The sequence below is a fragment of the Temnothorax longispinosus genome, chromosome 10 (genome assembly GCF_030848805.1).
Source record: "Temnothorax longispinosus isolate EJ_2023e chromosome 10, Tlon_JGU_v1, whole genome shotgun sequence".
NCBI lineage: Eukaryota > Metazoa > Arthropoda > Insecta > Hymenoptera > Formicidae > Temnothorax > Temnothorax longispinosus.
In genome coordinates, this window is record NC_092367.1 from 2,890,148 (window position 1) to 3,178,505 (window position 288,358).

General features: G+C 39.2%; 4 protein-coding genes and 1 long non-coding RNA gene across 8 annotated transcripts in view; 2 read left to right on the forward strand and 3 right to left on the reverse strand.

Moving 5' to 3' along the window:
- Positions 1-3,682: 3,682 nt before the first annotated feature.
- LOC139820262 (uncharacterized) lies at positions 3,683-5,648 on the reverse strand. Its single transcript, XM_071790403.1, is given in 4 exon segments — positions 3,683-5,271; positions 5,307-5,339; positions 5,341-5,483; positions 5,571-5,648. Coding segments are annotated over 4 exon segments (693 nt in total). The 3' UTR covers positions 3,683-4,832.
- Positions 5,649-6,459: 811 nt separating this feature from the next.
- Positions 6,460-130,862, forward strand: LOC139820619 (uncharacterized). 2 transcript variants are annotated; one of them, XM_071791018.1, is made up of 10 exons: positions 6,460-7,498; positions 32,029-32,061; positions 68,170-68,388; positions 100,919-100,975; positions 120,840-120,976; positions 122,676-123,014; positions 125,597-125,659; positions 125,946-126,235; positions 126,509-126,805; positions 126,947-130,862. In XM_071791018.1, the coding sequence occupies exons 1-10, from the start codon at positions 6,946-6,948 to the stop codon at positions 127,182-127,184; spliced, it is 2,226 nt and encodes a 741-aa protein (XP_071647119.1). In that variant the 5' UTR covers positions 6,460-6,945; the 3' UTR covers positions 127,185-130,862. The 2 variants fall into 2 exon arrangements, with proteins under 2 accessions (XP_071647119.1, XP_071647118.1); XM_071791017.1 differs by lacking the exon at positions 125,597-125,659 and having other exon boundaries at positions 6,815-7,498.
- A 2,760-nt stretch (positions 130,863-133,622) lies between these two features.
- Dbe (KRR1 small subunit processome component homolog dbe) lies at positions 133,623-134,952 on the forward strand. Its single transcript, XM_071790007.1, has one exon. The coding sequence runs from the start codon at positions 133,726-133,728 to the stop codon at positions 134,743-134,745; it is 1,020 nt and encodes a 339-aa protein (XP_071646108.1). The 5' UTR covers positions 133,623-133,725; the 3' UTR covers positions 134,746-134,952.
- Pgant2 (polypeptide N-acetylgalactosaminyltransferase 2) overlaps positions 134,817-288,358 on the reverse strand; it is a 186,836-nt gene continuing 33,294 nt past the window's right edge. The window contains exons 1-10 of one of the 3 annotated variants that reach the window (XM_071790005.1): positions 274,320-274,340; positions 181,675-181,847; positions 181,018-181,137; positions 145,871-145,969; positions 143,658-143,725; positions 142,770-143,021; positions 142,196-142,411; positions 140,748-140,967; positions 139,916-140,126; positions 134,817-139,576 (exon numbers count right to left, since the gene is read on the reverse strand). In XM_071790005.1, coding sequence (XP_071646106.1) covers positions 139,307-139,576; positions 139,916-140,126; positions 140,748-140,967; positions 142,196-142,411; positions 142,770-143,021; positions 143,658-143,725; positions 145,871-145,969; positions 181,018-181,137; positions 181,675-181,772 — 1,554 coding nt within the window. In that variant the 5' untranslated portion in view covers positions 181,773-181,847; positions 274,320-274,340 and the 3' untranslated portion in view covers positions 134,817-139,306. Of the gene's footprint in view, positions 139,577-139,915; positions 140,127-140,747; positions 140,968-142,195; positions 142,412-142,769; positions 143,022-143,657; positions 143,726-145,870; positions 145,970-181,017; positions 181,138-181,674; positions 181,851-274,319; positions 274,341-288,358 lie in introns of those variants that run through there. The other 2 variants (XM_071790004.1, XM_071790003.1) reach the window with 2 other exon arrangements.
- LOC139820072 (uncharacterized) lies at positions 210,474-223,690 on the reverse strand. The gene is made up of 3 exons (XR_011733892.1): positions 223,250-223,690; positions 213,570-213,631; positions 210,474-210,933 (listed from the first exon to the last, which is right to left on the reverse strand). It is a non-coding gene; the product is annotated as an uncharacterized lncRNA (long non-coding RNA).

The window sequence follows — 288,358 nt, forward strand, 5'->3', positions numbered from 1 at the left end:
GAAAGTCTAATACCTTAAAAAAATGGGTGAAAGCTATATATAGTCCATTATTTTAACATTCTTAAAACTGCACAATGTATGCAAGTGCTCATCTGATGGAACTTTTAAGATTCTTTAAATAAGAAATTAACTGTTTTTTTTTTTTTAATTTTTACATCATATCGATTTTGCTATGTTAAATTTATTATTTCTGAAGTATTTTATTTTGAAGTATATCCTTACTGTTTAATAAAAATAAAGTAATAAAACTACACTATAATACAAGTAATTAAAAAATTGAAACAAAATTTTTACTAACTGAATTACTGTTAAAAGTGATTTATGTCGACCCTTTTAAAGCGAATTTTGATCACTTTTCCACAGGTTTTTAGATATATAAAAATGCTATCATCGTATTCAGCGACCCAAAAAACATAAGAGTACACGTATAACTTACGTTACACTTTTTAGTTCAAAATCGACCCATTTTACTTATCGTCCTTTTAGGTCACCAAAATCTGAGGAATTCTTCGCAAATCTAAAGAGAGCGGCGTGCCAAATTTGTACAATAAATAAATAGCGTGAGATAACATTGCCAGTCATCATTCGAACGTTTTTATTTTCTGTTATATTGTAATTAACTTTTGTTTTAAATTATGACTTTTTATATCTTTGAATCCACCAATGAGATAGAAAGGAAGAAAGACAAAAAATAACCTCTGATTCAGAGAAAATAGCACGCCAGTAAAGTTCTGCCCGGCTCTCAAAAACTTCTCCGCGCGAGAAGTGCCAGGAACAATCGCGCCTGAGTTCGTCACGAGTTTTCATGAGTACGTGAAGAATTTAAAAAGTACCATTGCGCGCACACACAGAAATAAAATTAGTTCGTCCGCGTATGGAGAGGATTCATTGAATTCGAGACGACAAAACGAAGCTGCGACGCAGCACGATCCTATACGTAATAATGCCGAGAAGTGTTTTTCCTTTTCACGTATTAAATGCTATAGATTATAGTAATGTCGGGACAAACTCGTGCATCGCAAAAGGCTTGACCCGAGATACAACTAACCCAGTTTATTACGCGTCTATCGTGAATTCGGTAAAAAAATTTGTTTGGCTCACCTGGCCCCTTTGAAAGGGGCTCTCACTGTGCGCACTAAGGAGTGGTTAAAATGTTCGTGGATAAAAAGGAATTTTTCCGTTTTTTGGTGTGCGAACACTCGACTGGGATCAAACCCTCTAATTTTGGTTGTAATGGCTCGTCTTTATTGCTATTGGAGGGTGGACCCTTGCCGAGGAGAGTCTAAGGAAACTCGTAGGGAGTTATAGAAGGGTCTCACGCGGCGAGCTTCAGATAAGTCTCGAATGTCGGTTGTTTTCTTTTTTGAGATTTTTAAGAGTCGAAACTGCTATAACGGCATAAACGGAGAGGTGCATTTCAACCGGTAGATGCTGTGTCATTTGCTTTGTTGAATTGTTTCGCATCGTTTCGCGTATTTACACTCCAAATAACGAAAAACGTTTTTAGATTACAGATGTCATATAATAGCGATTTTGATATTCTTTACGAAATATACATATAGTAGATAACTCGAACTATGAATGGTTCGAAACTGTCGAGTTGCGATATGTTAAAATTAATAATATAATTTCTAAAATCAATAATAAAAAAAATTTAGAAATATTTATTAAAAGAATATTCAATTTTATAGTACAAGATGTAAAATGTATATGCATGTGTGTATCTGCATATACATGGATTTAGAATTTGATAATTACAGTTCAAGTTACTTCGGTTATATATTGCAATTCAAGTGAATTGTATTTCTCCTCGCACGTACCTGCCAGATTACATTATAAAAGCTACAAACGCGATAGATGTAATTTTATTTTATTAGTGCGTATTAATATTAAATTAATGAGAAAATAATTTTCTAGATTATTTAAAATCCAATATATAATAATAGCATATAATAATTACAAAGTATATATACGCTTTTTAATATGTATATATTTATTGTATACATTTTAAAGAGGAGAGAGAGAGAGATATGTTATAAGATGAATTATAATTTTTAAATAAAAATTTAACAATTTGCATGATATCATATAAAACTGGCGATTTTATTCTAAAAATCACCTGTAACTTAGCGTTTAGATGGATCATCCACCTGTGTCGGTGATGAATCGGCGACAAGAATCAACCCTTTCCCGTTGTAAAGTGCACATGACCGGACAGGTACCTATCTATTTCCATATAGACTCACTTTCGTATTGAATATAAAAAAGGGGGAACTTGGCACCTGCTGCCGGTAGCTGGGCCATGCAAATACTTACACATGATGAATAAAAAAGAGGGTTCGTAGCAAAGGGAAAGGGTTCTCGCCGCCTTATTCAGATTAGGGGCCCGCTTATGGCATTTGAATGCGGCGACCCTTCGTAATGCCACTTGATCCTCTTGATTTTACACTGTAAGTGTTTTCACCCTTCATCGCCAGACGGAACTCCACCCAGGGAACGATCCTTCCGTTCCGGAACGAACGGTATATACCACTTTAATAATTCATATTAACAATAGAAGACGATCGACGCGATATCGTAGGGATAGATATATCGTCGGCACGACATTGTTGCGACATTACAGACATATTTTGAAAATAATTCTTCTCTTTCTTCTTGAAGTAGATTTCGCAATTTTCTTTGATTAACATTAATGGAAAGAGGAGAATATCGTGAGCACATAGACGATTTTCAATGCTTCTCCAAGCGTTACCAATTATATATGTAATAACAGAACACTTTAAACTAGATATCCGTAAATCTTTACTGAGGAATTTCGTTTGCGCGCATTTATAATAACTGGCTATTAGAATCAGAGCGCGTACATATTATTCGCGCCTCTCTCGTGACTTCGTGTCGGTAGGGGCGTCATTAAAATCAATACCGGCTCGCTCTCTCCTCTCCGCTTCCTTCTCTTTCGTTTCCCTCGCTATCGTCGTCCTTGTTCGCTTATCATCACTATCCTCGTTGCACCATAAACGCGAGGGTGGCGGAATCGAGGTAGGGGTTGCCCCTTCCTATGTATCTGGCATGCGAGGCGAAGGACGAGGCGTTGGTGGGGACCAGGACGAAGAAACGAGAGAGTCGGCGGGAGAGAAAAAGCACGAGGAAGACGAAACTTTGGGGGAGCAAGGGGGAGGATGGTACGATAAGAGGAAGGCTGCGTTTGTGATGTGAGGTACGTGGTACATGCGATAAGGAGTGGGGGGATAGCGTTCCCATGGCCAATAAGAACCTCTTTAAAGCGCCCTTTTTGCACGGAACTGCGCATGCCGGATTCAAATCTGGGCGAGCTAGGTATCGAGTGGCAGTAGGGGTGGAAGTGAAGCGACAATGGTAGTGGTAAACGAGATGGTAGTAGTGGCGATAGCGGTGGTGGTGGACGTCGGCTGTATGGAAATATGATAGCGCGATAAGAAAAAGAAGAAAGGCAATGACGCCTATGTGTGTGCAACGTGAAGGGGATAGGCGTGGGTAGGGAGAGTGCTATGGTTCTCGCGACCAATAAAAGGGCCAGTTTAAAGCGCCTTATTTTTTGCACTGGCACTGCGCATGCTGAATTCAAATCTTGGGAGTGGTGAGACTGGATGGATTTGTATGGAAATATGATAGGTGAGAGGTATCGCCCGGGTCGAGACATGGCGGCCGATAGAAATGTTTATTCGTTTCACCATTCTCGTCAATATTTCCGCTATGCATTTTCATTATCGCTTTTGTAATGTATTGACTTGCGGAAAAATGTGTGACAAATATGTAAAATATCAAACATTTATATACAAACGTTTGTTTTGAAATGTGTAACGATAAACATATATGTATTACAGATTAATTATATTATTTCAAAAAGAAGATTATATCATTTGTCTGTTATAGCTTCATTTATTTTTAAACATGTAAAAAAATTGCCAGATAATACCGGCTTCAGATAACATCATAAAGTTTGTATGCATTTATTTGCCGGGTCTTGTGTGTCAGTGTTGGCAGGAACATCCCGTAGGCTAGCACAATAATCACATTGTTTGGCACATCGCCCTCTCGAGTAATCCTTGTAACTATACCCACCTGCTGCCATATCTCATCGGTGTCAATCGAACCGTAATACCACAAGCTCTCAATCGCCAGGTATATCAATCCGAAAGATCTCTGAAGAAGAAATCTCAATGTGTTTATCACGAACTCATAGTTGATGCACATTCTTAATGTATTCCTAAATATTAAGTATAATTAGGTAATTGATACTTCTTATTTTGAATTTTAAAAATAATATGTAGAACTCCTTGCGAAATAATTTAACATATATCAATTTTTAGAGTCTGAAGTATTAAGCTAATTATTATTTTAGAAGAGATTATTTTACGATATGTAAATTGAAATATGCAAAATATTTTGTGAAACACTTGACTTCCGACGAATAATCACAGTAGTCGAAAGGATAGGAACTTGCGTGGGTGGTCTAGCGTGAGAGGCTTCTTGCGAATTCTGCCTCTAACTAATTCCATCTCCGACTCTTCGTTACGTGCGCGCTGACCACACTATCTTACAGTATCTGCGGTTGTACGTCGTGTGTGTCCACGTGATATTTCCAAGATATTAAAATGGATACACCGCATACGGTGCATTTTCACGTTCAGCGCATTTGGTTACCCTCAGCCTCGTCTGGTTCCCATTAGAGAAAACCGCGAAGAAGCATGCGAATCGAACCGGTCCGGTGCAACTCGCCACCGGATTGGTCAGCTCCGGAATCAAGCCGAGTTTAATTCTTAAGCATTGGTCACGGAACAGGTCTTTAAGTATCAAGGTCTAATCGTCATCATCTCCACCGGGTAGGGCAGGTAGCACGGCGATTGGTTGTGAGCGTATGCGTATGCAAATTCGTTTGCTTGCCCTCTCTTTTTCTCTTTCTCTCTCACATTCTCTTTCTTCTTTTCTCTCGTTTCTTTCTCTTTCTCCCTCTTCGGCTTTGCGGACAGCAGCCCGATGCACGCGAGATGAAAAAGGCGCGCTCGCGCTCGCGCGAGTTCCGCGGCCGGAGAACTCGCCTCTGGCTCGCCGGGCGGAGCCGCGTGCAATCCGCGTTTTCTTGCGATTGGAGGCGGCGTCCCCACCGACGCGTTCACTGCCCCCACCTCGGCAATCATGCAGACTGTGTTGGACGGCCACGCTTTTCGTTCCACACGGCTCTCCTTGTCCCGCTCCTGTTTGATCGAGGCCGCCGGTGCTCTTTCCTTGTTCCTCCAACGATTTTTCCTCTTCCTTCTCGGAGCGACTAACAACTCCCCCACCTTGGGTTACTCCGCTCTGCGGCCGCGTTCGCCGTGGCCGGTAGGCGGCCAAGCGAACGTACGTGAGTCCTCTAGTGTAGCTGCACACATGCACGCGACAGCATCTGACCGCTGTACCACCAGCCGCCGCCGCCGCCGCCGTAGCCGCAGCCGCAGCCGTAGCTACCGCCGTCGTAGCGCGTCGCGTAAACTCTCGTCCAAGTGTGTCTTTGATCACGCCGAACGAGAAGGACGCGTCGACAGGTTGACCTGACTCATCCCGTTGACAGGTCGCAGGTAGTTACTGTTATTGGCGCTCTCTAACGTCGTCATCGGCCGATTTGACATGCTGCGTCGTGACAGATCGGCGCTAATCATCGCACGTGTTATTTAGGATGACGTGATTATCTAACAAATAAGATACGACGGCGAAAAGTGGTAAATTGGTGTAGTGACCTGGCTGAGCTAGTCGAAATCGTGACCATTGACGATGTTGACGAGATAGTGTTTGTTGATGAGTTCATCAGAACAAGTGCTCTTATCTCTGGCACATCAATGACACTTGTAAAACTGCCGCAAAGACTTTTTGTTGATCCGAGTATTTGAAGTAGGTGTATGTCGTTGGTACAGACAATTCGGATCGAACTTCAGTCAGGACGATTGACTGTTTGAGTCAGTGATAGCAGTGCCGGCACTTCACGTGCTTTACGACTAATGTTTTGACAGTCATCTGACAGAAGCAGTACGACCAAAAGACTTATTATAAAGATACGTTTGTGATGAGGCTAAAGATTGTTTCTGCAAATAACAACGACGGTCAGAGCTCAGGTATTTTACGCGGGGGACAAATCGTGCATTGGATAGTTACATCTTAAACTGGAGTACATCGCTACCGCAAGAACGTGTACGTGACTGTGAGACTCCTGAATGAGTGTAGTGCATTCTTAAAAGTACTGTGTTTTCAAGAACTCGAAGACATTGATTGGATCTCATATGGAAGCGAGAGAAATCATGTTAACTAGTACGCAGTGAATGTCGCAAGGTGCTAAGACCATTAGAAGCAGCTGTGGATATTTTTTGATAAATTGATTGAATCAAATCCAAGTATAACACTTCTAGGCGGTATTCCATCCTCAAAGCATTCTGCGAGCGATGATAGTCGACGCAAGCCGTTAAGTTCGCAGCAAACGATCTCCCACTGCGCGGAACGGCGCGATCCTTCGTCGAGAGCAGAAACCAGCAGGTGACCACGTTGGATCTCGCAGCGTTGACTGCCTACGGGGGCGTTTCGGGACCCAGGGTCGCGGTGGCGGGCACCGGGGTCCTTGCGCTGCCCCGCTTGATACCCGACAAGGGTTTATCATCGCCCGGAGGCCAGTCGAAGTCAAAGTCCGCAGGGCTGGCGGGTCTCGACAGCGAGGCGGTGCGCCGGTGGGTCGCGGAGGCCACGCGAACCGTCCGGCAGTTGCCGCATGCGGTGGTAGTGCCTGTAAGTTCTCCGCAACACCAGCAGCAACAGCAGCAGCAACAACATCATCGACAGCCACAGCAGCAGCATCAGCACCATCATCATACTACGCACAGGCAACGTCAGGAACCCAGCCCACCATCGGTGGGACTCTCTTCCTTCGTTCTACCAATATCGATGACGCAGACTCCCAGTATGCGTCTGCTGGAGAACAACAACTTGGTCGAAGTTGCCATGGCCCAGCAGCAACAACAACAACAACAGTCCCAGCAGTCGACACAGAAACAGAAACAGACGAGTCCCACAAATAACAACACAATAGAAGCCTGGAGATCGATTCAAGGCGGTCATCAGTGGTGGAGTCCGCCCAGTAGTATTCAGCAGGAACAGCAACAGCAGCAGCAGCAGCAGCAACAACAAGTACCGTCGATCGCACAGGTTTCTCAACCGCAGAAGCATCAGCCGCAAGTGCAATCGGAAATCGATCAGCCGCTCGACTTCTCTGTCGGTTCCCTGCAGCAGCAGAAGCTGCATTCGCGCGTGAGGACTATGCACGAGAGACTTCAAGGTAGGATGCATGATAACAACAACGGAACGAGCGGCCAAAAGATCATCAGAGGAGACGTCAGCAGGCGAAGCTATAGTCCCAGTGAAGCTAGTTCCAGCAGCAGCGAAGACGAGGGTGTCTCTACCGGCGGCAGTCCTACGGGACCTCTTCGGGGTGCCTCGGGTGAGCGTCAATCAAATTACACACGTTTCGTTAGAGTTTGGGATATATTCAGAGTCATCATGATTCCTTAATTTGTAATTATGAAGGTTAATACGCGCGCGCGAAAGGAGGGAAGAAAGAAATTACTCCGTTAATTCTCTCTCTTTTGAAATGTGTTTATTAATGTTAAAATTATATGACGATTTGTAAAATTTTTACGCATTTACATGATTAATTCTCTCAATTAATTATTTTTGAAAATTTTGTAACATAACGTAATCGTTGTATAAATCGAAGCTAAATAGCTGATGCAATATTTTTAATTCCGTTAAGTAAACATAGATTAAGTTTTATTTATTATTATTTCTCTCTCTCTCTCTCTTTCTCTCAAGTAGTTATTTCATTATTAAATGCAATCAATATGATATGAAAGCGAATAAAAGCAAGTATTTATCTTTATCGCAATTTCTTACTTCGCTCAATTAACAGAGAATATTGCGCGACAGTTAAACAATTTGTCATTATCGATACTGAATCGCAGACGTGCGTTAAACAATTAAAATTATCTGATTAAATGTAGATTAATACGTTTATATATCACTGTAAACAACGAGAATCAAGCATTTTGTGGAAAACGTTATGTTTGTCAGCTGCCAGCGCAGTCTGCCGTTGCATTCTCGACGCCCCCGCGCTTCATTGTTGCCATGGAAGCATTGTGCAGCGTGGCATTGTATCGGGTCATGTGGTCCCCCCCCAATCGCGAGAAACGATTTATCTGAAATGACCGGATTTTGCATTAATGCATCTCGTTCTTGCTATTCTGTGCGCGGAACGCGTGCCAATTGAATCTGGGGGGAGGAAGAGGGGGTTAAATTTACGTTTAGAGGATAAATTTATTTTAAAAGGAAGAGAGAGAGACTCGCGATGCACTTGTATTTTGCACGAGGGTAAACTATTTTTTATGATACTATTTTCCACAATGAAAGTGATACATGACTATTCGATATTAATTATTACTTTTGAAAGTAATGCAATAATCTTGTGTATTAACGTATCAGATATCCAGGTTATTGTTCAGATTACTATGAAGATGTTACGACGTTTTCATCGTCATCGTGGCGGGGACGATGACTAATCGGTACTCGTTAACGATCCGCTATCTTGTCAACGCGCATTCGCGCATTTGTAAAATTAGTTCAAGTGCTATCTATGTTAAGACTGAGTTTAAGAATCGATATCACGCGCATTAACAGATAACTGAGTCACCATCAATCGCTTTGATGGTAATTTCCATGCCGAGACATCGATCGTGTAATTTCAATCAACGCTGTTCACGTCAATTATTCGCTTATGATATATGCTACGTTTGCGCACCGTCTTTGGACGTTATTAATTACGTGCAAAGTTGCACGCGGGCTTATTAATAGCCGCGCCACACGCGCCGCACGTTTCTGCTTTCAATTCAGAATTACCGGTTCCTGATAAACGTGCGATTCACGGCTGCTGCACGTGTCGTTTGTAACGTATCTCTTTCGTACGTCGACAATCGCGCAACACACATAGATAAAATCTTAAGTCGCGCCGGTATCGCGTGATAATATATGTAATGAATAGTTACCGGTTAATAGTAGACGAACGTTGTGTTCCATAAAAGTGGTTTTGCTAAAAATTGACTTCAATTTTCGCCAAAGAAGCTCGAAGGGTCGATAAGAAACACGTCAAGCTATATTATTACTGCTTACATTCTTATATCGGTATTATCATTATAGTAAGGTCACTTGTCAGTAAAATTCATTAGAAATTGCGTTATTAGAACAAGATAATCACGATAACAGAGAAAAAAAAATATTGATTAAGGTGGATCGGTGTTAGATCTGCTAAGAGATCATAATTTTTACACAGGCCGTCTCTATTAACTGCGATATGCGACGCGATAAATAGAAAATTAATAACGTCGAAGATGTTGTTAATGTACGTTGATTAGCTGCGATAAGCACTAGATCGAAGGGATAGGCAGAAAAATTACAAACCAATTGATACTATTGATAAAAATGCGTATCACGCTTTAGTCGGCCCGGTGTTGTTAATCTATGGCAATTACGTCTATGTATTCCTCGTATTCAAGCACCTGATATCGAGGTTATCCGCATGATAAGTCCTTCCTCTACATAGTTGCACTATTTAAAAATAGTTGCAATATTTAAAAAAAGAAATGCAATGGTAAATACGCGGTGCTGCGTACGAACGGAAAGGAAAAATGACCGTTATCGTATCAGTCGATAACGTCTTAGCTCTAATACTTGTTTGAATAAATATTCCACGTAGTCGTGTGATTGCATGGTTATTTTCGGCGTACGCTGAAATCGTGACGCAAAAATCTTGCTTAGTAAGTCGTGTGCATAAGTTGATCAATATATTTTTATCTTCACCAATCGGTTGACAAAATATTCATTTCGTAATGAGAATTATTACGCCATAAAATAACGAAGAAATATTAGAGAATTGATTAATTGGGATAACTCTGTTTCGATGATATACTTAAGAATTTATATTCGGGGGTAGAAGGGATTATTCGAAAAATTAATGTCTAATGTTTCAAAGAATTATAAATTGTTTTGATTATATCTATTTCCATTTGATGGTATTCAACGATGATGATTCCGCATCTCGATGAAAGTGCGCGTCGAGTATGGGCAGTTCCAGGTACACGTTTCATAGGGCCCAAGGACCTGTTCCCCCTGCTAGCCCGGGTGTATTACGATGTAACCCGATACGCGTTTGATTCTATGTTATTTACGAGCAGGTGTATCGGCGCAACAATGTTTATCGGCGTAATTAGATTCTATACCTACGTAATCTTTATCACACGTCGATGAGTTGTGGCGCGGCGAAAATCATGCTTTCAGAACGCATATGCACGATGATAATAATTTTCTCGAACACCTCTACATTGATTTCGATTGTCACGCCTTTTTACCGCCCATTGATCGGTAAGGGCTAGGTAACACGATTTCTCACGTAAATAAATATATCAAATGTTTACAATATAAAAAGTATTTGAAAGAAAGCCATATTTATTTAAATATATATTTTTAAAGAAAAGAAAATTAAATTATTTTATATTAGGTTTGTGTAATTAAAATATCTAACAATGAGATGCAAATTTTAAAACATACTGATTGAAATAATTTTCGGTTACCTTGTCGCACGTTTTCTTAACAGAGTTAACAAATTTGCTTTTAATACCATATCAATATATTCAAAACAATTATATTTTATTTTTATTATTAAACATTTTAAAATGTTTTCAGACACATTTTAACGATCAACCATCCATTTTCGTTTATCTGCGCTTAATTTAACTAAAGCTACCACGAATTTCTTTGATGTAGAGCGGCAAACACTAATAACAATTCGCGATTACCGATTAGAATCCTTATTGGATTCATCTTTTTCATCATGATCGTTTCCGCTAACTATCCCTAAGAGCCGCTGTGTTTTTTCCTTCATTAGCGTTTTCTGTGACTCGTCCGGGTGCACTCGAGTGCCGTCGGATCACTCGCGTGCGGAAAATTAGACGGCCTTCCGATTTGCGAGAGTACTCATGAGGTACACGCCGATCCCTTTCGCGCTCCTCGCTTCGTGATCAGTGATCTTCGAGCTTCAAATGTGTCGACGGAAATTCTGCGAAGTCCATTCTCGTCTAAAACGAAACCCAAACCCCTGAAGGATATCGTTAGTTAGGTAGCCATGTTCCTCTCGAGGTGCTTGAAAGTTTCTTAGCTTCTGTTTATACCTGGACTTACTTATCTATCGAAACAATGCAAGGGTTATGAAAATTTAAATAATAGTAAGTTTAAAAAAAATAGTAATCTGTAAAATTTTAAATTTATTTTTCAATCATGTTCATTCGTTACAGCATTCTGAGTAGCAACAGCTGATCGTTATATTGATACATATATAAACACCGACAAACGATATTTGATTATTCGCGTTGGAGCATATGCCTGCGACAGTTGCGGTCGAGATTATTAATCAATCGACTAACGAGATACTAATTAATTATTCTATTATATACATTAAGTCGCAGCGTCCAATGAGAAAACACGCGATTGAGCGCGCGCGTTATCCTCATTCTGTTTTATGCCGGTGCCCGCGCGCGTCATTAACTTATGATTAGCCATATAAAGTCGGGGCGCGCATCGATAAAAAATGTATATCGATACGACCGATGCATCGGCAATGCGCTGTATCGGCCAGCGTTTCGTCGAGATCCGCTCGACGTCGGCAGTCAATGACGGATAAAATCGCATTTATTGACTCGCGCCAGATTAATCGCGACCGAATAATATATTTATCTTACTGCCCGAGTCTCCACGGCCGTACGAGTGAAACGGCCTTTATCGATCGGCGATCTCTCGCTCGCGTCACTCGAGAAACGAAGGCTTGGCTCGGAGATAAAAAGCCGACGCGTTAAAGAGGCGGCCGGAAGCGCGCGGTACCTCGCACGGCTAATACGTACAATGACTATGAATACATAAAGACGCGTTATCAAATGGGATTTGTTCAACGGATAACGCAGTCAAGAAAAAAGCTGCGTGTATAATAAAAAAAAATTAGTACTTAACAGAGACACTTAAAATTTGAGCCTCTTATTTTTCCTATAATTAGTACTATGATTTCTCGAGGGAACAAATTAATATTAGTAAAGTATATCAACGCAAGTAGATAACTTTTTAAGTATAAATAGACTGGTGATTATTTTTGTGCATTTCTATGGAAATTATGCTAATTATATCTTATGTGAGGTTTTTCTGTACACGTAATTATAAGATCTTGTGACGCTATATGGACATAATTATCTACTACTTTGAATATGTAAATAGTTACACGGCTTTATCGTTTATCGTATTGTTTAATCGTAAACCGGGATTCTAGGAAACGTGAAGTAAGGACGGATATGACTGATCATACCGAAAAATCTTCGCATCAAACGTACGTTGAGGCATGTATATAACGGGAGGATTTTTGTCGCAATAGATATTCTTGAGAATTTATACGTGATGAACTTAATTTATAATTGCATTTTCTGTCACGCGCAGGTTATATGCTACAGTAATCGATTCTAAATAATTGCAAAGAAAAGAATGTGCAAATATGGCAGCCATTCTATGCCTCTATCGCATAGTTTGTTAAAATTGTCTCAACTGCAATTTTTAGAATTTCCAGAATTCTTTATGGAAGATCTGAGCTTTTTTTTTTAGTTATATTGAAATTCTGAAAATAGAATGCTATTAATTAACTTTATTATCTTATGCTTTTATTAACTTTATTACAAGTAGTCATTACTCTTCGGAGTTTATACTCATTCTTTCGTGAAGATTGTCTGAAATAATCATCGATGTGCGTGCACATCGCCATGGTCGAATATGTGTGATGATACGATTTTAATGAAAAATCCGCTATTCCTAGAAGAAGCCGGAAGCGGCCGAACTGCTTGCGTTGCGTCACCGGCAGCATGGCATAATGCCTCCTTATTTGCATTGTCCGTCGGGTTTCCGATTATACCTTATACGACCCTCGAATTAAGGCCCTGGCTGTAACCTGCCCGAAACGCTTCAGGCTAGCACACCGAATCCCGATTATTACGTTGGGACGTACACGGCGCGCCTTCCGAGGACGATCGTCGACACGTGACTCGCTGAAGAACCCGTCACTTGAGCGGACCACTCGAAAAGTAATGCCGGTTTTTAACATGCGGACTTCACGCTACTTGCGTTTGTATCTTACGATAAATGTGACGGATTCGACAGCCAATTTCATCAACATCCGTTAACTTGAACTTTAGTTTAATTGATTCTTTTTTGTTTTTTTTCTGCAAGAAGTGAGAAAAAGAATCTTAAAAGAGAAAGAAGGTCATTTAAAATTCAATTAAAATTAAATTTTGCGTGAACAAACTCGGTAATAAACTATCTGAATAAACTATCATTTGAATTTAAAATATAAAAAAATCTACTAAAATTGCGATGAATCAATTATTGTATTTTTAACAAAGTTGCCTTGGACGCACCGCGCGTTCGTTGCTCTGAAAATCTTACCTGTTACCTTGAGAGACACGGACTGGTCGCACGAAAAAGCTTGAGATACGTGACTCGTACGAGTGGGTGGTGGACATAGGGAGGTCAGTTCGCGGGAATGGGAAATAGCGGTGCGGGGATTCCTGGTAGATAGGCAGAGGTAGTAAGGAAGATACCTATAGAGCCCATGGCAGGTAAAGCCGATGGATAAATCTCACCTTGGATAGGTCAGGTTGGGTCGGGACGATTCGTCGTGGAGGACCGTGCAAGGGTCACGTGGCTCTGCTCTTTCCTCTTTCTTTCTTCGCTTCGTATCTGTTTTCTCCTTTTCTCTCTCGTTCTCGTTTAACGCTCCTTTTCTAGGATACGAGAAAACCCTGTAGGCCTTTCTAACCCTTGCTGAAGATGCATTTCGGCCCTGGCGCGACACGCGTGCGGTGCGACACGTGCACGTGTGCGAGACAGCCGGGTGTTCATGTACACGCGACGACAAATCACTATCGCGACGTGACACGCGCCTGACTTTCTCATTCTTATTTTAGCCCTATGAATAGTAAGGTATTTTCTATGCAAAATGTTTTAAACCTTGATATCCGTCTTTTATTTATGAACTCTTTCTTTAACAAAGATGTTGGAGAAAGAGCTAAATTTTTTAAATAAATCTTGTTTTTTATTTAATTCAAAGTGATATTATAATAAAAAAAATCATAACTTTCAAGATATGATATATTGAAGATTAATAGTGTTTATAAAAAAAATATACATAGCATTTTAATGAATTAAGAAAGGTCCAACCTAAAGATTAAAAAGTTTGTGATAACTCGACATTTTCTCGTGCATATTCACGCTGCTTAAAAAATAACAATGTTGCATCGTGAAAGACATGCGAATGTGGCGTCGATCGATACGTCTCGCTCGCAACTCGATGCGATCGTAATCGCTACTAATCCATGTCTCGCGTTTTACCGATGCCGCGCCATAACTCTTCGTTACAATGTATAGCATTGCTGGACGCGACATGCAAATTATGACTCGCATCGTTACTATATACGTTCCGCGGGGCGATCGATACGATCTCTTGCGTCGATGACGGATGTACCGGACGGATACGCGGCCGCTCAAGTCGAGAGCTCAAGTCGAGGTGCACGGACGACCTTGCCGCCTTGGGTCTCTCGGAAAAGGAAACGTACTTCTCATAATGAAACCTATCATGGCACGTACGCTGCATAGCGAGATAATGCGCCGAGCAGGCTGTGCCGACACGTAGAGACACCACGCACGCTCTGTGGGATGTAAACTTCGTGTTCACACGTACTCGTATTCGCAGATTGCCTGTTTGTAGCTGAAGACTGTGGAGGCGCGATGTTTATCGCATAGTTATAAACTGCCTAGTTATAGACTGCCTAAAACATATGTTGCTTATTAGATCAAATTCAGGATCTTTTTCCGGGAACAAAAATGTTAATTTAGCAATTGATATAGATTTGATTATGAAATAAAATTACGAAATAATTTCTTTATAATGCAACTTGAAGTTTATAGGTACTAGCTAAATAGTAAAATTAAGCTTTTAATAATCATATAATCATAGATTGTAATCCACAAAATGAATATTTTGTAATCATATTTTGTGCGTATTTTTAGACCGATTAGTTAATGTCTTCATTAAAACTAAAGTAAAAAAGCCGATAAGATTTAGATAAAGGCCGTTATCGATATCGCTTTTTATCCGAATTCTGGGAATAAGTTCTGCTTTACGAATCAATTTCAATAACATTTCTCAACGTCGCGAGATCGTGACGCATATACGCGCGTTGCGTCTCGCTTCAAGGATCGCGGCAAGATGCGTTTGCACCTAGCTAGCCGGATAAATGATGGAAATCACCATATTCATTGCATTTGTCGGCGTACCGTTGCCGAGCCGTATGCCGTATTTGGCGGTTACGTATGCTAATTCGCCGTCGCACACGATTGGCAGTCTAGGTTGAAACGGCGGCACGTATACAAGCTAAAAGGACAAGCTGCATAATGCCGCGATCTCGTTGATTCGTCTTCTCTCTCGAGTGAATTCATTTCTCCGACAAAATCGGCCGTCTCGGGCTGAAGACGCGCGACAAAATGTCCGTCTTGAAATGTTAGAAATGTTAACGAGAAGCGGCGAGAGCCGTACTTAGAATCGCGGTAAGAGGAGAGTCCGCAAAAGGGGACGGCGCGCGTCCTTCGTCGCGACGATCCTGGCAAAAGTAATGAAATAACGACGTTGCTCACCTCAACATGCACCGGATCGAACGGAAAAATGGCCTCTCTCTCACGATTATCGATTATATGACTCGTGTGATTTCCACGACGTCGCGCGTATCGTATACGATGTGCAGTAGCTGAGAGATGCGTGAATCAGAATAATACGCACGCAGATTGCGCCAGCTTCTGCAGTGATTTACTCCATGGGAAGTCAGATCGTTCTGGATCATCGGCAAGGAATGTAAGGACGACACGCGAGACGGAACGTCGATTGCCGGATTCCGATAGGATTGTGAAAGTACTTAGTCCACGTCATTACGGATTCTTCGCGACTTACGAAAATCCGAGGTTAATCGATTCTCTCACTTGCGAAACTTACATTGTAATCATGAGAATGCAGTCTATATACGTATTCTAGAACTTCTTAACTATATAAAGTTAAAACAGCGAAAGTTACAAGAGCTGTCTACGGGAATAAAGATAAAATTATTGGGAAAGAGAAAGAGGGAAGGAGAGAGATAAACGCGATATTTCTTTTTATGTTACATCTTTTTATTTGCTTATTATATTGAAAATGACTCACAATACCTGTCTATCCTAAACTCATTGTGATTGAGTCGAGCAGGATAATTTACCTCTCGAAATATTGCGATTACAAAGACCGTTTCTTCCGAATATTATACAATTGAGGTTCATAAAGGGATCGATCAAACACGCTTTTGAAAAATACGGGAATATCATGCCGGTAAGCCCGTTTAAGCCTGACATTCATCTGCTTGCTTAAACTGCTTTGCCAGTCATTGCGGTTCCCGCATCCTGCTGCAATTTTGACCTGCATGCCGTTCAGAATTTCATACGGTTCGCATGCCATATGTTCGTATGCAAATTGTCCCTTTACTATTCAGTAGGTTTCGGCACAGACGATCATAATATCGTCGATTGGATCGGCTGCATGAATCAGACGCGAAAAGCATGTCGAAGTCAATTAAAGATTTCACATGACATTTACTTACAGTTATGTTATTCAACATGTATAAAGTTAAAATAATCCATCCGAGGTTCAAATAATAATAAGAATAAAAATTTTTATTCTCGCTTATGTATCCGCAAACCCTTTCAATTTAACGCGATTCTTTCCGTGGAAATCTTCCGACTTTTCTTTGCACGTCGAGCAAAATCTGCATAATTCGCTAACAACATTGTACAAAAACGCGTGCGTAAATTAATTGGCGCCTAAGAATCCGGCACGCATCGACGGCATTTTAATTGCGTCATTGTTTCGTGAGATGCTTTTGCGCGATTAGTATATAATTTGAATAATCAAAGTGAGATTTTACTCGCAACAAGATGAACGGACAACTTATCGGTGCATATTTATCGCACAACGCATCGAATTGCGATTTAAACGGGATTAAAGGAATTTTTTATGCAACAGTATAACTGTATCTGTGACGTTGCATTCTATTGCACGCACATGTGTGTGACTTTATTATAAATGCATGTTTAGCGAATAATTTGCATTTTACTGAATAATTTACATTACTGACTTTTATACTGTTATTATCGTGATATTTTATTACGATTTCTTTATGATTTCATTGTTGTTTTTTATCATCAAATGATTTAGCAAAGTAACTTATGTTAATATAAGTCTAACAATATAAAACTAAAATATTAATATTAATCATAGAAGACATAAAGTGTAAAATATAAAAAATGTAAAATTTGAAAACAAAATGATGAGTATATTTGATTTCTTAGAATAATTACTATTATTTTGACGATTGCCGTATTTACTCAAAGTAAGATTCCATTGGGAAAGCACTGATATCTGGAAAAAAAGATTAGCTACTGTAGCAAATTTAGGGACACCTAATTTTTTTTTGCAGCGAGAGCTGTAATTTAGCAATAGTAGCAAAACCTTCTTGCAAAAAATGTTAGCCTATTTTGTAACTATTATAGTAGCTAATTCTTTTTTTCCGTGAATTATACTGAAAGAAGACGCGCGGGAGGTCGCTTCAAATTTCGCACTGTTATATGAGTCAGCAACAGGGTGATGGTAACATAGAGACCGGGGGTCGTTTTAAGTAAAGATAATGACAGTGTACACAGGAACATGCGTGCCTAATGCCGACACACGTCCTCGCGGCTACTCGCCGCTTCCTGCCTCATGTATTCAAATTAAACCACGTAACACCGTCATGGAGCTTGTATAATGGTAATGATGATGGTAAATGAGAACCATGGACGCCTTCGTTCGTTGCCGCCAGATCTCGGGAAAGCACTACGATTTCATGTGACGCATGACGATGCACTTCTTCGGACGTCGGTCGCGATAATTTGCTGCGTTCTGCCACCGCATTCGCGGCTAATAATTCATTCTAGAAATTATGCGAAAAGTTACGTATTTCGTCGATTATAATCGATGCGTCAACGTCGGTCGCGGTAATTAATCGCAAAATTTTTGATAAGATAACATTGGCGTTCTGAACCGATCCCAAATAAACGTGATTAATGTATTCAATTATCAATGTTATACGCCGTAGCGTATGACGACATGAGGAAGAGATCATTGCCCCGCGCGAAGAAACTAATCTGTCCTCGGGATCGTTTCGTGATTCCTTCGGATCTACTTTCTTTGTCCCGTCTCGTTTTTTTTTCTTTCCACGTTGAGCCTAATAAACCTCTTCCGGACCTACGTCTCGAGTTCTTCGACGATGTCGTTCAACGAGCGAGACATAATTAGTTAGGAGACGCTTAATGTAATTTTAATAACTAGATAAATAAACATAAGCATAAGCAAGGCAGGCGTAATTTGAATCCGGATGTGCCGACGATGTGCGGCTTCGATAAAACAATGTTAATGTCTCGCCATAGAGAAAAACTGCACACTTCGTCCTGTCCTTGTCGCATGAATTATGCTTGTCTCACTTCTCGTGCCGTTGCGTGCGATGCGTGCGTGCGTGCGTGCATCCATGCGTGCGTGCATGTCATGTTATTTCGTAGTTTATGCAACGTATGCTAATCCGTCGCGCGCAGTTGCGTCGACCGTTCCCCAAATAATGAATAATCAGAATCACTGACCTGTTGGCAACGTTGACTAACAACTTGACTACACTTCACAATGCTATTAAGCATAATAATCTTTGTTGTGGCATAATGTCTCTTTTAGAATTAGTGTGGATAATTTATTAAATATCCGTTAATTACTATATTTGAGACTTTTAAAATTAAATGTCATAAATATTTCTGAAAAGAAAAAAATAGTTGCGTAATATTTTTGTTCTATCTTCTTTTTGTTTATCCTCTATTATTAAGTTTGGAAGATTTTAGATTTTTTGTTAATAATAGCGTGACTTATTAGACTTGCTTCAGCTCTAACACCGATTTCTTTCTCGACGCACCTGCAATAATTTTATCATTAATTCTCAGTTCTATAGAAGGAATAAGGGAAAAGAGAGGAGGGAAAAGAGAAGAGATTTCACGCCTACTTTTTTCCCCATTATTCCATTTGTACGCACTGACTACAATATGCAAACGCTTAGATATTCAGATTGTACGTCTCCCTTACAAGTTGTTATGGCATTTCTGCCGTTCTCTCGAACGCGGCTTCAACTGCAATTAAATACGCCGTGTTTAATTATATTAAAATACTTCTAATGATTATGCACGAAGTTCTTGTAGCAGCAGGTGTTGAAAAATTGCGATGTAAAAAGCTATCTTCCTCTAATCTGACGTATCTGATAATCTAAGAAATAGAGGAGCGCGCGAGAGAAAATTTTTACATATCCTAATAATAATTAGTTTTTTTTCAATATACGAGCATATTTAATTATTATCGTGCCACTTGAAATACATCAGATTCATCATTCTTAATTTCAATTTATTACTAATTTTGGTCTTCCGGAAAGGGTCGTCATGAATTTTTATGACGGCGCTGCGCTCAAGGTTTTTAAACTGTTTTCGTTGTAGTTAATAAATTGCCTGTCGTCATGCAATGCGTACAAATTTGCAGCAAAGTTGCGAGCAGAGATATCGTCGCGTTAACTCGCGCAGCCGCTATACGAAGATTGATGGAACGCGAGTCGCGAGCACGATCGCGGCCACGAGAACGATCTTACACCCTTGTCAGCGTTATCTAGATAGAGACTCAAATTCGCCATTCAGTTGGACGCGTCGCTATTAATTAATCATATACTATTCTGCATGGCGCTCCAGTTTGAAACGAGGCAATCGCTATTAGTAAATATCTTACGACCTAACGATTTACCGATCATAATAATGCAAGCATTCCTGGCCTCTTGCCAGTGTAATTGTAGTATAAGCACAATTAGCTCATCTAACAAATAATCGCGTAATCAATTAGCCGCGTTGTGTGTATGGATCAATGCACTCGATCGCAGTCACGATCCAAGCCCTCGCGTTCTTGAGCCATACGCAATTTGTATCTTTAAAAACCTCTTTCACTTTCTTTTTACATGATGTTGTAGGTAAACAGAAAGCGGTGATGGTTAACTATTAATCTTAATAATCTTAAAATCTTTGTTTCTATTAAGTTTTCAACATTTTAATATATTTTAAAGAAAATTTTAAACAGACGGAATTGGATAAATACGCATGTATTTAACTAAAATATATATCAAAATATTTGTATATACATATAATAATTACAATATACATGTATAATAATTTATATGTAATATGCATTATATTCTATATATAACGAACGCTCTAATGATGCGTTTATATTATCCATCGTCATCGGTTAGTGATAATAGCAGCGCATGCATGTCGACACCTTTGTCAGCCGTTATTACGATGAGAACGCAAGTTTATTAGCGGACAAAACATTCGTTTATTAATTGGGGATATATGACTACGTCACGCATGACGACCCAATTTTTTCGTATCTTTAACTAAGCTTTCAATCTCTGCGAAGGCACGTGTACGTGGATAATGTTAGTGTAATGTTGGTACTGTATTATCACGTAAATCCATATATCCAGGTATAAATATAACTTCTTTAATGATCTAGATTCTAGATGCTCATTGACTGGCTGTTCGCGTTGTCTGTATTAAATTAACGTAAATATATATTCCAAGTTTACAAGTATCTGTATATTATAATATATAAAATATCCCACACACACACACACATACAGTAGTTAGTAGACGCGATATTTGAAATATATAAAATCAATTACTATACTCAATACGGATACAGATTCTTTCTCTAGATCTCGAGATTAATTGTAAGAATAAACGGCGTCATTTCTTTCAATTGTAACTTAAATTGTGATAACTTTTGAATTAAAGATATCGTAGAATAAAATATACTTGAGAAAAAGAGAGAGAAACACCAAGACTGGACTGATAGATAAGATTTAATTAATATCTTTAATTACTTATAATTACTTTATCTCTAATCTTCTAATCAATGTATTATTAATGTGTTGGCATATAAAAATAATCATTCTTTTTTCCTGTTTATTTAATAGAAAATATTCTTTGATTCTAAAACACCCGATATATGCATATATTTGCATGTAAACCTACTCGTGCATGTTCTGGATTTTCTGACGAGACGAAAGAGCAAGCCCTCCCGAGTCGGCCATTGTTTACGGCGCTTTAATTAGTCCGCTAATGTGACCAGGATAAAACTACGAATCGCTTATCTGATATGTTTCCGGCGAATCATGGGAATTATTTCTGTACATGCAAATACCAACGAAAAGGCGAATTGAGTTGTGCTTCCGGAACGATCTCATGTGTGATAAGAACGACCACGCGTGACTAAGGATAGATTTTTTTATTTACTATGCATACGATATTTTTACATTATAAAAATTATTTCAAATATTATATTATTTTACTGGAAAAGAAGGACCTAAAATATATTATTTTTAAAATTATCTTCCTTTAAAATTACGTTTTATTAAAAGGAAATGATAGAAAGGAAAACGTGTAAAGGTTTTAAAAATAACTTGAAAATAATTTCTCGTTTTCGCATTATGTCATGTGTTTAAATCATTACTTCAAGCGTGGCATTATCTCCTACAATTATCGCATTTTGCCACGATATCTCGAGCCAACCATTTATGTATAAGCGATCTACTCGTAAATGATACGGATCGGCGTTCTAAAATCGGTCACATTATAACTTTAATCGTGGATAAGTAAAACGCGAGCCGTTAACAAGTGCTTATACTTTTTCACACTCACGATACGATAGCTGCCTAATCACACGTTCCCGCTTATACGTATTTACGAACGAGCGCTAAATGTATCTGAGATTTATACACTAATATGAAGCTTACACGCGATGAGATCGAGTAACATTCCAATCACGATCAGCGGTATGGCCGGTATGTAATTGTCACGGAAAATCGAATGTTAATTATATTTGAAGAGAACAGACTTAGTAATTACAATGGGGCGCGCGCACGAAACGACGTTCCTTTGGGCGATGTTCACATTTAAGGATACCTCACGCATGTGGTGGTACATATTAGGCGACTTAACGAGTCAAGCGTGCTTAACGGCGCGTTGAGCAGTTCCTTGCGGGATTAACTGGCCGTGCCTAAACGCGTTAATATATTATTGTACCAGGCGCGTACAGAGAAAGACAGAGGTAATTAACCCTTGCAGCTTCGTAAGCAGCCATATTTTAAGGTCCACTTGCACGTGTCTCTCCGGTGACTTCTTAATCGTCCGTACGACTTCATCACGCCGGTGATTTCATTCCGACGCCCTCTTTCTTTTTTTCTTTTTAATCGCTCCGGGTGCGAGTTCGTATATAGTCGTTAGCTCACTGAGGGCAAGGGTCGAATTGTGCCGCGTTCCGAATTTATTTCCGCTTTTGCGATTCGAACAAAAGTTCCTTTCGTTAAATAAGAATAGGAAATCGATGAAACAATGCCAAAAATAAATATTTTCTTATTTATCTTTTGCGAGATTGAACTATCCGATTAACAACACCGTTTATGTGATTAATGATATTTTTGTCTTGGCTTTAATCTTTTTGGAAGGGGTAAGTCACGTTTAATCTCCCGTGGAGGTTTCATGACAGTATTGTGTGATGGCATCCGTTCTTTCGATGGTATGAGTCGTTCTGTCGATGTGGGTGATTCATAACTACATTGTGAGAATAGTAAAGGGTAGCCGAGCACTCCGAAGTGGGAAATGGCAATTATGCAAAATTTCCACGAAAAGAAATAACACACAGAACAATGGAAAATAATGGAAGGATGTTTGCGATGCTTTCGTAATTCTTACATTAATTCTTCACAAATGTTTTGTTATTTATAAATCTACTCTCATATTATTGTACTTTGTGCAGAAATTAAAGTAAATACTTTTTGATTAATTCTATATCTAGCGAGCGGTATTATATGCCTGATAATATTTTTTTGTTTAAATACGAAATATAACTTTTAAATGTACTGTAACATTATTGCACTTGACGTTATATGCACCGTTTTATTATTGAATTAAAGTGGACAAATGACTTAAGCGTCATTGGATGGAAAATGATCGTATAATTAATTTGAACTTAATTAGCTTAATTGGAAATCAATGTTGGTCACGCGACGGGACATTAATCGATAATAAAATTATTATTTTCGTCGTTCAGCATGGCATCTTAAATTTTACAGTCGCACTACATAGCAAATCTCTCTATAAAAATGTCTATTGTACAAATCTGAAATGCAGAAAGGCATTTCTTTCTTCGTAGTTCTAAAAATTGCATTGTATTATTGATTCCGCCGACCAATCTATCCGGTGTTGTAATAGCCAAACGGGCTCTCGGCCGCTTCTCGATTGATTTCTCTTTCTTTTTTCTTTCGTTTCTCGACCCAGCTTGTAACTATCGTCAACAACGAGATTTTGCTGGATCTTAATATTGATTTATCGATCGTCGACTTCCGCGAAGTATCATAAACCCTCGCCCGTTAAGGCGCGGTTAGGACCGCTCGCCGATTTACCCGATGCAGGAAAACCGCGTACATCCTTTTTTCGCTCGCGTTCGTTCCCATTGCGCTGCGAGAGTTACCGCGGCTTCTCGCGCAACAGAGAGGAAATTAATCCTAAGAACACGACTTTTTGCCGATGTGAACACCCAAGTGACCACGACGTGTTCTAAACGCGCGAGGTTCGGGTGAAGCAATTTGCGTCACTTTGGTTAATGTCCATTCATTAACTTTTACCTACACTATAGATGAAAAAGCTTGAATTTATCATAAAGTGAATTTTAGCAAACTTATAGAATAATATAATATAGAAATAATAATGTAGAGCAATATATTAAGAAATTAGAATAATAAAATTGTAATAATAGATCTATATTATTTGATGGATTTAATTATTGCGATGATTATATTGAAGTTTACATCAATATCGCCTGTCATGAAACGTGAGTTAATATATGTTCTTTCGGAGCAATATTCATTTTTTCATATCCGTGATTCGATTAGGCTAGTTAACACGTGTATAATGTTATTCCCCTTCATCTTATACTCACGATTGACTTCGGGTCGACGATTTCGCTATCGGCATGCAACTTTGACAGCATGATGTCGGAGAAAGCCGTTCCAATCTCAGCAAGGATGACAGTGTATTAGTAAAAACGACGGTAAGAGGTTCAGAGACGCTGCAAACGGGCCCCCCACGTAAAAGGGGGCCCGATTCGACGGGGATAAGAATGCCGCGCGCGCGCGCGCGCGCAAGACCCAACTCGGCGGTTCGGCGGCAGTTTATGAGTCGCAGCGAGCGCGGTCGTAAAGTTTACCATTGCGCGCATAAACCGGCGCGATAATGATTACTACTTCCGCGCGGCGTGTCCCCCTCCGCCGAGAGGAAGTCGCCGTTTCGCGGATCTCGTCGTATCTCATGATCGGCCGTCGTTGAAGCTTTTGTTCGCGATCGAAGCGGGCGGGCCCCATTGTCCAACTTCTCTCTCGGCGCTCTCTCGAAGCCCTCGCTACCTAAACTCTCTCCCGGCACGAAATGCGTGCCTACCACCGTGGTCGCTTACTTTTTTGCCCACGTAACTCTCATTTTGATCAATTTGAGTTTTTTGTCGGGGCGGCAACCGTTGACTTTACTACCGAGACCTCATCTCCACTCCTCGCCGGCTCGTCCCGTCCTTTCTTCGTCTTCCTTTCGATTCCTTCTTTCTCTCCTTTTCTCCCTCCCCCTCCCTTCTCTCGTATCCTCCTTCTCTCTTCTTTCTTCTCGTCTTCCTCACTCGCGCTCGTTGATTACCTTTCTCAGCAGTCTCGCATCTCTTTCTCTCATACGCACGCATACGTTAAATCTCATCTTCTATCCCACGTGCTCCTTCCGTCGGCATAGTGATTCACTCGCTCGCTCACGTTGAGCTTCCGTGACGTCCGGAGTCCGGAGTCACCGATAGACGGAGAGGGGTACAGTGACGGATTGTTAGCCGGGGGCGGGTCTGATAGTTGGCACTCTCCTGTCTTTAGAGCCGCAGCGGAAGTGCCTCGTACTCGTTGCGAATTTCGTGTTTCGTGTACCTATAAACGCACGAAAAGCAATGATTTCGTCTTCCGGTCGAACATTTTGCTTTACCCGCAATTAGCTTAGTATTGAGCATTAATTTCAAAGCTAATCGATTCATAAATGAACAAGCGCTTGGGCATATATAATTTAAGAATATTGAAGCAATCTGTGTAATTATATTTAATAGAAATAATTTAATATAGAGTAATATAAAAATGTAAAAACGTAGGATGTGTGTTTAATCTACCTGCTATAATATTATATTTTTTGCTAATTATTAATGTCTTGTAAACTACATATAAACTGCAAAGTGCGTTGCTTTTGCGTTCAATTGCTCGGCAAACTGATCGAAGTCTCTCGTTTGGTTAATCGTAGAATCGTACGTGACCGATCAAGTGGTCTTGTCGATTCGTGCTGTAAAGCATACCGTGAACGGAATCGTGAAGATCGCCGCGCGTTGGACATTCTCTATTCGCTACGGTGAGATACAGAAGAACACGTGTTGCGTGTACACTGCTACCGTCATACGTGAAACGATAGTTAACAGATTTCTCCAAATTAATATCTCTTTGTTTAAATAATATTATTTATATATATATGTGCAAGATGTAAATTAACATCTATTATACGTATAAAGTTATACCTATAAATTTTCTGAATTTAATATACCTAAAACACATATTTTCCTTTAAATAGCATTCATGTTTATTAATGCGAAATTTGCAATTTTTCTGAAGCGTTTTCGTTTAATTTAATACCCGGATTATTCGCAAATTATCCGCAGTGCTTCTTAGTTGGCGATAGCTGGGTCACTCGAGACTCAATGGATATTTGTTAATTTTCGAAGATTACTTGTACATTTCTTTTACATCGAAAGGGTAAAAATCTACAACTCGAAAACTGATGCTTTTTTACTGCTATTTTATACACTATATTTATATCCGGAGCGATCTCTTGATTATCCAATAGAGTACTATACGGATTAACAATACCGGCCATAGTCCTCCGAAAGATACGTCTTCCAAAGGTTAATAGTTGCGCGACAGATTTGTTAACTGTAAGAAAATACATACACAAGATCGCCGAAACGAGACTTTCCCATTATCGAGTGAGAGAATGGAGGCTGGCCTCGAAGTAACAGCAATAAGTCACGGAAAAGAGTATAGTCGATGCTCCCGGAAGTAGAGTTGGCGGCGAATGAGCTAACGGATGGACACCGCGGACTATTATTTAACTCTAATTGATGATAGCTCGCAAACTGTTCCACATTGATGGTCATCGATAATCGCTAATGATTCCGATCTCTAGCGCACTGCTGAGGGGCACCGCGAAATAATCCTCTCGGTACTCTCTATCTAGTCTATCTTCTATCGTACGCGTGAGCATCTTCAAGGCACACGCAAGCGTGCAATGATCGATATTTCGCACGAGAAGTATCGAATATTGGACACAGATATTTCGCTGTTCCTTTAACGGTACCGAATTTAAGCTTCTCACGTCTCTCACGACCTAGTTTAGTGACGAGCATATATGAATTTATTATAATGTAGTGTATGAAAAGAACAATATCTTTATTGAATTACATTATTACATTTATTTGTTACAATTTTTATAATTTACTATAATATAATATAAATTAAATTCTATTATGCGTAAAGTATATTTCGAATTTTTTATGTGTATATGGAGATATAAATGATTTTTTATTATTAATATTAAAAATGGAAAAAATATATGAATACAATGAATAACATAAAGATATTGATACTTATTGTTAACAAGACAAATCAAATAAATATTAAAGCACTTTTGAATACCATACGCGTGTTCATACATGTAGTATAGTGGACCCGCGTGTTTTCGAGGTATGAGACATGTCTTGTTTTAACTCGCCACTCATAGAATAGTGCAAGTAATCGGTTAATCGATAGATGGTCTCACGATACGTCGCCATGAGAAGCGGAATTCGCGTCGGGCAAACGAGATTGTTACGTCGTTTCTGCTATTTCGTGCGCGGGCGGGAGGAGGCGAATGACGTGTTACGGAGGTAGTTAACGGAAGAGTCCTCAGGGCTACGTACGTACGCTCAGGCCTATTGGTCTTTCTCTCTCACGATGAGAACGGAAAAAAAGGACGGACGTCGGTGGTACAAACGCACCCGCGGTGATGATTAACAGCCGGGCCCGGCGCATATCTCCCGGGCCTGACCGGAGAGGGTAATCGATTAATACACGATATCGAGTCCGCGCGTCTCTCTCGCGGCCATTGTTTGTTGTTAATTACACTGATACATCTAATCGACAAGCGAGGATCGGCTTCGACTATGATTCGGCGATTTGACCGGTCGCGGATGCGGACCCGGGCCTCCGACCCGGTTCTCTCCGAGATGTAAATGTTCCTTTAATGCAGATATCTCGGCGTCGCTGTACCGCGACGTCGAGATACCGGGCCAACGGCGGCATTGTTTGGTAACATTGTAACATTGCACCGCTCGTTTATATCTGCGGCGGGCATCGAATCCGGCATTCTAATTAATACAAGTCGACGCGTCACGGCGACCGGTTTCATTACGGACGCGAGATATGAAGCCGAGAGTCCTCGTTATGACATTTATATGCGAATGTATACTTCGCATTAATACAACGCGCGCAAATTTAGTCATACCGTTCATAACACTTTATTCGTACCTAATATTTTTTCTTAAATTAGCTCACAAGTATTATATTATCTTTAAGCGCGAAAATGAGTACTCCAGAGATTACATTGAGATTATTGACATTATTATTAATTATTTTAGTTGATGATAAATACACCGTCGATTTATATTCGTCGATTTCTCTGTATCATCAAAAGTTTTTTACGATTTGAATGCACAATTTTCACAGAAACATATGCTTTTATAAAAATGATTCAAAATTCATTGTTTGTCTGATATTTACAGACATGATTACTATGTACTTAATGATATCAAATTTTTCTATAGTATTTAATAAACGTATCTTTACACAATTAATAGTATAATCCATTCTTTATCTTATGAAAAAGCAAAAGGATCAGTAAGTTACATGTCATGAAATTTCTTTGTGAATACTAACACGTAGGCAGAATTAATACTCTTACTTATACGAGAATAATATTGATTAAATGAAAACATCGGACGGAAACTTATGATACACAGAAGTCATTGTGTACGTCGGTCAATGTTTATATCGATATATACACACATAATATACATACCATCAATAAAACTCATCGTCAGGCAGTCAAGTTTAGTGTCTGTGTAGTAGTGCTGTTGAAAACATTGTGTCAGCAGTGTGTCTTTATCGTGTTTTTAAATAATTTCGGATAAATGGCACGAAACGATTAATGATCAATCGCTGGAATGCATTGGTAAGCAAATTCTTTTTCACGTATGTTTGTTTGCGTAATTATTTACCCTTCTCCCGTTGCTATTTTATTATTAATTTATCAAAATGGTGAAATTGTTTTACACATATGTCAGAATAATCCAACGCAGAACAATCTAATTAATTTTCGAGTTTTTGCGTTTGATTGTATTATGTTGTGATACTGTGCTTTTATATATACATATAAATGTCATAGATAATACTCTATAAGATGTTAAACTGGGAAAAATATTCCTGATTTGAATCATATTTTCATAAAGCGCAACGAGTTCGTTTTAGCACCCAATTTACCTCCCACCTGCTCGAGGTTAGCTGTTAAATTGCCGGTTAATTGCGCGCGCTCGCTCGCAAGAACGAGCTGCGTTTCGTCGATGGTGCGTGGCCGGGCCCCAAGTGTCGCGTTAATTGCTGAACGTTAGGCAGGCTCCTCCCTCCCGACGTATAGGTAGATGGATGGATTACTTAACACTTGTCACGCCTCGCTAATTAACATTCAGTCATCTCCCTCTCGGAAGTGCTGCCCCTGCCCCTTCGCCGCGACGATGACGACGCGACAGGTGGAAAGTCGTTTAATATTTATCGACCATCGCTCCCGACCCCGTTGGCACCTTTGGGGCCCGATACACGCACCGGCCACGGCCCCGGCCCCGACCCCGGTTCGCTGCTCAATCAGAATTCGTGATGGCGCGCGACGCTTCACGGAAAATATTAGAATACGACGCCGTGATCGCCGATTAACGACAGATAAAACGGACGGGTGCGGGTGTCTCCTCTTTTTCTCTCTTTTTTTCCTCTGCGACTGTCAACGTTGCCTGGTCTTGACAGGTTCTACGGAATTCCAGATGCAGAACGTTTCGTCCCGTCGAATGTAATCTGCGCGTTCGATCGCGACCGGGTGTCGGAGATGTGTACATTGTTGAATGCATGCGTATACACGGTAACTAATGAACGCGCGCGCGCGCGCGCGCGCGTTCAATGCCGTGGCATTGCTTAGCTGACTCTAATATTGACGACGAGATTCTTGGAAGATTGTCGCAAGATATGTTTTGTTGGTTGGAATTTTTGTTGACCGCTTATATGGATAACGCGCATGATCGATGCAAATAAGTGTAATGAAAATTGAGTGTATTTTATTTTAGCAAATAACCGTGCGCAGATAAATGTAATATTGTCATAACTATCAAGAATTATTATTAGTCTATTAGTGAAAATACGGCGACTTCCAAGTTCCTCGTCTACTAGATCGCAAATGTTTTTTAATTCTCCTGTTAACTTAATCAAGTGCAATTTGGCTTTTAATTAAAGTATATCTTGGAAAATTACGAGAAAACTGTTTCAAATAAAATTTTTATATAATTGTAAAATGAATTTAACAATATAAAAATTTCCATATTTATAACATGCGAAATTGTGTGTAGAAAGAAATCGTATTTTCGTAAAATAATGATAGTATGGTCGCACGTTACTAAATTTGCTTGTAGAGTCGCGGAGTTAATTAACAAACTTAAACAACATTTGATACGGTCAATGCTTGAATGGTTGACAGCCTGGGAAGACCGTGTCCCATTGGCGCTAATGCCGAGGCTAATGACTATAGAAGTCGATGTCATAATTGAGAGAAAAAAGATAATGCTGGTATATCCTATATGAAGAACGACGTTAGAAGAACGGTTATGACATAATTACGCAAATACGTCGCGCGTCGTCTTATTTCACGCATCATTCATTTACCCGATGCTTCGGCCGGAAATTAGCGGTTACATGTTAACGATTATAATCGAATATATTTAATGATAATGATGAAACAATTCAATTAGCACACCTGATAAACATCATCTGTTTATAACGATAACTAGACAGATTGTTTATACAGTGGAATTAGAGGAAAGGAGTTATTTAGATCTCCGTTGAGTTTACAGAATAATTATGGAAACCGCGGATTCTCGCAAGTGGGAGGGATTTTAGTGATCCTCGATCGATATGTACGCGGTATGTACGCCACTGCAACGTGATATCTAATGAGGCTATTAACACGCTCCGCGCCGTCGAGGAAACTTGGACGGGCGTGCGTTTATGACAGCCGATGACCTACCTAGCGGCTTCCATTAGAGCCGCGTACGAGCGCCTTGAGTGAGACATTTACCGGCTCCCGCCGAGCCGATCCCTCGGCTTTAGCAGGTGCCCGGCCGGCCACCGCGCCGAGGTACCATTTAAAACTTCTTCGCTTTTACGCACTGCACTGGCTGTACGCGCGACGCGTGCCTCCGGGCCCGGTCCGATCCCGGGGCCCAAGACGCGCGACGACGCTATTAGCCGGCTTGGCGCATTAGCGGGCAACGTGCGTGAGGATCGTCGTTACGTAAGTTCCCCATTACAGCGCGAATTACAAGCGACTCTCGTGGCCGCTTAGAAATCACTTACGGTGATCGGCTTACCGGCGATCATGGTGCGGGACTCGCGGATTGGATAAATTATCGCTGGGAATTTTCTATGTACGTATGCAAATTACGAGCGGGAAGGAAAAAAAGGCAGCCGGCTCGCTTGAATAGATCCGCCGTCGCGATTGCGCCGAGATTGCGTCGATTATATCGAGTATGAATCACGATCGCATTGCAATCGTCATGGATGAACGAGCTTGTCGATGTGCGTAGCGCTAACTTCTTGTGTCATTGAGCGGATGAGAATTAAAAATCAACTGCAAAATTATCCGCGGAGGCTTCCTCTATGCGACGTGACGCGTGTAATTTAATACATATTGTTTCCTTCGATGTGAATTCACTCTCGGGACTCCCGATATATATGCATGCATTCAACCTTGTTGGCTGGACAATCCTTTCGAAATGAGATAGGAATAGAGTTATTACTCTGCCGGCAGTAAATGATAATTATTCGAAATTATGACAATTGGAAATCACGATGATAGTTCCGCGTATATCACAGCGTGTGTAATAGATCATCGAGTTTACATTTATCATGAATATTACTACCGTAAGATAAGGTAACGTTATTATGAATATTTTTTCTCTGACACTGTCTGAATAATTCCAGAACTTTATTTTAAGAAGTTTTTTTTTATATCTGTTCGAGCTTATCTTGTCTTACGTTATCATTTATCAAATGTAATTAATAATCGCGAGACTCTCTCTATGGAAATACATATTATGCGATGTTCTATCTCGATCGCAGCGGGTGCCCTTCAGTGGCCCAAAAGGCCAGCTAGTACGAACCAAATACGAATAATTAATCGCCCCACTTACGGTCGCGGAGCTATGGCTAATCGAATGCGAATGCTTTTCTGTTGCAGATTCGTGCGAACCCGTTGCGGAGCGACCTTACGGTGAGTGACTCACGATCTCAATTTCCCAGAGATTACAAGACCGTACTTACGCTACTGTAAAAATCGTCGCGGAACCTTCTATTCAGTATCTTCCGTGAAAAAAATATCCTCCCTATTACGCAGTCTGTGCGCTTCGAAACGCGTTGACTTGACTCGCCGTCTCGACTCGCGCAATTCGCTTCCATTCAGTGCCTCATTCGCCGTTGATTTCATACGGCATTGCGAAACACGATGTAACGCCGCTGGGTGCCCGTTCTCTCTCTCTCTTTCTCTCTCTCTCTCTCTCTCTCTCTCTCTCTTTTTCTTTCTTTCTCTCTCTTTATGCCTTTTTTACAGCGCGCACCGGCTCGATCGTGCGCCTATGCAAACACGTAAATTAGATCGAATTCTCGGAATAATTACCTCAAGCGGAAAGTGTCGGCGGTCGACTAGTTTTATATTGCAGACACACTAGACCTGGCAAAAAGCGGCTCAACTGTTCTCAATTGTAATAAGTAACATCCGTATTTTCATAAAAATAGTGAGAATAATTTCTAATTGGTAAAATAATTTTGACCAATTTCTCATACATTTACATACAAAATATAAGAATAATAAGCTAGTTTTTATAACGTCATTCGATATCGGATTAAAAATTCAATTCTTTATGGTTTTTGTATTTTTTTCACAAGCTTTAATTTTCGACTTTGCAAGATTGGCTTCGTTCTTCCTTCTCTTAGTACCTTCCTCCGTCGACACTTTCGTATTCAAGTTCAATGACGATGAATCCGACGAGCGAATCCAACGACGGTCGGAGAGATGTTTCGAAAAGCCGTCTATCTCTGGGCGTGATATCAAGTCGGGGGCTGTTAGGAGAGCATAAAAAGCCGCGTTGTGCATCCGGTCGCGTCTCCTCTATGCCAGAAGTCGTAAAATTCAGCGTTATGCGATTCGGGGCCTGTGTTTTGTCCCTCTTTCGAGATTATGATTATCCCAGCAGTGGCGGCAGCCACCGTGGCTAATATCACGCAATAAGCACGCCGGAGCCCAAGAAAGCAACGGTCTATCTCTCTCTCTCTTTCTCTTTCTCGTTCTCCTGCTCTCTTTCTCGCTCTGTCTCTGCCTTTGGCTTCGTTCGTCTTCGTCCCTCGGCCTTCTCTTCTTCTGTTTTCTTCCTCCGGTATATAATATGTGCCACCAAACCTGATGGTGTAAACGGTCATCCAGTGGAAACACGTGGATGGTCCAGGACGGAGGAAGAGAAGGCCATCAAACGAACCGCGCAGCCTTGCGAGGGCATTCTAACTTTTCTGAAGCGACTCCATCTTCACGGTCTATCGTACGTTTGAGAATACAGAGTCGCGGTAGTTGACTAGGTGTTGCGTCGCTGATGGTGGCGGAGTGTCCTGAGGGTCTATTGGGTTGTTCATATCTGAGGCACAAAATATCCCATGATAACAAAACGACTTCTTCTTTTGCCTATATTATATTTATTAGACTAACTTCTCTCTCTCTCTCTCTCTCTCATTGTAACTTCTCTTTTAAATAGGAAGGATATGATCTTTATTAAAAATTGTTCATAATAGAGTATTTCTAGACGAGCGGACGCCGAAGAATTCTTGTTTCGGCGGGTAGTCGAGGTGGTTGAGATTTTCGGGGGTTGCCGAATCAACAGGTTCCGGTTATGAGAGTGTAAAGCGTTTTGAATCTGACCCCTCGAGGGGCATGAATCCTTGGGCGCGAATCTCGATGTAGGAGAGAAAAAAAAGGGCGAATCTTGTCCGTGGGGGGTCGTGTCAGGCGACTGCTCTCCCGATCGGTGAAATTGCGCGCGTGTGTTACGCGCACATATGTATTAAACGTTGCGGGGGTAGTCTGCCGACCCCACGCTACGGGGGTGGCTGACAGCCGATTAGGGCAAGACGGGAGAGAAGCCGAGGGCCCCCACGGAAAACTTAAAATAACATCGCTCGATCATCCGAGTGTCTTCGCAGACAGCCGACGACGCCGTGCTTCGCCATTCAAACGTTTACCATCCCGTCATCTTCCGTTGCTTCCTGCTTTACCCTAATCTTCGCCCGCGAGTGTTCTATTTTGCGATCAACCTGTCTTCAATTAAATCGAGCTGTTTATTTACATGTTTATGATACATGTGCGATAACAACAGATCTTTCGTTAAGAGATTATATTACATAAAAGAAAATTAGTCATTTAAAATCAATCTTTTAAAGCGTATATTATTTACAAATTTACAATGAGTTCCATCAATTATCTCGTAATTTATTTATGAGACACTAGCAAAATTATAAATATATTTTTAATACTTTATATAATTTAAATATCTTATTTATTTTTTACAATTTTAAAAGATACGGTACATTTATCTATATTGGTTTTCATTTATTCGCATATGTATATGCGTAGACTTTGACATTATTAAACAAAAAGAATGTAAGATGAAACTTAGATTTTTCGCGTTCGAAAGATAAGAGAAAGATATCGCCGAAATATTTTTAAGTTGCTTTGACGTTAGTCAAAGAAAATTTACGAAACAGTCAGAGGTTGAGCACCTCTTCGATGCTCATTACAGAGCGTCCCGCCCCCGGCGGCGGATAATCAGGGTGTATGGGGGAGTGAGGGGGGCGGGGGCGGTGGGTGACCTCGCCCGGGGCCTTTACTCTCCTCTTCTTCGCCCTGCCACTTCCACGTCTCTTTACTCTGTTCTTCCTACCTGACGGAGTATGTCTTTCTCTCTCCTTCCTTCTCTCTATTCTCTCGTCTCTTTTCCTCTCGGCGGTATCCAAGTCCTTTCCTCTCGACGCTTTCGTCTACCAACTACCTGCGAAGGTGACGGAACAGCAGCTCAGTTTTACGAATTGCGATCCCGTCGGTACTTTACATTCGGTGTACATTGCTTTCATCTTCATCGCCTTACCTTCTATTGTTCTTCTTCGAAATTAGAAGAAATTAGAAGAAATTTTATCTACGTGTACCTTATGGATTTAATTATTTTACTTAGTTTTACCTTGCATAAATGACAAACTGAAATATTTATATTAATTTCTTCTTAACAATAATAATATAATATAAATTGTAATTGTTTCTTTATATAATACTAAATATAATTCCATTATTTCTCCGGGAGAAACATAGAGCCTGTATAAGATGCCGTCCGGTTGTTATATACTTGTAAAACTTTTAGAAATCGTAGAATTTATGAGAGAGATAAGTGATTAGCCAATCGCACCATATAGAATATTAGATAATTATCTAATAGCTTCACTTATATAATACGATCATTTATCTTGATTTTATCTTCATGTTATAAACATAAAAATTTATTATCACGAAATAGTTGTACAAATACAACACTTTTAACAGAGCAGCCGCGATATTGAGCGCCTCGATATTCCCGAGATAAGAAGATTAATCAATGGCGCGAGAGAGAAAGAGAGACACCAGCTATTTGGCTGCGAATAATAATGATTATGGGTAGGTACTCTCCACGAACAGGAAATGGCGTTGCTGAACGTCGGTGGAGGTAGAAGGTGAAGTTTTTTGATTCGTCTGCTACGACACAGCGAGCCGTGCGGTTGCCTTCCTTTTTCGTGGTTCATTATCTATGCAGAGTCCGGTGAAGAGAGCGCGGGTCAAACGGGACAGAAGGGAGGGAAGGAGAAAGGTCCGGGGTCAGGATTCACGAAGAATTGAGAGTTTCGGGACACGCCGCTGAATAATTGGAATCCAAACAGGGGACTCGGTGCTCCGTGCGGATTCTCAACCTGTGGATCCCACTATTATCCTTGGAAGGAACGTGTCCGCGTAAGGATTAATGCTACGGCACACACGATGTTTCGACGTATCTAAAAACTGGTATTGAATGGAAGTGCCTTGCAATCCGAGCCCGATCTAATTTGCAAAGAGCGCGCGCGAGAAGCGAGCAGACCCTCCGCGCAGGGGCATCTGTTACGGTTCTCGCAAGCGCGATCAAAGAAATTTCTTCCGCGAACACAGTAATTCCACTCGTAGAATACTGGTAGAGCCGCTCTCTCTCGTCTCCGCTCCGATCTTCTCAAAAACTGTACGCACGCTCTTCGAGCGCATTTCCGAGAAATTTTATATAACCAACCGTCGTTGCCTATTCACAGTACTCGTTCCCTCAGGTTGTCCAATACGCGATGTACTGATCTTTTCGCCGTTACGTATCGGAATGTGACGGTACTACGATGATGCTCGATCGCTCGTTTATCCCGTTACGAGTATTCTTTCTTTCCCTCGCGAACGCATCAGCCACCGACCTATCTCAAACTCGTTCGATGGGTGTGCAAGAAAATATTGATGCCACTCGCCTTAGAGACTCCTCACGCATTCTTTTGCCTTCTCTAAAATGGTCAAGAAGGCTCAACGGGCCGGGGAGGTAACGTGCGGTCAAGATTCTGCCCCGTTTAGGGATTGACGAGATTCATCGCAAATTACTGATCTCAATGACTGGCGAAACGAAGATGACTTTATACGTTAATGAACGTATATTTTATTCTGAATATGAGTTAGGAAATAAAATTTTGCTTACAGAATCGCGTTTTACATTCGCGGAGATCCGTGTAAAGTTGGAGACTGCACGGTAACACGCTTCGAGACGGCCTCGCTCATAATTTCCTCGTAATTATCCCCCCTTATCTGTGCGTGCAAATTTGCATACGCGACCGCAATCAGGCACGTAGCGCGTTATTCAGTATCTCTCAGATAGCGGCGTAGGAATGCGTGAGTTTCCGGAATCTGTTAACGAGCGAATATGAGAAACGGCGTCGTCCGTGTTATCTGGACCCATCTCCAGGGCGAGCGATGTCCATTCACCTTCGTCACCTCACGTCAGAAAACGCGTTGTGACGTAGTTCGTGGGCAGCATCCCGACACCTGCAGACGATGTTGGGTCTGCCGTCACTTTGCCGCGAAAACGGTGGCGCCATTCAGGCAATCGTCCGGCCCCATTAAAGAATCCAGACGCTACTCACGTCCCTTCTGAAAAAAAGGCAGAAAGGACAAGAAAAAGTTGATTCGACTGCCGCATTAGTTCCCACCGTAGTAATTGCCCGTGTCCTACGCAAATTCCTAGATTGCTGCACTTCCTGGAAACAGACCTAACAGAACATAGATATACGTATCCATGTTTGGTATATTTTCCCGCTTCTCGCCAGAAAAAGAGGGGGAGAAAAGGATAAAGAAAGTGCGACTGGAGCAGAGCTAGACGAACAGAGGAAAGACGCTTTTCTTCCTTCGAATATTGTTGATAGAACGGCACCACCGTTTTATCCGTGAACTAGCAGTTCGATAGAAGAAGCTTTATCGCGCAAAATTGACTGCTCGGGAGTGAGGATAAAATTTTAGTTCGTTCGATCGATTCAGGATTGCACGACATTACGTACATATCTTTCTTGAGTGTGCGAGAAAATTGAAGCTTCAACTGAATCTCGCGATGTACCTCTCTCGCTCTCTCTCTCTCTCTTTCTCTCTCTAAAGCGCTAATATTTAATTTAAATAATTGTTTTTTTAACGTAAATTATTACATTTATTGTCTTCGTCATTTTTTCCGGTTTATTATTAACAATCTCGCTCACACCAATAAGTAGGTGCGTCAGAAAGTAATGATTACCGGATAAATTTAATTTTTTTTTTTGCCCCAAATCGATCTAGTGCGTGACTATGTTGAAGAATTCTTCATCCAGATCCATTATTCTTCATTCGATTCCCGATCGCGTTCGATGTGGCCGCACCGCGTCTCGCCCGCTCTGAAGACATACCGCATTCAGATTCATGAATGAACTATGTGGCGAGCGGACGACGGCCCGACGGAAGCACTATTATTTAGCATAGCCACTTTTTCGGGTCGTCGTCGCCCCTCATAGCGGCTGCGGCGGCGGCGGCGGCGTTGTCTCTTTGTATCGTGGCGAGCCGCGAACGATGACGCTGCAAAGACGGCAGCGTTCTGATTCCCAGTGGATCTGGAGCAGGTTCGTTTCTTCACGAAGATCCCCCAACGTAACTAATGGACGCCACTTTGCCTCGCTAGGACACTTTATTATCGTAATTCGACTTCTATTAGCGCGCCGCGCCGGCTGAAATTGTTCGCCGTGTCGACGGGACTTCGCGCGTCGAGTACTTCGAAACTACGTCGATTGTATATGAACTCACACACACGCTGCGACTTATGCATTATGTTATTTGCGTAGTCACGAGCATATGTAGAAACTTCTCTCCTGCAGGGATATATTCGAAACATACATTTTCGATCTCGTCTTATGTTTTATTATATCATACGTTTTATATTTTAAAAGTTTCGCAAATTTGCATTTGAAATCTTTTTTAATACAACTTTACAGTTTTTTGGGAACAGTGCAGGTGTGTCGAAAGCGAGTAACAAGAGAATTACTCCTGCCTATAGCTCTTATGCGCGGCGAGTCTAATCGCGGCCCGATAAAAGGCAAAGTTTCATAAGCTTGCCCGTCGTAGAGCTGCCCAGAAGCAATCAAGCGAACAATGACACCGAGACTGGAAGGCAACTTCACGCACCGAGTCGCAACGCAGTGGACATTGTGCGTAGGATTAGCTTCCGGTCTGAGTCTCTCTCTTTGTGGGGCCAGGTGGACCCGAGTCCCGACTCGAGGCGCGAAAAACGGAGGGAATCGAAAAGGGAGCTCACACGAGCTGCTGCGCCGCCCCGACCGCGACGCAAAGGTCGTTACAGGCCCTTCAATGCAAGCACCCAGTGGACTTGCATCGGAAAGTCTTGCGGCGTTCGCGCCCGCTGTGTTTTGCCGCGTTATTGCGCCGGATGACCGTATTTACGACTTGCTGGAAGTGCCGTAAAAAAGCGAACGCGGCTCGGTGGCGGCGCGGCGGGACCCTCCCCTCTCACGTGAGAACACTCGTAAGGCCCGCACTCGGCCCGCACTCGTGGATGCGCTTTCCCTTCTTTCGTCCCTCTCCGGGTCTATCTACTCCTTTCCGCTCCGTCTTTCGTTCGCGCTCTCTCGCATCCCTCCGCTCGCATCTCCTTCTTTTTACATGATCGTCACACCCGACGCCTTATTAAATCCACGACAAAAAGTTCGTCGCACCACCGCCGCGTCGAGCCGAGAATGGGCCCTTAACTGATTCCCCCGCCGAGCGTCTACGCGACCTCCTTCCTCGCCGCTTCTTATCGCCCTTTGCATCCCTCTCGCACGTTTCTTCTGCTCGATGTCTTCTTCGCTCTTTCCTCGACTACGGTGTACGTGCCACAATCGTACGACACAGCAAACGATGCGTCTTCTTGCTACTAAACGCAAGTATAGTTTACTCACAAGTTCTAATTAATCGATTTCTTTTATAATATGCGCAAGATATATCCGGACGTATTTTATATATTTAATTCCCGGTGTGGATCTGCTGAAAAATTAGTTCGAGGAGGCGTTGCTTCGCCAACGTGACGAGCAATACTCAGTGTGAGTGATGCTCACCGCGCTATACTATTCGCACTTAGTGAGGTGGAGTTTATGAACATAAATTACGACGCGAACGGGACTTTAAAGTGCTTGGTCGACGCGGCATCGGAGTCGACGATGCCGCGGCATTGCCGGCGTGTTGCGGTTTTCGGGCGATCCGATCCCGAACCGCAGAACGGTCGATTACCGGGTTCGGTCATCCGGCAAACGACTATTAATGATATTTCGTGTCGGATCTGCATGCTCCGATCTCGGCAAAGGGTGCCGACCGTGCCCGAACTTTCCGTGCATTACCGGCGAGATTTTTACGCGTGTTCCGCGTGTCCGAGCGGAATAGCGATTGTGGCGGGGAGAGGGAGGGCTCCCGACACATTTCGAGGCCCACGTCTCAATATAATGCGATAATAACGCGATAGAGGATTGAGACGAGATACCGCGGCATCTCTTTCCGTGCGCGGGACCACCTCGTCTTCCTCCTTCCCGGCATTCTCTTCTTCCGCAAAAGGATATCGCTCCACCTCCGCGCGGAGGTGCGGAACATTTACCGACCTGCCGGCTATTTATTGAGACAGAGATTCTCAATATACTCGAGGCGACATTGTTCTTTGTACCAATCTATTTATAGATTGTATTTATGTAACAATTATATTTTAGAACACTAGTTTGCCTATAACAAAAAGAAAAACGCAAACTTGTAATTTTTTTCTAACATTATCTTAAGTATTTATTTTAACATATAGAAAGGATAGTAAAAATTACAAGATGATACATGTCTTTTTATCTACACTTTTATAATTATAAAACAATCTGGCGATTTTACAGTTATAATTAATTGTCATATGCTATTATATTAAATTGCGATTTGATAATTATGTTACGTAATTTTATGTTATCGATTTCATATTACCGAGAAGACTCGATTTATTCTCTATGACGAAACGGTAGGTTACTCTCGCACTTATGCGGAACAACGCGCCACGTATAACGAACTTTTCCGCATGTTGGCGGTTTCTCACGGTGCCAGAGCGCGCGCGCGCGTATGGGCTTCAGTTTTTTCTTCGTAGCGTTCACTCGGACGATTCCTTTTACTTAACTCTCCGCTTAATTCGAATACCGGTACTCCAGGCACCGCGCAATAAAGCTACGCGGCAACGAGGTGGGTGGATTGCGTAATGCAGTTTTAAATAATGATCGGATGCGATTCTCTTCGGCAGGCGTGTGCGCCACGCCGAAACGCATGCAGGACCAGAACCCGGCAGGATTAAAAATCAGGCCCCGGCTTTAACGGCGGATCGCACGAACGCGAAGGTAGATACACAAATCAGGCCGTAAAGCCGATCAATTAAACGGCAGGCCGCCGATCTGCCGCGCATTATAACCGGTAATTATCTGTAATTAAATATTGGCCGCGGCCGCCTGACCGGCCCGACCGAACGTTTCGAGGGGTGTGTTCCGTCGGATCCTTACTCGTACTCATCTTCTTCGTCCTGTTGCCCACCTCGCCTCCTCGCTCGATCGCCGCTTCTTCCTTTCTTCGCTCCGCTCTCTCCCAGCACCCTGATTCCTCACTCTTTATTCTCTACAAAGAAGCACCTTGCGTCGCGTCGCGACGCAAGTCAGATTTCGGGTAAGAAAGATCGAGAGATGCCTTCTTTTACGTAATGATGAAAATATCTTTTCAATCAATCACTGTGTCTTCTCTTCACGTAAAAAATATAAAAAATTACGTTTTAATTATAATACCTAAGTATATTTCTGCTTACATTTAACATTCAAATTCTAAAGAAAATAATATCATTGTGTTTATGTTAGTCACTGTACATGTGCAGAAGAGAAATTTGCAAACAATCTTCTTTGACATAGTTTTAATAATTATTCCGCAAGAAATAAGTATTTTTAATTGCAGATCTAATTGTAACGTATTACTTAAAGACAGTACATCAAATCTTGAGAATTGTACATTGTTATAATGCATCTATGTCAATTATATCTGATCATCCGCTCTTCTTTTATGAGAATAATTTGTGGTTTCTGTTTCGTGCGCGGATAGTCACAGCAATATATAAATAAAAGATGGCCTTCAAGGAAACCGTGCTCTGGCGCCGGAAAGCAAGTGATGCTCGCGTTTCCTTAATTGCGAGACTTCTACGAACTTGTTAAAATTACGGCGACGCTTCTCGTCAGCGGAGGAAACATAATGATAGTGCCGAATGGCGTGTCTGAAATTTATGTGGACGCAAGAAGGTGGGTGGTTGCAGCAGCCACCGGTAGGTAGGTCGACCAAACGTTCGTTCGTTTCTCGAGGGAACTTCTGCATCCCGACACGAAACTTCGTTCATTGATTTATTTCCCGACGTTCTGCCGAATAGAAAATTGTTTAGTCCTCTAATTAAAGGACGCGGGAAAAGCGCCGACAAATGATATACGGGATATTTTTTTTCCTCGAAATGATTGTCCTTTATTAATTAGATATAGGGAAAATGCGTAAATTATAACGTACGCATCTTCGACGTTAATAATGTTAATTATGCTCGCCTTCGTTGGTAGGGAAAATATTCTTCTGTCGGAGGGAGATAGCCGGCGCATCCTGTCGGCGTTGGCATTCCATTTCGGAGCCGAACGAAGTCTCCGTTTAGGCATCGCATGACGTTCGTCTATTTATCAAGCAGTATCATCATTCGCCTTTCTCTACCGCGATGCCGCCCCCTACGGCGATTTAATCTAATTTGTATCGCCCTTTGTTAATCGCGGCCGCGTCGTTAATTCGTTCGAGCCCGCAAAACCGGGGCCCCATCACCGCCCAAATAAACTACCGTACGTCCACGCTCTGTCCGGAGTCGTCATAATAAACGTAAAGGGGACAAAGGGGACACGTATCGTTTTTTTTTCTCCGAAGAAGCGGAACGCACGGCGTGTTCCGAAAGGATAATGTTACCGGAGGGTATCGAGCAAGGATCCAAACTAGAGAGGGTTATCAGACGGACAATCGTTAAGCCGTCAAAACTGTTAAAGTATTACGTATGAATATTCCTTTTTTATAAAATTTGTATTCACGTCCGCTTAACAATTAGAGAAAATATTAGAAACCTAATATTAGAAATTTAATTTACGTTTTTCTACATTTATTCTACGATCTGATTCTCTATTACCGAGGTTTGTGGCCTGGGTTATACATATACTGAAGGCTAACACGATACCGAGAGTTGCAGATTTCGAGTTGCACATATTAAGCAGGATTATTTATTGACTCGGCGTGCGAGCCCTTGATTTGATTTAACAAACAGCGCACGGTAACAAATTGATAAGCAGTTGCGGTCGGCGAAGATCAGAGGCTCGGTGTGCGCGGTACGAGAAAGGGGGCGAAGGGGGTTGTATTTCATGAAGGTTCGGGTCAGGGCCGAACGAACGTACCGCGGATATAGCGCGTCTTTATCCGTCTCTTTCTCTTTCTTTCTTTCCCTCCCTCTAGTCTTCGTGAGAGGACGCCATTAGCATAGGGGGACCCCCCACGGCGAGTGCAGGGCCCGCTGGGCCCTGCACCGGTACACATTATATAGGTGAGGCCTGATATATAAACCGACTTCATTGATTTATGGATCGAACGATTCCTTTAATTATAATACGATATTTATTCAGATGAGCCGTGCGGCCGCTCGGAGTCACGCTGCTATATGATAATACACGCTTTCCGCTATAGTTGCCCGGGTTCTTACCTCCCACCATTGACTCATTTTTGCTGAATCGTTTGTCCCGACCTTTCTCCTCCGTGAACAATCCCTATCTTTTCTTTGCTCTATACTACCGATAGCGCGATAACTCTATAGCAGCTGTATCAGCGAAGACCTGGATACGTAAAAGCGCGGTTAGAGCTACAATATAATGCTTACAGTTAGAGAGAAACAGCAGGATTTAATAAGATAAACACTTACCAGAATATCAATGACTAATTCCAAAATTATTTAATATTGAAAATAAAATATGGATATTTTATTGCTCTTAAAATGTCGGTGTAAAACTACAATAGTGTCTCTGAAGTCTTAACACAGATTGTATGTGTAAAGTGTACTTTGCAATTCTGAATAAGATACATATATTAGATTGTGTATGTTTGTACATTTGTGACTACAATGGGTGCATTGCCATTGTATCGGGTCACGATTAAGCCCGTACTGATTTCTAGCGCCCACGTAATACTCGGAAGAAATAGCACTGCCCTTTTTACTAGATGCGTAAGAGGAATTGAAACATTTTCTCGTTTATTATAAATGTATACGTTTCGACCGGTTGATGTCAGAAAACAAAAAACGAAAACTCGAAACGGCGAACGGTGTGATGAGGCGATTAGCGATCTGCAGAAGTAAAGGATGGAAGGAGGGAATGGAGAGGCGAGGATGGTAGCGGGCGAGGATGAATCCGAATCGTGTTCCCACACGTGGAGGCCGGGCGCACGATCGGTTTGACTCGGTAAAACACGTGTAGATAATTACCGACATGCAGTATGAGCTCGTGATATTAATCACGATTAAGCCGATTCCGAGGCGTCCTGGTGCACGCCACACGCTACATGGATCCAGTTTCGCGAGGCTCCCTTCATCCTTCTTCCTCCGCGCAGTTTCTTGTTCTCCACCCACGCAAAGTTGATCATTACCCTTTTCTTCTACGCATTATCATTATACTTTATTACATATGCGTGAAAATTTATATATCATTATACATGTAAGTAATAGTTTATTAAAAATGATGAAATGACGTATTAACGTTATAGCTACATATACATTATTTTTCCAAGCTGGTATAGTGTTGATAAAGTCTGTTCACGTTTTATCAAGCACGTTTAAAGTCTGCTTAAATCTTAAATTATCAAAATTTTTGTTATAGTTTTTATTCTAAAACTGTTCATGAAATATTACAAAAACTTTCCGTATTATTAGAATTTTATTGACATTATTATTAGCTACATCATTTCTCTGAGATTGAAAACTCGCGGTGTTTTAGAAACCATCTCTCTGTCTTTTTGTCATGTTTCTTGTTAGGACTCATTCGGATCCCTCGCGTTCTATCTTGACATATTTAAGATTTGCGCTGCCATACTTCTGTCTTCTCATATCTTCTTTCCTAGCGGGTTTTTTTTTGCTTCTCCATGTACACGCACGCATGCATACGAAGCCCGCGCGCTCGGTATAAATCAAACGCAGTGCCGCGCATTCCCTCCGTAGCTAAGGATCGATTGGCATTCCGGATTGCGATACGATTCTCAAAGGATGACAATGGTAGATGTTTTAATCGTAGTCTCCAAAACATTTGTAAGTCGCATTACGCTTTCTCGTTTTTTCCGTGCAACGCCTAATTTATCTTTAATCTTGCTAAATATGCAAGTCTTTAGGTATATGTTGTTGTGTGACAGCTTTAGGAATATTCTTGAAAGTTTTTTTTTTAAAACTTTCCATTCCGTGATGCACTTCTATTTCTGTTTGAATATACTATTCTTCCGTTAGTATATAACGTCCCTGGACTAGTTTCGCTAAACGTCCGTCCCAACAATGAGGCGCGAAGGAAGTCGGACGGGAACGAAGGGTGAATAGGCACTTATTATGTGTGGTCACGTGTGCATAATTAGAGGCAAACCGATAACGGCTCGCAACGCTTGTCAAGCAGTTAAGTGTTACCCGGGGCCGTGGCCAGGTGGACTAATGATCTCCTGGGGCATCCTCGGCGTATCCTCGGCGCATCTTCATCCCTCCCCTCTCTCCCTTCCACATCTCTTTCTCTCTATCTTGTCTTCTTCATCCATTCACGACGGCGCGGGACGCATTATCATTGCGCTCATTGTTACCACTCCTCGCGATACGACTTCATCTCTCCGCCATGCGGTCAATGCTACTACCACTCAAGCGCCTGTCAGTACCGCCTGATTACCGTGATAATCTGCAGGAACGGCAACGGCTTTCGACCGCGGATATGAAATCATTACTGCGCCATACAGCGTAAGATACACGCACGCTCTCGCTGGCAATTTCGATTTCGTTGGTAATTGAACCGTGGAAATTATCCAGGAGCGCTCTGTACGATCGTACATTTCCATGTATCTCTTTCGGAGAAAAAGAGAGAGAGAGAGCGGTTACTTGCATACCGATTTTGTAAATTAGATTACCTGTTAACTGTTTACCGGTGTTATTCGTGATCACAGCGAGCGAAAAGAATGTTCGGAAATATACACCAAAGACTTTCTGCAAACTATCCTTAATTCACGTCTCATGTTAATTCACGTAATCTTGTCTCTCGCGAAGGAAATCGTCCATTTCCCGACGTCTCATAATTGCGTTCGGCAGTATCATCGACATTGTTTAACACTTCTTCGCGAAACGAAAAGGAAAAATGTTAAAGAACATCGCGATCGATTTTTACGTCTTCCTCCCTCTATTTCCCGCCGCACGTGAATCGCGGGAAATTAACCGGACGCACGCGATATCGGCGTAATGCACCGCGGTATCGTACTTAATCCACGCTGCAACGCTGCAGAACCGCCACCGCCGACGCAGCGTTGCGTGCGTCTCGCTTCGCTCGCCGACCGTTTCTTCGTCGCTTGCTCTCGGACCGCATCATGCACTTTTCGCCACTCCGCGAGTGGCCTAACAAGGATTCGAGCGTATAGAACTGATACCGCGTAAGGCAGCTTCTTCGTGTCTTTGCCGAGCGAAATGCCTTTTAACTCCAGCATTTCTTATAACGAGTCGATCGCTGTACTGAATCGCGCGGAGTCTTCCGCGATTGCCTCTTCAATTACTTTCTTTCTCGTTTTTTGTTCAATATATGTTTTCTCTCGCCCGAATCGTTATATATATATGTCACGCAGACGTTACGCGTGAGGCTAGTCTTAACACAAGAAAAGGAATATTGTAATATTAATATATGCACGCTACTTACTTATTACTCTAGCAAGCATATTAAGAGCGAAAATTTCATAGCTTCAGTTTTTCTTGTCTTATCTATAATTTAAAATTTAAAAAATGATGGCGTAGACTCGGAAGCGTAATCGCAAACATTGAAATGAAGAATATTGTATTAACGAGGGCGGCCACGGTATTCTTTAGAAGCGTATACTATACTGATTGATATGTTTGCGGGGCGGTTACTACGCAGCGGTTAGACGGTGAAGCCACTACATCCACTCTTACCTGATGATTTAAGGGCCATATATTACAAGTGGGCTCTTGGCACCACTTGGAGTACTACTCGCGCTTCGGTACCTGTATTATTGAGACGTCCTCCTGCGTGTAGAAGAGACAGAAGAGAAGAAACAACGGCAGTGTAATCTCTTTCGCGATCAAGCATCCGCTTCGAACATTGAGATTTTTGCTCAACTCTGCGATATTCTTGGCTTAATAATACCATTCCAAGAATATTTAAATTCGTAAATTTTGTGAAATCTATGCAAAAATCTCTATACGCAATCATTTTTAGCTCAAGAATAATCATTCAATAATCTTACAATTTGTTGTTCAGTTTATGTCCAGACAGAATTTCCATTAAGTATTTTGATGTTCATATTTTATCTATTTATTATTAGCATTTATACTTTTTTAAACCTAGAATTGATATATAAATCAGTGAATTTAGATTTGTATTACTATCGCAAAAACTATAGATTTTTTTGAACTCCGAGTCTTCGTTCATGTTTTTCGACCGTGATTAAGGGTAAAGTCCGACCAATTGCTCATTACGCGCCATCTTTGATAATGCCGCGCATAAAAGGTCATTAACGTGCGTCTCGTTAAGCATGAGAGTAAGCGCATTAAGAATCAGATCCAGGTAATGGTTGTTATTGCCCCGCAATAATGCAATTTTTCAGGTTACAAGTGCAACCATCGCCAAGCCCAACAAATTGCTTGGGTATGGTTCTCGGATTGTATAAAAACACCTTATATACCTATACATGTACATTAATAAGTAAATAGTTATTTTCTTGTTTTATAATTATTCCTTGAAAGAATTATTTTGTGCAATATCAATCCGTGTGGAAAAGATAAAGTATATTTATAATACAATAATATATGAATAAATAACAAAAATTTTTACACGTATATTAAATGTAGATTGTTAAATATTATTAATGTGTTTGACATTTGTACGAGGCACAGAGATCAATTATCTCTGTTTCCGCAAGGAAACGGATTTAAGGTAGCGGTGACTTTTACGATATACCGAGAGAGTATTCGGCGCTTTGCAATGGTGCGTGCAACATAAACGTAAAACGTTACGTAAAAGCCTCGTATTCTCTGTTAGGGCAGCGATTTAAGTGCATTGTTAAAAAGCGAGAGCGATTTATTTGACGAAAATGAGGTCGCGTGACCGGCGTTCGAAGACATTATCGCGACCATGACGTAGTCCAATTAAGAAGGTGCTGACTCGTTTCGCGGAAACGAATAAACAGGTAATAAAGCAGCATCATCAACTTACCTTGGCAAATAAACACGGCGGGTATGCGAGTTGGCATGCAAAGTCCGAAGAGTCGTCGAACTCCGCGCGCGGTTTATCGCGCATCACACCGGAAAACAATAAAACTCACTCACATTGCTTATGTTATTACACGCAGCAGCTACAGTATCGATAGCTTATAATTATTGACTACATATAATTATCTAATGCATCAAAGCCTTAAAATACTAACTGACCACGATTTAGCCGTGAAACGAAACACGCTTCAACAGTTAGAAAATCTGATTTAACTATATGTAATATATATTATTATCTAAATCTTTTCATTTAGTATTCGCATAGCTGTTCTTGAGCGAAGAATCAAATAAGTTTCGTTCGCTATCGTGGACAATATGTATAAAAACATATATAATGACATAAAAGTTATTTAGTATGATGACTATTCCAAACGCGCTGCTTCGAACGTGTCACGAAAGCGTCACGGACCCCGATAAAGATAATAACCGAAGTAGCCATACAATTCCGGAGGTGGCAACGACCTCGAGATCAAATCGTATTTCCGACAAATCATGAGATCGGCAGGGAATCGATGAAGGGGGCCGCCGCCGCCGCCGCCGCCGCCGCCGCCGCCGCCGTTGGCCGCCGCCACGAGGCTATTTCGAGCGCGTATAACGTACGAGCGCAGGTACCCTTGCGGAGGTATCGACGTAAGGTCGTGACGCTCGCGAAGGTTATGACACTCGTAGGAGGACAGACGAGGTCGGGAACGTAGGTTGTTCGCTCCCGGAGGTTGATGGATGGTCTCGGGTGTCGGAGATATGAGGCCGCGATTGGCCGGCCATAAAGCAGGACGGGAAGCACCCATACGGATCCTTCTTCGTGTCTTCACCCGCGATCGCATAATCCGTCCACCTTCGCGGGAGTCCTCGATCAGCCTTTATCGTTCGCCTCCTTCCCCTCCCCCTTTCGAATGCGAGTCGATCTCCCGGCGATTTGCTCCACGCGATTCATTCCCGCGGACATCGGCGAGGCCTGAAAAGAAGTTCGCGCGCTCGTGAGAATATCGCTATCGTCTGTGTTTGCGATCGGTCGCATATACATTTGTATCGTACATAAAAGGTCGTTTAGTAGAACTTTGTTAAATTGATCATTTAAATCGATATTGTGATCGAATTTTAAAATCATATTCATATTCACGAAGATTACGTGGACAAGCGAGAGAGAACATTGGGGGTCGTTAATTAATTAATTGCCGGCTACCTTTGATATTCTCGCGATCTGAACACGTGATCGTGCGGTTTAATCATACATCTGCATATCCGGAGATGCGGCCCTGCGCTCGCAGTGATTACGATGAACTGCCGCAAAGTGCGAACAAGTTCGACCATATTGATAACTGGTTATTATATTGTCTTCCCCGTTTTTCATATTCGCATAGTTACACGAGTGACGGCTTCGAGGATCTGCCTTTTGTGCGGCGGGATAAATCGTGTTACGTGGGTGGTCATAGTCACTCCTGTGATCACTTCTCGATATATTCGATCGAGGTGGTAGTTTATGTTTCTCCGTTTATCGCTACATTACGTTAGTACGTACGGTAAATGTCATTTTTGAAACAAGTAGTTTGACGATGAGTCATCATCTTAATGATGATCATGTATTATAATTATATATTAATTCGTGCAGGTCAATGATCAATACTGTAGTCTCGATAATTCTTATTTAAGCTTTCCTTTTCGTGTTACGACGTTTAATTATGAAACTTAATTTGCGCGATATACAACAAGCGATTTGAGAAATTAATATATTGATTGCGTAATGTGTATATTTCCGATATTACACTGCGCAGTTTATTGCTAACTGCAGCGTAATTAAAATAGAGTATTACAAGGTGTAATTGCAACAGAATATCAAGCCGCAATAACCGATTTCTAAATCCGCTACTAAATGAGTAACTTTATTATTCTTGTTACACAATGTCCCGATGTTCGTTATTCAGCATCTCGTGTAGTAATTATTATCTTACTAGTGTTGTACCATGAACCCAGCAGCATGTAAATTCATAATGTATTCACGCTAATTATAAGTAACATCTCCGCGGGTAAGAGAAAGGGTTCAAAGTTTCACGACTTGTGCGATATACTGCAATTCCTTGTGCAAAAAGCAGACTTATAAGCCACATCGGTTAGACATCGCCTGTGGATAATTAACACCTTCGTGGATTTTACGTGACGTTTGCGCGAGCGAGGTGCACAAAATCATTGCGTAACGACTGTTACGTTATACGACGGCGACTTTTATGCCGCATGCTAATTAGAACGGGCACCGGTTATTATATAGAAACTTACGAGGGAAATCCCCGATGGAAGCCGGGGAAGTTTCGCAAATGCACAAAACGTAATATTTCACGCTAAGCTCTCTCAATTAATTAGCGGATTTGCATAATTAATTAATCAAAAGTCTATCCGATGCCGACACGCGTTACACTTCCTGGTAATGAGTGTACTTTGCATAATATCCATTGATTTCATTATGACGCGTTACAAAACACGAGGCGAGATTAGCATGTGATAAGCAGATTTCCGAATCTTGGGTAATAACTAACTTTCTCATATTCCAGTTTATAACAATATTAGTCAATTAGCAGTCGGAAATTATGACCACTTGCTAAATATATACCTGATCTAATTTTGTATGAGTTTAGTCTTTGTTTCGTATTACTTATTACTTCACATCATACAATAAATGTAGAAAATATATTAAATTTTTTTAACTCTATCGAAATCTAATGCTAAATCGAAGGCAGGAAAGATAGACGGAAGTTTGCAAGGTATTCCTGTTTCTCGGGCGTGTGATAAAATAACTAAAATAAATAGCCGACACTCTCGAGGCGGGATCAACGAAGGAAGGAAGAAAAGGATGCAGGACGAGGCCGGAAAGGACATCACGTACGGGACTGTTGGTAGTCGCTTTCTCTGATCGCCTTTCCTTTTTTCTTCCTTAACCGTTTTTTCTTCCTTGCTCGCTCTCGCATCAGCTCGCAATCTTTCTTCTCTCTCTCGCTGCACACAAAGTTCAGCGCGAGCAAACAATTTCGGAATTCGCTGTCTGATGAAGAGGTCTCGTTTGTTTAGTTCCCTACTTTTTGCTATTTCTCTCGTTCGATCATGTGTCGTTTCTGTGATATTCGACAGGTCATATTTTAATTCGCGATATAACGATATAACGCTCAATATTGCATATTATTGTAGATTTAAAATCTGAGAACGTCCATTTTTATTTCTATTATATTTTCGTTCTTCAAAATCTGATATCAAATTTTGAATATTCGTTTTTCATGTAAGTGCAACTTCCATATTTTCAAGTTAATGTTCGTAGGAAGCATCCTTGAGGTGTGGGCAAAAAGATTCGAAAGACGTAGGACATCTTGTCGAATAACATGGACACATATATACGTGTATTTCGCGCGCTCAAATTCAGGATCGGCGAATTCCGACGATCCGATTCCGCTGTGTGCGCTCGGCTTCCAGGGCATGCCGAAATTTCCAGCGGAAATGAAAGAGGCGAAGGAAACGAAGGACAGGAACGCTCTGCTGCCGGGCTCCCGGGAGACCTGCCACGAGCAAAAGGTCACGTTATTTTCCATCTGAGCTGCTATCCGCGAGGCGAGCTCCTCCGAATAATTCCGTGGGAGAGAAGCCGGCCCGAATAAACGGAAATTTTCCCTTTAAAATGCGGAATGGCCGAGCGAAGCCGGCGGTCGATATAGCGGGAGGGCGGCCAACCGCCCCACCGCCCCCCCTTTCGAGGACCCTCTTCCATTGAGTCTCGCAAATAGCTCTCGTTCCTGAAAGACCTCTTGCCTTCCCTTCCTCCTGCTGTATCTCGTACGCACGTACACGTCACGTCTGTTTCCATCTTGCGAAAATTCGTTTCGCATGGCGGCAACTGCTGTTACCGTAAGTTGCGCTAATTCTGATGTAACGATACAATCTATTACTATCCTAAATAATATCGATGAGAGCATGAAATTTACGAAGTATAAAAAGTGCTTTTATATGAAACAAATATCTCAGCACACTTTAGTATTACATGTTTAAGCTACGCTTATATCATCGTAATTCTTTGTCATTAGATTAAAAAATATGAATTAAGAAATAATCATGTTTAAAATCATGTTTAAGTACACTTCGATATCTTTACGTTCGCGCATACGATTTTAATCGCCATCAGATTTCTTTTTAATAAATATATTTTGCTCTCAATCTTGTCGCACAAAATTTTCGCGCGTATCCAAGATTGTATCCAAGAGGAAGGAAAAGAAGGCGCGCCGTGTATTTGCTTGAAATAAGCCAGAACCCAATTCAATTACACGTCGTGGCCGCACTCGAGGGGGTTGGTGGCAGTCTAGCGAGAAAGGAGGTTCCACAGTTTTCTGACAACTCCTGCAACGGACGAGGTCAGTCCCGTGTAACATGTTCGAAATGATGTCAATGACTATTAAAATCAGATGCCAGAAATGTCTCTCTTTCTAGAAAAAAATACGTCCATATTAAGGAGAAATGTTCTAATAAAGGGAAACTTCTAAGACGAGATATCTAATCAATATAATTATCTTTGCAATTGAAACATTTTTTTTAATTATCCTTAATAATTTTTTAATCTTCAATATTTAATTTATTTTGATTAAAAATCCTTTTACATTAATTAGAATTTGATTACTAGTCTTGATTCAAAAAGAAAAACGGTTATACGTTTTGTAAGAAATCGATAAAAAATCTCTCGCTTCTTATCTTCATTTTATTGCTAAGAATGAACCTTAGTTTTTCGAAAATACACGAGCGGTCGAGAAATTGCCCATTTGCAGCTGGCCATCAAGATCTTTTAGGGTAATATTTACCTTCAAATCATCTGCAATGAAAATGCCAAAAGAAAGGAGAATGAAGCTAAAAGAAATGCACGTCGGGAGAGGGTGCGAAAAGTGGAGACAACCCCTTTATTAGATTATCGGACGAGTGTCGCAGCATGGGCACTCTTTGAGTTCTCGACGACGACCCTCCGGGCTTATTGTCTCGTTTCTACGGGCCTTACCCTCGGCCCTCATCCATGGGCTACGCCCACGTCCGAATCTATTTATTTACGCACTTTTAAGGCACCACCACCCTGCACTCAAAGACTCCGTAAATTGGCTGGAAATTGATTTCACCGACATCGCTCGGTGTTTCCTCGTTTTGGGAAGGAGCGAGAAAAGCCGAATTTTGGAAGTAATCGAGTAGGGATGAACTTAATTGTTCATTTTAATTTTTATAAAAATGTTTCGAGAAGTGGCATGTATACTTTTATAGGGAAAACTACTCTATATATAATAGTGTACAGTTTTTCTAGTTTGCAAGAGTTATGGTGACGAGGCTGGTAATGATGGAACAGCTGCATAGAGCGCATCCATTGTTCGTCGTGAATTCACCCTAACTGAATTTTGAAAAGTCACATGTACGTTTGCCGATCACTAGCACGTGTTATGTCGATTGTGTCGATTTTTTAGGCATGGAAAGGGACCGAGTTTATCATCGTTTATCATAAAAATATTTCCATTATCTCTTCCTTTTAATATTACCTCATTTACAATTCTGTCCCAGTTTGATTAATTAAAACTTTAGAACATTTTATCCGAGCTTGTACTATTCTTTTCATAAAATTAACTGCTATTTTTTTTCTATGCATGCTTTGAACAAAGATCTCTCAATATATTTACGTATAGGGTTTCCTCAAAAGAGTTTGATAATTTTCGATAATTCAGTAAATATAATTGATATTTTTTATGACTATTCTCTAAAAATGAATTGTTACGTTAAAACTAACTTTGCAATTTGCGTGTGTTTGTAACCAATCTTAGAACACTCGTTCAAGCCGTTGCACATGACGCATCGCGTTGCATCGAAAGCGACCCGCGGAACAAATCCTCGACGGGATCCTCGATCTCAAATCCCGCGTCTTTAAACCCGACGAGTCTTAAACGCAACAGTTTCGTATAAAGAAGAACGTGGAGAGGGAGAGGAGGGGGCGTCTTCGAGTTCTCGATCCTGGCTTAGACACGGCGCACCGTACCAGGGGAGGAAAACGTGAATTAGGGGTGGTTTATTTTTTTTGTGAGGCAAGCCGAGAGCCGCTCGTGCATATGCACATATATGCACACATATACATAGCCGCGGACAGAAAAGGCGGGGGATGACGAGTGAATGACAGGACAATGAGCCCGGTCTGATGCACGCGAATGCTTTATGACGATTCAATATGTACATCGGGAGGGAGCGGTCGCTAGGTTGCACTCTCAATGCACCGGGAACCTATGGAAAGCTCGAATTTCTCCATCCATACACGGAAAGATTCCTATACGTCGGCATGGTTTGATAGAGCGATCGAGGGGTCGATATTTAAATTCGGTATGATATGTTCCGTGATTTCGGACGGTATGATCGCCCGCTCCGGAAGCGCGATCTCGATTAGGCTTCCTATTCTTTTCTACTCGTAACGTTCGTGCTTGATGTACGCCTAATTGTTTCTCCTCTCTAATCTAGTAACATCATTATATATTATATATTTATATATGGAGGACAATGAAGAGGACAATACGTTGCATGCATCGCTATTGGAGATTGACACGTCAACTTTCCTGAAATAGAATTCGCGAGATTTAAGTCTTTTGACTTATCTAAATTTTCACGGATGGCAGCCAATTATTATCGAGGGTGGCAATTATGGGGTTCTATAAAATAATTGCAAATTTCTCTCCGCATTGTGTCTTTGAGGTAATTACCGTGGGCTTATCCTAGGCTCGATCTTGCTTGCTCGCGTTGTTTCCGTATTTGCTGTCATGGTAATCATGGTAATAATCTCACGGCGTAATTAACTGACACTGCACCAAATGTGCGTCTAATTATAATACAGGTATATAATATAGCGCCGCGCCAGGGACAATTTTGAATTCACAATACGTAGTTCCTCGTCGCGCACAATGTGCCGATCGCTATCGTGCCCGCGATTGCACGCGAATGAACATATGAATATGTAGTTTATACAGTTGGCGAATCCATACGTCAGTGGTTCGCAAAATTGTTTACCGTAATGCTATTCTGCAATTCAACCGTACGAAATCTTCAGACAGTGTTTCCGTCTATTTGTTTTAAATTCTTTTTCTATAAGATCGGAGATTTATCAAACATTTCAAAGCCACAATTCTCCTACCTGATGTACCTGTCTTGATTTCTCTTTCTCACAATGTAAATAGTACTTAGATTTTTTTATTACGAGAAATTTGTGATGCACTAAAAGGAAAATTTGCTGGTAATGATTATAAAAATGCTTAATTTCTTTATGAAGCAAATATATAAGACGGAGATTCGATATCCTGCAATCGTCACGAATTCACTGCTTCACGTGACGCTTCTAGACATTTTTATTTTCTGAGAAAGAAACCCTTTTCGAGATAGGAGCCGCGCGCATTAATCGATCGAATGAGCATAGGTAGGGTCAGATCGCGCAACGATGGAGAAGATTCTGAAAATAGCGACGGGGTAAAGAGAGGGGACAAAGATGTAAGATGAAAAAAAATCAGTTTCCAAGATCGGGGCAACGCGATGCATTCATCGCGGTACCTTCCCATGACCCAGAAATCGGGAATTCTAAAGGATCGTCGGATTTGCGTTCAAAAAACAGGCGGTTTTACCCGTTGCGGACCCTCCTTAGCCTCCCCCTTTCGAACTTTTTTAGGGTGAATAGCTTCTTCTCCCGGTTTTTTTTCTCTCCACGGTACCCTGCGATTTACAAAAATCCGGTGAATATGCAGGATATGCATCATCCCCACTTCTCAATTTGCCCCTTCGTGCCATGTGTGCGTATGTGCGTGTGTGCGATCACCGAGTGGTGATCTTCCAAAATCACGAGAAAATTTACCTGCACCCCGCTATACTTTCGCGACGGCCCCGTAGCTTCTCTTTACTTTTTTCAAATAGGGGTTGCTGCTTGCGGGAAGAAAAAACCAGCCGCGCAGAGTCGGATTTCATCCCGAAATAACGCTTTTTCACACAGTTTTTGCGCGTTTGGCTTGGCAGGGGGTTCGAGCGATGAAAAAGGGGGTTGCGCGCCTTTTAAAACGTTGCGATGTTACGAGATAGCGGATTTCTAGCGTAACGAAAATTCTCATACCCGACTCATCTTTCTAAAATTTTATTTAGCTTCTGAATTATTCATAAATTGGTATTAGCGTTTCCTTCCTTTTTTATTTAGCTCTCAGATATTGTTTTGTTAAAAGCAAAGTGTCTTTAAAATTTTGTTAAAAGGAATAGTACCTTGTAACAATTCCTCGAATATTATTGAAGTATCCAATTCCTTGTTCTTTATTGAATCTACTATAAATCACACGAGAGAGAGAGAGAGAGAGAGAGAGAGATTTTAATCGAATAAAAGCTATTATTCGCAATAACGCAAGATTAGAGCGATCGTATACCAAATACCCTTGAGATGTATTTTTGTTTCTTGTCCCACTGTGGCCACACTATAATCGCTAAATCAAGTAAAAGTTTTATTTAGTGATTACAGTGCGGCCACAGTGGGACAAGGCCTAACTCACCCTTCGCTTAGATATATCAACTAGTAATACAAAAGAAAGACGATACTGTGCGAAATGATATTTATCTAAACTTGAGTAGGGAAAAATTTGGAAGCACTGAGACAATTGTTCGATATCGATTGATATCAGTGATTCAGTTTTGGTCGTCTAACAATTTGATTGAAACCCGAGAAGTATACTCGATTAATGACAGTGGTCGGCAGATAAAGATAAAATGATGAATGATATTGAAATTGAGATTAACAGATTATAAATAATACATAAAATTTTCGAAAATAGGTCTTCGGAGATCAATATTTTACATTCGAAGAGTCGACTAGACAAGATTATGTGTGAACTGACGGTAAATAGGATGATAATGTGCTTATCTACTTGGGCTTCGTATAGGCTTATCATTATCAATATCACGTAGAATTATCGAAAGTCGTTGCATTTTAAATGTGCGAAATATTAGAATTTATTATACATTTTTTGCTCGATTATAGATATCAAGTTAAATAAAAAGTGCTATCTTAACCTTAAGGTAATAATAATTTTCTAGTTATATGTATACAACTGAGAAAAATTAGAGTATCCTGAAAGATGTAAGATCTCTTATTGAGATTTCTTTGCGTCCCTATTTCTCTCTCTTCCTCAAAGTTATCGATATGTGTGAGATTATTCGTGCAGCGTATGTTGATTTTTCCGAGTTAATCTTATTGACTGTTAAACATGTAAAATCGTACCTTATCTTACCAGAAAGCCGTCATATCGTGACTCATTGTAAAACCGATATACGATGCGTATATACATTGCAAAGAGTACCTATACCTACCTTAATCATCGTCGAACTTTCGACCAACGTGATGATGACACGACAATGACAATCGTGAGAAATCATGCATGATAATATGTGATAATGTATCTCTCCTATTTCAATATTTTTCGTATGTGCTAGGTCTCATGTATATTTGTGCTTGGCTGATGTGTAAAGCGCTCGAATGTCTGCATGGAGCATGGCTCAATTATCATATTCGAAATCTCGCGTGCGTAAATGAATAAATAACAAGCGCGATTCAGAAATCTCTTATCCTTTCGTGATATAACGCCGACGTCACGCCAATTACCTCTCGAATTGGACGACAGACAGGGACGTGTAGAAGATATGGAAGAAATAACCACTTTGGAATGCAATAATTAACGTTGTGAAATCAACATATTTTAATCGTATGTATATACATTAAAATCGAATTCAGAATCAGGACAAATACCTGGAATAGAGAATTTCTAGACGATAAGTAATTCAAACGTATATAAAACATATATCTTGAGAACGAGAAATTCTGAAGGAAAAAGATTGGATGTTCCGCGGCTTCGCTCATGCAAATAAATAGAACGTTCTAGCGTCTCACGCACAGGGAGAAAGTGCTTCATGAAAAGCGAATAATTTGCCAGGAAATACTTATTTTTCTTACGCACTGTTTTATCATTTACACGCTGCAATGGGAATCTCGCGGTTAATCAATTCTACACGGAATACTATGTATTATTATTAAATTCAATCTCTAATAGTCAACTCGTAGTCGGTACACACAAAAGGTTTCGTTGGATACCGACTTTCCCGTACTGCCTTGCTTTAGAGACTGATTAGAGTTAAAAGTTTTGAGAGAAAAAAATATATTGTTATATAGTATTATAATCCGTTTCAGGAACAATAAACTAATATACATGTACATGTACACTAGGACGATCTTATCTGCCGTCGCGAAACCAAAAGGCTTAACGCTGCGGAAATGTACGAGAAACGAGAGACTTCTAGTTCGGTGTTCGTACCGTCTTCAGGATCACTAGGAGGAGGACTCGCTCGACATCTCAGAAACGTCCTCTTCCATCCGGTCGTTTCTTCGCCTCCTTCTTTCTGTCGGCCGCGCGCCGTGAGAAAAGTCCGTCCTCCCTCGATCGACGTCGGGTCGCCGCTCGTCACCCCCTCTTCCCCCCTTTCTCGTGGTCCCACCCCCCCACCGTTGCAAAAGTGCAACAGGACGATCGAGAGAAGTCGTCTCGTATCGGGAGAGAAGAGAACGGCCCTGCAATGGCAATGCGGGCGACTGGTCGCCCGCTCGGCTACCAGTTTTTGCCGCGATCCCGCGGTGCCCTCGTATACACGAGCACGGCACGCACGTCTCTATATGTGCGTGTACGCATGCTCTTACATATCGACGCGCGCCTACACGCGAGGCATTACGCATGCACGCCGCCGTTGCGCGGGGATGCATCACGCGCCTCGAGTCGCGGCTCTCTCGCGCTCTTACGCGCACGCACGCACGTACGCACGCATATGGGTGCGCTTGAGAGACGCGGTAGTAGACGCGGTGCAGCGAATGCATTCGTGGAGAGAGCGCAGTTGCATTGGCGGCACGGCCAACCAATCGGGTTATCGAGCGACGAATTCACCCCTCCCGGCCGCCAAGCCGAGCTTCTTCGAGGCGGGCAGTTTGCTTTAAGGATCTCCGCGTTGGCTTTTTTTCATCTTCTTGTTCCCTCTCCTTCTTTTCTTCTTCTTCTTCTCGTCCTTCGGTTTCCCTTCATGCTCGTCCGTCAGTCCGTACGCTCTTGCTTCTTCGCCGTCATCTCCTTTACCTGCGACCCGTGGCGTCTGGCTCATGCGACGCAGCTGCTCTCGCGGCCGGAGATCGAGCGGATCGGAAGGTACCGAAGGGAATGTTAACAGCGGCGAAGGGATTAAAAAATATTATGGAGATTTATCTGGAAATATCGCGATTCTCTACGACAAATCAACTTATATTAGAAACGTAAATTTTACTTACGATCTTGTAGAGTGAAAGGAACAGACTCTTATGTATCCTTTCTTGCCGTCGTAATTTTCAAACCGTATATTATGAATTATATATATATCGTACCGTAGCTAACAAATTGCCGGTGCATCTTATCGCGTTGCGTGTATCACAGTAGCCGAATCGTATGTATCTTGCGTGATGTTTGCGGCCGATCGTAGCCGACGCATGGAAGTATCATAAAATATCGCGCATTTGACTTACAAATCATCCCCGATTATTAGCGAGACGCGCTCACTTGCCCTTGACACCGTGTCGGCACATGGGGGATGTTTATCGCATTTATCGCTGCATTCGCGCGTTCTTCGTGCGATCTTCCTTTCGCGGTACCGAGAGCCATCGATTCTATCGAAAGCGCGCGCGCGGATGCATTGGTGCCACTGATTAATATGCCGTACAATCGCGAGCCGCCGTACCGCCCGGCTAAAGGAAAAGCGCACGCGGAACGATACACAGGCACCGGCGGCGAGAGATTAATTAGCCACCGAACGAAAAAGGGAGAAGCCGAGAGCCCCGAGATGATTGCCGGCGATTGGCCGAACGGAGCCGGCAGGAATTTAATAAAGTCCCCACCCAGAACGGGACTATCTCCGAGCGCGCTATCGACGGTTCCCACGTGCACTCGCATTATTCACGGCGAATGCATAATAAATGCATCGCGAATAAGCGCGGGCCCGCGCCGCCTGCCCGCAAACACGATTTGATCTCGGGGGGGGCGCGCGCGCGCGCGCACGCTCACGCATCTACGGACTGTGGCGATGTAAATGAAACTCCGGCGCCCGGGAGAACTCACGCGGCGCGTCTCGACCGAAACAGAATATCCCCGGTATTACCATAGTTAATCACCAGGACTCGCGTTACTCATTAAACGGCCATTTCGCGGTGCACCGTATGCAAGCAGTAGGCGCGCCGCGATGCCGCTGCCAATTAGAGTGGCGAGGGCTGAGCGATAGTGATTTTCCACGAACACGCTACGCTGCCGAAGGGAAAAGCGTGAAAATTCCAACGCCCTTGAATAACATTTGCTTTGATAATTAGCTTATTCTTAGCTCGGGACGTTGCGTTTCTCGGGAACGTAGAAACGCGGCTTGAAAATACGCGAATTCGAAAAACGCGAGGAATTATTTTGAAAAGTAATCAGAAGAACTGGTATCAATATAAAAGACCTTAAAAATTCTTATGTGTAGCACGTTGTACGTATATTATGCAGAGCAATCGAAACGATTAAGGAAGAACGTTTCAGGAGTAAAATATAATGTTGCCTTGTAACGTAATGACTGCACTAACTGACCGTTAACTATCTACGATGTGTTATATTTCTGTCATCCCCGCTGTTAATAAGTTCCAATTTCTCAGCAGGAAGTTCCATCACGATTATCAAGATTGAAATTCCAAATATCTATCAAATTATCATAGCTAATTACTCGACGGTAATGATTGCAATTCTCATTACTCGTTAATAGTTGTTTTGATCTTCACTGTTGTGTGCGCTGCCGGATACATACTTACCAATTAGACTAATGAATGTTAAATGTTCTTGACTTTCCAGAAACGCGGTGCGTTTCCTGTTTTGTTTGGAAAACTAAATATGTATCTTATATTATAATACATTTCTTGCAGTTCTATGATTGCAGATTTGCAATGTCGTTCTCGAAATATGAGTGACATGTAACGTTATAAATATACCAGATACGATATGAATATACGACTACGCGTTTGTGTGACGCTGAATTGTAATTTTCAGAATGGTTACGAAAAGGGACGCGAGCTATCTAACGATCGAAAGTCAAACAGACACAGTCTCTAACACAAATCATTTCCCGATACTCCTAGGAATCACCCGCAACGAGGGGTGCTCTCTGCCGCGCCATCCGACATAGCCCGTTAGAAAAAAAAGGAAAAAAGTATCGTAACGGTAGAGTAACATAGCGGGTCGCCGCGTCGTAGCCCTTTTCGTTGCAAACTCACTAAGCGTCGTTAAAGCGCAGCCGTGTGCAGAGGGGGGTCGGAAAAAGTTTAAAATGTTTGAGGAAGGGGTGGTCGATCGCCCCTCCTCACCGCGCGTGCACTCTACGAAAGGTGCCATCGGCAGGGGTTGTGTTCCTGCGGATTCTTTGGAAACGCGTGCTGTGTTCGTGCCGCGCATGTACACGCCATCCGTGTGTGTTCGTAAATGTGTGTGTGCTTGCGCGCGCGTGGAGCTCTCACGCACTCACGCACGCGCTCGAGGGCCTCCGGGGGCTCGTGTCTCCTGCACAGGCAAAGATTCGAGCTCGCAGCAAACGCAGATGCAACGGCAGGAGCGATGCCAGCCGGTGGCCGAAGGGGTGGGGATGAACGAATGGATAGACGCTGACGACGTGTGTCTGCCATTGTGATTTTAAAATCGCTACCCCGACCACCGTCCGCCCCTATCCCTCGTTAAAGCTCCACCTATATCTCGGAGCTTCGAGGTTTTCACCCCTTCGAGTGGTCGCGTCATTGACAGTGGGTCTGCTCCGATCAAGTCTGCGTTTGCGTTGATATTTTATTTATCGGTAAATTCCTTTTGTTAAATTTTTTTTTTTTTATTATGAGACATTTCTCATAATATACAGTCCAGTTTGTTTGTTTAAACTTTAGTTTAACATGTAAAATGACTTTTAACAGAACGAGAATTTTTCAATTTTTTTGAAAATAGGTGTTTCTTAAATATTTATGTATTTGCGTAAATCTCTTTAATTATTAAATATTTAATAAAACTGCTGCATCACTAATATTCATACAGAAAAACTCCTACGTTTTTTATTTAGCTGAGGGGATGTAGAAGCACGTTTTTAAAAACTTCATTTTCGTAAGCCTATTTGAACGGTATCGGCGGTGCGGCGTGATGCGCAGGAAGATATTTGACACGCAGCATCGTTTTCGATCTATGAGTTACTACATTCAGCTGTGCTCATAGAGCTCTACGGAAAGTCGAATGGCAAAAAATCCTGCTTTTCTATGTAACAATACAGTTTCGAGTTAAATCAATAATTAGCTTCTTGTTGCAATTAATAATACTTACTTTGTTTTCTATCATCTCTCATCACACCAATTTCTATACCTTCATCTTTATTTGCCAGATATCAAAGTATAGAATTGCGCGGTTCCCACCCCTTCGATTATAAACTTCACTCAAAATGGCGGCCCGTCTCGCGAGTTACATGCAGATTGGCTGGGTGTCGGTGGAAAGGAGTTATGCCGTAGGGTGGTATCCGACATCCCTCGTTCGCGGGGCGGTTTCGCGCTTGCGCTTACAACCCTTGCCGCGTTTCTTCAGCCCCTTCCGCTTCAGCGGCTTCTTTATTATTCACGTTTTTTATTGGACGAGGCGAGGCCAGCTAGGTCGCGTAACGTAATGGCGGTACGCTGAGAGGAATAAATATGAATTATGAAACCTTGTTTTTCTCGATTAATTTTGATTGAATTTTACTTACAAGCAGAATTATAATTTAATATCTGTTTATTCATCGGGAATTTTAATATTAAATTATTTTTAAAAAATTGAAGAAAGATAGCAATTATATCTACGTTTTTATTAAGAAGGAATGTTAATGTTAAATCAGTCAAAATAAATCTCTTGGCGTGTTAAGCATGGGTGCGAATTCTGGGACACTCTAAGCTTATGCGAGTGTTAAGGTACCCAGAGTGCACGGGGGGTAGGGGGTCGGCTTTATCGATCGTCGTTCCGACAAGGGCAACCAGCAAGAAACAGGGAAACTCTCGACGAACGTTGCTCCTTTGTCTTTTTCCCTCATGAGCAACGAATTTTCACCAAGTCTGAGGAAACAAGGAATTAAAAGAATAGTTTTCTTAGTAGTGAAGGAAAGGATAGAAAAATAATTGCGCGTTGAAGAATACCGAGGGATATTAATATCTTCTTATACCGTGTATTTTTTGCTACGATAATTATCGGAAACTTTAAGAATTTATAGAAGTTGTAGTTGCGTATACCTATATACTATATACTCAAATATATACTATAACGTGTCATTAAATGATATTAGCTTAGGATGGACTTTACTCCAATTCTAATTTTATCAACTATGATTTAGGATCAAAGTGAGAAATTTTACACATGATTCTTTAAGAATGCATGACTCAATGATAATATATGATAATAATGATTTGATAATATATAACATTCCATATTTTTCCAGCACTTATATTTTTCATGATTCGTAGGAAGACGCGTAATAGTATATTATATTTGAAGAATACGATAAGCAAGTTGTTGATACATAGATAAGACATTTTAGCTAGCTTTAGATAAATATTCCACACTATCATAGACAAGAGTAGAAAAAATTAATGAGAAAAAAATTAAATAGTTTAAAAAAAGTTTATAAAATGTTTTATTAGTATTGAATGTACAAGTGTTTAATTAAGTATTATCATTATTGTATTCTACAGCCATTTAAGAAAAGGTGCATACATATAATGTTATCTCTTTATTCACATGATGTGTATTTGTTCATTCAGTTGTGTCGACAGATAATACATATTAGTATTACGAAGGAAACAGCGACGGTGATCATTAACCTGCGACGATCGAGAAAAATCATTTTGATGGGTGATATTCCATCCCACCCACCATTATGGCGTTTCTTTTGATAATCATAGTGACTGATTAAAGGTCGTTCACATCTGCTTTGTTTGACAATAAGTATCGGAAAACATTTTAGACCTTTGCATTTTTCTTACATTACCTTATCATAGCATACTTGAGTGAATTAGTGTTTGTTTGATCTTCTTTAATTTTATTTAATGATATCGTCTTTAATTAATTTTTATATTTAACAGTTATAGACCGAATATGAGATGACAAAATAAATATGTTTATGTTATTCTCTACAATATACTCCACGATACGCATAAAGTAGAACAAATATTTCATTAAATTCATATCTTTGAAGTTATATGTGTACTATATGTGTATGCGAAAGTGTGATATAGATTACGCGTGATTAAAATATGTGATTAGCACACAAATGAGGTTATCGTATCTTTAACGCAAGAATTTAATATTTTATTTTGTACTATTTTCTAATATAAGAGGATGTGTTCGTATAATATAAAATTTCGATAAGAAAAATAATTGATGTAAATATTCACTTTTTTACTATGTTATTACTATTACTTTCTATCTATCAAAATAGACGGAACCAAAGGAATACAGAAATAAGATAATCGTGCAATTACTTTCGGCGTTCGTCGCTACAAATCGGCCGGTCGATTTTAATCCGTACGTTCGAGCTGAAAATCGGAGACTCACGGACGGCCGGCGATTTATTTATTGGAGAAAGGGCTCCGGGGCCGGCTCTCGCTCGTCCTCCCGTTTCTCTCGACGCTTCTTCTGTCCTAAGCAGGATTCAATTTGGCCACTGCCCACGGTTCTACCTTCAAAGAGGAATCACCATTGCCTTCGTGTATGGCTGAACGGTCCTCGACGTGCGCGGGACCGGTCGGCGGCCTCTAGCATTAATCTTATATCGAACGCTTTATCCGCGTTCGCTTCCTCGCCCCGCTTCTTCGTCCCCCTGGCCACCGCCCTCTCCATCGTCGACCTCCTCAACCCTTGGACGAGCAGGAATTTTCAATTCTTTCGAGTACCGCGGGAGGAAAGCAGTTTGCTTGGGGCGTGTTGTTCTTCCGTGCTACTGCCCCGGTACCCGGAAGCTGGAATCAGCAGAGGTGGCTCCATCGTCTTTTGTTAGAAAAGGAAACAAAGAATATAAATATATTGGGTAATGATTGGTAAACAAATTTTAAACAACAAAATACAATTTTTTTTTAAGAAGAATAAATTTGAATATTTTATGGCTTCTAATTTATGCTATTGATGTAATGTAAAAATTAGAGCTTAATTAATTCGTGCATATGTTTAATCTTCTATCCAATGTGAATAACTTTCTTTATTGCGGCGTCCCCAATTCTCGATAGTCTTGTTCTCGCAACGATTAATCGCACGCGGGAATGATAGGACGTGGAAAACGAACAGCTTCGTCCGCGCCGCAGTCGGGAACGGAACCGCTAGCAGGACATTGGCTAGGACGAATAAGTAATGTAGAGGTCCATTATGCCGAAACGGTGAAGGGTCTCCAGTCGGGGTCAGCCAATCCCCCGGAGGGCCGTTAAAGTGAAATACTCCCGAATGCAAGGTGGCTGCCCGTCTCGCCTTCTTCGACGGTCCTGCCATGGGGCTCACCTCGTCCCTCTTCTCCCGGCAACCCCACCAGACGCACTCTCCTACCCTCCCGAAACCCAACCGTAGAAGTTCGCCTGTAGGTAAATCGTTGTTATCTGGACAGTGATAAACCCGTGAATGGAGTTCGCGCCGGGTTGGACGAATGGACGAGGGAGAGATGCAAAGAACGAAGAGGGGGAAGGTTCTCTGCAAGGCTTACGAAGGGTGGAAGGGGCGAATCGCGGAATGGATGGTCCTGTTTATGCGGACTGATTTCTGTTCGGACTTAGCCGCGACCCTCATTGGGCGAGAAAGAAAGGAAGGGTGCTGGGGACGCGTAGACGAGGCCGATGAACGAGCCATCGTAGAATCGACAATCGGGTGAGAGAGATTGGACGTGTCTCTCTTTTATTTCCAAATTATTTTTTGTCAAGAAATTATCCAAATGCACTTCTCTTCTTTTCTTCAATTCGCGGAAAGATTGACGATGTCGATTGAAAAATCCGGCCAATAAGATAATCGACCATTCTTTTATAACTTTTTTGCCGAGTGATATTCGATACAATTTTTGTAGACTTGCATAATTGAATTTTCCACAAACTCGCGCATGTCGAGCTTACTAGTTCTTTAGGGTGTATTGATTTCGATTGTCTCCATGGGGTTGAATGAGATCAGGGGCCCATGCAAACACCACGAGATTAAAGGAAAGGCTCTGTACTACGGTTCACGTTTGAATTGTATCCTCGGGCAAGCCATCCTTGTGGAAATGGCACTGAGGCAACTTTTAATATCTCTTTGAAAGTTCCAACGCGAACGACTAATAAACCATTTAATTAAAATTTAATATTATCTTGACACAAAACGTTGATTGAACTTAGTTATAAAATGTTATAATTATTATCGAAGAAGATTTTGAAATAATAATGCTTTCATATTAATAATAATATTTTAATGTTTTTTTATATTAATATTAATTACAATAACATCGTAATATCGCGAAGTTGCTACATTGTGGATGAAATATTTTCTAAATTTACTATTTCTTGAAAATATTTCGTATTCGCGCATGAAGCTCGTTGGAAAAGCGGAATACCGTACAATGGTCGTTCTAGCGGGGTAGATGGAGGTCAGCGGCCATTCTCTGATGATATTGATTAGCCGACGCCCTTAGTTAGCGCCGGCTACACTTTCTTCAGCCCCACCGCTTTTCCCGCTTCTCTTTTTCCTCTCGATAGGAAGAACGTCCTTTCTTTCTTTCGCGAAACCACAGGCTTCAGTTACCACCCTCGTTCTATCTTCGCCGCTCTCCTGCATCCTGCTGAACCCACCCGTCACTCCCTATTCTCCTACCGTCTTCTAGTTACTGTATTTCTGTCTTTGGAGCAACGCATTTCTCTGGTTATCGTTAGGAGGTAGATAAAACGAAGGAAGGTTAGTATTCCGCTAAGGGTGAGGGGGGTGTGAGAAAAGGCAGAAGAGAGTAGGGGAGAGGTGATGGGGAAAAGCGAGCTAAGTATTTCGGGCTAAATCATTCGTCAAGCAAATAATACCGAGTCTGAGTCACGTCGCATGCGGGGGCGATACGGTATTCGCGTGTTCCATAAATCCGAGATCTCCGCCAGCTACGGGGTGCTCGAAAAGACATGACATGGATATTCGGGACCTCGCACGCGACATAACACTCGTGAGACATAATAATAAATTTATTTACGGACGATGTCGATATAGATTAAGTCCGAAAAGGAAATCTAATAAATTTCTTGAAGAAATTTTAACGATACTTCATTGATTATTTACATATTAATGTTTTTAGTACGTTTTCATATTTGATAGTTGCTAAATATAAGCGCTAGTTATTGTTAAATGAAATATAGTTTATCGATAAGCAAAAATTTCTTAATGTATAGTCTCATTAAATTTTGCTTTTTGATAGCTCTGGCAGATATTCGTGTGTCACGTCTATAAACACTTCGATGCACCCTATATATCGCCCTTACAAATTTGGGAAGAAGAGGAAGAGCTCGGTATGCCCTCGTGTAATTAGACACTGCAGCCTGGAACAACATCCAGAGCCGGGCATTGTTCCCAGAAATTAAGGGAAACGGGGGAAAACCGGGAAAACTGGCAGGAATAGGGGATTCGGAGGGTCGCTAATTACGACGGGTTCTATCCGGGGGAGAGAAGCCATTTTCTGCACACGCATAGTCGCGCCGGTGTGCGTTATATTAATACACACGCGGGGCATAGAATTTATCTCGAGAACCTCTTTTGCAATTTGATCTTCCATCTGATATTGCCGTAGCGTCTGCTCCGAGGGAGATGGTGCATACTTTTCTCTCGTTTATGAAAGATAATATATGTGTAGTATTCACTTTAGTAGAATCTTCTTTTCAAGAAGAATTGAGAAAATGCTCAATATGCTTTATTTTATATATATTTATAGCATATTTTTAGGGAAAGATAATAATTATTATTTTAAATTTTGTGTCTCTTTGGCTACTGTTGTATTTTTGTATCTAACTTTACCTGGTTTTACTTGTGCAGCTAAAATCTGGATAGGCGACAATGATGTCTCGTGGCGAACGGACCAGTCTTTCAAGAGGACATCACCCTTAAATCCCTGTGCCACAACGACTACCACGACGACGACAAGCGGTGGGCCACTGACACATCCCCACCTGTCGCCACCCGTAGCTGCCCCTGTTACCACCCCCGATCACAGAAGCCCCAGTAGCATGCACGCGAAGCTTGGCATCTCACCCGGTGAGTGAAACGAATTTCTACGTAATATGGAAAAATACATCGTTCTGCGAGGACAATGCAAGTTATACTAAAACTAAAACGTTTTCAATTAAGACTAATTAAGAGTATCATGCAGCATCGCAATATTTTCTGCCTTTATTTCATTTTATACGTAACGTCATATTAATTTAAGTCTCGGAAAAAAAAGTTGAATTCGTAAAACGTACCCTCACGATCCGTCCGTGAGAAACCTAGTTTGTGCTCCGTCAGTGACGGTGCTCCGACAATCGTGGGTCGGTGGCTTAAAGTAGTCCTAAAGCGAGGCTCTTTAAATAATGCAATAAGCTTGATGTCATTTTGCCGGACAATGGGGGGAGTTCCTTTTATGGGAAGGTCCAGTAAAATTGCCTCTCGCAGGTGCTCCACGACAACTGCTTCGCCAATCACGACTTGGAGATTCGCGACGCTTGTCGTGCTCCGCTCCTCGCAATTCGCCGACGATAATGATACTGAGAGCGATTTACAACTTTACATATTACATCGAGCAACAAAGTTGCGAACAATCTGGAGCTGTATACAGCACCATAGAATTACACACTGACATAACAACTTTATAATATAAAATATTATTTAAATTTAAATCTGTTCTATTTAAACACTGTATATATCTTTATGTGATATAACTTACAAAATTCTGAGAAATTGTTATTATTTATATGCACATTAAATAGCTCGAGGTGACATCTGTATCACTATATTATTGATTTTTCTGGTTGATATTTCAATTATAAGAATTTGTATTCCGTTTGCATTTGAAGGATAAAAAAGCAACATTATAATTATCTTTTTCTTGTGGCAATGAAATATGGAAAATAATATAGTAGTAATAAGCGTTATATATTTTAAAGAAATTGTACATGCTATAAAGACTTTTCAAGTATTTATAAGAAAAGTACAGAAGATCAGAAAAGAACGTGGTGAAAAAGCACATTTTTATCGTTCTTAATGTAAATAGGAGCACTTAATATTGCAATCATCGTTTTCTTCGTATCGTCCATAGATTCAGAGTATAAAGACTGTTTCGCGCATTTATGAATATAAAGGCCGAGAACTGGCGAAACCATGATGGTTCTTTTCATTTACCTAAATAAATATAGCTCGAACAACGCGAGGGTGATCGTAGGGCCCTAAAGTTCATCGGTTATACGATCAGGCCCCAGACGGTCGAAGAGAACACTTTTCTCTTTCTAGCAGAAACGGGGGAGGGGAGGGGGTTACAATCTTGCGGGAGAGAGAGAGGGAAGCACTCGGCGCGGCATGTTTAATGCATCGCTCAACATTTCCATGTCAAACATCGCTTTGACTCGCGGAATTTAAAACCGTCTCGTTGCTGCGCGCGCACACACGCTCGCGATTGTGTGTGTGCGAGAGAGCGATGACGGGGAAACTATTCATCTTTATTTACTGGATAACCGCTGCACTCGACGAGGTGCGCAAAGTCCACGGTGCGGTCGATAAGGGTCGAAGCTTAAACTTAAAAGCCACAGGGGTGAAACCGGAGACTGAATAAGATTCCATTTTACAAGGTAAATGATGTTTCGGCAACGTGTCCGACTTTGTAAAGTGCGTTTTATAATGTGAAAGGATATTAGCATTTCTTCTCTTTATTATTCTAAAATGTATTTAGAAGTAGAACTAAAAGATTATTTCACCGTAATTTTAAATTTTTGTACAATTTTTTAAATATAATTTTTCATATAACATTTCCTTAGACATTAGATGATCGTAAAACCTAGTTTTGCCACAAACTTAATGAAGCAGTCTCATTCAAATTTACATTAAGAAAGGAACAATTTCTCGACCAGAAATTAAGCTAAAGGCAATTTTGTTACGAATACATATACTACATACCAACGTCTAATTAAACTCTAATCTAGTACAAATCATAAAATGTGATTGCGTATGTTATTTATCTACGAGATAAAAGTCAGCAATAGAATTCGTTTGCAATTTTCTACGGAAATAGTTTATAAAAAAAGCAGTTTATCTTTTTTTCTTTTCTGTATAATGAAACGCTGTAACATTTATCACAACCGCTGTTATCAGCGTCGAGCATGGTGTCGACTTTAAGGAAAGAAAGATATTTCCCCCTCCGAACGCAGGGTTCTTCCGAAGCTATTTGCCTCGCAAAGCCGTCCTCTGGCCTAGCTGCCAAGTGTGTTTATTCGGTATATCAATAAGGACGAAGTGGGCGAGAGCGAGGACGTGGTCCCCCGAGGTCCTCGTCCTTACGTGGCGGCGATCGGCGCGGCGGCGGCGGCTCTTTCTGGACAGCTTGATAACATTATGTCGCCTACGTCGACATATGCACTGGCTAGTTTTTAAAGAACGAGGGCCGGGAGGGCTCCCTAAAATATTACGGCCTCGTGAACACACTCTCGTAAAGACACATGTGTTACAACGACGTGTCCTTTCGCCCGAAAACGGGTACCCTTAAGTAAATTTAATACAATATATCTAAGAAAACAGTTGATAGATGAACATAAATCACTCTTTTGCATTGAATTGACAATACGTTGCCAGTAATTATTCTTCGATTAAGACACTTTATTCTTTTTACTTAAATTCAAGAAAAATTTAATGAAATTTGGAGATTTGTTACAGATATTTTTAACGCGTTGGAAATTTAAAAATTATAATCTATCTTGATATTTTTAACACAATCGTTAAAAAATTTGCAATTACATATAAAATTATTAAATTGAATTAAATAACATTGTGACAATGTTAACTCAGGAGCAGATTATATAAATTAGATGTAGCATATATACAGAGTGACACATGCGAATATCGAAAAGAAATCGGCTGGATAAAAGGGAGTGACGAAACTAGTAAGTACCTGTTAAAAAGTAATCTTTGAAGTCGTCGCATTGCGTGACGCACTCTATTCTTGCGTAAGTAACACTTGTCCAAAGGATTCTCTCTTGTCGGCATTCGGGAATCGTATTCCTCCCTCGGGACTATCACTCTTTCTCTGTGTTTCGGATCGTCCTTTTTTCTCCAAAATATGTAAATTCTGTTTATTCGAACTAACTCTATCGAATTATTTCACACCTCTGAATACTTAAAGCGCAAAACATTCAAAATAAGAAAATAAGATAATTAATTATAGAATATTTTATACAACTGTGCTGAAGTATTGACTACGGATGTTGAATCATGTTTTTATTTCTTCTGAGGTAGACAATTCTTTACTCTGTTCTTTTTATAAATGTTTAACAAAAAAACGGCACAATGTTTATTTTTAATTGTTGAGACACGCCAATATACTTGAAATTTCTTACGTCAGGCGTCGACTATGATTGCATTTATACTTTTATTTCTCTGTAGAATATAAAATATCGAGCGATATCCATATGCGGACCAATAACCAAGGCTACATGTCGTTGGTATACGAATGCCATCCATGTGGGGGTTATGGGGGGGGGGTTAGGGACGCGCAGGCGAGAAAGGGTGGCTTGAAATATTGGCTACATAGATTTCAACCATTATTGCCGCGTGTAAAACACGGCGACATTTGGCGTTAAATCGATCAGGGCGTACTATAGCGTCGTATGAGCATCGTTCCTTCTCACTCGGCGAATAAATACGCCGACCGATTGTAAAATGCAGCATAAACTCTGTAAATACGTTCAACGAGACAGCCCGAGCGCCGTTTTATTACGCCCAATCGATACCTTTGCATTTGCGCAGTTGTTTTGAACTTTACTAACTCATTTTGAAAAATTTCCCAAGCGTTATGTCATTTTTAATCGATCATTTTCTCAAAAGATACTTTTATCTTATTTAAAATTAGCTATCTTTATATTTTGATTAAAGTAGTAATTAAAAATGTTAGTTTCTTCTGCATATATGGAAGTAATAATTTTATTCTATCAAATTAACACTGGCCACATCGTGTTAAGTTTTCGATTTTCTTACTACTTGAAGGGTACAGGGGAAAAACGATCAAGGTCTACTTTTTGTTGAAATTGATCTGACAATCATACTATCTTATGGAATTTCCAAAGAATTTTCATAATTCTTACCTGTTTTGTCAAGTTACATAGTTACAATTTATTGGAAATAAGGCTAAAAGATGTACCGTAGGGGAAAAAAACGATTATACATTGTATGACAGAATCTGATGATTATAACTCACAAGCACGTAAACTAAGTAAACACTATGCATTCCGATATTTATAGTCAGTACTTTCTTTTCAGGAAAAAAACGATCAAGGTCCACTTTTTGTTGAAATTGATCTGACGATCATGCTATCTTATGGAATTTCTAATTTTTATAATTTTTAACTGTTTTGTCAAGTTACACAGTTACAAGTCTTTGGAAATAAGGCTAAAAGATGTATCCGTAGGGGGAAAAAACGACGAGTCTACGTGCTTGTGAGTTGTAATCATCAGACTCTGTCATACATTGTAACCACTGAGTAAACACTATGCATTCCGTAAACACTATCCATTCACTATCTATATATTTATCAGTACTTTTTTTAATAGCTTGCTAAAATATTCAATGTCTTAAAATTGCGTCTTTCTCGAAGTTACTCCGGATTGACATTGATCATTTTTCCCTTTCACTTGCTATCAGGCGTAATTTAACAATAAGATAAAATGTCACGTTAATACCTCTTAACTTCTTCCTCTTATTCATGAGATCTTTTTAGCGATGCGAGGTAGATTTACATTGTGACTTTTACCATTTTCGATCAACCGTAAGAGAGAGACGCGCGTAGAAAGACATGCAATTAAAAGATTAGATGTATATTAATCGAGATCGCACTGACTAATTTCAGTGACAAAGTAACCGTACTTTTCCAAACTGGCAAACGTCAATTCTATAATTTAATTTTCAGTTTCTTATGTGTGTGTGAGACTTAAAATATCCATTTATAATTTAATACAGTATACAATCTTTATGTTCTTAGTATGTAGAAGTGTTATCAAATTCTTAGATATAGGTGCCTCTTGTATTTCATTTCGATGAAACACCTTATTGTTTACGCAATCGATTTGGAGAAATTACTCATCCACGATAAGCGCGCACGTTTAATGATTTACTGAGAACGAACGAATATGCTGTTTAAGCAGCGCGAAGGACTTACAACGATTACAAAGTAGGGAACATTCGCGCTTTCCTCGCATTTGCCGAAAAGCAGGTGTACCACAAATTAGCATCGGACTGTAAACACATTATTTACGGACGATTTACCGTTCCGACGGTCCGACGGCAATAATTGAAGAGTTAATTAACTCACGTTAAAGTCAACCGCTCCGATCAAAATCCATTCGTGGCTGAGTACCCTCGCACCGGAAGTACTCATTTGTCATCGCGTTCAGGTGTTCTTGCTCTTCGAAATTCATTGCGATGTACATTGTTGCGGCTCATCAACCTCTTAAAGAGATTTATTAAATCATAATGGTGTGTATGTACCCAAGTATAAAAGTAAGACTAGCGTGCAAAATATTTGAAAATTTATTCACTCAGTTATTATTACAAATTATTAGAATTCTTTATTATAGCTCTCGTGCGAAAGATACGAAACGCAACGAATAAATTTCGCGTTCCGAAGATACGTAATGAGCGGCGGGTCAAACATCGAAGATACACTATATTAAAAGGATGCTTCGCGTGGCTAAAAAAAGTACCAATTAGCTGCGAATTTATAATAATACGCGATTTGCCATAATTAATCGACTACGCGCGCGCACTCGACCTCTCCGCGTGCAACGCACATGCACATGTGTATATACATATTATTACACACACAAGCGCACAAATAAACGGTCGTGCACTTTTTCAGATTATAATTTTAGATAAGCCGGTTCTCTCCGTTCTTCGCTGACGCAAATGGCGGCGTGTAGGCAAATTGAGGTGAGATTGGAGGTCAGGATTGCTAACCGCCCGTTACCGCATCGCGTTATTCACGTTGTACCGGGACGGTACAGAAGCGATTTGCAAGTTAGTTACTATCCATGCGCGATCTAAATCTAGGAAGGGCGATGCGTGAAAACGAGAATTAAGAGGATCTCGCCGATTACACACACGCGCGCGTGCGCGCGCAAGCAGCAAAGCTGCATCGTCGACTTGTTGCAGGAAACTACCACTGTCGAGACACGGTAAATTTCTTCCGATGGTAGCTGCTGGATTAGATCTAATCTAGCGTATCGTAGAAAGCAACAGTGATAAAGCCGGAATTGTGATTTTGTGCGCGACACGTGTTGCGTTTTACAGGTCGCGTATCGCAATCTCTTTAATATAAAAAATTCGCTACCAAATCTGTTATTTATAGTTAATTATTCAATTTAATCGCAATTGAATAAATAATTGAGCTAGTAGCGAATTCAAAGCATCATATATCATCACGTCATTTTCTTCTGACGTAGCTAAATAGCTTGTTGCATGTTCGATATTACCAGAAATTGTATTTGATCAATTGCGTGAAAGTTGCAATGGGGAAATATGGGAACGAGGGTCTATTACGTAGATCTCCATATCTAGTTCTGAGACTAACTATATGTACTTAACCAACAGTCATTTTGTAATTACTGTCCATTGTGATTACGAAAAGCCCATTAGGAAATCATTACGAGAAAATGCGATCTTGCTTTCCGTGTGAAAACGCCAACGTCAATGTAAGTAGCCGTGTATCTCCGTGTTATAAAACTCAGAACCCACTATCGTCTAGAAGGAAACACACCTAACCGAACACCTCTAATTAGAGGCACGTACCCGGGATATTCGGTACGGTTAGTTTCCTTCGACAGTCGATAATTCTTCTCGTTTGATAATAAACGAGCGACGGTTATTTTCTACGGACCGGAGAGATAATGTTCGCGTCATCCATCAATGTCATTGACACCAGGATCAGGGAAATATTAATAACGCGCGCGAGCGCGAGCCAGCGAGCGCGCAAGTGCAAACGGTACGCGGAGTGAGCCGCAGACGAGCAGTATCTTCTCGCGATCTTCTTCCTCGATCTCTCTCTCGATCTCCCTCGATCTCTTATTTTAGCCGAAAGAGAAAGAAAGAGAGGCCGTCGTTATCTCTCGCCAGCTGCACGTGAATACGTAACGATTTGCGCGTCTCGCTCTCATATACTTCCTCATCTTCCAAGAGGTTCGCTCCTCTGAGAGAGGAGCCGAGGGAACGATTAAGATAAACCAAACCGCTAATTAAGGGGGAGAGGCCAGGTAAGCGGCTCTACGCCGTGTTCTAGGCCACGCATCTTATACACTCAAGCGTGTAACAGCTTTTTCGCGCAGTCAGCCAACCCGCTCGGCCAAATGTCAACCGACGTCATCTCTCTCGCGCGTATACGCGGTCGTCCGTGTCGGTTTGCATCTCACCGAGCGAGAGATCGGAGAGATCTGTGCGCCGCGATAAATACCGCCGCGGATGAATACCTCATTCGAAAAAATAATTTGCGATTAGCGCGGAACTGTTACACTGTATAGTGGTACAAGACCGCGTAGCCGCATCCTATATGGTCGAGATTGGAATGCGAGCGATTTTGATGTGGCAGGCACACGGGATATACGGTGAAAATTAACAGACTTTATGACTTTCGGGATATTACGAAGGTAACATTATTCTTTGAAAGAAGAACGCATAATATGCGGCGCACAGGTTCAACATTTGGAATGAATGCAGAGATATGTAGATTTCACATAAAATCTTTTTAAGAATCTTTTTAAAAATGAAATGCTAACATAATGTATCGAAGTTCTTCTTTACATTCAAGTATATAGCAAAGATTTTGAATCTCTTTATTGAGAGAGAAATAGACGCGAACTCTAATGAAATCTCGAATTGTGTTTCGATTTTTCTTACACCAATTTTCGCACGCCGCCGCGCGCCGCGTTCGAAGGCGTACCTATACACGAAAATGCTCGGCATCACCCGGTATGTGAATTCGCGCGAAGCATCGCGTAATACCAAGGGATCACGGTGGACCAGCTAACGTGATTATTATAAAGTCAATACGTTGCTAACTCATCAGCCGGCTCCGCCCTCTAACAGCCCGGTAATATGCACCGGCCAAGAAGTCAGTTACGCTCTATCAGTGCTCGCTCTCGCTCCCTCTCGCCTTCTCCTCTTATCGCGCACTCTTACACTACCTCGTTCCTCGCGTCTCTCCCTCGGTGCGCGCAGCCTCCCTTAAACATAAGTGTGTCTACCTACGTGGATAGGTAAGTGCCTACCTACGTGTGTAACCTACCGACATACGTGGCGGCGCATCCTTCCCTCTCGCCTCATTGCCCGTCTTCCTTTCTTCCTCTCTCGCGTTGTTCCTCTCTCCGCCCGGCTCCGCCACTACCTGCACGTGCAATACACGTTCCGCTGTACAGTCCGCCGGTATCTGCCGGATCTGAACGAGCTGCACGAAATCGCTGCCTGCAATTATCCCTGAGAAATATATTACTTAAAGGAGCGCTGCGCGGCCGTAAGAAAACGAGCCGGCGCGCAACTATTTTCCGTAGTCGCGATCTCGGCGCTGCCTTACGTACACATAGATACGCGTCGAACATTATCGGGATTCATTTCGCCGATTTTTGAGGAAATCGGCCGCGCATTGCGCTGCGCCCAAGTTGCGAGGAAATGCGTCCCGCAATTTACTCTCCCTCTCTCTCCGAGAGCTGTGTTATTTTGGAATGGTTCGTTACGGGACGAGTATATAATGGAAGCTTCGCGCGAAGCGATTGCTTTTATTATAAAGGGATCGCGTTGTCGGGTCTGTTTCGAGAGACTTTTTTTTACATATTTGTAATCGAGTGGAAATCGCTGCGTTGAGCTATCGCGACCGTAAAGACGAAAATTTTTGCTCACGATTACTTTTATTCAAATCACTGTGTCGTGCCATTTCATCTTCATTTGGTTCTCAAAAAGATGGACTTTTAATTAAAAGATTATTCTTTTGGGTTTCTTTATCACGATATCGTATTTTTGCCGTGGATTATTATCACGATGCTCGAGCGCGTTCCTATTAACTTTCGCGCGGCAGGCGAGAAGCCCAGCGTGTAATTTCTAAGAGCATGCTCATTACTCTGGAATAGTTCGTTACAAGTGAATTATGAAAGCGAGGTAGATCATGGTTAACTTTGTCGAACGGCATGAATCTTTCTTAACTACATTCCTGATTATTTATTTTCGTCAAAGTTTTGTTACTTATCGTATGTCTGTCAAAAAGTTTCGCCATAATCAGACTTTTAATGGGTCGTATTATTTGATTCTCTTTCAAGTACTTTGAAGAATTGCAAGAAATATACATTTAATTAGAAAAACTGCCTGTTGAACAGATAAATTGATTCAAGAGCTGAAAAATTGTTATGGATAAAATAGTATCGAGCGTGTTAGCGGCGTCAGCAGTTTCCGAGATTAATATTACGGAATTACCCGTGCGCTCTTTCTTACGAGGCGCATAGCGCCGCGCGCATCGGTGATCTATGAAAATTATCGATACTTATCGCGCTGCGGTTGCTCGCGCGTGATAAATGCACGCACTAACGCGCGTTCGCGCGAGAGAAAGAAGGAGAGAAAGAGAGAGAACCGCGAGTCCGCGAGGAGTAACCGATAACGTAATACGGGAAAAGGGAAAAGCAAGAGAGAGAGAGAGAGAGAGAGAGAGAGAGAGAGCGTACCACCTCGCCGAGGTATCTGTTACATGCCTTATGGACAGCGCGGAACGCGTTATTACAGTCGGGTAGGCGGTACGGGAGGAATCGCGCCTTTTTTCCTCGGCGAGCGAGTTCAAGGTCAGGGTTGGGCCTGGGTCGTTTCATTCATTCGTGTGAAAAGTACGCGTGTGGAGTCGGGGCCCCGGCCGCGCGGCCGTGCAACTCGCGCGCAACTCCGCCACGTACATACGCAGGTGTAGGTCTTAATCCGGCGTCTCGATCTCTCGAACATGAGTTGCGGAGCCGTAGATGCGTGATTGCTTTTAGATCGAGTGTGTGCATAGCGAGACGCGCTTCCCCTCCGCGCGCGCGGGTCTGAGGGATACGAGAGTAATTCGCGATATTGTATCGAGCGAGGTATCTATTCAGAGACTGGACGGGCTCCTATTTCTGCCGAGCGGCAACTACTCGTTAGCTTAAATACTCTTCTTGGAGAAGTAGCTGTTGATACAGTCATCTTAAATTACTCGCGTTCGCAAATCTTCCCCTTCGCGGAGAAACGAGTGTATACACAGATCTCGTTTCCGTATATGGATACCGAAGGGTCGCATGAACCGGTGGATGTCGCATCGCGACGCATCGGCGACGTGTAGGGGGGCCGAGTGTAATGATGTCGTTACAGTCGTTACACACTGACAGCGAGGTGCTTGAGATCCTGCGTCCTTAGGTGAAGTCGTTAAGGCGACTTAAACTGAGACTTCTCGCTGAAGGAACGGCCGAGTGTTCACACGTCCCGGGTGTATCTCGACTGATTTCCGTTTTCGAGGCTAATTTCGGAGGGAACGTGACGATCGGTTTCTTCGCCGCGGCACGTGAGGAGATAGTTGCCCTTCGGCTGCGTGCGTGTGCATGCGTGCAACGTGTACGTCGCGACGCGAGCACGAGCACGCGCAGCGCGCGCGCACACACGTGCGTATCCGTGTATGCGCCTCTCGTGGGTTCGGGGTCAGAGGTTAAGCGGCGTGATTGAGTCTTGCTTACAAGGAGCCGCCCTTCGTTGCTCCTCTCGGGCCCTACCTCCTGGGGAAGGAAACCATAATGCAATTTAAGCCATAATACTTGACTTTAAATTGAAAAGATTGCCCGAGGGATGCGAGGGAGCCGGACGGTGCTTGTCGTCGTGTCTGGTGGTGGTGGTGGTGGTGATGCCCGTAATGGTGACCGGGCTTGGAGAATGAGGCGGAGGAGGTGACCGGAGTGGAGTCCGAGAAGGTCGTCGTAGCACCTTGCGCGCATTTGCGCCGATAGGACATACGCGGTTGCGCGCGTGTCGAACGACGTAATCTCGCGCGGGACGCAACTTAGATAAACGATCATCGGCACCAATATCACGCCTACCACGGCGTTAAGCATCCAGCCGTACGATCTTTGAACCGCGCCCTCCCGTATCTATGTTCACCCTCGATTCCGCGTTTCGCCTCTGATAGCGATTAGCAGGAAGATCGCTACCTTCGTCTTCCTATCGGACTTTCTCGCCTGGCTTGCTTGTCGCTCGCCTCGAGAAAATCATCGTGCGTTACAATGAAAATGTGTATAATCTGGCGATGATGCTTTATTCTCGAGTGCACGTAATAACTTTAGGTGAAACAAGAATTAATTGAATAATATGTTATAGACCTTTTAATGATGCGTTTCATTTAAGATTAATTTTTTTGAAAGAATATATTTTAAACATTTTTTTATCAAAGAGGTTTTTTTCACACCTTCCGGAGCACGCTGCATAAATTTGAAGTTTTCTTCTGTACAGTAACATTGAAATCTTGCTTCTTACGATATCGCGAAAGTTTTTGACGTTAACACTTATCTAAATCGTAATTCTGAAGCAGCAGAGACTGCGCATAGGAATAACTCGCGATGTAAAGAGTGATAGAACGTGATCGGTAGCCTGGACAGGTGTTAAGTTAAAACTGCAATCAGCAGACACGGCCTGAGTATATGGTTGCCAGTCTCGGTGTGGCTCAAACGGAAAGCAGTTTTCCCAATTGGCGAGTTTCTCCACGCGGTCGTGCTGACCAGCGGCCATCTGTCGGTCCGTACCAGTGTTGATGTCCTATTCTCCCTGCCTCGTCTCAACATCGTCTCCTCTCCTTCACTCGCGTTCCGCCCTGCACGCTCGCTGGCTTACATTTCCAATCAATAACCGATTGAACAAACCCCACCCCACCCTACTCCACCCCCATCTGCCTTCCCCAACGAATTCCAGCGAACTAACAGCCAGCCAATTCCGCGTTTCGCAGTACAGATACGAAGTTTATCGTCATTCCTAATTGCGAGCAATTGTTGGGTACAATGCAAAGAGAATAAAACTTTTTTTAAATTTTGAAAAATTGTCCAAAATGAGGATTTTTACTTACAATATAGATATTATTGAAGTTATTCTCAATTATGAAGAATTAGCATTGAGGATATTTTTTGAAATAAAATTAAAAAATAAAATAATAATAATAAGTAAAATTTTCCATTTTTCTTAAGATTGTGTTAATCTTATTAAATTGACTATTAATTTAATTATTTTATTGTACTGTGCGCTAGCTTTAGTTGAGATTGCGTTTTAAGACCGTAAGTAACGACGCGTGGTTTGCTAAGGCGAAGAATTGTGCGCGAATAATAAATATTATTAGGCTACCAAAATTTAGTTCGAATTGACATTTCTTCTAAAAAAAAATAAAATCTTAAAATTAAAAATTGGTTATTATTCTTATCGATGTTTGATTTTTGAGTGTAAGAAGGGAAGGAAGAATGCCGAAATGTAATAAAGGCGAGTAGAAGCTCTCTCAGATTTTTGCAAACCCGAGTAGACGAATTTCTCTTCACCAAAGAGATTCAATTAACTGATACTTTAATCTGCCCACGAAAATCGTATTTTTCCTGCTTTTTGTTTCGCGCGCGGCGAGTGTCAGAAGAGGCTCCACGATGACCTGGCGCACGATAATTACTAGCGAGAAGTCTCTCGACCAGTTTCTTTAAGGAAAGAAACGCACGGCGGCCACAGGGTGTTTCTGCGGGGCGGTCGAGGTGGAAGAGAGCCCTTCGTCGGGTACGCGAGATGATAAATCAGATAGGTGGCGGCAGCTGGTCCCCGGGAAATTGCCTCCCCATTGTACAAGGGACGTGTTATTTTGGAAAATCATCTCTCGGCTCTTTGCCTGCTAATTTCGTCGTGCCCTACGTTTCGAAATTACTACCTACTTCCTGGGTCGCGGACCCGAAGTCGCCTTCGGTGAACGCGAAGTCGACCTGGGCATATGGAATGCGGTTTATGCGCTCGACCTATCGGCTTCTGCCGACGTGAAACTCGTTTTGGTATTAATCGGAAACGCGTGTTGCATTTTCGTCGATTTCATCTTCGATGATGACTTGAAGATACCTGACTCTCTTCAAAAGTTTCTCGGTGATGCTAAAAAAGTTTGTATTTATATAGGAAACATTGTACAGCACAGTAAGGAACCTTCAGTGTTTCCTGTATATAATTTCACACCAAATTTAAAGATTTTTCCTTTATTATCTTTTTCTGAGTAGAGATTCAGCTCATTTGTGTATATGCAGGTAAAGACAAACAATTACAGTCACAGTTGAAAGAATTACTTTTGTACACGCAAGATCTAAAGATCTAAAAAAAAGTATAGAAAGAAATGAATAAATTTTTTAACTTATTTATACGTTATACTTCAAATTATATAAATTAAGTATATGTACTAATAGAGAACATGTCTAATAGTACAATAGATTTATACAATACATATATTTGAACTTTTATAAATGTTTAATACATGCATATTACTTCTGTTTAAAAAAATCTTACACAAGTTTGCAAGCTCTTTGGTATCGAACTTATTTCTGCATTCTTTATTCAAATTCTTTTGATCGTTAACTCTTTCGAGGAATACAATATTGCAGGAATTTTCTTGAAACATGCCGGTGGTCAATAAAAACATAAAGATACCGACAAAAGTATTTGCCGCGTTTTTCGACGAAACATAAAGTGCATAGATATGTAAATGCGTTTTCTATCAATAGGGTGATCGATGTAAAACCTTTAAAAGTTCAGGAATGTCGAGGCACGTATCGTGGACTGAAACGTGGGACTGAATTCGAGAAGACTCTTAAGAACCTTTCCAGATTTGCAGCGGTCTAGCATTAGCATGTCGGAAGAGATATTCTGTTTCACGGTAAGGAGACTGACAACAGGCTATCCGGTTGTAGTAATTCCATGGGAAACGAGAATTGCTTTTGACTTTTCTTCAGGTAGCTCCATCAAGTAATTAAATATAATTTAAAGTGATAATTTATTTTTAACGATAATAATATTGATGGATAATATTGTGATTTTGTTACTGATATTTAAGAGAATAAAAATAGAATTTTTAATATTGAAATGTACTTTCCGCAATTTAATGCAAAACATTAATCTGATCGAAGACATTAGAGTAAATAGAGCTATACTTGTACACATTGCGATTCTTTTCTTTACCTTCTGCAATTCTATTTTAAGTTTATCATAATGAGGCGTATAAACTGCCCCAAACGAATCATCGAGAAGGCGACCTTTGACCTAGCTGACCCTTGACAGTCACGACATACGCAACATACGAGCAATATCATTATACAACGTACAATGACGCAGTCCACTGCACCCTAGACCGATCTAGCTTGACCCCCGATCTCTCGCTTTGTCGCTGGACAATATGCGCGCGGTTCCTCCCTTAGAAGACATGCTCGTATACCAACAACATTGCGCGTGGTTATATAGGATTACGTGTTGTTGCTGTAAGAATGTTGTAAATTTTTCAATACGTAAACATCTTTAAAGGAAGAAATAAAGAAGATTGCATTTTTTATAATAATTTAGAGATATTGTCAACGTGCTTATATATTTTACTGCGACAATCAATTTATATATCGCCGAAAGTTCTTTGTAAATCACGAGACACATATGTCACATTTCCGTTCTTAAATAGGTTTTCCCAGCATTCGAATGTGGCGTTTTCCTGAAAATATTCAATCGGTTTTAATTGGCGGATGCGACTGGACAGCGCGTGCCGGCGCGGCGTCACGTCGGATTCCCCCCGCTCGTTCGTAATATCCCCGAATGTTTCCCGCCCGGAAATTTGTCCAGCCTGCCCATTATCGTGCGCACAATTAAAGCCAATAATTCACCGCGCGATGGGGGGAAGGCGGGGACGCATGGACCGATCTGGCACGGGTCAAATCGAATGAAAGGACAAAGTGTCCGCGCGCTCCACATTTTCGAGTGTGTCCATTTTCCCGGCCGAACCCCACCGTCTATCACGGCTGGCGACGGTGAGAAGCTATCGCGGCCCTACACGCGTAGGTAACAATAATGGCCACTGACCATTGGCCATCCCTGAATATTCCACCCTGTGCTACGATGATTCAATCCGACAATGGCCCATTCCTCCCGACAATGCTCTGGTCAAATGCACTGCTGTCGGCGAGAAGGGGTGGTTGCAAAATAGGGGCGCTCAGCGACCTCTGACCCTACCCCCTCGGAAAAGCGTGGGTGAGGTCGTCCCGCTTTTCAATAGACGAGACAGTTTTTGTGTGAGTGCCTTTTCCCGAGCTTCTCTCGACATCAGAACGTGCGGCAGACGGATTTTTGATGTTAAAATCGTGCATTATTTCGATGTAATATTTCTATATCATTGTTTTTTTTTATTATTAATTTAATATTAATTGTATGTATAATTAATACATGCGATTTGCGACGATTATGGATATTGTTATTAATTACAGTTATTTCAAAGATGATGTATTATACCAATTACGTTTCTGTGAAAGTGAATATAGACCCATAAATGTTTTTTTAACAAATCTTTGAGAAGGCATATATAATTATCTATAATTAATTATATTTATACGAGTTTAATCTCGACCACATAATTTTGCAACCGTATAATTTAATAACTATTGGCGAGCATGTCTTGAAAAAATGTGTTGAAAAAAATTTGCTTAATGCGAGATCCATTAGTCACATGTTGATCAGACGATATAGATATAGAGAATAAAACATAGAAACGCACGTCGCGATATCTATACTGATACACATTGCGCGCCAGAAACGTGATAAGCTTTCTCATCCGAGTAATTACTGTTTTCGTGTACTCTTTTGCAGATTTACCGCACATGCGTTAAAACGAATAGCACGAATACATTCTCGGCTTGATGCACGAGTCTGCCATTACACGCACTCAAGCGTATGAATAATGAGGGATGGGCGTTTAATTATTATACTCATCGTAACGTATAATATACCGTGTATCGGAGCGATATCTTTTACTTGTGTGCACGCAGATACATTTTCTTGGTTCAATTATTTTCACGCGCCACTATGCGCAATCATTCCGGGAGAGCCTCGATCGTTTTTTCATATATTTTTATTTTCCCTTAGGGAAAATCGAATACATCACTTATGTCTCACGAAATATCGGCGTGATGGTCATTCACAATGAAGAAATTTCGTCTCGTCGTTAACATGCTTAAATTTTTCCGCACTGAACATGGATCTGCAAGTTTTGCGCGTCAACAAAGACGATCCATCATTCACCAATGGACCATGTTTGGGACAGATTGTAACGGACCCCAGCTGGCTGCGTCTGTTTCCCTGTTTATACAATTCTCCCTCGTTCTGCATCTCTTTCTCTTTCTCCCATCCTCTTCAGAATGTATGTATACATTCTTTCGCTGGACTTACTTTTCTCGTTACTGCTCAATGATGTACTGTCACATGTTCCAAAATTCATTTCAGAAAACTCGGGTACACAATAATAGGAAATAATTGATATGTCACAACAATTAATGTTACAGTAAAAAACATACTTTGCAAATTTTATAATATAAATTTATTAGTATTTATATATTTAACAAATTGTCTTAGCCCTTTAAGATCAGATAAACAATTATTAATTATATTGTAAACTCTAACTAAATATTTTATATTTAAATTTACATACTTTACATAATTATTTAATGTTTAAATTATTCAATGTAACCTGGAAAATCTTCCGTTTGTATAATATTTTGGGACTAATAACAATTAACTAAAATAATAACAAATTAATAACAATTGGTGTCGGAGCCAAAGAAGGAACCATTAAAACGATAACTCGATTACATTCAAACGGCGCATTTAGAATGATGAAGGCGCCTCTAGGTATTCGTTATCGAGTCCGACCGGCAATAATTAAGGCAATTGATTAATTAACCGAATTAGATAATCTGCGGATCGATCTGGGTGTAAAAGTAATTGAGCGCCGACTCATCGTTCTTTTTGGGCAAGCAGACGTTTTATTTATATCGTAACCCACGATAAGGCCATTTCCATAGCAATTACTCAATTGACATTTACAATCATTATTACCAGCATGGGTGCAGTTGGAGATAATAGATTTTAGATGTCTCGTGTTTAAAAGAGCCAATTGTGGCGATGTAAATTTGTTAGTTGTGCAGCATACTTAATATTGAGGTAGTCAAATTTCGTGCCCTAAAACATCAGACAGCCATCTGTGTAATATTTAAAAAGAATGTATTTTTAAGAATAAGAATAAGGAAGGACATTTTTAAGAAAATATATTTTTAAGGATATTTTTAAAAGCATTTTTTGAATGTTTTATTGTCCCTGAAGCATTTGTCTCAAACATGTTCTTCCGTCAATTAACATCGAATTTGAAAGATTTGTATAAACGCAATACGAATAACTTATAATATTCCTTTGCCTTTTGTTGTGAAAACAAGATGTAATGTTTTTTATCAAAATTTATGGCATAATAACTTAAAATTACAATGTTTCCCAAACAACAGGTATTTCAATGATTTTTTTCTTTTTTCTTTTGTAATCCTGAATCAATCAGTAAGCCAAAAGGTAGTCAAAGGAGAAACGCGTTTGTAACCGTTTTTTTATTTTTTTAAGTTAAAAGCTTTCTAACAACTACACAGGAAATGACAACGTGTGTACAAAGTATTTCATGTTGTTAGATAGACATTATATATATAGAAACGTTTTTTTAACATTGTTTTTAGCAGAATACAAAAAACTATATACAATTTTTAAAAATTTGATATACCTAATATTATATGAATTAATAAGTGAAAATTAGAGAGAAAGAAAAAGAAAGAGAGAGAGAGAGAGAGAGAGAGAGAGAGAAGAAGAAGAGAAAAAAGAGGGAAAATAAAACTAATTATGATTTGTATGTAAAATATTAATTGTAATAAATAATTAAAAAATTAGTACGATTGAGAAATACGCGTGTAAATTATTCATCTATAATTATGGGTTCAGAGAAGTATTTCCGAAATAACTTTGTAAATTACTAGTTGGCGAAATTAAAAGCTCGCGTCTGTCGATACGCACCGTCAAAGAAGAAAGATAGGAGAGACGTTTCTATAATTCAGTGCGGTACCTATCGAAACGTTGGTTGAGCGAGATCGGGGATCAGGGGTGGATAATGTATGTACCCTTGGCCGTGCGATAGGAAGGCGGGTGTTCGGGAAGCACGTAGGGGATCTATATCTCTCTTTCTCTCTCTTCTTCCAGTTTTCTCTCTCTCTCTCTCTCTCTCTCTCTCGTGCTATTGAGGGTTTGCGGGGGTGTACTTCCTGAGAGGACTCCAGATGGGGGAAGAGAGGCAGTGCTGACCATTGCGAATGGACAGCCTTGGCTCACCAGTAGTAACGTTGCGTCCGGCAAGTTAACTTGGAGCATCCTTATTGAAAAAAAATAAAAATAAAATAAAACGAAGTAAACAGTTATCTGCTCCTGCTCTTATAACAAGAATTAACTGAGGTACACGACGATTCTAAGATAATATGTAGAATTAACAAATCTTGAAACAATTCTTCGTGATTTTTTCGTGGAAACAATTTAAACTTGATGTGTTGAACAAGGTGTTAAAATTATCCGCAATGTTGTATTTTTAGTTTTTTTTTAACGTGAAAATCAAATAGAGGCGTTAATTGAGCGATCTTATATTTCTTCAAGTTAAACTGAATAATTCTCGGTATTACTTGTACGCGGGGGAGAGACAGGCAAAGAAAGTGCTGTTAACAAATAAGTGACGAGCAAGAAAGTGTTGTTGCTAATTCTAAAAAGGGAAACTTCAAAGGCTTTCTGATGGTATTTCCTGTGGTTTTACATTTTTGGATTCTGGAAGAATATGCGCAGCAAAGGAAAGAGCTGGAAAATCTTCCAGAGGATAAGTATGAATATAAGTACGAATATATTTTAGTAATACAAACATTTAAATGAAATTGTGTAGAAAAATGATTCTGATTACTTTATGGGATACGTAATTTATGTATGCGTTTTTATGTCTAATTAAAATAAAATTTAATTAAAATATAATTTAATTAAAATTTTAATTTAAATCCAGCATTTTTTGAGTATCTAAATTATCTCGAGTTTATATAAATTTATGTAAACTTTTTATTTTATGACATTTTATATAATTATCTTTCAAATTTGAACTTTGTATAAAATTTTATTGGTTTTTTATTTATCAATTTATTTGACGTTGCTCATCTTGAGCAATCCTACCAGCATAATTCAAACTGTCTTGCCGGTTTCGACGAATTTTAACGACAAAAATTGTCTCCCGCATGCGTCGTTTTAAATTGCCACCATGCCTTTTCACACGAAATTCTAATGTATCTATAAAAAATTTCTACGATTCAACCCCGATGCCCACATTTATGGCGTTCATCTGGCCGCCTAACTATTCGCCCAACCATCTCTTTGCTTTTCCATCTTACCATGCAACATCAGTCTCCCCAGCATATATTATGCAAGTCGCGTCCTCATTGGTTCCACGACTCTATAAAATTTTGTCACTTGATATACGTAGTATACATTCTAATATGTTTGCAATAATGTTCTTTTTGATGGTAGGTATTGACATGCATGCAATCCAGCTAAAAACTATACGTGACAGATATCAATTTGATAGTTTAAACTGAGATAATAAATAATTAATTCTGCAGTATGATCATCGCGTCATGGTCAATAGTTAAGCCGGCAGGATTTAAAATGTAAAACCAACCCTCTTTCTGTGATTAGAGCGGCGTGTGGCGATTGGGGTTGCTTTTAGCTCGTGGGGGTATGACCACGCTATTTTAAACGTACGGTCCCCTCTACGTTTTCGTCAAAACTCCGGTCACCCTATTCGCTTTGGATGCACTTGAATTACTCGAATTCTCGTCACTCTCGCCTCTCAACAATCGATGATTGTCCCATGCGATAGTTCTTTTTACGAATATTCCTCATCTTGTCATTCTATATTATTATGTACTTGAGTACGTATATAGATTTAATTTTAAGTTTAGCGCGAAAGATGAAGAATAAACAAAGACTTTATCTTTTATCAGTGAATTGAATTGGCATTCGACCCCGCTAAGATTTGAGATAAATGAATTGTCTCCGGATGCGAACGTAAAATTCATAAATTTTAATGAAACGTTAATGAAGAGACGGGGGGAAGCACTTGTGGTGATTCCAGGGTGGGGGTTTAAAAGTATAGTTTGATAGGATTATACCGCGATAAGCCGAATGTCAGTCACGCTTTGCATTATCGGCGGATATTTCATGCGTCTATATCGATTCTCACACGAAAGAAGATTATAAAGCGGAAATCGGATTGCGCGTTTTGTAGTTTGAGAAAATGTAAGAAATTTTATGCAGCAAGCGTGCAGATTTGCGTCTACGTTCTGTTCTTCATTGAATAAAAAGTTATAAATATATGGATAGTATGGATGGATAGTATAATTAAGAAAAATTATTTGCTTGAGATATTCTTTTCTATTTATTTCGGCTTATTGTTTTCTTACCTTTCACGTAACTTATATTTTAAATTCTTCTAATATTAATAAATTTCTAATATTAATAAAATTCTAGTATTAATAAATTTTATTTATATTTTGCATACGTAACGTCATGCATTTATATGGCATTTTATATTTTTAAATTTATCTATAAAAAATCTTGATTATGTAAAAGTAATTTTAATAAGGTTGAAGTTAATTTGGCCACGGAATATATTCGTAACAACATGCGAAGTTCGTCTCTTTTCCTTTAAGTACGGTGCATGTAGCCTCTTCGCGATCTTGGGAGAGCGGTTTATCAGATTGTTATCAAGGGATCTGACCGCGTTCTTGCTCCTGGGCCAGTCACGATCAGGGGCCCCGATTGCCCCCATCCTCTCCTTTCGCGCTTCTCTCGTTCTTATACTTTGTACAGCACCTTAATTAAGCGTTATGAGTTGAACTCCTCGTTAACGAAAGACTATATTCTCTGTATGCCTTGGATAGGTAATTAGTTATAAAGCTAGTGGTACATCGCGAATAAACTTGACGCACTGTATCTAAGATGGTAAACAAGTTTTGTTAACAACTTGTTGCCATACGTATAGTCAATTTAATACTACGTTGACGTAGTTTTGCAGATTGGGGAATATGCACAGAATTTAATATTAATTAATATCGTTGCGAAAAGAACGGAATAGCGAATGAACAGTTTTCTCTCTGCGAAGGTTACAGATTAAGAGGGAACTGAAGCCGCTTAATTTCCTGCCTTCTCTTCTACCCCGGTGCCCCGCACCCTGAAAATAATATTTCTCCGTTCGGCCGTCAGTAGCAAAATGGCGTTCTCGAATTAATTAATTACATCCCCGCCGGCGCGCTGGTACCTAACTCGATTTCGCACAATTGAGTTGTTCCTTTCCAGGCGCGATGCCCGGCCCACCGTCTTACCTTCGCTCTCCACCCGTTTTCCTCTTTCACATCGGGTTATTATTATCGATATTTGCACGCTACGATAATTATCGGCCAATTCCATTCGCGGCTCTATCCCTCTTCTTATTCTTTCACTCTCGTAAAACCCTAGCGCTAGCCCTTCCTTCTCGGCGATATGTCGTCGACATTATCGAGAGCTGTTATCGCACGGCGAAAATTAATGCGATAATAATTTTTTAGAAGAATACTACGTGCAAACATGTTAGAGAATTTTACAATAATATTTTCTTACTGTATACAAATAATCTATATAATTTAAAATACCTATAAAACGCGTTAGAAATTTTGTGAACATGCAGCTCTAACGGTCATCTTTCAATATTAAGTACTCTTGTCGTAAGTCTCAACTTATAATACGTACATAATTTGCAAATAAATACTTAATATGTAACAAAACGGCATTGTCGTAATCGCCGCTGATCTTGACGGACAGCAGTTTAACAAGTTATCTCAGTTGAATCGCCGTTCACGGGTGGCGGCGAATGAACCGTCTAATCGGCGCGAACGCGGCAAGAAAATTGCCGCACACGATGTCTAAATAAAAGTCCCGGCGGAAAAATCAGTCCCCATTACCTAATGACTGATCCTCCCTCCCGTTTCCCATCGCCGCGCCCGCGCCGTGGCAAAGGACAGGCATGTCGCACGTTACGTACACCTCGTTACATATATATCACGGGTACCACACCGCGTCGTGTGTGCGACCACCTCGATGATCGTTAACCGTAGCCTGGGAAAAGCGCGATATCGACACACGTAGATGTGCGGGATACGTCTGCCGCGGGTACACACGCGAATTTAACGATGACCATCGTTTCTTCGTTCTCTTTTCTACGGAACGCACCCGTCTCTCGCTTCACGCCGGTGTTGCAAATTGCGCTACGTCTAAGGTTACTTTTACCACGATTCGTTGCGATAAAAAGTCACGCGCGCGGCTTTTCCTGAATTATAATTTTTTAATATGCGTCTCACGGAATTCCGTTTTTTCGAAGTTGCTAAGACCTTATACGTACCAACTACCGGCCGGTGCCAGGAACACTCTCGGCGGTTATAATGTATATGGTGCGGATTAGAGCGCAGGCTCTCTTATTGTTTTCCACTCTTGCGAGGAGAGCGAACACTTCTCCGCTGCTATCCCAACCTACCCTGCTCCGCGTTCCCGACCCTCCCCTCTCCCCGAAGGAACCATCTCCATCGTGCTACGCCCACGTTCGCCCTTAGTTATAACTTAATTACAAGAAAAGCTGCCTCGCAGAGCGCCGGCGGAACCTCCGGCTCGAAGCGATATATATTAGATTTTCTGTCATTAGAAACTTCTTGCCCCGGGAAATTATATCCCCAGTCCGGGAATGGGGGATGGTGGCGGCGAGGAATAGATGAAACGCGGGTAGAGGGGAGGAAAGACGGGTGAGAGAAACGACGGCGGGATATTCGATTTCTTTTGTTGCCTGCGCGCGAGACGAGGCGGGATGGCGAGCTTCCGCGCGCGTGGATTTCCGGTCGATGGAACAATTAACGGCCGAGACACAAGGCTTTTCTGGATCGGAAACTTCGAGATATCTCGGTGCCTACGTGCCTCATGTGAGAGATAGAAGTGCTCGAGCGAGTTATGGGCGCTAGTTTTGAAAATCAATGACGTACGAAAGGCTCTCTGTCTCTCGTGCGAGATATCTAATTATCTATTTGTCACATTTATACGTAATTGGATTGAAAATTATGCGAAATTTATCGCTTTTCTTTTTTGCGAGTGTAAACTATTTTAAAATAAATGACCGAATATTAATCCACTTATTCTAATACAAGTCAGAGTAGAGAATAAACAAAAATTACTCGCAACGACATTCAATGTATGTAAGTACTGAATTCTATATAATGACAATCAACTAAGGACGATCAACGAAAGCTGAATTAGTTATTTTATTTTCAAAATTCATTATTTTTTACTATGTTGTTAAAATAAGTGCGAATAAACTTTCATACACGAAAGGAGACAAAGGGTTAAAATTCTTTATCCTCGAGAACCGGCGCCAGAGCTGGTATCTGACGGATCAAAGGAGAACGGCGATACTGGCCGATACCGCGCGGCGACGCGACGATATTCAAGATGTTAATTGCCGACAAACCTCTCTAATTACCGCGTAATTATGAGCAGCGGCGTGCGCGAGAGAGGCTTGTATACGCACACAGGATCTCCCGCATGTCGCGCTTAATTGTCAGGACTATACGGGGGTTATCCCTCGCGCCGTGCCGGCGCGGCTCGGCTATTGCGCCAATTAAGGCGAATTTCTGTTGCTATTATTTTTTAATGGTTCATACACGCGCGCCCCGCGCGCCTTTGCATTTGATGAATATTTCATTCGCGCAGACAGCCCTGCTTAATCGGTACGAGCGGCTATTAATTAAAATCGATCAGCCGAACGGATCGGTTTGATGAGCCCGCGATATGCATAGTACCGCCGTACAGCGGATCCCGATAAAATGCGGAATACTTGATGGCGATAATAATTTTAATGATGACGTTGGCACGCGGCAACGACGATGATAAAGATGACGGAGATGACGGAAACGTCGTTTTATCGCTTCGTTTGTCTCGCGCTTTGATTCGTTTCAGAATTCATCACAATGTCGTATCAACTCTTCGCATTTAACTGCACAATTTAACAAACGCTGTTAATTTCCAGAATCGCAAAGTATATCGATCGTGCTAATGTTACCTGACTTGAGTACAAGTGTTCGTGTTGTCATTTTGATCTGATTAGAAAGTAAAATTTTTGAATGAGATAAATGTGAACACGCTTCCTGAAGAAGGCAGAATAGAGACAAAACATCTTAATGCATGCGGCATCGGGCAATATTAGCGTACTATCATATGCCACGAGATCTAATTTAAAGCTCGTTAATCACAATCTGTCACAATTCCACAGCGATTTACAGCTGCTATCAGAATACCGTGACGCGGCGAATTTCCTTGAGTCTGCATGATGAGGATTAGCCACGTAGTATATAATCTCAGGCGACTTAGCGTTTTTATCATATCATTAAAGACAAACATACTCGTTTCCAATTATTCAAATATACCCATTAATGTACTATAATCAGAATTATAGACGTCTGGCAACTGTAATATTAGAATCTTTGAAAATAACATTATGAAAAATATTCAAACGACATGCAGGTATGCGAAGTCGACAACGTCGATTAAGCAAAATTTTCTATTTCGTAAATGAATCAACCTCGGTATCGATCCTTCGTTCGAACGATTCTCACCACCGCGTCCTCGATGCCTCGAATATCTCGCCGTCCTCGCCGTTGAACACCTCGATTGCTCCCAGCCAAGGAGTTTCTGTGAGGAATAAGTCGGCTCCATTACTTCGCCGCGTGAAGCACTTTTCTTCCCCCTTCTTCTGGCGCGGATACAGTCCGTGCTTCCCCCCCTCGAATCCATGGAAAACCACCCCCACGAGCGACATGTTGGTATATGCGTCCCTGTTAATGGCTCCTCGTTCTCCAGCGTACGTGCAAAGAAACGGGCGCGGCGTGGACATGTCTGTGCACTATCACGGTAATTCGAACGAGAAGACGGTAATACATGTGAAGTAGTACGCCGTACGAATCGATTGCCGCCAGAATTTTCCGTGAAAAATTTTATCAGCGCCAATGGAAGTGACTTAAACCTATGTAATGCTTAATTTAACAGCATTGTGGTCAGCGGGATATTAATCTTTAAATTCTGAATTAAGCCAGAAATTTAATTATCTATATTATTTGGTCTGTTATTAATCGGTACTATTTTTTTCGATTCGTAAGTGCATGACGTCGGGACATGAGATCGTGAAGACGACACGCTTGGAGAAATAGCTCGGGGGATGAAGCGCAACAAAAAGGGGTCGGGAATCCTTTATGCATTCGAGGTGCGGCACGCGACACCCCAACCCTTCTAAGTCGCGATAGACTCATCAATTTCAAATCATTTCTCTCCCGCGCGAAATCATCCTCCTCTTTTTCCTCTCGCGTCTCGTTTACTCGCAACACCCCGTAGCTGTTACGCACCACCGTCCATCATCTGTCGAGGGCGCGACTATACCGCCCTATTGGCCCCCCTGCCAACCCCACCTCTCCCCCTCTTTTTCATGTTACTAACAATCCGATGAACGGCAATTATTTCGGAATCTATCAGTTTCTCCGCGGGATTAAATTCAAGAACGATTATGGTATAGATCGATGATTGATCGGGCATACATCTGCTGTGGCTATATCTTAAGCACAAATTTATATTACGTAATAGCATGTATATATTACATAATGGCAGCGTGTATTACGTAATATCGTGTCGTATGATTACATAATTAATAACAATACGCTTGTAATTACGTAATTTGATTATATAATTACAGATATTGCGTTAATTTAGTCCTAAGAAATGGAGAAGTGCACTCGGCACGCAATGCCCGCATTGTGCGCTCGGTGTTTCATGGAATTCAAGAACGCACCAATATTAGACGACGGATCTCACGGATTATTGACGCAAATTCCCGGAGAAAAGAGTAATCGGTTACTTTATGCCAGAAGATTATCGTTGTTATGCACAAAACGCTCGTGGGTAATGCTCGACTGCGTTACGGCAGATGAGGAATAAGAAAAAAGGGGGAGAAGAAAGTGCTGTTGTCCGCTTCGCGGAAGCGTGATTGACCAATGCGTTCACGTTTTCTTACGGTCCGGTTGTATCGTAATTTGCCGGTGTGTTAACGATATTTATTTATTGCTTACTCACATGATTATTACATTATATTGAGTTATTATATTGTACATAAAGTAATGCGTGCAGTAAACATATGTGTAAGCACCGTAGTTACTTTACAATGCTCTTACATTTAGTATACATTTAATTTAATTAGGAAAGACAAATTTTTATTTTTGTGTCAAATATCAAAGTGGATTTTATATCAATATGCACACTTACTGTGTACAATAGCGAAAATTTAGGAAATTTTTATATATTATCAGAAAAGAATCACTGTGATAATACTCTTTGATTCTCTTTGAATTTTGAACTATATGAATTTGAACTCTTCGTATTACAACTTTTTGCATTTGAAAATTCTTCTAAGGTATTACGACCGCGTATTATAAGACATTAGTACTTAAATGTCTCGCATAACTATGTTCGTTTTTAACAGCCTCCTGCTTTCGACTTACCGAGATATCATTAAATGTGCGTTCTGAAAGCGTCCAGTCGAAGAGGGAGACGTAAAAGGGAAAGAGAGAGAGAAAGAGCGATGTTCCAACCCTTCCGCCCGGGTGGAGCAACTCTCATAATAAGAGAGAAGGTTCGCAACCACCACCATCGCCACCCCCGCCGCGCCGGTCTCAGTCGGCGGGGGTTCGTTGGACAAGGCGGTCGCCATGGAAACGGAAGATCAAGTGGGTTACCAGCGTGGCTCGTCGGCGGGGTGCGACGGGGGTGGCTGTGTGCCGGGGTGGGTTGATTTCTTCATAACGGCCGCCATTATCGCGCCCTCCGACTGTGCCTCTCGCTTCCTCATTATGTCCCGGGGCGGAGAGGAATATTCTTGTTTCAAAAATAATCGCCGTCGACCAGCTCACGAATGGCGCCGTTTGTAATTGGAAAAAGTCTCGGCTCGCGTACACGAACTTCCTTCCCCTTTGCCCCCCCCTCTCTCCTTCTCTCTCTCTCTCTCTGTCTCTTACCCCTTTTTCCGCGACGTTTCTCAGCCGGTTTCTTTTCTCTTCCGCCCGGAAAGTTTCGAATTTAAAGTCCCACCTAACCCGCGGATTTTTCCGGAACGCGCGTAAAACCTGTTCTCGTGGTCTTTTCGATGTGTGTGTATATATGTGTGTGTGTCGGGTATTATGGAAGTTGATAGTTATGTAATTTCGTTTTTGCGAACTGCTGCGCGAGGCCTTTTCGAGCGATAGGCATTTCAGAGATCTTTCTCCTTCCTTCCGAACATTGCAAATACTTCAGTCTCCGCGAGATTCGATCTTAAAAAAATCGATATTTTCCAATCAGAGTGCATTTCCGTACCAATGCGTACTTCCGTGTTAAGAATACTCGTTGTCCGACCTTCTTCTCCAATAACGATGCTGAACTGAAAATTCTGAGATCAGAAGCGCCCCGGGACCATATGGTCGCCCAATCAGCTTCTGGTGCGAGTGTTTCGCCGCGATTTCTCATCACTATTCACGCGCGCTGCAGGACGGCGTATGATTTTCCGTGGTGGCCGGGTATACGGGCATCGTGGTGTTTGGTCGGTCGACCGGAACGTGGTTTCCATATCGGTTATCGGCGTCGGGGTGGCGGTGCATACATATCGTCCGAGCGCGGGTTCTCAAAAATTGATGAGAGGGCTGGATCGCCGCCACGCGAAAACTAGATGTATCCAGGTGCCGCATCTCGTATTCATGATGGTTCGCGTGGCGGAGTGAAGGCGGGCCAGGAGCCAGCGAACCGAGGAGAAAAAAAAATGGAAAAATCAAGTATCGCAACACAGGCGGATCGCGTCGTAAGGGCGTCGCGAAAAAAAAATCGAGTCACTAACAACGTCGCACTCTGTTCGCCACGAAGGTAATTGCTTGCGATCCTTCGCCGCTTTTTCTGCGCTTTTCACGATGTAACAACGCGCCACGAGAATACACTGAAGAGTATTACACGATCGAATTTACCGGATGAATTCGAACCGATTAAACGTAGAACTTAGAGATACATTTCGTTCAATGAATTTTTAATGATATTACGTACTCGAATGCACGACACGCTGCGAGACAGACACACATGACTTTCATTTTACGGTGATATAAATTGTTCTTATTTCATATGGACATTACAGATCACTGGTGGATCCTAAAGGGATGTTTTGGTGTTAAAACACCTTCCTTCCAAATAAAAAAATCAGTTTTGCTGGATTTGTCTTAAAAAATCTAAGAAAAAACACAAAAAATTGTTTAAGTAAAAATGGGATTAGAAGTATCGTTCTTGTCATTGATCCTGAAGTAAAAGCTAAGCATGATACAAAGAAATATATCAAACCAATTAATTTTGCCGAAACATCCTCATTATCGACATCAGGATCTGCTAGTGTTACAGATCATATACGAACTACATTATATTATGAATCATTATAGAAAATTTCGATTGAGATGCATTACTATTTTGATATGTATGTTTACTGTGTGATACATAAGGAATAACTCATAAGTTAATACGAGTCTTACTTTATATTTGGATATTACGTACAGATTATGTACAAATGCCATATTTGTTGTGAAATGTTCGAAAAAATTTCGATTACTTTAGATAAGCATTGCATGGAACGCTGACGTACTAAATACTTTGATAAAGTCATACTAACAATAAGAACTGTAAAATATGAGTAAATAATTTATTAATTAAACATACACAGTTGCTTAATTGAAACAGACTTATATTCTGGTTGGTTTTATTTTAAAGATCGATAGATCGGTTACAATATTATGGCCATACGTGATGAGATTGGCGTAGTCGTGCACAGCGTCCCTGTCGGAAAGCCGCATCCATTAAAGCGAGGGGCCGGAGTGCGGTTAAACTACCGCAAAGCACCGAAATGTCAGCATTAATATTGCAACCGTCTCTTGCAACTGCCTGCTGGCGGTCGCTTCTATGCTTATTATACTTATTGTATCGTGCTATCGAGCTTAAATATTAAAATCTCGTTTCCGTCTACGGCACGAGAATATACCTAGGAGAACGCGCAGGATTGATCGAGTTTTATGAATTAATCGATTAACCGAAGAGATACTTCGGCATTTTATATCGACGGATTATTCAACTTCTATGAAGTCGAATCGAAATGATCTGAAGGTTTCGAAATTATTTTCAATCGAGGTACATATTATACAACTTTTCCAAATCTCGATTTAATAGGTATGCTTAGATTTTTATTAATAGGGGAACTTGGCGCTTATCCTTGTACTTCATGAATCATCGCTCATTATACATTAACATCCACGCGCGGTCTAACTGATCGCGCTAAGGGAAAAGGAAGAGGTCGATCCATCCAATCGATAACCGGCCTTTGGCGAAACGAGATCGTAATCGCGAGATAATAGCGGTCTCGACACGCTTCCGTCTTCGCGGTCATACGTCGAGCGCCTGACGAGTGGGCACCTGTCCGCGGTATTCAAGTTATCGGCACAGGTGTCACGTGTATATATACGTAGCGATAAATGGGGCTGCGCTGATGGGCGTGCGCTCACGAAAAGCGACGCGCTTCATATACGGCAAGGTATATATATAAGGCTGCCCTTTATGAATACCGGGAGGTGCAGGGAGTATAGTCGGGACGGTAGCCGCAAACACGCGATTCCGGCTGGCGCGGACGTGTCGAATTAATAAGTGAAAAAGTGAGGGCCGACTACGTCGTAACGTACTTCAGAAGTGATGTCCAGCCGCGAAAATCTCGGCTGGCGATGCTGGTTGCGTGGAACGGAATTGACTGCTCTGAAGAATCTGATAGGAAGAGAGACAGACGTATTTTGTTCGCATTCTGGAGTGAATTTTCTGAGGACATGTACGGATGCAATACAAAGTGACTAAAAACTTAATAATTATGCGAAAGGTGACATATTAGTGTTAGGTATTAGTATTAACTAGAATTAGGTTTTAGTATATTAACTAGAATATTAGAATAATGCTTCGCGCTCTTTGTTATACATATTTCTGGTGCCGAAAAAGTAGTGTGAGAAAGAGTGTTACATTGAAGCAAGAATTTATCAGCTACCATTGGATTCTCAATATTCCTTGAAGGTTTTGCTTGAGACTGACAATCATAGTGGAAAATTGTCGCTGATTAATACATAAACATGGCACTGCGCGTAATTTTCATCTCACGGCTTCGTAGGCGAGACAGGGAAGAAAAGAGAAAGCGGCAGTAGGGTCATAGTCGTTCGCGTGATATGTGCAACGGGGCAAAAAAGTGCATGTGCAAAACCGTAACTTCTTTACGGCCCTCCGGAGAGTCGTCGAACGACGAAGGTGCATCGTATTTATCCGCGTTCATTCCTATTTAAAGGAATGGGTGGGTGTCCTTTCGACAGCCGGTATTTCATTTTGATAAATCGTCGCGCTCGCTGATGTCTGCCATTAAACGAGAATTTTGCAAGGCTGCTGTATAAAAGAGTTACCCCGAACGCGGAAAAAACTTGATAAATATTAAAATCTGTTTGAAAAATTTACATCTTTCTACATTTTTATACGCTAACCAAGTTTACGATGGAAATTAATGTGTGCAATTACGATTGATATAGGACTATAGGATTAAATGCGCTCCAAGAAAGAGAATCTTGTTTTTGATGTTCTTCAATATCGGTCAAACAGTCGATCGATCCCGCTACTGATGAATTATGCATCGCATCTTCCCTCACGATTCTTTTTTTTCTACAAAACTATAAGAAATATTGCCTCGAGCATTATTACACGTGTGCACGAGAGAAGAAGATGCTCGAGCTCCGGCTTATAAGGCCACTCTTTATATTTAATGTAAACGCGTTCTAGTTTCTAAGACTAGTCCTTCGCTCGATAATGAAAACAGTCTCTTTAAGGAATTCGCATTGTTTAGCTTTGTATCGACCTGGATATCTTAAATAATACATAGCTCGCCGATCGAGCATAGATGGAATATATGTATAAACATAATTTAAAATGAAGCGAAGGAAATACTTTCTAATCGTCATTATGCGTGCATCGTAAAGGATGAAGGAAAAACTAAATACATATTATATCGATTAATACTAGATTTATTATACGTGTCACTGAGCTTCCAATATGTACGACGATCCAAATGCGAAAGTCCAGACTGCGAAATCCTTCCCATCCCTTTTACTTTTACGTAATATCTACGTGGCTACGTGCTATCCGTGTAGTCGTTACTCCCGCTAGTATTTCCCACGTAGTGGACGCGTATATATCCGCCCATATTTGTGGCGGGTTATTCGGCGAGAGCATGTATTGAAATGTCGTCGTTCCGGGCAAATAAGACGGAGAAAAGGAAAGGTGGGATTATCTGAATACAGTCGTTTCAGGGGTGAGTTGCGACCCCCCAGGGGGTAGTAGGTGGTCGCCCCTGGGGTCTGCCGGACCCCCACGAACTCGTCCCTTTCGCCGTGTGACGTACGGTGGTCATCCTCGCGCTGAATTACCACCATCTTCCCTTTCTCGTCCTCTCGACGGAGAAGGGTCCGTCAAATAGATTATTTGAATATCGATCGATCGCATTTGCGGCGGGATAACGGCGCGCCGTCCTATTTTCGGGAAATTGCGATTGGCGTACGGGAGCACGACTCCCCGCCATGCGTCACGATGATCGTTCGCGTTTTAGCATAATTCGGCCCGCAGTCTGATTGATAAATGCGACGTACTCCGATGCTATCTCAACCGTCCAGCTCTTGAGCCCCCGGTTTTAATCAGGACAGATGTGGGTTTCCGTCGAGTAGAACTGTGCGTGACATATCGTCGGACATTAAGGAACATTGAGAGACAATGTTTAGCAGTTAGCAAGAATAAATTTCACATTTACGTAATTTAGGCACTGACTCGATTTGAAATTTAATCTTATTAATTTTATTAAAATGATAACATAAACGAAGAAAAATATATTATTTTGCTGAAATATATATATTATCCAATTATCGTCTTATTTATATATTTCTCGCTATATTCTTTTATATTGTCTTATACGTTATAATTGTAATAAAATAAATGAAGATAGCTTGCAAAGGTATAAATCAACGTCTTCGTCATTGTTATTTCTTCACTGATGTGCGCCGTTATTCGCAAAGGAGTATAGAATATAAATAACCTTAATGTAATTAAGATAAAACTATAATGTTTGCCGATTCTCTTGATCGACGCAAGAAGTATACTTGGTATCGCGCATGTTCGGTATCTCTTATGGGAAACGAATGATTTTCCCGATCGGCTTATAGTATGGCGTCACTAACGAGGACCCGATTGCGCTTTTTGTTTCAGGTAGCGACGCGCTTGGCCGAATCGATAAGGAGCCAGCCTCGCCGGAATCCATACAAGGTGAGTTTGCAGAGTTTCATCGCTTGCTGTCGTATCTTCTCGATACGATTAACGAACGACGCCGCTTAATCTTCGACGGACATAAATTTCGTGCAGAAATAATACAGCGACGGAATAATGCGAGCGAAAAAAAATGCCGCGTTATGATAATGAACCCGCACCACCAGTTTTTTTTATCTGAAATACTATCATGCGCAACAATGTCATTTGAGCTGTCAATCTTAATCGAATTTTAATTTTATGAGATCTTGATTTTAGATTTGTTCATATAATTTTAATTCGTACAATAAAACCCAAAACTTTTAGATATATACATACGTGGAAATAGGCCCTTGAAGTTACACAAAAATATTATTCGATTGTAATACGTTAATAACATTTATATGTACAAAAATTGAATATAAAAGAGTCGTATCTTCAAACAAAAAGGCGAAACGGATCTTATCATAATAAGGCGCATATTGTTGGCGCATCTCGAGTTTCTGCTTCTGCAGTCCTTCAGACGGTCCGGAGACGTCGGCTAATTTTTCTCTACGTAAAATATGTCACAAAACCAATTAAGTTGGCTCTACAATAAGTCGTAGGTCGGAGTCGGATGTCGGAATGTAGCCGATGGTCCAATGAGGAAAATTTGTTTTTGAAAAAGAACTTCTCTCATTGGATTACGTGTGGCAAGCACCGCATACCCGGTTGTGCAACAGTTTATCATATTACTTATTGCCTCGAGGAATTCTTTCGTGGTGCGTAACTTTTAAGGGGAATTCTCCGTGTGTATTCACTACGAGATTTCTCGTCATGATCACTGAAACGATCAATAAAACATGTCTAAAAACCCTCGTTTGTCCGACTGAATCATCGACGATTTTCAGAAAAATTCAGTTCTTTTCAGGATTCTTTTACGGTACTTACGAAGCGGAACGATTTAGACGAATTTGAAATGCTAAAATTGCAAATGGTAACTTTTGTCTCACGCAACACCCACTAAATATAACAAAAGGAAAGATATCGAGCGCGTGCAAGTTTCTAACGTTATATTATTATGTCGTGTGAAAGTTTTGGTTAGAGCTGCGTGACTATTGTCAGTAAATAGAAATTAGAGGGAACCAATAGGACGTATTATATATTCTGTAATTTAATTGTTTGTATCTTTCAGCACCGAAAATTTATGCATGACTACTTATTATTTATAGCGAATTAAAAAAAAATTTAAATTATATATTTTGTCGCAAAGCTCATATTTCATGTGAGCATAAAAGGATTGCAATTATAATGCGACAAATGCACTGTTGTAATTCGCAAAAATGACCGGTCGTTTAGATTCTTGCGTGTTTGGCAAAACAAACTTTTGTATAATAAACCTAATAAGGAGAATTGTTAGTTCCATGAACGTGCGTTTCGAGAACGACGGGGCATGCTCGAAGGGTGCCACGCGTCACGAGATCTGACATATAGCGTGTATCGTTGTTCGCAGAAAGCGCGATAATGAGGGAGATGACAGAACGTAACGAATGCCGCCAAACGGCTGCATCTGCAAAACTAAGAAACTCATTTGCTGTGCGTAATAACGTAATCCTCCGAGTCTCCTTGTTATTATCAATACATGGTGGCCATGCAATTCTTCTTTACTGCTAATTGCTATAACAATATCAATCTACTATTATATTTAAAAATAACGTTGATAAAAATTTTATTCCTAGTATTGTTTTTAACATCAATATTGTACATGCTATTGTACATTAAGACTAATTAATACATTGCTGACTGGGTATTTGATGCGGAAACTAACGTCTGTGGCCAGTTATTTCTCATATTCAGATCCGATATTAAAATACAAAATTTTGTAGATAATATACAAAAGATTAGACATAAATTAACCATGATAAAAAGTGAAGGATAAATACAATTACAAATCCTCTACAATAAAAACTTTAAATTTTAAATTCTAATAACTTTGCACGACAATTTAAACTGTAAGTTTTTTAAACATGAATGAACTTGTCACCAGTCAATGTTCGAGCAACAAAAGAGCTGATATGTCTCCGATCAGTAATGTGTTATTTAACTACGAGAGAAACGAAGTGCGCGACTGTCATATTAGAGAAATAAACATGGTTCGAGGCAAAGCTCGTACTCGTCGACGGAACACTAAACTGCGATTCTCACGAGGTGAAATAAAACGGGCGAATGGACAGAAACTAACAAAGGTGTAGAGCTAGCTGACAAAAAATCCGCGGTTAGGACCGGCCTCTCGGAAATGCCAAACCGGTCGTAAACGGAGGACTCGCGCCCCTTCGCGAACGGTGCTTCTCGTAGAAGTATCACAAGGAGCGGACAAGTCGGACGAAGAAAGAAAAAAAAAGAAACGATCGGTAAATAGAAGCGAGGGGACGACGACGAGAGATCCGATAGGACCCGGGTCGGTGAGAGCGAACGGGATGGGGGTGAAGGATGCCGTCGCCGACCTGTGTTTTACTTTATAGCATTTAGCCCGTTGTTTGTCTTATTGCTATTAGCCTTCGTCAATTAGTAATTGCATTTTTAATGCCGATTCGGTGAATCGGGTCCACCGGCTCGACGTCCACCGGCCGGACGCAGCGCGGAGGCCCCAACCCCTTGGTGGTTCGCGAGCGGGCCCTCGGACGGGAACGGCCTTAGTGGGGAGAAACCGTGCTCTCCTTGTGTCGGTCGGTAGGCACCGATCGCTGCCGTTAGGAGGGGGGCATGTCATTAGGAGTCATTAATATCGCGGACCTCTGTAATTTGACACACTTCCGATCGCCTAGCGCCACCATCACCACCGCCGCCGCCACCCGCTCCATTTTTCTCCTCTGCCTCCGCGTCTTCCGAGCATTTCGCGACCGTTCGCCCCGCGGCCACCACATCGGCTCCTCCTTGTCTTCCTTTTTGCGCCTCCCTGCGGAATCACCATGTCAGGAACGATATAACTGCCGACGAAACGTCGCGGTGCACTCCGCAGCATATTATTCGTGTCATTTCGCGTATTCGACATTCGACTTCTTCGATAATCAATGGTTCTCATAAAAAAGAGAACAATCGTACGTCAGTCAAACTTCGGAAAGGTGTCGCGGAAAAATGTAAAATAAGTCACACGGATTCGGGACACGATTTTAGTACGATTTAGTATGATTCTTCAAATCTAGCTCGAGATAATTTGATTCTGACTGTAATTATAAATTATAAATTGTATAATGATAATATTTTAATTACAGAAAAGTCTTACGCTATTAAAAATTCTTTATTCCTTAACAGAAATGAAAGATACATCAATATTCATCTAAAAAATTGTTTGTCGCTTATCTGTGTGCATGCTCGGTTGTCGATGTTAGATTATTCATGTATTACGCTTTTACTATGTAGTCGAGAGACGCAATTATCTTTATTAAGCTGTCAAGCGATTCGAGACGTAGTGCTCGAAGCTGATACGTGTTCGATTACGAAATCGTACACTCGAGCGGATGCAACCGCTTGGTAATGCAGCCGCGATTAATATGATCCGCGGATGCTAATCGAGATTCTAATCGTTTATTCCCGCTTCGTACCCGCACACCTGTTCGACCGATATGGCCAGACCAGGGATTCTTTTAACGCGGACTTCTCCAAGATCTTTCGAGCGGTCACGTTACTCATCATACTTTCTAATGTGCTAGTATGAGTTTTTTTATTTTTATAACGAAATGATGTCAGTTGCCATTAACTACAAGTCAAAGAAATCGCTAATGACGCTTTGATCAGTGAAATAAAGAAAAGAGGAAATCGTCACAATACTTATTTTATTCAGTTTATTATTTATGAACATCTAATAATGTGTCGTTTAATAATAAAAGAAGGGTCAAAAGGTTTGATTTTATATATTCTAAATATTTTTTTAAGCTATAATGTTTCTTTTTTGATTGTATCATAAATTTTATGAAAATTAATATATATATATACATAAATAATAATCACTAATACGCGTTAAATATTAAAATAATTGTTTTTTGTAAATAATCCAACATTACAATAATTTTTTTCATATCCTGTGAGTAACTGAGAAACGTCTCTATATAGCTTTAACGGTTTCGAAGAATTGCCTTTATGCGTCTTGAATCAAAGCACGCGCCGAAGGTCGATGGAAATCCTGAAGGACTGAACAGGGATCGATTTCGTTTGGCATGCAAACGATTCTTGCGATAAACTTGCTTGAAGAATGCCCACTCATGCGAGCACGGACGATAGTACGTCTTCTTGGTGACTTTGTTATTCAAATCGTTTGGGCCGAAGCGATCGTGGAAAATCGCTTTTGAATGTCAAAACACTTTTCCCGCTTTTCCAAAGGAAGTCCTATTCTTCACACGTTGTGACTAAGAATGTTCCATCGTCACGTCGCGTCGGTCACGCATCAACTTGCGAAAATCTGATTTTTGCTGTTCAAAACATTTTTTTATTTTGTTTTTATGTAAGTTTTACTTTTAAAAACTCATTAATATTTTACAAGGTTAACAATTACGAATTAATTGATGAAAAAGTGATAATTTTCATTAATCTTATTAATTTATATTTTTATTGTATTCTCTATTTTTTCTAAATAAAATTATCTTATAAAAAATTTCATTCTTAAACTTACGACTATATTTCTAGTTGTTGTTAATAAAAAAATGAGACTATGTTTGATGAATAGTAATGATAATTATTAATAAGAATTCGCACTTCTCTGTTTAAAGAAAATCGTGCTTGACGCTGAGAAGCTGTGCCGATCTTTAAGATATATCTCGATCGAACTAGTTCACTTTGTTATTCGAATCGGAGGGGTAAAACGAGATGGTCCTTTGAATATAGAGAAGCTCTTCCTTTCGAGCTTTTCGAGATTCATGCGTCACGATCGCAGCTAGACGGAGTGCAAATTCAAATTTCGCGATGGGATTTCTCGAGGATTTTCAGAGTTTTATCGTCGGTATCCACCGGTGAATGTCTCGCAAGCGGAGTATGCTAATTCTGCTGAAATGTTGACTGCGGTGTTGACTTCCTTTTACTTGCTCACATTGTTCGTCGACATACGTTCACAAAAACATGCACGCAATAGCCAAATAGTGATTTTACTGTGATTTGAACTCATTTCGCGAAATTCATTAGATATTTTTTTATTCCAAAGTCTATATCTAATACTTGGAGTTATGAATCACAATGTCAATTAATTTTAATACGTTTAACAAAATCCACAAGGGTATAATACATAAGAATATTTTTTACACAAAAATATTTTTTAAGTATCTTGCGTAAAACTACGCGGCACATTCGTGCGAGGCGCCAGTTGAGATACGTGTAGTGTATACGTCGTGAGAAGTCTAATCGCGTAAGTGGAAGTGAAAACAAGTACAGCGATCCTTTCTAAGAATGAGGGATCGTGGGCCGAAGATGAGCGCACCCGCGGACGTGGAACTAAGCAACGGATTCGCGATTCCCCTTTCGCGAAGCGAACGGGCTCGGCGAGATATTTTCTTCCCCAGTCGATGCGCATTTCTCACGACTCGAGGACGACTTCCGTCCTCTGTTCTTGTTCCCTCCTAGAGAACGAACGACCGGACTCGATTCGATCGCGAAGGAATTAATTCGCTCGCCCACGCTCCGAAAATTAAACGAGCGCCGCGAAGAAGAAGCCGTGAGAAATTGTACGAGACGAGACGAGACGTTATTTATGAAAATGGCGTTGATCGACGGGTGGGTGTCGGCGCAATTGTCGTTACACGCGGCGCTAGAAAGGGAACCAAAGAAAGAGGCTAGCAATTAGCAATTTAACCAATAACTGTGCAATTGGTGATTCCATTAATGGGATGGCCGTTCCCACAGAGGACGGTGCGTTTTTCGCCGTTTTTCTAGCGCGGCACTGCTCCCCTCTCGTGAAGTTGCGCAATTGCTTCGTGAACGTAATTACGATAATTACGTATAATTATTGCATTAACGATTAATCTCTCTCCCGCGATTAATCTCTCTCCTCGCGGGATCGTCGATAGTGTCCGCTCGATGACGCACGTTTGATTTCGTACGGTGTACAATGTGTGAGGTCGGTTCTTGCACTTTTTTAAGGTATATCGCTTCACTTTCTCTTGAAACGATATTGTTAGCCTACAACATGGCCTACAAATGTAACTACCTGTTAAACTGAGAATTGTTCGCAAACCATCAATCTTTACGAAAAAAAAGGCTGTCGTTTTTTAACAGAAGCCGTCGTTGTATTTTTTTTTTCACAATATACTTCTCTACTATAGAAAATAAAAAAGATACATTCCTTTTATTTCTCACAATGAAATTCTGAATTGCGAGAAAGGATCGTTTATTTCTAGTTTTTTTTTTTTTTGGAAATGTAATTTCTAAAAGGAACGTAATTTACAACTTACAAGTGAAAGTGCATACTATGGTTAAAAAATGGCTATACGGTATTTTAAACGGCAAGCTAATTCTTTCTACTTTCATAACTTATAGAGTTATTACTCTTAAAATAAAAGCTAAACCTTTAAAAAACCCAAACCGGACCTAGATGAAAGCATAATATGGGAATTTTGTACGTTTTAAAAAGATGTATCTATTGTGGCGGCAGGGACAGTCGAAAGCCGCACGTGACAGCAGAAAATAAACCGTTAATAAATTCGTGCTGCGCCAGTGGGCGGACAAATTGACTGCCGATAGCGCGCGCGGGCTGTATCCCACGCGGTCGATTATACATTAATTAAACAATCAATATTTATTAAGCTTATTATTGGACATGATCGCGCGAGCCGCCCGGGCATTAATTCGATTGTACGTCCGGTGCGGTGAGATCAGGCGTATTCCGTTTAATAGGCGCCGTATTGTTCATAACGATGCAATAAATATGGACGCGGGCAAATGAAGACGATAAATTATCGAACGCCCCCGCTGTCAGCGCCGGGTGTCTCCCGTTTGCCTTTCTAGCCTTTCTACTTGCCTCTCTAAATTACTTTCAGATGTTAGAATAAAATTTTTCCTTAAAAAATACAAATTTTGTTGTAAAATATAAGTATGATTATTATCGCGTGTCACTATCTTTTGAAATTAAAGAATTTATGCGCTTTTTAAATAGAAAAACAAATTTATCTTATATCTGAACGTAATATCTATTTGTTTACATATTCAAGATAAGTATTAGGTGTTACAATTTTGTAATATTAAAATATTCATTAAACAATCTCTACCGTTTTTCCACCTTCCGCCAAGATTATTTTTATTAAATTTACGAAATAATAATAGGTCACAGAGATAGATACGATGGAATTGAGACTCCCCGCACAATACCGGAAGTAACAATTTAACTACTGGATGACCATTTAAACGTGGTTTCAACCCCTCGATACAATCTACGGTTCTCAACCCCAGCCTTTGCTTCCGCCTTTCCTTCCTCGCCACTTATTATAATCAATTAGCGCCACGTTATCTACCAGCACGCGATTGTACAGATTGTCGATACGTATACACTCGCTGTCGAGGGGTGCAACCCTCGTAGTTTTTTATATACACCGTACATTCGCGGGGGTGGGCCTGCAACAGGCTGATGAGTAGCAAGATCTTTCTGGGATCCCTTTTTTTACTTGTCTTCCTTTTTCTTGTAATGCGATATATGTTAGCGTGCTTGTGGAGAACACGCTATGTGTAAGTTTCTTCAGATTGTATTGAGCATCATGTACGTCACTTATTTGAATGAAAATATAAATTGTCTAATCTTTAATCATTTGCAGTAAGTGTATTAATGTCATTTATACCAGATAATATTAGATTATGCTTGAAAGTAGATTACCTAAAAAATCATATGGAAAAAGTTGGTCACCGCAATTAGCACGTAAATTATTTCGTACTCCCGGATATTTCTGTAATCTTGTATTCACATGGGATCTTAGAGTAGTTTCTATCAATGGAGGAATGATATCGGGAGTGATATTGTAAGGAAGGTTAGCCTCTCCCTTCTCCCCCGAGGATAACGCAACGATGGACGGATTAAATTGCGCGAGAAATACGAGACGTGCGCGTTTATCTTAAGCATGGAATTGTATGAGTCAGCTGACACACGGGAACCCAGTGTCTACAACTTACGGTATGTACGATTCGTCGCTCGTAAGGTCTCGTTTACTCGCGGTAAGGGTGTATGCACCAGCAAACAGGAAAGAGTGCGTACAAGGGAGCAGAAGGGAAAGAGAAAGAGAGAGAGAAAGAGTGACGAAGGCAGCGCCTATCGCTCTTTCCGCGCCTTTCCTCGAAGATCTTTTACGCTTCTGCAGAAACCCGATAGCCCTGTCAGCCATTAAGCCAGAGTCGTGCCCGGTGAAAGGTTGGTACGGAGGGCGAAGGGCGAGAACAGAGTCGGTAACAATCGGGGAGGAAAGAGAGAGAAAGAGAGAGAGAAGTTCTCTCCTCGCCGGTGCGTGGAGGAAAGGGGGTGGTAAAGTACAGAGGGGCTCCGGAAAAGGGAGAAAAAGGCGCACCTCTGTGTGCGCTCTTCTACGCAGAACCTCACGATCGTCATCTCGGTATAAGAATATAACGCGAGTGCGTTAACGTCGACACAGGTATTGCCGTGTAACCGTTAAAAGATGGGTGCGATTTTCTCCCCGGATATTATCGAGCGATTTTTGAATCTTCAACGATCTTTGCGCTATTATTAATCCGCAATCGTCCTGTTCGCGTTTTAAATATATTTACAATTATAATAGTAAAAAGAGTATAAATTTGATATTTAAAATAATTATAATTCATGGTCAGAAATAAAAATCTAAATTGACATAATATTTGCAATGTCGCAAGACTTTGACGTTCGTATAATTAATCGATCTTGCTGAATTTGACGCGATAAGATCAATTTACAAGGAAATAACCTCTGTAGAATCGGAAACGAATCCCTTAACTTTGTCACACGCGCATTACGGAAAAATGAGGCTACGGCAAAAACGCTATGGCGGTCCAACGACTGCAACGTTGGCCGTTTAACCAAGAGAAACGGTCAATGAGACGATTCTATTGCCGTGTAATTGTCATTTTCGTAGAGGAGCAGTGGTCGCGTCTAGACACCGGTAATTGTGAAACAAAAGAACAGAAGACGATGCGCGCAGGTAAACGTCACCGTTATATCCTTACCGAAACGATCATCTCCAGAGCAGTCGGAGTTTGCGGTCGTCGTCGTCGTCGAAGTGGCGAGACGCCGGAATAATTAAATTCATTACGGCTGCCTAATTCTGATCGTCGTAGAGGCAGTGCCAAAACTCATAATTAATTTAATCGCTCGGCCAAGCAAGTTTCGCTAACAAAGAAGCGATGAGTAAAAAGAAAATCAGTAAAAAGAGAGGTTGTTATAAATATTCAGGATGGGAAGGAGGATCCGCGTGGGAAAAGACGTATACATATTCTCTCAGTTAAGGAAACTTTATTGTTTTTATAACTATATCGACGTACCTCTAATATGCCAATTTATCTCAAGAAGCGGATTTACTCGCGAATGTAATGGAAACCTGAATGTAGGTTAACATTAATGGATTTGCGATGTATTAATCTCACGAAGGATGCAATTTTTTCCGTTCTAATTTTTATTCCTAACGTTTCGGAGCGGAACTGTTTTAACAACGGGCCTAATTACACGTGATACACTTGGTATTCTTCAGTAACAGAGTGTAACAGATTGAAATAGATTTTTCAAGAAATGTAATCTTAATTCAATGATGATAAAACGTTCTCCACAAGTAGTACTATCGCTCTCGCGATCTGCAATTATATTCCTAAGGGTTAAAAGAGATTGAATCCTTGTGTATTATTATTAACGCTATTTGTGTCTATCAAAATTTCATATCCGCTTTCATCTCACGAAGAGTTGCAAGCTCGATCAACTGGGGAGTGATTCTGAAAAACGACACTATTTCCGTTCAGCGACATTGTTTTTAGAAAAGACGCAGAGTGTGAGCAATCACGTCGACGCGAGCAACGATCGGCATGAGATTATTAAAGAGAAACTTCTGCGGGAGCTTGATAAGCCATGGGGGTATTTCACACTCGGACAAACCTTGTATCGCACGGGGCGTTAATGTAGCGTTATTTAACTCGGTTAGATGGTCTCCCCTTGTGACTGGACGGCCGCCTGCCTCTAGCGGAGAACCCCTGGAAAAATCCGGGGGTGCTCGCCGTCCCGTGAAAACACCGCGGGGGCAGTGACACGCACAAAATAGCCAGCTATTCCGCTTATATAGCACGTCAGGTGGTAAGTGATCGCGCGTTGAAAGTTGCTCGTCGTCCGTCACTCGCTTACCGCAGTTTATATTTAGGCAGGGGTTGTGTGAAATTTGTATACTTAATTTTGATGAATTTACAGGTGTTGACGCTGTAAACATACATGTATAATTATTATATATGCATATATCTATATCTATAAATATATACATATATATACCTACATATCAAACATTAGACAAAGTTGTTTCTTAACGTCGCTGAGGTAATTTTTTCGTGTACATAATTTGATGTGAAAATATAATGCGTCCAGTACGACGTAAATTTACTGTCTGGGGAGCGTTGGCGATCGCCGGCACTTTAAGAACGTCGATAAATTTTCATTCTCACGGAAGATGAATATCGATTCGGTAGGTAGCACGTGCCAAAAGGCAATATCTGGCGAATATGTTAAGGAAGTCGCATACATCGGGGTCAGTACAGCGTGAAAATAGAATGTAAAGTGCCTCGCAGGCCTCCCCGCTTGTGCCGATCGGCCGCGGCGGGGCGGCCTTAGGCGCAATAGGGCGGTTTCCACAGGGGGTTGGTTTGACGTGTATGACGTGCCGGCCACGTGACCGGACTGTCGAGTCGACAATCACTGCCCCAGACTACGCACGACGAATCTTAAGTATGGGATATTCAAATAATCTCGACGTTGCCTTCTCGCTCTTTTTTCCTCTCGAGAAACTGACGAAGGTTCTAGCTGTTCTAACGATTGACGATGATTTCACGATCATCGTGTAACGCTTAAACTGAAATAAAATTATATTAATATTAGATTGAAAGTGAAGTAGCATAAAACACTGTAATCACATTCTGGAAAGAAAATTGCAATTTCCGGCGCGCCTAGTAATATGTCACCCCAATCTTCAGCGATTTAAAATTCTATTGTCCGGCTCTTTGCCTTCAGAAACGAGATCTAGAAATCAAATTTCGCCCAATACGCGGGAAAGTTGCTCGTAAGAGGCTGGGAGTGGTCAGCATCCAGGTCTACCGCACCATACATCACTGCCAGTCGAGCGGCAAAGGGTGCCAGTGCGAAATGGTGTCGTAGTATCGTCGCGGAACTTTCCCTCCCCGGTAACTCTCTTTTATATGCATAGTTTCATTTCCTTATCGGAAATTTACGGCGAGCACAATGAAGGCAAAACGATTTCTTGCCCACGTCGCACCGCTATTTCTATGCGAGATTGCTAATCATTCGTTTTTACTTGCCATCAAAATTGTGGTGCAATTTTATTCGTTAAACTTTATCGAATTCTTTTAAGTTTTTGAAATATTGTATAACATTAATTCTTACTTTTATTATCTATTTCTTCTTAAGTACAAGTGTCTTTGTCTGCAAAAAAGTTCAGGGTTAAAATTCTTAAATTATTTAAACTCTTAAAATTTTTCATATTTATAAAATTTAAATCAATGCCCAAAACACTCTATCTATCTGCATCGAAGGAACGGCTGCGTTTGATCGGGTAGCACGTGCCGAAGGGTCCGCACATTGCCTCCGTCTAACGGTATGGCCGCGTTGATGATGACGAGCGATGACGGCGGCGGCCTAACTGTTATCCGGTCGACTGTTTACCGATCCCCGCATCTGCCGCGCGATCGGCTATTTCGTTTTCATCGCGCTGCAACCGCGGTTAATGGCGCCATGCGTCCGAGCTTCTCTCTCGCTGCTTATACCTGGCCCTTAATTTGGGGTTTCGCCGATACAAGCTCTGGGCAACAATGATCATCGAATTTCGTCGATCAATAGCTCCGGGCCCACGCTCACCGTGGCTCACCGAAAAACAGACGGAATAAATTAGGTTCCATTCGCCGGATGGAATCCGTAATACCCATTCAGAGATTCGTCGCGCGCGTGATGTTGGCGATTTTCTCACATAGATTGTATGGTTGATTATAGAAAATGGATCTGCTAGGATCAGCCTTACTTATCCTATCACGATGAGATGATAAAATCAGTTTTAAAATTGTTGGCTTTATTTTTAATGAAAGTTCTATATAATCGTGCAGCTAAATTAAATGAAAGTTATGACGAGAATCAAAGAAAGAAGAAATAGAATTTCAATACGCACATAAGAATATAATCGCATGATATTTAAGATTATCCCGCGTTTAAGAATCCTCTCGAGTATGCAAGTTGTCTGGTACCCGTACATCTTGTCGCGCCTTGTTCAGGACGCGTATGTGCGCGTGCGTAAAAAAGACACGGGTGAGAAAAGGGGGAGGGAGAGAGGAGGATGGCCACGTGCCTCCGGTAGCACGCGACCAACCTAACGGTTTTAGACTCACCCCACACACGCCGCGCTCGGAAACCAGTCCACCCCTTCTCTCGTCACCCTTGCCGGGCCGCCGGGCAATGCCGGTTCAAAACACGCCAGACGAAACACTGTTATTCTATTGGCTCTGGTATCTATCCCCCTATGGTGCCCTCCCCTTTGATACGCTTCTCTCGTCGTCTACACTCTCGTCGCGGTAACTGCCGCGATTTTCAGCATCAACATCCGGACAATACTTATGCGACTCGTGTAGCTTCCCGCTTGGAATCCCGGCAGATCCTTACATGATTTTGACGCATGAAACTTGTCCGAGAAAATATTTTTCGGGCAATATATACTGCGTAGTCTTTTTTACGACCATCTCTTACTTTTTGACAATTTATGAGATTTAGAATATTTCATATAATCGGGAGGGTATTAGTTTTTCATATACTTGGCACTGTTCCGTTCTTTATAAAGAACCCCCAAATCATATTACGTCCCCTTTAGCCATATTTTTACATGAAACAGTCGTAAAGTCTCGCAGTGTTAAAATGCTCGAGGTAGCGATGCGAAGACCGATCGGGATCCGATCTGTTTTGTCGGACGTTACCTCGCGGTACGTCTCGGGGTCCCGCTCTGAATGAAAACCAAGGCCCGGCCAAGCATAATCGAATGACGTAAGGCCCTAATAAAATCGTAAGTCGGTTGACAGGCGGTGCATATACCTCGGGAATAATACCCGGGGAATTCCTCCCCCGTAACCCGGGCCGGGCTGCATTGTCGTCGCCTTACGTAAGAATGGCGACGAAGAAACGACGCGGAAGGCAGATGCTGCTTAGACATTCGGTCGCGTTGCTACACGACCGAGAAAGAAGAACGGCTGGGAGGAGAGGAACCCTGCTCTAATGCGATCTGCCATCTTAGAGGGGTGCGCGTCTTGCTGAGACGCGAGTAAATCGGGGGAAAAGAGACTCTATAACGATGAGAAACGTCTACTTGTCGTCGTCGTCCCGTTGAATGAAAAAATGTGCAATTAATTGCGACATTTGCCCCATATTCGGACGAGAAAAAGTTAGTACGATATTAAATAATATCAAAATATGTTGGTGGATTTTAAATTATATTAAAAGGAAGCGCTCCAAGTCATAATAAGAATATTTAGTATTAATTAAATTTGAAATTTTCTTATATGCTCATTAATATATTGATTTTATTTTATTTGCCAGTCGGGAAGTAAATTTGGCTTTTTTTCATCGATCGAAGAGAAATGACGTGCAATGGCGCGACAAACTCGACGTAAAAGTTCACGTTAGCTCGACCCTGGCGGCAATGCATTCTACGAATCGTGACTCCGATATGCCGTAAATTAATTCTTGAGAAATAGAAGCATAATCACTCGCCGTCACGAACATTAAAACAATCGGTTATACGATTGTTCCTAGCGAGAGTTCCTACATTTGTGAAAACAATGAATCCAACGCTGTGAAAAAGTTGATGATTTTTAGGGTCAAGAAACTTCTACGAAAGAATATTCCTTTTTACAATATTTGATAAAGGTAATCGTTTACAATTAAAAATAAATAGAAATCAATCGATTTCATTGCATCAGTAGTCTCGAAAAAGTCGCGAAAAGTTGTGAGAAAGTTGATCGATTATAAGACCACCAAGGAGCAAGAAGAAACAATACAAAGAAGCAAAGGGGTTAGGGAATCGAGTAAATCGCCGACGAAGGTGATCGCGAATTCGCGGGTGGATCGGTAAGGTATAAGAGAGAGCGAGGGGGGATTAAACGGGGAGAGAATGCGGGACGCAACCGCGAAATCGGACCGAGCCGTGAAAATAACGATTTCTCTTTTGTGACGCGTTCCGTGTACGTTAAAGCGAGAAGGGCCGGTTTCAGTAGGGATTCATCATCGGGCCCGCGTGACTCGCCGATATTTTTCCCCGAGACGCGCCTCGAGGAATCGATATTTTATGTAGATCGCGTGGAAAGAGCAGCACGCCCTCGTCGTCGGTGGCTATTCTCGCCCCGGCGAACAAAAACACCTTGAATTCGGAGAACGAGCGGAAGAGAACCGAGAGTGAAGGAATAGGAGAAGCTGGAGAAGAGAAGGGACGAAGAGACTGTTTGGGAGGGAAGCTGAACGGAGGAAGAGAGATGACTGCCGCTTAGGAGAAGGGATTCTGGTTGCACGGTACTGTGGCCAGAATTCATCCAGAAAATGGAACTTTTTCATAGCGATTCCTCGCTCGCGAGCGGAGAAAGCGTCTGTCGCTATTCATCGGCCAAGTCCGCCAATTTAGATGGGAATGTATACGCTACTGTTCGGTGAAATCGGAACATGATGACGGAATCGACCCATGTTGCCTATTATACTCTAACATCTGATTTGTGATAAACGATTCTGTCTCGCGAGTTGATTGATTAAATATGCATTAAGAATTCACTGTGCGTACAATTCGGAGGAAAAATTGATCTAATTAAATTAATCTAAAGGTGAAGTTTTGATTCAGACGTATCAGCGAAAGATAGTAGTAAGATTTTTAATCAATTATTAATAATAAATGTTACTATTATAATTACATTAGCAATCGTGTTAAAAGTCATTTGGATTTAGAATTTATGAAGGTTTTGATTTTACCGAATATTATTTAAACGACTTTACGCATTTATTCAGACTTTGATTTTGACGAATTAATTCTGGGAAACTTTTGTTCTGATGGATGTAATATTCATGAGAGGTGGTATATAATTCAGACGTTGGGTTTGTATGGATATCAGAGAATACTGCTTACATTGTGCTACTTCGTATTGTGTGTTTCTTGAATTATAATTCAGATTAGCTAGGAAATGTTCGTGTTAACACACGTAACAGTGCGAAAGACTTGTTCTCGAAGAAATTATCTTCATTAGAGTGTATTCGCAACGTTTAATTTAGCGAATAAATGATGTTTGCATTTTCTTAATTAAATCTCCGATTAAAAATTAAGAAATTTTTCATTCTTGCATACTATTTACATTTTCAAAATATTATATAAATTATCGTTTCTAAAATCATGTACGAATGTCATATTTAAATTAATAATAAATCAATCCCAATAGATTCCCTAATCTGATTTCTCGGTTTGACTTTCTGATTCAATAAGCAGGAGATCGCCACGATTAAATTTCTTTGCCCCTCTTTTCGTCAGACTCGACAGCCAGTAAGTTTTGCCAAAAACCGCATAATCCTCGGTAGCCTTCAGGTGCGCTATTGTCCGCCGTTTTATCACCTGACGGACGTGACTCGCACGGGGCGAGCACGTCCTGGAGCTGCTCGCCGCGTGCTCGGGTCGTCGGCCACGTAGTTTTCGCCGTGGGTCACGCGAGGAGTAGTCGCTCTCTTGAGGGACGAAGGCGAAGGTCGCCGCCGCGCCATGGCCTAGCATCCTCGACCTCTCGTAGGAGCGGAACGTATATAACACGAGGGCTGCATCCCACAGCTGCACCTCCCCACCGACGCCCGCTCGACCGTGTGTGTATCATCGCTCGCTTGCGTTCGTGCGACTCTCTCGACGACGCGGACGGTGTTTTTCGACTCGCGTACGTGCGAGTGTGCGTGGGTGATGGATAGACGGTTACCGTGTCACTCGTGCAAAGCGCTAAACGGACTTGAATGGCTCGAAATTGCATGGGCGACTGCATTGTGACCGCGTCGACGGCACAATGGATCGCCGCGCGATGAGCGGGCGAGTGTGCGTGCGCCGGTGTGTATGCAGATGCGGCACAAAGAGACGTCGAGGATCCATCGGGAGATAACGATCTTCCAGATGAGCGACACATTCTTTCTCGTACGGCTCTCGATATCGAATCGACGCGCCGGCTCTAGATCGGCGGGTGGATCGACGATCCGAGAATGGCCGCTTCTTTTATCCGATTGTAGGGTCGCAGGTGTGAATTTACTGGTAGTTTGGAACTAATAGCGAAGTCGTTATACTTTATTTCTCTTAGTCGCGGGAGGAATGACGTGAAAGATGTTTGCAGGAAAGATAGAGAAGGATCGAATTCTTACTGATTGTGAGAGAATAGCATTGTTTTCGACATTCATATAATTCCCTTTTGAAAGTACAATAGTTTTTCAAAATCCTTTTATACAGAATAATCTTTAGTACCTGAAGATCTATCTCTTTCTAGCGCAACCGATGGCGCAACTTTACGAAAGTACGTTAAAAATCCGTTAGCGTTCACATCCACGTCTCGCTCTTCCTCTTTCTCTTTCGTGGATACGAGCGACGTATCTACCCTTAACAAAATCTATCCGCGACTATCCGTTGACTTTTTTTCAAACTATCGCCTGTGATTCGCCGAGAGCGAGGCGTCAGTTACTCGTGTACTAGCTGGAAAAAAACCGGAAAAAACCGTCGCTTCCTGTCGCATTTACCTCCCCTTTCGTCTTCTTCTGTCTCCGAGTACGTGTGCGTTTGTGTGCGATTTTGCACGCGTGTGTCCGTTACAAAAAAATAAAACCAATCGGCGATAGTTTTCATCCGCCGAATCACCCGTTCTCCTTCTGTTATCAAAGACGTCGCACCTGGTGTATAATACGGACCGTCACATCTTTAACGCGTCGTTCACCGTAACGTACAAAGGAGAGCAAGGGTAAAATCAAAACCGGCAGAAATCGCCCCAAAAATCTTGGACCCCTTCTTCTATTCCCCCCCCCCTCACTCCCAGCGCGCCGTTTTTCCCGTTTGCGAAGAGTCGCGGAGGGGCCCGTAGATTCTCACGGAAAAAAAGCGTAATTTTCGACGAAAAAAGGGAGGGACGATGCAAATTTGTGGATGAAAAAGGAAAGCCGTGTGTGAATCGCCGTATGTACCTGCCGCAACATCTTGCGCGTTCGGAAAGGACGGATGAGGAGCGCGGGGAGTAATGGATCGCGCGAACGAAGGAAAGAAGAGGGCCCCGAGATATACAAACCCGGGTGGGGCGTAGAGCGTGCCGAGCGGAGCGAAATTTTATAGGGAATCCGCACCAATGCCGTGCGTGCGCGCCAGTTTCCTGGAGGTATTCTACCTGACCTGTTGCGTCTTTTTTTCTCCCTTTTTTTTACGATTTCAGGGGAATCCTCCCGTCAGGTAACGCAGATGGAAGGAGCGAAAATCGGGTCGTGGGCCCCCGAAAAGCAATGCCGCGCTCTCGCAGGATATTCACAGGATTTTGAATTCCTTCGCTCTTCTTCCTATAACGATCGTTCCCGGCCGGGCCCCCGGTAGCACCTCAACGGAGAATCTCCGTTCCCCCACCTGCGCCCGCGGCAGAACAGCGTTTTTACAAACGCTCCCGCGAGCGTTTATCTCCATTTTCGGTTTCTCTTCTCAGCTTTTATCCCGGAATCGGGAGTCGATGGGAAAGCATCACGGAGAGGAGCGGCTCCAAATGGCTAAGCGACTTCTACTTTTTGGCGTCGCTGACCCTCGTTCCCCCCTCGACATTACCTTTCCGCGGTTTTCGACTTTTCCCACAAGAATGCGAGAGAATAGCTTCTTTTCCTTGTCTTTAGTCGCGGTTGATTGCTCGCTTTAGTTTACGTGTTTTTACGTTTACCTCGTAAACGCGCGCGAAGGATAGTTAAGAGGTCTACAAAGAAGCGTGTAGATAATATTGTTAGAACGACGGTGAAGATGTTAAGATCCGTAGTATAATTGATAAATAAAATTTATTAAGTTTGTCAATATAAAATATAATTGCACATTTACAAATTGTACAAACGTAAATATAATTTTTAACTTCATGTTTGATACAAAATAACGTATGCATTATTTATATAATATATATAAATACTATAAATAACAAACTACGTTACCTGTTAGACATTATATAAATTGAATAATGTTTATAAAAGATTTTTAGCTTTTTTCCAATAATTCGACAATGTGCATGAAGATTTCCTTTCCAATATATTTGCACATAACTTATTTAAACTATATTTACATCAAATGTATTTAAAACAACTTGCACAATTTTGTTGCGATCAATTTATGTGCAAAAAGTGCGTATGAAAGACGAAATCTTAAGGTTCGTTGACTCCGATAACGTACATGCAGTCTTATTGCTGCGACAGCGGCCCCGAGCGCGACATACGTTGAGTGCTATAAATCCCCCTTCAAAATAGTGTATCGGCGTATCGAAATAATTATTAAAAATCGCGCGAGCCAATCGCAGCGCGCAAGTCCGTGTTCTCCGAATCAGCGAATCGGTTCCGTGCCATTATCCAACGACCCCGGCGCGAGCGAGACGAAGGAGGCTCTCGGTAAAGGGGTGGCGAGGGAGAGAGTAGTCATAAGATACGATGATGGATGCTCGCGCGAAGGGTTGCTGCTATCGGGTAGGGAGAGAGAGAGGGCACGCCGAAAGGGCAAAAGGGTTCTCCTCGACCAATCGGCCTGACGTAACCGATGCGCCCGACCAATCCTCGGGCCCAGCAGGGCCATGTATAGTGGTGGGGAAGGTTCGTGCGCCCTTAGGGGCACAGTTTCGTTGCGTCATTCTGACACTCGCTCTGTATCAGTTCGTCGACTAAGACCGGCGCTGCAGGACTCGGGACTATCTCCGGCAAACTCGCTTCTTCGGAACCGCTGTTTTGATAGGCCCTCGGACTCGCGGGGATTAATTGAGATAATTATTCGCATAAATATTCATGAGGTGTTAATGAGCGATAATTAAACTTAAACGGCTTAAATTCTCGCAAGCTTAACTATTTTCGCATTTGATCGCTATAGTTGATATCGCGCGCAGAAAGGTGAAACGTCGCGTTTTTTCTCGGAGTGCACAGCTTTTTTCGTCTCATGTCTTGCGAAGCGCGATGGGATCGCGCCGATCGATAGATCGACGTGGGATCGCCGAGCGCGATCCTTTTTACATTCGCGTGAGAAATCGATCACCGTGCTGGACCACGAGAAGCGTCCCAATGTAGGGACGACGAACGGAACAGACGAAGCTATGATGGTCTTCCTGGAAGAATCCAGGATGATCTTCGCGGACATGCGTCTTCATGCCACCAGCACGCCTACCAGCACCCCCACGCGATACCATCATCATCAGAAGTATAGAGCGCAGAATAACAACGATTGTACGGCAACTGCGAGATTCTTTTCTGATAAACTTGATACTAAGTTTGATACGAAGTCTAAAAATATGTATTTTAAGCTTATATCTCTGAGAGTTTTACAACTTTCAATGTTACGTTGCGTCCTGAGTTTGTATAATAAACGCAAATATGTCATAGATTTGACTTTGAAGATTTATCAAGCATAAAAAATTTAGATCGAACAGACATTTAAATCGAGGTTTTTTTTTGTTGCAGATGCAGATTTGCACGGCGACGTTGATGGTCCTGAACTTAGCGGAGATGACAGGAGTATTGCAAGTGACATCCAAGATGTCACCGAGCCACATCTTGATAATGACTCCATGGACTCGGACAGGGAAGCTCTTAATCTGGTAAATAAATTTTGATCTCGTATCTGTTTTGACTTATTCCTTTCATCTATATTCGCGATTATAATTCTTCTTTCTGATTGATATTGAAGTTGAATCATTTTATTAACAATCTTATGAGAATTTCTCTTATACCTGTGTAATTTTATTTAATTTTATAAATTATGTAAAATAATATACACTATTCAATACTTTGTAATTTGCGATTAGAAGACAAATAGATATTGATCGAATCTTTGTCGCGTATCACCAGCGTTTAATAATTATCGGGAGGCGCATGGAGAGTGCTGAAAAGAGGCGCGGCTTTTACAATTAGTGCCGCGAGCAAAATATACGAGTATAATTCAAATAATTTGCACGGCATCTTGCGTGCACGAAGCTACAGATGCTTGTTGTATAATACGCGCGAAATTAGTTGCTCTTCTTGGTCTTCGTGTGTCAACGATTCTATTAACATCGACGATATAATATAATGTTCTCGAAATTAATAACGAAAGGCAAACATTTTTACAGTTTTAACAATAGATTATTATTATCGCCATTGAAAAATATAGAAACAACGTGTTGCTTCTTCAGATTGTTATTTAATTTGACATAAAAACGTTATAAATACAAAAGTTTATCAGGTATAATATCTTTTTAAATAAAATAATCTGTATATAGAAATAAAAGGATCGTACTAAATATTTCTCTTATAAATAAAAATATTGTGTTAAATACATAAAAATCAAATAAATAATTAAATTATTTTTTATTTATTTTTAATTGTTCTTGGAAACAGTACCTATATATAATGTTTTTATGGGAATCTTGTTTAATTAATTAATCTTGTTTTTGTTTGTGTTGTTATTATTAATAATTAAATGTGTCTTCGTACTTAACTCGTCAATAACGTTTACAAAAGATTTTCTTCAATAACTTAACTTCAATGGTATTTTCTCTACTTATTTTGACGAAAGCGTGCTTTGTCATGTCATCCATTGTCATCTGTTGCCTGTGTGCGTTGCTTAAATGTATCAACAACGTTACCAATCCCATTTGCGAGCGTAATATCCCAGCGTGCTTTCTTTCGAGAGGAATCGTTCAGGAACGCGGCGCGACCGTGTCTTCGATTTTTTTACTACAGGACGCTCTTGACGGGCGTAAAAAGCGCTCGCGATCAATATTTGACAAATAAATAAAGGAAGCCACTAGCGAGATGGACGACAAGAAGGGACGACGGTAGGGAGAGTAGGTTTTATAAAACACAAAAGCGCAGGATGGACCGTAGTGACCAATATCCTGACCTGGCCGAGTGTAAACACGGCTTTGTTCGACGGGCGAATTTACTCTGTAATATTAGGGAGGGTGGCCCGCCTCGCCTCGCGCGCGGCCCGGCTGATTCTTCGTGTTCCCGGTCCCACGTTACAGCGTGAAATGTCGTAGCCCGCATTTCGAGGGAATCAAAGATTGTCACTTGATAGTATCAAACGATAAACTATTCAGTCGTAGGAAACGCTAAAAGTTTTTATAGCGCTTTTACTGATCGTAGTGACGGCTCGTGATATTGACTCTTATAATTAGAAGACATCTTCTTGAGCAGATAAATATAAATCTCGAAATATATACTGCCGATTATATATTTATCACAATTTTTAAATAAATTTGAGCTTGATTTGTTAATAAAAATCAATTATGTAATGTAATTTCAACGTTACTTCAGGTCACGGATGTCTCGCAACGCAACAGCAGCAGCGGCACCAGCGGCAGCGCGTCCTCGCCGAGTTCCGGCATCAGCAGCCAGCTCACGGGCAGTCACCAGCAGCAACACACGTCCGGCCAACAAAACAATAGCAATTCGCAGGCCGCGCTGGCGACCGCTCAATTGCTCAGCCAGCAATTGCTGATGCACGGTGCATTAGGGACCCAGGATATCCAAGCGATCGCCTCGACGCTGCAGCAACATCAACTGCAATCACTACAGCAGCAGCTACAGCAATTCGCCATGTTTCAGGCCAATCCGGCGGCGGGACAGATTCCGCCGTTCTTCCTACAAAATCAGGTGGGTGCACGGGTAATCAACAATGTTTCACTGTGAGCTAAGATCGGGGTCCATTAAAAATAATATTTACGAGCTCCATGTTCCGTCGATGACTATCTGCCGAATTACTTATCTATTTAAATCACAAATTGCATTCCGTGCCGTTGCGATTCCGTCGGAGGGATCGAAGCCGATCGAAGCGCGCAATGTTCGGCCGTACTATCTGATCAGGGCGCAGATCAGGCGAGAGCGAACGTCTTATTCTTCGCGTATAGCGTCTTCGCGATTCGACGTCAAGATAGCCGTCTGGCAACGGCACAAAGGAAATCGGATGCTACCTTCTCGTTTAGGCTTGCCCTCGTCGATGCAAATGCGCGCGCGAACAGCGCCAACTTGCAACCGCATCACGGCTGAATTTCGCGCTCCATTACGTCGCATTAAAGTCTTTTCAAAGAAGTAGTCATCGAAATGATCTCGACAAAATATTCTCCGATGAAAGTTGCCTGTTTATTTTAGTCTTATTATGCATTCTTATATTGTTTCACGTCGATGACGGGAAAAAGTGAAATGCAATGTAATTTATCGCAAAAATAGTAGCTAAAAAAATCTTGGTTGTTAATTCAGTGTTGCGCAAAAATGAAAAAAGTTACCACTAAAAAAATCCGAATTTTAAAACACATCTGATTATAATCATAATAATATAGCAATACAGAAAACGCGTATAAAACGAATAATAATTGAAGACATCCCCCGGAAAAAGGACAGGCGTACAAAGAGATTTCCTGATTTTCCTCTATAAATATCACGTTTCGAGCATGGTTTAAAACCCGCGCTTGACGATCGCCGAAAAAAGAAGCGACATATTTATCAGTCGTCTCTCGCAGCACGCATTCCTCCGATGAAAGAAGCGTTCCACGATTTTCTCACTATTTGTTCGTCGGATCTCTCTCGGATCGGCAGAAGGTGGAGGAATCGATCCACGATATCCGGGGATACGTTGAAAAACGATCCCGCTTCCTGGATGCGCTCCCTCTCCCCCTCCTTCGGCCCTTCTCGCGAGCGATCTGAATGGACCGGGCTTTGCATTTACGAATAAAAAAAAAAACTGTCTATAGAATCCGTCACGACGTGCGCGTGCAACTATAGTCTCCGGGAAAAATCAACAAAACGACTTCGAGCTTTAGCACGCTTAATGGGCAGCCGTGCTTCGCCGTGTGTATTATACATTTATTGTGCATGCACACGTACACGCGTGTATTTGCGCGTTATAGGGCCCTAGATATCCCCCGTCTCTCTATCGGAAGGTACCGCGCGATGCTACAAGGTGGGCTTATAAGGCCCTTCGGCACCTTGCCCCGGGGTGCCTTTTGTTACCTCACACGTGGCCAGGATGTTTCCTCTTTTCAACGCGCTCCTTCTTCTTCTAAGGGAGTATCGTCCTCATCTGTTCGTTTTTCTTTTTTTTTCGCGCGGAGCATTAAGACAGGCACACGACCTTCTTCACTCGGGAAATCGCTTTGCCGAGTACAACCTGACCCTTTCAACCCCTTCGCGGGCGGTTACGCGTGTGCGCCACGTGAGGACTTTTGTGTGGCTTATCTGCCGCAACAGAGGTTTAATTTCTTCATTCAGAGATCACCCTTCGTGAATCCTTTACGTCTTGATTTTAATCACTGTAAAATTGTGAAATATTTTAATACAGAGTGAAAAATTTTAATATGGAATAATACCACTATTTTTAAAGAAATCTTTCGAGTAAATTGTGCAATTGGAAAAATGAAATTTACACTATAGATTCACACATACACAAGTCACAAAATACTTTTATACGTTTATATTTGTTGACTAAGTTTCATAAATGTTAAAAATTAATGTACGCACTGATTTGTTCATCAATTATTTCTGTCTTACTACTTTTTCATACAGGAAAATGCTTGTGTTATTAAGCATTTCTGTAAATATTTTTAAATCGTTGTTCTGTTTCTTAAATACCAGATTAGTTCTGCTTGAAGTTAAACAGTGTCTCTAAATTGTAGACGTTAACCTGTCGCGGTTGATCCCGCACGTGGCTCAACTCGAGGCGTTTCCGTAGGGTGTCTTCGCGGCCACAAAGCGCATAAACTAGCTGCTCGTATGCCGGCGACACGCGACCAACCCCGAACCCTTTCCCAACCGGGAACACCGTGCCCGTGACGCGAACCCTTCATCCTCATAATCGAGCATCGTGGCTAAGGAATAGATGAAAATAATCGATCGGACAGATTCACAACCCTTGGAATTATACTTTTCATACCTGTACGCGCACGAGCTCGACACGTGCCGCGCGTTCCCTAAAAATACCGAGACATTTATCTTCGAGATTGACGGGTGCAAAATTACATATATGAATGTACATAAATTGTATTTTTGAATCATATTATGCTCGTTTATAAAGATTTTACATGTAAGATCGTAGAGGAATGATAAATCAATTATAAAGCTGAGTTCCGTTTTGAAAACGCGTTTTAAAAACACCGCAAAAAAACGAATTTCTATTACAAATAGAGATAAAGCGCAGATGACCATTATATTGATTTTCACCAATGGTCGTCAACGTCTTGCAGGGGCTGTTGCAGAGCGGTGGCTACCCGACAAGACCGAGTCATCCGCGCTCACAGTCCATGCAGGTACGATTTAGGACAGAGTTGTATCCAGATATTAGCGATTGCGAAATTTATTTCCGAATGGAAGCATGCATGAAAATTGTTTTGTAATAATTTCAGATAAAATTTCTTTCAAAGTGATAAAAGTATATTATATCCAAGACATGTCTAAACGTCTCGATACAACTTTAATTTGCATGTTTAAGAATTTTTATTGCGGTCGATTGTGATTATTTTATATAATTATCTTAATCCTGTGTGTGTTTTCGAACAATTTGTAATTTATTTAAAAAAAAATAAAAATTATTAGGTGCAAGCGGCAGCGCAATTACTACAGAAACAGCAGGCTCTTCAGAGTAGCGGCAATTTAGTTGGGCGAAATTTGGCGCAGAGATCATCACCACCACCTAGCACACCACCAGCAGTAAAACCGACAAGATTAGAACCTTCACCGGAGGAAACAACGGACCTCGAAGAGCTAGAACAATTCGCCAAAACGTTCAAACAAAGACGGATCAAGCTTGGTTTTACTCAAGGCGACGTCGGACTCGCTATGGGCAAACTTTATGGCAACGATTTTTCCCAAACCACGATTTCCAGGTAAATATATTCTTTGTTTGAATTGTGATAAAGTAAGTATATAATTCTCAGGTAGCGCAACCGTTGTAAAAATGTTTAAAAGACGTCTTGATATTATTCTGAATTTTTTATTTATTTTCTTTTATGGACTTTTAAGCTTATACATTGCTCGAATTTTTTTTCTATAATAAAAATGAGATAAGACAAAAAAAAAGTTTATTTACATTATTTCTAATTTAATCAAATAACAGCTACTGATTTAAGTTAAACAAAATTGATGATTCTGCATTCCAGGTTCGAGGCACTGAATCTTTCCTTCAAAAACATGTGCAAACTGAAACCGCTGTTACAAAAGTGGCTCGAGGATGCCGATAATTCATTGAACAATCCTAACTCTCTGTCGAATCCACTTACGACACCGGAAGCGATTGGCAGGCGGCGGAAGAAGAGAACGTCGATAGAGACCAGCGTGAGAGTGGCCCTCGAAAAAGCTTTTATTCAAAACCCAAAGCCCACGTCCGAGGAGATAACCATACTGGCAGATAGCCTTGCGATGGAGAAAGAAGTGGTTCGTGTGTGGTTTTGTAACAGGTAGATATTAAAACGTTAAGATATACATATAATTATGGAAAAAATTATATTTTTTCCCCTTTTTTATTTATCATAACGATAGATTGAGGATTTTGTATCAAAATTTTTGTTCTCTTTAAGCAAAATATAATTGTGTTTCAGGAGGCAAAAAGAAAAAAGGATCAATCCACCAACGGCTGCGATGGGCAGTCCAACCATGGCGTCGCCTGCACCTTCGGTGTTCGCTTCCCTCGCCAATTCCATTTCTGGTAGTCCTCTAGCGCTTACGACGCATTCCTCCAATGCGGGCCACTCGCATCCTCATCCAGCGTCCATACCTCTCGCTTTAGTAACTTCGTCAGGCAATTATCATCCACTGAACAACAAGTCCCACGAGTGACACCAGCAAGTGACCCATCAAGGGGACACTCTCTATCATCAGCATCATCAGCAATCGCACCAACAACAGCAGCACCATCATCAGCAACAAGCACGACGCTTGTGCAATCTACCGGAATTCTATCATTAGCCGATGATTTGATTTTTTTTGACGCTATTAACCAAGGTAACATTCGGAGTACATTGGATCTCGATGATCTACAAACGAACTTTTATATTCTTTATTTATCAGCATTGAGTTAATTTATCCATTCTTGATTTCCCCTTCAATTTCCAGTTTATATTTTAATATTTCGACTGTGAAAAGAAAATCAAGAATAGACAAGTTAACTCGTTGCATCTAGCAACCAGCATCATTGATGATGTTATCAAATGGAATTCGATAGTAGCGTGTAAGAAATAAGGAATTCACGAAGAGATCACAAAGAGAATCCAAAAGAAGACAGTCGACTAATCAATTTTATAGATAACTAATTGACGAGTGATTGAACGAGAAAGTGTAAATGAAATGATATATTATGAATGTGACAAATCTAAATCCATGTTGATCATTAAATCATCCGCAGTTGTTATAAACATTTAAAGGGTATACGAAGACACGCTGCGTATTATAGCATGAATATTAATGTGCACTTTTAAGTATACGGAGAACTAATAACTAATTCGGTTGAATGCATTAGCGTGCACTAGTGCATATTAAAGACTGTTGTATAAAAATTAATTAAAGACATTAAGCATAGTACATACATAAACGGTTAAATGTTCAGCATAAGTTGTTACATATTTTTTAGTATGTCGTATGTTGCACATTTGATCAATTGAATGCGTTTATGTTTATTACGCTTACGCATCGAAAAAAATAATATATAACATACTTTTTAATTTGTAATAGTGCAAATTAATATATCCAACTGCGCACAAATTCGTTATAAGATTCTTTTATCTGTATATGAGGCAATTGTGAGAGATTATTATTAATATTAGGACAATTTTTTTAAACGGACTAGTTTTAATGCTATGTAATGTTATATGCTTCAAAGAGCGTATAAGATGAAACATGTTGAAATATATCGGTTTTCTTTCTCATTTGGAAACCATTCAATGATAAACAAAAATTACATTTATCCGCAAACAGAACGGACTGACTTTAATGCTTATAGATCATACGTTGGCAATAATAGGAAAAGTTTGACGATTCTTAATTGCAACGTGATTGGTGTTTATAAAAATATGTAAAATTGTGTTTTACACATTTATATGAATATTTATATAAACATATTTATATGAACATTCTTTCTCATAAATACCGAATGTATAATTTTATATAATATTTACAGGATTATTTCTGATATATTTCAATTACGTTTCAAAAGGTGATAAATTGATGACTTTCAATTATCGGCTGTTCTTTTTTTTTTCTATATTTGCTCGCATTAATTTACGGAAATTAGTCATCGCGAGAAAATGCTTATGACTTATTATATTTAACGGGTTCATTAATCAATTTGATTATCGATACCGAAAATTATTATCAACGAACGAGTTATCGATTACTGTAACTTCATTAAAAGCTATCCATTGACATAGATGTCTAAACGATTCAGAGCGCAATAAATCATGTAGAAAAATTACTTTACTCGTTTTTTTTCTTTTCTTATTGTTAATAATTTTTTATTTATTCGATGGCGCCTTTGCTTCCCCGTGACAAACTGAGTTGTGGCGTCTCAATGATAAAATAGCGAGATCCGACAATACAATTGTACATATATAAATATATATACGTAGGCGTGTCTGTCATCGTATCGTACATATCTGTGTCACAGGGCTGTATATATTATACGATTTAAGGCCACCGAATATTACCGAGGATGCGACGCAAGATATGTTCGCGTGCGGTACCGATCTTCCGCGCGTGTAGCAATGTTGAGTACTTGCATCCTTGATGAAAAGATTTTCGACAGTCATGAGCGGTTAATTAGCGGTAGTTAGTAATACTGTAGATAACGCGGTACCTAGGTAATACGTAATGTATATATGATCACATACACTAAGTGGCGAGTTATATATAAGCGTGCGTGCACTCGTACATCGAGATGGACGCAGTGGAGATTCGGACGTTTCCGACATTTTATGTTGTATTTTTTTCGTGGAAATACACAGCAGGATACGTCACATATTTTTTAATGCGAGTGCTTTAATATATTTTAATATATATATTTTTTTTTGTTGTACATACTCCCTTTCGGTATATAGATAGAACTTTTCGCACTCCGCTGTGACTCTCGATTTGCGCTCGCTACGATCGATCCGTTTCCCGCGAACACTTTCGGTGATTAATTAAGGGCTATGATTTTAGATTATAGGCCAGGAAACGTGATATACCAACCACATTACTTATTCCTAAAACTCATGCGTGTGTATAGATTCCATTATTCACGTGAAGAACTTGCGTAAAAATGTATACATATAAATATATATATATACGGTGATCTTATTGTAATATCATGTAAGTTATCGACTGTGCATCATAGTATATACAAAATCTTTACGTGCATCTGCGTATACCATATGCATATATACATATACATAAATGTATAAACGGACGTTGTATATAGTAGGATCTAATAGGAGATCGCGGATAATTAAGAACTTAGCGACGTGTACTATTATCATCATCATTATCACCATGTCATCATTATTATCATATTATTGCGATCACTATGTAGTCACAATACACATGCTACTGTTGTTAATGTCGCTTGTCGTGTAAATTACCATGCGACTTTGTATCTGACAGTGTTTTACTTTTCTATAACTGTATGTAATTACACGAGGGAAGCGCGTGTATGCTGTCATCACATGTTTCCATCATTTTGCACGTTGCCACCGTACTGTTGCGTTGCGCTACAAAATAATTCGAAACGTAACAACGGTATTTTGATAAGGCAAACTTTAAAATACATAGTTTCCTTCTAAATTGTTATTTCGACAAGCTCGATCACGGAAGGTTAATACAAACGCGTTAGAAAATTCCTTTACAACGTTGAGTTGAGTCGAACTGTTAGATCACGCACGAGCAACATCCGACAGCCCTCCTTTCGTCTCATTTCATACTTCATCTCATTTCTATCCTTAAACCTGAACTCCCAGAGTCGTGGACCAAGCTGTAGCGAAAACACATTGTCGACAAAAACACGTGCACGGACAGAGGGGCGAATTATACTAAGTTAAAAGGAGAAACGCGAATAAAAAAAAAGAGTTCCTAAGGCCGCACATCCGTTGGCAGGTGCGCGGACGACGATGAGTGAAAAGAGGACAGGGAGGTAGAGAATACGATAGCTCAGAAAGAAATTGGAGAGAGGAGACAGTTAAGCAAAAAGAGAATCATAAAGGCGGGGAGAAGGTTATCGATTTTTTATTTCCGTCAACAGTTTATAGACAATTAATACGATAATGACATAGAGAATACGATCCCCCACTCCTCTCCTCGCTACGGCATCATCGTCGGCTGATTACTCGTTCGATATGTTGTAATGCGTTTGATAGGCATAATGCGCAAAATGGATAGACATTTTATTGTATTAGTTACATCCATCAATAATTATTATTAGTTATTATTATTTCATTATATTTTAACTTTTATTATTTGAGAATAAAAGTGCTAGAGAGCTTTCAGTTACAGCGGCATTTTCTTTTTGTTTGATTTTCTGTAGTTCCTCACTCCCCCATTCCTTTCAAGTTACAATTTTAGTTCGTATTTTTGTAGAAAGAAAATTATATTAGGAGATATTATGGATTACGTTTGATGGCAAATTTATATATCTCAGTTTTGAGAATCGTTCCTTTTTTTATTGTTACAATTGTGATGTCGCGTTAGAGAAATGTATTTTTCTCCTACCGTCCTGTCATTTTCATCTGTGTGTGTATATATTATATCTGTATATACAATCTAGTAGTGAATAAATAATACTCGATTCACCATATATACGTGCGTTAGAGCCAATTTATGATTAGACGGGATAAGAAGCAGGATTAAAAATACAGAACATGTGATGAAGCAAATTTTTAATTCTAAATTAATATTCAAACATTTTCGACAATGTCAACAATCATAGAATTATAAATATGTAAATGGGTGGAATTTATTTCGTCAGTTTGTGAATTATCCAAACAACATAATACTAAATTAACTCTATACAGAGTAATTTTTTACGAAGTACACACATTCAGTTTAGACCAAAAATGATACGATCTCTTGCTTTTTATTTCCATCTGCGTCATAATTGGCTTAAGGTGATTCTAGATGTTCAGTAATTAGGAGAAAACGAAGCTACAAAGCTCTGGGTATACCAATTAGTCGACTACTTGTAGAAGAATTTATACTTTCGACGCAAGACGCGCGATTGGACACTTTAAATTATGACCGTACTGAATGCCAAATTTCGAAAATTTGAACTAAAATATTAATCTTAAGAAACATTAAAAAAAAAAGTACTTTTAAGCCCGATGTCCACGATGCAAGAACTGTGTCCAAGTTTTGGTTTAAGCCAATGAAACTGCTACTTTTCTGTAAGAGCTGCAAGTTGATTGGCTTAAACCGAAACTTGGACACAGTTCTTGCATCGTGGACACCGGACTTTAATCTTTCTTTAATAATTATACAATCAACTATATTGTGTGTAAAGTCCCAGAAAACAAGTTATTTATTGTTATTTTGACAAAAAGTAACATCAAAAAGATGACAAGTAACATCAGTTTGTTACCTGGGGTATTTAACTTATACCAAAATGTTTGTACTTTGATCAAAGATTAATCAAAAATTTTGTCTGTTAAATTGGATAGTAGAAAATCATGGATTGTCTCAATTTTTGGCATCTTGCGTTTTAATTTGGAGTACCCAATTTCTTGACGTCTTCGTGGAAAATTATAGGATTACCATAGGTTTTATTAACGTTCAATGTGTAATACGTTATCACGAGGCGCATAACATAATCGTGTAAGGGTAATACGCGAAGAGCACGGTATGACAGTTCTTAAAACGTCGCGACGATCGGAAACCCCCGTTCAAACGAGAACGATAAATCGTTTAACTATTTTGTACTAAGAATTATCGAGCGATCATGAACGACGGTGTCGCGATTCGCGAATTTTTTCCGTCGGCGGACTGTAATAATTAGACAAATTTCCTGCTAATGCGTGTGTCTGCAGCTGTCGCCTCGCATCTTTTGATGACAGGGCGATTTTTGTGGGATTGAAAGGGAAAGAGAGAAAGGTAGAGCGTACGAGAGGGAGAAAGTGAGTAAGTGAGAATGTTGAATGGTGTATAAATAAAATCATATCAATCATAAATAGTTCGTGTTATCTAGATATACTACGATTATTACAATTATTATTTATCACAGTATGATTAGTAAAGGATATTGTAATTGTATAATAAACTGGGTCATAGATAATCCTAGCTGTTCCGATATTTTCTATGTGACTTGAATGCGTGGAAAAAATTGGCTATATTTTTAATCCTATATTATATTTTATTGAATTGATTTTTTAGTTTCATGAATTATAGCAAAAATTACTTAAAGAAAATGCTATTTGGTTTAAGGGTAAGTAATAACGTTGCGTGGACGAAATAAAAGTAAGCTGCTTTATGAAATACAGAGTGGCGTACGTAAAACCAACCCTAAACGTAAATACAGTTACAAAAAGTGTTTGGGGCCGAATTTCATATGCGCCACTCACTCTTAATCCAAAATATGAAGAGTATTCTAAAATAAAGAATTTTATGAAATAAGTTACGTTTTAGCGATAAAAGTGGATAAAAATACCATCACACACATTTACCTTAGTGAAAAAATTTCTCATATTTTTTCCAGAAATTTTGTAAGAATTGACTTATAAAAAATTCTGGAAAAAAAAAATAAAGTTTCTCGGATACTTTCAAAAATAATTGAATGAGAAAATTTATGACAATTAAAGTTGCACAGATTTTCTAGCTTATACTTATTCAAATTTCTATAAAGTCGTGTTGGAAGAATCTGAAATAGTATTATTATTTTGTCTGAGTTTTTCTAAAAAGATGATTCAATTTGTTATAAATTTATTTAAAAATCTGAAAAATTCTGAGCATTCTGAGAAAGTCTATAAATTTTTATAGAAATTCTAATTAATAATATGAACAATTCTGAGACATTTTTCCACCAGAGTATTACTATTGTCGTCAACATGACAACTGATGATATAATGATGAACAGAAGTTAATAAAACATTTCATTGACTGATTGATAGTAATTTAAATCTACTTTGGCAAAAGATGGTACTGTATCATTTGTTGATATTAGGTAGGAACGGAATACGGACCCAAGCTTCTCTTTGCTTCCAAGTTCCAGGTTCAGATCAACGATGGCGCTGAAGATCATTTTCCTTCCGGAAGTTTGAAATTCCTGCAACATAACCTATATTCACCTGCGAGGCCGAACGCCAAGCGAGGCCGAACGCGTACACGTTTATCATACATTGGACTTATCATTCTGAATCGCACGAGAATGGGTGGCTCGAAGAAAAGCGCGAAAGCACAGAAAACCGGGCCGGTCGACAATGCGTGGTCGTTGAAGATACCAGAATTTAAAGAAGAAGATAATCCACATCGGCTGCTTGAGGAGAGCTCGTTTGCTACTATGTTCCCGAAGTATCGCGAGCATTATTTGAAGGAACATTGGCCGCTAGTTCAGAAAGCACTGGCCGAGCATCACGTCAAGGCCGAGATGGATCTCATGGAGGGAAGCATGACGGTGAAGACTACCAGAAAGACTTGGGACCCGTACATCATCATCAAAGCACGCGACATGATCAAGCTCATGGCTCGTTCGGTTCCGTTTGAGCAAGCGGTGAGAGTTCTCCAGGATGACATTACCGCGGACGTCATAAAGATATCCTCTTTTGTCAGGAACAAGGATAAGTTTGTCAAGCGGAGGCAGAGGCTCATTGGACCAAACGGGTGTAATTTGAAATCCATCGAGCTGCTCACCAACTGTTACGTCGTAGTTCAGGGCCAAACTGTGTCGGCGCTGGGACCTTACAGAGGTGTGCAACAGGTGAGAAAACTGGTGGTGGATACCATGAAAAATATTCATCCAGTTTACAGCCTCAAGACCTTGATGCTTAAACGAGAACTCGCCAAGAATCCAAATTTAAAGAACGAGAACTGGGAACGATATCTTCCCAAGTATAGCAGCAAGAACATAAGTAAGCGCAAAGAACCGAAGAAGAAGAAGGAGAAGAAACCGTACACTCCGTTCCCGCCACCTCAGCAAGAGAGCAAGCTCGACAAGGCAATGGCATCTGGTGAATACTTCCTGAAGGAGGAGCAAAAGAGGGCGAAGAGAAAGAGGGAACAGGAAGCGAGACACGAGGAGGCAACCAAGAAGAGGCAGGAGCGTAGGGCGCAGGCATTCGTACCACCTGAGGAGAAACCTGTTGAAAGTGAGACTACGAAGACTGACGTGGACATTGCTGAAATAAAAAGGAAAGTTCGACAAGGGTTGAAAAAGCGTAAAACGGAATAATGTATACGGGACATTTTTTAAATCAATAATGTGTAAAGAGATGTAAAAAGTTAGGTTTTGTTACACAAATATAAATTGACGGATATATCCCGTTACTTTTATTAAAAAAACTCATTTTTATATAATTACTGTTATCGCATTCTTAACATATGTATATATAATTATTTTACATTTGCAAAATATAGAGCAGAGGAAATTTCAGATCAACATTTTGAAGACAAATATACCTAGAATACGGATTTTTCGATATTTTTTCCTTACTAAATATTTCACAGAATATTTCGGATATTTTGAAATACATGAAAGGGAGGATTTTAAAAGAATGTTTAAAAAACTGACCGGTGTCTTCATCTCTCTTTAAGTTTCTACTTTCAATTCTGCTTATTTTTTAACAGGATATTTTATTCCAAGTATATAACATCTTCAATATGCACCTTGCGCGATTCGGCGCAAACGCCATTTCAAATCTTACGGCAAAATTATTGTAATTTGAAAGTAGCGGATGCCGAACTGACGCTGGGGATTATTTCTCGTTATCCAAAATTGCTTTTGTCGGACAAAATATTCGCATTAACGCATCGTATTTATATATGACAAGGATGTAAATGTTCGTTCAATGTACAGCGCGCTCTTATCCTATCTGCACCACAATTTCGCTTCTCGAGTATAAATTTTCATATTACTGGACACACGAATATTAACATTGATTGGTTACCCGCTATATATATACTTAAGATTAAAAAGTCAAGAGTCGCTTTAGTATCTTACATTTTTTATTGATCTTGGAAGTACGCGACGTTCGTTAAGTTATATTATTATGTATATATGCCGTGAATATATATTTATTTACAGATACGAAGTACGATTGTGTGTGGCAATCCCCCTTTTTTTTTGAACGGGAAATGCATGGAAGCGATATATATATATGTATTCACGCTGATAGCGAAAGAAGCTATTCGGAAGAATTAGGACGGGAAGGATATATATAATCAATGAAATATACATAATTATTTACAACAGCGATCGTGTGAAACACAAGTTCGGTATTATGGAACCCTGCGCGGCTGCATTTTCGTGTAGATGTATCCACAAGTTTGAGATATCCCGTTATTTCATTTAAAGTTTCGTCAACCAACCTAAATTAAATTTGTTTCTCAACAACAACAAAAAACGATGCTGTATCAACAGTCACGAGTTTGGAAGCGCAATTTTGTTTATCAGTTAATGCCGAAAGAACTTTAATCTCCCCTAATTATCAGATTTAATCGTCAAGCTATTTAATATTAAAAGTTAAGTATTCCGTTAAATTAAGCTTGAAATTATTTCTCCGCCGGGCGAAGTTCGCCCTTAAAATTATCCGGGAACAAAGTTCCTACGTGCGCCGCTGAGCCTTGGTACGGCGAAATCCTTTAATTCCAATGTTAACTAACTCCGTAATTATACCTCCTTTTCAATCTCTCGCGCTAAAGGAAAGTTGACTCAGTCGGAATCCTTCAAAGAATCTGCAGCCGAAGGGAAGCGCGATAATGATACGCGTAGGGATACCCCGTGTACATATTTACCATCTACGTATATATCGCTGTGGCAGCCGGTGCTCTAATTAAAGGAAAACGCTCTAAAAACAACGCTCTTTTCGCAACGATAATAAAACTCTGACATTTTCTTGATATTTTGATTTTCAGAAGCAATTCGAGATTATTCGTAATATCGCATTCGTTTAATTAGGGCACGGCCAATTTCATCGATCGCGTATATATTATATCTACATTAAATTGTTATCGTTCTACGTATACAATATCAATATCAAAAGAATTTTTCTTAACGGATAATTACTACAGCAGCTGGCGTGGATGTAATATGGATGCCCGTGTGTATCATACAAAAGTTTATACGATATTATATTATATGTATATTATTCATCTCACTTCGCGGTATTTATAGTCCCAGCGCGAAGAGACGGCAGTAAGACATTATCATCGGAAAGTATAAGTGTACAAAAGATCGCGTCTGCTAATATGTATTGCTATATTTAGCTGCGTTAGCTATCTTGATTTTCACTTAACACGTTGTAGGCGAGTAATGAATCCACACGGCGCTGCCGTTTTATTTTCGATTCGGTTTGACGCTCTTGAGAATTCTTATTTTCATATAATTTAGTTTTTACGGAAATCGAACTTCTTATATATATAATGGCCATTATTAAAATAAGCGTTACAACGTTCTAACGGGAAAAGCTAAAAAGAAATTGAAAAACTTGAGAGAAGTAATACTTATTGTTTTCGAAAAGTAGAAATGCAAATTTTTTGGAATGTTATTACCAAGCTACAATATGTTAAGTATGCTCATACACCCTGCGCTTTTCGTTTATTCGCACAACCAAGTAAGTATACAATTAGTTACAAAAATAAATTTCTTTTCTGCAAATCGTAGCGCGTGCTTTTGAAGGGAACGCATATTGTTCTTCGCGATTTGTTCTTTGATTGGAGAGAAAGATGTCCGCGGATCTGGATGCGCCGCATATACTAAGACCAGATAAAAAGAATACGCATTGTACGAATCTAGTATGATTTTGGGCCCGGTAAAAATAGCGATTTCAGAGTCGCTGATAAGCTTCTTGTATCTATATTTTAGTATACAAAGTGCAGAGCGTCTTTCAAATTTCCTAAAATGATGTGGAAATTATACATACTTCATTGAAAATTGAATATTTAAATTACGTGATGTACACTTTACCGGAATGCCTGGACATAATAATACATATACATGTACATATATGTCATATACATATCAAAATGTCCAGGCATTCCTGCCGGTCAGTGTACATTGTGATAACATAATATAATTATAAAAGATTCTGCGTACGTTCTTATCTCGAATAAACAGCGAAAAGCTTCTCCGCAGTTGTTTGCATAAAAGCGTAATCTCAAAATGGTATTTGTGATAAAACTATCGATTACTTTAAACAAATAGTGCCAAGTGTAAAAGCTTTGGCGTATTTATTTAAAAAAATCACACGTAAATAAATACATAAAAAAAGATGAGTTACCCGTCGCAATTGGACACTCAAGCACGTACGTTACCCGTTTTAAAAAATGACTCGATATCGCCTTCATTAAATATATTTTTATGGATTTACTAGAAACATACGTAAATAAACGCATCGTCAGCTAAGGTTACGCCGTAAAACCGATTAACTGCCATAATTATAATTCCCGGACTTCTAATCTATTTCTTCGTTTTTTCAACTTTTTAATTGCATAAAAAAAGAAAAAGAATAATTCAACTTTGTATTATTTCTTTATCAATCTGTTAGCAATGATTAAGTTTGATTAGTTATGTTCCATTAAAAGCATTATTACCGCATAGATTTGGTTTCAATCTGACTCTTCAATTTCCAATGTCAGTTTAAATTCATATAAATTGAATTTTATATAAATTTTATTAATGAAAGTTTCAAAAAAAATTCTGTATAAGTGTTTATGCTTATATCTTGTATATGTATAATTTTGAGACAACATTGTGAATTGAAGAGTTAGTCGCTCGCATGCAACATATTTTATAAAACTTCTTTAAATCCTTTAAATAATACATCTCTCGGAGGAATAAGTCTGGTAATTATAAAGTACATGGATATTTCGTCGCAATTATTTCTTTGTTAATACACAACCTCAATTTTTCAATAACATCATAAACCTCGAAAACTAGAGATTTTCGTGCCCTATGGATTTCTTTGAAGCTAAAAGTAGTAATTAAGTATTAAATGTTAAGTGTTAAGAATGACTTTCAACAATATGATTTTTACTTGTTTGAATCAATTGCATCATCAGTTGTATGAAGTATCGCTATTTGTGGATTCGATATTTTGAAATATAATCAGCGTGCATAATCGGATCGCAGTACTAAATCAGTATACAACTTCCACTTGCATCACTGGCTCATACACACGCTTCTATAATTTTTATATATTTTGTTATAAATAATTTTACACTTATCACATCGATTGCGAGATGTCAACCCATCAGGTTAATCTTTTGTCATTGTAAAAGTAGGATGATCTAGTGCCTAAGAAAACGATCGGAAGTAATGGAATTCTCATGGATATAGAAACTGAAGTTTGTTTGATTCATAGTCACAAACGCTAAGCAGTCTTAAAACATTTTTCACTTTCTTTTGCGATATTATTCCGTTTTAGTGTGAGATGCGTGTAACACTTTTCGTAATATCATTAGAGGGAATTCATTAGATTTCTTTTAACCAGATATATCATCATCCGATCCTTTATAAGACAGGCTACATCGGGAACTCGCAAACTCGCAAGTCAGCGTAGTACAAAATGAGGTTCTTCATCGATATCGTGATAGGAGATCGTGAAGAGCCACGTCACGAAGATAACGTCGGTCCACGCTCGAATCGATCGATCCGGTCGCGCGTAGACAGCCAGTCCCGTATTAAGTAACGCACCTCTGACGCGATCGGCCTTGTTATACGGTGATCACGTCGTGGTGCGTAGCGATAAGAGAGAGTCCGCGGGTGAATGGCGTGTTCACCGCAACCATATCAGCTAGTGATTGTGGTTGTAGAGATGCCACCTCTGCGTCTCCGCACTCGAGTCGCACTTCTCCGCCGTGATGCCGCGCTGCGCGTGATATCGCGAGTCCACGCACACGGGGATTCTGGTGTGCCGTATCAGGCCACCCTCCAAGTGCCGCCACTTCTGATTCTCGCTGCCGTCGCAGATCTGCATCAGCAGCGTAGTACCTTTGGCGTATACTGGCAGGGTCAGGCAGAGATCGTGATGCTTGATCAGGCCGTCCTTCGTGAGGCCCCATTCCTGCAAAACGTATTTGGTCTTGTAAAATTCTCAGACAATTACGCAATTCCTCATTTACTCTACTTTAACCCTTAACGTGTACATGTGGGTCTACGGCGTCCGAGCCAAAACGATATCTGTTCGTAACTGTAAAACTTGCAAGCCTGTTAGAAGATATTAAATAAACGATTATTAAAATGGCTATTATAAAATCGTCAACTACAATGTAGACAGAATGTTTCATGAATTTTTTTAGATTTTTTAAAATACTTTAAGGTAGGGAAAAAGCGTTGAATGTGACAGACCCACGTATATACTTAGAAGGTACCGAAAAAATGTATACACTTTAAGAACGCTTACCTGGTTACCACCAGTGTCGTGACAAGGATAGAGACCGACGTTTCCGTCGAGAAGATGGCCCATGCTGTCCAAGCAGGCGGTGCCCTGCTTCAGAGATCCTCCTGGACCACCCTCGCTCGTGGGTATGACTAATTCGGGGTATACGTTCTTCAAATACCAACTGAAAGGCTTGCAATGCAACCTCCGTTTTAGCTCCATCCTATCTTGGATGCTGAAACGCATAATTATTCGCAGAATTAATATAACTGAATTTTAATTGTAGATAGCAAAACGTCTGTTATATTTACGAAATATGTCAGTAAACTCGTGACGAGCATTTACGCAAATAACATGTAAAGCTGCGTTCGCAAATGCTCAGCAATAGTATTGAATTTGTTTCAAGCAACGAGGTTTATTCAATATTCGTTACATTTTTCCAGCAACAGTTTACATATTATTGATAGAAACAATTTACATATCTTTGCTGTAAAAGCATCATAAGTATGAATCTTAGACGATTTAAGATTCATGTTTACGCAATGTTTGTGCGGCAACAATACGTAAATTGTTTTTAGCAACACGTTTGCATGATTTTGCACACTCATGTTTTGCTATCAGGGTATCCTTCAAATCCTGCCAAACGTTCTAATTGTCTATTTATATGCCTAACAATATCAAAATATACACTAAAGCCGTAACTTGATATAAAGAAAATAATTTGTAATAGATATTCAAGAGAGTGTTCGATATATCACAAACTTTAATGCGGTGTTAAGACAATAGGATGAAATATAGCGAAATCAGAATATTGCCCTAAAGTTTAATTGAGATGTCAGCGCGCATCCAGGCTTACTTTCCATAAGGGATGTTTCGTGCTAACGGCACGGCATTGTAGTAGAACTGTTTGTAGTCGTCCATCCATACTTCGGCGGCGCGCCTCGTGTTTCGAGCAAACACGTTTCCGCTGCCTCCGGGGAACGAGTAAGGATGACGTTTGCGAAATACATGGCCCACACGTGAGCACGGGATAATCTCCAAGCTGCCACCGCATTGCCACACGCGAAACGATATTTCTGAAAGAAAGTTACAAGTGCACGCGGTAAGTGCTAATGTTAAACGTGAGGTAAAAGGTGCCAAGGGGGACTATAGAAAGAGGAGATGCATGGACTCCCTTCTCTATCATATTGTGTCATATTACTCGTTATTTTCTTGGGATATTTTATGTTGCAAATTAAAAAGGACGTTGAAAGAATCTCTGTCATTTATATATAAGAGAACGGGATTTACATTTTATATATATTTGCAAAGTTTTGTTAGCTATTGGAAAAATACTACTTCTAATGCAAATCTTTCATCAAAGTTATGCTAAACTGAAATAGCGTTAGGACTTTTTCAAAGAAACTCCACAATTTCTCTTCTGTCCGAAATAGGGGGAAAAGGGGGCAGTTATTTCTAACTTCACACTTCCGACATATATTGGTTTGCCTTGCCGTGTTTTCCACAAAGTTCTTACGAACTGCACACGAGATGGTAGTTTCTGTCAAAGAGTTCGTTTCCTTCGTATTTGAAAAGTGTAATGACAGACACGGCACTTTTCTCACAACTTTAAGTCACGAGTTCTGCGACACTAATTTTGTATTACGCTTTTAATTAAACATATTTCAGCACAAACTTTGTTTAAATTGAAGTTTAATTAATAATATTAATAAATTCATTTTTTGATTGATTGTTTTATGATAAAAAAAACAAAATAAAAAAATTTTTATTGCGTGCAATGAAAAGGAATTGTAAGCGATCGCAATTCTCTGCGAATTTTCGAGAGTTGCTTTCAAGCATTTATTTACGCAGCCGAGCCGTCAGATATAGTGATGAATGAGCTAATATTTACGCCAGTATGATGCTTTTTAATAAAATTTAATGGGAAACGCTCATTAAAACTTGTTGAGAAATTATAACTTTCGACTATATTGATCCAATAAAAAGTTCACTCTGCTGCAAAATACTCATCGTGAGTTTGCGCGTGCCTCGCAACAAAGTTTTTACAGCGAAGTACATCGACCATGTGCAATATCTTTCGTAGCGTATTTACATATTCGTTAAAATAAAATAGCTCCGAACGTTATCTCTAGAAAATGAATATCAATATAAACAGTGCCTCAGTAAAAATATTCTAATAAAATATTTTTGCATGTTCCGTAGAAGAAAAACGCGGTCGAAAGAATTTAATTATAAGAATATGCGTTTAGCTCTTTGAACTTTCTGAATATTTTGTACTCTGTACATAAAACTGTAAATATTTACCGAGATTTTCGCCGCCCCAAACATCCATCTGAGTATCGTATTTGCCGAGTTTCTCGAAATACGCTTTGTTGATGACAAACAGTCCGCCAGCAATCATAGGGGTCCTAATGGCTTGTGTCGGATCCTTTTGTCTCGCTTGTCGTTCCGCCTGGCTGAGATATTCCCATTTAAAGACCAAACTCCAATCGAAACCACCTCGGAGATCGGCGGAAGCTCCTAGAAACGAGATAATATTGTCTCGAGTCGCTTATATATTTGAAATTATTTACAACATAGAATAATAGACCGAAATAATCCTGTCCTTCGTCAATAATAACTAACAAAAATGATTGCTTGGTTCGACCCAACTGACCACATTTATTAAATCGTAATCTTCACAACGTTTCGACCATTTTGTTCCCTTTTCAAGTGTAATCTAAGTCATAAAAGTAATAATGTAGCTATTCTACAAAACATCTTACTATTTTAGTTATAAAGGTTTGCCTATATAGAAATTCATCTAAAAGATAGAATATAGATTTTTACTACAGACATGCAATTTTAAAGAATATCGATTTTTATCACTGACACTCACCGATATATTGAAAAGTATCCATACTGATTACATCGATCACAGGACACACCACTCTCGACGGATCCTCGGCTACCCTTTCCAAGAGTGGTTCGAGCCAGTCGGCGTTGCACTCGCAGTGCGAATCTAAAAACGTTAGCACACTCGCGGTAGCTGCATCCGCGCCGCGGACACGCGATCTCATTAGGCCCTCTCTCTTCTCGTTTCTGATCACACGAACTTTGTGGATTCGCGATAACTCCTCGCCGTCCTCGGCTGCAAACAAATTAATCTTCCTTGCCACACAACATTTTAAATTTTTTACGTCGATTAAACTTATTTTATTTTAAATACTCCATTGTGAGACATTACATTTACTGCGTTGAAAATTCTATTTGTAATTTACTATATCTTCAATATTATATATCCATTCAATCAAAGCACCCTAATAATTCTTGTTAAGAAAATATAAACTCCAGATTGAGTGTATAAATTCAAATTTCAAGATTATAATTTAATGCCATTCTGAGCGGTAAATAACGTCATAAATGACGAACTAGCCGTGGGTCATCAACCTTTTAATAGTATTAAACGCAATATTAAATGTAACATTAAACACAATTTTCCGTAATTGAATATACATATAATTAGCATTTTAATTACACTAAATTCCATTAAATATTATATGCAGTATTCTCCTCGTAGCGGCTTGATCCCCGCGAGTAATTCATCATTCCTAATTCTATAATATAGATATATCAGATTTTATTACAGATTATTTTATATTATATTTTTTATGCATTATAAATTGACTAAAAAGTAGAATTTTAAATTTCTTGGACGGAAAGTAATATTATGTTTTTCGAAAATTCGAAAATTCGAATACATAAACTAGTACATAAAACTACTTACGATGGTCGCTAAAATCGTCCACCAAAATAATTTCCTTGATTAGATGTTCGGGACTTCTGTTCAGAACACTAAAAGCAAAGCAAAAACTTTTAATTTAAAGTTAAATATTAATCTTCTCACATATTTAATAACACTTCTATTCTTTTATTATTTACTATATTTTTTTATTATTTTATAACTTCAGGAAATTTTATACATAATAAATTAAATAAAGGATAACAATTATACGTAGATAGAATTATACTATATTAATTTTTTATTTTTTTATTTCTACTTCATTAATTATTTATTACATGCATCTTACTTTTAATTAAGGTAATATTTTAAATATTATACTATTGACGTAAGATCATTTTTTATGTAATACTTCTTTTCTTTCTCTCTATTCAATTTAAAAGCTCAATACGCCTGAATCCTATCATTCATTTCTATATAAACTTTTCCAGTCGATTAATGTCGAATAAACTGAGATTAAGAGAAGAACAGAAGCTTCGGGGATTGTCCTATTGAATCTTTTATCAAAGTTTCAATTAAGGACTTTGTGCACCACTTGTTCCTTGTTTGAACGTTCTCGTATTGCCCCGTTCCATTATTCTCGTGAGTTTAGTTTAAAAGGATTATAACAAATAATTAGGGCTCTCTCCACTAAGTAAAACTATCTCATATTGATGGAAAAAGTTCACCTTTACGGTCATTTCTTAAATTAAAATCCTGAATGTCAACTATATTTTATCAATAATCGTATCGATAAAATATTTTGTTTTATAAATTTCTTCTCCGTTAGTTAAGATATCGTTAACTGTTAAGATATCATTTTAACTTTTTGGGGAAAAAAACGAGATTTAAAATCGCGAAGAATTTCACGCTCCACATCAAGATGGTGGTGAAGTGCGGTCTCGTCGTGGTAATTAAGACTTCCTTTTAATTTCATCGAGTCGACGTGATACGGCCCAATATATTTTCCTGACGCCGCGCCGCCATGTTACGGAGTTAAATAAATTTTCCGACTCTTGCCTGCTTCCTTCTTCCGGTTCGACGAGAGAACTTCGAGCAACTTTTGCACGGAGGCTACCTCCGGCGAGTAATGTGGATCCTCGTACTTTCCTTTCCTCGGCATGACGTCGCGTAGTAAAAAATGCTTTAATTAATACGAGGACGCTTTATGAGAAAATGTAATGATTTATGTCTCCGGATAGACGATAAATGATACCGGTAAAATGGACAAAATCAGTTAAAAGCAAAGCAAGCAGCAGTGAAAAAAAATTTTTAATTGGCAAAATTGAAGAAGCAAAGTTGGAAGATCCACACATAGCTGAGTGAAAACTAGTAAAGCCATAGACCTCTAGAACAATTTACTATTTTTTTTTGCACTTTGCTTATTCATTATTACGTAAAAAAAATGCGAGACGTTTAAAAAAAATATCCATTATAAATTGAAATTAAGTCTCATATGTAATTTTGTCAGATCAAAAATCTATTACTCAAATCAAATTAATTGAGTCATCATTACGCCGATAGCGTTTTACATTATCAATCAGAATAAAAATTTTGATATTTCTTTATATTCTTCATTTCAAAAAATAAAACAATATAATTTTCTTCACATATCTGATTATCGTTTATATATTGAAGATATTTCTCGATTCTCGAATTCTTCGGTTCGTCACGTCCGCGTGTACGAGCGCATAATAAGTTCGAGGAATAAAACGATGGAACGACGATTAGAAAATTCCATTGCATGCTTTCCATCGCTATCGCCCACTTCCGGCTCGAATTGAGAATCCTCTCGCGCTTCTCGCAACCCGTTGATGCATCGAGAATTGAAGATCGCCGTGGTGCACATATACTATCTACGATCGCGTGAGAATTTGCCCATTGGCAATTACTTTGCGTTTGAGAATTTGATCGCACGAATACCTGCATATTTAATACATACTTTTGCGAAATTTACTAATCCTTTTTTTTATACATATTTCTTCTTTTTTTATTTTATACTTTTATAATTTGAGACAAAAGAAATAAATGTACAATCTCTTTGTCTATTTATATACAAAATTATTTATATATGTATATATATTCTTTATTGTATAGAATATTATATATAAATCTATTTATTTATAAAATGCTTAAGAAAAAGCTCGAAAAATGATAGATTTAAATATTAATCATAATTGTTTTGCATTTTATGTAAAGTCAAACTATTTCTAATTTACCTGACGACAGTTCTGAGTAGCGTAGACCGTGCCTCATTGTGGAAAGTAATTATAACGGAAGTCGGTGGCAAATCCTGTCTCCATTGTTTCATCCTACACCTGTATAACGAGAAAACAGCATAATTATAATAGTTGCCTATAGATATCGTAGATAAACGTATGGATATGGTTTAGATGTAAATTAAGATTAATGAATGGATAATAAGACTCTATCTAACGGTATCTGTATTGTGTTAGCTTAATGTAATGCTATTCTATAATCTTTCAATAAAAATTTATTAAGTATAGATAGTAATAAACACAGACAATTATGGATCGCGTGTAAAAATAAAAACAGGTTTGCCAGATTAAAATTTATAAAAATCTGCAATTTGGTCGTTGGTTTTACAATATATTGTAATCGAACAAATGGCTAAACTAGCATTCCCGTTATCGCAAGACATATTTTTTTCAATGCAATATTGGATTCAGCAATTTCGTTTCAAACTGCTTCAGTAAACCGATGTTTTTGCGTGCTAACGCGCTCTCATCGATTTGTTCTACAAAATTTCATTCAATATGGTTAACGACAGATAACACGTCGCATTAGTTTCAATATTGGCCATTCGATCGATGCAATAAGTTATCAGTAAATATTGGTTGCTTATCACTGTTTGCACATGCATTCAATAGTTTCACGCACACAATCCTAGATGATCAATTTTATATAAGACAATCAACCAGATGCTCTTTAACTGCATTCGCCAACAAAAATCTCTTTCATTCAGAAAGCACAATATTTAGGCCAAATTATTAAAATTTGCTTTTAAAACTATTTTTATGCCCTATATTAAAATAATTGGCTAATATACATGTAAAATATTTTTTAAATATATTTTCATTTTTATTAATCGTAATATAAAGCAGGTATGAAAATACAATACAATGCCTGAAAAATACTGAAATTTTATATTTGCTTTAATTTATTGCTACTTTTATGTTACTTTTATATTGCTACTATTACCTGTTATGATCATATAATAATAAAAATAGATGAAAAAGATTGAAATGATAATATTCGTGGATTTAAGAAGTAGCCTAACCGTCAGAAGTTGCGCTTAAGCAGAAGAAAAAAAAATAGGATAGAGAAAGAACTAAAAGGACGATCCCATTTGAGGCACTGAGCTGGCACGCAGAGAGGGTACATAAACGCGGCCAGACGACCAGAACGATCCCAATATGTCAGCCCCTCTTTGCCGAGATAAACTCGCGGGACGTGCGTTGAATGCAGTTACCTCGGCGCATAGGTGCGCGAATGCACTTTTTCGCGCCGTCGCGGCGTCGCGCGTCAAACGAGATCGCGAAAAATTCGCACCGTCGCCGCCGCCGCCGTGTGCGAGACATCCCCGCTGGATAGGAAAATGACCGGTGAACATGTGACTGCGATTTATTAATCCCCGAAGCGAGTCGGATACGGGGTTTTCGAGATGAAACAAAACGTGACACTCTGCGTATTGCGAGTAAAAATACATGATCCTCGCGTATTTCTCACGTGCGCAAATATAAGATGAGATTAAGACTGTGTTTTTTCAGATATGAATTGTTTTATCAATCTTAATTAACGCAATATAGATCATTTTCACTGTAATTTAATTAACCATGTTTAACAATTAATTATTGCAACATGCTGTCTGTTGTCAATTATCACTTTACCGAACTACAAGCCGGTTTAATTCATCGTTATACTTTTATTCATGTTTAATCAAGCGACTCGAGTAACGGACAAGTTCAGTAATGAGTAATTTAGATATTCATCACCATGTTTATCCTCTTTTCGACACCTCCGCTTCGTCGCGTCGCCTCGCTCCCCGAGGCGGTACCCGAATCGACAAATTAATTCCGGGGGACCATAATTTCACATTAAAGTCGGCCAGTCTCCACGGCGGCGACATGTTTGCCGGCAACAAAATTGCGCGCGCGAGCCTTAAAGCGACTCCGGCAGATGAGACGGATCATCCGGACGGTTTAATTCGAAACTTCAATTTAGGATCCGCTCCGCGCCGCTATCCGCTAAAGTGGATAACGCGCGGCCAGTCTGTGCGATTCCATTGAACGCTCGATCGCATATACGATGTTTCACGAGCACATATGTATGTACATGCTTGCGCGGATTGACCATTGCCAGAGAATGTGTCCTACAAGATAGAGACAGATATAGAGAGATAGATACAGAGATAGAGAGAAAGAGAGAGAGAGAGAGAGAGAGAGAGAGAGAGAGAGAGAGAGAGAGAGAGAGAGAGAGAGAGAGAGAGAGAGAGAGAGAGAGAGAGAGAAAGAAAGAGGATAAAATACATCTGTGAAAGCAGTATACAGAGTGTTGCAATTAAAATAAATCGATATCCTCATTATCCTCTAAATTAAATGATCAAACTAGAGTATCCAATATTATCGGATTTTCCAGATAAATTTATGATCACTTTTCAAAATGTTTCATATTTAACCTTATTTAATAAAGCGTATTGAGATTATTTTCGTTGGAAACTAGAATCTATTTGAGTATAAGTACAGAAATTTGTGTTATTCTTTATTCTAAACTAGCTCTACAACAAGATACGTACCTAATAAATTTTTACTACAAAAATTGAAAAATATAACTACACTACGATTTATCTTTATACTCGAGAATCTATTAGAGTGCTTATACGGATGCGTGTTGGGCGAGGGCGTAAAGAAGAGACGTTCGAGGATGAAAAAAGTGCATAAAGGACATAAAACGGAATTAGGATGTAACATTTCGGTGCTCTGTGAAAATAGCCTTTTTCCCCCGAGAAGCCTCCGTACGTTGCTCGCCTCGTGGGCTCGCACGAATAACTTGCGAAACAGGATATTAAATTTTTAATCCATCACCGAAGCCGAGCGAGAACGGATATTCCGGAGCAAGAAAATTAATACTAGAAACACGACAATTGGGTTTTTGCTTCCGATTCGATTCAAGTGATTATTTTGAGTGTAAGTTATTTTTATCGTAATCCTTTTCTCTCGAGAAACAGTTGCATATTAATCCTAGATATAATAGAGAAAAATATCGAAATATTGGGAAATAATACAAGATATTATTTAAAGCCCTCGGTATAAGTATAAATACTATTACTTATAATGTAACATCAAAATAGTTACTCTCAGAACAAATTATGGAGACCAATGAAAAAACAGCTGTATAATCAAGCGTCTAAAATTGTAATATTTCTAAACAAAATCGTTAAATTAAATTTCATGACTTCCGTCTGGTACGAACACAATCGAATTGCACGTTATTCGGCATTTATTATTGGGGCGATAAATTATATCAGGCGAAATAGAAAACGTTGTGCTGACTGATACAGCAATTGAGGCAAATACGTAATCTATCCCTAATGCCGCGCATCATAGATGAAGACATGGAATATGAAATGCTACATATGCAATCTTACATGAGCGTCGCAAGTCCAGGGAATTTTTCATCATCCTTTCTCATCGTCCGTTACAAACTCCGCTGATTCCATCGCAAATTTGACGCGTCACATTTACAGACTTTTTTTTTAATACACGTTAGACAAAAGGGACGACACGTTAATCACGCGTGATTTTGTGTCGCATTGCACTGAGCGGCTTGGCGAATGCGCAAATCGCGTTAGCGCCAAAAATCATGTTACTCCTGGACATTGCGCGCTCTCGAATCGTGATTTGTCCGCGCGCCGGGCGTTAATTTCGGAAAATGCAAAAAGCATTCCCGTGCTAGCTGCGAGAGAGTGCGTTGCCCGCGCGTTGCCGACACCGGGATTGCATCCTATGAAATCAGAGTGCATCGTGCCCTGGTTTACAGATCTGTTTGGTGTCACGAAAAACGAGGAGATGTAAGAGAAAGAGAGAGGAGAAGGTGGTGGTGGTGGTACGCCGCACAAAGTTTCAGACGTACGATACATTGTTGTTGGCTACAGTTTTAACGCCGCTCCTAATGGATTACACACGTCTTACGGGCAGCGTAAAATGACAAACATTTTATACAGCACTCGCAAGAAAACACACACATACTCCTTTTTCTGATTACACTTTGTGCAATGAGTTCCCCGCGAAGAAGTGCGAGTCATATTGAGAGAGAAAGAAATGAAACGAGAGCAAAAGAAACATGTCGAAAAGGGAATAATCCACTAATGATATTTCTTTAACGTCCTTAGCGTTTTCTCGGTTTGTTTTGGCCTCGTGCGCGCGAGTGCGCGACAATGATTTCTAAAAGCGTCAAATATAGGTCCCCCACGGTTTCCGGGCTCCATATGTCTCGATTCTTTTGACGTATTGAAGACAACGCTGATTGCTTTTCCATTTGCGGGTGACGGGGCTCGAAATGCGCGGCGGTAACTCCCGCGGGTGCGAAACGCCCGAAGCTAACGAGCTGCTCGTCGTCGTTCTCTGTCACGGGAGACCACTCCTGCATTGTACGACACGGATTGCGCCGGTACGCAAATATTATTTTAACGAAGTTACGGAGCTATCGAACCCATTCGCGGTCCGGTCACGCGAGTGTTAGTATCGATTTTCTCTTTCGTTCGCTATGAATGACCCGGTACAGCGGCCTGTTTTTTAAAACGCAGACGCACTTACGAGAAAACAGACGATTTTTGGAAACATTGGATAGTAAAATAAGAGACATGTATTCTTTTTTTTACATGCATATTTTATTTGTATATAACTTTTATGAGTTGGAAAAACACTCGACGCCAACATGTGTAACGTATGTACACAAAAAAATGTTTTAAACGCTTTTATACATTTTTTAAATAGAAAATATAGTCTATTTTTCTTTTTATTTTAAAAAACTTTACAGAGAACGTGTAACACGGCTTAACTTTCGCGTTTCGAATCGGATGTACAGACTTAGAGATAAAAAATGCGATAATTATAAAATAATCCAGCAAATGCGTGATCTAGCCTAAACAATAGCAGAAATTTGCAATTTGCTGTTTGCGAAACGATATTGCAATTTTACGAGACATATATTCGAGCTGACATAAAGATAAATCGGTGACACATAATAATACAATATAATATTGAATCTAGGTATTTAATCAGAATTCGGCAACGAGCGTATATCATTTAATTGAGCGTGATAGCGTCGATACGTGTCAATTCACAGTAGTGTCGTTAACGCGATCGGAATAATACGAGCGGAAGGGATTAATTTGCAGCAACCGACCAGTCGTTTAAATTCATGTATCAGATTATACGAGTTCGAGACTTGGACGCGCAAACGCGCGCGCAAAACGAGTATAAGCGCAATCATTTTGGTGGTAATTGAATGTTTAATCACACTGCGTAAATGTGTATGCCTCGCCGGTCAGGTGCCACAATAATCGATTTCCATTGGTATAATTACGAAGGTTTGGGCATCATGCACCTCGATACCCGTAAATGACTACGTAATTTAAAAGAACGGCTTTGTACCGTAAAAATGCGGAATTGTCGTTGCCAATTAACTTTACATATGAGTACAACGAATCATAATTACCCCAGCGAACGCGTAATAACATTACGTAACTCTGCTTTATATATATTAACGCGTGCCCAACCATTCACGTCGAAACCAACGAGTCACGTTTGCGCATGCTGTGCAACCGCATATTTTGTAGCAACAGATTGTACTCGTAATTGTTTTTTAAGTAATCAAGTTTCCCGTAACATGGTTTTTCCAATTTTTGCGATACATGTTGTGTCAAAAAGTAGATTTCACAAAAGCCTCTTAATACAGAAAGTTGTTATCGTATTTCAAAACCGTATTTATATATCGCGACATTTTGTATAACATATATATAGATTCTCTTCAACACTTATTGTGAATTTTTATTATTTTATTGTTTATTACTTGTCTACAATACACGTCGGTTATAATCCGTTCTTCATCAAATTACATACACGATCGTTATTTAAACTTTTTATTTTGCGGCAAGTTTACCCTTCATTTCTCTTGTGTGCGTAGTCACTCTAATGCAGGATTAGAGCGCACATTTTAGCTGACGGAGGGTCATAAATTTCACCGATTTTATCGAGGAAAATTTAGAGACACTATAAAACCTCGTCGAACGCAAACGTATGCATATATGCGAATATATCGGCACGGTGAGTTTAGTAGCACATTAATCTGTCTGCGATATTCGAGACATTTAGACCTGTGGCAGCTCAGGACTTTAAAGAAGCCCTGAATTGTTTGCAAAAATCTTTTTCCCTCCATTCCCTTGTATAAACCCAATGTTTCTCCATTTCTTTCTTTTTATATATATATATATATATATATATATATATATATATATAGAGTATTAAAATATCTAGATTTATAATGTGGCGACAAAGAAGGGTAAAAATATTAGTAAGTAATCAATCAGTTAAATTAAATTGTAATCTTATTTGTTGCGTGATTATAGTATGTGTGATTTACGATCGCTTGTAACTCCTGTCTTCCCTGGTTGCGATAACATGACCGTAAAAACCCAATCCACTCAGTTTTCATTAAGAATTCATCGGAACATCGATCTTTCTCACGGCTCCACGGATGCAGCCAAATTGATCTGGCGAACGTAAATATAAATGCAATAGGGTTCAACACTCTGATCTACATACTCTTTTTCGCATAATTAGATTTTAATTTTTTACTAAAAGAAATTTTTAAAATGTGACTGCGAAGCATTTTTCATAACATTGTCAATAAAATAAGTTTTCGACAAAATAAAATATTATAATAAAATAACAAAATGGTCATTTTACGTAACTAAACAAATTTCATGTATAAAACAGCAAATGCAGAATAAAATGCCCTTTTTCGCATAAACGATTACATCATCAAATCGGGTATTCCACGTTCGCATTTGCACAGGAAATGATTAATTAACGACGGAATTGAACGAGACAGATCCGAGAAATCGCTTAATGAAGCTGCGGAGGAGCATCGTATTGCTCTCGGTTCGCCGAATTGGCTGGTAAAGCGATACGAGCCGTCCTTAAACCTGTCCATCCGAACGCGCTGGTATCATTATTCAAGTCCTGCCCGGGATAGGTGCTCCCCGGGAAGGCTCCGCGAGAAGAAGAGGAAGGTGCAGGTGGATGCGAGACACAACTAGGTCCCGGAGTCACTACTCTCCTCTAGATCCTCTAGACCAGCTACTACCGCGGTTTCACGAAGGAACTCGAAACTTCCCTCGTTCTGGTCGCCGTGGAACTAGCTACTTAAGGTAACGGGAGTTCCGGCGGACGATCCTCGAAGGATCAACACGATCTAACTTTCCGACCGGCGGAATGTACCGCGTATTACACGAGAAGTGGGAGAGTATGGGCAGCGTATTTCGTGAGTAATTGTGCAATTTTTTTTCATGTTTCAGCTCTGATCTTCAAATTACTTGCGGTTTTGTGCGGCCTAGCTTCGAGCGAGAAGATTGTCCCAATTAGAGAAATCACGCAACGTATTGCCGGCGTGTGATTAATACTTTTGTACACACCAGCAGAGAGAAGTCTGTAGAATTATACATCACGTGACGTTATAAGAAATAAATCATTACCTTTGAGGAGAGTGGATTATAAATCAGTCAATTTAGCAGTATAAGTGGACGCCCAAGTTTTTTTGCCGGAAGTAATTTATCTTCGAATAAATCATAAAAAGATCCAGTTGAAATCCAGGAGAATGATAGATGTTATTTTTATTTCAGGTTTTTATCGCCTCGAAAGAATAATTCATCTCGCAAAAATAAGCTTTCCGCTCTTAAAAAAAAAAGTGACTAATCATGCTTTACACTTGAAAGAGCAAGACGCTTATCGATCAAGATGTAGTCGATTAACCAAATTATTAAGGTTACATCTAGTGGCAAATTATACATCTGTCGTTACACTTTTCATCGCTTTTTATCGCTTCCGGTGGTGTAGGTATATCAGCATCTGGCTCACGGAGAAATGAGCGTGTGATCGCGTCAAAACTGGTCGAGTCAAGAATAACGGGCCGACCTGCTGAGCATCCGGAGCGTCGTTGAGCAATACGCAAATGCTCTCTTTCTCCCGGTAAGTGCATCCTTTCTCCAGCAAGCTTGGAGGGAAATCGCATTTTCTCCTTCGGGACACGGAGGAAAGCGGTAGAGGCGGCGCAACATTAGCAAACGGACAAATCGATGGATTAAGGTCGGTCCCCAGGCGGTGATGATCGGTGCATTAGAAACCTTAGAGTTTCGCTCTTGCCTTTCGCGCTATCCATCTCCTTCCACGTGTCTCTCTTTGTCTTACTCTCTTGCTGTCCTATGCTGTCCTCACTTCTTTCTAATTACGACGTATGAGCTCTCTCGGCGAGCATTATAGTAGCCTATTACGGGCAACCGAGTCACGAATCGAGTTATTGATGGCCCATCAATTATATATCTCCGATTAAAACAGCTCCTTTCGAACCCTTTTCACTTACAGTGTTCGAGCAGTACTCGAAGGATAATCATTTTGCTTATTCCAGTGCTATTTCGCAGTGTGTACGCTGAACTCCACTTTGCATTAAGTATAGTTATTTACGAAAACTTTTTCTTCCATTTGTAACAATCGTGTAACGTAAAAGTTTTAAAGAACAAAGAAAAGGGGGGAAAAAGTGACAAAAAAGATCTGAGTTGAAATTTTGACGTTTAACACTCTTAATGGATAATTAGCATCGGCTAGATCTTCATTAATATCGACATGCAAAATAATATGTCCATCAACGCAAACAAATTAACGGATAACAATTCTATACTGAAAAGATTGACATAGTGTAGCATTGTGCTAGATCGGGCGTCAAGTCACGCGGGACAACATATCTCGGGAATCGGAAAACGTGGCTTTCCATCATTCACCCGTCCAACTAGCCGCGACACGCGCGCGCACGGCCAGAGCACACATTTATCTCCGCCCCCGTTGTTAAAGCGCGCGTTCTCCGCGCGAGTGGCAAAATAACCGGGCCGGGGCCGGGCTCGAAAGAGTGTGCGACGGTGGTCCATTGTTATTCACGGATATCCGCGGCGAGGACGCACGACGCAGATAAAAGAAGAGCCGGAAACTACGGGCTCTGTGCGCCTAGCTCCGTATTCCACCGCTCCGGACGATGGCTCTCGATGGATTATAAATTGCCGGCCGAGAGCGCCGGGAATTACGGCCGGCCCGAGTGCGCGGTCGCCAACTTTTCGTGCGACCGCGCGATTTACGACGCCGTTTTCGCGGTAACGTTTTAAGTGTTCTCCAAAAACGCGAGAGGCTGCGAGAGAGTGTATGTGCGTTTGCACCTCTTTGCGTTTTTAGCAGGGGAGAAAGACATTGGGTTACAAAACGTTTTCTTGATAACTTCTAGAAGGGCCGAATGAAACTCTCCCTCTTATCGCAGAAATCGCGGTGATCATCGCGGATGTTAGAAGGTTTACTTACTTGGGCAACATAAATTCGCCAATCTCGCGGCGAAGTTTTCTGACTCCAGCACGTTTGAACACTTCCGCATTTCCGCAATTGTCAGCGGTCGATGCTATCGGAAGCAAACTGCCCTTACGGCATTCGAGCTTCCGGCGATCGTTCTTACGGCGAGTACGCGACTATACCTAGCGCGATTTCGCGGCTTCCTGCAGTTCGGTGCACGACCTAAACTTGGTGGTTCACGCGAACGAGCGAGTGTGCGAGAGAGAGCAGTCAGGGCAAACTTTTCTCTTAGTCACGGATCAGCTCGTGTGCACGTAGAACGGCTTGGACGACCCTTAATCCACATGAGTAACACACACGAATATCGATTTCCGCGGACCCCCGTAAATGCCCCCCGGTACGAGCAACGTCCAGGAACTTGCGTGGTCGGTAAGTGCTCCATCCGACGCCGACGGCTACTAAATCGAATTAGGGATACGCTTGTTCGCGCAAGGAGTGCGCTAGCCGACTAAGCCTGACACACAGTGTCGTATGACTTGTTATCCTGCGTAAATATCTCGCAGAAACAAATAAGCGAATATGTATACGCAGAGAGCTTCGCGGCCGTATCCCTTTTGTTGAATTTGTTATTAGTTCGGAAAGGGTACCTCGTTCATGGTATGTAGATTTGATCATGTATCTTCGCAACGGTACCCCCCGTTCACATTTTTCGAAACTTCGCGTATGTTCCCGAATATTTCGGCGGAATATTTCACAATAATGGTATTTTAGGATAATGTATGTATAATGTTAATTATTTCTACACTTTTATACAGGATTTTGTGTCGCAAAAAGACGAATACCATTTCGCGTGGTCGAGAAGTCTCGTTTTCTTGCGACGTAACGTGTAAAAGGGCACGTAACTATTTTATTATATTATTACTTAGCGATAAGCAGGATAGGAGAAGTTATCGCAGATTATCCTCTATATACTCGCGATGTTATGCAAATTACTGAACCCTCCCGGCAAACTCCCAGGCGCCAAGTTAGAGGCTTCCGTCTTCCATTCCCAAGCGCACCCGCTGTATCCACATACGTCTTTGTATATCCACACGCTTATATACACATTTACCGTCCCGAACTCCTTTATTCTGTGTAACTTTCATGTTCTCGTTCACAAGTCAAGATAGCTGCAGAATGTATTACATCGCCATTATTTATTAATTAGTAAGTAGACGTATATATAATGTTAATAGATGTGGATGTGGGGTAACCCTTCAGTGAACGCGTGAAAATTTGAAACGTAAAAGAGTGCGTGTAAATCACACCTCACATTATTTATGCTATAAATGTTAAACCAATTAATATTTTTTGCTTTCTGTTTAATATTGTTGATTGTTGAACGTATCTTCAATAATCAGAGTTCAGAGCACTCATTTTTTACAAGCTAGCTGTTGTGAGAGAGATGTAAAATACATTCTACGCGCTCAATGGAAAGTTAAATCAATATCATGTTTTTTCACCTATTCATTTGAAATCCAGTACACGATTTGGCTACAATAAATACGTAATATTTTGCGAACGCAATGATACGATATTAAGGGCAGAATGGAGTTATTGCAGGCTGGTATTCATACGCTAATGCAGCGAGCTAGTAGTATTTTCAGGATTCGAATCTGAAATATTTGCATACATTATTTCCATCCAGCGACAAAATTCCGCCCGGAAGATCCCTCTCAGCGACAGTTCGAGATCACCGTAGAAAATATCCGGTTTCGCTTTATTATTCTTTATCCCGCTAGAAAATACCTGGATCTTCTATTTTCGCGTGACAGCGCCCCGCGCTGCAAACAGCCTTCCGCAGCCCGAGAATGCCCTTGGGAGAAATGGCAACGTGAAACTACCCTATTAACATTTTTTCGGTATAATACTGCTGGAATAACCGGGAAAGCTTTCGCGGCTTTAAATTTCTGGAATAGCCCGTAATAAGAAAGAGGAAAGAGAGACAAAGACCCCAAGTATCATCTTTTCTCATGGATTGACGTTAATTGTATGCTGAATGCATACATGTAATTTCAAATTCATCTCACGATCGATTGTTTCCGTCCCCGGAATCATTGATATGTAATTTCCCTGTTTTTTTTTCACGACTCGCGGAGCTTTTCATAGATCCATCATCGTGTAATTAAATGCAGGGTCATTATTGTTCATGAATGGTATTTTACCATACATATGCAGATGTTTTGCGACGATATTTATTTGAAGTATGGTCAACATTATCGTTCAAAGCAAGTAAATAGCGAGCTATTTTTCCAGAATTTTCACAGCATCTGCATTATTCGTGACGAATATTTTCCGCTGCAGCACCGAGCGTAAAGCTATGGAAACGCGCGGGGAAATTGGCCGAAGGCTCCGGTTTCTCGTTGTTACGTACATACAGCGCGATAAACAAAAGAATAGCGCGCGCCGGCGTCACTGTGCCGGAAATATATGCTTAAAGGAAGAAGGTCGGGGGCGCCTATACGAACGAGAAGAAAAAAGAGAGAGAGAGAGAGAGAGAGCGCGCGCGCGAGAGAGAAGAAGGGGTGTCTCCATGGGATTCTGGTGTGGCGAAAGTAATGCGGCTATAAGTTACACGTCCTCCTCCTTGGTTTTCGCATTCATGACGTGGCCTTGGATACGAGCGAAATAGGTTTCCTCTCGCTCACCCCCTCGTTGTCGCTCATCGTTTCCGCATGTTTGTTTGCCCCCTCTGTCGCCGCGATTTAACGCGGATTTCTCCGTCTCGCGTCAAAGCTTACGACGAGATTTATTAAATTGATATATCCCTTTTCGCGCGTTTACGCGCGTTACCCGATTGCGAGATCGTTAAACTTTCTAGCAACCGACGACACATAGCCGTTTAATTTAACGCTAATCTATGGCACTTAGCTAAATCTTTTCTCTAGCTATACATCGTGTATAAAAATACACGAGTATAAGTGGTTTGTGACGTCAAACGTAGTTCAGATGTGTAGAAAGTCTTGCCGCCAATTTTTACTTGTTTTCGACTATTTTTTTGGATATTAGTTTGAAATGTTTGTACTCAGAACAAAGAAAATGCAAAACGGTCGGCCGAGAGATCAAGATTTTCGAGGAACGACATGAATTTTTAAGCGTCAGAAATATGATTTGACTGGTCTTTGGTGAACAACCTTGTCAGGAATGCCGTGGGACCACTTTGTCAAAGTCAATATGACATCGAGGACACAGTCAACTGACCCGCGCAATTCGACGGAGTCGTATAAACTGCTTGATTTAACGCCACTTTGTCAGATTGCTGCCGAAAGCTGCCAATTAAAATCCGATCCGTGAAAGTGAGATCGTGAATACGAAATTAAAAATCCGCGAAAGTGAGATCGTGAATACGAAATTAAAAATCTATTTTTATATACCTAAGAAGATTGATATAAATAATCGGCTTATCTGCTTTCCAATTAGCATAATCGTGACGTATTTGTTACAGATGACTATAGCATTAGAATGCCTGGTACAATCATACTTCGTTCAATCCCACAATAGATTCAGATTATATATCGGATATACAGCGTAACACGTGACTTATACTCCCATTTGCGGCGCTGGAATAGGTAATAAAAATGCCAGCTGCAGTCGACATAAATTTGTTTGACTTCAGCTATGCATCGAGATGGGGTGTATTAATACTACGAGTAATTTCGGGTCTCTTATTATATTGCGCTCTGATTTTTGTAACTACGATACATTTCATATATTATTACGATATTTGTGTGTCGCGAATTTGCTGCAAATTTACAAGCTTATATTTTTAAGCTGCGGTCGTAAATTTACAGCGGAATTTAAACTACTCTACGCTGTGAGATTTTTGCGAATAATTTTCAGTAAATCAAATTTTATCAATTCTAAATTTAGACGATATTGTCGATTATTCCAACTGTTCGGTCAAATCAATGCTTGTTAAGCTCTCTGCTGTCTAAAAATTGCTATATAATTCTACATGTTTGTCTATCTCTGAAATTATTAATCTAAAGATTAATTAGTTCAAGAATTGAATTCCGCCTTCTCAGCAGCCGAGTTCGAGTTGTTGGCTCACATTGTGATCGAAAACGGTACTTCGTAGAGATCGAGAACGATCATTAGTTATGGCTGTATAGGAGCGGGTCAACATTTGACTTGGCAGAATTGAGTTGCTGCCGCGGCAGGTCAGAAACTTTTGTTTAACAAGAATAAGGGATTTTGATTGTTTCCTCGCCAGTGTTATTTATGAACAAAAGTTAATTCCGTGTGAATTTCATGTTATAGATTTTTATTTTACATTGGATACAGCAATAACACGGCAAGTTTCTGAATTATTTTACGTTAATTTTACAGATCAAATATTTAAACAAAATATAACAATAATCAACTGATAAACAACAACGACTAGCAACCAAATTGGAATAAAATCGTTCTTTACACCTCGTTGAAAGATTCAATTAGTATGTCCAATAATTGCTTTGGGTGAAATTGTTATCCACTCGACAAAAGAAGTAAAGATATATGATATATGATATACTGTTCATTGTTTTCCGCTTTTCATTAGGGTAATTTAAGTGTGCACCCGTAAACATATTGTTATAATAAACAATATCTGTTTGGAATTAATGTTTTGTTCATGATCAGTTAATTGGTTTATTATTATTATATAAGCTCCACATAAAGTGAGCTTATATAATATATATAAATATGACATCAAAATAGAAACCTTCGATGAGAATATAGTCGTATTTTCTGCAATCGTAACCAGAATTCTGCTAATAATTGATATTATTTTTAATACGGTATTATCCAAGATCAGTATATTTTTATATTGAAATAAAATACAATATATATTTATTTGATAAATTTACTGTTTTTTTTAAATGTAGAATTTATGAATTTCGCACTTTTTGGCATTATATATGCTTTATTTGGAAATTTCATCATTTGATAAAAGCTGCAGTCGATGCGGTCTTCGTGATATTGCAAAATGCAACCAATTCGGAATATGTTGGAAAATTGCATCATACGTTCGTGACAATGCGATAGGGATAATTTCACGTCAATATGGATTGTTCGGATTTCTCCCAACGGGAAATTCGTATTGTTATAACCGCACGAGAGAAATAATTTAATCTCTTGCACCGTTCGCGCCCCTATTGGAAATGGCTAAAAACTAATTTCTAATAAAAATTATCTGCTGAATTCTTTCTTCTTTCTCTGAATGTAAATATATATATGAAATCCATGAATAAAGAGAAATGCGAGTTTCAAGAGACCATTTATGTAAATGATGCCGATACTCCGTTCTCCGGGTAGAGTAGCGCGACGCGGTAAATTATGCAAATAAGAAAAAGCGATTTCAAGTTGGTACGCTGGTCTGTGCATCGCATCGCATCGTATATTGCCTATCCGTCATCGGCTGTAACCGGGTGTGTCCGCACCGTCGACAATGCTCGTCCGGCGCGTAACCGTGCAAAACTCGAAAACTTCGTTTTTGCTCGAATACACGTTTGATGGTGCCGGCGCTACCGAATTTGTCCGTCCTTTAATCTCGTTAAGCCGGATTTATTGGCCAGCATCGGTACACGGCACAATTGTCAAATTACTCTCGCACGGTTTTAACGCCTTTTTAACACTCTTGTCATCAAAGTTATAGTCTTTATATAGCTCTCTCCAAATATAAGCGAATCAGTACATTAATCTAGAAACGCACGCGACAAAGAAATAAAATTTTATAAGATTGTAAAAAATATAAAGTCTAATCTTTGGAAGCATTATTTGCATGTATCTCGAATAAATTCGAATCGGTGGAGATTCAATAATATCCATGCGGCTGCTATTTCATTTTGATACTTAAGTATTGTATTTTTTTATAACGTGGCAAATCTGCAAGGTCGCCAACGATGAAGTGTTGACAAGTAGTTATTTTTTCCCGCGATTAAGTACTTAGTTTCGATTTCAATTTTCGATCCATGCTCGCGGCGTCGAGATAGCACGGCGCCGACCCATATAGGAAAATGTAAATAAAGCCGGTTGCAGAGCGCCTTTTTTCTTCTCTCGTCACAACCCTACTCCTTTCCCTTTCCCGCCTGTAATCCAGCGAAAGGATTGCATCCGCTTATGGCTCGTCGCAGTGGCATTTCTATTTTCTCCGCAATTTCGGGGTAGCGCGGATGAAAGATAAAGAGAGAAAGGATAGAAGGAGAGAACAACGAGCGGTCGTTGCGCTGGCCAGGCGGAGAAATTGAAAATCTAATTTCGTATAAGTTTTGAGAGAGAGGTGTTGTTTCATCTCCCCGGGTGTCCTCCTTTAAGCTCGTAATTTCCGCGAAGCTGCCACAATTGCGCCCTTCCGGCCGCGCTCGTTTTTCCCATTTCGCCGCCTCATTCTTGTCTCCTTACGTATTTCCTCGTTCGCCCCGCCGCTGCCGCTGCGATATCGTCTGGATTTAAACATAAAGAACCGCCGCGAACATTACATTAATTATACGAACTGCGGGGGATACGTAGTGTGACTTTTATTGCATCGTTGCGACGATGCTCGTCGCGCCCAAGAGAAAGAAGACATCACCGAGCTCTGTGTAGAGAATGGTAATGCGTTTCGCTGAATTTCTTTCCCAACAACTTCTTATCCATTGCTTCTCATCATTTAAATCAACCCATTTATTTGTTCCATAATGTATACGCAACGTATATTGCGTATACATTGTGCGAATCTATTTATACTTTCACCCTTTTGCCCTAGAAAATCACATTAAATCGATTGATCGCTTTCAGTACGCAACTAGATGTGTATGTGATCCATCAGATCACATTACTGTTTTAGAATAAAAAATCATCGATGAAAGTTTCACGTTGATGCTGATATTGCGACGTAAAATGGAATAAATCTCTCATCATGGCATATAATTATATATAATGATGAATGAATATAATGATCCCTTCAAACGTAATATGTGTCATTAGCAATGAGTTGATAATCTTCGCATATAGGTACTCTAATACTCCAACGGCGAGTAAGTGTGATATATGATGATGTATCACGTGATATTTGACATCTTCTCGTTGGACCGATTTGAGAATCGACGAAAAAAGATTCATCTCGTATTGATTGATGGCCGCATAGTTACGCTCGCCGTAAAATTTGCAGTGGAATTATAACCTCGGAGATTACGGAGCCATCAGTCAAATTTACTCCACACGTTTCCTACATATCGTAACGAAATATCAAGCGCTTTCTAGACGGGAAAGCATTTTACGAGGAACGCGTGCAGTTCGTCTCGCCCGGCGGAAGTTCATGCCACGTATTCCCACTAAAACGAGAGGATGAAGCAAAAAGATCCTCGAAATCGACGAGATAGAGTCGTGACCGGGGGGTGGACGACGGAGTCGGCAGTCGGCGGAATAAGAGATGCGACTCTCTTACCGGATCTCACGTGGAGGTCCTTACGTGAGGGAAGATTGAGTCACGTTGAAGACGCGAAGCGAGATCGAGATAAATGAGAATCGCCCGCCGAGAGATCGGCGCGTTAAGAGGACACGCGGTACATAGATAACGTGCACACGTGAGAAACTTTCCCTCGGTTCAGCGGGAAGTGCATCGGTGCGCATAGGCGCGTCTGTTGAAGAATGTATAGTATAACGAACAAAATTTTTAAATAACAAAGTTTCCTTAAACTGTCTGAACTTGTTATCTAGATACGATGTACTCAATTTTCAATTTTATCTTCAGAATCTTTATATGCATAGAAAGAAGCAGAATTGTACTGTGATCTTAAGTGCTATTAACGATTTTGTTATAATTTTTGTAGAATTTACATCAGGTAATTTTGATATTACTATTTTATGTTACTTTTGCATTGGTTTCCGCAAAGATTCACATCGATCTTGCTTCCATCGTGGGAATGGAGAACGGCGCGTGTTCTCGGTTAATTGCGCGCAAGAGGAAGATCCTGAATTTGATGTGTAATAATTATGGGCGATTTACCGTGCATCGTGCATCGAGTTCGGCATCTTCCTCTGTAATTAAAGAGTGCGGGAGTGACGAGAGAGAAACGGTACGCCGTTATCTAATTGCGCCAAGAAAATGTCGGACTTAGCATTTAGCAACCGTGGCTTGACGTATACAAATCGTGTTTCTCGATTGTGACTAAACAACCACAAAGATCTTGCGTGTCGGACGTGCATCAAGAATAAATAATAATTTTAGTTTTACAAAAGCAAATTCTCATTGCGTATTGATCAGTAATTTTCATGCGTGATAGATTTTATTTAAAACAATAATTAAATCTTAATAGAAAAATGGAGTAATAAACATCGCCGAAGTTAATAAACTTAACAGCAATTTTTATACTTGTGATAATAAAAATTCTTATACTTGTGCAATATTATACAGGTACTTCGTTTATACAGTGTATTTCTATAAGATCTATTTAATTAAGGCTAAAGTGAGCAATATATGTATTATATGAATTAGAATATCTCTATGTTCAAGCAACGTGTATAACAAATCATAATTCTCCATGCTCACGATGGGCGACAATGAAGAGTGGTTTATCGCGACCCGTGTATAAATTTTCGGTCGATAATCCGCAAGGCGGCTACGACTACGCTTAAATTATATTCATCTTGTGCAAGCCGAAAACTTTTCTCAATTATAACTTCGTCGTCATAAAGGCGCGGCGCAATCGCGCCCGCGGCTTCCGTCGTTCCGGCGCGGTTGTTGAATCGGCATTTCGAGCTGCGGGCCACGAAATTTATTCAAAGCGGCCGGCAAAAAGCGCGTTTAGCGGTTCTTAATGCGAAACAAAGTACCTCGTCCCGTGCAACCAGAAATCGTCCGTCCTCCGTGCAAGCGACTCGACCGGATCTTAAGGATTACCGTGCGGGAAGACGACGGAATAATTGAGCCGCGCAACCTTTTTTCTTCCGTGCAAGTTTTTTACGACGGCGATATAGCGGGACAGGCTCTCCCGAGAAAATTAAAGTCGTTGCATGGCGAAGAGGGTGGAGAACGAGGAAAAAGTAAATTGCATCGGAGGGAGCAGAGTTTATATACTTGTAACGTGTGTGTGTATGCGGTGTATTCAATACATTAATGTAACATGACTCGGGCGCGTGCAGTGATGTATTCAGATATTAAACAATGCGCTTTAATATTAACGATTTAAACAGATATACTAAAAAAACAAAAAACTTCTTTAAAACAACAAATGCATTAAATTTCTCAAGTTAGAAAAACTATCGCTTTTCAATTAACTTTATTTAAAAAAAAGATGACATGATTTTATCTCAAATCAGATTTTTATATCGAATAAACTCGATATCATCGAATAAATCTCTTATTTTTTGCTTATCGACACTTGATTTTTAAAAAATCTGGTGTAACTAATATCAAAATTCCGCAAGCTGCAGAAACAAACAACAGTAATCGAATCTGCAAGTTGCGAAAGCGGCGCGGCGGGTTAATGGTTAATATCGCGCGCAAAAAAATGAAGGCCACCGTGACTTATCGGCGAGAAAGTAATCTCTTGTATAATTACGAAAAGGGGCATTAATTGGACCGCATAATCGTTTTTCATCGCTTTCACTCTAGTGTCGTGTGTTCTCGTGTTATGGAAGAATGCCGGTATACATATATCTATGTATATGGAAAGGAAGGTTGGTGTCATCTGACTATCTTCCTCTTCCCTCTCTCGCTCTCTCTCTATCTTTCGGAGATAAAAAAATGCGGAAGGGAAAGGGTGACGAGGCTTGAAAAAAACGGTCGTTATAACACGAAGTGGCAGCTGCGCGCGTTTAAGTATTCACACGACCGGCCCTACCGGCGCGAGCATAGCTGCTGAAAAAAAGGACCGGAAAAACGACGAGCAACTTTTTGATTTTAAAAGCGGTTTATGTATTATTCAGCAGAAACCGAACTGTAGCATCGAGCAATCCAGCTTGGACTCAGAAAGGATGGCGGGAGACGGCTATTTTGTGGGTGCATGGAGGAGGGGGAAAAAAAATTAGAGCGCCGCACCCTAGGAAGTCCTCTCGTGCAGAAACGATTAATTAGCGCTAATTGACCGGCCGAATTTAAGTCGAGGTCTTTTTCTGCCCCACCCGCAATCGATGGCTCCTGAATAAAGAAGACCGCGCCGTTATGAGTCCGATAATTATCGTGGCGAAAGTGCGATTTAAAGTTCTTCCACTGACCGTGATTTCGTTGTAAATTACCGATTCACCCCGAAGACCGCGCCGTAATTTTTCGAGTTGTAAACGTAATGACACAAATCGAAAAACTTCTGCTTGCAAGCATCAGCGAGAGAGTAGGCGAAAAGCCGTTTTATAAAGTCTTTTAAAGAATTTGGTAAACATTTCTAAGATCTTTTTATTTCTTTACCTTAAGTTTCTTTAAATAATGTCTTCGTCTAAAATGCCAAAGATTTATTAGTGCAGAATTTTTAATGAAATGTCAATTCCTTTATTCGAGCTTTTAACGGTTTAGCGCCTGTGCTTGGAATGATAATTGAAATAATATAGAATCGAATGCTTTGGGATTGTACAAATCCAAAATAGAATCAAGTTGTTGATAGAAGCGTATCGGCAAATATCCGTCGCACATATTACTGTGATTCCACGGATTTCAATCATTAAATACGTGGTCCGGTGAGCTCTTTCGGAGGATTGATTTGATTCATCACAGTGTTTAATGCATGAGTACTGAAAGTACCACAACCATCCTGTAATAGGTGTGATCATTAACTGTTGTTTCCCGTAAATGTTAATGCTGCGGTACATAGATATATAGATATGGTATTAAGGGGTAGCGATGGTTATTTCATGCGTATAACTGAGCGCTCTCTCTTTTCTTTCTGTCAATCTGAATGAGTGAATCGATTTTTAATTATCTTAAATTGGGAAGTTCCAACATAATGTATTTAAGTACAATATAATATTTTTAATATGTATTTTCGAAATTACTGTTTTTATATATGTCATTTCTCTAAAATTAATGGACATTAATTTCAACGAGTCCTACGTCCTACTTGATATTTTTGCTTAAAATGTCGCCTTGAATTAATCAAAAGTCGGATCTAAATGCTGCCAAAATAGAACGTTTTGAGACATTCTACATATAAGTATATCATACATTTCACAGCAGCCACGAGCCGTGCAGAAGCTAAAATTTATTCTAATCTATTCCTATCACGCAAAACAGCCGCTTCATCGAATCGACGGCGGGGAAAGATCGCGTTATTTGCATCAGTAAGACGAACGAGTCCGTCGTCACGCTATTTTAGATTACCTGCCCCTCATAGATCAAATCGTGAAACTTCACCTTAATGGCCCGCGTGGGATCTCGGGTCGAGACATTCCTTCGTGTCCCGTAGACGGTAGCTAAACGGCAGAGAAACACGAGCGATGGTCGAGGCGCGCGAGTGAGCTTCTTTCACCTGTGCGCCTTAAAAAGTTCGATCGCGCACTTTCCCCGAGAGGACTCGATCTATCGCTGTTCCGCATCCGGTACATCACGATCGGTGGGAAAACGCATCCTTGCGGGAAAACGCGCGGACATCGAGCGCGCGCGGTCCAGAATCGTGGCAGCGATCGATCATGATTGCGGCATGGTGTGCGCCATTAATTGCCGTACGCGCTCGTTAAGGTTCACGCCTGTACAACTAGAATAATTGTTACTCGTATTGCAAACCCGTCGTATACATTGTTACATACACCGCATGCTCGTGCATGCATACACAACTATGCATCTCGATTAAACGTCGATTTGTTCTATGTATATTGTGTTAAAATAGAATTAAATATATATAATATAATATAATATATAATATAATATAATATAATATAATATAATATAATATAATATATAACACACAATATAATATAATATAATATGCATATAATACGCATAATATTAATGTATATTATTTTAAAAGAAATGTTGTTATAATAAATAAGGTTTACAGTTAATATATATCTACTTGCACACTTAATCCTGTTCTTCCAAATTTCTAGACGGAAGAAAGAACTATCGCTATAAACTCCCTTGGAATTTACAGGCGAATCTATCGTTTCTTTACTCCGATCTCATTTAATTTTTTCTTTTTTTCTTCGTCCTTTTCTTATTCGATTTTCCTTCTATCAAAGTCTCGTCTCGATAGTTTCCGCGTCGTGCACATTCCTTCAAGGACATTAGTATTGAAATTACTCGCGTAAGACATTAAAAAAAAAACCTGATGGTATTTGTTACCTTAAACTAGTAAACTGTACGATACACCCTCTTTATCTCTTTAGCAACCATTTTGAAGCAGTGTTACTGATAACGTAAAAATAATTTAAAGAATATATGTAATATTCCTTAAAATAATCTCGGGCCTTTAATATTAATAATAATATAATTGATGTACCTCAACAGAAAACAGATATACAATTTAATTAGACAATTAAGAGCATCCGACTATCGTACGAGATACGACGGCGACGTCGCGAAAAGCAAGGGAGAAATGGCAAAGGAAGGAAGGAAGGAAGGAAGAAGGAAGGTGTGTACGCTGGAGAATGGCGGCCTGATGGCAAACTGAATCTGAAGACGAGTTAGTCTGAAAGAGAAGCTATAGGATGCAAACAAATGTGCAAACAACTTAAATGGAAGGCAAACACAATTATCCCGCAGCAGTAACCGGAGATTAGTTTTCCAGGTGCAAACCGACGTACTCGCGCGTACGGTAGCGCGCACATTTATTTTCGCGCGTGTAAACTAAGTAAGCGAGCCGTAATGTTGAAACTAGACGAGAAGCGCGACGTTACACGCGTCTGATTGGATATCTCATGATGAGAGCGCATAAGGCTGTTGTTTCTGTCGTGATCCTACGAGATTCCGCGATAAATCTGTACCGCGTCATAGAGATAGTAAGTAAGAGCTGCGCTCTCACGTCACCGTACGACGCATGAGGAATCCAGACAATGAGAAACGACGAAGAATAAACGTAATTTGTTTGCAGATACAAAATTTCGTGGAGAGAAAGTCGAATTGTTTCAATAAAATGAATTTTACACAATTTTGTAACAATTCAGCCACTCTGCACCGTGTACATTCTCTCCAAGCGGATAACGGCAAGAACTGGTAGAAAATGACGGATATGCGGAAAACTCGCCAGCTTTTCCTTTATCCGGCTTCAGTCTCGAGAACTGAAGTAGGTGCCACGTCGACGAGATATCCTCTTGACGGAAACCGAAGGAAGGCTCTATCCACTTCCGCGCCGCGCCGGCGAGGAAACGCGAGATCAATATAACAGATTTCCGGAGTTAAGCGGACCACTAATTCCTTTTCTTCCTCCTTTCTTTTCTCAGCGCGGGCGGGTGTGCCTCGCCTCATTCTAACTCGTAAGTTTCCGACCGGCATGCCGCCGGAGCGTGCTATTTACGAGCGGCTTCCTAATTACCCGCAGTTCCCAACGTTAACAGCGAGGCCCTCGTAATGACTGGTTCCTCTGTGCCACGGCAGAGTTTTCCGGTTTACCCAAATGGCAGGTGGTGGCAAGAAATGGGTGTCGGGAAGCTTTCCATTGGGGCGAGACATTAAACGTGGAAAATCGAGTTGCGTTTTGACTACTTTAATATTTGTATCCATCATTAATTATATAGAAGGAAAATACATCAAATATGTTACTCGATATTACATTTAATTAAATATCTATTTAGCTTAAAGGGAAAATGTATATTTTGAAAAACAATTAAATCAATGTTATTAATATTATTAAATAAATATTGATTTAATTGTTAAAACACAATTAAATTAATCTACGTCAAAAATATCGTTTGTTAAATGAAGTTATGAGAAACACATTTCATTGTTATATATACAGTTAAACATCATGTAAGATAGGATAAGTGTTGAATAAATACTGAAGCAGATGTCACGATAAACATTATTCCTAAGGTGTCGTTGAATGAAACGTCGGAATAAGAAGATTTAGTAAAGATCACGTATCTGGATATATACGTACATGTACATGCCTCGGAGGTAGAAATTTCCATATTATGTGTAACGCAAAGATATATGACGTAAAGAGGAATGCTAGGATATCGCTGCGCATTATTCATATAAAATATCACGCTACACATAGAATCGTAGACATTATGAAATGAGATTTTGAAGGTATTCCGGACTCTGAAAAAGATGGTTACATCTTTCCAAGCTCATATGAAAAGAAGAAATATTTCTTTCATTCTTTCTGACATCCTTTCTTCAAAGAAGCTGCGCTTGAATTCACTTCGCAGATAAGATGTACCCAAAAGATCTACGTAGAAGTTACTTACATTTTCCGAGATACGGAGCATTAATTTGTCAAGAAAACCATCGGTTTAACGGAAAGGAGATGTGTAATTTCAAATAGATAATATTGATTTTACTAAATATTTCTCCTTTATTTATTTAACAATTTAACCCATTCCGTATAAATTATTAAATATTCAGGGATTATTTTTTTACGTTTAATTTACACCATTCTTCTTTTCTATTCTCATTTTCTATTAATACTTAATTGCAATAATTATATTCTTTATTAATATTTAAATGCAACCTCAACTGCTTTAATGATACAATTAAACCTTTGATACGATAACTATATAAATCCTCTGGTTCTGTTATTTAATTAAAAGTCACATACATTAGAGGATCACGAACTGTGCAAAGGTATTACGCGTGAAAACGAGAATTTACAGAATTGTACTAGCTGATATTATTCATCGGAGGTCAATGGAATAGATACGCGCATGTCTTAAACTCGGTGAAGTTACAAAATGGAATCCGACTCGAGTCCCAAGCGATTATAAGAAAGCTTCCGCGTAGCCGTATGATCATGGTTATTGTAAAAGTAGCTACCAGCGTTTATACAGGAAATTGCCAGGAAGCAAAGGATATAGATACCCCTTGGGATATTTCCAGTCCTAGAGACCGATTTGCATGACGACAGAACTAACTGTTAGATAGCCCACGCTTAAATTGTTGAAAGCAATGCTTCTCAATTGAAAAATAAACTAGATTGCATCTGCCTTTTGATTTATCTCTGCGTAAAGGATTGGAAAACAAATTTTTACTAATCAATCGTATTAATTTTGTTACTTTAAGCAGCATTAATTATTTTACATAAATATATAAAGAATTTTGTAAGATAAGAATTACTAATGAATAAAGTAGAAAAAGCTTAATGATGATAAATAAATAAAACTTTATCAATTTGTTAATTCAAATTTTTAAAGCCAATTTTTGGCTTTAAAAAAATAGTCCAATTAATCTACACGTATAATGGTCATACATATAAGCTACAATGATAAAAATGAGAATTTTTATTGCGTTAAAATTTTTTTTCTCCAGAAACGAAAAAACGATAACTGAATGAAAATCTAGAAGCTCGAATATTAAAAAATATCATTTAATAACAGCATTAATGTAACGTTGGAATCGTATGATCGCTGGAAAAAATCACAGTGATTCTTGCGCAGACGGAAAAAAATGTGTGGAAATTCAATAATGAATCCAGGTTATTCGATAGTTTCCACGAAAGCATTTTTAATATCTTCCGTCGAATTTTCAGCGCGGTAGAAACGAAATTGGCGCTGATCTCCGATAGTTATCGCTCGATTCCATCGCGCTGAAGCACTCGATTCCGCGGGAGGAATTTTAAATAATTTTTATTAACGCGTCCGCTAAAAACTTATCGTGATGAAAATCAACGACGTAATCGCGGCACGGTATTACCGCGACGGTACACTAACAAAAACGACCTGCTTGTTCTTGAACGTATACGCAAAATAATTTTCAGCGAGCTCGTAAAAAGATTCACTCGGAGAGAATGAGAGAGTCGGCTGTTTATTGCCGCGGCCAAATTGAATCGCGGAAATACTCATTTTTAAGATACTTTTAAAGTGTATTAAGATAAGATGGTTTAGAGTGCGCTCTCTTTTGTGCGCTGAAGGGACGTAAAGGGCGTCAGCAGGTGCAACGATAAAAAAGAACCGCTAACACGAGGCGACGTAAAGAGGGTTATTCTCTGAGTGTACTGAGAGGGGGGGGGTCTGTCTTTACCGGTAATAAAGTTTACGAGGACGCTGGTGGATCCATTGTTCGAACCCTTCATGGAAATTTAGTTCTTCTCTGGATTATTTTTACTAAAGCCTTTTCCAAGTGTTTTCGATTTGTGCGATTAATCAGAAACAAGATCGAGTTAAAGTGAATTTTTTTGCGATTTATTAGACACTCTTATAAATTATTTATAGAATCTTATAATATCAACTTGTTGTTATAATATATAATTATTGAAATATCCCAAAACATTGATAAATATGCTACAATATGGTAGAAATTATTTTAAGGTATGATTATGTATTGTTGAAATAAAACATTTTATCTTTCCTAGTTTTTAATCACAAGTTATTTTAAAAAATAAGTACGGAGAGACGTAGTCAACGCTCTGTTAGAATTCATGTTGCGTGTAAAAGAGCGAGGAGCGAGGAATGAAATAAACAACGTTTTGACATATTTCGTCGACTGTATAAAATTAGTATAAATGGCATCCGATTAAAGGGGTGCCACGACGGGTCGTCTGATAAAAAGAGCTCTATCGAATTTACTGTCTGAGCGTGACAGTCACTGTATCGGACAGTTGTAGCAGTCGTTGCGGAAGTTGTGCGTCGTGCTCCATATTGTGAAGGCGAATCAGCGCTGGAGAGTTTCCGTGCCACGCCAATACCGTCACCGCACCACCAAAGTGGTTATAGAATTTTTCAGTTGAAAAATCCGTTTATCCCGGACCCCGTTTTATCTGAAAATGGCGCCTTAAGACGATATTCCCCTACAATGGACTTCTGGACGTAAAGCGCGCGAACTGTTGGACTTGGAGAAGGTAGCGACTTGCAACACCTTCACGTAGACGTCTGTATGCGCGTGGATTTGCTTCGATGAAACCGTTTTGTTTTACGTTAATATTCTGGTAAGAAGAATTTCTAAAACAAAGGATCGAAACCTTTTGAATCAAAAAGGTGTTATGGAAATATTTTTCTAAAATTTATACACGTTTTCGCATTTCTGATTTTGTTATTCATATTAGATTCTTTAAATTTTTATGCAGATTTACGATTTATATAGGTATTTTATATTTTTAATCACATATATACGTATGTACAGTTATTTTTTCTCATACATATATCTGTACCTTAGAGATAAAGAATCATATCTCCAGTTTTTATCAAAATGAAGTAAATATATATTCTTCACCTCTCTAAGATAATACAGATACGTATAGTTTTATCTTTTATACAAAATTATACATAAAGTTATTGTTTGTATAAAACTAGATGTCGCTAAAGTCTTTTCCTCTATGATAGATATATGATAGACATTAAAATATAATAACGACATAAAGAACGATGCAAGATCTTATCTGTTTTTTTACCGATCTTGCACACACGATAAGGGTCATATGACGACTTTAAGCGCGGGGGAAACGCGCTCGGAAATAACGTTGGAGTTTATGAAACGGCCGCAATCGCAACGCCCGCGAATCCCGGCGCATTCGAGCGTTTGCTCGAGAAGTCGGAATCGCCGGCGAAATTGTTTCTATCGGCGTCGATATCGCGGAACGAGCACTTTCCCGCGAGCTCGGAACGGAGCGGCGGCGGGAGTTTTTCAACTGAGAAATCGGTTTCCTCGCGACACCGACGCCGCCGTCTTATCGGCGAGGAACGGAGGGTGAACGAGGGGATCCGTTTCGCCGACCGCTCCTGCGGGCACGTTGTGTTTTCGCACACACTCTCTCGCGGGACGACGAACGCTCGAACTCATTTCGGGATGAACGGGAGTCTCTCGCACCGTTCCTGCCGCACTCTCTGTGTCGTCCATTTGCCAGACGATGCGCTTATGCAAGAAGTGCTGACGCAGGCGGTAACGGTTCGTACGGTTAGATAGGGACGAAACTTCATTGTGTCAGCCAAGTGCATCGGACAAGATGACATCTTTTGTCGCGGCTCTGAGAATCTTCATAGCCTGCTGACGTGATTCGACTTTCTCCGCCACGCGAAGCTCTCACAGCGTCTGGAGAGACTCTGGGAAATTTCGTTTCGAGAAATGGGCGCACTCCAGTCGCAATTTGTCCGGATACTTTTAGCAAAGTGCGCGAGCGTCACGGAGATATTAAAGACGACTCTACCGGTCTCATCGACAAACGTACGTCAAATCTTTTTTGTCATTGTGTTACATTGTGTTACGTCATTTAGGGACGGGAACAAAATGTATAAAGAGTGATAGCGACTTCAAACGGTCCACGTAAGCTTTCTTGGTAAGAAACAATCGAAATTGATTTCCCGCGGCGGATCGAGTTTCATAAATATTAACGGGTCCAAGCCTATATAAAATTAAAGGTCAGCAAAGTGATGATCTGAATTGCAGAGTCGTTAAAACAAGTTCATTGATACCGAATATGCCGGAAGGTTCGGATTCATCGCAAAGTTCGCTCGTGCATAGCCAGCTATTGTGCAATTCGAATGGATTGGGCAAGATGACGTCCTTTGTCGTGCCATCGACGATATCAGCGGCACGGTGACTCGATCCCGCTCGCCTCTTTCGAGTAAAGTTCCCGGAGACACCGTTGGATTTACTTGAATAACTTCGAGTATATCGACTTTATCCGCGCGCAGTAGCGTAACCAACTCGCCTATGGTTTTCTCTCTGCGAAAGAATTTTCGATTCCATCATCCGCAGTTTTTTCGGAATTCCATGGCAAATGCGCCGGCATAAAATAAACCGTCTTATTTAGCCAAATTAATTTTTTATCGTGTAAAGACGTAACGCTTGACAAATAAGTCTCTACTTTTCTCTATTTTGTCGTGCCAATAGAATAGAGTCTCTTGAAAAAGAAGCGCTGAAATTGTTATACATAATGCACACGTCGCACTGCAATGCGTCTGGGAATATTGCAAACAGAGAAATTAAATATTTCTATGCCTGCAACGGCCCCGAGACGGGCAATGCGGATCGATAATGCAGGAGACATAAAACAGCCGGTGCGCAAAATGAGGACCGGAGGACCAGCAGGTCGGCCATACATCAAACGACAGCGCATATCTGGCCTGGCCCTAGAAGATCTCATAATAGAGTACAAAGCTACCCTCGTTATAATTCATGACTGCGTACCGAGGTATCCTGGGACTGACCGAATTATTACTTCATAAGAATAGGGGGGAAACGACGACAAGACGCACTGCTTAGATTCTGCAGGGCTATATCGCGCACGATCTATCTTGCATTGTATGTACGCAGCACACTTTATAATTTATCAAATCTGAGCACAACAAATAAGGATTTACCATTCATGTAAATTGTTGGAAATATAATTTATATTAAAATTAATTAATTAGTATGTTATATTAAGGTACATATATCTTTAATACACGCTTTTTTCATTTAATCCATTTAAGTTAATCGGGTAATTTGTGTAAAATGCAAATATAAATGATATAATAGATACACATAATTGAAAATATCTATCGATTTCTGCTTACATTTGATTTTTCATAAACAAAATGTGATATATCATTATTATATAATTATTTCAAATAGGCTTACTTTTTTATTAATATATACCTTGTCGTATTTTACAAATTAATTTCTGATTAATTAATCATTTACAAATTACAGTTAATATATAAATCAGGTCATTTGTAAAGTTAATTATGTAAATGCTTTATGAAATTATTGTGATATACGGAGAGATTATAATATCATTGTCCGAAATAAAATTCTTAATATCAATATGTATAATGCAAAATTATTATTGAAGTTTATCTTCAACAAAATATGCGTAAAAGTATATTGATTATAATTCAGTTATATATATAAACCAGTTTTTTTAAATAATTTATATAGGATAAATATACAAAAGTGTAAACATATAGAATTTTAGATTTTGTTTTATATAGCAGACTGATTTTTTGACAACAACTTTTAAAACTGTCGATAGCTCGATTCTTTACTACGTCAAATAGATCGCGCGTGTTTATTGAGCTAGGAAGTAGTAGCTGCGAGTACGGTCAGACCGCGTGCAAGTAGCGAAATCTTGTTACGTCAGCCAGAAGATACAGGCAAATAGATAGTTCCATCGCCCCCTCGTCCTCCTCCTCCTTCACCCCCCCGAAACACATCCGTAACGCAACTCCGTAACGTTTATTTTTCTCCTATAATTTTTCTCCTGACATTTTGTTCTATGGAGGTTGGTATTTTCGGCGTGGCCATAATTCTTCGCACGACGGCAGCCCATGTCGAAATAAAAATCCCAAAATCTTATAAAATATTGTGTTATTTTTCGAAAAATAACACTCACAACTGTCTTTGGTGCAAGGTACTATTTTAGTTTTGCGTATGAACCCCCAATTGTTGATTTTGATTTACAGCAGCTAACGCCGCTTTGTGCTCGCGTACAATGATTTTCGACTCGTAAATTTTATTCACAACTCCTACAAGATTTTCTCCTCAGAAACCCTTTAAGTTCGATCACAATGGTGGATTTACAAACATATACATCACGCGTAAACCTCTCCCGAGATCCCGATATTCGCATTGATATGTTTAATGCATATCGAGTTTCGTGATGCATGCGACATGCAAATAACGTAGATCTTCTAGCCTCGGTAAATATAATGGAAATTACAAGAGGAAGGCAATCGATAACGAATATCGTGTTTGCGGAACACTATGGTGACTTTGTAAGTTTGATCCGTATATACGCGCGCGCGGTAGTTCAATGTTTGAAGGATTGTCGGGGAGTCAAATATTGCGCATCACGTAGCAATAGGCGCCGTGATCGAATGGATCTCTCCGCGGTCAAACATACATTTCTGACGAGAATTTTAAATGTTTTAATGAACGGCTTTTTTTTCGGAAAGCGATCAAGTCCGACAAAGCCGGCTTCTCGACAATCGATGTATAAGTACAATCGATCGCGTTGTAATCTCATTCGACGGAGATCATGTAACATTTACTGTTGCCGGTATCGGCTATCGGATTTCTCGATTGTTGCCTAAAGCGACGAATCTGAGCGGATAAGTACACACCTTTGTCCTGCGTCACGTAATTTAAAAAAAAAAATAATTCATGCATGCACATAGTGCAAATATTATTCTTGCTACTAAATTTTGTAAAGTTTCTTTTTGCATGGCGCAGATTACTTTCAATCCTATGCAGCTAATACTTATAAAATCCATGACGGATATTCCGTATATAATCCCATCAGTCACCGTTTATATAGACCTGAGACTTCTCTCTCGGTGATTCTCTCGTGATTCATGAGGTCATGCACGAAACGCAACTAACAGAATCTCCGCGTTGCTCCGTCAGGAATCAAGGCGATTACTTGCCCAGCGCGCACCGGCGCGGCGTGTGCCAGGGAGAAAACGAAGTTTACGTCACGGATCGTATCCGATAACTCACGCGGATCCGAATCCGTTCCGACAGCGCGTTATACAGAATTAATCAAACGGACGTAAACTGATACGAATCCCCTTTCGCTTTGAAGCGAAATTAATGGCATCTTGCGCAATATCGTCCATAGTCCGGGAGGTATAAGCGTATATATCGATACTAAGTCATATCCATTGAAAGGACTTCGCGTTTGGGGGGGCTTCGTAGAACCGTTGACTATGTTCGTTCGCAAGAAATACGATGTAGAAACGCAGAAAATTAGATTTGACGACAAAGACAAAGAGCTTCTTTGGGATGTCTTTCGAGATAGTTTGAGAAAGAGCGCGGACACATTTTAAGTTCGCCGAGACGTGATCTTTTGATATAAACACGGTATTGATCGTTTGATATCAAAGCCCACAATAAAAACATCTAAGTACTTTGCAATATCGTATTAACTATCCAACATGCATAAGAATAATTTTTTTTCTAAAGAAAGCACACATTAAAAAATCGTAAATATCGTACATTCTTTTAGGAAATTTTTATCACAGGTATAAGAACAAATATTTTCATGTTATTTAAAGACAATAATATACAAAGATAAAAAATAAGCTATGAACACAAAATTGGGATTAACGTCTAAAATATTTTAACAATTAATATAATGAGAATTAGAATGTTAATCGCGTGTTTAGTAACAGCATAATATTACATATTGCAAAGTGTACTGTGATATATTCAATATCAGTTGCATTGATAATGAATTAATTAGTTGTGGAATTGGATTATAGTATGGTTTCTCTGGTCAAGAGATGTCCATCCGTGTAACATTCCGTGACATCAAAATAATTATACTAAATTGCAATTATCCTGATGGCTATATAATTATATTGTACGCGAACAATTGAAAATTCTATCAATTTAAAGTTCATTTTTAACAAAAGTATTTTCACGATAAAACCAAAGTTATTTTTCTCGGTAAATCTTCTCCTTGATCCCACACGATTGCTGACAAATTTCGTTATGTAATTGTCAGCCGTGCAGGGATGAAATTTCGAGCTAAAATGTACTTACTTCCGTATACGCTCGATAAAAGCGACGAGAGCACCTCAGGTCAGCCCTACGTTTTTATTAACGGTATATTGGCGTAGGGTAACAAGAGCACGCAATACCATTAAGCACGAGAACCGCCTATAAAAAACTTGGCAAACTCAATTCTATTGAGTTCTCCAATTCCCGTCGTCCCGCCGCTTCTTCCTTGCGGGTTAACCGTTAGGTTCGAGTCCGGAACCCTTCTATGACCTTCGTCTTAGGCAAAAAGTACCATCTCTTTTTCATCTGAACCGCGTAACTTCGCCCGGCTTTGACTTCCTGGCATTTTCGCGAGGTCACGTCTGTCTGCGCGAGCAAGGAGGCGCAAAAATTCATCTCGCACAGAGAATGCGCTGCAAAGCACGTTCCTGCGTCGATTTTCCTGAAGCGGGATTTACCTCGTAGCGTGATATGTACAGATCCGCAATATTTCTCTATCTATTTGCAGAGACATTTTTCAACATGTTTTTCAGAATAATACACACACACACACACACACACACAAAACTAACTTTATGAACGAAGAACATCAGCGATATAATATTTGCAATAAAAAAGAGCTTTTCTATGTTCTACAATCTTTGTAGTCAATATAATTAAACTATAATCATTGATTATAAATAAGAAAGCAGTGCTAGATCTCAATAAATTGTGTACGTATTTCGATATTTGTTTTGCATTTTATAAGATAAGTACTCTACATTTTTTATACGACATACAGAGTGTTTCAGATCAGGTCAATGAAATTTCAGGGTCTTACAGGAAATTGAATTTAGAACAAAAAAGTTTTTATAAACATATAGGTCCGGGAACGCTTCGTTAAAAAGTTATAGGACAATGCAGTGAGTCAAAATTGCGTAGATGCCAAAAATGTATTAATGAACAGGGACATCGTTTTGAATATATTTAATAATTTGGTTGAAAATTATTTTCCTTTTACTTTTAATAAAATTGTTCTCCTTCTAAACGGTCTCATTAATGTAACCTTTGTATTATTCCTTTTTTTTTAGTATCTAAAGGTTTTAGTAAAAGTAAATTTTTTAAAGAAGTGCTTCCGAACCTTGTTTATAAGAACTTTTTTCTGTTCCAAATTCAAATTTCCTATAAAATAAAGTTTTATTGACCTGACCTGGAATACCATGTATGTAAAAATATGTGAATCACATGCCATAAATATCCACTGCACTTAACTAATGACATTTTAATAAAGCGCATGCAATGGGAAAATTAATGTATACATGAAAACGCGATTTATTGCCAATAACATCATGATAATTATACGCCTACATAGCACGTACATTAGAGATAACCGATTAATCTTTATGACAAACAGTTGATCCTCGCATGATTTCCAGCGACAAGGTATAACAGCAGATATCGCGACGGCTATAATTTATATTCATTGCAAACATTATACAATGATCGTAAACATGGGAAGTGTACACCTAGTTTCACGCGAGACTTCATGTATGGACGCGTATTTTGGGCGGCTGACACGTTTGGCATGTAACAACGGCACCGCGACGATCTATGTGTATCGGTAGGAATTTATGATCACGGCTTTATCGCTTTTCTTGGGAGCAAACTCAAACTCCTTTACGGTCTGAATGTATTGGAACTTCATGCCGCCTTTGAATTTTTCATGATATAAAAAGACGCGTATGTGTACGCGCGTGTATATGTGTGTGCCTTGTGTCAGACAGCGTACAAAGAAGATAGATTGCCTAGATGGATCGGAAGAATTGCACCAAGTATATACTTTGCGATTCTATCGCAAAGGAACTGCCAATTAGTTTTACACTCGAGCCTGTTCGAAAGATTTCTTGGCTATTATCGCTTTTATGTATTTGTATACACTTACATATATTACATTTACAATGCAACGATAAAATTTGGAATTTCGAATTTTCGTATGTTCAATTTCGCGATATATTTGCGCATTATTATCTTTTTTTAAATGAAAGTATGATATATCTGATAGATGAAATGGATGTCAGATTGATGCTGGATTCTCTTCACAAGAAATTACCGGAGATATTCGCAGCTGCGTACGCAAAAATGGATTCCTTCTATTTTATTGATATTATGTACCCTACAAACAAAAAGACGGTAAAAAACATATCCTTTCTTCAGTACGTTTAAACAATAAAATTTGTAATATAAAATAGATATTTTTGATATAATATCCGCTACGAGAAATTACGTATAATTTGTTTCCTTTCGTTATCAATTTTCAAGATAATTGGATAAAAGTTCTTCTCTGCAAATGACTATGTACGACTATAGCTTATTGTACTTGTACGGGAAGAAATATGTTACTAGTCAGTATTTGCGAGATCTTGCCGCTCCTCTTCGGCGGAGTAACTGCTGTTTGGCGGTCTGAATGTATGGCAGCTTGTCATGATACCGCATGAATTCCCAATGGCGCGCCGCGATCTTGCCGATCATTTGCGAGGAATAATATACGCCGAGAGAATCACGTAGCTGCCAATAGTAGTGTATAAACGGGTTGATCGACCGACAGGCCAATTTCTGCGTCCTCTTATTTCTTCTCGCCGTCTTCTCGCTCATCCCGAAGTGCTTGTCTTGCCGGGAGACTGTCTGACGCGAAATCGTATTCACCGACTGTACGGGCCGATGCATTATTTAAAACGGAGGAAACTTGTCCCGTCGCCTTTTACGGACGCGGAGAATTTATTCCGCGAGACAATTTTGTAACTCTGAGCAATCGTCTTCGATGCGCTTTCGACGTTTTTGTCAATGGACGATGCGAAGCGAATGAATATTGCGATGGGTTGTGAGAGACGAGCGACAATACGATCATCTTTTATTATTTTATCTAGTATTATTAAGCTCACTTTATACGGTATTTTCGTATTTTTGTGCATATTAAAAATAAGTCATTCATGCATATATGTTACATGCATGCAAAATGTGTCAAATGACAAATACATGTATATATGCTATATATGTAATCATCTATGTACATACATTTAATCATGTGCCTAATAATCGTGTTTATATGTATAACATTAATATGTTTAATAATTTAATATGTATCTAAGAATAATTAAATAGTGTCTAAAGATGCATTTGCAAGATATATTTTAATAGCGTTTAATTGAGGGGAAAAAAACAACACAATACATCGCCAAACGTTACGTAATAAGTTACTTACATGGCACTACGAGTATCGGGGATGTCACGATTGCTCGGAAGACCGTCGGAAGCTTCCTGATTGAATTTATTCCTCGCGTATGGGTCCTCGCCTGCACGTAGACCACCTCTTGAAACGTACCTGTTGCACAAAGAAAATTATTGCCACTGAATTTCTCGTTATTTCTTTTTGAAATCTCCCGTCAAACTCGGAATTCGGGTTTGGGTGTGTTTATCACGTGTGTCGAAACGGTCGCGCCGTAAAACGCAACGTCTATCATAACGATTATAACGGCACGTCGGCTGTGATCGTTGCGGATAGCAGTACTGACGAATGGCGTGGAGAATGAAACATTCCAAACGTAATACAGCAAGTAATAACGCGCGGATATATCCCGGCAATGCGCAACACGCAGTTTCTAATCGGCGGAAAGTTAATGGATCGTTGCAAAAGGAGTCTCGAAGATAATTCGCGCCGAACCCGCGAAATAATTAATGTCGATGTGCCAACTGAAGTCGGAAGTCTCGCCGAATCAATATTACATCCGCGAATGCTTTCTAGAGTGTCTAAGAGTGTTTGCGGACCGACACCGCGGAAAATACGCTCGCGAGTGAATGATGTTCGAGATGCATATTGCAAAGCTATAAATGGCGAAGGAAGATGTCTGTCCAGACTCACCCCTGTTCGTCAAAGTAATTCCACGTCACTCTCGGATCCGGAGTCGGCGCTGGCAGAAGCTCGGATGACATTACAATGGCCGTGCCGTCTGGATCCATGTACCCGCCGGAATTTCCGCTGGCGGAAAGCCCCAGGGACGCGGGCTCTTTCAGCCGTAAGGCTCTGTTTTCGTTCTGCTAACAAAAAGATTATTTTCAATTAAAACTTGTCACTTTTCAAATTACTGTAGGTGTATAGCCATTAAAAGTTAGCGGCTTAACAAATGTTTCAGAACTTTCAATAATCTCTTAATAGACTCGGAGTTGTCGCATCAGCAGACCAGACAATCGAGTCGATTATTGTCGAACGTTTATTGTCGTTCTCTAAATGATTTTTTATTAATTTGGGAAACTGTATGAGAGCTTTCATATTAGATTGTTCGAATAACGAAATATCGCAAACTATGTCTCGCAACATAATGCAGTTACGCTGTATCTGTTCTCGTTGAACATCCTGCCGTCCAACGTCCAAGCAATTCCGAGATTGGTGGGATAGTCTCAGCCCTTTGTAACTCGGCCTCAACTCCTCGCTTGGACCACTTGGCTTCGGCGCAGGAGTCAATTGTAAGGCAAGACGCGGTTTGGTCTGCGTACTGACACATCATCGATATACGCCGTATTGATTTCGTCGAGTCGCTGCGGAGTCACGGAGGGTCTTCGTATCGCGGCTGCATTGTGCCTTTGCCGGTAGATGTATTGTACCGTCGATATATAGGTCATCGAACTTCGCTCATCAGGTTTCCGAGGACTCGCGCTCCGCGGAGGTATACCGGAGATTTCTCGCGACATTTCGGAAATAAGAGCGGACATTTTCATGGGCATGAGCTCGGCACGTACAAAAGTTGCGGGGTTACGTGGACGAACTTAAAATCGCCCTCGTTTCAGGAGGAAATGTAAAACGTAAGCGATCGGGAACGCTGTCGCGGTACATGGACTATTTTCAGCCGGACACTCGTGGCTTAACAGTGGACGCTTGTAGAATATTCGAATGGATGATAAACCTTTGCTCGTTTGCAGTATTCAACAAGTTTTTTTCGAATATGCCTGTGTTAATTAATTTTTAAACAATCTAATTGTCAATTTTAATGACACATTGAACATTTCTCGTGATTGTGCAGTGTTTGAAAGACCGAATTGCGTGATCAAACAAAACAACAGAGGTTGTCGGATCAATTGTCGAGCGGCAGAATGGACGCAGCATTGCAGCCGGAGAAACGGTAAACGCCCTGAGACCTATAGAGAGTAAGCGTGATAAGTGCGTTTTGCACCAGAACCATTAATGCATTGCATTGTACGATGACGGGGGCGAGCGGGGCGAGCAACCGTTAATTTCACTGCGATTCTTCTCCGTCGGGAGTGCCCCCCGACTACAATCCGAATGGCGGTATTTTCCGCGAGCACGGATCGTTAACCTTACGACGTCGATCTCACGCGCGAAAACGTCCAACAAAAGGAAGCGAATAAAGCGAAGAAGTATAAAATGTTGGGCGCGACAGCCGATGAGGAAGGCGCCGCCGCTGGGGGAAAGGGGAAGAGCGCAGAGAACGTATAGTGCGGCGATTTACGTAGAGAAGCTATATATGCAACGTGATGAAATATTAATTCACGGGTCACGGATCGAATTACAACCGGAAGCTCACTCGGATGGTCAGTCTGCGGCAGGCTGTTGCATCCGGTTTCACAGCGGCGGTATTCCACGTGACGCCGAACATCCGCGTTGTCGCATAAAACTCGCATGAAATGCCCTCGTACGATCGGCAACCGAATGGGTTGAACGCAAAAGTGGCGTGAATCAATATTTTAACTCACGCCTTCTTCAGCTTTCGTTACGCAATCGCGCACAGGCGAATTTATAAAAGTATAGAAAAAGGATTTCATAATATATATCCATCTAATCGTGCGATTGCAACCGTTAAATTCAAATTAACATGTGACCCCGTCTTACATTTATACCATTACAATTACGTAATTATACTGCGTCACGTCGCAACTGACAAATTCATTCCAGCGACGTATTGGCACTATTAGCACTGCCAGTAATATCGGTTTCCGGTTTCTCGCATCGAATTCCGCAATTCCGGTAAAGGCAATCTAATAACGTCGTACTGCATCAGGTTTAACTGTGCATGTGATGTAATGTAATATTACTGCAAAGACATCGCATTAAGAAGGCTCAGAGTTTAATGTCAGTTTCGAAGTCCTCATCCAGTGATCGAAGAAACCGCAGCATAAAGTGTCCTTTTTAGTATAACGTAAAAGATGCGTATAATCGTATAAATTCCTATAACGTAATTACATTTTAATGTGTATATTACTGTATGTATATATATATATTTTTTTTTTTTTTTAAATTAGTTACGTTTAGTAATTTGCATGCAGTAATTTTAACTCGCTAATTTGCTGAATTCGTAGACTGTTTAATTAACTGACAGCAAAATCGTTAAAACTAACACCTCCAGAGTTTCTCGGGAAATGAAAATATTAACATTACAATTACGTATGCATTGTGTGTGTTCTGCACACATCTCTTATACTTTATTTACATTATATTATAGTGCTCCGTTAAATATTCATTGTAAATTAAATCGACCAGTATCGCAAATTTAGAAAAAAATGTACTGTATAGTCTCTCACCGAGAATGTTTTTTTATTCTTCCACATGTTTTCAGAGGTTTTTTCTTTTGTTGATTTTACAAATACAACTGTTAGCGCTGCGGAGATACCATTTCTTTTTGCGGGACAAAGGCGATGAACGTGACTCCCATAAAATTCATTTTATATGCGCCAATGCAATGATACGCGAAGCCGGAAGCGTCTTCTGATGCATACATAGCATTCGGACAATAGCCGCGCGCAGAGATCACACGTTTGTTGCAACGAACTTGCGGTGGAAGTATGAAAAATGATATAGAAAAACAAGTAATAAAAAGAAGTAGCGGGAAACAGGGCATGTCGAATCAAAGGTCGATTCGCGGGCCGCTGCGCGGACATGCGGTTTCGAATAATGATTAAACTTGATTTATGCCATTTACCGATGTGACAGCGCTATTTGCCATCGCGGAGTCGTATATAGTTTAACGGTTTTCTTCATTCTTTCATCCTCTCTCGTCGGGAAATGTACTGCGTGCACAGTGTACATTTAGCATTCTCATTTTATTCGGAGGGGAACTCTCCGGAGATTAAGAAGAGTTTAAGAGGCAGCTTGAGGAGCAACAGGAAGACGCCTTTCTTCCTCGCCCCTACGTTAAAGAAATCAAGTTAAAACTTTAGCCACTTAGCATCCGATAATGCTATTTACGCGCGTAATTGCTGTGGAACTTCGTAGCGACCGTTGTTGATCGACTTACGTCGATTTGCACGCGCGCGCTTTAACTTCTTTTAAATATGCATTCGCCAAAGAATGCCGTGATTCGCATCGCGCGTTAATTTGTCATTGTCACGACACTTTCTCGATCGCGTGACGTACTTGGATGCAGTTCGCCAAAGTTATATTACCCCGAGGTCAGATTAATGTTAATGATAGAATATGACGCTAAGTTTCGCGCGTTTTTATTAATTTGTCGTTATCGATCAATTTATACGCGTTGAGGCTTTCAATATAACTATGCAGAGGTTTTTCTTAATCTTATTTCTCAGCTAATCAAGCACTTCAGATTTTATAGTTACTCTCATTATCTGAAAATAAAATATGATAACGTTATCGATACATTGACCTTGCTAATTACGAACCGTCTCTTTTATCTAAATATAAAGTATACGCACAAAAATTTTATCGACATTCAAAGAAAAGGATCTCTGCTAATGCGGTTTTACGATGAGCGAGAAAATAGCGAATATGTCATTCCCCGTTATTGTTCTGTATTATCTCGTCGAATAACCGAAATCGATCGACGCGATATTGCCAAGGTACGTGATTTCACGATTATTATCAACGAGGGTGGCATTATTAATGCGGTTATTGCCGTGGAGCATGTGTACGCTGTAATGTAAGCCAGTTACTGACATATTATTATTAGGCCGTTTTGATATGAGCACATAAATTGATGAAAAGAGCTTTATCACATCGCGAATGATAACGAAGGCATAAGCACAAAGTCACAGAGAATTATTATTTATTTGTGACTGTTTGATTAATTGCAATTTAGATATGTTATATTCCAATTCAAATCCTTTTTCGACGAAGATAATTATATCATTTCGATAATTATATATCGTTTCAGTTGCGATATAATAGTACAAACTGCGCACAAAATATATGAGAGATATGTTATACCATTTTGCGTATATAAAGATATACCTTTAAGCAGATTTAAATTTAACGTATATGTCTTGACATAATTTTTATTATACATATTTAATATAGTTTTCTTAAAAAAAGTGATACTTTTACGAAAATAGAAATAGATACAAGGGGCAAATTAATGCTAGTGAAGAAAATATAATTATAATATGCAAGTGAATGATGTCGACATTATAATCGCAGACGAGATACATCTTCTTGCATCTTTAATTGCAACGTGCCACATTGCATATCTTTTCCATCTCTATCAATCTTGCGTTAAGTAATTACATATTACATACTCTCCGCTTTTCATACTATTTATATTTATATCAAAAAGTCAAAGTACCTCAAGATACAGTCTCTTTACGATCTATTGAAGATTAAGACGAGAAAGCCAAAAGAGATATTCTGAGATGCATTTTCATGGTCACTTTATTTATAAGAAAAGAGTATGTTATTCGCAAGGCAGCTTGTCCGATTCGCTTGTTTGATGTACTTTATTATTAAAATATTTCAGAAAATATCTTAACCGATGCCATCTCTCTTTTATGTAAATCTTTATGGACGTAACATGTTACGCAAGATAGAACGCTGAAACTAAAGGATGGAAAACAACTTAATCTATATATTATTATAAATAAATAAAATTATTAAATTTAAATCTATTTATGTTGTTCAATAATTACATAAACTATTGTTTATAATTAAAAAAGTAAAAGTCGTAACTCTCTTACGACATAATTACAATTTTAAAATAAGAAAAAACGTTTTATACTACTCAATGGATTGAACATGTTCACCTATTTTCGTGCACGGAAGATAAAGCTGATAACAAATAGCGCACGGCTGGAAAAAGAAGAAGATTCTGTCTACGTGTCGTCCATGTGAAAATATGGACTGTAGGAGTTCGACAGCGACTGTTTCTTTCTCAATACACACCATGTCGTAATTTTGTCGGGATGGGGGAGGGGGCGTGGAGTTTTCTGCGATTTCCATCTCCGGAGAGGAGCGCTCGTCGGCAAGCATTTCGAATCGACGGAGTGCGAAGAGTAGGACAGGAGGGACAGGAGGATAGAAGGAGGACAGCAAGGGAAACGCGGGAATACACACGGCACAGAGAACACCGGACCCGTCCGATATGTTTTCGTTGAGTTATGAGTAGATTTGCATATAGAAACTGTCCGTGGCGGCGGAAACGGATTTGCCCGAAAGCAGACAAAGTAGGAGGGATGACATTTGGACACGACGTCGGTATTAAATTTGCGGCGTTGGCCGATCCGATCTGAGGATTAAATATTGTTAGGATCACAGAGAAAAAAAAAGGTCTATTCCTGGTTCGTCTCGAGCGACGACGATTCGTCAAGTTTGCGGGGTAAACGAAGAAATCGGCAAGAAGATTGCGCCGTGAGACAAAATAATTCATTCTCACATCTGTCAGTTTTAATCAAAGTACATGGCAGCTGGACAAAGCTGTGGCTAAAGTAAGACTAAAGTTTAATATGGCTGGGGAGTATTCTAACGGTAAGACAGACAAAAAATTTGGCCGAAAGAGAGTAAGATGTACTGAATACTGATATTCCTCTCGGCCAATTTTTACCGCGCGGTAACGTAAATACGGAAATGTGAGACTTAACTCAAGATAACGATATGCAAATATGCATTTCGCGAGCAGCTAGTTTTTTAATGCGAGCCGAATACACGTGCGTTCGGTTTTCAGTGAAGTCAGTCAACGTCATGCGCGTCATACAATTAAGAAGGGCGTATTAATGCGTGTTATGGTTACAAAGGGTTAATTTCGCAGGAAATTCGGTCCGGTAAATCCAGTTAGTCGATGGCTCGCTTCAGTCCTTCATGGAACGACCATCCTGTATACACTGGGCTCTTGCGGTTAATGGTCGGCTCGTCCCATGTCACCTGTGGCGGTTTCGGACGATTGCAGACTGGACCGCGGGCTTTCAGGTAATTTAATGTTTCCGCAGCAATCCACTTAGCATCGTAACGTGGGTCTAACTTATGCTAAATCTAAGATACGTACATTACTTCATTCCTGCGTCACATTTCTATATTTTGCCGCAAAGAAGAGATTCGCGCGCTGAAGAAAGCAGACAGATATATTAAATCAGACAGATATATTATATTCTTTTCGACTTTTTGTGTGTACTTCGTCTTTCTTTTTTCATAATTTATATATACATTTATTTCATTTATTCAATTCCGTATCGATATTAATTGAAGTACAGAATTTCTTGATAGATTATTACAATCGTGCAGTATTAACATAGTTTTGCATTAACAAATAAACGCTACACACATCACTTTGATTAAGATAATCCTCAATGGTTCAGTTTTGATACATGGACTTCGTCGAATGTAAGTTATTATACTTTACGACTGTATATTCATAAATAATATTACCATTCTGCCAATAACTAATCATAACAGCGTGAATATGCCGTTTCGTACGAAGGAATGAATGTAGATTAAACAATAAAATTGCTAAAATTATGAAATACTGAATTACAAAAGTTACGACATTTAAACCACACAGATCGTCCAATGCGGCGTGTGTAACATAATCCTTCGTTAATATTAAATTTATTTAGCGCGTATTGCCGCGTGTAACAGAAATTTATTTATCATTACCAGTCCACCCACTTCTCCCATGCGCATTTATTTTCAATACATGCAACTGAATATTGTACGGATTCCGTTATAATCGAATTCTCTGTTAAAATTCAAAATTGAGGACCATCGACCGTAAGCAAACTAATAATAAACGTTTATTTATAAAACGTACAGCCAAGCGTAGATCTATTCACCAAATAATTTATATAACTTGATCACTTATTGTTAAAATGAAAAATTGATGTTGCAGCGACGTTGAAATAAATTTAGTTATTTGCTCGCTTTATTACTGTATTTAATGAAATTACTTCTGTCCTTAAGTGTAGTATTCTTCGTGTATTTGGAAAATTATATCGAAATTATTAAGTTTACTAGAAAAACCAATAAAGCATTAAAGTTCTTATTCCCCGCGAGAGAAGAAATTTTCCCATGTGTACAATCTAATCGCACGAGTTTTCTCCATCTTCGAAGGATGCGTAAGTCTACACAGAGTGCCTCAATTCTGGTACACAATACGTCCTCGATCGTACCCGACGAATGAAGAGAGAGGACGGAACACGAAAATGGGATGGGGAAGTAAGACGCAAGGAGCTTCGGGTAAGACGGGAGGAATTGCTTAATCTTTCATCAATTCCCTTAATTAACTGGCAACAATAGCAGCTGCCTCTTCGATCCTTTCTACGAAAGGAAAGCCGACATCCTGCGGGATGTACCGCCGACAGTGAAATTCGATGTCATGTACAGAAGACTATTTGCTCGCGGAGAGACTTCGATTATCTCTCGTATTATGTGAAATAAAAGAAATCCCCTCTTTTTCTTTTTCTCTCTTTCTCTTATTCTTTTCGTGCACGATATTGAACGAAGAAATTGTTAACTATAATATCACTGTTAATTTTATGACAGCGCCTACGTAACAAAATTATAATTTTTTAGAAGAAATAAGTAGAATTTTATGTGTACGATTGTGTGATCAACGGAAAATGTAATTTTCTTTCACTTGGAAGGTTTTTCATAGTATATACAGCGATTGAGGAATGAAGTTTAATTACATTATAAAAATCTCAAAAAGGCTACAAATCTAGTTTATATAGTCATCTTACAGAAAATTTTATAATAACAACGGTGATGCCAATAATCATTATTTTGATTTAACTTCTCTCCTTTAAAATTCTAAAAAAATTCGGGAGATGCATTACTATATATACTTATCGTCTGTTGACAGCTATGTGCAAAGTAAACTGATTGTGGGCGAAAATTCTCCCGAAACAAAACCCATTGTACGCGAGACAAAGACGAAGAATCCAGCGCGAGAGTACCGCACGGCATTAGTGTCCCCGATACTCGACACCGACTGGCAGCGAAAGGGTGAGTAAACCAGTCCCAATAGATACGGGAACAATAGTAAGAACCCAATGGAATGACTGTCATTTCCACCCTCGGCCTCGATCGGCCACCGCCAGAAGGCTGAAGCGACCTCGACACTTAACGAAACGACGTTTCTTATCGATCTTCCTGTTCGCTCGGATGTGAACCGCCGTATACCCGCGCGATGCGCCGCGATGGAGAGAAGCCGAGGATACAGCTTGCCTCGTCGCTTCTCTCTATTTTTCGACCTCTCGCAATCTCGCTCTTCCCTCCTCCCTCCATCCACCTTTCTTCCACACCGCATAAAATTGCACATAATGGTATCGTGGAATCACGTTTGTTAACTCGCGGTCTGGAACCCTTGAGAGGAACGGTAAATTTTTTTCAGACAAAACCAGGTCAGCGAGAGATAACTCATCACAAAGTTCGGCAATTTTTTCACTTGCCGCGGTAAAATGGATTTTTTCCGTGAACAATGATGGGAGATAAAAAGCTCGAGCCTCAAACATCGCGTTTTAATCCGCGTTATATTTAATTAAGGTTTTCTTAATATATTTCCCGATGTTTCGAGTTAGCTCGTTTAAAATGCTGATGATAAAAGAAAATATCAGAATTGAAATACACCGCGATGTATATTATTTATAAGATTCTTTTTTGTTTTCGAGATTCGTAGATATAAATGTATGCTGCAAAGCCACTTTTTAATTAAATGCAAATAGTCTTATACAATTTTTATAATAAAATTTTGCAGTAATTAATTCTTATTAACCATATTAGACTGTGACAAGAGTCAGTCGTTATGTAGATACAAGAAGTATTCCTTGGTCTTTTATTTAACAATCTTAAAATGCTATATCGTATACCTACTGATTACATAAAGTTGAAATTTCGCGAAACACGCACGCACAGCATAGATTCTATTCGTAATACCAGATATGTGGCTCCAGGTAGAGTGTACCACTCGTGTAATCCACGTGGTTGCCGTTGCGTCTAGCGTGACCTGTATGCTAAGCCCCACGTCTACAGAACCACATGCATCACGCTGATATAGGAGACATTAATGCCACGTCGTACGAGCTACACGTGCCACCCCCGTTTCAAACCGTGCGCAACCGTCAACCCGGATTCTTCATCTTTATCTCCGGCGGAATTCCATTTATCTTTGTTACCGTGCAGTTTTGCGAAGTGCGCCCGGAATATTTCGCGGCGCGACGACTATCTCATTATCCATGAATGCTCGATGTAACAAGTTACTCATCGGCCGTGAAGGATATATTTACGATCTCATGTCATGATAAATTACGTTATCTCCCATTAGCTTCAAGATAACAATTTTATGACACGCTTATCGCGAGATGTGATGACATAACATACATTCTATGTTTGCATCAATGTCATTCTCATATCATCTTACATAATGAATAATGTCACTACATTATACAAATAAAGCATATTAAATTCGATAATAATTATTTATAGATCATGTTAAGGCTTATTTGTTATTAAATGTATAATAAAGATATTATTATTGTTTCTGATCTTCACTGCAAAGTCAGTCTCCTTTTTCAAGTACGATAATTGTAAAAATTATTACGCATAAATCGATACAATAAGCGACGCATTGTATTAGAAACATTGGTAGCAAATGTGAAATACAATACGCATCGGTAGCTTATAACCAGAAACGGCAATAGTCGATACCAGACGTAGAGGCGCGAGGAGCTTGAAACCAGAAGAGCTTTCTCGTGTCTTCAGCAGTCCTCTCTAATGTAAATTTACTGTTACTCTTAGCAGTTTCTTTCCTGCGGAATGCACTTTTGCATCGCGCGGCGGCCCAATCGCGCTTTTTAACCCGGCGCGCCGTGTCGCCGTGAAGTATGAGCGTATATCTATGAAGTTGAGGAGATCGAAGATGAGACCCAGTCACGGTTGTCAGAACATATTGATTTTTTAGCTACGAAAAAGAAAGAGAAGGAGAGTTCCTCTTCTCTGGCTGCCGCCGTCGCTTATCGGAATCGTGACTTTACTGATAGTATCGTGCTTTCGTCGTAAGAAGTATACACATTGAACAGAAATAAGGTACAAACGTATTATGCGACAAGCGTCGATATTTGGTACATACAAATAAATATCTAGATAATATCTACATATTATATGTAGATTTTTATATGTTTAATTAAATAAATAGAAGGTTATGTATACATATATAAACACGGGCTATATAAAAATGTTTGCATCTTAATAATAATAATAATAACTAAAATCACTAATTATTAGAATCACAATTGTGTTTCTTAGCTCAATTCTTCTAAATTTAAACAATGATTTATTTAATTTCCAGGAATAGAGGAATTGTAAGAAATATTGCTCTAAAAACAGACAATTTGAATTTGCTTGAACTGCCGAAATTGACACGGCTGTTTTTCCAACTACCTATTAGATTGGTACCTTATTAAACGCACGCGAGTTGAAAAAATTGTTAAGTGATACATTTAGACGCAGATTACGTATGGCGTGAAAGTGATGCATTCAGATGGAAATTGATTGTTATGCTGGACGGACGTGACACGTTATTTCTCGCGTGTTCACGCATGGGCCGATAACGGTGTAATTTATCAACGAATGGAAGAGAGTCGTCAAACGATCGACATACGTTATACTCGATGACCGCGATAACGGCGAACGTGTTATGCGTCGGTAATCGTTATAACAATCTATAGTCTGCCTATTCAAGGAAGAAAAAGAGATGAAAAAAGAAAATTTAAACGATTTTATAAAAACATTATGGTTATAGAGAAAATTACTTTCTATAGGACGGCCGACGCGACGTTGCTGTATCAAGTCTATGATGTATATATGAATATAAGTTTGGAACTATTGATATTACTCTCCATTTCTCTAACACATCTTCGTAGATTTTATATTTTGACTTCTTTTGATTCTTGCGCACTAAATAATTGTTTTGAAAATAACATAAACCACGAAATGTAAATTTTATTTAAGGAATTATCTTTTTATTTTACAGATTAACAATATGTCCGATTGATGTAAATGACATAGCAAGTATAATAAAGTAAATATTAATAAAGTAAACATTTTAAAATATCATATTGCTTATAGAATCGATGAATTTTCTTCAGTAACACTCGGCAAAAAATATATTTCATACACCATTTTACCCTAAAGTTGCGACGCGTACAAATTTCTCGGAACATTTTGCTGCTGCAAAGGCAGAAATGGGGCACTGAAATTTCCCTCGTTTAACCATATCTGTCGGTCTTGCAATTTACGCATGGTTGCGACGTATGCAGGTTTGCAAACTTTTTTTTTTTTTTACACCCACCGCGATCTGCATGAAGGCGAACTTCGACGAATCTCGCGCATTCTCGCGTAAAGTCACGCGCGAGTCACACGTCCTGGGAAGCATGAGAAAGATGGGCGGAAGCGATGGTTGCAGGAAAATGCAACGAGGCGAAGATTAAGAGTACCCACGGGAGGAATAAAGTGGGAGGGAAAGAAACGGAAGAGGTTGCAGGAGGTTGCAGACGGAAAAGACGTTTCGTCGCGCGTCTCGCTTACATAATATCTCTCGACGACTTTGAGTTCAGCTGAGGAAGAGGGACAGCCCTCTCGACCCTATTTGAATAGACACCAGATTCACAGCGAGAATAACGGAGTGCAGTGTATTTACAAGTCTATTTCAAGCTCGTTTTCATTCATGATGTTAATAAAGCATCATCATCGATATATTAGGGTAAACTCGGGTAAGATGGCCATACAGGAAAGATGGCCAACCCATGTTTATTCGATGTTTCATGGCGATCTAGATTGAAAGAACATAGGTCGGCCATCTTTCCTGTATGGCCATCTTACCCGAGTTTACCCTACTATAGTAATATACACAAATGGAATTTATCATATAAATTTATATAAAATATTGGAGGGCCATTTTCAATCACATTATATTTTTTTGTCAGTTTAAAATAGCAGCATGTTTAATAAAAAAAAAAAATGAAATATAATAAAAATGTAATAAAATATAAAAAGATTATATACGCGCGGGAAGTTGTAAATATTGATTCATTGATTTGTTACTTCCGCGAAAAATTTGCGGCGTTATATATACGTGTTCGGTATAAAATTGTGTGTTTATATGTAAAAAATGTGAGAACTCTTTATTTTTCATTTTTTATTTCCTTTCTCTCGATGTATGTACCTTCTTACCAATTTGCTATAGGTGGTGGGATTAAATTTATCCCTTAAGTGAGTTTGCGCGAGGTTAAGGAGATTTCCCTCATTTTCCACTCGGCACAGAAGTATTTTTACATCCCGACGTCGAGTTCCTTTAATTCCAGCTCGAGATTGAATTAATCGAACGGTGGGATTGCCGGAAGTAATAGCTACGTCGCCGTGGGATTCGTAAAGGCCACGTCGCATCGGCTCGATTCGGAATTCGTGAACCAACAGAAGATTTCCACGACGGCGTCTCTAGCAGAAGTGAATAGGATTCCTGAACGAGGAACAATGCAATTTATTGATGCGCGACAGGGAGATTAACGGTAAGCCTTCTAAAGCGTATTTTTAAAGCGGTTTCTATTCTTTAATCGGATCTGCATTATTCAGAACCGGAAGCAAAAATATTAAAATGTTTATTACACCTACATATAATGTATTTTAAAAATTAACAGTACAAAGACGTTTACTAGTTACACCTTAATCAGTTTTTTACTCGCTTGGAAACAAATAACATGAGAAATAATCCAGGCCATTTTGGCTAATTACCTTCATGAAAATTACAAAAATAATTTGTGTCAATAATTTTCGAGGTAGGAATACGTTTTATTAACACGCACATGTACGCAAAAATGTTTAGTTAAGAGAAAGAATGTATGTAAGAATTTCTTAGAAAAAAATTTACATTAAAAATATAAAAAAGCTTTGTTTTGTTTAGATTAATTTAGATTGTGAGCGAAACCGAGAAGAAAACGTTTCGTCTCGGCAAAAAAATTCGATAAAAACAATTAATAAATATAATCAATAAAATAACGTAATTAATTAATACGGGAATATGATTTTTGCGGTAGAAACGCTTTTTGCACTGCTTGCCAATATTATGAGAAAGCCTCGTTGCTTTTAATCGAGATCTAGAATGAGGTCGAGCCGATGGAATGGATAATGAGCGCGTTTTTAATTTAAGACGGAAAAACAATTTTTTTCAGTGAACATTTTTTTACTGAATACACGCGCAAAGTCGTCGCGCACATTCCGCGAAAAAATGATTCTCACAACGCTTGGGAATCGGATGTAGGTATCGCCGCTGGCGTGCCAGCAACCATAACGCTTTTTTTTTCCAATTTACAATTTCATCCCCCTCAGTTTTACGACGGCGTAAAACGTTCATAAATTCTGCGGGACGTATATCCACACTATCCACCGTCCGCTATGACCATACTAGCACGATTTTTCCTTCGCGATAAACAACTTCGGTATGAAATGCCGGGCAAGTAATTAATGACAGGATACGCCGTTATAAGCCCGTAGAAACGTTGATCTAATTTTAACTTGTCACAGTTGTCGCGTTATCGTACGACGTAATTTGTATGAAAAGTTGTAAAAATGTAGGGCACCGCGGTGAAAAAAATATTCACTGTCAGAAAAGTTATTTTCATGCTAGTAGCAATGTTATATAACGTATATATATTAATAATAATCTCTCTTATAATTGGAAAAGAAAATATATTATTCTATTTGCTTGTGGCATTCGCTGAAGTTCCATCTCTTCGTAAAAAGACGGTTAAGAAGAAAAATTGAACTAAAAAGAAATAATCAGCAAAAGTAATTGATTCTCTTTCATTAAAAGTTAATATTTTATTTCTAATGATTTAGAATTAGTTCGAAACATTAGGCGATTCGGCGAAATGATAGAAAAGCGAAGGAAAACCCTAATGTTAGCTGCGTGACGGAAAGCAGTACGGTAGCCACTGAATGATTCGATCGCTCATGCACTGGAATGCCCGTCATTAGGGCGATAATGGTATGGAACAAGGCGATTTCGTGAGATATTAGCATTCTGGGTTGGCCGAGATTGCTCGATCGGTCTAGACGCGCAATGACACCCTGGATTCACCATAAGGACCGCATCGATTGACTCGCCATTTCCCTAAAGATCAATTTCCGATCAATTCATAACGGAAATTATGCGTCGTGGATATTACGTAAAGTCGTGATGGTGATGTTACCAAAGACTCAGTCGCGTCGTATCTTGAAGATCGTCGTAGCGTGAGTGAATTTTTAAAGGGAATCCGCTCCTTCAACTGTGTCAAGCAGGTTTATGGTTCAGACTGTATTTTATTTGATAACGTTACCGTGGGAAATATCAGAAAGAAATTTTTGGCGTTAAAAAAGAGCTCAGATGATAGGAAAGGATCATCAGATAAAGAATATCTTGGATCAAATTGACTTATATTAATATAGTATTTTGAACTACGTTATTAAATGTCAATCATGTTAAGTTGAATCCATCTTTTGGAAAGACTTCCACGAAGACTGATATCGTCCGCCAACGGAGATTATCTGATTTATACACGTGCTGTGTACATAATCCCGGATCGGGCGTTCCGGGCAACCGGGTCAGTTTATACGCATCTGTCGCGCGCTAGATCGGGTCCGATTAATTAATTTCCGATAACGATTAAGTGTCCGCGTTGCGGCAAGGTGCGCCGAAGTATTTGTCAACGTTAAACGGACACTTACTTATTTAAACTGACATTACGCCCCCGGGCAAACGCGGTGGTGTCCGATTGTTGTTGGCGCAGGTCAGCTTTAAGCCCTGCACATACGTAGATATACGTACGTGCGCTTTCCGGACTAACCAAGGATCACGCGGGGGCGGGGGGGGGGGTGTAAGACGATTAATTCCGGTGAAATTGAATCGCTCGCGCTAATTCCCAAAAGACTCGTATTCCCGCCGAAAGTACGAGCAAGAGCTTCGAGAGGCGTCACGGGCGAAAATCGTACTCGCATTTCGAAAGTTTGCATGGACATTAATTTCAGTCGGCCCAATGACGACTTAATTCTCCGAACGTCAAGTAACCGACTCGCAAGATTGAAATCGGTAAGAATTCGAATGATTTTAACTGTCGCGAAAAACGTCAAACGTAAATAATTATTCTTTGCCATACAGTTATTTTATTATATCGTTATCTCTTATATTCTGTTAAATAAATGTTAAGTAAATTATCGGAGTATAAAGTTTGAAATTACTTTCATTGTGCAATAATAATGCAAAGAAAAAATGTTCCGTGCATAATCAAACACATTCGCTAATGAGTTTCGCGTTCTTTCATTTCATTAAACATCATCGCTCGTTTCCTCTTTGTTTTAACGTGGCGTAAACGATTTTCCCTGCAGAAAATGAACTTAATTAAAGTAATCGTCGCTGGCTAAACACTCCGATGGTTCCACTGCAACGAAATGACTGTACTTCACGAATACGCTGAAAGGAAAACCATGTGTATTTACTCAAGGCACGTGACGATGATGAAAGAAGACTATACCTTTCTAGTAGTTAACAAAAGCTGTACCGTACAACACTTGTAAGAAAGAGAGAGAACTATTGTTAAGAAATAACGTGCAATTTGTGACAGCCCGCAGATTCCATACTAATAATCTTTTAACAGGAGATCAATGACGAGATCGTAAAGAAGACACACGTCAAGCGGTTCGTAATTCGACCGGGATCGACGAGCAGCATCGACTCGATTCGCCGAGTATCAGGGTCCTTTGAGACTCGCCTTGATTGGCTTTCAATCCGAGTCTCGGCACGTTACGATATCTCCCAGTTGCAGCTTTCAAACGAACATCCACAAGCGGAGGTTCACGTTTGGCCTTAGGATTGACTTGCGCGATCGTGATCAATAGACAGAACGTCGAACGTCCTTGTATACGGCCGCGCGCACAGAGCGAGCGGGTCGCCGATTGCTCGAAACTTGGAATTGGGACAGGCATACCGGTATCTGCCGATTGACAAGCCGCACGCCTATATGTACATAAGCCCGCCGGACTGGGCAACCGATCGCTTCGGCGCATCCGGCGCGCTGCAATTGCAAGGAGTTGACCGACATATACAGAGTGTTCGGAGAGTAAGGAAAGATCGATCTTTATTTCGCTCTCTAAGGTGACAGTATCGAGTATCGTTTAAAGAGCTCTCACTTACAAGACTTACGTGTCGCAAGCGAGCTGCATTGAAATGATAAGCGTGGGATACTTGAAGAACTCACTTAAAATTAATAAGTTGAAATTTGAAACTTTAAAAGAAAAAATAAGTACATACGTTACTTGTAATGTAATCTCTCAAAGTCTTATGCACGCATGTAAAAATCGACAAATATACTGCACTGTCTGGAATTGGAGAACACTGGAGACAATTAATAGAGAAGCCTTTGTACCACTCGGCAGTTACCGATGCCGCCGTCCTTCAGAAGGGTTTGATCTCCTCCTATTGAGACACTCTATACGTAGCATGAGGTACAGAGGCAATCGGTCGGTGTAGCCGACTGTGTATCGTTGAATTGATCGTACATACGGGCGCGTATACATTTGCAATCTGTTGCCATTACCTTGATGCGCGAGTACCCTGTCATTCGCAAGGTGATACCTCATGTTACGGCCGGTCTTGTCGACACCTCACGAGATCGTGAGCAATGCGAGAGCGCGATATCCCGAGGTGCCGAGATACCGTAATGCGGAAGTCCGAGACTATTCCGCGACGTCGGTTATCCGATGTTCCGTGTCCGTAAGATAAGCATGGTGGATTGTTCAGCGGATTTTTCGCGAATAAAACGCTTTCCGCAAGATTGCACATGGTGACACGACGTGAGACAAAGACGCATTGATAAATCTGGAGTGCTCTGAGAGAAAAGTATACGTCAAACGGTCCACCAATTGTGGACTGATAAAATCTGATATTATTAATGAAGGTGTGTATTTAAGACATATATCTATAATAGCAAAATTTAAAATTGTTCAGTCGAAACGTAATGATCAAATTTACATTTTTCGCGTTGTTTGCTGATGTGTATATATTTAAGTAATGTATCACACATTATTTATAAATTAATTAATAAATAAAGAAATAAATATATAATATCAATATTTCCGTGAGAAATATTATTATAATATACACGAGATTTCCGTTCTCACAATATTCAATAACATTTTCAGTTATTTTAATTGTAATTAATTTGAAAAATTAATTAATTCCAAAATAAACAATTTTAATAACCGCTGATTTATTGAAAATATTTAATATTGTATTCACCGCAAACTATGAATGCGGTCGCATTAATTCGAAAATACTAGTCGAAGTGATACATTTTTTCTTTTTTCTTAAATAATTGAAGGAATCCCTATAATTATGCAATGGCAAGAGAAACAAAAAATTATGAGGGTAGAGCAATCTCTCTCTCTCTCTCTCTCTCTCTCTCTCTTACTCACTCTTTCGTTTTAGTGCACTTTTGGAAGTTGCAATCGGTTAGTTGAGATCTAGCGAGGATGCGAGATGAGTAGGAAGCAGACTGGAAATGTGAGCTGCCTTAACTACCTTCGAGGTAGTTAAGAACAGAGACGAACCTCGAGATTCGTAACTTTCGATCAGATTCGGAGTTGTCGACACTTGGCCTGAGTGTGTATGAGTTTCAGCCAAAGAGCGCGTATGTATATGTGCGTATACCATATCATTCCACTCACGTTGTCCGAATCGCTAATCGAGCAGAATTGAGGACACGAACGGGTGATAAGGCGCTAATAATCGGCTTAGTCGACGATTTCAATAAATCCGTGGAAACAGCAATCACACATACAACACACATACAACATCGCGCAATTATGAAATTCTCTCTACATCGTTAAGCCGAAGTTAAAGGATAAGCATAATGCCGAAAATAGAATGCATGTTACATAAAAATTGTCAAATTTTATTTATTATTAATTTTAATAGTTTGGTACGTAATATAATCAACAAATAATAAATTTTTATATTCTGACAAAATTCCAAACAATCATAATTATTATACAATATCGCCTCTTCTCGCGGCGGTAAACTTTAAATCTGTCATGTCGATCCGACATAAATTGAAGCGGAAGGCGACTAACGCTACAAAGGAGGAATCTCATGACAGAAATTTACGAGACGTGCCTTATTGAATTATCGTCGTCGCTACGAATTCTTCGGCGTGTCTCGAACGACAGAAGAATTCGCTGCGACGTGCAGCTTCGAAAATCAGTTCAGGTTTTTATCAACAGGATTGATGCGACACAATGAGAAGATCAGCTGTCACGTTTGCGAAAGTAACAGAAAGGAATTTTTCTGATTCGAAGAACATAGACGGGATCGGGTCAGGATAAATTGATAAATAAAGAAATCTTGTCACTATCAAGACAAGGGCCCCCCTTGCATGCCCCATGCACAGAATAAAAATTGAATAGATACACGGTCAGACAATACATTTACTTAAATTGAAACGCGTAAACTTTTATTATCTACCTGCATTTTCATAATTTTAATTTAATATTGTATAATGTATATAATATTACTTAAATTTGCCGGATCAAGTCCTTTCAAATAAGAACTAAAAATAACTTTAAATTTATAATGTAGGACTTGGCCGGACAAAATCAGCTATAAAGCGTTCACGCAGCTGGTTAAATGTCTGTTTCTTCAATTCGTAATCCTCCCCATAAAATATCCCGCGCGATTCTGCTTAGGTGGAGGCATTTCGATTGCTTCGGGTAGAGTCAGCGGGACGTTAAACTTCCTAACAGCAGTACTTTATCGCGTCATCGATAAATTCTAAACATCCACGTAAAAGAATTCGAAAGTTGCACACGCCAACAAGCCCCTCGACCGAAGATGCGCGGGCGCGCGCGCGCGAAAGTGCAGAACTTCGCAACTAGTTTTTCGCGAGTTCGGGGGGGAGAGGGGGTATAGCGCGTCAAAGACGAAAGTTGCCAAGAGCTTCGGCATTCCCGAGAAGCGCGAATCCCACGCCTCGCCGCCGAATTGCTCCCCGAATGTCTACCATTTCTCGTACTTCTCTCCCGTTTCGCGAGCAGGCACCGTCATTACTGCTTAACGAGAATTAACGGCCGTTCTCTTCCCTATTCTCTATCGATCCCGTCGCGTTACAAGACGCGCTAAATACGCTTTCCATAGCCGGATGCTCAATTAACTATAATGCATAGCTAAATTCGCTAAAGTCATCTCCGCATTTGTATAATGCGGGCAACTTGAAATTATTTCCGTGGTATTTATCCAGCTTGTGAGCACGAGATTAACATCCGAAAGTTCTTTAGCTATTAGCAATTTTATTAACAATCCATATTAATTCATTCCATGTCTTTTAAAAAAATAATCAAATATAAAAAGTTATATCAAAATGTCGGTTACGTATTTCAAAGTTCGTTCGATTTATTTGAAGCATATACCGCGATAAAAATTGCTTCGAATAAGTCCAGACCGCACGTCCGGCTAAAAACGTAAGCACTCGATATCAGTTTCAGAGTACATCGATTTAACTTAAGAGCTAGGATTGTATTGAATAAACCATAGTACGGTTCCGGTTTTAAACGCACGAACTGAGTGGCACTTGATGATGAATGAATGCTCAGAAGCAACCAACTAAGATGAGAGAGCTATGATAGAAGTGGCAGAGAAACTGATAGAGAATTATAGGGAATGTATGCCTCTGCTTATGTCATTCGTATCTAATATTATCGAACTTTCAAGGAGCATTTTACTTATACATATTCTTCCCTTTATCTGACTCGGATGATAGCATAAAGTAATATGATATAGATATTTAAAATAGTTTTCTTAAGCCCCAGACACAAAATTGCCGACAAAGGCATAGCACTGATACTCGGCTTCCGATAGATCGAAAATTTTGTCGCTGTCGCTATCGCTATCGCCTCGCATTGTGTCTGGGGCTTTACACATTAAGTTTCTGTTTAATCGGAAAATTTTCATCATACTCTTAATTATTATTTAAATCTGAAGGAGTAATATGTATATTTATGCATGTAAATCTTACGAGTACGTTGATGCTATTGTAATTTCTGGTATATATATTTAAATGTAATTATACATATGCAAAGATAATTATATCGTCAACGACATTCATGTATAATTTATATCTTATTAGACTAAAAAATCGTACGCATTGTAAAAAAAATTAATTTAATGTTAAATGAATTAAAATTGCAGAGGCAATTAAAAATATATGCATACTCAATAATCTTTTGTTCATTTTAATGTGCTTCGATTTTTCAAGTAATTAGGCAAAATTAATTTTGCGGAAGAGGGTAGAACAGATGAAATATGATCCGATCATCGGGAGGTTCGCTCTCTCGAAAACGAACAAATCGGCGATTGCCTGGCTAAAGCAGAAATATTCATGAATTAGTAGATTAATTAAGCGTTTCGACGTCATCGTGCGGTCTGAGCGATGGTTCAATATATTCGCGATAAAAGCAACACTGAGGAATGGAGTTATTGATCGATGAAACATCCGTAAGATAATTCGACTATATTTTATCTTTCCGGCTAGTATATACGATAAACTATCGTAATGAGATTGTTATGTTTGAGCGCTTTATTTTATAATGCTATGACGAGTTGGTGCATTTTTTATTCTCGCAAAATAATACAAAGATGATGTAAAATGTAAAATTTTATATATTCAGTACTGTAGAGTAATGAATTTTAGTGCCTTAGTTCTTATTATTATGCTTCTTTTGATTAATTGAACGATTTTCAACTATGAGCTTGATAGAAGAATTAGACAAATCAAACAGTTATCTAAAAATCATATTTTTGTGATTTTTAAAACTGCTCGAATATTTATACGTGTTAGTGTACGAAGTAAATAGACAAAATATTGACAGCCGGATGTCGATATAATACTGTTAATTTCCAATAATGTTGACAAAAAATCTCAAAATTTAATCTTGAAAATCAGAGATTAAAATACCCAATCGAATTTTTATTAAAGAAAAACCGAATATAGATTCATTGAAGAATTCGATACAATAAAAATAATATTGTAAGGGCTTCAATGTGATTAACATTGCATATCGTATTGACGAAGAGATCAATAACATTTAACATTTTATGAAAGAGAGCGATAAATTCTACGGTCGATCGGTCTCTGGTAAATGCACAATAACGTTTGCAATTCGTTCTCCACCGCGATTTACAATGTGTCGCACTCTTTTCGAATGCATGTCGAGACATCGCTTGCATGCAAACGCACATCACGCACAGCCGCACATTACAAAAGCCTGGTGCAGATAGCATTGACACGTATTCATTGATATAAAGCACAATTTCGTCATTCAGGATTCGTTACCAAATATATTTTATCAAATGTGCATGTGCGAGATGTCTATCATAATAATTTTTTAATCATTACAATTTTTGTGTTAATTAATAGGCAGAAAATATCAGAAAAAAAGATTTATCAGTTTTTAATTATCTACATACAAGTAATTTTACAAATAACTCTTTTTTTTTGTTAAAAAAAACCCCAAGATAGTTTAATCTTTTCTAACAAAAATAAATTGTTTTCGATGGATTTGAAAAAGATATAAAAGCAAATTATCTGAAGTATGAGAAGAATAATGAAAATTATTTACTACAAGCTTTCATAAGTTGTATATGGATGCAGATATTGATTGCATCTCACAAAGAAGCGTTGCAAATTGACGATCTCTTAAGTCCTCTCATTTATAACACACTTTGATCCTCGTAACACCTCAAGTCACCCTGTCAGTGGCCTGAAAGCCAGGCTTTGTCGGTAACGAAGGTACAAAGCGTGACAGGAAGTCGAAAGGAAGTTGACTCTCTGAGACTTGATGCACATCCGTAGAAGACATTTGTAACATCTCCCCAGCGAAATTAAACACGACTTGAAACGGATATCCTTTGCATGCTTCGCGCGTTTGCAACGTCGCAAAAATTTAAAGTATTGTGAAAATTTGAAGTATTAAAAATAATATTCTGCTTCTGTTAATAAAAAAATAAACTATCAAAGATAGTTTCTAATATTTCTATTACATATATTGCACTTGTAATCTAATTATTTTATATGTATGGTAATATAACTCGTCAAAATAGGAAAATTATATATAAAAATTAATAATTACCAATTTTTTATTCTAATGTTAAAGTTTATTAGATAAAATGCATATTAATATAATTCGGAAATTACGAGTAGAAACATTATCTTTAATTAAGTTAACATTTTCGTAATCAAATTATATGCAGTAAAGCAACGAAAAGTCAAAGTCAATATAGTTTCAAACGTCTGCAACAAGAGATATCTTCTCAGGCATCGTTGCAAGTACCGACGTGCACATTGATGTATGTCGAGGATATTTGCAGCTTGAGTGTCGCGTTTGTGACATCGTATTTGCATACGAGAATATATATCGTCAGTCGTGAAGCATCTGGATTTATCCAAAAGCAAAACGTTTATGGCAGTCACATATTTTGGATGTATATCATTTGTTTTGTCACTGATTGTGAGCTTTCATCAATTAGCGTGTTTAATTGTCGAGCTTTAAACATTTCTCGTTATTCATTTGTTATTCATCATTAAATGTTTAATTACACAATTCTTTTTAACAATATGCGTCAAGTAACCTGCAACATTTCTCAATTTTCCACCTTTCGAGATGGCTGTTCTATAAATTTACATTTATGTCATTGACTTCGCGTTATTGAACCGCGTTATTGAACCGCGTAAATTACACTAAAATGTACTTTTTCCACCATTGTGTACCAGACGCGATATTATTTCGCGTAGATCACGGTCTCGGATTATTCCCTCTCTCGATCCCTTGGGTAAGCCTATACGCGCGAAAGAAAACGCGCGCGCGCGCCTAAGAGAAAAGTTCTTTATAATTCCCTTAAATCCAGTTTATGATCAAGTAGACGTAACACGGCTACGAATGAGGACAATAACATTTATTAAGTTTGCGGATTTTCTCAATCCCGATGAAACTCAACTCTCTCGTCACGCTGAATTTGCACTGTTATTTTTTTTTCTTATTGCAATGCGAAATTTAATATGCTTCCTAGAACCTGCAGAGTTATTAAGTTATCATTTTAATTGCAATGCATCATTTTAGACTCTTTAGACTTAACTTTATGTCCCGCGCAAGTACTTTATCTGCAGCGAATTACTTCATTTTCCTCCCGACGATCCCCAATATTGCTTCATAAAAATAATTTTCGCCGCAACGCGTCCATTTCCGAGCAGTGATTCGTATCGCCCACTCGAGCGGCCACAAAACAAACAGCCAGCCGCGAGATCCTCGAGCGGCCTGCTCGCAACGATAGGGCGATATATTTCAACAAGATTCTTCTCTTCGCGCGCACGATGAACGCTTATTCCCGTTACCCGTACGTACTCCTTTCGCTCGATCTAAGGTTATTAACTCACCTATACCATATTAAAGCCCGCCTTTCTTTTCCTGGATATATTTCCGCCCCGTTTCCCATTCCGCGCTCCTGATATATCGTTTTCCTGGAAAGTCGCGGGGAATTACGGGGGGGTTGGCAGTTAAAGAGGAGGACAGAAGGTCGCGGGAGCCGACACGCGGGAGGATGCCTTTTCTAATTTCCTCGGGAAAGATAAATTCGGTGCCGCGAGAGCTGCCTGTGCATGAGGCACACGTGCGTTTCAGTAGTCGTGTATACGCGCGGGCGGCCTCTGCACGCTCGCCAGCGCTACAAATGTAGAAGAAAGAAACGAAGATCCGATTCGATTCATGGCCCGCACGCCCTGGTATTTTCTTAATACAGCAGGCGACGCGTGACGTATTGTGACGTGGAAAATAATTGAAACTCGACCTAGCGGCTCCACAGACGGTGGCACGCTATAGGAGCGATTGTAAATGTGGTACCCGGGTACCGAACGGAAACTCGCGAGCGGTAAATCTACGTTGTACTCGACTTCGATGCTCTTACATTCGTCGATTTTCAATTTCTTGCCTCGTCCTCTACTCTTCAAGCAAGAAGTTCCCCTCCAGTCCACGCCTCCGATTTTCATATCTGCCGAAATATGCACGATATGTATATACGACGGAAGAACGAACTATCGATTCATGTTGTAATATTCAGACAAAATAATGAAAAATTCTGTAAAAGCTGTGTTAGTAAAACAATCACCAAAGGTTGGAAAAATTCGTATTTACTCTCGAGCGAGAAGATGAAATTACGTCGTATCTTCTATTACGAAATAACACTTTATGTTCCGAGATAGTGACGAAATGTCTCTGCCGATGCGAAATGGCTCTTGGCTTGTAAGTGCACGAATGCTATTGAGAATAAACGTACGGTAAGAAAATCCAAGGAACTCCGAGGAAAAGACAATCTGCCGAGTAGCGAGAGGAATAAGTGAACGAATACAGAACAACGATATATTTTGGCGACGACAGTTCGATTACTTCTCACGCCTTGCGGCTCACGGTACTACGTGCTCGTATTTTAACCGACTCATTATCATCGGATAGTTAATGGCCGACCATTTGGCACCGTACATTAGAATGGCAACGATAAGGCTCTCGCGTGCGACGTGGGCGTATTACTCGACGTGTACTACTGAAGTTTAGCTTCAGTAGTTACTGAATACCTATATGGCATCGCTCAAGAGTGCAATGACGCTTACACCTGCGAGAAGTTTAACGTTAATTTCAAAATCGAAATAAAAAAATATCCTATTATTTAATTTGAAAAGATATATATTAATTTAATTTAATAAATAACTAAATTTATTTTAAATATTAATTTTTTGTTGACTTCTCTAATAATTTTATTAAAGTTATGTGCGGTGATATTCTACAAATTAACATATTCTACGAAGAGTTAACATAAAATAAAGTTGAATATATTAAAGGCATACACGCATTGTTGAATGAGTCGAGTTTAATGAGTTTATTTTCACATATGTTAGCATAAAGCACGTAATTCGCATATATGCATGTAGCAACTCACGAAACATCAAAGTTTCCTAATTAACAACAACTTTTCGTAATTACGCCTCATTCTCTGTATATATACCAGAAGAGTACCAATAAAATATTTGAAACTTATCGATGTTTTGCGTTCTCTTTAAAATTTTCAACATTATTATTTCTATAATATTTAAATATCATTAAAATGAAATCTCTAATGCAGTGCATCAGATTTTTATCTGTATTGAAAATAATTTTGACGAAGCAGCAATAGTCGCGCATTAATTTCCTAGGATATCATTACAGTATGCACAATTTGCGATGACAGCGACTCATTTCAGTTGAATTAGAAGCAATTACGGTGCACATTAGTATCACCGCTCAAAGCCGAAATAGGAAGATTATCAGCGACGCACAGCGCGTCAATTGATAGGCGCATTTCGCATTTGATAATCACCCGCGAATTCCGTTTGCGGTAAGCCTCAGTCTAAATCCTATAACAAACGGATCCCTGCCTGACATTACCGTTCAAATTTACCCTACCCCCATCGGATTATCGATATTCAATGGAACGTGAGGCATTTAATGTCTCGCAGACAGGACAAGGTACATAAGGGCTATTTTTAGATACCACTTATCTGAAAAGTCCATTGTTACCGGACTATCTGAAAACTTGTGGCAAAACTCATAACATCTAGGTATATTAAGCTATCTAATCCAAATTATCAAAATATAAAAAATTTTATATGAAATTAATTAGCTAATTATTTGCTATTTTTTGCTTTTAAAACTAATTTTTTGTTCCAGCTATTAAAAATTACTTTTAAAAGCTTAAGATTAAGCTATCCAACCATTGTAAAAAAAAAAAAAAACATGTATACCTAAGTCAAAGCAAAAAGTTAATAATACCAAAATTATTTGCTATTTTTTGCATGTGTGTCGAAATTTGTTATTTTAACACAAAACAGTAGTATTCTAACTCCATTGTTTCAGTTAAATTAACATTGTTCGAGTTAAATTAACGACATATTAGGGGTATTTAAATAAGTTAAAGTTTAACGGTTTGACAGATTATGTCGGGTTAAAGTCGAGTAAAAAGTTAATTAATTAACTTTGGGCGCGCTACTCTTTAAGGTTATGCAAAATACATAAATGACACATTAACCTATCACATTAATCTTTGGGTTAAAAGTGTAAAAATTAACTTTTTACCCGACATAACCTGTCAAACCGTTAAACTCTAACTTATTTGAATACCCCCATTAAATAGAAGGAGTGGCCTTATAGGAATAATTAATTTAACAGTGTATAAAAACCACCATATGCACGAGCTATAAATCTGAATCAGCTTAGTGTTAAAATAATTCAAATTTTACAAAATTCTATATTCTTTATCTTTTCGTTCAACAATAATAAAAATATTGATAATTAAAATAAACTAATTTTTAGATAAACTTTGAATTTAAATAGAATTTTATCGCAAAATATATTTAGAACTGAAATAGAATAACACAATCTTGGCGACAAACGATTAACGAACAAATCTCCGTGCTTTGCAAACTATGCAAGATACTAGAGTTGTGTAACTAGTCGCAGTTTATCGGAAACGAGTATGTTGCTTAGTCTGAATTGTTTCAAGGCGAACTGCGTTGCTCATAGTTACGCGCATACTGCCGGTGTGCGATTATGCGATTTCGTGGTTCCGATAGAGTCTCAACGTTATGACGTTACATTCCGAATGTAAAGGCATCAGAGATACAATTGCTGCAATTTAACTGTATCGCGTACCGCTTTCAACACTCATAACTGATCTAATTTGACTTTGATCATTGCACGATAAATATTTTAAAGTAACGATAACACATAAAGCAGATATCACATAGTAGTTGCTGATTGTTGCCAACTTAATTTAGCAAACATTATTATTTAAGTAATTTAACAAACTATTATTTACGTTTAACGTTGGAATAACGTTTAATTTCGCTTCGCTCCGAGGGGAATAACAACAAAAACTCGTCAACATTACATACCATCATTTTTTACAGAATATACCTCATATTTTTTACAGAATTCAACTCGCATGTAATGAAAATTACACGATTATGTTCTGTAACCCTTTTCTTTAACGATCCTGTGTGCCTGACAGCAACAATTTACTACGGAACATTCGTCGAGGAAGAACGCAGGGGAATAAGGGATGAAATAAAGAGCAATGCTTTAAAAGCCGGTAAACGTGACGCTTTCAAGCTGCATGCGCGTCCATCAAGGTTTATTTCTCGTTTTCGTCGTATACACGTTTTCGTGCAAAGTCGACACGTCGTGTGGAGAAGTAAAATCTAAAACTCAAAATGCTGGTTGACAGTTGTTCGGCGCTTTGCATATTTTCTCATAGAGTTAACACTTATTAATATGCTAGTATGCAATTATTTAACTTTAACACACAATGGTTTTAATAATACTGTTTCAATCTGGAAGATATATCCAAAAATTATATCCGTTGCGCGTATTTTTCCTTTATAAAACATTTGTTGTTTCAAAATATTTATTAAAAGCACATATGTTTGTTGACTGACTTTTTTAACTATATTTTTCTTCTCGTATTTTTATACAAACAGATACTTTGAAGCAATAAAATCTAAAAGGACAAAAAAGCTATCGGTCCTTGCCGTTATACTGATCCATTGATCCCCGTTTCATGTCATGGTGTAGAAAATGGCGCGCGGCGACGGTGCCGGGATGAAAACGACGAGAGGTGGCTGTGGAGGGTGCGCGATCAACTGACAAATGTCTACGAACCGCAAACAACGAAGGTGCAGGGTCAGGTGTTAGGGACGTTCTAACTTTTCTTTACATCGATGTTTTTCCTCCGGCAAAGGGTACATTCGCGTCGTGCAGCGCAATGTTCCAAACGTCGAGTGCCAGTGGTAAAACTTTACGGGTGAGCGAGCGACATTTATAGTTCGTTCGTCAGACAATGCGGTTGAAAATCAGTCGTTTAAACGCCGTTGTAAATTATTCATGGCTGGTAAAAGCTCTGTTTAATTTACGACGGATCAATCTACGGTACAAGACGAAATTGTAAACGACAAATGCCCTGACGACTACGTGCTTCGCATCGAATATCACGTATAATCTCCGTGTTTTGAATTCGATGATTTTAGAAGCAGTTTAGTTATACGTGTGAAAATTGAATTATCACGGATTTTAATATATTATCGAAATTATTATCGGGATATTTACATATTTCGTGGGATTTAATATCCTTTACCAAGTAATCAAATGAAGAAATAAAAATTGATTAAAATTATTTTAAGAGATCTTTCGTTTTATTCACAATCTTATGATTTTTAAGAATGATAAATTTTATATTGTATAATTTTTTTTCTAATTAATTGGAGATGGTAAATATATGAAATGTATTATATAATCTTTGTTTCAAAAAGATCACGCCTAAATCTACGACTAAGTAGTCTTTATTAAGAAAAGATCGCAAGTGTTTTGCACATGGTCAGAGTTGCATCGCTTCAGCGTGAAAAATTCAGCCTAGCTGCCACACAAAGCGGCGTTTTATACACATATCCGCGAGGGGATTCCTTGGTACGCCTACGACACAAAAGTGATTTTGACTCCCAGCGAAGAGAGAAGTTTAAAGGCAAAATCGCGTATGTCGAGGAGCAAAAGGAAGGAAATATTCCGATTGTGTCGATGGGGGTGGCGCGGTGGATTCAGAGGATAGAAAACGTCCAGCTACCGCCCCACGGAATGTTCTGGAATAAATTCTCGCATTCCAGTGTGTTGGCCGATGTGTTGGCAGGGGTCGAGAGGTGGTCGTTCAATCGAACGGACCGTTGCTCGCCATCCTCTGGCCTTTACCCCCTGAGAGTCGACCGATGCCGAAGGGTGGTCGCAATAAGGGATGACATTCTCTTACGTCTGGAACAAAGGATGGGCACGCCGCGCCGTGCCGCGCCGTCCAAATGTCAGGAAGTTCCATTATGCCTTGCAGTCTGTCTAGAAACCTCGTCTAGCGAAGCGTATAATACACGACACTGTAATTGCGAAGCGTATGCACTCGCGCGTGACAATATAGAACAGACTTACCGAATTTTTATTTCAACAGAGAACTGTAAAATCAATTTAAAAAAAAATAGATATTATTATATAATATTTCATTTAATCAACGAATTAAATCGTTTTTCGCTAAATTCGATGAACTGCACATTTCGCAGCATCCGCAATTATTCATTATCGATACGGAAAATTTATTGAATATTTAGTGGGGGGCTTTTTAATTAAATAATCAAGCAGAATTTCGAATATCAGCAATATTTTACGAACAGAGATGTTTTATGAATTTCAATGAATATCTAGCTAGGAAATATTGTCACGTGCAATGATTTGTATCATATTTTATAAATGCTTCATCAAATTTGTATAACGTCATATATGGCTCACATTACTAGGTTTTAAATCTTGTTTCTCATTTTGCTACATGCGTAATTAAAGAATTAGATGAATAAATAGTAAAAACCTGAACTCTTCGTACCAGGTAGATGCGATATTTCAGTTATTATTTTCATGCGCGAGACGGGAATGGGAGGAGGATCGTAAGTTGCGAAGTATTAAAAAAAATCGCTGCAATATTTAAGAAATATTCCCGGCGGCATTATTCGCCGGGGGAAAATCTCGCGAGAAATTACGCGCGTAGCGCAAAGATAAGTAAAAGTTGTTTTTGAAAACGAGACTTATGAGGCCTCCGGTTGTTAACGTAGCCTGGCAGAAAGTGTTCAATTAATCATTAATATCGCCGACGCGCGGCGGTGGCCCGCCGCGCGGATACCGGCGCCTCCGTTAAGTAATGACATAATTTGCAGCTACATAAACAAGGCTTACCGTGATTTAGATGCGCGCGGTTTTGCAAGCGAAATACGTGCGTTCTCGCTACGGAAATGCATTGCGGCGCACTATATGGAAACGCGTGGAAATTACATAATCCCATCGTAAATTGATTTGAATACTCCGCAAAATGTGATGTTTTTGTAGTATTTTATTTTTATTAACGTTCACCAATGTTCGTCTCGTTCGCGATATGTTAATTTTGCGAAATATAAAAATTTTCGCAACATTTTATTTATTTCAACCTTGACGCGCTCGTAAAATTATTTTAAATAACTCATTTTATCTCCTCATGCTCTGCTTCGGTGTATTCTTTCAACAATTCGTACAAAAACAAATAACATACATAATTCTCATTGTTAGTAACTCCTATTCCTTTAATATAAACCTCTTTCTGTGCAGATATTACTATACGCGAAAGCGTGCTGTAGCACCGATGTGAATTCGATCACCATCTGTGCTTTTTCGCGTCGTACATTACTTTTTTTCCCAGAGAAATCCCGTAAAAAGACTTTCTGCGCGACGCGCAAACATGTAGATCAGTTCCGTACGACGAATAAAACGCGAGTTTGACTTACGGTCGGAAACCGCGCGGAATGCGATCGGAGGGCGGGGAGGTGGCAAAGGCGAGAGGGATGATAGAGAAAGAAAATAGAAAACACTCGCTCCTTCGGAACTCCCGTTTTCTACGAATTCGACAATCCGTTTCCCAAGCTCTAACGAGCGCCAATATTTGTATCCGTAAATCACGTCCCAATATTTGCCTCCACGCCGGCAGCAACATTTCGCCCTTCAGAAAGTTTTTCGCGTTTTCTCTAACTTTTTCTCTCCTCGTCTATAATAATTCCGCACGTCAATAACATGTTTATTTCCAAACATTTTTATTATATTTCAACGTACGCTTTTATATCTACTTGTTCACATTTGTAATAATTTTATTAACTTTCTATACACAATAGTTCCACTATGAATTATTTTTGTAAAATTATGTTAATTTTTAACGTCTTTATTTTAATATTACTCTATCATCGGACGCTGTTTAATCAATTATGTACTTGGAATCGAAGTCGCGTACCGTGCTATATTCACGGCAATAAAAAGAAATTTAAAGAATTTTTCAGAACGCGCTGAACAACGTGGAAAAAGTTGACCCCGTGGGATGGAGAAAAGATGGGAAGAGAGATGAAATTCCGTACGGTCAAAGACGAACTTGAGAAGGAAGAGGGGATGGCATTATTAATTATTCTTGGCGTAGTTTGGACTTCGGAGAATGAAACAAGAGACTCGTCTTAGATTATCGCCCCGACTGCCGACGAGAGTTCTATCATACGATCTTCTTTTTGCCATTCTCGGGCTTAATTAACTTCGAATCGCGAGACTAAGAAACGAGGGAAGCGAGGAGGAGGTAGACATCAGAAGATGCACGGGGGAGTTATGAAATTTCGATGACGTCGCGTCTCTCGACGCGATTTCTCGAAACCCGAAGGACGAGGTCCTTCATCCATCGTCACGAGATAGGCTTTAATGGCCGATTAAACGTAGAATGGCTGATTACATTAGGGATGGCAATTACAGATCGAAAGTTTTCGAGGGCGTCTTATCTGCGAACCGATGAGAGAAACGGAATTCGCCTTTGTTCGTCTCACCGCTATATATTGAAATCTTTTAATTACCTACTTAAGATCGGCGACGATCGCGATGGCTAATTATAAGTCTCCTCGATGACGTGTCTTACCTGAAACAGAAGAGATAGTTTTTGTTAGTGGAAATTGATCTAAAATATTTTTGCGAAAAGAAGCACATTGTGTAATCTCAATACGTGCTTCGTTAAATTTAAAAAACGCAGGGTATAAGATGTTTATTGCTATTTTTAATAATGCGAACGTTTAATATGATACATTGTTCAATAAGTTACTCGCAATGTTTCAATCATTGTTAAACATTTTATAAAATTTTTGTGTGCAAAATTTTCTTGCTGAGATATACCAATAGTATATATGCTTCTATACCAAGTGTGTAGAAGAAATGTCCGTTGTTACTGTTGAAAAAGCATATGTCTAAAGAGCAACGTCTAACAGTCACGTGCCATGTTCGATTTAACAATTTTGCTCGACATGTCAAGTGACTGTGCTGTAAAAGTTGTCGTGAAGTCAAGTTCGTACAACTCGCAGCTTTACTACGCCATTTGCTGCATGTTTTATTACCGATCAATCATAGGCAAAATATATTTTCGAATTGCACGCGTAGAATTTTTATAAAGCGTTTTTGGCGACAATAACATCTGATTTCAATTTCTCACTTCATCATTTATTTATTTATTAATCGAATATATTAATATTACCAATATTGCTGTCTACCTACATTTAAAAAAATTATTGCTCTTTACTCTCTAAATCTGAATCGGTGAAGTACTGCTGAATCAGTGAATAGTCACTGATTCAGATTTAGAGAGTACAGAATTAATTACAACGCAACAAAATATATAGACATAAATGGAATTAATAGTATAGTAAGTATACTAATTTACATATAATGGCTTTTCAACCAATTCAATCTTTTCAGATTCAATTTCAATCCCATAGCGATGTCACAAATTCTCTATTAACTAAAACAATACAAAATATTTATAAGTTAATAAACAGAAATGAAGTTAAAGTGGAGAGATAAACAAGAAGATGATATGGTAGGACAAGACTGCTCGAACTTAGAAGGCACCGCGCAGTATATACATATATACATATACGTAAACCCCTCTGGAGTTTAATAAACCCTCGAATGCTCGTCGCTTGATTCCTTATAAAATCCGCTACTGCAAAATAATTGCTTCAAGAATATTAAAAAGGCACGTATATTGCTTCCATATTTTGCGATAAAATATTTCCTAATGTTATGACTCTATAAAATGGGTAATAAAATAAATACATTACAGGTACTCCACGATAAAATATTTTCTATTTGTGGTTAACTGAATGTAATCGATTATATAAAATCTAATTAGCACATTCTTTTAATATTTTTTAACAAGAATTTCTATATAAAATACTAAAAATATATTTAAATTAATATGTAATTAATTAGCATAGATATATACATGTGTAAATAATTAATATCAACAAATTCATTAAAATACATTACACATAAATACTTACGCATCCGTGAATTTCAATTAATAATTGGTTAATCATTATATTCACGATATTTAAGATATTATAATTTCACCCTCTTGGATTTTAATTAAAAAATCTGAAATCTCGTTGTGCCCTTCTCAGGTAATCCACATCAAAGTGCAAAGCTTGTCACGGGGGATAAGAAAAAAATGGCAAAAATAATATCCGCCTAATAGCGCAATCAATAGGAAATCTTTACGTCCTTTCTGTATTCGCGAGCGAGTGTTAGTTTGAAAATGACAGATGAGGGTAGCTTTGAAGTCTTAACGGTGAGATTTTTACGAATCATCGATGTCAAGTTAATCTGCCTTTGAGCAGCTTGAAGAGAAAGAAAATTAGCAGAAAAGAGAGGGAGAGAGAGGACGGCGAGCTACATAAAGGCTTTGGACGTAACCGGATGGCGTGCGGAGTTAAATGCACTCCCCGGTCTTTTTAAATCCATATCCACCTCGCGAGAGAGATATATATGCCAAGAAAGTACCGAAGCGCGCGCGATCATCTTTCTACGATTTCTTCACGGAGTGAACAGGTTCGTAAGCGTTTTCTCTTTCGTGATGTGTATCATCGTCACGATGTCCGCCCGACGTTTCCGCTATCGCTCGCGTAAACTACTTCATGCAACGATAGTGGACCATTTGCGAGATCGATGTTCTGATCTGAAAAACGTATAGAAATCAAGCGCAAGTCATTTTTTACGTAATATAATAAATATAACGGACCTCTCTCTATATATAAATCTATTTAATTTACGTCGAGCTGGATTCAAAAGTGTAATTTTTGCGTGTTATAATTACGTAAATTAAAGCTGTTGTTGCAGACAGCAAAAATAATGTTAAACATGTGGTGGACCCAGCGAAAAGTCCGGTGTATTCTCTGAATAAATTTTCATCTGAATATTGTTTAATGTGTGTCAGTTAAAACAATTTCACATATGAGGAAATTTTGTTGATAAAATTAGATGTTGAGAAATGAGAAATAATGTTCTAGAGTTATTGCTGTTATGCATAATAGCTCGCGTGCTTTGTGCAAAATTATCTTTTTAAATAACGAAATATTCGCGATGTGATTGTTTCATTGTCAGAGTATACAAACAGCGTTCACAATTGTTGCTTCATATAAGAATCATTACGCTCCAAAATTCCGAGGATATGCTTTTTCAATGTTTCTAGATCACTATATATAATGCAGGCGTCACCGTCACTTCTCGCTCATTTTCTTCGCTCAAGTTAATTTAATCGTTCCCACAGAAGATTCCGTGCTATTCTCACGTAATAGTTCAGTTCCCGTGGAAACGGCCGTTTCGAAAAAAAATACGACGTCAGTCGTGAGAAACGTCTTCCCATTTTACGAGCGGCGAACATTCGGGAGACCTTTGATCGTGCCTCCTAGACTTCGATAACGTATTTGCTTGTCGCCGAGAACCCACGCATTTTCAATGAATAAAGAAAATAGAAAGATCTCTAACCAAATGCACCTATAGTGTCCCGAGCAACCACTTTCGGTCAGAAAATAGTTTGATGAGTATTTCCAACTCCAACGTGGTTTTCAAGCGCACAGACCATATAAACGCCACAAAGAAAACATCGTGACACTTGTAAGCTCCTCTCGATTTTAGCATTCAACAGTCTGCAAGATTCTATTCATCCGATCTCAGAATGCCCATTTTTTTCTTATTATTTTTTCTACATTGTTATTCGCCTTCTTTGAGATTCGAAACGCATGGTCGTGACGACTTGAGACAAAAAGTTCAAATAAACGAGATCAATTTCATAGAACAATGCTTTGTCGAAAGTTAAGAATTCGCAGTTTTTATTTAAGTGCTGGCTTTATTAGATAAACAAATTAGTGTTATGAAGCTATAACAAATTTCATAGATAAAGAGGAAACAACTTTATGTATGTGTAAATGGTAATGCGGATAAAATTTTACTACCATCTAAACGCTAGAGTCAAATTTTAAATCCTTTTAATAATACATTAATCAACTTTAAATTTGTTAAAGTATATATTTATTATAAAAATTAATTTTTAACCATCTAAATTTTTTTACCATCTCTACTAAGATAAGAAAACATATGTTGTCTATAGATGGCCGACACTGTTTGATCTTAAATTGCCAGCTGCTCGAGTGAAGTCAAACTAAGCTTAGAGTGCCTTGCGGGTGGCAAACTTGGGCAAGAGAGAACTTCCACTTAGTAAGCATGCTAAAAGAAACTTCGTCGCGAAGTTTTTCTTGCAGAGTAGAAGGTAAAATGACGAAAAATGTCTTGGCTGTGAGTCTTATACGATTGATACAATTTTTTCTAAATATTAATATCTTTTTCTTATAAAATTAAAAAAATAACTTTACTCGAGAATTTTAATATTCTATTTTAATTAAAGTTTTTAAGACTTTTAAATTTTAATACAATAAAAATCTCAATTTATTTCTCATAAGATATTTTTTAAAATTTTCAATTATCTTCTACTGTAATTTATTATAAAAGTCCTATATAACATTATATAAAAATAAAAAAAAAATATATATATATATATATATATATATATATAATTTTACAAGCATTTAATTTTATATATAACAATTCAGAAAATAAACAATTTATAAAGATAATATATTGTTATTAAAACCGAACAAAAAGAAGGAAAAGTTGAGATATAGGGACGTCGTCTACTATTACTTTTTATTTTACTGCAAGGATTCGGTTTATCTGCAGCGCAATCAACGGAGACAGCAGCAAGCATCTCCCTTGGAATTAAAACTTCAGAAAAGATATCTTTCTAGATGTTTCGTAATCTTTGCCAACGGTAAGGATTTTGTTTTAATAGGACACTTTAATTCTTTCTATCTTAAATTGCATTAAAATGTTCGTGTAGATAAACTGATAAAATTCAAAATTTCCACTTCGTTGATGTTGAAACGTACATAAAACTAACAAATATAATTCTCTATCGAATTATTTTAAATATTACATAATGTCAAGGAAAAATGGTTTATATCAACAAACCTTGGAAAATGTATTAATAAGATAAATTTATTATAGCTTGAATGATGAGTATTTTATTAGCGCCATTCGTATTCAGTAACGCGAATCAGGATCACCAGGCTAGCGTAAAAAAATTTTTTAGGGGATTGCGAGATTTAGCGTGAGTTAATTTGCTCCCTCGGCTCCCATCCTACTCTTGCGGATAATTGTTGGAATGCGCGCGGCTTACAGACTCAAAGTGCATGGAAAAAGCGGGGGGCGTTTACGCTTCTTGCGGCTGGTGCATCCCTCCATGAGCTCGTTGCAACGCGGATATAAAGCTACCTCTTTAATCTCCGCCGTCGCACGGAGTCAGGGGTATACTTCGTGGGGCGTTTATTGTCGGCAAATGACACGCGCACCGTTAGGGCGGCGTAACTCCCTTGTCGGGGATCTGTAATAATACGCTTACATATATACGCATACGTTTTTACGTCACAAATTTCACGGCGATAAGTCGGCTGCCATTCACGCAAAAGATCCCGCGAAAAATGTATCCCCTGTAGGGGTAAAGCACAGTAACTTTTTCCACAGCTGCGGCGGAACTGCACAAAGTTTTGCAAGAGTGTAGAAAGTATAGCGGACACAAAAAAGAATGAACGGATGAATTCTAAAAAGAGAATTGCGCACTTCGGGTGGTTTCGAAAGGGGCAATACCGCGGCCTTCGTTTTTATTGTAATATCCTTATTGCGCCAAGTTGAAATGCAAGTTGCAATGTAGATATACCAAAACCAGAATATATTTTTCTTTCCACGTATAGTAACAGGAAAAAAATTCTTGAACCGTATTCGATCGTTCATCCAATGTGTATCGTTTATTTGTAATGTCAAAATAATCAACACCATGTGATATGGTATATAATCCCCTTTTTTACGGTTTAGGTAATTCGTGATGCGCTGTATGCTCATATCGCCTCTATTTGCGCGTGGGTATTAATAATCGATTTTTGATACGCGATTAATGATTAACGTATACGCGATCTATGACCGCATAATTTTGTGAACAGTTTGAACGTATAATTAATGCCGGAAGCGTAATACGTGATTAGAGGAATACGTGTTTCGACGGTAAAATTTCAGGCACACAGGTGCATACTTGCGGTGGAGTTTAATCATGCATGGTAGTCGTGCTATAAAAACAACGCCATACGGTGCGCGGTACTACAATTGCAGAAATGCAGTAGCATGCACAATATACATATAGTATGCACATTCACATATACGTATACACGCAGCCGCATACACGATTATTGGTCCTTTAAGGGCAAACTTTATGCGCAGAATTTTTATCCGACGTGTGAGCAACACTATAAAAATATTGTTACGTATTGCGAGTTTCTTTTTATTGCGGCAAACTAAATTTATAATTAAAAGAGAACAAGAGATTTTTTTTAAATTAAAATAATAAATTTCTACAAATTACGCAATTTCGTATATACTTAAGAAATCTTTCGCCGTAGGGGAATTAATTAGAGAATCTTATTTCACAGAGTATTATATCGCGTCCAATATCGATATTTACAAGAAATAACGCCGGTAATTTCTTATTGTAAGCAAGAAGAATTTTTTTTCCAGGCATTCAATTTGTGTGCGTAATTAATTTTCTTATAAAATATTTGCAATATTGGAGGAACGTGATTATCGTAAGTCTCTCCGGTTTGGAGAATTCGAAAAATTTCGGGACGTTCGTCTTTTTAAATTTCAGCCACGAATCATGCGGAAGGCGAAGGGGTCGTCCCGAGGATTAACGAGACGGGCGGTGGATCTCGAGGAAAATTTTATTACGTGCCAGAGCTGTAATATGTCTCACTTCGTTGAACGCCGCGATGTTCTTGTGCCAGATATGGTCGCTTGTTTAAGTACTTGTTTAAGCAAACTTCAAGTTTAATTAATATCTATAAAACTGTGCAGATGTAAATATATCTTGATGAAACCAGTGCCCCGATACTAAGTAATAAGTATTAATCCAGTATAGGTAGTACATATTGACGTAGTCTAAATATTTGGTGTAATATTCATGGTTGAAAAGCAGAGCGAAATTCATCAAGCAACAGTGTATAAGATTCGCCGAATATGTTCTAGATCGCTAAATTTGATCTAAATGGATCGGGATATAATTTAATAACGTGAAGTGAGGGTTGTACCCAGCGTGCTCTCCCTTGTGATCGATTTATCCCCGCGTTCGCGTTATAGATCGATGCGCATCGCCGAATAGCACGATTCCCGTGGGGCACCCCGTTGCCCAGAATAGAGGTAGCAAACGAGTCGAAATTTTTCACGGTCAATGGACACCTTTTTCCAAACGGGTGCGGCAAATGGCGCGCTAACGATCACCAGTAGAATCGGATCGGGGATGCGAACAGCTTTGTCATTTAGCGGAGGTGGTGAAAACAGGGATCGCTGAGTTTCAGGAAAACTTGACTGGTTAACGGTCCGATACAACGCGCAGAGTAATCCATTATTTTCTGCTTGCAGATTCTGAATATCACTATTTTCGAAAATTTGACTATAGGAATTATAAAAAAAGAGTATGAATAAATTGCTTGTGTGCGAAAATTTAAAGCTCCTTTTCTATGTAAAATTTTTTATTATAATTTATTTTCTTTATTTATTATTAATGTAATTTAATTAATATGTATTTTTTAGATACGTATTATTGCAATTATCAATTTTAATACGTAAACATTAATATATTATAAATATCATATTTTTCCTGCCTCGATTTGATTAAACCTATTTTACAAGGAAGATATTGTAATATTCGACACAGACCGGCAATAAAGATTATTCGTAAAGAAATCATTGCAAAAAACCTATTTTATTTACCTACTCATCTCTTCAAATAATGAGATTAAATTATCAATTTAATTACTCGATTCTTTCAATATGCACTTCTCTCTTGAAATATTATATTTTATTATTTTTCATCCAATTACAAAGAAATTATAAAATTTTATTTTTAAACAAAATTAGTGTCAATTTAAAATTTTTAATAAGCTATTTTCTTCAGTGTAACATGTATATCTATATATCTAATGCATGTAATAGTTTGTAATTTTTCAAATATGCAACAATTGTGGATTTTGGCATTAAAAGGCCTGTTAGACACAAGCGAGGAGGCTTTTCAACGCAGGGGCAGAATCAAACAAGCAACAAAAACCAAAAAATTCTGTGGAAGAGAAGAGATTGGGGTGCCGGATGTGATAACGTGCCCTTTATTCGTCAGAATCGTCCTACAGCAAAAGCTGCAATATCCGGATAATCCACGGGATGCACGCAGTGCCAATCGAAGCGCGGAAGGGTAGGAAAAAACGGCGGCGGGGGTGAAAGTTTTTCTGTGAATACGCATGTTCTCCCTCTTGGGATGAGGCACGAACGTGCGGTCGAGATAGAGGGGCTATGTTGGGATGAATTAGCGAATGTAGGGGACAATCGACCGACTTTGGTGCAAACATCACGGAATTTCAATGGACACATTGGCCCAGAAAACCGATTTCAGTTCATCTCCCCTATTTTACTTTTGTTTTTTTTTTACTCTCGTGTTTTGAAAAGCCGGAAGATTGGGATTTTTAGCCCATACCCGACACGTTGTTGCGGCTCGGAGAGGCCTTCTACCGAACGAGCTCGCCGTTTTGATAACACGATTGTAAACAGGCACTCTAATTTACAAGCGTAATTGTTTTAACGTAAATTTATTAAATGTTCAAACAAAGTGCACGACACACACACACACACACACACATAAATATAAAAATACACACGCACATATCTTTTCTCTCTCTTTCTTCTAAAAAAGATCCAATGGTTTCTACTTTATTGTAAATGTACACTATTGTTCATCATCAAGGCGCTACGTAGCACTCGTAGCTGATTATTATTTAGTCAGACAACTGTCGATAATCATATGGATATCCTCTCGCATGTCGGTTCTTACTCCGCTGGGACGTTGCATGCTTCGGTACCACTTATGCAATCACCATGCATCGTCGCATTACCATACAGCAGACGCTCGTATGCACGCATACACACGTCGGGATAAGAGAGATTCCATGTCTCTTTGCGCTCAATCACTCAAAATGATCCGGGCTGCTTCGTCAAACTGTCACACCGTATCTACACGACACCCAGCACGGTACACGTCGCTACGCGACGGACCCGGGTGTTTGCAGTGTAAACGACTTATCTGCTTATGTGCTATTGACATCGTCAAGTGGCTCCGGCAAACATGTGATGTGCGTAGTCCAACGTACGGAAATTTGCACTCGACACTTTAAAGATTTGCGGAGCAAAAGCCAACGAAGGTGAAGTCGCTTACTGATCCGGCTTTAACACCGTGAATAAAATTCCTTGGAAATGACAGTAAAAGTATTATTACGTATGCAAAATATATAAATATGCACAAATAACATTTTTAAAAAATGTGTCAAACAAAATGCAGAAAATAATAATATTAAAATAAATAATACATATAATTGCGACAAATAAAATACTTCTTTTATCTAATTGTAAGTACCAAGTTTTTGTATTTTTCGTCAATAATAAACTAATTTTTCTTATAAAATAATCTTATGTGCGGTAGAAAGTTAGTTTCAAAACACTGAGTCTGTGTAATCCTAGTAATTTCACAATTCAGAACTTAACGAGCACAATTCAATAATGTGCACATCGAAATCTGTACTAATAAGCGGAAATCTCATAGAACGTACTTACTGCAACGTCATGGTAATGCGGTAACGTTGCTTCATCGTGGCAATATCAAGCAATATCAAAGCGATTGCAGCCTAATTAGTCTTGCCTTTTTGCCTATCTGCATTGTTAACGAGCGCGTACTGCTTCTGATTTGATAACGTTACAAAGAGTTGAGCTCGACTAGAAAGATTTCCCAAACAAGGCATCGTGGAATCGAGTTTTAAAATAATTCGCACATAAAGAATGCTTGCGAAAAATGAAAATTTACGAAGCACAGAAACTCGCTAATATCACGCCAAAGCGGATAGAATAGTTCAATTGGCGACTGAAATTGGAATAATCGTATATGTAATTCCGAATCGATGATAATAATGTCCATCTAGAACGATGGGTACAGTTATATATTGCATTGATGACACACGTTTTCCTATCTCCAAAATTGATAGCGATGATTGTCAATAAGGCAAACCTTTACCTCCGAAAATTGGGGATCATCGAAGCGCTATCCGTCAACATTGACGATGAACATAATCGGTACGCTGGATTCTCACCTGCCAGATCCGAATACAGACAGACTATGATTAACATTAATATACGTCAATCAAATAACACTCATATAGCACAATACTGATTTAAAAATAAACGAAAAGTGTAAAAAGGAACACATAACTTTGTTAAATACAGTATATATTTACTCGATTTTCTTCAAATATACCTAGGTAAATCCGACTACAATAGAAGAAATGGTTTAAAAAAAAGCTTTCGATGTAAAGCCGGTGAGAATCAATCCGCATCACAACCACGGGTCGTGAGCAACTTAACCATTAACACTACTATTTGTCAAAGTTGAACTTGTAGTTGAACGAGTAACGAAAACCTATTAAAACAAACTGTGACCGCATAGAGTGAGGGAGAGTGGACTACTAAAACCGACTGCTACCGCAGACTACGTTGGACAGCTGTAAAAATTGGCCAGTAACCGCAGGTTGACCCGAGACGTTACTACCTGTCAAAACTGACCACGACCGCAGGCGGTGAAAGACGTTACAATTTGTCAAAGATGATTTGACCGCGAATGGTACGAGACGCAACCATTCGTCAAAACCGACTGTTGCCACACCGTCGATGTAATATACTGCTAGAGCCTACATATTATCGCCATATAGGATAATTCTGAGCACGCTATGATAAAATCAATTTTGTGAAAGTCAAATTATATTTAAAGGCAGTTAAAATCAATTTTCTTTCTCTATATAAATTTGTGCATACCAATCATCTGACTTACATTTGTGTTTACTCTTGCGTCTATATTTAAATAAGATTAATGATCGTATAATATCGACGAGGTACTCAACGAAAGTTTCTACAAATGACTCACTGAATCGCATTTGCTCTCTACAAGTGCAATAGGCAGAACGGAATATTAATGATCGCTGGAAAATATATTCTGTGACTCCAACAACGTCGAACTAAAATGATAAATCGTCACGAGTCTGGGATTATTAATCCTTGACGGGCGGGTATTATTACTTCTCACAAGTTTTAAAACTTGTGTATTACTCTTATTTCGCAAATATATTATGAGAATAGATACTACTACACATTTTCAAATAAATACAAACTTATTGTTTAAAAAACCGGAATATCAAAAGTTAATTATGCGACGGTGGTACATTGTCTAAAGCGAGTCTAATATAGCTTTAAATTAAGATTATATGCGTAGAGCGCTAACCAAGCACAATCGGCTGATTAAATTCCCATTGTCCATATTCTCACGGTGAGTAATTTCGGCGATTGCCGAAAAGTAATGCGCCGACGTGCCTTTTTGCCCGGACCGGAATCAACGATGGTGGTTTAACGGCAACGGAGCGGCGTGAATGCGACCCATTGTGTGTTCGGGGCAGTGCACGCCAGCGAAATGCACGAAAGAGGACGAAAGGCAAAAAGAGCGGGCTATGTTAACGGGATAAAGGCCGGGTGGGCAAGAGACGAAGGACGACGATGCAAAAGCCACAGCGTGCGAGGGTGGCCCGCGGGAATGTTTCACAGGAAGAGTAACTTTGTTAAAACACTAGCCGACACTCGCCTTTATTAACGCCCGCGTGGCGACTCTTTCAAAGCTGACCGAAGTGCAAACTTCATGAAATCCGAAACAATAAACCCGTCTATCGGTTGTTACCTTCGTCCCGAGACTTATCTGAAATCGTCGAAGTGGCTCTCTTCAATTGTCCACCTCAAAATATGAACACAAATTACATCTTGCTACCGACAAGTTAGCTTTTTATTACAAAACTCTTGAAAAATATTGCAACAATATTTACATTATAAGAATTTTATAATTTAAGTGTAAATTTAAAAAATGTGTTTTTCTTTAGTATTTAATTTTTTTATTAATATAATGATAATCGCCGATTGACTCCTCAAACAGAATTTACGCTATTTTGTTTTAATTTCTAATAAAATTAAAGAAGTTTTTCGTATGTGTAAGCTTAAATAAATTTTATCAGGATTATGTTTTATTTAAAAATTGAACACAGATAAATGCTGGCGTGTCAGATCTGCTACTTACTTTTACTAAGAAGCTTTATAATATAATCACAAATATAAAATATAAATACATTTTTAACTAAATGCAAACAAACTCAAGACAGTGTAAATTTTATTTCGACATTTAATTTTTAATATTAAATCCCAATAAATTAATACTACAGACATATTAGACAGACCTTAACTTTACACGTCTTCGATTTTATTTTATTCCTCAGATATATCAAAGATAACTTATATCTAATAAGCATTTAGCTAATTTATCATCAAATTTGGACTTCTACACTAATTCAAATTTTCGCTCAAAACGAGCACGTATCGATAACATACGATTGCGATGTACCTGACGAACATCGTGGAACATTTTGGAGATGCATCGGTGAACCGCGACAATCCATCAATGTCCAAGGCAAAAGATAAAGTGAGACCAGTTTTCTAGGTACGTACATTTATCAAAAATGCCCCAGACCTGTTGTGAAAATATTTTACTATTAATATTAATGCACTCCACTCTTGCCACAAAATCTATAGCGTGCGCGAATTTTCGAAAAGGGTTGGTAGTACAGTAGACACAGAAAACGCATCTGGATTTAGAGCAATCCCTCGCTATCGATTTATTTTGCTGTCAGATTAGTGGCGCGAAGCGAATTATTTGAAGAGGAAGGAACATAGAAAAGGGAAAAATATTAAAAGAATGATAAACGGGTATGATATAAACGTTTAAAATAACACGCTTAAAAATTATTATAATTTCAATTATAAAATTATAAAAGATAATCAGTGGAATAAAATAAAAGTCCGGGTAAAATATGCTTTTTCGTTGTACAAGTAATCTTTACGAATCTTATACAAATTAATCTTTAAATGAGACAAATTTCAGATAGACGTAAATTCCTTTGAGCAAAGCCAAATACAGTTCTCGAAAAAGGTTCGTGTGTTACTGAATGAAACGTGTTGTATATACACAAGTTGCACAGTTTTTATTTTTTATAGTAATCAAACATTGCAAGCGTCCGGTAAAAAAATTCAAAGTATAATTAATTACGTTTAGATTTACATAAACAGAATGCGCGCTCAGAGGGACATTTAGATTTAGTCTCTTACATTACGCTGGTGTTGCAATCAGAAAAGTAACGTTACTGCATAAATTTTGTGCCAGAATAAATAAAAATGTAGGCAAAAGCAAACGTCACATTCCTCTGAAAGGAATAAAAATTAAAAAAATATTTTTTCTTCCCGCAATTTGAAAACGTTTTGTATTTCTTAAATAATAATAGAATGAAATGTGTGCATGTGAAATGTGTGTTGCATTCCGTTGCCGTTTAATATTTCAACAAAACAATATTCAACCTTCGCGAAATGGATTACAAAATTGGAACAAATTGTAAGCTAAATATTGCATCGCGGTTAAGCGCGGCGGTTAATTTCACGACAAATATTAAATGACGAGATTATATTCTCGCGTGGTATGTGCGGGGCGACTCAACGAATCGGATGCATTTAACCATCCTTGTGTGCTACATATTCCGAAATAAATTTAGCGTTTTGTTGTATCTAATTATCTGATTACAGTAGCTGTATCGCTCCGCGACAATTTCGTTTCGCATTCTGTCGGACACAGATGTAGTAGTTGCATAATCCAAAATTCCTTTAAATTAAAATTGTTTTAAATATTCCTTGTATCTCTCTTCTTTCCTATTTAATTGTATACACAAATGTATAGAGTGGGATAGGTTATACCGCAAACAGGCATACCTGAAGATATTTAATGTAAAAAAATAAAAGAAATAAAATATAAAGCCTAAGGAGAGTTAATCTGACAATCAAAATTCGGAAATTTTAACCATTACACTGCACGCGGTTGTGATATTCGCCATAATATTAATTCGCATTCGATGGCGTTTTCGAGGAATTTTCCGGATTTAGGAATGTCATCGACGGGATGAGGGAGCGAGGGAGGGAGATAGGGACGCAGGGAACGTGTCAGCCCGTGGAGCTCGGCAGGAATTCTGTTAATTGAACGCCCGACGGATCCTAGGCGCGGTTGCGAGCGGTCGCATTCGACGCTCGGATAACTGCCGGATCCAACTTTAATCAAATTACATCCGTGACTCGCTGTTTTCGCTATGCTAGAACCGCCACTGATCGCAGCTCTTCCCTCCCACGTGGGTTGCGCGATGCGCACGATGACAGAGAGATAGAACGGGGCTTTTTAATTAAAAATTTACTCTCGTAGCGTGCTCTCTTAACGATGGATCGTTCGTCGCGGCGATTCAGCCAATCGATCGTTATATGTCAGCATAATAATAAATTTTAAATGCATCAAAAATACACATTCTTCGTCCACGGTTAAGTTATAAAATTCCAATGACGTAAATTCTAATGCAATAGATCGTAACAGCTAGACGTAAATGTAATAGAAATTCCTGTTTTTTAATAATGATACAGCGTACGTTGCTTGGTAAGATTCGTCTTTTAGCATTGTTCTTCTGTAGACTTCTGAAGATGAGCCCATATTCGAACCGTTTTGACTTATGAAAAGCGCGAACTTTATTCAACCTGCATATTCGCTGTGCAAATTAATAATGTTTTCGCAAGATTAGTTTCATGATATTTACTATTAAAAATATATACTTATTATTATATTGTCTGTTCATCTTTTAAGTGAGCAGACGTATTGATTGCAATTTCGTAAGAAGATTTTACATTAAGGAACACATAAATAAAGAACAACATCTTTATATAATAGTGCAAATAAACACTTCAAGCACTTTTCTCGCTCAGTGACTACAAAATCATAGTCATGCGTGAAATATTTATACGTTTAGCATTGTGCGAGGTGCCGATTGAGGAAAACGACATGATACAAAAGCGGGTTTACGCGAGCGAGTATCAAATTTTAAGAGGTGCTTGCTAAGACGGAGGAGTCTTATTGAGGAGTCTCGTCGCAAGAAGAGCGTAGACAGGAATCCGGTAATGTGACGCCGTTCTGATTACATTGCCGAGATATCTTTTGCAAAAGGTGCAAGAAACGAATCGCGGGGATGAAGTTCCTGCTGACTTTGAACTGTTTTTGATGACTAACGCGCACAAATCAGCTTTCGCGAATTCGAGTTTTTATTTCGAGTCCGGGAGGAAAAACGTGGCGCGTTCGGCTGCCGAAAAACGTGACCCGAAACAATCGACATTGTAACCCTGCCAGTTTGTACCGTGGCCGCAATTTATGAAGTTGGACTAATCCGCGAGCAGCTTTTCCCGGCATTAATAACGTGGCGGCAGCCGCGATTTTTCTCCGCCTACAATGGCCTCGTTCGGCCATTGTCCACACCTCCTCAATAACGAATATTCATCGATGCTTTCATTCACAATCTATTCATCTAAAGTATCCCTTTGTTGTAGCTCGTAATGAATGCATAATGAATGGATAGAGCCAATAAAAATCTTCGTATTCTTATAACAACGTCATATCAACGTCATATTTCGAATTGCATTGAATATGCAAGCCTATATAGAAAGATGATACTAATTCCATTGAAACAAATGACGTGTAGGACGGATCTGGGTATTGCAAGATTCATACGTCTATCGATTGTGTCACTTATACCGAGTACAGCCTTATGTATCGGTTGTATCTAATCACCGCGGTGACCGGACGAACGCGGTGAAAAGGCGAATGAGTTAATTGCAATTAGTTACGTCGCGTGGTTGAGTACGTATTGGGGTAGAAGGATGAAGGGAGGGATCAAATGGTAACTTCGTTAATTGCATTCCACCTAATTGGCAGAGGCCGAAGTTGGTGGGGATCCAAAACACATGAGAGAAAGCGAGATGGTTGTCTCTAAACTTGCCGTATCAGCAACGAGTCGAGACAATGTCGTCGTATCGATCATCGTTTCTCTTAACGACTTGCAGACAATCATTATGGATCGTAATGATCGGGCACCTCCATTGAAATATTATTTAGTTCCTAACGCTACTCATAACAAGTTATTATGATAGAAGAAATTATGATGAAAGAGAGACCTTTAATAACGTAAAGAAGGACAAGCATTCAGTATATACTAACTGTGATATAATATCAAATAACGATATGAATAATGAAATAATAAATACGAATAATATGAAATAATGAATTTAGTAAGATCGCTTTATGCGGACGCAATATACTTTTCATATATGTAATAATAGGGTTTTATTGTTAGTTTTATTTATTAAACGTTGGATGGCATCGCATCAATATGTTTTGCGACACATGAAAAGTCAACTATAACCGTACAATCAAGTTTCAAGTGAAACACTGCTATGTAACACGAATACGAATACGACATTGTCGGAATAGTTGAAAGCGCTTTTACAAGCGTAACAAAAGACGAGTCAAGCATAGTTTCAACGTGACGCGGGTTGGTGTTAATTTTCCCGAATTCTAGCTAAACATAAGATGATAAAATTCGAGATAAGACATATATGACACACATATATGTATAAGATAGAATACTATTATCTTGCTTTGTTACAATATTATTGCCAATTATGTCCATAATAAATTAATGGAAAACAATAATATAACTTGGCGAGTTAATAAAATCCCCTTTCATTAATACACTTGTTTTAAATAAAGCTAGTAATTTTTCAACGGGTATAAGTTTAAAAATGATCATTATGCAATTAGCCGGCAATGATTTAATAATGTCAAACGATCACGACAGCAAATAATAATTATGCATACTTCGGCAGCATCCGTTTGTCGATAGCTGATGAGCAATCCCGTATTTACCGTTCCTCATTCGGTGTGTACGATATATTTGGACAACCACGAAACGCACGGCGTATCACACTCTCACAGTAGGTTGGAGCTGAATCGGTTCGAAACATTGTTCGGATAGTTTGGAGCGTTTGCCGGGGTGACAAGTCTCACGCCTCGACGAATAGTTTAGTACTTGCAGCAGTTATACGTTCGTTATGTCATTAGCGTTTTCAGTCGTCGAAAATCAAGTGAATGGAAGTTACTTCGAAACAATGTGCAACGTAATAGACTTTTTGTTACTTTCGTCAGGACATGGCACATACTTGGGTTACTTCCGATCTATATGTGTCTCACGGAACTGTGCCTAATGAAACTTCATATAATTAATCATTTAGAAAAGATGAATCGTAAAGAAAGCAACGTATCTTTCTTGTCTCGTTTTGTGTAATTAATCGTAATCGTGACCGGATTTAAAAAGGTCAATAATTATTTAGGATTATGCAGGATTAAATGACGTAGCATTATATACGTGCAATATACAAAATGTTTCTCACTATCACAGCTTAAATCTAGATTACCTTGAACTTTAATCGTCGTTGTTATCCAATATCCATCTTGAAATGTACGGGAATTTAACTTTCTTCAAAGAATACTCCACACAGTCCATACATCTGGGAGAAATAACTTGTGGTATACCTCTATTTCTATTATATGAAGCTACATTGCGAGCATGATAAAATGTTGCTTTCTACGGAAGTATGTGAGATGACACTCTCGTGAACGTAAATTGTGTCACGTGCCGTGTGTGGTGCTTGCGCGCACAGCCTGACTGCTTATTCGTTCACGTATCTCCGTTGCCATTAAGGAAACGTATCGCAAATCAGAAGCAACCGCATTAAAATGACTAGAACAAGAAAATGTATCAGCCCTCACGTGCCACTTTTGAAGTTAAATTAAAGTTTTAATTAAATATTTCAGAACATTGAAGGGAGGGAGAAGTCGCGCAATTCTCCTCAATTACATATTCTTCGGCAAAGTTATATAGAATTAATTTATCTCAGGGAAAATTTTATTGCGCATTTCTTCTTTAGAGAAACTCCTTATTTTTAATATTAAATTTCTTAGAGCAGTTATTTAGCAGCATCGGTAGTCGCAGCGGCTCCCAGCTGCAGCGAGATTCGTTAGCGAAATTCTAAATGAGTCGACGACTGGTTGCGTCGAGACTGATTTATGTACCTCGCACAGTCGAGATAGTCATCGTAATTTATATTCTGTATAAGTCCGCGCGCGAAATCGAACGTGAATAGGAGCTTTCGCAGCTTCCAAGAAGGAACGGGACGTTTTCCAAGCTCGGGCTAAGCTCAATTGGGCAATCACACTTTAAACAAACCGCAATTTCCGGATGCATATTTCCGTGTACATAAAATTTGCAATTCCTGCAGATACTTTTCTATCATGTAGTGCAATGTTATTCAAAAATTGATAACGACTTTCGCGTAAAAACACGAACCATTATCCATTATGTTGTGCGTACGTGAATACGCGTAATGGTTTTTTGCATTAACATAAATTATAATTAATATACAGCTATAATTTTTAATTTCTACAAAAATCTGCACATGTGTATATATAATATACATATGTATAAAGAGCATTTTAAAAGTGTACTTTCTTTAACGAATTAATTTGACAAATTAATTAATGGCAGTATGTAACTCTCAAAAGTAAATTAAGTAATATTACTTATAATATACGGCTGTCATACATGTCACTGTAATATCAAGAAAAGAATTTAAGACCACCATTCTACAGATTCATGTTGTTGAGGGACAGACAAACAGTTGCGTCGTTGCGAAAATGGTGGCTTAAATGAATTCGATGATAAACTCAGGAGAAGGACAGCTGCGGCCCTGAGTGGCCTGTAGCATCCTTTCACTCGCGTTTAACCTCATCTGACAGAAGAGCAAGCTTGCGCAACCACGGAATGGACCAGTTCCCGGTTTTAAGATAACGTAATATTTTTCGGATCGTCCCTTTCACAATATGCTTTGACGAAAGGCTGTCGCCTCTCGATTCCTCTGTAATAAATCAATGACACGTCGATCTTATCCAACGGGTATCTGCCCATAAATCCTGCCACCAAGTCGGTATTTCGTCTTCTGAGGACGGATCAGAATATATTAGCTAGCCGGCATGATTTACTGAACTAATTTAGCGCGCATCCGAAACGTGAACCAATTAGCAGTCGCACAATTTAAAATTCTAATTAAAATTAATTCCATTTGACATAGTAACACGTAAATGGTAAAAACACAGAGAGCAATTGCATAATTAGAAGAAACAGTAATTTAAAATTATGTAAGAAAAAATCGATCATAATAAAGTTGTAGCGAAATTTCTTACATTCGATATAATACCTGTTTTGGAAGATAATATTATTATTATGCATTCACGAGAGAACATGGGTTTAACGTGAAATGTCAAGAACTTTACAACAGTATTCTTAATATTAATGTCTCTGTCATCAGAAGAAAGGAATCTAGCATCGATAAAGGAAAAGCGAGATATATATTTCTGTATCTTAGAGGTAAAGAATCGTATCTCCAGTTTTTGTCTAAATGGAGTTAATACATTTTTCAATATAACAGGAGCTTAAATTGTATGATGATAAAGCGTCTTATCGTTAGGTCTTATGTCTATTATTACTAGTTCCTAAGATGCAATTTAGAAAAAGTCGTATTAAAAATTTTTACAGTGCATAATTTTTAAATCAGATACAGAATGTTATTGACAGTTGCACTATTAAAAATGTGTCAGTTAAATTACTTTATTAAAAACATAATAAATCAAGTTACTACTTTTATTTTATATCTACTTTAAACAAAATATATCATTTCCCTATTTAAAAGTTTAAACTGTTTTCTCTGAATGTACAAAAATGAACACACGATCCTTTACCTCTAAGCTTTATAAATACAGTACAGATTTATAAATAGTAAAGCGAGATTGTGAATAGCAGCAGCCATCGTAGAAAGAAAAAAATGGAATTGTATAATTGTCCGCGGCAATTATTTTCTAATGCATGAGGAAAATTCTGTGCGAATTGCTGGTAGAAACTCGAATGAGAACGTGATGGGTTGGGTTTTCGATTCGCAAGTGCCGTCATGCTCTTCGGGATTGAGAGATATTTTTATATGGAAAACATGTGCGAGATATTGCCTGCATATGTATGTGCGCGTGTCTCACCGTGACTTTCGTGACGATTTTTCAACTGATTTGTCGACGGCGATGGCGTAAATGCATGTTACGCCGTATGTTCGATTCCATCGCCAGGTCCGCGCCGCGCCTGCAGTACCGATGTCGTTTGTTTTTACTGCGAGTCGCGCGGATAGACAGGGCGGCATTGTCACAGTGCGCGATTTCGTTTCTCAAATTTCTTTTAAAAAATCACATGACACATTCAATCAGCATGGCATGATTTGTAAAGTATTTTATAATCTCAGTTTCCTCTGGATTTTAAATAGATAAAGATAAATGATTTACGAACACTAATGGAATTTCAGACAACATAGGTAAATCAACAATATGTGATTGGATTAGAATTTCTGTTTCTGTCAATAATACTAATAATAAAATATCGATTAGATTTTGTCTTCAATCTTCATTAAGCATCAAGTAGGAACACGATATTGGTTTTCTCGTTTGTGTCAAAAATCTACGTCAGTTATAACATATCTATATTATCTAATAAAGTCACAATTATATCATGATAAAATAAATTTGTGCCCGACAAGTTTTATTCTCAAGTATATGTGACATATTATAGCGAAATGTAGAACATCTAATTTTAGCCATCTCGATACGCTTGTTAAATCGGTAACATGCCGTTACGATAGTGCCTTATTGCGGTGCATCGAATTACTAAACGTTTTTATGACGCTTACTTGTCTTGACGATGGCCTCGCTGCTACAGCTGGCCTCCAGTTTCAACTTCATCCTCGGTATTACTCGCGCGCAGTATATACGAAGAGTCGTACGTTCGCTAAATATATGCGCGCAAAACAGACGTGCGCGCAAGGAAAATCTATGAATGTTCGGCGACAAGATGAAAGTATCAAAATACAGAGGATCCGCGCGCTGCATTGAGAGAATCCAGGGAATAATACACCCCATAAGCTCGGTGTGCTCCGAGCAAAACTCGAGGTATATGCATTTGGTAGCTCGTGAGAAAAACACGACGGAGCAGATAAAAAGAAGAGCCTTCACATAATAGAGGACCCCTCTTGCGCTCTTTATGCCGCATGAAAATTTCATTCAACCACATCGCCGCAATACAGCACGTCATAAAACTGCGTCTTCTTTTCATGGTTTTCAGCGACATTCTATTATACCGATGACAAAGACGGGGCAAAAGCGGAGAGGAAAAGATAGTCAGTTTACTTTATTTGCAATTTTTAACATTAGAAAGAACGAAGAGGAACCACTCGTAATAAACTTCTTTAGAGCTAATCCGGGAATCATTGAGACTATTTGGAATTCCAAAGTAGATTTGAAGTATTATACATCGATATGACTAAAAAATTGCAGAAAAAGTTACAAAAATTACAAATTGCGTTTTATAATTATCGCGTATAGTCTACTAATGGTGTTAATAGCTTCTTATGTTTCCCTTGCGAGTAGAGCAATTTCGCTTCCGTGCCATTTAAATTGCAACGTAACGGCAGAAGTCGGTAAAAAGGAAAATAATAGCAGAGCGAAATGCGTTCCGTTGCCCTGGATGCTTCTCGACGAGCGCATATCTCGACTGCATCGCGATCTTAAGAAGTGGACCAATCAAACGGGAACTTAAGGCGCGCGATATCGCACGCGGCTATTAACTTTATACCGCCGGCGTTTATGCGATCGTTACCAGCAGCCAGCTCCCATTAGTCCCGAAAGACTTCTTGAGAACAAGAAGATGTAGCAGATGTCATATAATTTCGTACAAGCATGAAAAACAGCAATTATGCTTAAAATATCTACTTGAAAATTGCGCATGATATCTACAATTGATGCCGAGTAAAGATTATGTTCAGATAGGACACGTAATTAATAAAATATCGTCCTACATTTAAATACTGGATACAAAATATTTGCTTGTTGATTTTTTCAGAAAATTAATGTTGATACTATTTTAAAACTCGTATAAAGTAATAAATTATATATTAATATAATAATAAGATAAAAATAATCTTAATTTCCATTTAGTTTCAAGCAAATGTTAAATCAAATCATTTTAATGAGAATACACTCACTGATTCCATTTTCACATTTCTCCTGTTATTGAGGCTATATATATTGAGGCTATATGCTATAAAGTGTGTGCACTTCAATGAAATATTTCACTTGCGGATAGCAGCAAACCGCAACACTTAGTGTAATAAACTTAGTGGCATATATCCGGGGGACCGTGCAAGTCGAGAGGCTCAATTAAAAATGTCGATTGAGCAACTTTTAACTCGTTGAATAACCTTACTGGATGGAGAGCGGACTGAATCAAGTGCCCACCTTTCACGGATCGTTTCCCTTTACGTGCATCATGCATGTAGCGGAGAGAAGTTACATGCACGTAAACGCAGTAAAGTATTTAAAGTAAATTAATTAACACTTATTATACTTCATGTAAATTTAAATTTTGAAAAAATCTTGTTCTAATCAATAATTACATATAAATTGCATATTGGATTTTACGTTTAAATATTTTTAACTTTTCCATATATTTGTTAATTTTGCGAGAGGAAGATTCCATTATAGTTGACACTTCATCATTATTAGAAGCCAGCAAATTAGAAGCTAGCAAAGAAAGAGAGAAAAAGAGAATATACCATAAAGATACATAGTAAAACATAGCTTATTAAATAACTGAGTTTGGTATATTTTAGAGTTTCCTACGTTTTTCCAAATTGTAATTTAAACTTGTCATGCACGTGTCAGAACTGCTGTCACTTATTTATATGACAAGTATATTAAATTAATATAAGAATTTCTAAATAAAAGAAGCATCAATAATAATCTTATTAAAATTGATACATATTTAAATTGAATCACATCATATACTGTTTATTATACATGTATACATAAATCTACAGTCGATTGAAAATAATGTAAGTTTAGTTTAGTTCCAAAATGTTCTCGTTCTTCTTCTCTATCTGTGCGTGTATGTGTGAAACTATAAATTTAGATGACGCCACGATTCATGCCTGAACGAGGAGAACATCTTGCCGCTGCGACTTGATTTAATCTCACACAGGACGATGTATCACAGAACTAGTGAGAAATCAGTGTCGAGTTCTAAAAGCGTAGTCACGCTTACCCATCGTCGCCGCGTAATCTGCTAAAAGCGTATCAACAGGGAAACGCGCGTTTATGAACGTTTCCCAGCGTTAGAAGGTTTTCCCGGCATTCGTCGAAAGGTGGAATGAAATTTGATGACGCGAGTTGGAATCAATGGGATGTGTAATTCAACGCGTCGCGTTTCTCAACGGATTCGTGTTATAATGCGCAACCTTTTGCGCAAACCATTTTACTAAAACCTCATATTATAAACTGAAATTACAAGAAAATATCATCGACAGTATTAATTTTCATCCGCCTCCTGTTATCCACAGGTGTCAGAATATGTGCGAGAGCGTAAAAGACAGGTTTTCTGGCGGAAACGTCGTGTGAGATAGGTACAACAAATAATATACCGTATTATATTGTGTAACGTGTAATCGGGTGCAGCTTCGCCACGCATCGTGAGAAGTCCGACAGTGAAAGGATCGTCCTTTCGCGGCAAACGTGCGGCTTGCCGGGAGCTTGATCACATTCTACTTGAACGTCCCCCAGTGAAAGGAGATCCGAGCTGAAATCATGGGACTTCGAAATTTGTTTTCACTAGGGGACGATTATGCCTTAACAGCCGTGAACGAAACAGCCATTGGCCGTATTACCTTTTTATCTAAGGTCAAATCGATTTGAAGCAGTCGAATCGTCCTCGTATTTTTAGTGACAAAAATTCTCGTATATATAATAGATAGAAATAGACGTGTGATTACTTCTGATGTATCTGAATGTGCTCTGCTCATCATTATCTTTAATTCTATGTAATATACATAGAAATAAATATTTCATAATTGTCTCTCTGCCCATATTTTCTCACAATAAGTCACTTATAATCATTATTTTTACATAAACTAGCTATTTTATGATATACAAAAATACATTTTAGAATTAGAAAAGTATTATTCTATTTCAAAACTATAATTTTTGTCGCAAGAAGATTTATCTCTTACCCGTTGTTATCGATTGCTTCATCTCTTACCCGTTCTCATATTTCGTAATCAATTACTTTAAACAATTTCGCAAGTAGAGGGCACGTTCGTACAATATCGCGACGCGCGCTCTCTGCATTCCTTGGCACGACGAGATTAAACCGCTAAATACGTAGCAAACAATCGTTTGCGGCTCGTCAACGGCGAGGGAGCTCTCGTTTTTCCCATCCTAGAGCCATACTGAAAACGTAATGTCGCCGTGAGGAGGATATCGAGTGTTAAATTATGCTAGTGCCGCAGTGAGCAGTCCATTCCGTAATATAATCGCGCATAAGCCGGTCGCATCGTCCCGTCCGATGAGAAAAAAAGGAAAGAGAAGGAAAAAGGGAACGGGAAACGACGGAAAAGCGCGAAAAAAGGATGAGCAGAAACTCGTCCCGTGCGCGCGTCGATTAAACGGATAGCGAAAGCGCGGAGAGCGAAGTATTTCTTTAATAATCTCGGAAAAGGGAGGGAAGCGAGTCCCTCTTTCCCGTCTCTCTCCTCACCCCCGCGCGATGCAGATGGTGCTGCAAAATTGATTTTTAAACGAGACTACGAGGCCAGTGTCCGAAGAGTGCGGAGCGCGCTATAAATTGCATCGGAAAATTGCGCGCCGACTTGGATCAGCGTAGAGACGACACGATGAACTTCCATCAAGATATTTATTGTCGCGTAACTCTTCGGGCTCTTTCGCCGCGAAGACAGAGTTGGCGTGCCGGCAAAATCGCGAGGAATATATGTTGCGGACGCGAAGAGAGTAGATCATCGTGATCTACTGCATGCTTGGAGTCGTTTAATTGCTATACCATTCCGCGTGTGCAATTATTGAAGAAATCAGCTTTATCATTCAAAAATTGTTGTATCATTTATTCGCGCGTCTTCGCTTTCTTATGTACTTTAATAATAATCTAATACCATGTTTAAATAAATGTTTATATAATATCTATACAAGGAATTCTGAGAGATCGATTTCTAAGGCAGATGCATTACGAGCCATTTTATTTTTAAATTCCTCTTCAAAGATTTCAGACAATTAATTCACCGGAAGTTTACGCTTTCGCTAATTCTTGCTCGAGCGCGCAATCTCGTGCGGCACAACGGATCGATATATCGTATCGCAAAAGACATAGCAGAATAGCAAGCGGTCCAGTTACATTGACGCAGGGAAAAAGGATCGGCGCAATCATTCGTTGAATCAGCCTGCGCGTTCCCGAGGAGAGATCGGAAAAGAAAAAAAGAGAGAGAAGAGACCGAGGAAGAAATAAATATTCTCCCGACCGTAGCGGCTGCTAAATGGTGGATAGAACGTAGCTGGTCTCATGGTGGATATTCAGATTCAACGATGCACCCTTCTAGATAGAAGGAGCTATTGTACGGCAGACAATCGATGGCGCTACTTATTCAGGTTTGCTCGCTCTCTCGCCACCAACCGGGGAAAGAGAAGAGGCGAAAAGCATACGCGACAAGATAACGTTTGGGGAAAAAAAGTGACGGAATTGAAGAACAAGCTGCCGCGATAAATAATATTAATAATCTTGTGTCAGCGGACGTTTATCTTTTATAAATAAATCATGTGAGTGAGCTATTTTTATAGATTTTATCAGCGTTAACCTTCCTCTTTTTCGCGTATTTTTTACATCTTTCTTTCATTTATTGCATTTTTATTTATTTATTATTATTTTGTGAATATTTTATTCTCTCTCAACTCTCTACTATTCACTGATTCAGATTTAGAAAGAATAAAAAGAAAAAATATCTTATATAATTGCGTATAATTCGGAATCTTTTTCCCAAATTCTTGTTGAAGTCCCGCGTGATGACATCGGAAATCCGGATCATGATACTAGAATCGCACAGTATCGAATACTAATCCATCTAATTGTGCAGATTGCGGACCGTTAATGGCGGATATTTCCAATTAGAGTGCACATCATCATCGTAACTGGCGCACGCACCCATTATAGAATATAAATGGAATTACAGAATATCTGTCTGTTTGGCGCGCGTTGCGCGAATACAGTGAACGATTACGAGATTCAGCGCGGCCGACGAAATCGCGCAATTTCCGCGTATAACCGTGGTCGCAGATTCCGCGTGTGGCAGCTGCGTGACCTGCATACTTCGCGTCACGCGTGTGACACACGCGCGATTAAAATTTAATTAAATCTACGCGAGAGAGAGAGAGAGAGAGAGTTTCTGCCGTTAATTGAAAGCCAGCTTGATTAATATGAATTAAAACAGCTTGGCGTCAGGACTCAGTTCAATCTAATCTCATAAGAAATGATAAGATCGCGAGGAAGTCGCGAAACTTTACTTAGGTACTTTATAATATTATACTTCCAAGATTTGTGACAAAGTATACCGAAGTTACGAGATCCTATCTGGCACAACACTTACTCTCCGTAACTGTCCGTGTAAAAAAAACGCTACTTCAAACATCTCAGCTCGTTTCTTCGTATCTGCGCAGATTGAAGAAAAATTTCTGTGCTTTCTTGCGGATTACCCCGGGCGGGTTAAATTTATAAGAATATCCCGCTCGTTTCACTATCCCCCTACCTTCGCGAGAGGGAATATCCCGCATGACGCGAAATCGATGAGAGGTATGGTTATTGAATTACGAGAGTACCGCCAATTTCACGAGCTTACGACTGTAACCGATTGCACGGTAGCCAAAAAAAGATGGGGATCTCCTTCCTATCCCGCTTTCTCCTTATGTCTGGTTACAATTTGTATCGGACAGCTGAGGCGGCGAGGCGCTCGTAATACTTTACGAGCTTCTACCTATTTTCGCGGCAGCCGTACGGCACGTGATGCGAAACCGATGAAGGAAACGAGATTGGAATTAATAATAATCTCCGTCTATCATTCACTGTAATCGATACTTCATCCGGGAAAGATTCGACAAACAGATTTTTCTGTAATTTTCTGTAATAATGGAAAAAAAAATTATGTATCTACCTGTCTGCCTTCTGTACTTGTAAAATTTTCCTGCCGATTTAAAACATTGAAGACATTTCCGCTTGAACATCGTCCAATTTTAATCAAGACAGTCATGTAGAAAGTAAATTAGTGTAGCCAGGAAACTATTTCTTCGTCAAGGAATAAATCTCTATATAATGCTCTCCAGCTCTCTCGAGAAATGATTTCAAGCAACGCGAGTTAAGTGGCACGCGTCCTTAATTCCACATAATAGTTTTCGAGCAGATTTTATCGGGCATTGTCACAGAGCAGTTGCGCAAATGTCGCGGAGATCACGCCGGGAGTATTGAATTCCGCATCGTTTTATAAGGACTGCGGGATGAGGAAAGATAAATCTCGCATTCTCTCTCTCTCACTCTGTTCTCAATCGCGAGGAATTTAGTGGGTGTCCGGTGGGATACGGGCTTCGGTGGGATGCGAGGTATCCCAGTTGAGCGGTAACAATCGGTAAGATTACGGAACACGCGTGGCCTTGTTCGGAACTCGTCGTCCTTGACGCGCGCGATCTTGCACGCCCGGTGCACCTAGGCGGGGTTCTTGACTACTCTCGCGCCGTATTGTACGCGACGGAATCCAATGGCGTGGCCACGGAGATGGAAATGCTGTTGCATAATCGCTAACGGCTCTATCGTTATTGGATGTAACATAATAATTGCAACGGTACGTCGCACTTGTCGGTCGAATGATTAGATTGTCATCGCGATTTCAAGTTGGTTGAGTGGATAATCGCATCTCTATTGAAACTTTCTCACGATGATTTATTTAGAAATAATTTGTATTGTAACTGATCATAATAAGCTGAATGATGTAGATATGATCTAATTTATTTGTCTTTCACTGCAATATTTCATTTTAAATCAATTTATATTATGCACTTGCATTTTGGTCATTATATGTGTTTGAAAGACAGTACTTTTGGAGAAAAAAAAAGAAAGATATAACTAAAAATATCGACAACCATAAAACAGATTTAGGATAAAGATAAGGTAATAAAAATAAATATAGAATCTCATTCCTTAATTAATCTGCGTGAGGAAAAATATATAACATTCTACGTATTTTACGTAATATTATTACGATCGTAAAAATTCCATTTTTAATGATCACATTACATTCTAAATGACACGCTCGCCGTTTTCTCATCTGTGCCACGAATATATTTATTCATGACACCTCCACCGATTATCGTCCCAAAACTTTCGTATCCAGGCACCAGTCGGGCCATCGCACCATCCGCTTCATAAATACTTTTGAGCTTAACAATTATTAATTACGGTAGCTTAAGCAATTAACTCGACGGACTAATTGCAATCGTAAATCCCTCCGGTCGCGCGACGGCGCGGCGTCCTCGTCGGTATTTCCGAAGGGCGTCATCGTATCTCCCGGCCCCTGCATAATTATTATGGCCTGTTGCAGCGCGCGTGCATACCGCACGCGCGCATCTCATCGGCGAAAGAGAGAGAGAGAGAGAAAGAGAGAGGGAGGGTGCACTGATGCGGCGTTTAAGGGAGGTTTTTACAACGTTTCAGGGTCGCTAATGGTCCGCGCGTACAGGCTGCCTGTGCTCGCGAGACCATTAATCAAAAGCCGAGAAAATATCTTGCGCTTAAAGTGCGCGGCGCACGCCCCCGTCGGTGCTGATATGCACGAAGCTGCATGAGTAATGCGCATAAATATGTGGCCCGGGGGTAAAAGCTGGAGTTACACGCGTACACTCGTTCGGGCCCATGCATGCGTGCGTGCGTTCGTGCGTGTGCGCTTATGTATATGTGATTGCATGATGAGATCCTGGAGGGATCCCCCTATAAGCATTTGCAAAGCTATTACACGTTCTATCGTGAAATGAGATGCAAGATACATTTAGAAATCTCCCTCTTCATATATTAATATTAGTTGAAAGGGTCTTTACATTTTACATGTTATATTTATGTGTTATACATTATGATATATTTAATAAAATACGACAAAAGTTTATCATTAAACGTGTACAAACTTTTCATGAATCTTGCACCGTCATTGTTAATAATAAAGTTAATTAATTTTTCTTTATGTTTATAGCATATGACGCTACAATATATATGCATATTTCTAGATTTGCGACCTAGAAATTGTTAACCAGGCGCTCGACCAAGCGTAATCGATTTAAATTTCCCGTGCAATCAAAGTTCCTACCGCCGCACTTATGCATTTTCGTTAAAGTACTATGCATACGTAAGTTTATATATAATTTAAAATCGCATTAGCGAGCGCCTGAATACGGTTATTGCATGTTGTGTGCTATTTATTACGGCCAATCTCAGACTTAGCGATGGTCAGGGACGAAGGAAAATTGCTGGTCGTTGGAGTATTCAGGCCTCGAACAATGTGCGCGACGATTAATCAAAGTATATGGGTATTTGCACAAAACGGCGCATAATCAAGGTATGACGGAATTATTCAAGTCTGGCAGATATCTCGCAGATAAGTAATCTAGCCCGTATCTAGGCATATTTCGACGATTATATGTAAATTATTCAGATTGGCGACTGCGCGCCAACGAGCTCGGAGAAAGACGTGCGTGCACCTATATACGTGCAATGCGTAATATATGCATGCGTTTCTGATTATACGAATGGACAAAGTCGGTCGGCGTTATATGGAAGACCATAAAATGAGCAAAATCAGCTGCCAATAAAAATCTTGGAAAGTTTAGACAGAAGGAAATCTGAGAATTCACTACTATTTTCGCATATATATATATATATATATATATATATATATATATATTGTGCGCACGCGAATCGCTTCGTAAAGTTCGCGCCGCGAATTGCTTCGTAAAGTTCTAGGGCAATGAAATGTATACGTACGTATATTTACTTGGCAATAAGAAGTAATAAAAATGTTTTGTAAATCACTCTCTGATATTGCCGTTGACGTTAAACAGCCCCTGTCGCGAATGCGCTGCGCGTGGTAGCGCAATTATACCGGCGATAAGCCCGGTGTTCGCGGAGAGGCGCACGGTACGCGAGCGTCCCGGGGTGTGCAACATGCAAATTTTTATGTCGGGCGGAAGCGAAAAGCGCGATTACCCCCCGCCACGAATAATCGGAATGCTAAAAGCGTGTGTTGCACTGCACGAACATCCGTGTAGTACGGTAGGTAGGTAACGTTCGCGCTGCCTACCGCGCGTCGTACCATTATTTCCGAGTTTACATTCTTGCGTACACGAGGCCCTCGCAAATGCGACCGCATGTAATTACGATAAGCGATAATGTACGTATGCGCGCGTGCCTTTTCAAAGGTTTTAACGACGACCCGACGAATCGCTGCAGTGCGGTTGCCGCATTGGCCGGTCTGCCTTGGTTGCCAGAACCACCGCTTCGCCTGCGGCCGCCGATCGATCAGCAAATTCCGTTCATTTGACTCTTCCGGTGTCGTTTCGGAGTGTACCGAGCGTCTTTTACTGACTCGCGTCAACTCATACCCGGTTTTGGTACGTCAAAATCGTATCTCGTTGAAGATTGGAAATTATTTAAGTCAATCATTGAAATGTTCACATAAATGAAATATAAATAAAACGTTTCTGATGGTTTTTAGGGGTAAATATACAGATCTATAGCTCGCGCTTGTGCAGCCGTGTTTCGAATCAAAAGCTGATTCCGTTAAAAAATTCCACTTAACAAACGCTTGTCCTCAATTAGCAGTTAACGAAACAAGTGTCTGTATTCACTCGTGGGAAGAGCAAACACGAGAGAACGATGGCTAAAACAGTTTTAGAGCGTTCTAAACATTAACCACCTTGAATTTCGCTCCCCCACGTTAATACCAGATTATTTCTATTACACGGCTTCCGCTTAAGCTGAACGAATGGTCGAGCTCTAATTATTACTGTCGGGATGCGACCTGGGAGAATAGACAGCGGTTTCTTACTCTTACTTTCTCTTTCTCTTCTCGCGTTTGTTTTCTCTTCCGTAAATGAGCATTTCTCTCTCTTGATACAACTGCACGAGATTCTCGCGGGAAAACAAACGGAGCAGGAATATATAGAGCATTCTACGATTTAAAAAGTTTGCTTTAGGCAGATCGATTTCGATGAGCATCGCTGACAAACGAGAGATGTTCCATTTCGTTCCCTTACTTGTTCTCCCTCCATATATCTTACTCTTGTCCTATTAATGCAGGAATCACATCTTCGTATTTCTCAAAGAATGCATAATGAAAACATAAGCGAAGAACATTCTGTATACATGCCAATTTTCATTAACCTTCCATTAAAGTATATACATATTTCTTCTTTTCCTCGTCTTTCCTTTTCCTCATCTATTAAATACCACGCCACGCGAAAGAAGAAGACAGAAGTTTCTTGCACGATGAAAAAATCTCAAGCGATAGAAGAAACGGCAATTAATTACATTTTCATTTGTCATGTCGGAGCTGTTTGAGAATGGTTCATGAACGTACTCGTAACGGACGTAACGTACAGAAGTATAATCGTATCAAAGCATGAATGTGGCTTCGAGCAACGGGAAAATTAATGACCTATCAGGTCCATCTTCGGTGATGCATGACCGTTTTCCTCGTTAGAGACTCGAGGAATCACGGAGGAGGAATCACAAAGGTAAGTTTCAGCCGGATAAAGGTCGACCTCCAATTATCGCCGTAAGAAAACGGGGGATACAACTTAGACGAATCATGCCTTGTGGTCTTTACTTTTTTCCCCCCTTTCGCGTGCTTCCTTCCCTTCTTATCTCCCAGTAATCTGAATTTAATTGCCTTCGTCCAGAAATCGTGGACGAAATAAAAAGGCAATAATGGATTGAGAGAAAACTCGTACGGATATTGCCGTCATTATTGTTAAAGCTTGATTAAACCGACTCTAATGCGAGACGGTGCCTGTCGCGAGCACGAACGCGAAGATACTTTTAAGTACAAAATGGAAATATAATTATGATTGCGAAGGAAACGTGGCGTGGGAAATGGCAATTTCCTACAATTTCCTGCGCATTACTTCTTCGGTTCACACCGACGATGTATCGATCGAAATAAACTTGTAATCGTTATTAAAAAAATTTAATGAGCACACGACGGCCTTTTTAATCGGTCCATTTAAATGCGGTTCATTTAAATGCAATGTAAATCATAGTTGAAACGCGATCAAGATTGTAGATAAAACAATATGCTATCTACAAATTTTAACGACCTTAATTAAGTTTCTAAATTATGCCTAGTGGTTCACTTTTATCTGTTAGCATAATACACATCGCACAAGCTGCTAAAAATAAACTTCACGCATGCAACGCAATGGCCTATATCTGTATTCATTAGATTCACCGCAACGCGCAATAAAAGTTGCATAATTATATCAGCAATTGCGAAAATGAAGGACGTATGATCATTATCTTTATTTTAAGCCAACCGTTTACACGTTTGTTTTAATTCAATTGCGCAATTAACGTTCGTTAATAATTATGAGGCAGGAATAACAAACGCTTTGCAATTAAATTTTCCGTGTTCACTGTAATTTCGTATCAATATGCGCAGCTACGGACGCATCATATGTATTATCATAACACGTTTCTATCTGTTCAGCCATTTTTCTCGTTTTTCCCTTCCATTTATTGCAACATCTAACGTTTCCATGAGATCTGCAAGTACTTCTTAGGATTATATGCTTATGCTAATGCCTAATAGTCTCCGTGGCTACACTTTCTAATTATCGCAGTTCATTTGTAACACCCCGTTACAACGCGGTGCAAGTACCACATTGGAAACGTGATAATTGCACTGGTAATGATAATTACTGCACGTAGTCGCAGCCCTGCTAATAGTTTCGATGGGAAAGAAATAAAATTCTTCGTATTTTTTCCTCCCGGTGACCAACATGAACATAATAAGAAATATACGCTAACCACAGAATATTTTCAGCTAGAATACAATTAACGTTCAGTAATAGTTTCTGAATTTGTTATTTATATTACCATACTACCTATATGATTTATCATACTTTATAAACTGAAGTATAATTGAGATGAAAATAAAAGAATTAGCGAAACGAGATAATTGCTTTCAGGATACGCGACACATTTTCTAATTTCTCTAATATAAGTATTAAATTTTAATTCTCCCTTGCAGATTATACGTCGTAAAATTTATCGGATATCTTAGCAGGCGGATCCATTATTCCTTGATAATTAGCGGAATTTATGCTTAAGGCGAGATATAGGCGAGATATATATACTTTTAGGAAGTAATGTAAATCAGAGAAGACGAAAGATATATATAAAGATGAAGTCTGCCGCGATAATTGATAGCATTACTTCGAGCACGTGCGCGAGCATGTTCCTTTCACAATATGCACTAACGTGTTGTTAGTCCTTGCCGAATAAAACAGGACAGCCGAAGTTACGTGCGGTCCTCGGGGAGCAATGTAAAGCGGGATAATCTCCGCGCTACAACGAGTTTATAGCGCACGTTTAATCAGCGATGTTAGTTATAGATAGTAAGGTAATTACGATAGGTATACGATTTACTATTGACTAAATTATTCTGTGATTGGTTTATGGTATATTAAGTGGTTGTTAAAACGCGAAAATGCATTGTTCGCTTATGGGACATTGATATCAGATGAAATGTATGAAATATTGGAAAAATAGAGTTTAATTAATCTTATTTTTGAACACAGCACGAAATTATTTATACGATTATATAAAAATTATAATAACAATCGATTTTTTGTTTGTTTTCCGGAAAATATTGCAATAGTTTTCTATTGACACACAGAAGCATGAGGCATTACGATTGTAAATACGTTTTTGATAAGAAAACTGACAGGAATAATTAAGTCAATATTTGTACACACATTATCATCTTAACAAGTAAACACTTGAATCTGTCTCAAATACTATCGAGAGATCGATCAAACAAGGGACAGCCTTGACTAGTATATGGACATCCTACATACGCTTCTCCAATTCCATTAATGCAGTTTGGAGTATTGGACTAGCCAAATCAACTGTACCGCCCTAATTAATCGAGTCAGCCGAATTAATTCGATCTTCCTCAAGCGAATTGAATACGATTAAGGTGATTGCTACATTATCTCAAGGAACGTTGTCCACTTATTTATAAGTCATAGAATTATCTTAAAACGAGCTATAATCTGTGTGCAAATTTAGCTTTTCTTATAAAGATAATTCAAATATTTGCAAATATTAAAATATCTTTCTTGAAAATTTTATCTCCGAAAAGAAAGCGACCACCAAGATAAATTCAGTACGCGTATATACCCAACTCTAATTATTCCTCAGCTAATTGCAAGCGGATTTTATGTTAATGAAATATTAATTTGGAGCTTAATTACCAAGATACTTAGTGCTGAATACTGCAATATTATCCAATTCTATTTCCGTCGAGAAAAAGTCACCCTCAAATTCATTCGCAAAATGCATTCTTGCGGTTTGACGCGAGTCTTACGAAAGCTACTGTATACCAATTACCAATTACATTATGTGACGCTTGTAACGTTTTATCTCGCGACAAAGACGTCAGACGCGTTTAAGATCGGTGTCGTTTTCACTTCGAAAGAACAATGAGACCTCGAACTATATTCTTTCTTCACGCGTATTACATAAGGGAGCTCTTTCTCTTCCGTCCTCTGAATCAACGCATTGCGAGCACTTTAATGTAATCTTCGGGATCGAGCCGCGACGCCAAATTACTTTCGAAGAACGATACGTCGTGCTTCCGCGATTTCTCGCGAGATACTCTCGAGCTCGTTAATCTCGGATATATCCGGTGAAATTTGGCGAATCTCAGCGCTATTCAACGCCGCGCCCGCTCCGCGGTGTAACTGTTGTCGAGTTTCGTTACGATTCATCATCATAAATCACGCTCGGCCCGGCTAGACAAGATCGGGGATCGCAATTAATACCGTATAGTAACGCGTGTAGATATATTTCTTGAAATCCTTGCAATTTCATCCAAACATTATAATCAAATATGTCAAGCGAATAATGATAACGCGAATGTATTTCGTCGTTGGAAATTATATGCATGCCGATTTCCTGAAGAAATCTTTGGAGCGGTAATTCGGTATTCGCATCTTGCTCCATCTTTTCCATTAAATTCTTTTCCTTACTCTCTTTTTCATTTGCTTTTCCTCATTCCATTCGTTCCCTTTTTATGTTTCTCCGCTGCTTTTTCCAAGCCCGTTCAGTTTCTTTACTTAAGAACGCGAGTGTAAGTTCCGCGAAGCGAAAGCAGCGTGGGATTTTCGCAGAATTATTGGTTCATGAACTCGACGAGAGTTTGTTCGCGAACCACGATTGGCCATATACTTTCTCTGCTTTATTTGCGGAATTGATTCAACTGATCCTTCAAATGTGTATCACGCGAGACTTAATCTGCTGATATATAGCTTCCCTCATTTTGTTATAACACACATAGAATTTTATCGATTGTGCGCGCTAATCATTCTCCGATCGGTAACGAAAGATCAACATCGCGAGCTAATTTATGTTCGTATCTCACACTCAGATAGTTTCTCCGAAATAATATTCCCAGGTCACGCAGCGACGATGAACGCGAAAGCGAAATGCTGCGATCGCAATCTACGAGACGGTCGTGAAACGTTAGATTTATGTGTGGTGTGAAGACGCAACCGCGGACTTTCGAATATGCTACGTATTTACGAGGTGTCTTGCTTAACTTACATAATTATTCAATCGTTAAAGGTAAATATCTTTTATCCCACAATCTTCTACCGGGTTATAATATCGAACAGTATACTCAGTTCGCCCGGAATAAGAGCCCAGAGCCCAGAGTATAGATGAAAAATCTGCGGGAAATTGAAAAAGTAGCGCGTTCTCAAGTCACAATGTCATGCATTTTCTCTATATGGCTGCAATCTATTGTCACCTTACTTCGCTACGCTGTAGCGGAAATCAGTATTTCTCAGTATGAAATTTGCGAGAGTGTGTTCTTTCACTTTGATATCTATATAAAAGAAACTACATCAGTAAAACTTTGAAAAGAAATAATTTTTTTCTTCTTTTCTTCAATTCTTTTTATATGTTAATGTCTAGTAATAAACATTAATGGTCTTAATTACAACAATCGTGTATAAATATGGTTATACGGTATTTTATCTATCTAGAATACACAATTGCAAAGAGATTTATACAAACGCTTTGAGAACGAGTTTATGCATACGTCCATTTTTTTTTGTTAACCGACGACACGTTAGCGTTTTCCACCGTGCGCTGCATAGGATTTCGCTTTTTAATATCTGTATATAAAAGGGTAAAGCGCATGAAAAAAGTCAAACGCATTTTTAAATGAAAATTTTTTTCATTTTTATTTTCTTTCTACGTGACGGCTTATCTCAGCGACAATGTGCCTCGCGAAGTTAATTATTTTTCAATTTGTTCGCGGAGTTATTCTCCATATTAAAAAGCGCGGATTAAAAGAGCGTGCAAGTTAGGGTGAAACAAAATTCCGCAGTAATTTAATGTCTGTCCGCGACAGAAATGACATATTTTCTATGCCAGAGCAGAAGTCGCGCGGTGGCCCGGCCCGTGTAACACAAAGACCGTGAAACGCTCGCGTAATTTCATCACGTAACAAGGCTGGGAGCAAAAAAATTGGCGCATTTCCCAACTTTGGCGACGAATATGTCCACGATATTGCAGTGACAAGACACGGGACCACCGCGCTCCCGCGTGCCACGTAATTACGCTAGAAAATCGACATCCCGTCCGTAGAATGGGGCTTGTTTGTTTGCAATCCCGGGCGGCTTCTTTGCGGATACCGTAAATCGGATTGTTATCGGGGTCCGCAGGGTTCGCATTGGACAGGGAAATTGAATCAATGTGCAAATTGAACCAACTGAGAGGATGAATGTGATTATTGTGCGGATTCGCACTCCTATAGGAAATTTTCAAATGTAATGCGAAGCGAAAAATAACTTACCAATATCAAGTTTCGGGTTTTTTTTTTCGGAATCACATCGGTAAAAGTAAAACTATAGCTGCTAGGCCATTGACTCACCTGCAAAAATACAAGGAACTAGTTATTATGATTGTTGCAAGTTATAATTATTATTTTAAATATTAATCCTATAATGTTTTTGCTTCCATTTCAAACACCTTTTCTTCTCAGAATTATGAAAAAATCATTCATATCGGAAACAAAATTGCTTGTTCAATCGCTTTTCTATCAAAAGAAATAATTAAATGACATAATACGTAGTTTTATCGTTGAGCCGCACATATGGTCCGGCAAATCAAATGGTGACAAGCGGAAAAAATAAGAGATTCGATAAGATGAGTCTTTGTCGGATCGAGCGGAGGAATTCGGTTCCCTTGACACGGAGGGTTGATCGGCATTCGCGATTAATCGTCGGTTCCGTGTGAACGGGCCTTCAGGAGCAACGTGCTACGTGAATCCCTCTTGATGCGTCTGCGATTGAGACGTCTCCTCCCTTTTTGGATCCCTCGTTAAACCAACCTAATCCACCCTTCTCGTGGATGGTGCGCGGCTAGCACCAAGTCCGCTCCCAAGTCCCAAGACTCGCTTTCGTTCGCACTCGTCGATTCCGCGCACGCGTTCTTACATTGCCTATAAACTTCGCTTCAGATGTGAGCCAATTTCTAGACGCTAGTTTAAGAGCGTCCCACAATTAGCGGTCATATAACACTGTTTCTTGTTAAACCCAAAGTTGATTTTTTCTAGAAATATTATTAAAGCGTAAATATTCATATTAGAAATTATTTGGAATAAAGGAATCTTCGTGAATTAAATTTCAGAAGGCTTAATAAATGATGAAATTAATAATAACCGCAAGAGTAAGATTTCTCTCCTAACTACAACGTTGAAAGTCACACGAATTTACAATCACTTTACTTGACACCGCGGGGAGTGAGACTACAAGCTTATGTCACCTCTTTAGTGAATTCCTTTATGATAGGATCTTTCGTGCGCGAAACATAGTAAGACAAGTTGACGGACATAGACCTCAAAGCTGAGACTGACGTATTCCGTTACAAGGTAAATGGGATTCCTGTCTTCGGACTGTATTAAGAAGGTTGAGATTAAGGGTCGCCGGCGGATCAAACTAATTTCGTCTACTTTTGGAATTTGGAACTTTAATAAGATTATACAAGGCTGAACGCCTGCTTAATTTAGCATTTTAGGTCCCGGGCTTAACGCGCCGAAATTTGCTGAACATTTAGTAATATCGCTGTAGCAGAGACTGATGCAGAGGCCCGATCGGGGAACCGAAACTTTTCACGAAAGAGAAATTGTACGGAGGAAGTTTCACCACCATATCCAATTCCGTTTTCCCCGGGGTGTCATTTAATCGATCAAGCCGATGGGTGGAACAAACTTAGAACGTAAAACGAACATGTTCTCTTCACGGAGCGATGTACGTGAAGCATATTGCAGATATTTAATAGCAATATAAGCAAATGTATTTCAACCTATCCATATTTAATCATTTTTTATGAGAAAGAAAGCTATAGAAAGTTGTAACCTATAGGAATAAATAGAAGCCAAGCGTGTTCTAAAATATCTAAAATACTAGTGAATGTAGTTAGAATGTTAGAAAAAATAATTCCTTGAATACTTAAAGATGATTTATGAAAATTTTATTAAACACATTTGATGTTCTTTCCATATCTATATATAAACGAAAGCGCACGTAGAATTTAATTTTAGTCAGAAATATACCTTTGTGACAAAATAAAAGAGATGCTTCCAGTACACTGACTATGCAATACTGTGACGCATTCCGCCGAGAAGTTTGGAACTCGCAGCCTTCGTACAGTGAAAGAGTCTATCATCAAATTTTGTCTCGCTACGCTCGTCGCAATAGAATATGGCGGAAATAAAACGTTTGATCTCCGAAAAACTGAACGATATTATTTCCGAAACATAAATTTCGACAGAGACAGACGGCGCGGCAATCCATCCAGAAGAAACTCGAATTCTTTTAGTAACGGCAACTTTGGCTCCATTGACGTCGCGTATATACGACGCGAGGGAAGAAATGCGCGCCTTTGCGACTTTGCGTCTCACGTGTGCAGACGGAAGTAAAGAGAGAGAGGCACACCACTACACCCACCATCGCCGCCGTAGAGCGGTTAAGCCTCGGAAAATTGAGTGCGCCCTCCGAAAGAGATGCCACGGGTGGCTTCGAAACTCCCGTCCCTCGCACCCATGACCCTTTCGTCCTTCGAAGGGCGCTCATTCTTCTTTCACCTTCCTCGACCGAGACGAAAAGTCTTCACAAAGTTCCGATACAAATATCTCCGGCGAACTTTGCCGGCGAACCCCTTCGGCCTAACGCTTTCGGGATTATGTTCCTTCGTTGTTTCACATTATCATGAACTTTCTTCAGAACGCGTTTGTTTTACATAACAAAACTCGAGATTCATTAACATGTAAAAACAAAAAAATAATTAATCTATTAATTGTAAGATGATTGGTCACCATTGTCGACATTTATAATACACTTACTTCGTCGAGTATCACGCTGTTAATAATTTGCGTCGTCAAAAAAGTCGTGTAAATAATACTCGCATCTCCACTGGGAAATTTTTCAGGCTACGGAAAAAATTTAAACTCGGCTAGCGAAGAAAAAAGTCAAAAAAGATTTAACCATTCTGCTCGCAGAGTCGCTCTCCCGGGGGCAAGCTTTGTAAATTGTACGAGAATACTCGTGAAATAATCAGAATAAAAAGGTATTCGTTCGTTGTGTAGTTCCAACAACGTCGTAACTTATTGCCATCGGCCACGTATAACGAAGTGAACGATAAATTGACATATTAACATACCAACAAGAGATATTTGTGGAATAAAAAATTCGAATAATAATAAGAAATCGTAACGAGCGAGAAATAAATACACAAGCTATTGGCAGAAGAATAAACGAGTAAAAGAGTATAAAAAATAAGAAAAAAAATGAGAAACGGTTATATCTTATTTGTGAGTCTTATTTGCTCGTTGCATGTCGGCCTTTATTCATCGATATTGCACTATAAAGAATTGTCGGAAAAACAATCAACAGTGAGATCGAGATAAAGACCGGTGGTTACACGGTGGTGCTTCGCACCAGCGTATATGACGTTTATTTTGGGCTGATGCATGCTAATGTATTCTCCACGGGACGTCCGTTAATTATTCGCTATGTAGCAGATTCTACATAGCTCGTTTCATAATAGCACAAAGGTTCATGTGTGTGCTCTATTTAAAAAAGGGTGCACGACAGGGCGTCTAAGAATAGTTACCGTGTTTTTTTTTCTCGAGTGTACTGTAAGTCTATCCAAGTAAACCTATATATGTTGTTAATACTTTTAACATGGACAGATTCACAGAGATTTGTTCGTAAAATTGTTTGCAAAAAAAACGCACTGTATGTGTATATATATGTGCCTTTAAGAGATCCTTTTGCGACTCGCCTTCCGTGTCCCTCTGACAAAGAGATCGGTATATAGAACCGGATGTAGTCTTTCATGAATCGGTTATATTTCTCTCCTTTCTGCGCTCATGTATACGCCGGGAATGTCGCACAAGCCGTTTTAATGAATACTTCAAGCGGTTCCGCGAAATTAGTTTCTGCTGGTAGATCCGCTCTCCATGAGTGAAACCGTCGTCAGTAGCTACCCCGCAGCGCGACGTAACATTGTAAGAGGATTCTAAGAGAGCTCGTGTTTTACGGAGCCAAATACACGCGACCGAGCGCCGCGACAAGTATAAATATTCAAGCTATGAGTACGCGATTGCAATTACCATGCGACGAAGCAATTTTCGCAGTGGCACTGTATTTTGGGCCGCGCGAATTCCCCGACGGCATGTATATCGGCTTGTCGCACCGATGATAATATGAAATAGGCGTTCCACAAACAAGCTTTTTTGCCCCGCTTTCAAGAGATATTTTGCACCACTGTTGCGCAAGTGTGTGCTCCATGTAAATTCAAATACTTGACAAGTATTGAAATTAATTGTGCTTTTATTCGGAATATACACTATGCGAAAATAGGAAATATTTATTACTGAATATTTTATCAAATCTTGTTTGAGAAAGTATTATCAACTCGAGTTTGGTAAAAATAACGATCGTTATATTAAATGTCAAAAACATTTCGATAATTGTTTATAATTTAAATTTTTATTTTTGAATAATTTTCCACTTAAAAAATCATATAAAAACTAAAATGTAATCTGCTATTTGAACTTCGTTAAAACTTAAGATGTCACTTAATATTCAATATCTTACGTGTTATATGTAATCGTTATATAATGCATATTTCGTTACATGTATATGTATATATTTATATAATCAGAATCTTCAAAATCTTATTTAAAAAAAAATATCCAGATCTTTTGGAACGACTATTCGGTTCGTTCATATTTGTTTTAGACCTTCACGGATAACAACTACGTCCTGTAAAAAAATGATTGACAAAACGCTGTCTTCCCAGCGGACCATTATTTTCCGTGGGACTCAAAATCTCAAGGGTTACGTTCGACAGTGAACACGAACCACCGGCCATAATTTAACTTTACCTTTTAACGAGATAACTATAAGTAACTGCGGGTAGAGTTCAGAGCCGAAAGAGAGAAAGAGAAAGAGAGAGGGAGAGGAGGAAGTGAGAGCAAAAGCCTTCGGGAGCGCACGTAAATCCAAGGAGCACAAAGCACTCTACTTAGAAGCCATACTGCCCGTCCCGATCCTCCATAGGGAACGAGTGTTCCTTTGACGACAGGCGAGGCTTTGAGGTGTCACGATGGAAGTTGTTTTACTGCGATCCTGAGCGAGCGAAACTTCCGGTACTCATCAACCGTCCGCCCGACATCCGCGGTGGATTCGACTGGGACAATCGACGTGATCCAGTTCAGTCGCGGTGCATCTCCTAAGCCTCTTCGAGAGGGAAATTGCTCTGATTGCGTACACTCGAAACCGCAATGCCGCATGAGATCCGCATGTATCGCTCTCGTGATTCACGAGATTACATTATGGATTTATTCCCGTCTAACGCACGGTATCTCAGAGCTTGGCATCGCGTAACTGCAATCTGTTCCTTAAACCTGACAAGCTTAATAAGTATATCATCTTATCTGATAGAAGCGATATACTCATATACGCTTAACATAATTATTATATAATAAATAAAGAACGCAATAACATAAATAATGCAATAACTCGTTTGTTTCCTTATTTTGATTATATTGCATGTCAAATAATATTTTCGCTTCTATTTCTATGAATGATATTTCGCGTATTCGTCTGTGAACAAACGTCACAACTCAAGTAAAATATTATAAGGTAAGTCGAAGGAAGAAGCCAATAGGTTGAAAATGTCACTTTGTTAATATTTCGTTCATTATCCGATAAATGATAATGTTTTCTAGTCGTCAACGTGAGATTGTTCATACAAGGACAAGAATCTAAGATCTGTTCGAACCAAGTGATGAGTAAGCTTCTTAAGATATTGCGTACTCTTATCTTTGTTAAGATCTTTCATAATATATTTTCATCGAAAGTAAATTTATTTAATACTTTGAAACCACCTCATGAAATGAAATAGCTGTCTCATGATTCAAATAGCCATTTCTTTTATGACGTCAATGTGTGAACTGTCAGAGATGACATCTTCTCTTCATCAGTGACGTAAGATGCCACTTCAGGAAAAACACCACTAGTGTGGCTATTTTATTTTACTGACGTATGATTTTGTATTCCTATATTAGATTTGAGTTTTTTTATATAAATATTATTGTTACAATATTCAATATCTGAAACAAAAACATTAATTTTTCTAAAATTGTGTCCACCAATTGTTATTAGTTTAATAGTTTATTGTTAAAAACAAATCAATGTTTTTGTATACATATAGTACATTCTATTTATTTAGTGCTGCTATGTTTCTCACAGTACTTGCATCTTTCCCCATTACAGGTGACATCTTACCCAGGCATTGGGTAGGCATGGGCTAGGTTTTGCAAGGATAAACATATAATCACATTTCAATATTTTAACGATAACTTTTATGGTGGCTATTTTCAGCACTGCTATGTGAAAGCTTAAGTATCATCTTGCAAAAATGTCAAAGCGGTTGTGACTATTGGTATGCTCATATATTTCTATAATATTTCTTAACTCTATGGCATCTTTCTGCTCCGACTTACCTAAATAATATCATAATCGTGTACTTTATAGAGTCATAAGCGTAATGCTCGCGGCATTAAAACAGAATGCAACCCACGGGCCAACGGCTCGTCACGCATGAGACACCATAAGAACTTTCCAATTTCCGCAAGAGGAGAAAAAGACGCATTACTCTGGCAGCTGGCGATTAACGCACATCGCTTAATGAAACGTGATCGGTCATAACATCGCACGTTATTATCGCGTTATTATCGCGCCTAGCATATCGTGAAGGAGACAACGAGCCCGTGCCGAGCAATTTTTGATAGAAAGTTGCACATCGCTGCAGATCACGCGCACTATTAAGGTCGCATACGTACGCGATCACCCACTTTCGAGCATGTTTGCTGATGCTCCGCGGTGAAAGAGAAATCGATACACACCGCAAGGTGTGCGGTGTACAATCCGCGTGAAGTAAACTCTAAAGAGTAGCCGGCTACGTGGAATGGCCAATGTGTAAAGTTCCCCTTAGGTATACCTATCGAAAGTTAGATTACTTTCGTGTAACTTACGGGCAATGCGGACCACGGTTACTTCTTCTCTGGCCGATATCAAGCTCGGGCTCTGCGACAGAGTGCTTAAGGGCGAACGAATAGGACACGAGAAAACAAAATCAACGATCAAACACAGGTGCGAATTATGATAGACGTGATGGTCATGCAGCAATAGATATAATCCGTGTAATAATTTACGACATAAAACAAATTGTGCCATAGCCACCCGCTTAAAATGTTAAAATTGAAAATTAAATTCAGAAACAGTTTTTATCCAAAATTAGATTTGATATCATTTTTTCCTGTAATTTATGATTTTCGAGAATTCTTTAATTTATTATCTTATCCTCAAAAATTCAATTAAAAAAGATCTTTGGATATTTAAAATTTAATGTAGTAATAAAGTTTCTCAGTTAATTATAATCCAAAAGTTGTTAAAATATTTGAATAATATTTAAACATTGTCAAAAATAGAGTCAAATATTATTCAATGTCTTTTATAACTAAACATATTTTCATATTACAATAAAACATTATTCAGTGTTAAAGCAAATAGAATCTGCAGAAAGGAGACAGAAAAAATATACCAAGACCATGGCCGAATTTTAAATCATTGTTACGCAAATATAGACTTAATCTAGTGAACTTTCATTATCGCAAAAAATTACCAATTGTGCTCGCCCGCCCAGAATATTTACAGCCCAGCAATTTCGATGTAATTACAGAAATTAGAGCAAACTTTTCCCATCAGCCGCTTAGAGATCACGTTCTGATTCGAAAAATAATTGAAGGGTATAATATACAGGGGAAAAATGATCAAAGTCCACTTTTTGTCGAAATTGATCTAAATTGATCTGATCATGCTATCTTATTATGGCATTTTCAAAGAATTTTTATAATTTCTGCTTTGATAAAAAAAAGTTACGTTTTATTGGAAATAAGGCTGAAAGATGTACCGTGCTGAGGGAAAAACGATCATAATCCACGCGCTTGTGAAGAAGAACCATCAGTATCCAACATACAACGTAAACATTAAGTAAACATTAAGGTTACGTTCCAATATTCACTAAATTTTGTACTAATTTGTTCAATAGCTTTCTCAGATATCTGTGGTCTTGAAATTTAAAATTGCATTTTTCTCAAAATTACTCCGGATATTGATCGTTTTTTTCCTGTACCCTTCAACTGACTCCGATTCTCCAATTATCCTTTTGTTTATAGTATAATTTTGCAATTTTTGCCAAGCCACGGACATTTTAGAAAGAATTTAGAAGAAATATGGATTTTTAGAGACATCACGTTCAGACCCCTTTTTCGTTCACGTGGAAACAATTTCCCGGCATTTGTCAGATGGAGGATTAAGAATAAACTCATCCTCAACCTTAAGACGGATAAAAGAAAACGGATATCGTTCACCGGAGGATAAGTATCTGAAATCGCGGAAATGGAATACCGATTAAGCGGAAACTATTCTTTGCCCCGATCTCTTGCGAATGGATGAGCCAATTAGAATCACTCAGTATTAGAGCAGTCAACTCAGACGTGTACTGTTTTGCACGTACTTTATCAAAAATCTTACATCTCTCTTCGAATAAAGCGAATATATAGATTGTCTAAACTTTTGCTTGCGATAGATTCTTCAATTTAATTTAAAGCATGTAGAACATAGAGAAATCATTTATAACTTTGCGTATAATATTTAATGTATAACATTTAGGCTGACAATGAATATCGAAACGCAGCCTTAAACATCGTGTTTCTTCAATTTGTATTTAAATAACCGGAATTATATAAATGCATTTTTTGACCCGTACGAAATTACTACGATTTGGATGATTACCGTTGGGCAATGCGCTACTTACTAATTTTCGCGTGCATAACATTTGCTTTCGTCCATAAGCGCCGCATTTGATGATACCGTTCACCGTAATTGTCTGTATATATCCATCCATCATACACGTACGTAATTTCGTGCTCGGAGCGCCATCAACAATACCCGTTATATGCAGTAGAATCGCTGAGTGGTGAAATCGCGCTGAGAAATCGAAAAATTGTAGAAAAATTGTTAGATATTGTTTTCGCTGTGTGTCGATTTTTTTCCTCGACCGAGCGAATTCCGCGTTTCTCAGTCGGCAGATCCTTCCGTAAAGAGAGCATCGCATGTGCTTCCCATATCGATAAACTTGACGTTGGTAGGATCGAGCAAATGCCGTGAAGCGCGATGGCGAGTGTCCTACGAGCCGGACATCCGGCCGGCGAGTTCCGAGGATAGCCGCCGTTTTTGCGGAGAAACCGGGAATATAGCGGCGGCGATGTAAATGCCTTATGTACCGCGGGGAATCCCCCTCCCCCTCCCCTCCCCCGGTTTTAACGGCATTGGCCGGAAGATTGCCAGGCGCCGTAATTGGACGAGAGCGCGACCGTTTCCGGTCCAATAACTACCGCAGTTATGACGAGACGGCTGGGGCTGGGAACTCTCGAAACCGGAGATAAGAAGAACCGGCAAGATACGTACTCCTGCAGTTGCCAGGCATCGTATCCTCTCCGCTATCGTTAGAGCGCACGACGTAAGCCGGCGATGCGGATACACCTGCGCTGTTCGCAAAGTATCTCCGCGAATTGCATCACGGGATGTTATCTCATAATGAATGCATATTGTCGCAATAAACGCCTTGGGCAATGCGTTACGATAAGCTCTTTCCCTCGGTATAATATCTAAGATAATATCAGTTTTTTAAAAATTGAGATAATCTCTGCGGTCCGCGCGATCGAATTGCTTTTTCCGCTCGAACAAATTTCAAACTCGGAGAATAGACGTGCGCCGTTCCGGCCGTTCGGATTATAGATGAAATTCGGTAGGTATCCGGGCCGCGCGGTGAGATCACGACTTGCACTTGCTCCCGCGTATATTTTCAATCAGACCGGTTGGCAGCCATCCTCACCGCGGCGCGGTGGAGATACGAGCGTGGAGATACGAGGGAAACCCGGTTCCGATCGAGAAAGCGGCGCGTTGAATCTCGTTACCCCGACGTGATTTTCCTTGATCGCTCGCCAAAGATTCGCGGCACGAATGAATACGGTAGGTATTGTACCAATCAGGTTTCTTCAGGCAGCGTCTACGAGTATAAGACGAGCACAAGCAATAACAATCAGCATCGACGAAACGGCGGGCCGAACCTTTGTGATCGTGCGCGCGTTTATACGCGTGCACATTGCGCATCGAAACGACAACATTGCGCATTTTCGCGTGAGAATGCACGTGTGCAACAATCAGAGCTGTCTTTTGGTACGAAGAAAAAGTAAGCGCATTATCATTAGACTTTCTATTAGATCGCTCGTAATAATGATTATAATCATTTTATTAACGCTATTTATTTCTAACTTAAATATCACATCTCACGTTCATGCATGTATTATACGTGCATTATTAAAAGATAATTTATACCTTCATAACTTCATCTTACGTTCTTCTAAATTAATTGGGCATAGCAGGAGCTTGAAATAATTTTAATGAACGTAGCAATGTACCAAAGCCGTTAAGATCCCGCTGCGTATATAGCCTTACTGTTTTTCGCGTGAAAATTGCCTCCGTCAATGAAATTTTTATACGATAATTGCGCACCGCTTTTTTCGAACGTGTGCAATTTTACCATTAACTTGTTTCATCGCCGTGTACAGAATTTTTTATTGCTTTTATAGAGCGCTCATATAAATTCCTCACACATCCATGAAAATCGTCGCGTGTTAAAACTATATAAAAATTATTTGTACAACTGCACGGAAATTAATAGATTGCCATATAGACAATTCACAATTGTTCCTAAATTAATAACAGATTATTAATTTTAGCAGGATTTTTGAAAAATATTTTATTACGTTTTTTTTTTTTTAGAAAGTTAATATCATTATATTATCTTTCAGCAGTTACGAAGAAAACAAGAAAAAAATTTTCAAAAATTTATTCTCGAATTAAACATGCATAAATTTCATTTTAGCATCATAAAATGTAATAATTTTTTTTTTTATAAAAGTAAGATAAAATTGAAATAAAATGATATTGCTCACTTAATCCTTATATAAAAAATAAACGATGGTATAAGATTACATATAATTTTGCTCGCCAAACACATCAATGAGCGTAATAGATATTATATGCAATCACTTGCGTAACGAGTTATTCGAAATAATCTCGATTAAATTTATCGTGAATATAACTGTCACGGGAAGATGACGTAAAATTATATATTTCATTTATAGTTTAGTGATTGCTTAAACGAGACATTCTTATTGCCGAAATGAAAGTGTTGACGTCATCGATTCCTCGATAAAGCTATTGTACGTTGTAACAATGAGACAATAAAAAATTATTGAGACATTTTATTCTTACGCGGCGATTATCTAGATTCGACGGGGAATCGAATGCGATAGACTCTATCGCGTACGAGATATTCTCGCAATGGCTAAAACGAGGGATAATGGTGAAACTTCTCCCATCAAATTTGGCTAACTCTCGAAGGAATTCGCTGGATAATGTTCTGGAACAATGTGACAGATTGCTATCGAAACACTCCCGAGCAGAGATAAATTGTTTATCTATTAGTTTCGTGAAATTTCTGTCTCGGCAGAAAACAATTATATTACAAGCAGAGTTTAAAATTTAAACAGTTTTAGAATTTTGATCAGATAAAATATAAATCAACAAAAGTTGCTATATGACGTTCGCAAAATTTCGTGAAATATTTATTAAAAATTCGATAGAAACTTATCGCGTTTTCCTTTATATTCAATATTTTTTACGAAATTTTTCAGTCACGTACTGATCGAATAAACGGTCAGTTTGAGAAATCGTAAAGACGCTGTTGGTTTGAAAACATTTTAACTTTTCAATTGTTCGAAGATGAGGGGGCTGTAAATTCTTGATCAGTCACAAAAGAACTATCTCTTTGCGCTGACGAAACACTGAGAAGGGTCGAGGACCTTCTCCCTTTCTCGGCCATCGACGAGAGATTCTGCGGAACTTCATGTACCGTCGACAAGATTCCAGACACTCGAACTTCACTCGTGTCGAGGATCTATTATTGGATTCTCATTCTGACTGTCCCGAACGCCTTGGTCCTGCAGGAACTTCGAAGCTACTCGAAGCAGTGATTGTAAATCGGATTCTCCTCGTGACACTCTGCACCTCCGAAGAAACGCTTTGACAGAATTCGACTGATTGACAGATTCTGTCGTGGCATGGCCAACGATCATTAATATAACATAACAAGTCTGTCGTACTAAAATTTCTCGCACAATTTAGCCAAAGATAACTGATTGGGAACGATCTATCATTGTATAAGCAAGCTTCTATCGACAAAATAGAACATAATATCTTACACAATCTACAATGGAACATACCAAGTTTACCAAACAAATTTTTTTATCATTTTGGTGACAGACAAGTCACTTTGATTTAGATTTACGTTAGAAATGGTTTTCTTGAATAGTTGAAATTTTTTTGTAAAAAAAGGTCTGACAAAAAATTTCAAATATTGTAAAAAAAGCCATTTTAACACATTAAATCTCATTAGCCGGCCATAAAATCTTGAAAACCTTCCATCAACTTAACTAGGATAGGCAGTAGATATTGACGTGTGCTATCGGTGAGTGTATTAAAATCGTCACGTTAGAAGATAAAATTTCCTCGAGACTATTAAGGCCGCGCGTTGCCGATAAGGGGTAACCATCTTCGACGGACCGCCGAACGACGATAGGACGTCGTTTCTTGACGTCCCTCTTTTCCCGGGGTTACCGCCGTCATCGTCGAGAAAAGCGAGATTCCCGCTGAGGTATTCTACGCGTCGTTCTCGTTCTTTGACGAGGAACACGTCGTTATCGTTAACTCGCACCGTTCTCGTGGCAATAGCGCCGCGATAAATGCTAACTGCGGTTCTACGAACGAGAATGCCTTAAGAGGATCGTTTTCGTGCGGGCGTACGGTTTTATCGGGATGCTGATTACGAGAAAAAGTCGATATGCGACGAATCAATGCATTGCGAAAACTTTGCTCCGATACTTCAACAAACTATTTTGAATAAAATATCAGCTACTTCAAGAGGGCATATATTTAACAACGAAAACTTGATGTTTGGTGCACTTTTTACATTTTGTTAACTATATAGTTTTAACAGTTACATATCGAAATCATATATTGCATTTAGCGATAAATCTCTGTCTAAAATAATTCCTCATATTAAATTTCTTAAATTAGGTAATAAAATCAAGAAAAATTGAAAATTCTTCCCCATAGGTATCTAACAAAAGTTTCTCAGAAATCCTCGAAAATGTCACTATATCGTAATTGCTATATGATCAAAAGCGACGGGAAAACGATCGAAATGGCGCATCATTCGATACAAAGAGTCGCATCGATCCATTTGCTCGTCTCCAAACGAATGGCCGGGTTCAACGTTTGGAAACTTTTATGCTCTGGTAGAGCTGCCATCATCGCACAGTGACTTCGGCAACCGCAGAATGACATTACCTGAAAGGATTTCACGCTTTTATGAGTGCGATGATCGGGTACGTCCGTAGCCATCCATTCTATAGCACCGAAGTCACAAGATCGATGAAACGTTAACACTGACCGGACACGAAACTGTGATTTAGTTACGGAAAGTTTCGTGTTATCACTGTACAAACTCGCCATGCATCAATTATTCGATTAACTGTTGGCAGCCGTCACTGGTCATACAGTTTTTTTTTAATTTTCAATATCTCCTATTTTCCGTTTTTTTGTTGACCGTCAATTTTTATTTTTTAATATGTCTCTCTCTTTTTTTTAATTAAAAACTAAAATTTTCTCTGAACCAAATAATATTAAAAAAAAAAAAAACAAGAGATTTAAGTATGGAACACAGTCCTCCGCATTTTTTTCGCATGTTATTTGTAGAAATATTTAGAAATAATTGAATTCTAAAGAGACCAATTAAAACCAATTAAATCTATGAATATAGAACTACGAGAACGTCTATATCCAGAAAATTTATCAGAGAAAAAAATACAAAGACATTCAGCTGGAGCTCTAACAAAGATACACAACGTGGAAATTAATTTATCTCCATCTAAAGTACTCGTCTAAAGTCTGTCTTCCGGAGCACGCTTAATCTCCCGGGATCCTCCCACGCTTTCTTCTCGCGCACTATCGTCCCTGACATTCGACAACAAGCGCACACGTCACGGCACTCGTACAATGTCCCGACAATACTGCAAGTTTTAATATCCCACCTCACGCACGAGACACAAGTGGAGAGGAAAGAGAGAACAAGAACGGAGAAACCATGCGGTCCCGTTTTGTGGCGCTTTTGAAATTATTAATGCCAATTCCAGTTTCACGACGGGCACTCACGAGCAGATCACAAATTTTTTAAAGCAACCGCTGGCGTTTTCTGCGAGCTTCTGTCTTTCGCCTACGTAAAATATTCCTGATCGTTTGTAGGGAAATCCTCAACGAATGTGCACTCGTTTCTTTTTGTCGGGAAAAACGTACAAATTCTACGACTAGACTTCTTAAGACGGAATCCCGTTTCCGACGTGGCCGGGGCATTCGCGGAAATTATATTCCCCGGTTAGAATCGTCGCAATCGCGAAAACATCGTCTATAAATTTCGGCAAATCGACCGTGACAGCGCGCTCCTTTTCTGTATTCCAATCGGCTTATCGCTCGAAATCTTATCTGAAATACGTTTACATCGGAGTCACGATCGAAAAGACATCATGGGACCGAAAGTTTAGACGTTTTCGGCGTCGGCGGACCGATACCGAGGGTCACGTTTCCGACGACACGTCGTCGTCGTGTTTGCGTTCCCGGATTCCCGGAACGGAATTTTCGCAGATCGATCCGAGGGCGAATCGGCGAGACGCGATGATAAATCACGGCCAAGCTTCGGTAACGATCGTACGAAACACGAACAACGCGCGTAACCGTCTCGCGCGACGCGTATGTCGAATGTACAATTCAACACGTACTAAGCACGTACGCGACATGGCGTATCTAAGCAGCTCCGCAGCGAGATGCATCGCGATCATGAAATCGAGTTTGTTTTTTTAACGAACCGATTAATTTGAGAAAATAATTCCGTGGATTTTCCCGTCTGATAATGTCATAAATGATCCATTAAGAAAACAGTGACACATAAGTAAGACACATTTCACTTTGCAGTTAATATTTTGTTCCTATTCTGAAATCAGCTACGATCGAGTATTTTTAGATTAATTCTTGAATAACATATCCATCTGTAATTTCGACAATTTCGACATTTGTATCATGTTGCAATAAAATGTAGCGCATTCCCGGCGATCCAGCATGTCATCGCAATACACATTTTACAAACGGTCTGCGTAAACGTGATAATTTATCGTTTGCGGAAAATGGCGCTTGCATTTTTGCAAAACAAAATCTACGCGCCTCAAATACCTGAAATTGCGTAACTTTTAATATTTCAATAACAAATTGATGCGCATGCTTTCGTTATCGATCGCATTAATAATAAAGCAGAATTACGGTATATAACGATATTTAGACGCATTAGCACGTACGCACATGCGCATTTCGCGACACCAGCTGTTATCGCGTGAAATCCAGTTCCTCCGCACGCTCTCTCGTGTCACGATTCTGGGTTCTTGGAAAGTTTCGGGGCATGTCGAGAGCGTCCCCGAGATTATTCTGGATTCCACCGTCAGATGTGTAGTTTTACGCGACATCTTGCGCAAACTCTGATATCGAATTCATAGGGAATTCCAATTTCTTTTCAAAGGCGCGATGCCCCGTGCAGGAAAGATGCGGAAACGAGAATGACACGGCGAACTAAAAAGGAAATGCGGAACTGCGAGACGCGACTCAACGCGGAGTTGATCGAAATGGCGTACAGATGCCACACGCGAGATCATCTTCCGAGGCAAGGGACTGTGTGTGCGCGTGCATACGTAACATACGAACAGGATACGCGGATTCAATCTGAATTTTCAGTGAACGGCAAATACGATCTTTCAGCGATTTATACTTTCTGTACATTTATCGAATAAATATTAGTTGCAAGCCTAAGGCTTGCGTTGCAAACGAAAAATCTGCAACACAATATTATCCTTTAATGATATCTTCGTGGAAAATTATTTACCTCCAAATTCATCAAAATTGCAAGGTCTCTGTACAGACCTAATTTATCATATATAGTCAATGTATATCAGCTGTATATATACAGTTAACCACTTAGCTTGGAAATAATTTATCATAACTAGGCGACCGAGCGGATTTTAAAATCCTTTTACCATCGTATATGAGCGCGTCATTTCCTTAATTAGTTCATTACGATGCTAGATACTTTACACGCGCTACATGCTGCACTTTCCATGCTTCCGGTTTTCCCACGTGCCGTATAACGATCACATAAAGACATAAAGGAATCGTATTGCGTGAGACGTGTCCGCAAACGAATGTGGATGAGAGAAAGTCGAGGCAACTGGCCAGAAGACACGTAGTAAGTGATTTATCAATCTGAAGTCTCGTGCAGTATTTAGCAATTCGCGTTTAATTATTCATCAACTGCCGTGTACTTAGAAGACAATGTGTAAATCTTAAAATGTGATGTTTTTTCCTATTTTTCCTATCAGTTAATTGTTCGTTTAAACTATCCAGCTTAGCTTGTTCTTCATTTCTTCACCGCAAAATATGTTTCATTTTAATTTATTTTATAAATTAAAATAAATTATGTGTGTGTGTGTGTAATTTATTTTTTAAATATTAATATTAAATTATGAAAAAGGGAAAGATCAATATAATCTTACACAATTAATTCGCTCTCTAATCAAGCAATATATTATCTCAAATTATGGCAAATGTTCGTTAAATCAGAAGATTCATCGCGTGATATGAATATTTACATAAAACGAAGATATCACCTTTAAGCCGCCGAAGAATGTTTTTCGAAAGTTGGAATTTACAAAGCGATTTATGACAAGTAAAGATGTCGTTATAAATATGTTTTAGAATATAACAAAAGTTACATCATCATGAATGCTAGTAATAAAAATTCTTCCTTGGGAAAAGTAATAAAAACGATTATTTACAGAGTCACAAATTACTGGATACAGAGCGTATAATTTAGAGAGAAATAACAAGGCGGGAAAAAGTATAATGGCTATACGTATAATACGTATTATTTAAAAATCATCCTTGACACATTTAACAACTGTGTCATAAAGATAGTAAAAGTAAATTAAAGAAATTAAGATTTTTTATCATTAAAACTGTTATTAATATTTAAAAGTATAATAATTGCATAAAAGAAGAAAACTTTTCTGACATTTTATCATTATCATTATTTTATCATTAACCAATAAATAAAATCCTATCTTTTTTATTTTTATTATATCACCTTATATTAGACAGATTGGCGAATTTGAGTGAAAGATTGCTATATCGTGGTTGGCGAGCGCGGTTATAGCGGTCCAAATTTACCACTGATTAATTTCGACTCGTTCGAGACACACGCTCGAAATTCCCATTGAATTCATGCTGTCGCGGCATGCTGTAACCGAGCGTGTCCGAAAAATGAATTACTCTCGACATCGATGCGTCATATTGTCGTTTATTCGACGCCGCGGACGTGAAAAAAATAAAGTGCAGCTCGACGTGATAGGGAAGGGCGATAACTATCGCGCTGGCTGTCGGCAGCTCGTAAAACTGATTATTAATATTTTATTTCCGATCCGCGCATCTCTCGTCACGCTTGCAGACGCGTATTGAAAAACGTATCAAGCGAATCGCAGATACACTTTTATTGCACGTATATATATCTAACGTTCGTATCTAACAGCAATAATCCATATTTATTTGTAGACTTTTGGGTTATGTCTCTTCGCTTGTAATCTATGTAGATCAAATATAATTTATATAATAATGCATATTATTTTATAAATGCTAGTACAAAATTATATCGTAACTTGGCTTAAGTAATTAAGTAATTAAGCTTTTTTATCTAATACGTAAAGAAAGGCTCACGCAAATATCTTGCGTAAGCAATATAGTACAACTATCAATATACTTTTATGGTTTTACAGCAGAATTTTGCATATGTAATTGAGCGTGTATAACACAGAAGTAACTACAGAGTGGCGCACATAAAATCGACCCTAAACGCAAAATACAGTTGCAAAATACCTACAGTTAGAAAAAACTGTTTGGAATCGGTTTTACGTGCGTTACACTGTACATTTCAAATGATAAAAATAAATCATCAGCACGCGACAACGCGTAAAATTGAAAAGCGATATACGCATGTGTTTATTGCTTCTATCGATCACATTCATCATTCGAATCCAATAAAATGTATATTCGCCAAAAGAAATTGAATATTAACTGAGAATCTGAATTTTAAAAATCGCGCTCACGAAAATAAAGGAATCAAATTGAATAAACATCTTCTGAGCTCAAAAGAATATGATATTGAACCGTAAAGCTGAACTAACTTCTACTCCATATCATGTAAAAGAGGCTTATGAAAAAAACATTAGATTTCTATATTACGCTATGTCTTTGTAACAAATTCTTTTAGGATAAACTTAAGACTAAAACTCAAATTTTTGATTGCAATTTTTCTTTTTAAAATGTTGCTTATTTTTAATAAAGTGTTCTTGATATTTTTGACAAAAATGTCTTTATATAATAATAAAAAGTTATAAATTAAATCATAAAAGTCATGCATTACTCAAGTGGATAAACAAATTTTGTTGCATAATAATAATATATTTTATTTCTTATAAAATAATATCATATAGCAATATTAAATTGGAAATTGTTGGTAGCATATACATTTTTTATTTTTGTAATTATATTCACTTCAAATTTATCTAACTAAATATTGAACATATATTATTATATTCTCTCATATATTCAGTGCTAATTACTAAAATATTTGGTTACAAAATAAAATTGAGATTAATTTGTAAATCAATTAACCTTGCGGAATACAATCCAGAATTGATTTACAATTAAAGTGCATTATATATTATGTATAACAATATTATATTTATTTAAATAGCACCGTTTGCTGTTAAAATAGCACTGATAAACGATACAATTCTTTTAATTAAAATGCGGAAGGCGAAATGTATGCTATATTACTCAAAGTTACTCGATAGAAAGTTGATAACGAAGACATGATTAAAATGTCAGATTAGCTCATTAATTCACTGAACAAAATTCAAGGTGTTTCAAGATGACAGAAATGCTCTTATAGATTGGTACGATGCGCACAGTCAAAGAAACAGAAACTGTATATGCGATTCGCATGAATGTTCCTTTATGGCTGCTATGAATTGACTCCGCATATCCTGAATCCTCTCTCCGGCATTCAACTCGTATATTGCCAAATTATGCAAATAGTGACTTATTTATAACAGAAACGCTTCTCTATTTCACGTTATTCCTTAAAAATAAAGTTTCTTTTTACCGCTCGCGTGTTGAAACCATGGCGAAACATGCGTCAGACCGATGGCACGCGTCTATCGAGGGTAATAATTTTTATGCGAAATCGGCATCCCTTCCTTCGGGTCTTTGCCAAAATAAAGTCTGTGAATTTCCTGTTTCGGCGCGTATATACGTATGGGGAAAAAGGCACTGTTATTCGCGCAAACGGCAGAGAGGCTCTATTGAATTACAAATTTCGAAGACGGCGTGAAAGAATAGTAGCGCGATTTACTGAGAACACTTTGCTGCCCTCCATCACAATCCGAAGCTCCTTCTTTTATTCGTGGTTCCAGTTTCTTTGGGGAGGTCGACGACGTCGCTACTGACGTCGACAATAAAACACATCTCAACGATCGTCGTTACTCGCTGCTCCATTGCTGCCGACAGCGATAATAAATTTTCTCGTTGCTCCCGAGCGAAGCTGTATTGGCGTCACTCTGCGTAGCGAAGCAAAGTGCGTTGTCGGTTACAACGATAAAACCATTGTAAAATGCGCGATATATCCGGCAAAATGTCTTTCGCCGTTGCACAACTCGTTGCAGATCGAACGGAACGAGAGAACAGTTTCAATCGTAAAACAGATTCATGCTATACAAATAGTAATAAATTACTGTACGAAATTTTATTATTAAATAATATACTACTAATTAATCTCGTAATATTAAAGAAAATGGAACATATATAATTATCATATAAATGCCTATTAGATAATATCCATTAATTTTCCGAATCAATACATTTTTTTAATCAATACATATTTTTAAATACCAGGTTTCAGAAAATTGACAGAAGGCGAATTAAGAAAAAATATTATGATAATTATTTCTATATTATTAAATTATATTATAAAGTTTATAAATAAGCAAAAGATACAAGTTACTTTATTAACAAAGTTTTAAAAAATTAATTAAGTCTTGTTACCAAGATTTTTTCTTTATAATAAATTCAATAGGGAAACACTTTCATAATATTTAATCCATAAATAGCTCTAAAACGCTCAAAGCACTTCTGGATAAACTTCCTCTAGCGTGTACCTTCTACAAAGTTTTTTCTTCATCAGGTTCTCGTAAAAGAAAATAGACCTTCATGCGCCGAGAGGATCGACCTTTCGCGATATTTTGAGTTTCTTTTAAGTTTCGAGCGTGATGGAGAACGTAGATGAGTTTAAAGATTTCCGCAGAATCCTCCCAAAAGGAAACAGAAACCGCTCGTTAGGATGACCCATTCAGCGAGCTTTAAACATCATTATCGGCTCCTCGTTCGACAGGCTCGGTACGGCGAAACGAACGACGCGGGGACGAAGAAGCGAGGAAACTTTTCGTGTCGGAGCTCCTTTTACGACGGAAACTTTCCGTGGACTCTCGCGGTTGGCGATTGCAAGTCATTCATTCTGGTCTGTTCTCAGGTTCGTGCGAGGTCTAACAAATTTTAACTTCTATAACGAGAAATAATGGTCCTCTATCGGTACAAGTGGAACCGGTTGAACCCAATTTACATAGTGATGTATAACTTCGGGCCCCGCCACGATGAATCCACTTTTAACATTTCGCCGACTGCAGCACTGCGTGTATTTCCGGTAGCTCTCTTCATAAAGATATTATAAATCGTTATGACTTTATTATTTTTGCATTCTCCATTTGCATATCTGGTACATAGCTTTTAATTGTCCACGTTTAATGTGATGCTTTAAAAATTCGACTATGCCCAAAATCATATTGTTGCGCGACACGAACTACATCAACGTGCCTCTTGCACTAGAACTTACGTAATGTATTAGATATGAATATTAATTCTTACGCGAAACTTTCCGCGCGCTTCACATGAGTATTAAATCGACCCTGGCGTATCTTATGCATAAAGATGATAACCTCCGACATGCCGCTATCTCTCTAAGTATGCAAAGTAATTCGGGGAAATTTTAACCTCTCCTTTACCTCGAGGAATTGGGCGGGCGGAATTTTAGAGAAATCAAATACTCAGAGAGAATAAAGAAGTGAAAGTGTCTTATGAGCATTCCGAAAAATATGGAATTCCAGGCGACTAGATAAAACGTGTTCTTTTTCCGCAAAATGCGAGGAAAGATTATTTATGCTATTTGGACAAAGATATAGCTTTTGAGTGGTTCTAAAATACAGTTTCTGCATAACGCTACTTTTTAAACGTTGTTTAAAAAGTGTAACAAACAAAGCGAACTTAACAGGGGGATGTTTCTGTGCTAATTTCTACATTAAATCAGTACACAGCGTACGAGATGTGCTGTAACATCCGCGTTCGCTGTAACATCGCTCGTGAAAATACTGCGATAAATGGCGGGCCAAGATGCAAACAGGCGTGAATGTTTGCAATTAGCAAACATCACCCGTCGGGGCAGAAAGTTCGTTGACGATTCGCGTAACATCCGGTGATTGCTGCCGGAAGTCGAAACTCGCGTCTGCAAAGCCTTCCGGGGGAATAGAGACCTGGCACCGACAGTCTCCGCTTGTTCTAGCCGCAGCCAGTGTTGTACTTCCGAAACAATTGCGGATCTTCCGCAGAGTCACGATAAACCGGAGAGGCACGATACTAACCCGCCGCAGAAACTGTGCAACTGCAGGCTACGTGATCTCCTATCGAAATCTCCAGACGAGAGCTAAATCTCAACGATTAAACCGGGCAACGTAGCGTCAAGTTACACCTGCGAACGTTGCGACGATTAGCTTTCGATTACAGTATTGCAAGATATAAAGGAAAACGGCGACCGATGCAATTCCTAGCAAAAAAAATCGAATTAGTCGAATAATCCGCAGACGAAAAAGTAGTAATTTTCTCTCGAGATATTTGAAATTTCACATTATTATTAATGTATTATATATTATAATAATATCGACTTGATGAAATTTGATCGGCGCCGGATGAGCATAACGCAGAATTAATAAATAACAATATTAATGATAATTACACTGCGAAAAAAAATTGTTGATCCCAAAAAATATTTAGTCCGGTACGTTCAACTAAAGCATTTTAGTTAGTTAACTAAACATTAGTTGTTTCAACAATTTATTTAGTTTCTTTAATTAAAAATTAATTAATTCAACTAATGTTTAGTTAACTAACTGAAATGTTTAGTTGAACGTGTCGGACTAAATATTTTTTTAGATTAACAAATTTTTTTTTTTCAGTGTAATAATCCGCGTAAAAGGATAATTTCGATGACAGATTTAATAGAGAAATTTCGCATATCTGTAGAGAATATTTCTATAGATATGCGAAAATATCAGCTGTAGCCAAAGAGATGTGGTACTTTGGCATGCAAGGCTTCTGTAATAATTAAAGTGCGTTCCACGCTGCCAAAGCGACCCGTAGTAATTACGACAAACTCGAGGGTCATTTTGCTACGGGAACTCACAGCGCTTCGTTAACGTTATGATCAAAAGCATTGCGTTGCTCAATTAATAATTCACAACGCAACGCTCAGGTAGCATATGATATAATAATACGCTTGTCCCATTGCGTTATGCAAAATATTAGCTTCGACGATAATGAAAAACGGGCCACGGTGGACAATTGCGATCTGGCGGATCGATTAAATGACAACAGTTTGAAATTATATTTCGTCATGTCAAAGCGGTGACCATAAATGGCAATATATGCTCAACGACCGTTTCGCGGGAAATCTTGTTAGTGTTTCGCTAGGTTCGTGGCTGAAAGGGTTTTGTTCGTTAGTTTGTGACGCATATGTAATATCGGGCACGCACGCCAGCTAAACACTTCGCATGAAATTCTAACGTTAATTACCGCATGCGTGTAGGTGCGCTTCACGCCATTCGAAGCATGTTGCCAATGTCTAAATAGCTCGATTAGACAATTAGATGATCGAACAGTCATTTTGCCATAATCTCGAGCATGCATGTCTTCTACAAAACAGTTTAATTACGTAATAATTTAATTACATGATACGTACGTTTTGCGACAGTCCGTAGAATGAAGCAAACAGCAAATTGCGAAGGAACGGGATACCGAAGTAATCAAATTTTTTAATTTTCAATTCGACACAACGACGAGCGGAACATTTCAAAGGCTGTACTTGTAAACGAGTCGAGACTGGCATACAAAGTAGAGATCGAAATTCGTCATGCGCCGTCTGCGCGCAGTTTTGCCAAGCAAATGCACTTGTCCCCCAGCAATGAAATCTGACTCATTGTCAGATGAACAAATAACATATATAGTGACTGATAGGCAATAGCAACTAAAATAAGTTACTTTGTGAATGAGCTGGGTATCAAAATCGCTTTGACGTGCGATTGATTTTTAATACTTTTGACCGTAATTGAAAATATTTAAAGCATCGCATTCGCAATAGCTTTTATATACCAATTCTGTGGAAATTTTACATAAAAATTTTAATATAAAAAACGATATTGACAAGTAAATACAAAAATATTCTGTGATCAAAATATTTGACTTAAAAGACCATTTTAATATAAAATAATATAAAAAATATGCTAATAATTTATTATTTTATTATAAGAAAAATATAATTGAAATTATTCACGGCAAATATAAATTATTTGGAGAAAGAATTCTCGCACAGGAAAGATAAATCGTTTTATGGAATGCAGTATAAGACCTTATTAATTATGTTCCAGCTCTGATATTATACAAGTGTATGTCAAGTACAGAAGACTGAAATCTCTCAGCAACTTCGACTGCAAACTGACATCGGAACTTATCCCGGTCTGGTAACCAGGAACTTGTATGTAACACGTGTTCTTACCTACAGGCATCTAGTTAACGGATGCATTCATGCTTGCGAATGTCGAGTGCCTTTTGAATGCGTCTCGCTGCTTATTAACCGTAGTTAATTCCAGGATGTAATTCATGATAATCCCGTACAGCTAATTCTCATACAGTTAACTCAATATAATTACTATCGGATGGGAAATAACGTTTTGTTAGCAGACAATGAATTGAGCGCCATATAAGTGATATGTAATAAAAATAATAATAAATAATATAAATCAACGATATCGTAAAAAAAAAGAAAGAATAATCGGCGGTAGAGCGAAAAAAATCAATAATTGTATTATCATAGTACTTTTCACATTATCGTCTTGAAACATGCAAAAGCCAATTTTATCAAGCAGCAATTTAGTTTCCACGTTTTCGCTCTTATTTTAACATTTTTCCCCTCGGATCGAAAAGATTAAATGACAGCGTCGGAAGTACATGTGCCAACTACAAGAGCCATGGAAATATCGAAGTTACTTCAGCTCCGTGTACTCCATACAGATATCCATATGCGAAACTCGCGTTGGTAACCGAGAAGTATGTACATACATAGTACATGTACAATTCGGACAACCTGTCCACACTCGAGTGGCTCGGAAATGAGTTCCGCGGCGTTAACCGCGATCTTGACCGCGGCACGAAAGCGCGGTATTACTATAATACTGTGGCAGACAGACGAGAATGACCAAACAACATGCCAAATTAACAACTCTAATCTACACATCCTGCAGAGTTCTACCAGAAGCAAAGGAATATCAGTAACGTTCTTGATTAAGAGAAAACGTAATTTGTAATTAATCTTATTGTACATAATGTAATATAGTTTTATATGATATAAGAATAAGAAAATTCAACGTTTGAGAATTTTTCACACTGATAATAATTTTTTTACGAATTTAACATGCGGTTGTAATAATCTCATGCACAAATCTATCATAGAGATATTATTTCATGAAATAATTTACCGCGTGTGCAATTCCCTTCGAAATCGTTATTCACATAACGATTTGCAAATTTACGCAAATCATTCGACCGAGTTTATCGCGATTTATCAATAAACCGCCTCTCGCTATGCTATTTAAAGAGAATAGAAGCATATACAGTATACAGTTTCGATTCCTAGAACTTCTATTTAATAACGGGATATTTCACTGCGTACGCGTGAAACAACGAAGTTATCTTATTATGCATATAAGCTATAACGTTAAGCGTAAGTGCTTTGTTATCTGTAAGTAAACCTGAAATATGTTGAAAGCAGAGTACACGACTTGACGAAGAAAAGAGAGAAGATAACGCCGTATACTATGGCTATCGTAATTTACATCGCGCATTTAACGTTAAATATACCAAAGTTGTCGGGATAAACGAACGTTTATCGTTGTGATCCCGGAAGAATATCCCACGGGATTTGTTAATGTTATGAATGGCACAATAAATTCTCTGCCGCGATAACGGTTCGATGAATGCGATACCGTATTTTAAAATGTTACAAATTCGTCTGGGATATTTATGTTCTGTAATTTGTTTATTCTATCGATCGAGAACATTATACTGAATCTTTCGCAAGCTGCAACCCTAAAATAACATGAGAATACAATCAATTATTATAAGCTGTTTTAACAGCATTTAATTAATCATGTATTCTCTGTAATATAGTTTTAAATTTATTTTTTTCCAAAATACAGAGAATCAAATGCTTAATATATTAAATAAGAAATATAAAATCTTTTTTTTAATTTTTTTCACAATCACTGTTTATCAGAGCCGGACGAATTAATTGTCATTTTAATATCACGACTGTCCTTTGATCGTATCATTCTTAATTGTATTGACGTCGTCGGCTTAATTATTGTATACTTTTCAATATTTTTTACCACGGCTTCAATGTTTATTCTCATGTTCTCTAAACTAGTTGGGTGAGTAACTTCTCTTTCGGTCGACCAAGTTCTAACTGCCATTTCTGTTTTGATTATATTACAAACTATGATCATTAGTTAAACTTGGATTTTCCTATGGAAAATTACACTGCATTTAGACCACTCAATCTGGAAGTATATACCTATTGACCTGGAAACATGAGATTTTGACTTTAACTATTATCGCATTGCTGAAGGTAGCTTAAAGCAGAACCGAAACGTCCGGAATGTATAATTATGTATCTTATCATTAATAATTAAAGATTGATATAACGACTTGATGTAATTTACGCACTGCTGTTAATTGCGTTACACTTTCAAAGCTCATCATTTTACTTGTCATTTGATTTCCTTCTACTTTTCTCATCTCTTTTCACTAAACGAAGCAATTAAATAAATAGTCTATATTTATATTGTATACATCGTGGGACAATAACGATGGTCATATAGCGTGAGCCAAAATAATAGTTATGATTATTGTACCGCACGGAACAACTGTATTTGATATCTGACATTCAAGTTTCTTATAGAGGAATACTGGCCGGACTTAATGGTTAACTCAGTAATAACAGTGGAAACAAGGACAGATCTCACACAATAACTGTAATACAAACATCACGTAAAGTCTATCTTTTCGCAAAAAACTAGATCGTTAGATATGACAAAACGTTTTTCAATAAGTTATTTGTAAGTCTGATCTGATAATTTTGCAGTATATTATCGGCATTATATAGATAATTTGTGCAATATTTGTTTGCATTTTTCCTTGCGCATAATGTATTTGTGAGTATTTGGATGTTATTAAATATATAAATATAAATATGTGATTATTTGAACGTTATTAAATATATTATGATAAATTATCGCTGAAAGCATTTTTGAATATTCAATAAAATGTGCAATATTTTATCTACTAGAACATTATTCATTGATACCGTATTGCATGATCACGTGTAAACAATTTTTCTAATTATAAACAAATTTAATATTCCGCTTTATCATACTAAAAATATTGCCATGAAATATAAATTATTATTTCATTAATTTTCTCTGTTTTATTAATTCATGAATTTGCATATCAATACAATGTAATCAACCCAAATTTTAATTTTAAATTAAATAATAATAATTGTCTGAAAATAGATAATACTATACATTTCATAATTTTGAAAATCTAGAAACTTGTATCACGTTTACCTTCATTTGTAAAAAGTTATCTTCCATCGCGGATCACAATCTAACGCTGTAACGATACAATACGGTATCAGTGATATATCCCGTCCATTTGCAGTTCGATCTAATCGTATTTCAATTCCTTCCATCGGTTCGGTCAGAACACCCAACGTAAGCTAGTGCGAAATGCACCTCGTAGCTACCATAAACTACGGGAAGAACAGAAAATCGAACGGCTACTCAGCCCCGATCGGATGTTACTCGTCGAATACCGTACATACATTCTGCACGTAACCGCAATATAACGATGCACTTCTCTTTACAAAGCTTCATTACGACACACCATCATGCATAATTAATCAACGCTTATAATGCCTGGATGCATAAGATAATCCATTTAAAACGTAGATCGATTATCGACATTATTGGTAAAGTGAAAGGAAAGTCTCTTAGACATTTTAAATATAATAATAGCAAGAATTATTTTAACACATATACATATATCTATAATATATAATATCTATATCTTCTTCATATATACATATATAATATATGTATTTATATTTTAATGTATCTATAGTACTGTTACATAAATTTACCTTTAATGTTAAATCGGATTACACATGCCAGTTATATTTAATAAAGCTTCGTTAAAAGTTCTGCTTTTTCGTATTATAGAATTTTTTGCGATGTTTGCCCCAATGTTCCTAATAAAATATCCGTAATCTATACTACTTCTTGAAATTGTAACTATGATCCTAGGATTTCTCTCCTAACAGAATTGCCTCCTATAGTACACGTTAGTTCTCCAGCTAGTACCGGAGCTAGGATAATAAAGACCCATTACCGGGTATAACTCACTCAATATTGCAGCTTACCGTGAGCCTCCGGTGGATCGGTTACGTGGTGCGCAGAGCCTGTGTGATACAACAGCACATTCGTTTCTAATAACGCGCGTCTAAATTACCATCGGCTTTCAAAATTTGATATCGGCGCGCTAGCACTTTGCGCCGATACGAGTCCAGTATTGCTGCGATAGGATCAATGCGGCGTTTGGGAGTTGTGTCGGGGATGAACGGGGTTCTTAACATAAGCCGAGAGAAATCATGGTATTACACGTTCCGAGCGCCGGCTTGTCCGAAGCTTAAGCTAGTCGCCAGGATGAGCGAGAAACTTTTAGCTATGAGCGAAACTAATGGTTGATCAATTACAGCACTTAAACACGATATCTTCTAAAGAAATAAATATAAAGTTTCATTTGCATTTTTAACTTTTAAACAAAAAAAAATATATTTCTTACGTTACTTTCTTATTATAGTTGTAAAACCATTTTTTCATTTTTAATTTGTAAAATATTATTATTATATTTATATATATTAATAATTTTGTATTAATTCACATTTAAATAAATATTGTGTTTAAACAGTCTACTTCAGTGATATTGTCACTAATGCAATATTTTCTGACAGAATTACTGTGAGATTGTGTAATTGCAATTATGTTTTTCTACGTTACAGCATAACAATCGTTAACGATCTTGCGGCAATTAGGTTTTTTCGTAACTTCATGAATAATTCATGAGTACCCTGTTGTACTGAACAGTTGTTTTATAGCATTACACTCGATGTATGTATAGTACGCGCTTAAATTAGTCACGATAATGCAAATCGCGATTACCGTAAATTTTTGAAAAATCTGCGACACATAGCAAAGCGTTTTAATTAGTCACAATTAAAAAGTCACAAAATCAAATATCTGTCAAAACTGTTCAATTATTGTGACAATAATACAATAAGTAAATCAATCACGATCATGTAACTAATTAATTCGAATGCTTTGCTCCTCGTTTGTCTAGTTATACATCACAAAACTGCTGTTCGAAACTTTGCTTCTCCATTTACTGTGGTATGATATTTTTCGCTAGAAGTTTCTGCGCGATGTTTTCTACTCGACTACTCCTTGAATGAACGCGGGAATTATCCTACCGCGAGAATTCAGAATACGCAACCGGCACCGAGCGGAAGGACGAGATCCCTGGATTTCAGAGGCGCCAATATGTAGATGTGTATATAACGGTAGGTAGTACTTCGTAACTCGATCTGTTTAAGCAACATACATCTGCGAATGGAATTTAGATCGAATCTGATTCTACTCGCGAAAAAGTTCACGATCCTGCAATCCACCCCGAGAGAATATAATCTCCTTGATAAAATCCTATCGTACCTTTGTGATCAAGGTAGCATTTTCGAAAACAAATTTTTGTATTTTATATCTCTCGCTTAAACATCGGCGTTTTGCCTCTTATTTGCCTTATATTTTAAATTTGATACAATGCTGTTGCATAATAATGACAGCAAGCTTTCAAATGTTTCAAAAGAATTCGTTATAAAAATACTTTTCAATAAAGATCTCTTTGTAATCCGCACACGCCCAGTATTATAACTTTTTATAATGTAATTAAGTGAAAGCGTAAATTTTTTTCGCCAATATTAAAGAAATAATTATTCTTTAATATTACTCGCGGTATTATGATTCTAAAAGAATAAGTACTTCATGCATTGCTTTGTGCAGCCGTGCTTGCTCTGCAAAACCTACTAAATTCTACAGAGGAAGACTAAAAACTCCGCAGAGAAAACACGATATTAAAATACTCGGCACGGAGGATCGAGGAGAAAAAGGAAACTATGCACAAAGGATTAAATCCAGCACAGGCGCGTTCAACGTGCGATTTTTATTCCTCATCGAGGGCGCCGCAATTTTATTCTGGAGCGCGCGGCGCACACACTCGCTTCGCAACTGAACATGTCTTGTACATCTCGAGAGCGGGTGGCTGCGGCCGGTGGTAGTTTATCACGAATCAATCGCTCGTATCCGGAGCGTAAAATGAATTTCCACTCGCGATCGTTAAATCCCTTCAGGATTACTGCGTTTGGAGTTTGCTGTTTCTTGCGCGGAATTCGGACATCTACGAACAACCGACGTACACGTGCGCACGTGTGCACTAATTCGTGGCGAATCTTCCGGGACTCCGTACGTACAGAAGGATTTAGGAATATCCCTTCGTCTCTTTACTCATGTTCAATTATGTTGGGGATGATAGGTGCAATTAGCTGCAACCCCGATTGTTCGAATCGGCGGATACATAAGCCTTAATGCGATTTAGATGCACGCGTGTATGTGACGAATATGTACACTGTGTTATGTAGGTTACAAACATAGGCAGCGTGCACGTACACGCAAGTGGCCAGCAAACAAACAGATTCGTTATAGCTATACGGTTAAGTGCTCCCGCTCAACCCGTGCAACTTCGGTGGGGAATTAAACACCGATCGCAATTGCATCCCCGGCAAGTAAAAACTCGGATATAATTAGAGATTGGATAAAAGCACAAAAAAAAAACAAACGTCAAAATATCATTAGAAAAAAATTGTTTTAGAATCCCTTCGCAAATTGCATATAAATTATAATTAATATCAGTTTTCTACACGTGTATTGTAATCACACTAATTTATAATAAATAAATTTTACACTATTCTGTGCTTAAATAAATAAGAATATTAGTATTTATATAGCACTAATTTGTAAAAACACTATTGTATCAATTGAATCGAATTCATCTATGTGGATTGGTATAATTAGAAGAGGAGCAACTATAACGAGAATCGGACGAAATCATCAGAGCCACGTCATCGGGCAATCGATTTAGGTTTCTTTATTTCGCGCAGGTGATTACCGAAGAGATTTAATCCCCGCTCACAAGATTTAATTATCGCGATCGTGGATAATTTGCACTCTGGAATAATAAGGTTCGAGGTTTTCTCATTACCAGAAGGCGCGAAGGGGCTCGCTTCGAGTCTCTCGTTAAGGCCTTTAAAAGAACGGGGCGGCGGAAAACTTCGAAGATCTCTTCGGGGGGTGAGTTCGCTGTCTGCCGCCCACCCGGTCGGCCGTCCCGCACCACCTCGTTATGGTATTATGAGGAGAACGCAGCTGAGCATGAAGCGGGCGACGAGGAAAAAAAGGAACGGGGAGAAGAAAAGAAACAGGAGGGGAGAAAAGCCCTTAACCGGGGCGTCCTACGATTTAAGTGCTGCGGCAGTACAAAACGCGCGAAATAAAGATTTTTATCGCGCCCGCCTCCGCAGACGTCGAACTTTAAAAAGGATCTGTAATTTCCGCGAGATTCCGTTAACGCGTCTCCGGTGCATTCGACTGTTCGTACGGTCTTTATTAATCCCTTCTTTCCAACACTCCTTTCCCCCCCCTCTCTCTCTCTCTCTCTCACTCTCTGAAACATCCATTAGCGATTCTGTGAGATGACGCGATTTACTCTTTATGCTACTGATGAGCCTTTGAGGCTCTTTTCCGGCTCGTCGTTCCTATGCCATTAAAGTGATCAGATGATATGTATTTTAGAATTAATCATGTAGATTGTCTTGAATAATGTGATATAGATTTTTTCCTTAATAGATATTGCATTTGATAGACTAATTTGTTTAACTGATAACCTATATCTCTATTAAAAAAAAACTCGTTTAAGAGAAAAGATAATGTCGGTCTATAAGAAAGTGTCTTGCTTCAGACAGTAGTTCTGTCATAGACGATGAAAAATTGTGTTTATCGAGGCGCTGTTTGCTTTTTGCTGTACACCTTGCACGTAGATAGTTCAAACATTCGAAGTGTCACGGAATATTTGAATTTGAAATGAGTTCTTCCCCGGACAACTTCGGAAGCTCTCGGTATATATTTGGTAGTATACTCAGATATACTGGAAAAATCTCATACACCGTAGAGTGTGCTTTAAAAATAAAAAAGATAAGTTTCGATGCAGAAACGATGCGCATTAAATAAAGTTACAAGACATTTCCTAAGATGATTTTCAAGAAATAAATCAGAAGTTTCTTGCACGACAGTATGTAAAACTCTAAATATATTTCTGCAAATCTTTAATTAAAAGTTTACACGCAGTTGCTTTTTCGCATTCGAGGAGTGAACTCCATTAGAAACATGTTGTCGAAAGTCCACGAGTCTGAAACCTATTGATTTCAACCAAGTTATCGGTTTTCCAAGAGAGAAAATCCACTACCCCGAGATCTCGACAATTTCGAACTACAACGATCTCATTTAATCACCCTCTTTAGAATCGCATTAAGCGCGATTAAATGTACAATCCTGCAAACACGCGTCGAGTAAAGGTCGAAGCAAATAGGTCAACTAAAAAACGTAAAGAGGGAGACTGTTACAAACCGATATGTAAGTTTTTTAAATGTGATTAACAACAGGTTATTTCCCAAGTATATTTGCGTTCAAAAATTAACTTAAATAAACTTGGGTATTTTAGATTAACATCCAACAATTGAGTATACAGTCGAATAGATTCGAGCAATAGCTAAATTTAATTGACGCGTGAAATATGAATGCGTGTAAATCTCTGCGAGCAAGCAAACGTTAACAGCCTAACGTTGAAAGAAGTTAACGAGATCGCGGAACCTATTTCATAAGCCAAGAAACGCGCGCGTGATCGGAATCTCGATGCAGTCAATGCCGTGGTTGCAAGCACAGTTCCCGATTGCATTCTGATCCTAATAAGGGAACGTAAATTAAACCACGTTCGGAAGACTTTATGTGCCTTGCGAGAATTCACATTCGTGCAGTTTCGGTTAAAATAAAAGGAATGCTCTAGTGCTCGCTGCCAGGAGACGAACGCGGCAATTGTCCTACGCTTCTCGAGACTGGGGGACTTCCGTTTACAAAATAAACGCCCACGGCGAAGGATACACTCTGATAATTTGCATGCGCAGTTTCGCCAAGTGCCCGAATAACACGAAGATGCCTCCAAAGGTCTTCACGTTACGTCAAAGGTACGTGCAAGTTTGGAGATCACCTGAGCGCGGGCGCGTGCCCGACTTGAGCCCGCGAGGCAAAGCAAATAATTACACGGACTGGTGAAACGTCAGGCATGACGGATCGCTTAAGAAACCACGTCGGACCTGTGCCAGCGTGGTTACCGGTAGTGTGATAAGCAGTGGTGAACCCGATAATTAGTTCACGGAAGTTTGACCATTGTTATGCGAGTCTGCGTCACGCGACCTGCTCTATAGCAGTCGTTAGTTATCAATGCAATCTTGATCTGGTATTTGAAATTGGGTTAAAATCGATAAACTTTCAAGTGGCGATGTTAGAAATACGAAGGAAAAAGGTTTACAGGTAAATGCAACCGCCTTTCCGATCTGTGCAGCAAACAAACCCAGATCTACCAAATACCAGTCTTAAATTATAAGTAAGTTCTCGGTTTTACTGCTGTTATTGAAAGTTCCCTCAGAAAACTTTCCTTTGTTCAGCTTACGCCAACTAACCGAATAACACTTCAAGCGTAAGAGACGGGAACTTACAAGTACTACTAATTACATTTAATAATGTTTATTTGCTTGCTTTTCAATTCTCGACGAGTTTTACTGGTCATTAAATCTGTAAATCTGTGGTTTTAGCTCTTTAGATTCCGCGCGTAGTTCAAGCACGTTAAATGATATACAAATAGACCCGTTTACAGATATAATTTTATACTTATAGAAACGATAAATCATCGTTTGTTTGTCATAAATATAAAAAAAATCTATATATAAATCAAATTTCTAATATTTTAACTATATATATTTTCTTAATATCTTATCAACTATTCATATAAACTTAATAAAATCTTTTCTAACTGTATTAACTTGTTACTCCAATTTATGCAGTACCAATAGAACCAAAGAAAATCACGATACTTCTATATATCTCGTAATAGTTAATATCTTCATATTTCTCGCGCGAGATATGTCAAGTCTCAGAAGCATTCAAGCGCACTAGTAAATGACGCGTCTCTATCGTATGCGTTCCAGCAGCCCATTTCTCGCTCTCCCGAAGCTATATAACGAGAGTGACAAACGAGGCTATTGGAAGCACTCGTCGCGTTTCGTATGACTGCGTCGTGTCTAAATATATTCAGCAGTTCGCGCGTTCTTCCCCGATGGCGAAGAGATGGAACAGACGCGCAGATGCATGCAAATATATCGCTCGACGTATCAAGCGCGTAGCGCATGGACAGTAGATAACGGCAAAATTACGATCGTGATATAAGAAACAAAATCAAATTTAAAAAGTCTATAGAGATTGATTAATGTTCATATCTATTCAGCCAAAGATAAATTCGTTGTCGAATTAAAAAAGCATTTTTCTGCATTTGTCAGCGTGAGTGAATATACTCAAGAACTCCCAAACCTACTGTCAAATACTTTAAAAATAAATTCTTGATAAATGTGACGACGGTCAAACGCAAGTAAAAATACCGTTTGCCTGTTGATGACAGATTGTTTAAATTTTGAATAAATTTTGTAAAAATTGAAAGCTTTCGTTTATTCACAAGATTTACGGTTTGACAATAAAGTTCAAATATAATTACAAAAATTTAAATTAAATTTTAGATCTTACCGCAACTACATATTGTAACTTTATAATGTAAAATTTATTTTAAAATTGTCATATACTATTATACATTTGTACATTTCTTAAACTTTTTAAACTAATTATTTCAATTATTCTTTGAAATATATTTAATTGCTGCACAGTTTGTATTTTGCTGCATTTTAGTGAGAATTTGCCAATTGACATGTTTCAAATGAAACTTTTATATGTTGTTAATGAGTATTCTCATTCAATACTATTTACTCGTCTGTTTCATGCGCGATTCAGCTCGTGCGCAAGTAAACACGTTTCACAGACCTCTAACGAAGAACACGAGCCAGGTTGTGTACTTAACTGATTAACAGAGTCGAGCTTGTAAAGTGCGCTTAAAGCCGAACACACGTCTTTCATCCTACAGAGTGTAAAGCTGCCCTCGTTCCTTACCACTACTAACCTTGCCACTGCTATAGTTTGCTCCTTTTGCCCATTACAATTGCTAGTAACTTAATTGATGATGTTGCGTTAATGTTAATTTTATAATTATGATTTCTCTTAGAAGCTCACTAAAAGAGTTTTTCTATTATTGCCAAATATATAATACTTGTCTTAATATTAAGAAATAGAGTAACAGACTCGTTATTAATAGCAAAAACATTAGAGAGTAATTTTAATGCAACTGTATTTGTTAATTGTTCTTACGGTCACACGTATTACTGTCAACATCTTCGCTCGTTATTAATAGCAAAGACATTATATAGGGGATAATTTTAAAACCGCATATTTAATAGTATAATCTTCAACAATTGCGTTATCTACATCCATTTGTAATGCAAGTGTATTTGTTAATTGTTCTAACGATCACGCGCTGTCAACATCTTCGCTCGTCACGCTATCATGTTACTACTTTATGGACAGATATTTCACGTGCAGTTAAGAGAGAAGAATTAAGAGAGAAAGAGGGAAACAGAACGTAGCAGTCACGCGACATCATAATCTTATCAAAAAGTAATATAGAAAATTATTACCTTGCGATAATATTCGGCTTAAAAACAATTTTGGAAGTAAAAATATTGAACTTGAATTTAATAAAATACTTTTACAATTTCGTTAAAATAATATATCTTACAAATTTTACCATTGAATTAAGTATGTAATAAGCAATAAACTTCTGATTTATTACTCTACAAATTATTTTTGCTTTATTTTACGATAAAATGTTGCTTTAAAGAGATTTGATTAATGTGTGAACAACAATTCGCGCTGGTTTAGCATGCAATAATGATCATGTTGTATACCCGCGAGTTAGGTACTCGTAACTGACGTTATATTCGAAAGCATCATTAATATGTCAGTAGTATGTTCACACATACACAAAGCTCTAACGCAAGAGAAACTATTACGCCTGTCACAATCAACGTTCAACGAGAAGGTAACGGCCGCGACGACAAATTAGTCAGTTGCATCTTTTATAACTAGCCTAGCATTATGCTGATGCTGTAATGATCATTAATTCGTTTACAATCGGAAACACCTGCTAATATTTGCAGCTTCGAAGACTCAAACTCGTGCGCGGGAAATGGGAAACCGCGAGTTGGCAACTCAGTTAAGATGAGCAGTTGAATGCGTCAAATTAGTTTACACAGCGAATTGTCCCCCTCCAGTTCGAAATACCGATATTACATGCTCGGTTTCAGCATTGGGTAATAACAACATCGCGAATGCAACATAATAAAAAGTTAACGTAATAAAACGTAAAATTATGCCTCTCGTTTTATTTATCAAATTGATAATTTCAGAAATACAAGTCAAATATAAAATTTTGTTATTTTTATTTTATACAAATTTTTGCTTTCTTTCTTAATTTTTTATTTAAAAGAAAAAAGGCATAATGTTAAGATTTTAATACATGTATATTTATAATAAAAAATAGTCACATTATAAGTCCAATAAAAAATGCTGTAATTTTAAATGCTGGTAAACTATTGCCAGATAAATTTGTCCGATAATAAATTATGTGTATAAAGTAAAATAGTACGTGTGCTTTTGCCGAGTTGCTTATACTTGTCGCGCTTGCTTCATTTTCATTCTCCTGATTCATTGATTGCAAAATAAAAAGAAAAAGAGATCGTACAAGAGAATGCTTAATTCTGCTCGATATATTCCCTTCCTGTTGTCTGATCCGATCGCCGTCACGCGGCGTTTACCACTGATCTCGTTAAAACTTGAAGTCAGCCCCGAACGTCCCGCCCAAGCGAATACCGGTATCGGTTTTTCCCTGCCAACGGCCTGACGAACGAGTACGATAAATTTTTCACGTCCGCGGGAACATGGAAATGAGTCGTCCTCGCGCGGTAGTGTAATAATAAAGACAGAAGGTTATATCTTCGAAACTTTAACAAGCGCTGAAATCAGAGGTGGTTTGCGTGTCCTGAATTTCCATCAGTTAGAGTTCTCCGTGTCGCGCGACGAACCGCTTGTACAATGAAGCGTAATAAAAATATGTCTCTCATATAAAAAGGACATAAAAAGTTTTACAAGACGTGGATAACGAAATGACTGTCATAACGTGCAGCGCTTTATGTGCAGCGATACTAAATAGTTCGGCCTTGATCGAACCGACACCTCGTAATATCGATCCATTGTTATAACGTATGATATCGAAACGCTGTAAAAAAAAAAAAAAATCGCACGCATAGAAAAATTGGGAAAACACAAGCAGCGAGCTGTAAATCCTCTATACCATACATGTTGCTGTTTATTTCTATACACTTTTATCCAGTTCCATTTCTCTGATAAAAATTTGCATAAATTTGTACAGTACGCTGAATTTACATGGAAAATATTACTATTGGATTTTGAGCGATGGTAAAAAGTTACATACACATCATATTTCGGAGTTGCCATCGTCCCTCCCTCTATTTTCGAGATTACAGTTACAAACGGTCGCGTCGTTGACAGGGCCGACACCAAACTTCTCGTTGATGTAAAGCGCAAAGATAGCGAGACAGACAGATAAGGAGAGCGAAGAAAGATGAGGCGCTCACGTAATACCGATCCGGCGTCAATGCTCGACATGATCAATCGCCCCCACGTATACCGAGTGGAAAACGTGATCCAGGAACAATATTGCGGCGGTGTTCCTACTTCGACCTCGCAATTTCCACCCCTTGACGGTGCTCATCGCTCGCCCGTACCCCGTCAATTCGTCCCTCCCAGAAGAATTCCGCGCCGCGCTGCTCCGTTCCGTTGAGATGAAATCCTTATGAAAAATCACCGAGAAAACTTATGCCTCCCACCATCTCCTTAGCGAACCAAGGAAACCCGAGAGATAACTTCAAGTCGTTGGATTTCGCGGTTTCTGATGGCGTAACGAACTTGCCGTCTACGTTGGATAGAAAGGGAAGAGAGAGAGAATTATTCATGATAATTATCATCATGTCATGCAATAATACAATTAATATTGTTTAATGCATAATGAATATATAATACCTAC

Bases quoted from the DNA above. Each gene is read 5' to 3' on its own strand.
- LOC139820619 (XM_071791018.1), top strand. From the start codon at position 6,946: ATGACGCAGACTCCCAGTATGCGTCTGCTGGAGAACAACAACTTGGTC. The intron at 120,977-122,675 runs GTAAATAAATTT...ACGTTACTTCAG, and splicing joins ACAGGGAAGCTCTTAATCTG to GTCACGGATGTCTCGCAACG. The intron at 126,806-126,946 runs GTAGATATTAAA...ATTGTGTTTCAG, and splicing joins CGTGTGTGGTTTTGTAACAG to GAGGCAAAAAGAAAAAAGGA.
- Dbe (XM_071790007.1), top strand. From the start codon at position 133,726: ATGGGTGGCTCGAAGAAAAGCGCGAAAGCACAGAAAACCGGGCCGGTC.